The sequence below is a fragment of the Osmerus mordax genome, chromosome 4 (genome assembly GCF_038355195.1).
Source record: "Osmerus mordax isolate fOsmMor3 chromosome 4, fOsmMor3.pri, whole genome shotgun sequence".
In the NCBI taxonomy this organism is placed as follows: Eukaryota; Metazoa; Chordata; class Actinopteri; order Osmeriformes; family Osmeridae; genus Osmerus; species Osmerus mordax.
Window position 1 is genome coordinate 13759516 of NC_090053.1, and position 288358 is coordinate 14047873.

Below are 288358 nucleotides of genomic sequence, written 5' to 3' on the forward strand. Positions count from 1 at the left end.
GAGGCCAGGGTGATAACTATTTACTCATTTTACTTTGTGATATGACACACAATTGTGATGTGTAATGTACAATATAAGCTGATATTATTAAGGAAGTACATCTACTTTCGGAAACAGTAGTCTACTATTTCACTGAAGTATTAGCATCATGACATTAGCCTGTGTTGCCCGGGCAACACATACTACAGTGGTCTATGATGTAGCGTTATCTGTTTTCAATCGTTAAAATAAACATTCCTCACATATACATTTTCGTTGTAGGATTTATTCTGACATTAGAAAACGATTTGTTGGTGAAATTACCATTACCTGTGGTTTCAAACCAGTGTAGCTCACTGCAATGCTGTAGCTTACGCGAGCCACACTACAAAAACATCTACACTACACAGCTGTTTAGGAAGTCAAACGGCGACAGAACATGTTCGGCACTCCCCTTACTTAAATCAAAAGTCTATCTAACTACTAACCTGAACTTCATTGCCACAGCCTAAACGTTGTCAATCTGTTCATGAAAATAATTAATTTCAGCTTAAACCGTACAACGGAACGTTAAATCCAATTCAACCAACGCAATCCCTACCAAGACGAACACAGCAGTAGTCTAGTACTGTACCGTAGTAGTACAATTTACCAGGGCAGCTTCTCCACACAGGGCTATATCGCATTTTGCGTTGTTACTGACAATGATCGCTACCAGTGAGCTTTTTATGAATGAGAGATTTTCCACTAAATAAATGTCAAGCTTATTTACGTTTTGGGGGGCATATTTTCAGTTAGCAGATGGTACTGTTTGAATCGAGATTCCATCTTCTACTACCGGGTAACGTCGTAGAATAATCTTCAAAGGGGGTTCTTTATTAATGAATGAATGCAATGAGTAGGCTAAATGCCTGAAAATATCACGAGAAGGGAAAAACTTAAAATGATGTTTAAGTCATAGAGATTAGGTACATTTTTACACCGGTCTGCCAAATTTATTCGTTTTGATTCAACGATGAGGCTGCCTCTTGCAGTGGAAATGAGAAGACATCTATTTCATTCTACACTTCACTCGTATTTTCAGTTGTAAATGAGCAGCAAAAAAAATGCTTTCAAATATATGTAATCTTTATAAATAATAACTATGCATTTTTATATAAAATATACAGAAATATCAGTTGTAAAAATGTCATTCAAAAACGGACCCCTGTGTAACCGACGCAAGCAAGCACACCCTACAATTTCCCCAGAAATTGTACCCTCTCTAGTTTACATTTACATTTATGCATTTAGCAGATGCTTTTATCCAAAGCGACTTCCAAGAGAGAGCTTTACAAAAGAGCATAGGTCACTGATCATAACAACGAGATAGCCCCAAACATTGCGAGCAGCCAAAACATGAAGCATACATTGTGGAAAACCAAATAAGTGCCAAAGGGAAGAACCATAAGAGCATGCAGTTAAACAAGTTACAATTGAACAACATGAAACTCCCAACAAGAGTGCAAGAGTGTACCTGTAGAAAAAACAATCAAAAGTAAAATATTTCACAACAAGTACAAGAATTTGAAACCGTTACAACTAACCAACAAGAGCAACAAGTCTCTCAATACCAGTTATTGTGATCCTGGAGGAAACTAACATCAGGTCCAGCCAAGCATTCCTAAGTGCCGTTGTACTCCCGGAACAAGTGCGTCTTGAGCCTTTTCTTGAAGGTGGGAAGACAGTCAGTGTCCCTGATGGAGGTCGGGAGTTGATTCCACCATTGGGGGGCCAGACAGTAAAACAAACAGGTTACCAGACACAGTGTACAGTAAAGTAGATAACGTTGGACTGTCACTTCCTGTAGCCCCAGTTTGTTAAAAGCAGACATGTACATACAGAATACACATTTGTTTTGTGGAACCATGACTAAATCTCACCAGAACAAGAGGGAGACAAAATGCTTTGAATATACATGCAAAACAATATGTTCTTTTTTAATGCTACTGCACACAAGTGCATAGGTTTTTTAATTGCCAAATTACGAAAATTTCTCTCAAAGGATGATGCCGAAAAACTAATACATGCATTTGTTACGTCCCGATTGGACTATTGCAATGTGTTGTTCTCTGGCCTCCCAATTACCCACCTAAAATTTTTACAGCGGGTGCAAAATGCTGCTGCTAGACTATTGACCAGAACAAGAAAGTTTGATCACATAACATCTACTCTTGTCTCTCTACACTGGCTCCCTATCCAAGCCAGAGCTGACTTCAAAGTTCTACTACTAACCTACAAATCTCTGCATGGATTGGCACCACTGTACCTCTCCGGTCTCCTTGCACCCTATTGCCCCGCAAGGACACTTAGATCTCAAGATGCCGGCTATCTGGTGGTTCCCAAAATTAAGAAAAAAACAGCTGGAGGTAGACCGTTCTCATATAGAGCACCTCTTCTCTGGAACAAATTACCTGTTTCAATTAAGGAGTCTGATACTGTTTCGACATTTAAATTAGGTTAAAAACGTTATTGTTTAGTCAATTCTACGACTGTTAAAGGTAAGTATGTTACTAGTTGGAGGCAACGGGGGACGGGTTGTTTCCATCCTTATTCTATAAGTATAACTTATTTTAGAGTTCTCTTCCCCTGGAACAGATTTCATGTTCCAAACGAGGGGGGCTGTCACTGTCCTGGTGTGTGGGGTTGCATCAAATTCCCCTTTTTTGCTCTGTTAAATTGCTGCACCAGTCCACACTTGACTGGTGGGGATCTCATTCTATTATGACTGTAACTGTTAGCTGCTCCTGGCATTCTCTAATCCCTGCTCTCCTCTCTCTGTGCCCCCCCACACACGTCCCTTGTAGTGTGGGGGGTTTGAGTTGTCAGCACCTGCCTGGTCGTCGGTCGGCCAACGCTGGACCTGGTCGCGAGTCTCCCGGTCCTGTCCTACATCTATAAAGTTGAACAATGGATTTTGGTGTTTCAAAACCCATCGACACTGTAAGACTATGTTTAGCCTGTGTTCTGCTTCTCTCTCTCACCAACCGTCTCTGGAGGAGGGGATCCCTCTCTGAATTCCTCCTCCCAAGGTTTCTTCCATTTTTTCTCCTGAGTTTTTTTTGGGAGTTTTTCCTTGTCTTCCTTGAGGGTTTAGGTTGGTTGAGGGGCAGTTCTATGGGCGTATGTGAAGCCCTCTGTGACATGCTTGCGTGTAAAAAGGGCTATACAAATAAATTTGATTTGATTTGATTAAATGCAAATATGAACGATGAACACTACCTCCAACATATTCAAGACCGATAAAGAAATAAACCAATGTTTGTTTCTTTTAGTGAAGAGGATGTCTTGTGAGATACATTTACACAGTTGTGATTTTCTGACATGATGCATGTCAGAAATGCACTTGCATGTACTTTAGATTATTAATTTGTTTTTAAAACAAGAGTAGTATGTTTGCCTTTGTCAAGTACAGAACTGCAGTTAATAGCTCCAACACAGGCAGCTCTGCTTTCATGTCATCTCAATTCCTGCCACGGTGGGATTATTTATGGTGAGTGTTGTGGTATTAGTTGGAAGGTATTCTCTGCTGACAGCCTTTCATCTGTTATGACGGGAAGGATATTTGCTGACAGAGACCATTAAGGCTTTTATGAATTATTGTTTTCAGACAGGTGGAATCAAATTCTCAATAAAATCATTCTAGGAGCCTCTCATCATGACCTTTAGACAAGCTTGGATTTCATATTGTTTCAACCTACTGCAACAACTAGGTTCAATTTCCTGGAAAAATCTAACCAGTCTGATTGTACTGTCTGCAGTAAACAGTTTTTTCTACATTTATATCATGGCAAATGTATTGATGACTATTTCCCCCCCCCCCTCTGCTCCTCTCTTTCACCAACCGTCTCTGGAGGAGGGGATCCCTCACTGAATTGCTCCTCCCAAGGTTTCTTCAATTTTTTCTCCTCTAGTGAGTTTTTCTGGGAGTTTTTCCTTGTCTTGCTTGAGGGTTTAGGTTGGTTGAGGGGCAGTTCTATGGGCGTATGTGAAGCCCTCTGTGACATGCTTGCGTGTAAAAAGGGCTATACAAATACATTTTGATTTGATTTAAATTGAAACAATATGCTTATTTTATTGGTGCAATGGTCACCCATCTGTTGATTATTATATATTATAGATGTTTTCACTTTTTAATACAGCACAATTCTACAATTTTATAATTTATGGAAAATTATTTCGCAGACCCCCTGGCTATGGCTCGCGGACCCCTAGGGGTCCGGGGACCCCACTTTGAGAACCACTGGCCTATAGTACAGCTGACAGCCCCAATGGGAAATTTAACAGTTCTTATGGTGCTGGTGTCATAGAGACAGATGTGGAAACCACACTCTTCAACCATGTCACAGATGGTTTCTTTACAATGCAAGTTAGCCAATAAATAAAAAAAACATTAACATTAACTGGTTTCGGGTCCTACTCAAGGGAATAATAACGATGTTACCGTTTTATATGATTGTTCAAGTATGCAACTGTGGTTTCATTGTACATTTTGATTATGGCATCTACAGGAACTCCATGACATCTTTTTCCATTCAACCCTGTTTAGATGTTTAGAACACTTGAAGTTTGTGTTAATTGTTTATTTTTACAGGGACAGTGCACATTAATCAACTTTTCAGTAAAAGTGCCGGTTTTAGCCAGCCGGCTAATTTTCGACCGCAGTCCCGGGGCAGGTTATTAAAAACAGTTACAATACAAACAATCATTAAACAATGATCACACGCAGGGCAACATAGGACAAGCAAGACATAGCATACAGATAGAGCAACATAGAACAAAAGCAACAAGACAAAATCTATAAAAGCAACAAAGTGTCTCCACACCTCACAAGCTACAGACAACATTGAAAGCGGCAATACACAGCTAGGGATTATGTTCACAAATCTGGTTGACCTTTAGCCATGTCTTCATGTTTTTGGTGAAAGTGTGATAGGTGGTGCAGTTATGTGTGTCTGATGGCAGTGTATTCCAGACATGGGAAGCTCTCACAGAGAAAGCGGATTTACTAAAAGTGCTTTTCCTTAATGGAACTATACAGTCGCCTCTCATGGCAGACCTTGTGGTTCTGCTGCCATACGTTTGGGTTTTTTGTTTAACAAAAGTACTGAGTGGAGGGGGAGCCAGGCCATGAAGGATCTTGAATACAAGACATGCGTCGGTATATTGCACAAGATTTTCCCAACTCAGGAGCTCATGCTTTCTGAGGACGTAACAGTGATGATAGCTGTTGGGCTTTCTATCAAGCACTTGAGAGCCTGTTTGTAGACAGACTGAATAGGTTTTAATGTTGTACAGCAAGCTTGGGCCCAACTAGTCAAGCAGTATGTTAAGTGGGGGAGTATCATAGATTTGAAGTACAGTTTTGCTACCTCTGTAGTTAAACAATTACGTATAAATCTGAAATTGGCAAGGTTGAATTTGGTTATTTGAATGACCTTTTTCACCTGCTTTTTAAAAGAAAGGTTGGAATCAAGTATGATGCCAAGGTACTTAAAATCTGATACCACCTGGAGCTTCTCCCCTGACACATAGACATCTGGCTCAGTAGCATCTGTCGCCCTCTTTGTGAAGAACATGCAGACAGTTTTGTTCACATTGAGATGCAAACATTAGTCACTGAGCCACTTTGTAACCTGGACCATTACAGTAGTGAGTTCTTGTGCAGCTTGTTGTTTGCTCTTTGCATGCACATATATCACTATATCATCTGCATACATTTGAACTTCAGACCCCGTACAGACAGAAGGCAGATCATTAATGTACAGGCTGAACAGGAGGGGCCCCAGTATTGACCCTTGAGGCACGCCGACATAATAGCTAAGAGTAGGCGACAGCTCATTGCTCACTCTGACATGTTGAGTTCTGCCTTCAAGGTATGATTTCATCCACCTCAAGGCATCGGGGAAAAGTTGAACTTGGACAATTTTGTGATGAGAATCTCATGATTAACAGTATCAAAAGCCTTCCTTAGATCCAGAAACACAGCCCAACAACACCCCCTTTGTCCATTCTGGACTTCACATTTTCCAGAAGAAAGCAGTTGGCCGTTTCTGTGGAGTGTTTCGCTCTGAAGCCAAACTGCATGGGGTGTAATGTGAAGGGGCTGTTGTTGAGGTGGGCAATCAGTTGTTCTGCTACACACTTTTCAACAACCTTCGACACCACAGGTAATATACTAATGGGCCTGTAGTTACTCACGTCAGCCGGGTCGCCCAATTTAAAGATGGCTGTTATTATGGCCGACTTCCATACTCTTGGAAACACCCCCAGACCAATAGATGTGTTGGCAACCTTAGTAATGGGGCTAATGAGTGACTCTTTGTAGTTTTTAAGAAGCTTTAGTGAGCTAATCACCTTGTTCACCTCTGACTCAGAAACGTCCCTTATGATGAAGACAGGTTGAGCGTCATTCACTGGCAAGAAACCAGCCCAAGAAACCAGTGGGGGGGGTTCTGTGTCAGTATCCTGACTGAGTCAATAAAGTAGGAATTGAAGGCTATTGCTATTTCGACTGCATCCTGTGTTAGATTGTTATTCACCATGATTTCTAGTCTTTTTGCAGTGTTACTATGGTCTGCCTTGGCCTGTCTGATTTCTTTCATCACCTTATTTCTCAACATGGTAAACCTACGCCTGTCATGCTCTAATTTGTATTTTAGGGCTGTATTTAGAGCATAATCTCGTTCTTTCATCAATTTCCAGATTTCTCCATTTAGCCAAGGAAGAGTGCTCTTTTGGCCAGGTTTGGATTTAATTTTCTTTAGGAAACTATTTATTGTAGTCTGGATTGTGGATAGAAAAACCTGACTATCAGCTTCCACATCCGTATAGGACAAGAGATCATTCCAGTTAATTCCCTTAATTGCGTTTTCAAAATAGTTTAATTCACTCTTAGGTATTCTTAGTTGATCCGGCTTTCTAACAGTAGAGAAGTTAAACCTGTTCTTAGAAAGCTTTCTGGCTATAAGTGTCAGATTATGATCAGACAGCCCAGTAACAATATATTGAATGATTTAGTCACTCTCTCTGGTTTATTACTTAACATTAAATTAATCTGTGTTTTAGAGCAACAAGTCACCCTGGTTGGCCCTTTAACTAGCTGTGTAAGGTCAAAGGAATTAGTGATCCGTTTAAGGGTTTTCCTACAAGACTTGTCTTCATAATTAATGTTAAAATCTTCCATCAAGATGACCTCTTTCCCCAAATCGCATTCCCTAAGCATGTTATTAAACTGATCAAAAAACACAATTTTAGTGGGCGGTGGTCTATACATTCCAATAAGGGTAAAAGACATTTGGGGAGACCGTGTAACGTTCAGGCCAATACATTCTAATTCATTATCACATGACCACTCAATTTGTTTACATCGGATATGTTTTTTAATGTAAATCATCAGACCCCCTCCTCTACCTTCAATCCTGTCTCTCCTGAAAACATTGTAGCCAGGCACAATCAAAGCAGCATATGGACAGTTTTTATGGAGCCATGTCTCTGAAAGGCAGAGGAAGTCAAGGTTGGAGTCTGAGAAGATGTTGAATTTGATCCACTTTTTGGAATGACACTACGAATGATCAAGTGCCCCCCTAGTAGTCCCTTGGCCTTAGCTCCTGGGTCCCTGATGACTCGAGAGCAGGCCCGTAAAGATTACCCCCGCAGCCCCCGCACCGCGGGGGGGCCTCGCAGGGATGGGGGGCCCCACGTTTTTTTATTTTTTTTATCCAATTTGAATTACATGGGATGTCTTATTGTCTTGTCTGTGTTTCCAGAGTTGATATAAAAATAAAGTAAAGTATATTTAATTGTGCTTTCTTTGTTAGCTAGGTAAGTGACATGACAAAGTAGGTCAGATGGTCACACAGACCGGCGAGCCCGCTGCAAATAGGTAGCTAACTGTAGCGTAGCGTAGGAAAAATGAAACGCACATTTAAAAGCGGTGCCCAAAAGCGGCATTCAAATCCCAAAAATTACAAATTTCTTTTTCGACCAGCCGGTGAAGGATGCACTCATCTGCCAGAAGAGACAGGTATTGTACTGTTTGCTATAGCTAACATTACTGTACCACGTAGCTAACGTTAGCCTATACTTTGACAGCTGTACTGCTCTGTCTGTGTTGTGCTTCCTAGCGTTAACAGAGCCTCCTTTCCAAGAGCCAGGAAAATTAGCCTTGCTCCTTTATTGACTTCCTATCAAGCTGACAACATTGAAATGGAGTGAAACTACAAAAAAAAGAGAAATTAGAAAAAGTGCTTAATTATAAAATATATTACATAACTGACATTATTAGCAAACATGATAACGTAACGCTATGCGACAGTAGTATCGTGCAGTTGCAGCGATTGCGTTTGACTATTTAAACATACAAAAAACATAATCAAAGTTACAATAAGTCATTGTATTTCAGTTATATACATATTATGATCGTGTAAAACGTACAGTCATTGCTTTCTACAAGATTCACACGACAAAAAATGGCTCCATTTATGATTTAGCGAACACGCTAATAATAAAACACAACTCCAACCTATCAAATTATTTCTGACAATACCCGTGACTGTCGCAAGCGCTGAAAGGTCATTTTCCAAGCTGAAACTGATCAAAACATATCTCAGAAGCTCCATGTCACAAGAGAGGCTGTCAGGTCTGGCCATCCTTAGCATAGAAAATGAATGTGCGCGCAGTTTAGATGTAAAGAGTGTGGTAAAAGACTTTGCACACAGATTTGCTAAAAGATGCGCACATGTGTATAAGAAAAAAACGCTCAAACGGTTTGAGCGTTTTTTTCTTATTGAATACATTTCCCTCACAAGACAAGCTTGAGTTTTGATATCTTGCATTTATTACACGGCTCTTCAGAATGTTCCAAAAAGTTCAGTTGATCGCGTCGGGGTCCTGTTCGTCCCGTCGGTATTTGTATTACATTATCCGTTAAATATGTGGTGGGGGGGCCTCTCAGGCTTATTCTGCGGGGGGGCCTCATGTGTTTCCGTTACGGGCCTGCTCGAGAGTGATTAACACATTGAAAAAAGTAAAATTTTCTGTGTTTTCTTATGGCTGGGTTTAGGCAGTTTTGTTTGGTTTTGATTAGGGGCAGTTCGGTAGCGCAATTAACAATCCCTTCCGCTTGCACTGAATGCGGGGAACTAATTAAAACAGCTTGCATACCAGAAGCAAAGTCAGGGATCGCATATAGCGACTTGTGTATGTTTGAAGAGTCAAATTCCATCCTGGAGTCGGGTGAGTCGAGAGAAACCATGGGATCATAGCACTCACCCACTTCCGCAGCGCCAACGATTAGTGGACTAGGCCATCCACTGCTTTCCACTCCGGTGAATATCGCTGGCTCGGTGATGTTGGGCCCAGGATTGAGTTGCACATCCCCGGAGAGCAGGAGGATAGTGAACAGGTAGTTTAACAGTTTCCGATAAATGTTGGATATGTGTTTGTTACGCCTACGCGGTCCAGTGGAATAGGGAGTAGACCTGGCCATTATTCAGAACATTATGGTATGCTGTGTACTGTCCGCTCCCGTGGAACGGTGAACAAATGTGTTTAGTGTTGATATTCTCCGGCTGGCTGTGGATTGATTGTGTCATTCCAGCAAGGACGCACTGAGATTATCAGTAGAGCGACTACATAACTGACAATCACAGCAATGTACTGGAGATAAAACACAATTGTGCTTTAAATCTTTGCATGAGTTGCATGAGTAGACCTGATGTTTTAGATAAAATAACAGGATTCGTATGAGGTACCTGCCGCACCACCCTCCCTTCCGTCCGCCATTTTCAATTAAGGTACTGTAGCTACGCTTTTACTCAACTAGTTGTATTTGCTCAGGTCAATGAGGCCTACATCCCATAAATAACAAAGAGAAGTTAAAAACGTGTAATGTTTACAATAACTTAGGTTGGTGAAAAGATCTAACAACATTAGGGACTAGGGATTGGATTAATATGGATGATTATTAATCAGCCCTTTTGGACCCCGTACATAAACATAATTAATTAACATGAAACAAACATAACAGGAGGGTTGAGAAGAAAGACTAAAATAGACATCTGTTTTTTTGCACAGGGAATCCCCTCACAGTGATGCAGAGGACAGACTGCAAAGTGTAAAGACATTTATTCTTTACTACAGCCATTCAGTATTGCTGTGGCACCTAGAACTCACCTCTCTATTTCCGGGGTCTAATGGATTCCTCCACCCCCATGTTCAGAACTTGACCGATAGTATCATTCTGCTATGCAATTGCCAACCCCATCCCCCCTCGCCTCCCCCCGTCCAGGCCTGGCAGCTCCACACCTTAATGGAAATGAAAGTCAAGGAGAGACAGCAGGCAGTGAACAAACTGCATCGTCTGTCTGTCCATCTCTCTTTCCCCTTACAAATCTGTCTGACTTACTACACGCCTGTCTAAAACTTCCCATCTACAAACACACAGTACGGCTTGACTGATTTTGCTTTGATAACCATTGCAATTAAAAGTATTGCAATCAAAGTTAGTATCATTTCATGACTGTTTGGTGAAAATATGAACATGTTATAGAAAGTTTTAGTTGTTGAAGTGCCCTGCACCCAATTTTGTTAATACAAGTTTTATTTAATATAACATAAATAAAAACGAAAATTACATGTTGGCAAAACAATACTAACCTTAGAAAAAGTAAAATATTAGATGTTTTCAGGTTACTACAGAAATACTTTGAATTCAATGAAACTTACAACATTAGAGAAAGAGAAGCAGAGGAGTTTAATCTGAATTGGCAGAGTTTCCAGATAATTTAGTTCCCAAATCTTTTCATTACTTTCTCTTGATCTCTGGAAAGAACCATCGCCTCTTCTCATTCTGCAGGATGTAAAGCATGTCATTTATTAGCGGACGAATATGACACATTGTGTGGCATAACGCTAAGACATATAATACAAAACCCCTTACCTTTAGTCCAAGGGTTGAGAGATTGGGTTTGGGTTTGAGCTTCTTTAGTGTCTCATAGGTGTTGGGGTCATGCCTAGTAGCTTCAACTTTCAACCCCATTTCTGGGATCTGTTCGTAAGCATTGTCCAAGAGGTAGCGACTTGGGATGGGTTCTGAAGGTACCTCAACATACATTCTCTCCTCTCCAGCGGATGTCATGGGGTCACCCTCCAGTGGGACAGGTTGGCAACTGGGTCTCCCAGCCAAGTGCTACACTGGGCTGTAAACCAGCTGGTTGAGGCTATGGCTGATGCTAGGCCTTTTAGAGGACGGTGATTGTTCCAAGATGGTATTCCTTGTGACTTGTTTGGGTAGTTGGGGGGGCAGTCTTGGAGGTGTAAATGAAGGCCCACTTAGCCTGTAGATATGGTTTTTATTCTCTGAGTTATTGTCCAGTAAAGGCAGAGACATGGTCCTGTAGTCCAGTGGATGGATCTCCGAGTAAACGGTTATGGGAATTGGAGCAGGATGTTCTGTTGTGATATGCTTCCTCTGCTGGGCTTGGTGTCTGGGTTGAGATCCCTCAGTCAAGGTAATACAAATGTTAAACATGAACCAACTTTGCTGTATGATGCAGGACAGTTTTGGTGTTCTGAGGACTAAACCTCCATACCTCTGGTGACCTGTTATTTTTAGGCGGCAGTGCAGGAAGATGTTTCACAGGCCTGTCACTTTTTTGGTCCCAAATGTTCCTTACAGCTTTCACACTGACCACTGGCTTGTCCCTGTGGTTGACCTGGATGGTGTCATAGAGCTCTCCGGTGGATGCCTGGATCAGTATAAGCCTATTAGTTAGACTTACATATCTCGTATACCTTACTGAATACTACAAAGCAGGTATGATCAGAGAGAGTGTCTCCAAGAGTGTCTCCTTACCTATAAGCAAGACTGTGTGAGAAACTCCCCAAACGGTTCTATGGGACTCCTCTTATAGTACTCTATAAGGTCTGTGAGAGTGTTGTGCATTTCAGTGTCTCCAGAGATGTTAAGCTGTCCTGATTTGCTTTGGTTGATGACAAAGTGTCGACATCGATCCCGACCTCTAAAATGAAAAAGAAGACGAATGTTAAAGGTAGTCAACCCCCATAGCTCCTTTTGCTATGAAGCTATCTATCAATGTGTTCTAGTGAGGTATCAGTGGGCGTATGGGGCTTAATGGGAGTACAAATGATCACTAACTTGTATGAGAGAATGTATCCAATGGCCTTGTCACTGAGACGGATAAGGAAACAGCCCAGCTCCCTGTCTCTTAAGGTCTCCTCAGCATCCCTGAAGATAAACGAACATTAAAGCTTTATACAAAGTTAAACTTGGAAATCAGAAGTTCAAAGTGTCAAAGTCAGATCAGAAAAGCACTTAAGCAAATATTTAAAGAAATAGCAAGGTTTTTATTTCACTGGGGAAATAATATTACCATAAAGAAAATCAATTTAGCTAAAAGCACTCTCCAAAGCCCTTGTCAATTCTCAGCCTACAGTACAAAAGCTAAAGCAAACAATTATTACATTAACACACTGTCCCTTGAGAGAGTAACCTGGTCTGACCATTTCCGCCATTCATCATTCTGGAGTGCTACAATATTTCATAGTTTGGCAATGCATTCTAATGGCTAAACCTGGCAGTTACATGCGAAGTGCTGTAATACTCAACATGTGTTGTATAAACGTTTAACACTCAGCCAATAGCTAAAATAACCCTTAATCAATATGACTGTACTTTATTCCAAAGCACAACATGAATACAAAATCTGTACATATTTCCTTTTGGAAATGGATCTCTAGAAGTTCTTACTTTCTGGGGATGAAGCCTTGGAACCAGACAGGGAAGTTGTTTTTGTGTAGGATGAGGGGGGCTTGGGTCTCTCTAAACCATTTCAGGGTTGGCTCCCTCAGGGTCCAATCGATGCCCTCAGCCTGGGAGTCCACAAAGGGGTCCATCTTGTCTTGGTTCTAACAAAACCCGAGGGACAGCAGTCAACACTGATAAGCGGGACAGTCAAACTAACTGTAATGCCACTGTACAGAGAGCTTACAGTATGCTTGATTTGCCTATTTTCCAATAGACGTCACCCTTGGAGCAATGCCTGCTGAAGGCACCGATTGTTCTATATTTGCCTCCCTCACCGCTCTCAAATCTAATAATAGTACTCATGTTCATACTGTTTTGTTTTACAAGACAAAAAAATAGATTTAGTATCTCTTTCATGGTAATTCACATAGGGATACATGTTATGGTAATGTTAAAAAAAAAATCATAAGAGATTTGATTTTCAGTACTTTGAGCTGAAACATCGAACAGATTCTGAATCGGAAGTCTTTTGAAGGCCTCTGGTCCACTGATCTTTTTTCTACAAATATTCAACAAATTGAGATAAAAAATATGCACCTTACTGACTGATACGTTTTAGATCAAGTAGAGTATGCAGAATAGTATAAACCTTTTTATTTTGTCATGAGAGAGATTTTACATACCTGTTGTTGAACTTTGCTGTGTAAAGTCTGAGCCTAATGTCATTTCTGTAACCGTGAAAGTGATTGTCTTATGTCCTGAACTGCCTGGGCGCTCTGATGTGTGGCAATCTGAGGGAGTTTGACATGTACATAGGAGCTATACATCGATGATATTTACAGTAATAATTGTTCCATGGACCTGGAAAGTGATGGTGTCTTGTTCTAACAGTTCATTTGCATTTGAGAAAGAAAAAGGGTTCAACACTCAGTAACACCAACAAAACATTTGATTCCAGTAACTAAATAGTACATTTCAAAATAAAGTTGATAGTATAGAATTTAGTGAATCTTAAAAAAAAAAGTATCTGATATTAAGGTTGGCCCAATGACAAATAACATGAAAATCAATCTAGGCCAAAATGATAATACTCTGTCATATACTGTCAATCAATATAAGTTGCCTGTTCCTCATGTGAGTGGAACAGAAGTTTTAAGTCTGACAGGCATGTATGTGTCATCATTTATTGTATTGGGTGGGACAGAGTATGTTTTATTTTTTTTACCACTAAATAGGTTGTCACCACTGTTGGTTCTGGGACCTTGATCACAGATCAATTTTTCAGTTTTTTGGATGCCTTAATACACAATGTAATGAAACAACACAACGGTATCGGTAACATTTTTTCAAATTCTTCACAACGAGAGACTTGTGTATGTAGAAGCCAGCAAAGAAACACTGTATTGGTAGAGAGCCTACAGTAGGAACTTCCTCAAAGTGTTTGATGAGGTAAGACACATTAAGTTGAGTGCATTGTATGTGAGAGACTACTTACTTACAGTAAACAGAGACAACATTTCATTACTGTGGGGTCTGCTTGACTTGGAATTTCAACACTGACCTTAGAAAAGGTGTGAGAACTTCAATTAACGCTCAAGGGTGATTCTGGGTAACTCACATACACGTACATTAAATTCAGGAAATTTACTGAAATTTCAAACAGCCCTTTTTGATCATTGAACTCTGTACAGCATACTTTCAGATTACAGCAATGGTTCAGAGAGGATTATTGTAATGTTATGACCAATGGCAATGTGTTCGGCTTTGTGGGTAATCTGTCTGGGGCTTCTAAGGTTGACATTCCATAAAGTTCACATGTCAATTGACGCAAGTCAAATGTCAAGTATGGACAAAGTTTCGAATTAGTGATGTATTACCAAGTTTTTGTAACCTTTTTAAACTTTATAATCTTAAAGATCCTGGAAGTGGAATTAAAAACGAGTTTCAAGTTCACCACACCATAGAATAATGTGTTATTAACTACCCATCCAAATTCGAATGAAAAAAAACACAGACGAGTATGTTAAATTAGGCTTTGAAATCGTAAGAAAATCAGCAGTCTTCTATGTTCGAGACTGGGGGGGCGTGTCGCCTGAAGGAGCTGAAGCTCGGCCCCCTCGCTGGAAGGCGCCACCTCTCTCAAGTAAGCTACCTACGACCCAGATAATGGACGCTACGTCAAGCCGAACAAAACAGTATAGAATTATAATGTATTTGTTCAATGAGTGAAACATACAGATGCATATAAATGAAATATTCCCCTGAGCTGTAACACAGGAGTAAACATTTACAGCAGAGACAGCAGACAGTGAGCTCTCCATCTACTTCTAGCACATTAGCTACCATTTCACCAAAATACCATCATTCTACACCGAGTAGCCTAATATCAAGTTAACGGTTTGCACTAATTATAGCAGAGATACCTCTGGAAAAGTTATCTAGTACAATTATAACTAGAGAGGGTACAATTTCTGGGGAAATTGTAGGATGTGCTTTCTTGGGTCGGTTGCACAGGGGTCCGTTTTTAATGACATTTTTACAACTGATATTTCTGTATATTTTATATAAAAATGCATACTTATTATTTATAAAGATTACATAGATTTAAAAGCATCTTTTTTTGCTGCTCATTTACAACTCAAAATACGAGTGAAGTGTAGAATGAAATAAATGTCTTCTCATTTCCCCTGCAAGAGGCAGCCTCATAGCTGAATCAAAACGAATAAATTTGGCAGACCGGTATAAAAATGGACCTAATCTCTCTAAACTTTTACGTTTTTCCCTTCTCGTGATATTTTCAGGCATTTAGCCTACTCATATTGCATTCATTCACTAGAGAGCAGGGATGTAGTGGGGGCTAAACGCACGTAAACACCGTTTACGCACCTCCCGAAATTGTGAAATAGCGTTTATTCACCTCTAAATTGCGTTTATGTGCGTTTACGAACATCTAAGTTCCCTGTGCCTCGTATTCTGCCATTGGAATAATCCTAAATAAAATAAAAACTTCATATTTCATATTGTTGAACATACCCAGCTAACACAGTTACGTTGCCCTTACGTTGCCGCAACGTCACTCGATGACCAAACATACGTTGCCGCAACGTCTTTGGCGACGTTGCAGGACCGTGCATCTGTGGGACGCCAGAACGTAACCGCAACGTAATCTTGTGACGTTGCCAGTCCGTAACCGCGACGTCGTGGCAACGTTATTTTCCGACGTTGCCAGTCTGTAACCGCGACCTCCTAGCAACGTCATTTTCCGACATTGCCAGTCCGTCTATCTTTTTCAAACTTGTTTAAAAAAATCTCAACTACACACCAGATTATTCTAATAATGTCTGACCTACTTCCACAACCTTTACTTTTCCAATAAAGTTTTGAAAAAAAAATCCAATTAATTGCTAATACATGAAAATAGCATGAAATCCTTGCTAATCTCAATATCTTTTTTAAACTTGTTTCAAAAAATCTCAACTACACACCAGATTATTCTAATAATCTGTCTGACCTACTTCCACAACCTTTACTTTTCCAATAAAGTTTTGAAAAAAATTCCAATTAATTGCTAATACATGAAAATAGCATGAAATCCTCGCTAATATCAATATCTTTTCCAGACTTGTGTCTAAAAATCTCAAATACACACCATATTATTCTAATAATGTCTGGCCTACTTCCACACCCTTTACGTTTTCAATTATGTTTTTAAAAGAATGATAGAAAATCGCTAATCTCTGAAAATAGCATGAAATCCTTGCTAATCTCAATATCTTTTTCAAACTTGTTTAAAAAAATCTCAACTACACACCAGATTATTCTAATAATGTCTGGCCTACTTCCACACCCTTTACTTTTTCAATAAAACCTTTTAAAAAATGATAGAAAATCGCTAATCTCTGAAAATAGCATGAAATCCTTGCTAATCTCAATATCTTTTTCAAACTTGTGTCTACAAATCTCAAATGTACACCAGATTATTCTAATAATGTCTGGCCTACTTCCACTCCCTTTACTTTTTCAATTATGTTTTTAAAAGAATGATAGAAAATCGCTAATCTCTGAAAATAGCATGAAATCCTTGCTAATCTCAATATCTTTTTCAAACTTGTCTAAAAATCTCAAATATACACCAGATTATTCTAATAATGTCTGGCCTACTTCCGCAACCTTTACTTTTCCAATAAAGTTTTGAAAAAAATTCAAATTAATCGCTAATCCATGAAAATGGCACGAAATCCTCGCTAATCTCAATATCTTTTCCAGACTTGTTTCAGAAAATCTCAAATACACACCAGATTATTCTAATAATGTCTGGCCTACTTCCACACCCTTTACGTTTTCAATTATATTTTTAAAAGAATGATAGAAAATCGCTAATCTCTGAAAATAGCATGAAATCCTTGCTAATCTCAATATCTTTTTCAAACTTGTGTCTAAAAATCTCAAATATACACCAGATTATTCTAATAATGTCTGGCCTACTTCCACACCCTTTACTTTTTCAATTATGTTTTTAAAAGAATGATAGAAAATCGCTAATCTCTGAAAATAGCATGAAATCCTTGCTAATCTCAATATCTTTTTCAAACTTGTCTAAAAATCTCAAATACACACCATATTATTCTAATAATGTCTGGCCTACTTCCACACCCTTTACGTTTTCAATTATGTTTTTAAAAGAATGATAGAAAATCGCTAGTCTCTGAAAATAGCATGAAATCCTTGCTAATCTCAATATCTTTTTCAAACTTGTTTCAAAAAATCTCAAATACACACCAGATTATTCTAATAATGTCTGACCTACTTCCACAACATTTACTTTTCCAATAACGTTTTGAAAAAAATTCAAATTAATCGCTAATCCATGAAAATAGCATGAAATCCTCGCTAATATCAATATATTTTCCAGACTTGTGTCTAAAAATCTCAAATACACACCAGATTATTCTAATAATGTCTGGCCTACTTCCACACCCTTTACGTTTTCAATTATGTTTTTAAAAGAATGATAGAAAATCGCTAATCTCTGAAAATAGCATGAAATCCTTGCTAATCTCAATATCTTTTTCAAACTTGTTTCAAAAAATCTCAAATACACACCAGATTATTCTAATAATGTCTGACCTACTTCCACAACCTTTACTTTTCCAATAAAGTTTTGAAAAAAATTCCAATTAATTGCTAATACATGAAAATAGCATGAAATCCTTGCTAATCTCAATATCTTTTTTTAAACTTGTTTCAAAAATCTCAACTACACACCATCTTATTCTAATAATGTCTGGCCTACTTCCACAACCTTTACTTTTCCAATAAAGTTTTGAAAGAAATTCCAATTAATCGCTAATCAATGAAAATAGCATGAAATCCTCGCTAATCTCAATATCTTTTTCAAACTTGTTTCAAAAATCTCAAATACACACCAGATTATTCTAATAATGTCTGGCCTACTTCCACACCCTTTACTTTTTCAATGTTTTTAAAAAATGATAGAAAATCACTAGTCTCTGAAAATAGCATGAAATCCTTGCTAATCTCAATATCTTTTTCAAACTTGTTTCAAAAAATCTCAAATACACACCAGATTATTCTAATAATGTGTGGCCTACTTCCACACCCTTTACTTTTTGAATAAAACCTTTTAAAAAATGATAGAAAATCGCTAATCTCTGAAAATAGCATGAAATCCTTGCTAATCTCAATATCTTTTTCAAACTTGTGTCTAAAAATCTCAAATATACACCAGATTATTCTAATAATGTCTGGCCTACTTCCGCAACCTTTACTTTTCCAATAAAGTTTTGAAAAAAATTCAAATTAATCGCTAATCCATGAAAATAGCACGAAATCCTCGCTAATCTCAATATCTTTTCCAGACTTGTGTCTAAAAATCTCAAATACACACCATATTATTCTAATAATGTCTGGCCTACTTCCACACCCTTTACGTTTTCAATTATGTTTTTAAAAGAATGATAGAAAATCGCAAATCTCTGAAAATAGCATGAAATCCTTGCTAATCTCAATATCTTTTTCAAACTTGTTTCAAAAAATCTCAAATACACACCAGATTATTCTAATAATGTCTGGCCTACTTCCACAACCTTTACTTTTTCAATTATGTTTTTAAAAGAATGATAGAAAATCGCAAATCTCTGAAAATAGCATGAAATCCTTGCTAATCTCAATATCTTTTTCAAACTTGTCTAAAAATCTCAAATATACACTAGATTATTCTAATAATGTCTGGCCTACTTCCACAACCTTTACTTTTCCAATAAAGTTTTGAAAGAAATTCCAATTAATCGCTAATCTATGAGAATAGCATGAAATCCTCGCTAATCTCAATATCTTTTTCAAACTTGTTTCAAAAATCTCAAATACACACCAGATTATTCTAATAATGTCTGGCCTACTTCCACACCCTTTACTTTTTCAATGTTTTAAAAAAATGATAGAAAATCGCTAGTCTCTGAAAATAGCATGAAATCCTTGCTAATCTCAATATCTTTTTCAAACTTGTTTCAAAAAATCTCAAATACACACCAGATTATTCTAATAATGTCTGACCTACTTCCACAACCTTTACTTTTCCAATAACGTTTTGAAAAAAATTCAAATTAATCGCTAATCCATGAAAATAGCATGACATCCTCGCTAATATCAATATCTTTTCCAGACTTGTGTCTAAAAATCTCAAATACACACCATATTATTCTAATAATGTCTGGCCTACTTCCACACCCTTTACGTTTTCAATTATGTTTTTAAAAGAATGATAGAAAATCGCTAATCTCTGAAAATAGCATGAAATCCTTGCTAATCTCAATATCTTTTTCAAACTTGTTTCAAAAAATCTCAAATACACACCAGATTATTCTAATAATGTCTGACCTACTTCCACAACCTTTACTTTTCCAATAAAGTTTTGAAAAAAATTCCAATTAATTGCTAATACATGAAAATAGCATGAAATCCTTGCTAATCTCAATATCTTTTTTAAACTTGTTTCAAAAATCTCAACTACACACCATCTTATTCTAATAATGTCTGGCCTACTTCCACAACCTTTACTTTTCCAATAAAGTTTTGAAAGAAATTCCAATTAATCGCTAATCTATGAAAATAGCATGAAATCCTCGCTAATCTCAATATCTTTTTCAAACTTGTTTCAAAAATCTCAAATACACACCAGATTATTCTAATAATGTCTGGCCTACTTCCACACCCTTTACTTTTTCAATGTTTTTAAAAAATGATAGAAAATCGCTAGTCTCTGAAAATAGCATGAAATCCTTGCTAATCTCAATATCTTTTTCAAACTTGTTTCAAAAAATCTCAAATACACACCAGATTATTCTAATAATGTCTGACCTACTTCCACAACCTTTACTTTTCCAATAACGTTTTGAAAAAAATTCAAATTAATCGCTAATCCATGAAAATAGCATGACATCCTCGCTAATATCAATATCTTTTCCAGACTTGTGTCTAAAAATCTCAAATACACACCATATTATTCTAATAATGTCTGGCCTACTTCCACACCCTTTACGTTTTCAATTATGTTTTTAAAAGAATGATAGAAAATCGCTAATCTCTGAAAATAGCATGAAATCCTTGCTAATCTCAATATCTTTTTCAAACTTGTTTCAAAAAATCTCAAATACACACCAGATTATTCTAATAATGTCTGACCTACTTCCACAACCTTTACTTTTCCAATAAAGTTTTGAAAAAAATTCCAATTAATTGCTAATACATGAAAATAGCATGAAATCCTTGCTAATCTCAATATCTTTTTTAAACTTGTTTCAAAAATCTCAACTACACACCATCTTATTCTAATAATGTCTGGCCTACTTCCACAACCTTTACTTTTCCAATAAAGTTTTGAAAGAAATTCCAATTAATCGCTAATCTATGAAAATAGCATGAAATCCTCGCTAATCTCAATATCTTTTTCAAACTTGTTTCAAAAATCTCAAATACACACCAGATTATTCTAATAATGTCTGGCCTACTTCCACACCCTTTACTTTTTCAATGTTTTTAAAAGAATGATAGAAAATCGCTAATCTCTGAAAATAGCATGAAATCCTTGCTAATCTCAATATCTTTTTCAAACTTGTTTCAAAAAATCTCAAATACACACCAGATTATTCTAATAATGTCTGACCTACTTCCACAACCTTTACTTTTCCAATAAAGTTTTGAAAAAAATTCAAATTAATTGCTAATACATGAAAATAGCATGAAATCCTTGCTAATCTCAATATCTTTTTTAAACTTGTTTCAAAAATCTCAACTACACACCATCTTATTCTAATAATGTCTGGCCTACTTCCACAACCTTTACTTTTCCAATAAAGTTTTGAAAGAAATTCCAATTAATCGCTAATCTATGAAAATAGCATGAAATCCTCGCTAATCTCAATATCTTTTTCAAACTTGTTTCAAAAATCTCAAATACACACCAGATTATTCTAATAATGTCTGGCCTACTTCCACACCCTTTACTTTTTCAATGTTTTTAAAAAATGATAGAAAATCTCTAGTCTCTGAAAATAGCATGAAATCCTTGCTAATCTCAATATTTTTTTCAAACTTGTTTCAAAAAATCTCAAATACACACCAGATTATTCTAATAATGTCTGACCTACTTCCACAACCTTTACTTTTCCAATAACGTTTTGAAAAAAATTCAAATTAATCGCTAATCCATGAAAATAGCACGAAATCCTCGCTAATCTCAATATATTTTCCAGACTTGTGTCTAAAAATCTCAAATACACACCATATTATTCTAATAATGTCTGGCCTACTTCCACACCCTTTACGTTTTCAATTATGTTTTTAAAAGAATGATAGAAAATCGCTAATCTCTGAAAATAGCATGAAATCCTTGCTAATCTCAATATCTTTTTTAAACTTGTTTAAAAAATCTCAACTACACACCATCTTATTCTAATAATGTCTGGCCTACTTCCACAACCTTTACTTTTCCAATAAAGTTTTGAAAGAAATTCCAATTAATCGCTAATCTATGAAAATAGCATGAAATCCTCGCTAATCTCAATATCTTTTTCAAACTTGTTTCAAAAATCTCAAATACACACCAGATTATTCTAATAATGTCTGGCCTACTTCCACACCCTTTACTTTTTCAATGTTTTTACAAAATGATAGAAAATCACTAGTCTCTGAAAATAGCATGAAATCCTTGCTAATCTCAATATCTTTTTCAAACTTGTTTCAAAAAATCTCAAATACACACCAGATTATTCTAATAATGTCTGGCCTACTTCCACACCCTTTACGTTTTCAATTATGTTTTTAAAAGAATGATAGAAAATCGCTAATCTCTGAAAATAGCATGAAATCCTTGCTAATCTCAATATCTTTTTTAAACTTGTTTAAAAAATCTCAACTACACACCATCTTATTCTAATAATGTCTGGCCTACTTCCACAACCTTTACTTTTCCAATAAAGTTTTGAAAGAAATTCCAATTAATCGCTAATCTATGAAAATAGCACGAAATCCTCGCTAATCTCAATATCTTTTCCAGACTTGTGTCTAAAAATCTCAAATACACACCATATTATTCTAATAATGTCTGGCCTACTTCCACACCCTTTACGTTTTCAATTATGTTTTTAAAAGAATGATAGAAAATCGCAAATCTCTGAAAATAGCATGAAATCCTTGCTAATCTCAATATCTTTTTCAAACTTGTTTCAAAAAATCTCAAATACACACCAGATTATTCTAATAATGTCTGGCCTACTTCCACAACCTTTACTTTTTCAATTATGTTTTTAAAAGAATGATAGAAAATCGCAAATCTCTGAAAATAGCATGAAATCCTTGCTTATCTCAATATCTTTTTCAAACTTGTCTAAAAATCTCAAATATACACTAGATTATTCTAATAATGTCTGGCCTACTTCCACAACCTTTACTTTTCCAATAAAGTTTTGAAAGAAATTCCAATTAATCGCTAATCTATGAAAATAGCATGAAATCCTCGCTAATCTCAATATCTTTTTCAAACTTCTTTCAAAAATCTCAAATACACACCAGATTATTCTAATAATGTCTGGCCTACTTCCACACCCTTTACTTTTTCAATGTTTTTAAAAAATGATAGAAAATCGCTAGTCTCTGAAAATAGCATGAAATCCTTGCTAATCTCAATATCTTTTTCAAACTTGTTTAAAAAAAATCTCAAATACACACCAGATTATTCTAATAATGTCTGACCTACTTCCACAACCTTTACTTTTCCAATAACGTTTTGAAAAAAATTCAAATTAATCGCTAATCCATGAAAATAGCATGACATCCTCGCTAATATCAATATCTTTTCCAGACTTGTGTCTAAAAATCTCAAATACACACCATATTATTCTAATAATGTCTGGCCTACTTCCACACCCTTTACGTTTTCAATTATGTTTTTAAAAGAATGATAGAAAATCGCTAATCTCTGAAAATAGCATGAAATCCTTGCTAATCTCAACATCTTTTTCAAACTTGTTTAAAAAAATCTCAACTACACACCAGATTATTCTAATAATGTCTGGCCTACTTCCACACCCTTTACTTTTTCAATAAAACCTTTTAAAAAATGATAGAAAATCGCTAATCTCTGAAAATAGCATGAAATCCTTGCTAATCTCAATATCTTTTTCAAACTTGTGTCTAAAAATCTCAAATGTACACCAGATTATTCTAATAATGTCTGGCCTACTTCCACTCCCTTTACTTTTTCAATTATGTTTTTAAAAGAATGATAGAAAATCGCTAATCTCTGAAAATAGCATGAAATCCTCGCTAATCTCAATATCTTTTTCAAACTTGTTTAAAAAATCTCAAATACACACCAGATTATTCTAATAATGTCTGGCCTACTTCCACACCCTTTACTTTTTCAATGTTTTTAAAAAATGATAGAAAATCACTAGTCTCTGAAAATAGCATGAAATCCTTGCTAATCTCAATATCTTTTTCAAACTTGTTTCAAAAAATCTCAAATACACACCAGATTTTTCTAATAATGTGTGGCCTACTTCCACACCCTTTACTTTTTGAATAAAACCTTTTAAAAAATGATAGAAAATCGCTAATCTCTGAAAATAGCATGAAATCCTTGCTAATCTCAATATCTTTTTCAAACTTGTGTCTAAAAATCTCAAATATACACCAGATTATTCTAATAATGTCTGGCCTACTTCCGCAACCTTTACTTTTCCAATAAAGTTTTGAAAAAAATTCAAATTAATCGCTAATCCATGAAAATAGAACGAAATCCTCGCTAATCTCAATATCTTTTCCAGACTTGTGTCTAAAAATCTCAAATACACACCATATTATTCTAATAATGTCTGGCCTACTTCCACACCCTTTACGTTTTCAATTATGTTTTTAAAAGAATGATAGAAAATCGCAAATCTCTGAAAATAGCATGAAATCCTTGCTAATCTCAATATCTTTTTCAAACTTGTTTCAAAAAATCTCAAATACACACCAGATTATTCTAATAATGTCTGGCCTACTTCCACAACCTTTACTTTTTCAATTATGTTTTTAAAAGAATGATAGAAAATCGCAAATCTCTGAAAATAGCATGAAATCCTTGCTAATCTCAATATCTTTTTCAAACTTGTCTAAAAATCTCAAATATACACTCCAATATCCAAGATGGCGCCGATGATGGCTGCCTCGGTCGTTAGGTGCGCTCTTTTTTGTCTTGTTTTGTCTGTTAATTCAGTGTTCTGCCAAGATTTCCGGGGTTCTCTAACTAGAGAAGTACTTCTAAACATCAGGACTACAACTCCTGTGGATTTATTTCCCACTTTTCTGCTTCCAGCGGCGGAATTAGTGGGAATTATAGTCAAAGCCACCCTCGGCTTTGTCCTAGCAGCGAAGCGCCGTAGGAGAGGCAAACGAGCCGGTGCTCTGGTGCGACTCCGTCGGCGTGGGGCACGCACAGCGTTACCGGGGATATTTCTCTCCAACGTGCGTTCACTGAGCAACAAACTGGATGAACTTCAGCTACTGGTGTGGAAAAACAGAGACTTTCATTCATCTTCCGTTTTGTGCTTTACGGAGACATGGCTGAGTGAACTGATCCCAGACTCTGCGCTACAGCTAGCAGGTTTCAAACTGCTGAGAGCGGATCGTAACCCTGTGCTCTCTGGCAAAACGAAAGGCGGTGGTATTTGTTTTTACATTAACAGTGGCTGGTGTGAAGATGTGACAGTGATTCTGCAGCACTGTTCTCCTGATCTGGAATCATTTTTTATTAACTGTAGATCTTTTTACTCGCCACGAGAGTTTGCATCATTCATTCTGGTTGGCGTCTACATGCCTCCGCAGGCTAGCGTTAACGAGGCTCAACGTGTGCTCGCCAGCCAGATACTGAGTGTGGAGCATGAAAATCCGGATTCCTTGGTTATTGTGCTAGGCGACTTTAACAAAGGCAATCTCACTCAAGAACTCCCAAAATATAGACAATTCATCAAATGCCCTACCAGAGAAGGAAACACCCTGGATCACTGCTACTCTACAATCAGCAAAGCATACCATGCGGTCCCCCGAGCAGCACTGGGTCACTCTGACCACGCCATGGTCCACCTGATTCCTGCATACAGGCAGAAGCTAAAGCGCTGTAAGCCTGCTGTGAGGACATCAAAACAGTGGACCAGTGAAGCTATGGAGGATCTGCGGGCGTGCTTGGACTGCACTGACTGGGACATGTTCACGACTGCTACCAATAGTCTGGATGAGCTCACAGAGGCTGTGACATCATACATCAGCTTCTGTGAGGACTGCTGTATACCAACACGCACCAGGGTAAGCTACAACAACGACAAACCCTGGTTTACAGCTAAACTCAGAAGGTTGAGGTCAGAGAAAGAGGCCGCGTTTAGGAGTGGGGACAAAGACAGTTTCAAGGAGTCAAAGAACAGGTTTAGCAAGGCGGTGAGGGAGGCTAAACGACTGTACTCAGAGAGGCTAAAACACCAATTCTCTGCAAACGACTCTGCTTCTGTCTGGAGAGGGCTCAGGCAAATTACCAACTACAAGCCCAGAGCCCCCCACTCCACTAACGACTCCCGCCTGGCCAACGACCTGAATGAGTTCTACTGCAGATTTGAAAGACAATTGGACAGTCTTGAACTACCCCTTCCCACCCAGGAGGCCTCCCACCTCCCCCCCTCTACAGTGACGACTCTCTCCATTCAGGAGGGTGAAGTTAACAGACTTTTCAAGAGGCAGAACCCCCGCAAAGCAGCTGGGCCGGACTCTGTCTCTCCAGCCACCCTCAAGCACTGCGCTGACCAGCTGTCTCCGGTGTTTACCCACATCTTTAACACCTCCCTTGAGACATGCCATGTGCCAGCCTGTCTCAAGTGCTCCACCATCATCCCTGTGCCCAAAAAGCCAAGGCCAACAGGACATAATGACTACAGACCCGTCGCCCTGACCTCTGTGGTAATGAAGTCTTTCGAGCGCCTGGTGCTGGCACACCTTAAATCCATCACTGACCCTCTACTGGACCCCCTGCAGTTTGCCTACAGAGCCAACAGGTCTGTGGACGATGCAGTTAACATGGCCCTCCACTTCACCCTACAGCACCTGGACTCCCCAGCATCCTATGCCAGGATCCTGTTTGTGGACTTCAGCTCTGCCTTCAACACCATCATCCCCGCCCTGCTTCAGGACAAGCTCTCCCAGCTGAACGTGCCTGATTCCACCTGCAGGTGGATCACAGACTTCCTGTCTGACAGGAAGCAGTGCGTTAAGCTGGGAACACAAGTCTCTGACTCCCGGTCCATCAGCACCGGATCACCTCAGGGCTGCGTCCTTTCTCCTCTGCTCTTCTCCCTGTACACCAACAGTTGCACCTCCAGTCATCCGTCCGTCAAACTCCTGAAGTTTGCGGACGACACCACCCTTATTGGGCTCATCTCTGGTGGAGACGAGTCTGATTATAGGTGGGAAGCGGCCAACCTGGTGATCTGGTGCAGCCAGAACAACTTAGAGCTCAATGCTCTTAAGACAGTGGAGATGGTTGTGGACTTCAGGAGGAACACAGCCCCACTCACCCCATCACCCTGTGTGACTCCCCAGTCAACACTGTGGAGTCCTTCCGCTTCCTGGGCACTATCCTCTCCCAGGACCTCAAGTGGGAACTGAACATCAGCTCCCTCATCAAGAAAGCACAACAGAGGATGTACTTCCTTCGGCAGCTGAAGAAGTTCAACCTGCCAAAGACAATGATGGTGCACTTCTACTCAGCCATCATTGAGTCCATCCTCACCTCCTCCATCACCGTCTGGTACGCTGCTGCCACTGCCAAGGACAAGAGCAGACTGCAGCGTATCATCCGTACTGCTGAGAAGGTGATTGGCTGCAATCTGCCTACCCTCGAGGACCTGCACACCTCGAGGACCCTGAGGCGAGCGAGGAAGATTGTGGCCGACTCCTCACACCCTGGACACTCCCTGTTTCAGTCACTCCCCTCCGGCAGAAGGCTGCGGTCTATCAGGACCAATACCTCACGCCACAAAAACAGTTTCTTCCCTTCCGCTGTTGGCCTCTTCAACAAGGCCAAGGGACCACACTGACTCAAATGACTTATTGCTTAAAACACACTGCTTTTGCACTGCACCACAACATGGTATCTTGTACATTTGTATTTTTTGTAATATTTGTATTTTTGTATTTTTATATTGTAATTTACGGCAACTTATATTTATCCCACTTAGTACTGCTAGTTTATGTACCCTTAGTATAGTTAGTCCACATATTTAAATTTTAGGTATATGTTTATTGTATGCACCTTCCTGCCAAAGCAAATTCCTTGTCTGTGCAAACTTTCATGGCGAATAAATCCCTTTCTGATTCTGATTCTGATAGATTATTCTAATAATGTCTGGCCTACTTCCACAACCTTTACTTTTCCAATAAAGTTTTGAAAGAAATTCCAATTAATCGCTAATCTATGAAAATAGCATGAAATCCTCGCTAATCTCAATATCTTTTTCAAACTTGTTTCAAAAATCTCAAATACACACCAGATTATTCTAATAATGTCTGTCCTACTTCCACACCCTTTACTTTTTCAATGTTTTTAAAAAATGATAGAAAATCGCTAGTCTCTGAAAATAGCATGAAATCCTTGCTAATCTCAATATCTTTTTCAAACTTGTTTCAAAAAATCTCAAATACACACCAGATTATTCTAATAATGTCTGACCTACTTCCACAACCTTTACTTTTCCAATAACGTTTTGAAAAAAATTCAAATTAATCGCTAATCCATGAAAATAGCATGACATCCTCGCTAATATCAATATCTTTTCCAGACTTGTGTCTAAAAATCTCAAATACACACCATATTATTCTAATAATGTCTGGCCTACTTCCACACCCTTTACGTTTTCAATTATGTTTTTAAAAGAATGATAGAAAATCGCTAATCTCTGAAAATAGCATGAAATCCTTGCTAATCTCAATATCTTTTTCAAACTTGTTTCAAAAAATCTCAAATACACACCAGATTATTCTAATAATGTCTGGCCTACTTCCACACCCTTTACTTTTTCAATAAAACCTTTTAAAAAATGATAGAAAATCGCAAATCTCTGAAAATAGCATGAAATCCTTGCTAATCTCAATATCTTTTCCAGACTTGTGTCTAAAAAAGTCAAATATACACCATATTTTTCTAATAATGTCTGGCCTACTTCCACACCCTTTACTTTTTCAATTATGTTTTTAAAAAATGATAGAAAATCGCTAGTCTCTGAAAATAGCATGAAATCCTTGCTAATCTCAATATCTTTTTCAAACTTGTTTCAAAAAATCTCAAATACACACCAGATTATTCTAATAATGTCTGGCCTACTTCCACAACCTTTACTTTTTCAATTATGTTTTTAAAAGAATGATAGAAAATCGCAAATCTCTGAAAATAGCATGAAATCCTTGCTAATCTCAATATCTTTTTCAAACTTGTCTAAAAATCTCAAATATACACTAGATTATTCTAATAATGTCTGGCCTACTTCCACAACCTTTACTTTTCCAATAAAGTTTTGAAAGAAATTCCAATTAATCGCTAATCTATGAAAATAGCATGAAATCCTCGCTAATCTCAATATCTTTTTCAAACTTGTTTCAAAAATCTCAAATACACACCAGATTATTCTAATAATGTCTGGCCTACTTCCACACCCTTTACTTTTGCAATGTTTTTAAAAAATGATAGAAAATCGCTAGTCTCTGAAAATAGCATGAAATCCTTGCTAATCTCAATATCTTTTTCAAACTTGTTTCAAAAAATCTCAAATACACACCAGATTATTCTAATAATGTCTGACCTACTTCCACAACCTTTACTTTTCCAATAAAGATTTGAAAAAAATTCAAATTAATCGCTAATCCATGAAAATAGCATGACATCCTCGCTAATATCAATATCTTTTCCAGACTTGTGTCTAAAAATCTCAAATACACACCATATTATTCTAATAATGTCTGGCCTACTTCCACACCCTTTACGTTTTCAATTATGTTTTTAAAAGAATGATAGAAAATCGCTAATCTCTGAAAATAGCATGAAATCCTTGCTAATCTCAATATCTTTTTTAAACTTGTTTCAAAAATCTCAAATACACACCATCTTATTCTAATAATGTCTGGCCTACTTCCACAACCTTTACTTTTCCAATAAAGTTTTGAAAGAAATTCCAATTAATCGCTAATGAAAATAGCATGAAATCCTCGCTAATCTCAATATCTTTTTCAAACTTGTTTCAAAAATCTCAAATACACACCAGATTATTCTAATAATGTCTGGCCTACTTCCACACCCTTTACTTTTTCAATGTTTTTAAAAAATGATAGAAAATCACTAGTCTCTGAAAATAGCATGAAATCCTTGCTAATCTCAATATCTTTTTCAAACTTGTTTCAAAAAATCTCAAATACACACCAGATTATTCTAATAATGTCTGGCCTACTTCCACACCCTTTACCTTTTGAATAAAACCTTTTAAAAAATGATAGAAAATCGCTAATCTCTGAAAATAGCATGAAATCCTTGCTAATCTCAATATCTTTTTCAAACTTGTGTCTAAAAATCTCAAATATACACCAGATTATTCTAATAATGTCTGGCCTACTTCCGCAACCTTTACTTTTCCAATAAAGTTTTGAAAAAAATTCAAATTAATCGCTAATCCATGAAAATAGCACGAATTCCTCGCTAATCTCAATATCTTTTCCAGACTTGTGTCTAAAAATCTCAAATACACACCATATTATTCTAATAATGTCTGGCCTACTTCCACACCCTTTACGTTTTCAATTATGTTTTTAAAAGAATGATAGAAAATCGCAAATCTCTGAAAATAGCATGAAATCCTTGCTAATCTCAATATCTTTTTCAAACTTGTTTCAAAAAATCTCAAATACACACCAGATTATTCTAATAATGTCTGTCCTACTTCCACACCCTTTACTTTTTCAATGTTTTTAAAAAATGATAGAAAATCGCTAGTCTCTGAAAATAGCATGAAATCCTTGCTAATCTCAATATCTTTTTCAAACTTGTTTCAAAAAATCTCAAATACACACCAGATTATTCTAATAATGTCTGACCTACTTCCACAACCTTTACTTTTCCAATAACGTTTTGAAAAAAATTCAAATTAATCGCTAATCCATGAAAATAGCATGACATCCTCGCTAATATCAATATCTTTTCCAGACTTGTGTCTAAAAATCTCAAATACACACCATATTATTCTAATAATGTCTGGCCTACTTCCACACCCTTTACGTTTTCAATTATGTTTTTAAAAGAATGATAGAAAATCGCTAATCTCTGAAAATAGCATGAAATCCTTGCTAATCTCAATATCTTTTTCAAACTTGTTTCAAAAAATCTCAAATACACACCAGATTATTCTAATAATGTCTGGCCTACTTCCACACCCTTTACTTTTTCAATAAAACCTTTTAAAAAATGATAGAAAATCGCAAATCTCTGAAAATAGCATGAAATCCTTGCTAATCTCAATATCTTTTCCAGACTTGTGTCTAAAAAAGTCAAATATACACCATATTTTTCTAATAATGTCTGGCCTACTTCCACACCCTTTACTTTTCCAATAAAGTTTTGAAAAAAATTCAAATTAATCGCTAATCCATGAAAATAGCACGAAATCCTCGCTAATCTCAATATCTTTTCCAGACTTGTGTCTAAAAATCTCAAATACACACCATATTATTCTAATAATGTCTGGCCTACTTCCACACCCTTTACGTTTTCAATTATGTTTTTAAAAGAATGATAGAAAATCGCAAATCTCTGAAAATAGCATGAAATCCTTGCTAATCTCAATATCTTTTTCAAACTTGTTTCAAAAAATCTCAAATACACACCAGATTATTCTAATAATGTCTGGCCTACTTCCACAACCTTTACTTTTCCAATAAAGTTTTGAAAGAAATTCCAATTAATCGCTAATCTATGAAAATAGCATGAAATCCTCGCTAATCTCAATATCTTTTTCAAACTTGTTTCAAAAATCTCAAATACACACCAGATTATTCTAATAATGTCTGGCCTACTTCCACACCCTTTACTTTTGCAATGTTTTTAAAAAATGATAGAAAATCGCTAGTCTCTGAAAATAGCATGAAATCCTTGCTAATCTCAATATCTTTTTCAAACTTGTTTCAAAAAATCTCAAATACACACCAGATTATTCTAATAATGTCTGACCTACTTCCACAACCTTTACTTTTCCAATAAAGATTTGAAAAAAATTCAAATTAATCGCTAATCCATGAAAATAGCATGACATCCTCGCTAATATCAATATCTTTTCCAGACTTGTGTCTAAAAATCTCAAATACACACCATATTATTCTAATAATGTCTGGCCTACTTCCACACCCTTTACGTTTTCAATTATGTTTTTAAAAGAATGATAGAAAATCGCTAATCTCTGAAAATAGCATGAAATCCTTGCTAATCTCAATATCTTTTTTAAACTTGTTTCAAAAATCTCAAATACACACCATCTTATTCTAATAATGTCTGGCCTACTTCCACAACCTTTACTTTTCCAATAAAGTTTTGAAAGAAATTCCAATTAATCGCTAATGAAAATAGCATGAAATCCTCGCTAATCTCAATATCTTTTTCAAACTTGTTTCAAAAATCTCAAATACACACCAGATTATTCTAATAATGTCTGGCCTACTTCCACACCCTTTACTTTTTCAATGTTTTTAAAAAATGATAGAAAATCACTAGTCTCTGAAAATAGCATGAAATCCTTGCTAATCTCAATATCTTTTTCAAACTTGTTTCAAAAAATCTCAAATACACACCAGATTATTCTAATAATGTCTGACCTACTTCCACAACCTTTACTTTTCCAATAAAGTTTTGAAAAAAATTCAAATTAATCGCTAATCCATGAAAATAGCACGAAATCCTCGCTAATCTCAATATCTTTTCCAGACTTGTGTCTAAAAATCTCAAATACACACCATATTATTCTAATAATGTCTGGCCTACTTCCACACCCTTTACGTTTTCAATTATGTTTTTAAAAGAATGATAGAAAATCGCAAATCTCTGAAAATAGCATGAAATCCTTGCTAATCTCAATATCTTTTTCAAACTTGTTTCAAAAAATCTCAAATACACACCAGATTATTCTAATAATGTCTGGCCTACTTCCACAACCTTTACTTTTTCAATTATGTTTTTAAAAGAATGATAGAAAATCGCAAATCTCTGAAAATAGCATGAAATCCTTGCTAATCTCAATATCTTTTTCAAACTTGTCTAAAAATCTCAAATATACACTAGATTATTCTAATAATGTCTGGCCTACTTCCACAACCTTTACTTTTCCAATAAAGTTTTGAAAGAAATTCCAATTAATCGCTAATCTATGAAAATAGCATGAAATCCTCGCTAATCTCAATATCTTTTTCAAACTTGTTTCAAAAATCTCAAATACACACCAGATTATTCTAATAATGTCTGGCCTACTTCCACACCCTTTACTTTTGCAATGTTTTTAAAAAATGATAGAAAATCGCTAGTCTTTGAAAATAGCATGAAATCCTTGCTAATCTCAATATCTTTTTCAAACTTGTTTCAAAAAATCTCAAATACACACCAGATTATTCTAATAATGTCTGACCTACTTCCACAACCTTTACTTTTCCAATAAAGATTTGAAAAAAATTCAAATAATCGCTAATCCATGAAAATAGCATGACATCCTCGCTAATATCAATATCTTTTCCAGACTTGTGTCTAAAAATCTCAAATACACACCATATTATTCTAATAATGTCTGGCCTACTTCCACACCCTTTACGTTTTCAATTATGTTTTTAAAAGAATGATAGAAAATCGCTAATCTCTGAAAATAGCATGAAATCCTTGCTAATCTCAATATCTTTTTTAAACTTGTTTCAAAAATCTCAAATACACACCATCTTATTCTAATAATGTCTGGCCTACTTCCACAACCTTTACTTTTCCAATAAAGTTTTGAAAGAAATTCCAATTAATCGCTAATGAAAATAGCATGAAATCCTCGCTAATCTCAATATCTTTTTCAAACTTGTTTCAAAAATCTCAAATACACACCAGATTATTCTAATAATGTCTGGCCTACTTCCACACCCTTTACTTTTTCAATGTTTTTAAAAAATGATAGAAAATCACTAGTCTCTGAAAATAGCATGAAATCCTTGCTAATCTCAATATCTTTTTCAAACTTGTTTCAAAAAATCTCAAATACACACCAGATTATTCTAATAATGTCTGGCCTACTTCCACACCCTTTACCTTTTGAATAAAACCTTTTAAAAAATGATAGAAAATCGCTAATCTCTGAAAATAGCATGAAATCCTTGCTAATCTCAATATCTTTTTCAAACTTGTGTCTAAAAATCTCAAATATACACCAGATTATTCTAATAATGTCTGGCCTACTTCCGCAACCTTTACTTTTCCAATAAAGTTTTGAAAAAAATTCAAATTAATCGCTAATCCATGAAAATAGCACGAATTCCTCGCTAATCTCAATATCTTTTCCAGACTTGTGTCTAAAAATCTCAAATACACACCATATTATTCTAATAATGTCTGGCCTACTTCCACACCCTTTACGTTTTCAATTATGTTTTTAAAAGAATGATAGAAAATCGCAAATCTCTGAAAATAGCATGAAATCCTTGCTAATCTCAATATCTTTTTCAAACTTGTTTCAAAAAATCTCAAATACACACCAGATTATTCTAATAATGTCTGGCCTACTTCCACAACCTTTACTTTTTCAATTATGTTTTTAAAAGAATGATAGAAAATCGCAAATCTCTGAAAATAGCATGAAATCCTTGCTTATCTCAATATCTTTTTCAAACTTGTCTAAAAATCTCAAATATACACTAGATTATTCTAATAATGTCTGGCCTACTTCCACAACCTTTACTTTTCCAATAAAGTTTTGAAAGAAATTCCAATTAATCGCTAATCTATGAAAATAGCATGAAATCCTCGCTAATCTCAATATCTTTTTCAAACTTGTTTCAAAAATCTCAAATACACACCAGATTATTCTAATAATGTCTGTCCTACTTCCACACCCTTTACTTTTTCAATGTTTTAAAAAAATGATAGAAAATCGCTAGTCTCTGAAAATAGCATGAAATCCTTGCTAATCTCAATATCTTTTTCAAACTTGTTTCAAAAAATCTCAAATACACACCAGATTATTCTAATAATGTCTGACCTACTTCCACAACCTTTACTTTTCCAATAACGTTTTGAAAAAAATTCAAATTAATCGCTAATCCATGAAAATAGCATGACATCCTCGCTAATATCAATATCTTTTCCAGACTTGTGTCTAAAAATCTCAAATACACACCATATTATTCTAATAATGTCTGGCCTACTTCCACACCCTTTACTTTTTGAATAAAACCTTTTAAAAAATGATAGAAAATCGCTAATCTCTGAAAATAGCATGAAATCCTTGCTAATCTCAATATCTTTTTCAAACTTGTGTCTAAAAATCTCAAATATACACCAGATTATTCTAATAATGTCTGGCCTACTTCTGCAACCTTTACTTTTCCAATAAAGTTTTGAAAAAAATTCAAATTAATCGCTAATCCATGAAAATAGCACGAAATCCTCGCTAATCTCAATATCTTTTCCAGACTTGTGTCTAAAAATCTCAAATACACACCATATTATTCTAATAATGTCTGGCCTACTTCCACACCCTTTACGTTTTCAATTATGTTTTTAAAAGAATGATAGAAAATCGCAAATCTCTGAAAATAGCATGAAATCCTTGCTAATCTCAATATCATTTTCAAACTTGTTTCAAAAAATCTCAAATACACACCAGATTATTCTAATAATGTCTGGCCTACTTCCACAACCTTTACTTTTTCAATTATGTTTTTAAAAGAATGATAGAAAATCGCAAATCTCTGAAAATAGCATGAAATCCTTGCTAATCTCAATATCTTTTTCAAACTTGTCTAAAAATCTCAAATATACACTCCAATATCCAAGATGGCGCCGATGATGGCTGCCTCGGTCGTTAGGTGCGCTCTTTTTTGTCTTGTTTTGTCTGTTAATTCAGTGTTCTGCCAAGATTTCCGGGGTTCTCTAACTAGAGAAGTACTTCTAAACATCAGGACTACAACTCCTGTGGATTTATTTCCCACTTTTCTGCTTCCAGCGGCGGAATTAGTGGGAATTATAGTCAAAGCCACCCTCGGCTTTGTCCTAGCAGCGAAGCGCCGTAGGAGAGGCAAACGAGCCGGTGCTCTGGTGCGACTCCGTCGGCGTGGGGCACGCACAGCGTTACCGGGGATATTTCTCTCCAACGTGCGTTCACTGAGCAACAAACTGGATGAACTTCAGCTACTGGTGTGGAAAAACAGAGACTTTCATTCATCTTCCGTTTTGTGCTTTACGGAGACATGGCTGAGTGAACTGATCCCAGACTCTGCGCTACAGCTAGCAGGTTTCAAACTGCTGAGAGCGGATCGTAACCCTGTGCTCTCTGGCAAAACGAAAGGCGGTGGTATTTGTTTTTACATTAACAGTGGCTGGTGTGAAGATGTGACAGTGATTCTGCAGCACTGTTCTCCTGATCTGGAATCATTTTTTATTAACTGTAGATCTTTTTACTCGCCACGAGAGTTTGCATCATTCATTCTGGTTGGCGTCTACATGCCTCCGCAGGCTAGCGTTAACGAGGCTCAACGTGTGCTCGCCAGCCAGATACTGAGTGTGGAGCATGAAAATCCGGATTCCTTGGTTATTGTGCTAGGCGACTTTAACAAAGGCAATCTCACTCAAGAACTCCCAAAATATAGACAATTCATCAAATGCCCTACCAGAGAAGGAAACACCCTGGATCACTGCTACTCTACAATCAGCAAAGCATACCATGCGGTCCCCCGAGCAGCACTGGGTCACTCTGACCACGCCATGGTCCACCTGATTCCTGCATACAGGCAGAAGCTAAAGCGCTGTAAGCCTGCTGTGAGGACATCAAAACAGTGGACCAGTGAAGCTATGGAGGATCTGCGGGCGTGCTTGGACTGCACTGACTGGGACATGTTCACGACTGCTACCAATAGTCTGGATGAGCTCACAGAGGCTGTGACATCATACATCAGCTTCTGTGAGGACTGCTGTATACCAACACGCACCAGGGTAAGCTACAACAACGACAAACCCTGGTTTACAGCTAAACTCAGAAGGTTGAGGTCAGAGAAAGAGGCCGCGTTTAGGAGTGGGGACAAAGACAGTTTCAAGGAGTCAAAGAACAGGTTTAGCAAGGCGGTGAGGGAGGCTAAACGACTGTACTCAGAGAGGCTAAAACACCAATTCTCTGCAAACGACTCTGCTTCTGTCTGGAGAGGGCTCAGGCAAATTACCAACTACAAGCCCAGAGCCCCCCACTCCACTAACGACTCCCGCCTGGCCAACGACCTGAATGAGTTCTACTGCAGATTTGAAAGACAATTGGACAGTCTTGAACTACCCCTTCCCACCCAGGAGGCCTCCCACCTCCCCCCCTCTACAGTGACGACTCTCTCCATTCAGGAGGGTGAAGTTAACAGACTTTTCAAGAGGCAGAACCCCCGCAAAGCAGCTGGGCCGGACTCTGTCTCTCCAGCCACCCTCAAGCACTGCGCTGACCAGCTGTCTCCGGTGTTTACCCACATCTTTAACACCTCCCTTGAGACATGCCATGTGCCAGCCTGTCTCAAGTGCTCCACCATCATCCCTGTGCCCAAAAAGCCAAGGCCAACAGGACATAATGACTACAGACCCGTCGCCCTGACCTCTGTGGTAATGAAGTCTTTCGAGCGCCTGGTGCTGGCACACCTTAAATCCATCACTGACCCTCTACTGGACCCCCTGCAGTTTGCCTACAGAGCCAACAGGTCTGTGGACGATGCAGTTAACATGGCCCTCCACTTCACCCTACAGCACCTGGACTCCCCAGCATCCTATGCCAGGATCCTGTTTGTGGACTTCAGCTCTGCCTTCAACACCATCATCCCCGCCCTGCTTCAGGACAAGCTCTCCCAGCTGAACGTGCCTGATTCCACCTGCAGGTGGATCACAGACTTCCTGTCTGACAGGAAGCAGTGCGTTAAGCTGGGAACACAAGTCTCTGACTCCCGGTCCATCAGAACCGGATCACCTCAGGGCTGCGTCCTTTCTCCTCTGCTCTTCTCCCTGTACACCAACAGTTGCACCTCCAGTCATCCGTCCGTCAAACTCCTGAAGTTTGCGGACGACACCACCCTTATTGGGCTCATCTCTGGTGGAGACGAGTCTGATTATAGGTGGGAAGCGGCCAACCTGGTGACCTGGTGCAGCCAGAACAACTTAGAGCTCAATGCTCTTAAGACAGTGGAGATGGTTGTGGACTTCAGGAGGAACACAGCCCCACTCACCCCCATCACCCTGTGTGACTCCCCAGTCAACACTGTGGAGTCCTTCCGCTTCCTGGGCACTATCCTCTCCCAGGACCTCAAGTGGGAACTGAACATCAGCTCCCTCATCAAGAAAGCACAACAGAGGATGTACTTCCTTCGGCAGCTGAAGAAGTTCAACCTGCCAAAGACAATGATGGTGCACTTCTACTCAGCCATCATTGAGTCCATCCTCACCTCCTCCATCACCGTCTGGTACGCTGCTGCCACTGCCAAGGACAAGAGCAGACTGCAGCGTATCATCCGTACTGCTGAGAAGGTGATTGGCTGCAATCTGCCTACCCTCGAGGACCTGCACACCTCGAGGACCCTGAGGCGAGCGAGGAAGATTGTGGCCGACTCCTCCCACCCTGGACACTCCCTGTTTCAGTCACTCCCCTCCGGCAGAAGGCTGCGGTCTATCAGGACCAATACCTCACGCCACAAAAACAGTTTCTTCCCTTCCGCTGTTGGCCTCTTCAACAAGGCCAAGGGACCACACTGACTCAAATGACTTATTGCTTAAAACACACTGCTTTTGCACTGCACCACAACATGGTATCTTGTACATTTGTATTTTTTGTAATATTTGTATTTTTGTATTTTTATATTGTAATTTACGGCAACTTATATTTATCCCACTTAGTACTGCTAGTTTATGTACCCTTAGTATAGTTAGTCCACATATTTAAATTTTAGGTATATGTTTATTGTATGCACCTTCCTGCCAAAGCAAATTCCTTGTCTGTGCAAACTTTCATGGCGAATAAATCCCTTTCTGATTCTGATTCTGATAGATTATTCTAATAATGTCTGGCCTACTTCCACAACCTTTACTTTTCCAATAAAGTTTTGAAAGAAATTCCAATTAATCGCTAATCTATGAAAATAGCATGAAATCCTCGCTAATCTCAATATCTTTTTCAAACTTGTTTCAAAAATCTCAAATACACACCAGATTATTCTAATAATGTCTGGCCTACTTCCACACCCTTTACTTTTGCAATGTTTTAAAAAAATGATAGAAAATCGCTAGTCTCTGAAAATAGCATGAAATCCTTGCTAATCTCAATATCTTTTTCAAACTTGTTTCAAAAAATCTCAAATACACACCAGATTATTCTAATAATGTCTGACCTACTTCCACAACCTTTACTTTTCCAATAAAGTTTTGAAAAAAATTCAAATTAATCGCTAATCCATGAAAATAGCATGACATCCTCGCTAATATCAATATCTTTTCCAGACTTGTGTCTAAAAATCTCAAATACACACCATATTATTCTAATAATGTCTGGCCTACTTCCACACCCTTTACGTTTTCAATTATGTTTTTAAAAGAATGATAGAAAATCGCTAATCTCTGAAAATAGCATGAAATCCTTGCTAATCTCAATATCTTTTTCAAACTTGTTTCAAAAAATCTCAAATACACACCAGATTATTCTAATAATGTCTGGCCTACTTCCACACCCTTTACTTTTTCAATAAAACCTTTTAAAAAATGATAGAAAATCGCAAATCTCTGAAAATAGCATGAAATCCTTGCTAATCTCAATATCTTTTCCAGACTTGTGTCTAAAAAAGTCAAATATACACCATATTTTTCTAATAATGTCTGGCCTACTTCCACACCCTTTACTTTTTCAATTATGTTTTTAAAAAATGATAGAAAATCGCTAGTCTCTGAAAATAGCATGAAATCCTTGCTAATCTCAATATCTTTTTCAAACTTGTTTCAAAAAATCTCAAATACACACCAGATTATTCTAATAATGTCTGACCTACTTCCACAACCTTTACTTTTCCAATAAAGTTTTGAAAAAAATTCAAATTAATCGCTAATCCATGAAAATAGCACGAAATCCTCGCTAATCTCAATATCTTTTCCAGACTTGTGTCTAAAAATCTCAAATACACACCATATTATTCTAATAATGTCTGGCCTACTTCCACACCCTTTACGTTTTCAATTATGTTTTTAAAAGAATGATAGAAAATCGCAAATCTCTGAAAATAGCATGAAATCCTTGCTAATCTCAATATCTTTTTCAAACTTGTTTCAAAAAATCTCAAATACACACCAGATTATTCTAATAATGTCTGGCCTACTTCCACAACCTTTACTTTTTCAATTATGTTTTTAAAAGAATGATAGAAAATCGCAAATCTCTGAAAATAGCATGAAATCCTTGCTAATCTCAATATCTTTTTCAAACTTGTCTAAAAATCTCAAATATACACTAGATTATTCTAATAATGTCTGGCCTACTTCCACAACCTTTACTTTTCCAATAAAGTTTTGAAAGAAATTCCAATTAATCGCTAATCTATGAAAATAGCATGAAATCCTCGCTAATCTCAATATCTTTTTCAAACTTGTTTCAAAAATCTCAAATACACACCAGATTATTCTAATAATGTCTGGCCTACTTCCACACCCTTTACTTTTGCAATGTTTTTAAAAAATGATAGAAAATCGCTAGTCTCTGAAAATAGCATGAAATCCTTGCTAATCTCAATATCTTTTTCAAACTTGTTTCAAAAAATCTCAAATACACACCAGATTATTCTAATAATGTCTGACCTACTTCCACAACCTTTACTTTTCCAATAAAGATTTGAAAAAAATTCAAATTAATCGCTAATCCATGAAAATAGCATGACATCCTCGCTAATATCAATATCTTTTCCAGACTTGTGTCTAAAAATCTCAAATACACACCATATTATTCTAATAATGTCTGGCCTACTTCCACACCCTTTACGTTTTCAATTATGTTTTTAAAAGAATGATAGAAAATCGCTAATCTCTGAAAATAGCATGAAATCCTTGCTAATCTCAATATCTTTTTTAAACTTGTTTCAAAAATCTCAAATACACACCATCTTATTCTAATAATGTCTGGCCTACTTCCACAACCTTTACTTTTCCAATAAAGTTTTGAAAGAAATTCCAATTAATCGCTAATGAAAATAGCATGAAATCCTCGCTAATCTCAATATCTTTTTCAAACTTGTTTCAAAAATCTCAAATACACACCAGATTATTCTAATAATGTCTGGCCTACTTCCACACCCTTTACTTTTTCAATGTTTTTAAAAAATGATAGAAAATCACTAGTCTCTGAAAATAGCATGAAATCCTTGCTAATCTCAATATCTTTTTCAAACTTGTTTCAAAAAATCTCAAATACACACCAGATTATTCTAATAATGTCTGGCCTACTTCCACACCCTTTACCTTTTGAATAAAACCTTTTAAAAAATGATAGAAAATCGCTAATCTCTGAAAATAGCATGAAATCCTTGCTAATCTCAATATCTTTTTCAAACTTGTGTCTAAAAATCTCAAATATACACCAGATTATTCTAATAATGTCTGGCCTACTTCCGCAACCTTTACTTTTCCAATAAAGTTTTGAAAAAAATTCAAATTAATCGCTAATCCATGAAAATAGCACGAATTCCTCGCTAATCTCAATATCTTTTCCAGACTTGTGTCTAAAAATCTCAAATACACACCATATTATTCTAATAATGTCTGGCCTACTTCCACACCCTTTACGTTTTCAATTATGTTTTTAAAAGAATGATAGAAAATCGCAAATCTCTGAAAATAGCATGAAATCCTTGCTAATCTCAATATCTTTTTCAAACTTGTTTCAAAAAATCTCAAATACACACCAGATTATTCTAATAATGTCTGGCCTACTTCCACAACCTTTACTTTTTCAATTATGTTTTTAAAAGAATGATAGAAAATCGCAAATCTCTGAAAATAGCATGAAATCCTTGCTTATCTCAATATCTTTTTCAAACTTGTCTAAAAATCTCAAATATACACTAGATTATTCTAATAATGTCTGGCCTACTTCCACAACCTTTACTTTTCCAATAAAGTTTTGAAAGAAATTCCAATTAATCGCTAATCTATGAAAATAGCATGAAATCCTCGCTAATCTCAATATCTTTTTCAAACTTGTTTCAAAAATCTCAAATACACACCAGATTATTCTAATAATGTCTGTCCTACTTCCACACCCTTTACTTTTTCAATGTTTTTAAAAAATGATAGAAAATCGCTAGTCTCTGAAAATAGCATGAAATCCTTGCTAATCTCAATATCTTTTTCAAACTTGTTTCAAAAAATCTCAAATACACACCAGATTATTCTAATAATGTCTGACCTACTTCCACAACCTTTACTTTTCCAATAACGTTTTGAAAAAAATTCAAATTAATCGCTAATCCATGAAAATAGCATGACATCCTCGCTAATATCAATATCTTTTCCAGACTTGTGTCTAAAAATCTCAAATACACACCATATTATTCTAATAATGTCTGGCCTACTTCCACACCCTTTACTTTTTGAATAAAACCTTTTAAAAAATGATAGAAAATCGCTAATCTCTGAAAATAGCATGAAATCCTTGCTAATCTCAATATCTTTTTCAAACTTGTGTCTAAAAATCTCAAATATACACCAGATTATTCTAATAAAGTCTGGCCTACTTCTGCAACCTTTACTTTTCCAATAAAGTTTTGAAAAAAATTCAAATTAATCGCTAATCCATGAAAATAGCACGAAATCCTCGCTAATCTCAATATCTTTTCCAGACTTGTGTCTAAAAATCTCAAATACACACCATATTATTCTAATAATGTCTGGCCTACTTCCACACCCTTTACGTTTTCAATTATGTTTTTAAAAGAATGATAGAAAATCGCAAATCTCTGAAAATAGCATGAAATCCTTGCTAATCTCAATATCATTTTCAAACTTGTTTCAAAAAATCTCAAATACACACCAGATTATTCTAATAATGTCTGGCCTACTTCCACAACCTTTACTTTTTCAATTATGTTTTTAAAAGAATGATAGAAAATCGCAAATCTCTGAAAATAGCATGAAATCCTTGCTTATCTCAATATCTTTTTCAAACTTGTCTAAAAATCTCAAATATACACTAGATTATTCTAATAATGTCTGGCCTACTTCCACAACCTTTACTTTTCCAATAAAGTTTTGAAAGAAATTCCAATTAATCGCTAATCTATGAAAATAGCATGAAATCCTCGCTAATCTCAATATCTTTTTCAAACTTGTTTCAAAAATCTCAAATACACACCAGATTATTCTAATAATGTCTGTCCTACTTCCACACCCTTTACTTTTTCAATGTTTTTAAAAAATGATAGAAAATCGCTAGTCTCTGAAAATAGCATGAAATCCTTGCTAATCTCAATATCTTTTTCAAACTTGTTTCAAAAAATCTCAAATACACACCAGATTATTCTAATAATGTCTGACCTACTTCCACAACCTTTACTTTTCCAATAACGTTTTGAAAAAAATTCAAATTAATCGCTAATCCATGAAAATAGCATGACATCCTCGCTAATATCAATATCTTTTCCAGACTTGTGTCTAAAAATCTCAAATACACACCATATTATTCTAATAATGTCTGGCCTACTTCCACACCCTTTACTTTTTGAATAAAACCTTTTAAAAAATGATAGAAAATCGCTAATCTCTGAAAATAGCATGAAATCCTTGCTAATCTCAATATCTTTTTCAAACTTGTGTCTAAAAATCTCAAATATACACCAGATTATTCTAATATTGTCTGGCCTACTTCTGCAACCTTTACTTTTCCAATAAAGTTTTGAAAAAAATTCAAATTAATCGCTAATCCATGAAAATAGCACGAAATCCTCGCTAATCTCAATATCTTTTCCAGACTTGTGTCTAAAAATCTCAAATACACACCATATTATTCTAATAATGTCTGGCCTACTTCCACACCCTTTACGTTTTCAATTATGTTTTTAAAAGAATGATAGAAAATCGCAAATCTCTGAAAATAGCATGAAATCCTTGCTTATCTCAATATCTTTTTCAAACTTGTCTAAAAATCTCAAATATACACTAGATTATTCTAATAATGTCTGGCCTACTTCCACAACCTTTACTTTTCCAATAAAGTTTTGAAAGAAATTCCAATTAATCGCTAATCTCTGAAAATAGCATGAAATCCTCGCTAATCTCAATATCTTTTCCAGACTTGTGTCTAAAAATCTCAAATACACACCATATTTTTCTAATAATGTCTGGCCTACTTCCACACCCTTTACGTTTTCAATTATGTTTTTAAAAGAATGATAGAAAATAGCATGAAATCCTTGCTAATCTCAATATCTTTTTCAAACTTGTTTCAAAAAATCTCAAATACACACCAGATTATTCTAATAATGTCTGACCTACTTCCACAACCTTTACTTTTCCAATAACGTTTTGAAAAAAATTCAAATTAATCGCTAATCCATGAAAATAGCATGAAATCCTCGCTAATATCAATATCTTTTCCAGACTTGTGTCTAAAAATCTCAAATACACACCATATTATTCTAATAATGTCTGGCCTACTTCCACACCCTTTACGTTTTCAATTATGTTTTTAAAAGAATGATAGAAAATCGCTAATCTCTGAAAATAGTAAGAAATCCTTGCTAATCTCAATATCTTTTTCAAACTTGTTTCAAAAAATCTCAAATACACACCAGATTATTCTAATAATGTCTGACCTACTTCCACAACCTTTACTTTTCCAATAAAGTTTTGAAAAAAATTCCAATTAATTGCTAATACATGAAAATAGCATGAAATCCTTGCTAATCTCAATATCTTTTTTAAACTTGTTTCAAAAATCTCAACTACACACCATCTTATTCTAATAATGTCTGGCCTACTTCCACAACCTTTACTTTTCCAATAAAGTTTTGAAAGAAATTCCAATTAATCGCTAATCTATGAAAATAGCATGAAATCCTCGCTAATCTCAATATCTTTTTCAAACTTGTTTCAAAAATCTCAAATACACACCAGATTATTCTAATAATGTCTGGCCTACTTCCACACCCTTTACTTTTTCAATGTTTTAAAAAAATGATAGAAAATCGCTAGTCTCTGAAAATAGCATGAAATCCTTGCTAATCTCAATATCTTTTTCAAACTTGTTTCAAAAAATCTCAAATACACACCAGATTATTCTAATAATGTCTGACCTACTTCCACAACCTTTACTTTTCCAATAACGTTTTGAAAAAAATTCAAATTAATCGCTAATCCATGAAAATAGCATGACATCCTCGCTAATATCAATATCTTTTCCAGACTTGTGTCTAAAAATCTCAAATACACACCATATTATTCTAATAATGTCTGGCCTACTTCCACACCCTTTACTTTTTGAATAAAACCTTTTAAAAAATGATAGAAAATCGCTAATCTCTGAAAATAGCATGAAATCCTTGCTAATCTCAATATCTTTTTCAAACTTGTGTCTAAAAATCTCAAATATACACCAGATTATTCTAATAATGTCTGGCCTACTTCTGCAACCTTTACTTTTCCAATAAAGTTTTGAAAAAAATTCAAATTAATCGCTAATCCATGAAAATAGCACGAAATCCTCGCTAATCTCAATATCTTTTCCAGACTTGTGTCTAAAAATCTCAAATACACACCATATTATTCTAATAATGTCTGGCCTACTTCCACACCCTTTACGTTTTCAATTATGTTTTTAAAAGAATGATAGAAAATCGCAAATCTCTGAAAATAGCATGAAATCCTTGCTAATCTCAATATCATTTTCAAACTTGTTTCAAAAAATCTCAAATACACACCAGATTATTCTAATAATGTCTGGCCTACTTCCACACCCTTTACGTTTTCAATTATGTTTTTAAAAGAATGATAGAAAATCGCAAATCTCTGAAAATAGCATGAAATCCTTGCTTATCTCAATATCTTTTTCAAACTTGTCTAAAAATCTCAAATATACACTAGATTATTCTAATAATGTCTGGCCTACTTCCACAACCTTTACTTTTCCAATAAAGTTTTGAAAGAAATTCCAATTAATCGCTAATCTCTGAAAATAGCATGAAATCCTCGCTAATCTCAATATCTTTTCCAGACTTGTGTCTAAAAATCTCAAATACACACCATATTTTTCTAATAATGTCTGGCCTACTTCCACACCCTTTACGTTTTCAATTATGTTTTTAAAAGAATGATAGAAAATAGCATGAAATCCTTGCTAATCTCAATATCTTTTTCAAACTTGTTTCAAAAAATCTCAAATACACACCAGATTATTCTAATAATGTCTGACCTACTTCCACAACCTTTACTTTTCCAATAACGTTTTGAAAAAAATTCAAATTAATCGCTAATCCATGAAAATAGCATGAAATCCTCGCTAATATCAATATCTTTTCCAGACTTGTGTCTAAAAATCTCAAATACACACCATATTATTCTAATAATGTCTGGCCTACTTCCACACCCTTTACGTTTTCAATTATGTTTTTAAAAGAATGATAGAAAATCGCTAATCTCTGAAAATAGTAAGAAATCCTTGCTAATCTCAATATCTTTTTCAAACTTGTTTCAAAAAATCTCAAATACACACCAGATTATTCTAATAATGTCTGACCTACTTCCACAACCTTTACTTTTCCAATAAAGTTTTGAAAAAAATTCCAATTAATTGCTAATACATGAAAATAGCATGAAATCCTTGCTAATCTCAATATCTTTTTTAAACTTGTTTCAAAAATCTCAACTACACACCATCTTATTCTAATAATGTCTGGCCTACTTCCACAACCTTTACTTTTCCAATAAAGTTTTGAAAGAAATTCCAATTAATCGCTAATCTATGAAAATAGCATGAAATCCTCGCTAATCTCAATATCTTTTTCAAACTTGTTTCAAAAATCTCAAATACACACCAGATTATTCTAATAATGTCTGGCCTACTTCCACACCCTTTACTTTTTCAATGTTTTTAAAAAATGATAGAAAATCACTAGTCTCTGAAAATAGCATGAAATCCTTGCTTATCTCAATATCTTTTTCAAACTTGTCTAAAAATCTCAAATATACACTAGATTATTCTAATAATGTCTGGCCTACTTCCACAACCTTTACTTTTCCAATAAAGTTTTGAAAGAAATTCCAATTAATCGCTAATCTATGAAAATAGCATGAAATCCTCGCTAATCTCAATATCTTTTTCAAACTTGTTTCAAAAATCTCAAATACACACCAGATTATTCTAATAATGTCTGTCCTACTTCCACACCCTTTACTTTTTCAATGTTTTTAAAAAATGATAGAAAATCGCTAGTCTCTGAAAATAGCATGAAATCCTTGCTAATCTCAATATCTTTTTCAAACTTGTTTCAAAAAATCTCAAATACACACCAGATTATTCTAATAATGTCTGACCTACTTCCACAACCTTTACTTTTCCAATAACGTTTTGAAAAAAATTCAAATTAATCGCTAATCCATGAAAATAGCATGACATCCTCGCTAATATCAATATCTTTTCCAGACTTGTGTCTAAAAATCTCAAATACACACCATATTATTCTAATAATGTCTGGCCTACTTCCACACCCTTTACTTTTTGAATAAAACCTTTTAAAAAATGATAGAAAATCGCTAATCTCTGAAAATAGCATGAAATCCTTGCTAATCTCAATATCTTTTTCAAACTTGTGTCTAAAAATCTCAAATATACACCAGATTATTCTAATAATGTCTGGCCTACTTCCACAACCTTTACTTTTCCAATAAAGTTTTGAAAAAAATTCCAATTAATTGCTAATACATGAAAATAGCATGAAATCCTTGCTAATCTCAATATCTTTTTTAAACTTGTTTCAAAAATCTCAACTACACACCATCTTATTCTAATAATGTCTGGCCTACTTCCACAACCTTTACTTTTCCAATAAAGTTTTGAAAGAAATTCCAATTAATCGCTAATCTATGAAAATAGCATGAAATCCTCGCTAATCTCAATATCTTTTTCAAACTTGTTTCAAAAATCTCAAATACACACCAGATTATTCTAATAATGTCTGGCCTACTTCCACACCCTTTACTTTTTCAATGTTTTTAAAAAATGATAGAAAATCACTAGTCTCTGAAAATAGCATGAAATCCTTGCTTATCTCAATATCTTTTTCAAACTTGTCTAAAAATCTCAAATATACACTAGATTATTCTAATAATGTCTGGCCTACTTCCACAACCTTTACTTTTCCAATAAAGTTTTGAAAGAAATTCCAATTAATCGCTAATCTATGAAAATAGCATGAAATCCTCGCTAATCTCAATATCTTTTTCAAACTTGTTTCAAAAATCTCAAATACACACCAGATTATTCTAATAATGTCTGTCCTACTTCCACACCCTTTACTTTTTCAATGTTTTTAAAAAATGATAGAAAATCGCTAGTCTCTGAAAATAGCATGAAATCCTTGCTAATCTCAATATCTTTTCCAGACTTGTGTCTAAAAATCTCAAATACACACCATATTATTCTAATAATGTCTGGCCTACTTCCACACCCTTTACGTTTTCAATTATGTTTTTAAAAGAATGATAGAAAATCGCAAATCTCTGAAAATAGCATGAAATCCTTGCTAATCTCAATATCATTTTCAAACTTGTTTCAAAAAATCTCAAATACACACCAGATTATTCTAATAATGTCTGGCCTACTTCCACACCCTTTACGTTTTCAATTATGTTTTTAAAAGAATGATAGAAAATCGCAAATCTCTGAAAATAGCATGAAATCCTTGCTTATCTCAATATCTTTTTCAAACTTGTCTAAAAATCTCAAATATACACTAGATTATTCTAATAATGTCTGGCCTACTTCCACAACCTTTACTTTTCCAATAAAGTTTTGAAAGAAATTCCAATTAATCGCTAATCTCTGAAAATAGCATGAAATCCTCGCTAATCTCAATATCTTTTCCAGACTTGTGTCTAAAAATCTCAAATACACACCATATTTTTCTAATAATGTCTGGCCTACTTCCACACCCTTTACGTTTTCAATTATGTTTTTAAAAGAATGATAGAAAATAGCATGAAATCCTTGCTAATCTCAATATCTTTTTCAAACTTGTTTCAAAAAATCTCAAATACACACCAGATTATTCTAATAATGTCTGACCTACTTCCACAACCTTTACTTTTCCAATAACGTTTTGAAAAAAATTCAAATTAATCGCTAATCCATGAAAATAGCATGAAATCCTCGCTAATATCAATATCTTTTCCAGACTTGTGTCTAAAAATCTCAAATACACACCATATTATTCTAATAATGTCTGGCCTACTTCCACACCCTTTACGTTTTCAATTATGTTTTTAAAAGAATGATAGAAAATCGCTAATCTCTGAAAATAGTAAGAAATCCTTGCTAATCTCAATATCTTTTTCAAACTTGTTTCAAAAAATCTCAAATACACACCAGATTATTCTAATAATGTCTGACCTACTTCCACAACCTTTACTTTTCCAATAAAGTTTTGAAAAAAATTCCAATTAATTGCTAATACATGAAAATAGCATGAAATCCTTGCTAATCTCAATATCTTTTTTAAACTTGTTTCAAAAATCTCAACTACACACCATCTTATTCTAATAATGTCTGGCCTACTTCCACAACCTTTACTTTTCCAATAAAGTTTTGAAAGAAATTCCAATTAATCGCTAATCTATGAAAATAGCATGAAATCCTCGCTAATCTCAATATCTTTTTCAAACTTGTTTCAAAAATCTCAAATACACACCAGATTATTCTAATAATGTCTGGCCTACTTCCACACCCTTTACTTTTTCAATGTTTTTAAAAAATGATAGAAAATCACTAGTCTCTGAAAATAGCATGAAATCCTTGCTTATCTCAATATCTTTTTCAAACTTGTCTAAAAATCTCAAATATACACTAGATTATTCTAATAATGTCTGGCCTACTTCCACAACCTTTACTTTTCCAATAAAGTTTTGAAAGAAATTCCAATTAATCGCTAATCTATGAAAATAGCATGAAATCCTCGCTAATCTCAATATCTTTTTCAAACTTGTTTCAAAAATCTCAAATACACACCAGATTATTCTAATAATGTCTGTCCTACTTCCACACCCTTTACTTTTTCAATGTTTTTAAAAAATGATAGAAAATCGCTAGTCTCTGAAAATAGCATGAAATCCTTGCTAATCTCAATATCTTTTTCAAACTTGTTTCAAAAAATCTCAAATACACACCAGATTATTCTAATAATGTCTGACCTACTTCCACAACCTTTACTTTTCCAATAACGTTTTGAAAAAAATTCAAATTAATCGCTAATCCATGAAAATAGCATGACATCCTCGCTAATATCAATATCTTTTCCAGACTTGTGTCTAAAAATCTCAAATACACACCATATTATTCTAATAATGTCTGGCCTACTTCCACACCCTTTACTTTTTGAATAAAACCTTTTAAAAAATGATAGAAAATCGCTAATCTCTGAAAATAGCATGAAATCCTTGCTAATCTCAATATCTTTTTCAAACTTGTGTCTAAAAATCTCAAATATACACCAGATTATTCTAATAATGTCTGGCCTACTTCTGCAACCTTTACTTTTCCAATAAAGTTTTGAAAAAAATTCAAATTAATCGCTAATCCATGAAAATAGCACGAAATCCTCGCTAATCTCAATATCTTTTCCAGACTTGTGTCTAAAAATCTCAAATACACACCATATTATTCTAATAATGTCTGGCCTACTTCCACACCCTTTACGTTTTCAATTATGTTTTTAAAAGAATGATAGAAAATCGCAAATCTCTGAAAATAGCATGAAATCCTTGCTAATCTCAATATCATTTTCAAACTTGTTTCAAAAAATCTCAAATACACACCAGATTATTCTAATAATGTCTGGCCTACTTCCACACCCTTTACGTTTTCAATTATGTTTTTAAAAGAATGATAGAAAATCGCAAATCTCTGAAAATAGCATGAAATCCTTGCTTATCTCAATATCTTTTTCAAACTTGTCTAAAAATCTCAAATATACACTAGATTATTCTAATAATGTCTGGCCTACTTCCACAACCTTTACTTTTCCAATAAAGTTTTGAAAGAAATTCCAATTAATCGCTAATCTATGAAAATAGCATGAAATCCTCGCTAATCTCAATATCTTTTCCAGACTTGTGTCTAAAAATCTCAAATACACACCATATTTTTCTAATAATGTCTGGCCTACTTCCACACCCTTTACGTTTTCAATTATGTTTTTAAAAGAATGATAGAAAATAGCATGAAATCCTTGCTAATCTCAATATCTTTTTCAAACTTGTTTCAAAAAATCTCAAATACACACCAGATTATTCTAATAATGTCTGACCTACTTCCACAACCTTTACTTTTCCAATAACGTTTTGAAAAAAATTCAAATTAATCGCTAATCCATGAAAATAGCATGAAATCCTCGCTAATATCAATATCTTTTCCAGACTTGTGTCTAAAAATCTCAAATACACACCATATTATTCTAATAATGTCTGGCCTACTTCCACACCCTTTACGTTTTCAATTATGTTTTTAAAAGAATGATAGAAAATCGCTAATCTCTGAAAATAGTAAGAAATCCTTGCTAATCTCAATATCTTTTTCAAACTTGTTTCAAAAAATCTCAAATACACACCAGATTATTCTAATAATGTCTGACCTACTTCCACAACCTTTACTTTTCCAATAAAGTTTTGAAAAAAATTCCAATTAATTGCTAATACATGAAAATAGCATGAAATCCTTGCTAATCTCAATATCTTTTTTAAACTTGTTTCAAAAATCTCAACTACACACCATCTTATTCTAATAATGTCTGGCCTACTTCCACAACCTTTACTTTTCCAATAAAGTTTTGAAAGAAATTCCAATTAATCGCTAATCTATGAAAATAGCATGAAATCCTCGCTAATCTCAATATCTTTTTCAAACTTGTTTCAAAAATCTCAAATACACACCAGATTATTCTAATAATGTCTGGCCTACTTCCACACCCTTTACTTTTTCAATGTTTTTAAAAAATGATAGAAAATCACTAGTCTCTGAAAATAGCATGAAATCCTTGCTTATCTCAATATCTTTTTCAAACTTGTCTAAAAATCTCAAATATACACTAGATTATTCTAATAATGTCTGGCCTACTTCCACAACCTTTACTTTTCCAATAAAGTTTTGAAAGAAATTCCAATTAATCGCTAATCTATGAAAATAGCATGAAATCCTCGCTAATCTCAATATCTTTTTCAAACTTGTTTCAAAAATCTCAAATACACACCAGATTATTCTAATAATGTCTGTCCTACTTCCACACCCTTTACTTTTTCAATGTTTTTAAAAAATGATAGAAAATCGCTAGTCTCTGAAAATAGCATGAAATCCTTGCTAATCTCAATATCTTTTTCAAACTTGTTTCAAAAAATCTCAAATACACACCAGATTATTCTAATAATGTCTGACCTACTTCCACAACCTTTACTTTTCCAATAACGTTTTGAAAAAAATTCAAATTAATCGCTAATCCATGAAAATAGCATGACATCCTCGCTAATATCAATATCTTTTCCAGACTTGTGTCTAAAAATCTCAAATACACACCATATTATTCTAATAATGTCTGGCCTACTTCCACACCCTTTACTTTTTGAATAAAACCTTTTAAAAAATGATAGAAAATCGCTAATCTCTGAAAATAGCATGAAATCCTTGCTAATCTCAATATCTTTTTCAAACTTGTGTCTAAAAATCTCAAATATACACCAGATTATTCTAATAATGTCTGGCCTACTTCTGCAACCTTTACTTTTCCAATAAAGTTTTGAAAAAAATTCAAATTAATCGCTAATCCATGAAAATAGCACGAAATCCTCGCTAATCTCAATATCTTTTCCAGACTTGTGTCTAAAAATCTCAAATACACACCATATTATTCTAATAATGTCTGGCCTACTTCCACACCCTTTACGTTTTCAATTATGTTTTTAAAAGAATGATAGAAAATCGCAAATCTCTGAAAATAGCATGAAATCCTTGCTAATCTCAATATCATTTTCAAACTTGTTTCAAAAAATCTCAAATACACACCAGATTATTCTAATAATGTCTGGCCTACTTCCACACCCTTTACGTTTTCAATTATGTTTTTAAAAGAATGATAGAAAATCGCAAATCTCTGAAAATAGCATGAAATCCTTGCTTATCTCAATATCTTTTTCAAACTTGTCTAAAAATCTCAAATATACACTAGATTATTCTAATAATGTCTGGCCTACTTCCACAACCTTTACTTTTCCAATAAAGTTTTGAAAGAAATTCCAATTAATCGCTAATCTATGAAAATAGCATGAAATCCTCGCTAATCTCAATATCTTTTCCAGACTTGTGTCTAAAAATCTCAAATACACACCATATTTTTCTAATAATGTCTGGCCTACTTCCACACCCTTTACGTTTTCAATTATGTTTTTAAAAGAATGATAGAAAATAGCATGAAATCCTTGCTAATCTCAATATCTTTTTCAAACTTGTTTCAAAAAATCTCAAATACACACCAGATTATTCTAATAATGTCTGACCTACTTCCACAACCTTTACTTTTCCAATAACGTTTTGAAAAAAATTCAAATTAATCGCTAATCCATGAAAATAGCATGAAATCCTCGCTAATATCAATATCTTTTCCAGACTTGTGTCTAAAAATCTCAAATACACACCATATTATTCTAATAATGTCTGGCCTACTTCCACACCCTTTACGTTTTCAATTATGTTTTTAAAAGAATGATAGAAAATCGCTAATCTCTGAAAATAGTAAGAAATCCTTGCTAATCTCAATATCTTTTTCAAACTTGTTTCAAAAAATCTCAAATACACACCAGATTATTCTAATAATGTCTGACCTACTTCCACAACCTTTACTTTTCCAATAAAGTTTTGAAAAAAATTCCAATTAATTGCTAATACATGAAAATAGCATGAAATCCTTGCTAATCTCAATATCTTTTTTAAACTTGTTTCAAAAATCTCAACTACACACCATCTTATTCTAATAATGTCTGGCCTACTTCCACAACCTTTACTTTTCCAATAAAGTTTTGAAAGAAATTCCAATTAATCGCTAATCTATGAAAATAGCATGAAATCCTCGCTAATCTCAATATCTTTTTCAAACTTGTTTCAAAAATCTCAAATACACACCAGATTATTCTAATAATGTCTGGCCTACTTCCACACCCTTTACTTTTTCAATGTTTTTAAAAAATGATAGAAAATCACTAGTCTCTGAAAATAGCATGAAATCCTTGCTTATCTCAATATCTTTTTCAAACTTGTCTAAAAATCTCAAATATACACTAGATTATTCTAATAATGTCTGGCCTACTTCCACAACCTTTACTTTTCCAATAAAGTTTTGAAAGAAATTCCAATTAATCGCTAATCTATGAAAATAGCATGAAATCCTCGCTAATCTCAATATCTTTTTCAAACTTGTTTCAAAAATCTCAAATACACACCAGATTATTCTAATAATGTCTGTCCTACTTCCACACCCTTTACTTTTTCAATGTTTTTAAAAAATGATAGAAAATCGCTAGTCTCTGAAAATAGCATGAAATCCTTGCTAATCTCAATATCTTTTTCAAACTTGTTTCAAAAAATCTCAAATACACACCAGATTATTCTAATAATGTCTGACCTACTTCCACAACCTTTACTTTTCCAATAACGTTTTGAAAAAAATTCAAATTAATCGCTAATCCATGAAAATAGCATGACATCCTCGCTAATATCAATATCTTTTCCAGACTTGTGTCTAAAAATCTCAAATACACACCATATTATTCTAATAATGTCTGGCCTACTTCCACACCCTTTACTTTTTGAATAAAACCTTTTAAAAAATGATAGAAAATCGCTAATCTCTGAAAATAGCATGAAATCCTTGCTAATCTCAATATCTTTTTCAAACTTGTGTCTAAAAATCTCAAATATACACCAGATTATTCTAATAATGTCTGGCCTACTTCTGCAACCTTTACTTTTCCAATAAAGTTTTGAAAAAAATTCAAATTAATCGCTAATCCATGAAAATAGCACGAAATCCTCGCTAATCTCAATATCTTTTCCAGACTTGTGTCTAAAAATCTCAAATACACACCATATTATTCTAATAATGTCTGGCCTACTTCCACACCCTTTACGTTTTCAATTATGTTTTTAAAAGAATGATAGAAAATCGCTAATCTCTGAAAATAGTAAGAAATCCTTGCTAATCTCAATATCTTTTTCAAACTTGTTTCAAAAAATCTCAAATACACACCAGATTATTCTAATAATGTCTGACCTACTTCCACAACCTTTACTTTTCCAATAAAGTTTTGAAAAAAATTCCAATTAATTGCTAATACATGAAAATAGCATGAAATCCTTGCTAATCTCAATATCTTTTTTAAACTTGTTTCAAAAATCTCAACTACACACCATCTTATTCTAATAATGTCTGGCCTACTTCCACAACCTTTACTTTTCCAATAAAGTTTTGAAAGAAATTCCAATTAATCGCTAATCTATGAAAATAGCATGAAATCCTCGCTAATCTCAATATCTTTTTCAAACTTGTTTCAAAAATCTCAAATACACACCAGATTATTCTAATAATGTCTGGCCTACTTCCACACCCTTTACTTTTTCAATGTTTTTAAAAAATGATAGAAAATCACTAGTCTCTGAAAATAGCATGAAATCCTTGCTTATCTCAATATCTTTTTCAAACTTGTCTAAAAATCTCAAATATACACTAGATTATTCTAATAATGTCTGGCCTACTTCCACAACCTTTACTTTTCCAATAAAGTTTTGAAAGAAATTCCAATTAATCGCTAATCTATGAAAATAGCATGAAATCCTCGCTAATCTCAATATCTTTTTCAAAGTTGTTTCAAAAATCTCAAATATACACCAGATTATTCTAATAATGTCTGTCCTACTTCCACACCCTTTACTTTTTCAATGTTTTTAAAAAATGATAGAAAATCGCTAGTCTCTGAAAATAGCATGAAATCCTTGCTAATCTCAATATCATTTTCAAACTTGTTTCAAAAAATCTCAAATACACACCAGATTATTCTAATAATGTCTGGCCTACTTCCACACCCTTTACGTTTTCAATTATGTTTTTAAAAGAATGATAGAAAATCGCAAATCTCTGAAAATAGCATGAAATCCTTGCTTATCTCAATATCTTTTTCAAACTTGTCTAAAAATCTCAAATATACACTAGATTATTCTAATAATGTCTGGCCTACTTCCACAACCTTTACTTTTCCAATAAAGTTTTGAAAGAAATTCCAATTAATCGCTAATCTCTGAAAATAGCATGAAATCCTCGCTAATCTCAATATCTTTTCCAGACTTGTGTCTAAAAATCTCAAATACACACCATATTTTTCTAATAATGTCTGGCCTACTTCCACACCCTTTACGTTTTCAATTATGTTTTTAAAAGAATGATAGAAAATAGCATGAAATCCTTGCTAATCTCAATATCTTTTTCAAACTTGTTTCAAAAAATCTCAAATACACACCAGATTATTCTAATAATGTCTGACCTACTTCCACAACCTTTACTTTTCCAATAACGTTTTGAAAAAAATTCAAATTAATCGCTAATCCATGAAAATAGCATGAAATCCTCGCTAATATCAATATCTTTTCCAGACTTGTGTCTAAAAATCTCAAGTACACACCATATTATTCTAATAATGTCTGGCCTACTTCCACACCCTTTACGTTTTCAATTATGTTTTTAAAAGAATGATAGAAAATCGCTAATCTCTGAAAATAGTAAGAAATCCTTGCTAATCTCAATATCTTTTTCAAACTTGTTTCAAAAAATCTCAAATACACACCAGATTATTCTAATAATGTCTGACCTACTTCCACAACCTTTACTTTTCCAATAAAGTTTTGAAAAAAATTCCAATTAATTGCTAATACATGAAAATAGCATGAAATCCTTGCTAATCTCAATATCTTTTTTAAACTTGTTTCAAAAATCTCAACTACACACCATCTTATTCTAATAATGTCTGGCCTACTTCCACAACCTTTACTTTTCCAATAAAGTTTTGAAAGAAATTCCAATTAATCGCTAATCTATGAAAATAGCATGAAATCCTCGCTAATCTCAATATCTTTTTCAAACTTGTTTCAAAAATCTCAAATACACACCAGATTATTCTAATAATGTCTGGCCTACTTCCACACCCTTTACTTTTTCAATGTTTTTAAAAAATGATAGAAAATCACTAGTCTCTGAAAATAGCATGAAATCCTTGCTTATCTCAATATCTTTTTCAAACTTGTCTAAAAATCTCAAATATACACTAGATTATTCTAATAATGTCTGGCCTACTTCCACAACCTTTACTTTTCCAATAAAGTTTTGAAAGAAATTCCAATTAATCGCTAATCTATGAAAATAGCATGAAATCCTCGCTAATCTCAATATCTTTTTCAAACTTGTTTCAAAAATCTCAAATACACACCAGATTATTCTAATAATGTCTGTCCTACTTCCACACCCTTTACTTTTTCAATGTTTTTAAAAAATGATAGAAAATCGCTAGTCTCTGAAAATAGCATGAAATCCTTGCTAATCTCAATATCTTTTTCAAACTTGTTTCAAAAAATCTCAAATACACACCAGATTATTCTAATAATGTCTGACCTACTTCCACAACCTTTACTTTTCCAATAACGTTTTGAAAAAAATTCAAATTAATCGCTAATCCATGAAAATAGCATGACATCCTCGCTAATATCAATATCTTTTCCAGACTTGTGTCTAAAAATCTCAAATACACACCATATTATTCTAATAATGTCTGGCCTACTTCCACACCCTTTACTTTTTGAATAAAACCTTTTAAAAAATGATAGAAAATCGCTAATCTCTGAAAATAGCATGAAATCCTTGCTAATCTCAATATCTTTTTCAAACTTGTGTCTAAAAATCTCAAATATACACCAGATTATTCTAATAATGTCTGGCCTACTTCTGCAACCTTTACTTTTCCAATAAAGTTTTGAAAAAAATTCAAATTAATCGCTAATCCATGAAAATAGCACGAAATCCTCGCTAATCTCAATATCTTTTCCAGACTTGTGTCTAAAAATCTCAAATACACACCATATTATTCTAATAATGTCTGGCCTACTTCCACACCCTTTACGTTTTCAATTATGTTTTTAAAAGAATGATAGAAAATCGCTAATCTCTGAAAATAGTAAGAAATCCTTGCTAATCTCAATATCTTTTTCAAACTTGTTTCAAAAAATCTCAAATACACACCAGATTATTCTAATAATGTCTGACCTACTTCCACAACCTTTACTTTTCCAATAAAGTTTTGAAAAAAATTCCAATTAATTGCTAATACATGAAAATAGCATGAAATCCTTGCTAATCTCAATATCTTTTTTAAACTTGTTTCAAAAATCTCAACTACACACCATCTTATTCTAATAATGTCTGGCCTACTTCCACAACCTTTACTTTTCCAATAAAGTTTTGAAAGAAATTCCAATTAATCGCTAATCTATGAAAATAGCATGAAATCCTCGCTAATCTCAATATCTTTTTCAAACTTGTTTCAAAAATCTCAAATACACACCAGATTATTCTAATAATGTCTGGCCTACTTCCACACCCTTTACTTTTTCAATGTTTTTAAAAAATGATAGAAAATCACTAGTCTCTGAAAATAGCATGAAATCCTTGCTTATCTCAATATCTTTTTCAAACTTGTCTAAAAATCTCAAATATACACTAGATTATTCTAATAATGTCTGGCCTACTTCCACAACCTTTACTTTTCCAATAAAGTTTTGAAAGAAATTCCAATTAATCGCTAATCTATGAAAATAGCATGAAATCCTCGCTAATCTCAATATCTTTTTCAAACTTGTTTCAAAAATCTCAAATACACACCAGATTATTCTAATAATGTCTGTCCTACTTCCACACCCTTTACTTTTTCAATGTTTTTAAAAAATGATAGAAAATCGCTAGTCTCTGAAAATAGCATGAAATCCTTGCTAATCTCAATATCTTTTTCAAACTTGTTTCAAAAAATCTCAAATACACACCAGATTATTCTAATAATGTCTGACCTACTTCCACAACCTTTACTTTTCCAATAACGTTTTGAAAAAAATTCAAATTAATCGCTAATCCATGAAAATAGCATGACATCCTCGCTAATATCAATATCTTTTCCAGACTTGTGTCTAAAAATCTCAAATACACACCATATTATTCTAATAATGTCTGGCCTACTTCCACACCCTTTACTTTTTGAATAAAACCTTTTAAAAAATGATAGAAAATCGCTAATCTCTGAAAATAGCATGAAATCCTTGCTAATCTCAATATCTTTTTCAAACTTGTGTCTAAAAATCTCAAATATACACCAGATTATTCTAATAATGTCTGGCCTACTTCTGCAACCTTTACTTTTCCAATAAAGTTTTGAAAAAAATTCAAATTAATCGCTAATCCATGAAAATAGCACGAAATCCTCGCTAATCTCAATATCTTTTCCAGACTTGTGTCTAAAAATCTCAAATACACACCATATTATTCTAATAATGTCTGGCCTACTTCCACACCCTTTACGTTTTCAATTATGTTTTTAAAAGAATGATAGAAAATCGCTAATCTCTGAAAATAGTAAGAAATCCTTGCTAATCTCAATATCTTTTTCAAACTTGTTTCAAAAAATCTCAAATACACACCAGATTATTCTAATAATGTCTGACCTACTTCCACAACCTTTACTTTTCCAATAAAGTTTTGAAAAAAATTCCAATTAATTGCTAATACATGAAAATAGCATGAAATCCTTGCTAATCTCAATATCTTTTTTAAACTTGTTTCAAAAATCTCAACTACACACCATCTTATTCTAATAATGTCTGGCCTACTTCCACAACCTTTACTTTTCCAATAAAGTTTTGAAAGAAATTCCAATTAATCGCTAATCTATGAAAATAGCATGAAATCCTCGCTAATCTCAATATCTTTTTCAAACTTGTTTCAAAAATCTCAAATACACACCAGATTATTCTAATAATGTCTGGCCTACTTCCACACCCTTTACTTTTTCAATGTTTTTAAAAAATGATAGAAAATCACTAGTCTCTGAAAATAGCATGAAATCCTTGCTTATCTCAATATCTTTTTCAAACTTGTCTAAAAATCTCAAATATACACTAGATTATTCTAATAATGTCTGGCCTACTTCCACAACCTTTACTTTTCCAATAAAGTTTTGAAAGAAATTCCAATTAATCGCTAATCTATGAAAATAGCATGAAATCCTCGCTAATCTCAATATCTTTTTCAAACTTGTTTCAAAAATCTCAAATACACACCAGATTATTCTAATAATGTCTGTCCTACTTCCACACCCTTTACTTTTTCAATGTTTTTAAAAAATGATAGAAAATCGCTAGTCTCTGAAAATAGCATGAAATCCTTGCTAATCTCAATATCTTTTTCAAACTTGTTTCAAAAAATCTCAAATACACACCAGATTATTCTAATAATGTCTGACCTACTTCCACAACCTTTACTTTTCCAATAACGTTTTGAAAAGAATTCAAATTAATCGCTAATCCATGAAAATAGCATGAAATCCTCGCTAATATCAATATCTTTTCCAGACTTGTGTCTAAAAATCTCAAATACACACCATATTATTCTAATAATGTCTGGCCTACTTCCACACCCTTTACGTTTTCAATTATGTTTTTAAAAGAATGATAGAAAATCGCTAATCTCTGAAAATAGTAAGAAATCCTTGCTAATCTCAATATCTTTTTCAAACTTGTTTCAAAAAATCTCAAATACACACCAGATTATTCTAATAATGTCTGACCTACTTCCACAACCTTTACTTTTCCAATAAAGTTTTGAAAAAAATTCCAATTAATTGCTAATACATGAAAATAGCATGAAATCCTTGCTAATCTCAATATCTTTTTTAAACTTGTTTCAAAAATCTCAACTACACACCATCTTATTCTAATAATGTCTGGCCTACTTCCACAACCTTTACTTTTCCAATAAAGTTTTGAAAGAAATTCCAATTAATCGCTAATCTATGAAAATAGCATGAAATCCTCGCTAATCTCAATATCTTTTTCAAACTTGTTTCAAAAATCTCAAATACACACCAGATTATTCTAATAATGTCTGGCCTACTTCCACACCCTTTACTTTTTCAATGTTTTTAAAAAATGATAGAAAATCACTAGTCTCTGAAAATAGCATGAAATCCTTGCTTATCTCAATATCTTTTTCAAACTTGTCTAAAAATCTCAAATATACACTAGATTATTCTAATAATGTCTGGCCTACTTCCACAACCTTTAGTTTTCCAATAAAGTTTTGAAAGAAATTCCAATTAATCGCTAATCTATGAAAATAGCATGAAATCCTCGCTAATCTCAATATCTTTTTCAAACTTGTTTCAAAAATCTCAAATACACACCAGATTATTCTAATAATGTCTGTCCTACTTCCACACCCTTTACTTTTTCAATGTTTTTAAAAAATGATAGAAAATCGCTAGTCTCTGAAAATAGCATGAAATCCTTGCTAATCTCAATATCTTTTTCAAACTTGTTTCAAAAAATCTCAAATACACACCAGATTATTCTAATAATGTCTGACCTACTTCCACAACCTTTACTTTTCCAATAACGTTTTGAAAAAAATTCAAATTAATCGCTAATCCATGAAAATAGCATGACATCCTCGCTAATATCAATATCTTTTCCAGACTTGTGTCTAAAAATCTCAAATACACACCATATTATTCTAATAATGTCTGGCCTACTTCCACACCCTTTACTTTTTGAATAAAACCTTTTAAAAAATGATAGAAAATCGCTAATCTCTGAAAATAGCATGAAATCCTTGCTAATCTCAATATCTTTTTCAAACTTGTGTCTAAAAATCTCAAATATACACCAGATTATTCTAATAATGTCTGGCCTACTTCCACAACCTTTACTTTTCCAATAAAGTTTTGAAAGAAATTCCAATTAATCGCTAATCTCTGAAAATAGCATGAAATCCTCGCTAATCTCAATATCTTTTCCAGACTTGTGTCTAAAAATCTCAAATACACACCATATTTTTCTAATAATGTCTGGCCTACTTCCACACCCTTTACGTTTTCAATTATGTTTTTAAAAGAATGATAGAAAATAGCATGAAATCCTTGCTAATCTCAATATCTTTTTCAAACTTGTTTCAAAAAATCTCAAATACACACCAGATTATTCTAATAATGTCTGACCTACTTCCACAACCTTTACTTTTCCAATAACGTTTTGAAAAAAATTCAAATTAATCGCTAATCCATGAAAATAGCATGAAATCCTCGCTAATATCAATATCTTTTCCAGACTTGTGTCTAAAAATCTCAAGTACACACCATATTATTCTAATAATGTCTGGCCTACTTCCACACCCTTTACGTTTTCAATTATGTTTTTAAAAGAATGATAGAAAATCGCTAATCTCTGAAAATAGTAAGAAATCCTTGCTAATCTCAATATCTTTTTCAAACTTGTTTCAAAAAATCTCAAATACACACCAGATTATTCTAATAATGTCTGACCTACTTCCACAACCTTTACTTTTCCAATAAAGTTTTGAAAAAAATTCCAATTAATTGCTAATACATGAAAATAGCATGAAATCCTTGCTAATCTCAATATCTTTTTTAAACTTGTTTCAAAAATCTCAACTACACACCATCTTATTCTAATAATGTCTGGCCTACTTCCACAACCTTTACTTTTCCAATAAAGTTTTGAAAGAAATTCCAATTAATCGCTAATCTATGAAAATAGCATGAAATCCTCGCTAATCTCAATATCTTTTTCAAACTTGTTTCAAAAATCTCAAATACACACCAGATTATTCTAATAATGTCTGGCCTACTTCCACACCCTTTACTTTTTCAATGTTTTTAAAAAATGATAGAAAATCACTAGTCTCTGAAAATAGCATGAAATCCTTGCTTATCTCAATATCTTTTTCAAACTTGTCTAAAAATCTCAAATATACACTAGATTATTCTAATAATGTCTGGCCTACTTCCACAACCTTTACTTTTCCAATAAAGTTTTGAAAGAAATTCCAATTAATCGCTAATCTATGAAAATAGCATGAAATCCTCGCTAATCTCAATATCTTTTTCAAACTTGTTTCAAAAATCTCAAATACACACCAGATTATTCTAATAATGTCTGTCCTACTTCCACACCCTTTACTTTTTCAATGTTTTTAAAAAATGATAGAAAATCGCTAGTCTCTGAAAATAGCATGAAATCCTTGCTAATCTCAATATCTTTTTCAAACTTGTGTCTAAAAATCTCAAATATACACCAGATTATTCTAATAATGTCTGGCCTACTTCTGCAACCTTTACTTTTCCAATAAAGTTTTGAAAAAAATTCAAATTAATCGCTAATCCATGAAAATAGCACGAAATCCTCGCTAATCTCAATATCTTTTCCAGACTTGTGTCTAAAAATCTCAAATACACACCATATTATTCTAATAATGTCTGGCCTACTTCCACACCCTTTACGTTTTCAATTATGTTTTTAAAAGAATGATAGAAAATCGCAAATCTCTGAAAATAGCATGAAATCCTTGCTAATCTCAATATCATTTTCAAACTTGTTTCAAAAAATCTCAAATACACACCATATTATTCTAATAATGTCTGGCCTACTTCCACAACCTTTACTTTTTCAATTATGTTTTTAAAAGAATGATAGAAAATCGCAAATCTCTGAAAATAGCATGAAATCCTTGCTTATCTCAATATCTTTTTCAAACTTGTCTAAAAATCTCAAATATACACTAGATTATTCTAATAATGTCTGGCCTACTTCCACAACCTTTACTTTTCCAATAAAGTTTTGAAAGAAATTCCAATTAATCGCTAATCTATGAAAATAGCATGAAATCCTCGCTAATCTCAATATCTTTTTCAAACTTGTTTCAAAAATCTCAAATACACACCATATTATTCTAATAATGTCTGGCCTACTTCCACACCCTTTACGTTTTCAATTATATTTTTAAAAGAATGATAGAAAATCGCTAATCTCTGAAAATAGCATGAAATCCTTGCTAATCTCAATATCTTTTTCAAACTTGTCTAAATATCTCAAATATACACCAGATTATTCTAATAATGTCTGGCCTACTTCCACAACCTTTACTTTTCCAATAAAGTTTTGAAAAAAATTCTAATTAATCGCTAATCCATGAAAATAGCATGAAATCCTCGCTAATCTCAATATCTTTTCCAGACTTGTGTCTAAAAATCTCAAATACACACCATATTATTCTAATAATGTCTGGCCTACTTCCACACCCTTTACGTTTTCAATTATGTTTTTAAAAGAATGATAGAAAATCGCTAATCTCTGAAAATAGCATGAAATCCTCGCTAATCTCAATATCTTTTCCAGACTTGTGTCTAAAAATCTCAAATACACACCATATTTTTCTAATAATGTCTGGCCTACTTCCACACCCTTTACGTTTTCAATTATGTTTTTAAAAGAATGATAGAAAATCGCTAATCTCTGAAAATAGCATGAAATCCTTGCTAATCTCAATATCTTTTTCAAACTTGTTTCAAAAAATCTCAAATACACACCAGATTATTCTAATAATGTCTGACCTACTTCCACAACCTTTACTTTTCCAATAAAGTTTTGAAAAAAATTCAAATTAATCGCTAATCCATGAAAACAGCATGAAATCCTCGCTAATATCAATATCTTTTCCAGACTTGTGTCTAAAAATCTCAAATACACACCATATTATTCTAATAATGTCTGGCCTACTTCCACACCCTTTACGTTTTCAATTATGTTTTTAAAAGAATGATATAAAATCGCTAATCTCTGAAAATAGCATGAAATCCTTGCTAATCTCAATATCTTTTTTAAACTTGTTTCAAAAATCTCAACTACACACCATCTTATTCTAATAATGTCTGGCCTACTTCCACAACCTTTACTTTTCCAATAAAGTTTTGAAAGAAATTCCAATTAATCGCTAATCTATGAAAATAGCATGAAATCCTCACTAATCTCAATATCTTTTTCAAACTTGTTTCAAAAATCTCAAATACACACCAGATTATTCTAATAATGTCTGGCCTACTTCCACACCCTTTACTTTTTCAATGTTTTTAAAAAATGATAGAAAATCACTAGTCTCTGAAAATAGCATGAAATCCTTGCTAATCTCAATATCTTTTTCAAACTTGTATTAAAAAATCTCAAATACACACCAGATTATTCTAATAATGTCTGGCCTACTTCCACACCCTTTACGTTTTCAATTATGTTTTTAAAAGAATGATAGAAAATCGCTAATCTCTGAAAATAGCATGAAATCCTTGCTAATCTCAATATCTTTTTCAAACTTGTGTCTAAAAATCTCAAACACACACCAGATTATTCTAATAATGTCTGGCCTACTTCCACAACCTTTACTTTTCCAATAAAGTTTTGAAAGAAATTCCAATTAATCGCTAATCTATGAAAATAGCATGAAATCCTCACTAATCTCAATATCTTTTTCAAACTTGTTTCAAAAATCTCAAATACACACCAGATTATTCTAATAATGTCTGGCCTACTTCCACACCCTTTACTTTTTCAATGTTTTTAAAAAATGATAGAAAATCACTAGTCTCTGAAAATAGCATGAAATCCTTGCTAATCTCAATATCTTTTTCAAACTTGTTTCAAAAAATCTCAAATACACACCAGATTATTCTAATAATGTCTGGCCTACTTCCACACCCTTTACGTTTTCAATTATGTTTTTAAAAGAATGATAGAAAATCGCTAATCTCTGAAAATAGCATGAAATCCTTGCTAATCTCAATATCTTTTTCAAACTTGTGTCTAAAAATCTCAAACACACACCAGATTATTCTAATAATGTCTGGCCTACTTCCACAACCTTTACTTTTCCAATAAAGTTTTGAAAAAAATTCCAATTAATCGCTAATCCATGAAAATAGCATGAAATCCTCGCTAATCTCAATATCTTTTCCAGACTTGTGTCTAAAAATCTCAAATACACACCATATTATTCTAATAATGTCTGGTCTACTTCCACACCCTTTACGTTTTCAATTATGTTTTTAAAAGAATGATAGAAAATCGCTAATCTCTGAAAATAGCATGAAATCCTTGCTAATCTCAATATCTTTTCCAGACTTGTGTCTAAAAATCTCAAATACACACCATATTATTCCAATAATGTCTGGCCTACTTCCACAACCTTTACTTTTCCAATAAAGTTTTGAAAACAATTCTATTTAATCGCTAATCCATGAAAATAGCATGAAATCCTCGCTAATCTCAATATCTTTTCCAGACTTGTGTCTAAAAATCTCAAATACACACCAGATTATTCTAATAATGTCTGGCCTATTTCCATACCCTTTACATTTGCAATTATGTTTTTAAAAGAATGATAGAAAATTGCTAATCTCTGAAAATAGCATGAAATCCTTGCTAATCTCAATATCTTTTTCAAACTTGTGTCTAAAAATCTCAAATATACACCATATTATTCTAATAATGTCTGGCCTACTTCCACACCCTTTACTTTTTCAATAAAGTTTTTAAAAGAATGATAGAAAATCGCTAATCTCTGAAAATAGCATGAAATCCTTGCTAATCTCAATATCTTTTTCAAACTTGTGTCTACAAATCTCAAATATACACCATATTATTCTAATAATGTCTGGGCTACTTCCACACCCTTTACTCTTTCAATAAAACCTTTAAAAAAATGATAGAAAATCGCTAATCTCTGAAAATAGCATGAAATCCTTGCTAATCTCAATATCTTTTCCAGATTTGTGTCTAAAAAAGTCAAATACACACCAGATTATTCTAATAATGTCTGGCCTACTTCCACACCCTATACTTTTTCAATAAAGTTTTGAAAGAAATTCCAATTAATCGCTAATCCATGAAAATAGCATGAAATCCTCGCTAATCTCAATATCTTTTTCAAACTTGTTTCAAAAAATCTCAAATATACACCATATTATTCTAATAATGTCTGGCCTACTTCCACACCCTTTATTATTTCAATAAAACCTTTTAAAAAATGATAGAAAATCGCTAATCTCTGAAAATAGCATGAAATCCTTGTTAATCTCAATATCTTTTTCAAACTTGTGTCAAAAAATCTCAAATATACACCATTTTATTCTAATGTCTGGCCTACTTCCACAACCTTTACTTTTCCAATAAAGTTTTGAAAAAAATTCCAATTAATCGCTAATCCATGAAAATAGCATGAAATCCTCGCTAATCTCAATATGTTTTCCAGACTTGTGTCTAAAAATCTCAAATACACACCATTTTATTCTAATGTCTGGCCTACTTCCACAACCTTTACTTTTCCAATAAAGTTTTGAAAAAAATTCCAATTAATCGCTAATCCATGAAAATAGCATGAAATCCTCGCTAATCTCAATATATTTTCCAGACTTGTGTCTAAAAATCTCAAATACACACCAGATTATTCTAATAATGTCTGGCCTACTTCCACACCCTTTACGTTTTCAATTATGTTTTTAAAAGAATGATAGAAAATCGCTAATCTCTGAAAATAGCATGAAATCCTTGCTAATCTCAATATCTTTTTCAAACTTGTGTCTAAAAAGTCTCAAATATACACCAGATTATTCTAATAATGTCTGGCCTACTTTCACACCCTTTATTTTTTCAATAAAACCTTTTAAAAAATGATAGAAAATCGCTAATCTCTGAAAATAGCATGAAATCCTTGCTAATCTCAATATCTTTTCCAGACTTGTGTCTAAAAAAGTCAAATATACACCAGATTATTCTAATAATGTCTGGCCTACTTCCACACCCTTTACTTTTTAAATTATGTTTTTAAAAGAATGATAGAAAATCGCTAATCTCTGAAAATAGCATGAAATCCACGCTAAACATCATAACTCAAGTCTTTATTTCTTTGGTATTAGTCATTTATTAAACCAAAGACATTATTTTTAGTGCAGGACATTTTCAGACTCTCCATCTGTTGCAGGCAAGGCATTTCCAGTCTGTTTATTTTCTTGCGGCATTGAACTCTGTGGGTCATGTCCAAGCACTCTGCATGATACCACCTCATGCATTCAGAGCATGCAATCTATATAATGTCAAGTAGAAAAGTATTAATGAGAGTAGCAATTGTTGTTCATTCAGACGTCAAAGGATTATTCCAAAAACTATTCACTGAATAAAAACTGTGTTTAAGACATAGCAAAACTGTTCATTATTATGGGATTAACATCATCCAATTTCAAAAGACTAGTTATACTTTCTCATTACAAGCTATGCAAGGGACTATGCAATTTGTAATACTGTAGTCTGACCTTCATGCCAGAGGGAGAAATGTTGCCATTATCACTGTATGTTTAGCCTGGTCTTTATTGTTTTTAAAGTATGTAGAGACTCTCTAATCATCTGGTTGCTTTGTAGTTACACATTTCTAGACTAAACTGATAGTCATGCAGTTCCAGTGGAGACATACATTTAGTCATTTAGCATACGCTCTTATCCAGAGCGACTTACAGTGAGTACAGGGACATTCCCCCGAGGCAAGTAGGGTGAAGTGCCTTGCCCAAGGACACAACGTCATTTGGCACAGCCGGGAATCGAACTAGCAACATTCTGATTACTAGCCCGATTCCCTAACCGCTCAGCCACTTGACTCCCTTGACAATTTTTTCCACACTCTTCTTTCATTGGCTCCCTTGCATAGACCTGGCGCGCGTGTTTGTTTGCGTCATCAACCCTAGTTGAATCTCTGGTTCAGGTGTCGTAAAAACTCATTTGCTTAACACCATATAGGTGTCAAGCAAATGGTCACCAGAGTTTGCGTCTCCATCTAGCCCTTGTCAAACAGTATCTCTTTAAAACAAACCAACCCCCCCCCTTAGTCCTCAGCCCCAAGATAAGGGTCTTGTGTGTGTACCCAGAGTTCAGATTTGGGGGTAGCCCTCTCTTTGCACACAAGGAATGCTGAACACAGTATCATTTTATACAGAATAAAAAAGTTACAGCTTCAATTTTTCTGACAGGCAGACACTCCATGTGATGGGATGTGTCGAGGGGTTACATCAGAGTAATCTTACACCTCTCTCTCTCTCTCTCTCTCTCTCTCTCTCTCTCTCTCTCTCTCTCTCTCTCTCTCTCTCTCTCTCAGTATTGACTGGATTCAAAATATTCCTTACATATAAAGTGTTTTACCTAAGACTTGACAGCTGAGACTGTCAATGGAACCGTTGTGGTGGATGTGATCCTGTCTTCTTGTATGAAATGATTACTCGTCTTCTATAAAATTAGCGAGGATTTCATGCTATTTTCATAGATTAGCGATTAATTGGAATTTTATAATTTTATTATTGAAAAAGTAAAGGGTGTGGAAGTAGGCCAGGCATTATTAGAATAATCTGGTGTATATTTGAGATTTTTTGACACAAATTTGAAAAAGAGAGATTAGCAAGGATTTCATGCTATTTTCAGAGATTAGCGATTTTCTATCATGCAACTTTACTAGGCCAATTCTTAATTCAGCGGTATCTGAATAGTAGCAAAATTCACTTCAAAAACACTTCAGAGGATACATCAGTATCAATGTTTGTCTAATTGTCTCTTTGTGTATTTTACACAGATAGTGCTACGTGATTCAGAACCTTTCGTCATGACCTCCAGTCAGTGTTCGTGCAAAGCTGGCACAGCAGTGTGTAATGACACTGCTGCACTGCTCTTTCAGACAGCTCATTACTCAGAGCTCAATATCCAGGTTGTCCCCCCTGTTCATGCCTGCACAGAAACTGAACAACAATAGCACAAGCCCAGAACTACAGTAAGGGTTGAGGCAAATGTACTGTATATGTATGTAAGAGTTAGGCTATGTTTGCAGCAATAAAAATTGTAAATTGCTAAAAGAAAGTATTGTGATCTAAGGTCAGAAGCATTTTGAGGTGCAGCGTAATATAGTGGAGAGTCCGTTTATTTTCCGAGCGGTAAATGGGACTGCACCCGACTACATCAAGTCTCTCCTCCAGCCTTACACCCCCACCCGCCAACTACGGTCTTCTTCTGACAACCGTCTGGTGGTCCCACCGCTCAAGAGTGCCCGGTCCCAACACAAGCTCTTCTCCTGTCTGGCCCCCCAAGGGTGGAATCAATTCCCCACCTCCATCAGAGACACTGACTGTCTCCCCACGTTCAAGAAAAGGCTCAAGACGAACTTGCTCCGGTACTTAGGAATGATTGGCTGGACCTGATGTTAGTTTCCTCCAGGATCACAATGACTCTTATTGAGAGACTTGTTGCTCTTGTTGGTTAGTTGTAACTGACTTAAAGTTATTGTACTCGCTGTGAATTATATTATTGTTGCTTGCTTTTTATACAGGTACACTCTTGCACTTCTGAAGTTCATGTTGTTTAATTGTAACTTGTCTAAACATGCTCTTATGGTTCTTCCCTTTGGGACTTATTTGGTTTTTCACAATGTATGCTTCATGTTTTGGCTATCCGCAATGTTTGTATCTCGTAATGATCAGTGACCTATGCACTTTTGTAAAGCTCTCTCTTGGAAGTCGCTTTGGATAAAAGTGTCTGCTAAATGCATAAATGTAACTATCCCTCCAACGTCAACAGCTGCAAAGTTCCATAGTCTTCGGGTCTTTTACCAAATGATGGAGTGGAAAGGGGGAAGTGAACGTATGGACCAAAAGACTGGGGGTGGCATGTTTTGGATGGGAGATTTATGCCAATAATGACCATCAGGTCATTGGCAGGATGATTGGATGAAGATTGGGCCGATGTATTTGTCATATGAATGGTGTTTCTGCCTATTCAAATTAGAGCATATTCAATAAGTGTGGAGCTCATGTGCATATTCAAATTAATTTCAAAAGAAACTTGTAATACAAAAAAAGTTACTTTTCATGTATACCTTTACTATGTTAAGTTTTATCGTGGTAGGAGTAAAGGAAAAAATTAAGCCTATTTGGGTGTATTTTGGGCATATTCGATTCGTGTATAGCTCATTTGCATATTAACATTCATTTTTGAAGAACTTGTAATACAAAATATTTTTACTTGTCATGGTTAGTTTCAGTGTGTAAAGTTTCATTTTGATAGGAGTAAAGGAAAAAGTAGCCCCATTGGGATGTAATGTTGCCTGTCCTTATTGGCACACATCTCGGATTGATGAGAATTTAACATATTTTCTCAACTAGGATTTCTTAGGACTTTTAGAATGTTGTTCTGGACACCTCATAGAAATGATCTAAGCTGCAAATTTTTTTTTTTACATTTAGTCTGTCGTAAAACGCTACTTTGCCTGGACTAATAGTAACAAAGTTACATACTAGCTATTTATAACAGTTACACAGAAAGAGACACAATATGACAACAAAGTCCAAGTGGACTCAAAGAACGCAGTGTTCGGCAATCAACTGCAACAACTACCAATGTGACAGTATTTATGCCTTTCATCGCTTTCCCAAAGACCCTGACAGGTAAATTTTGTCGGTAGCGTAATCTTATGCACCTGCTAACTTTAACGGTTCTTTTGTCTAGTAGTAGGCTAGTAAACTTAATTCCTTCTAGGAACTGCAGGTCCTAGCCATAGAAACCAGAATAATGATTTATATGGATATGTAAATGAAAATGAGCTTCTTAAATTAATTTGCTGAATTCATATATTTCATTGATAACTTATTTGTGTATGTACTGTAGACTAACGTTGTAATGTGTGGAGCTAGCGTTGGGTTACCTCCTGGGAAACGGTCTAACATTAGGCTAGTATAACGTTATATAAACTCATCACTTTATTCTTACCTGTCACACTTAGCCTAATGTAGAGAGTAATATAATTTATAAAATGCTTGAAACTTCTCTGACAATATAAGTTCTTTGCATCACCTAGCGCTGCAGATGTGTACGGAAGTGAGAAGCGGAAACGATTACATCTGTTTTCCGGTTCGAATGCTGGGCGCTCCGAATAACCCCTATTGACCCTGGTACGAAATTAAGAAAATACTTATCAGAGATCGACAACAGCTGACGCAATCGTCAACGGAGGCTGACGGGGCTCTCACGTAGCAAACCAATCAAAGTTTTTACAGCAACCTACATTAAAATCTCACCATCTGGCTGTCTTCACAATAGTCATATCGTCATAACATTGCCCTCCTTCTGTTTTTTGGTGTAAAATTGGCCGAACTATAAAATTACGAAAATACTAAACTACTATGACGCTTGCATGGCTGCCGCCTAGGCAGTCACACGGGCGACCCGCACTCGCTCAAATTTCAAAGACTTTCACGACCTAAATAATAAATCAGAGATAGCAGTTCCACTCGAAATTGCTTCCTCAACAAAACCCAATTTTGGGGGTTGGCATTTTTCACTCATAATCCAAGCTCCAATTTGCGTGCTAGAACGTCTCTGTATCCATGCGTCGTTGCTAACGTGTGCTGACGTAGTGACATAGGCTAGCACTGGTACCCTTCGTTGACAGAAGACACTTTTTGCCGCAAAAACGTTGTAACCTAAACTGTGTAACGGAGTGTAAATAAAAATACAAGCAACTCAATCGCTACCAAGACGAAATTTTTGACACCTAGGTTGTCTATGTAGTCCAAATATTGACTGAGGCTTAGGGGGCAAAAATAAATTATAACTAGAAAAAGCTGTTCCTGCAAAACAGCAGTGAGAATGCTGAAAACCTGAATGGGGATAGCTGACCATGCTAAAAAAGCTGAAAATAGTACAAAAAATATTAGAAAGTTATAAGCTGAAGCTTCAAAGCGCCCGAAAGGTATTTTTGAAAGGGGCAGGAGCTGGACGAAGGCATACAACTACAGAAAAGAGAAGAACAATGCAAAAAGAGAAATAATTCAGAAGATTTTGAAAATTTAGTAGAAAGTCATTTGCTCAGGTTTCAAAAGGTCTGAAATGTATTTTAGAGAGGACCTGGAGCTAACTGATTAAAATGCTGCAAAAAAAAAGTTGAACTATTGTGGGTAGTAAATAAGATCATGCTACATCTAACCAGCGGATCATCTTGCAAGTGTGTCAAAGTGGTATTTTTACAGACTGTATTAACACCGTAGGCGTGAATAATGCATGCATCGTGATTGTCGTCCATCTGTAGCCGAAGCTAAACTAGAGAGAGGATGCAATGGGAGACTTTCTACAGTAAGCCATATCTACTGCTTCAAATTGAAAACGGAGACCATCTTTTGATTAAAGACAAATTCCTTAACCTCTGTTGTCAATATCGCCAATACAAAGTAAATACTCTTCAGTTACGAAGCATTTGTTTGTAGCTAGGTAACGAATATTATGTCTGGAAAAACGTAGCTATAGCTATGTGACCTGGTTTCGCTGTATGATGACAGTCATAGTGTCACTAGAATGGCCATAACAAAAGATCATATTTCAAATCTGTCTGCTGTTCTACATTGCCCACACAATTCAACTCTAACATGGCCTGTATCTTGTATCGAAAGTGCTCGAAAATTAGCTCGTCTAATGTATGGTGGACTGAGAACATATTTGTTAGTCAAAGCAGAGCGAGCAGATGTTGTGGGAGAATTCCTACTGTGTTAGATTTACTGCTTCAAATTGAAAACGGAGAAGATATTTAGAGTAAAGACAATTTACTTAACATCTGTGTTCAATATCGTCAATTAAAAGTAAAAACTTTCCAGTTACGAAGCATTTGTTCGTAGGATTAACGCCAGCTGCAGCGAACACTTACGAGAGACCCCGGTTTGGCTGTTCGTGACGGTCAGCTATGACAGTCTTGAGCCTCGATTTTTGCAGATTTCTGTGAAACTTGCTAAAATAAAAACGATCTAGCTAGTAAAGAATATATTGTGCTTATTAAAGTTATGCATTGTGCTTATTAAAGTTATGAACTTAGAAGTGTGCCCAGGCTTAAACATTGGGTCTCAAACTGAGTGTGGGAAGCAGGCTGTTCTTTGTGTCTCTATCTCTTCATTTTCAGAAACAACCTTGAAACCGGGTGGAGACGGCACCCGAGCAGGTGGGACGCGTAGGCAAGAACAACTCCCTGATGCACGAGAGAACAAGCTCAACCCTTTTTTGATACTTGTGTTTCAATTGCACTGTATAAATATATGCTGGGGAGGGACAGATAGCCAGTTGGACTTCGTGAACCAGCCCAAAACTCTGTTGCGGGTAGGGAAACGTAGACAACCCCAGAGCTCTGTACTTGTTGATTTCCAACTGCTGCATTAAAGCTGATATTATCGGACCTCTGCGACTCCAGACCACTCTTTCTAGAACACAGATTTGTGTCATTGAATACCATCATTACATATTGGAATAGACACACAGATTTTGAATCCTTCACTAGATTATGTACACTTTAAGCTCAATGTACATATCTTGTTTGGCCAATTTGGTCGATTGTGGAAAAAAAGTCTAACCGTTTTTAGTTATGGAGAGCCATCGCGCTAGCTCGATTATAAGAGAGAATAACAGAAATCCACACCTCACACAAGTTAATCTAGACGCAAAACTGTACGTCCAATCCAAAAAATAAGGATATTTTCCGAGACCCAAGACTCTGCCTAAACCAGAGATATTCTTTATATGTCTGTGCAGTCAGAAATACGACTCTACCTGCAGTTTCGAAAACATGTTCTTTTTGCTTTCCTGGTGCGTGTTTGTTTGGTTGCCACGGTGATGGCGCAGCTGTGATAGCTAACGAGCTAGGCAGAGAGAAAAAACGAACATTTACCTAGCATCCACACCTCAAACAAGTTGACCTAGACTCAAAACTACACGTCCAATCAATAAAATGAGGATATTTTCCGAGACCCAAAACTGCCGAAAGTAGAGATGTCCTTTATATGTCTGTGCGGTCAGAAATATGTCTCTACCGGCAGTTTCGAAATCGTATTCCTTCTTGCTTTCTCTGACTAATTTTACCCACCTCTCCATTGAAGTTAGTGAGAGAATTTGAACGGGTGCTCTCGCTTCAAGGCTCATAGCTGAAAATCTGTCAATGTCAGCTCTTTAGTAGTTACATTGGCTGAAAGAGGACAATTTTTCCTACATTTTAAGGTATAACCTGTTTCTGTAATTTAAACTATATGAACGTTAGAGGAATTTGTTTGACAATTTAGTTGAATATCAGAAAAAGAGCAGGCAGCAGAGTGTGCCACTCTGCTTGCTGCTCATTCATAGAAATCAAGAAGGAGCAAACATTTTAATGTATTTCAAACTGTCATAATTGAAAATTGGCTGAATATTTGAAAAATCTGAATCATTTGGGAATAGCTGAATGTCTTGTGAACATTTCAAAGGTTGAATGGTGTCTCTAGCTGAAAGTATGCTGAAGTAGTTACGTTTGAAAGAGGAAGCTTTTTAATGATTTGAAAGGATTTACCATTACTTTTAATGGGAGAATAATTTGCACAAAATACCAAAAGTCATAGCCAACATCTCCTGAAGAAGCTGAACGTTTTGATACAAAAATTGTAGGAATCGGTGAAAGTATGCAGGACTAGTTAAAGGCCAAAAAACCAGCGGAAGAACTAAGAAGTTGAAAAACAATAGTGATGAACAGCATTCTGACAATAAAAATAACTAGAAAGGTAAATTTCCTGAAGAAAATGTGTGTGTTTGCTGAAAGCAGTTGAAACGATTGTTTTGATGGCTTGAATAGTGAAGGTTTTACAATTTTTTTTAAAGAGGCATGTCCTTTAAAAACAAAATGGTGAGAAAAAGTGTTAAAAGTATATCTGTCATTGTTATGCATTGCGATATTTTCTTACTGTTGAAAATGGAGAAAAAACTGTGATGAAAAGAGTATCTTATTGACTTTCATACATTTTTAAGCGTTGGCCATAACTGTAAAACAAATCTGTCTGCTGTTCTACATTGCCCACACAATTATATATATATATATATATATATATATATATATATATATATATATATCTCAACTCTAACATGGCCTGTATCTTGTATTGAAAGTGCTCGAAAATTAGCTTGTCTACTGTATGGTGGACTGAGAAAACATATTTGACAAAGCGGAGCGAGCGGATGTCGTGGGAGAATTCCTACTGTGTTAGATTTACTGCTTCAAATTGAAAACGGAGAAGATATTTAGAGTAAAGACAAAGAATAATACTTGGAATGCTGCTTCAGCATTCCAACAATAATAAGTATGCAGAATAACAATAGTGTTTTTGCTTGCAGCAAACACACTAATAATAAGTATGCAGAATAACAATAGTGTTTTTGCTTGCAGCAAACACACTAATAAATATATATGTGAGAGAACAAAGGTTGTGCTCTCGCCTAAGGCTTGAGCTCACCCAATAAAGACATTTGAACATATGAAACATGTAGCCTAATGCAAACTTGATTTCACTCAATAAGTTTTGAAAAAACAAGTCAGTGACGGTGGCGACGTAGCTACTTGTAGGTGTGTTGTTTGGCGACGACGTGTGTCTCACACGGCTTAGTGGCGACGTACTTATCTCAGACGTACTTAGTAGGCGTAAGGTTTTTTTATACTTTCGAACATGCGTCGCCGCCGGTAGACGTTCCTTACATGCCGTCGCCGTCAAGTCGCCGCCAGTCTCTCGTTTGCAGTCCCATTAGTCCCATTCAAAAATCCACACAGTCAGGCGGCGATGTATGGTTAGGTTGATCCTTATCCTTCTCCTGGTAAGCCTAGGAATGTCCCTTTCCACCCCCCATACACAAGTGCTCGGTAGTAGCAGGGTTGCCAGGTCTGTGTGACAAAACCAAACCAATGGCCAATCAAAACCAGCCCAAACCCAGCCCAATGGCCAATAAAACCAGCCCAAAAACCAGCCCAATATCAGAACTCAAAATATGCCCCTGCCAAACCATATACACTGCTACAAGTCCAACAGCATTGCAATCATTGCCAAATGTATTGTAATATCTACAAAGTAACACCAAATGTTTAGTATGCCAGCATTAAAAGCCGTTTTCAGGAGGTTTTCTCAGGAGACTGAGAGCATTAGGCACGTGTGCACACGCACAGTGTGTGTGTATGTGGGCGTGTCCCATGTCCATGTGTGTACGTGCTGATCTGGAGTCAGTTTGGTAGGATTTGGGTATAAATAAATAATTTCATTTAAAATTTCGATTTTAATTTATAGATATTCATGTAATTTGCATGCAAAATAGGTCTACCCGAACCAGCGGACAAACAATTCAACCCGCGGCAACACTTCAAAAGTAGCCCAATTCCGCGGGAAAACCGCGGACCTGGCAACACTGGGTAGTATACACCAGAGCCATAGAAAATGAACCATTATCACCAGCAACTGCTCAATTTAATTTTGGTAAATGGAACAGAACAACTGCATTCAATAAAACATTTTATTGTACAATATGTCCAGTGTTCTTCCACTCCTTTTGTTTGTAATGAAGTCTTTCGAGCGCCTGGTGCTGGCACACCTTAAATCCATCACTGACCCTCTACTGGACCCCCTGCAGTTTGCCTACAGAGCCAACAGGTCTGTGGACGATGCAGTTAACATGGCCCTCCACTTCACCCTACAGCACCTGGACTCCCCAGCATCCTATGCCAGGATCCTGTTTGTGGACTTCAGCTCTGCCTTCAATACCATCATCCCCGCCCTGCTTCAGGACAAGCTCTCCCAGCTGAACGTGCCTGATTCCACCTGCAGGTGGATCACAGACTTCCTGTCTGACAGGAAGCAGTGCGTTAAGCTGGGAACACAAGTCTCTGACTCCCGGTCCATCAGCACCGGATCACCTCAGGGCTGCGTCCTTTCTCCTCTGCTCTTCTCCCTGTACACCAACAGTTGCACCTCCAGTCATCCGTCCGTCAAACTCCTGAAGTTTGCGGACGACACCACCCTTATTGGGCTCATCTCTGGTGGAGACGAGTCTGATTATAGGTGGGAAGCGGCCAACCTGGTGACCTGGTGCAGCCAGAACAACTTAGAGCTCAATGCTCTTAAGACAGTGGAGATGGTTGTGGACTTCAGGAGGAACACAGCCCCACTCACCCCCATCACCCTGTGTGACTCCCCAGTCAACACTGTGGAGTCCTTCCGCTTCCTGGGCACTATCCTCTCCCAGGACCTCAAGTGGGAACTGAACATCAGCTCCCTCATCAAGAAAGCACAACAGAGGATGTACTTCCTTCGGCAGCTGAAGAAGTTCAACCTGCCAAAGACAATGATGGTGCACTTCTACTCAGCCATCATTGAGTCCATCCTCACCTCCTCCATCACCGTCTGGTACGCTGCTGCCACTGCCAAGGACAAGAGCAGACTGCAGCGTATCATCCGTACTGCTGAGAAGGTGATTGGCTGCAATCTGCCTACCCTCGAGGACCTGCACACCTCGAGGACCCTGAGGCGAGCGAGGAAGATTGTGGCCGACTCCTCCCACCCTGGACACTCCCTGTTTCAGTCACTCCCCTCCGGCAGAAGGCTGCGGTCTATCAGGACCAATACCTCACGCCACAAAAACAGTTTCTTCCCTTCCGCTGTTGGCCTCTTCAACAAGGCCAAGGGACCACACTGACTCAAAATGACTTCTTGCTTAAAACACTCTGCTTTTGCACTGCACCACAACATGGTATCTTGTACATTTGTATTTTTTGTAATATTTGTATTTTTATAATTTTGTATTTTGTAATTTACGGCAACTTTTATTGTATATTTAATTCTATTCTAATCCCACTTAGTACTGCTAGTTTATGTACCCTTAGTATAGTTAGTCCACATATTTAAATTTTAGGTATATGTTTATTGTATGCACCTTCCTGCCAAAGCAAATTCCTTGTCTGTGCAAACTTTCATGGCGAATAAATCCCTTTCTGATTCTGATTCTGTAGTGATCCGGTGATCTTCTGGCTATGATACATGTACAGCTAGCTAGAGTAAAAGTGTTGCTTACGTAGACCTACAGTCTAGCTCCAACTGCATTTAGAATCTAACAAGCTTACGATAAACGTTAACTAAAGCTGGCTATATAAAAAACTACTAATAATAATTGATATGTGGTGGTCGAAATATGAAAAAAAATCAGGATTTTCGTGAATTTACCAGCTAACTTGCTTCGGAGCCTTTAATCTGCAATTCATTGTTGCTAGCTCTACTAACTAGGCTAATAAGAGCTCTATAGAAGACTTCGTATGCCAACGAACACCAATTAATAACTAGAACTAATTTGACAGACTGTAAGCCAACTGACTTCTGGTTATGATACACGTGCTCTCTAGCTAGCTTCAGTAAAAGTGTTGCTTATGTTAGATACTAGACCTACAGTCTAGCTCTAACTGCGTTTCGAATCAAACAAGCTATAATCTTAAGATAAACTTTATCTGAAGCTAGCTATATGAAATACTACTAATAACAATTGATATGTGGTGGTAAAAATATGAAAAAATGAAGGATTTTCATCAATTTACCAGCTAACTTGCTTCGGAGACACTGAAAATGAATGGGGTTAAACGGTGGAAAATGCAATGTTTGGAACTACAGGTCGCATGTGACACGCTTTACTTCCGCATTCCTCGATAACAATGGGAGTCTATGGAAGTGTCGCAACTCTCTTTTTCTATGGCTCTGGTAGACACAGCCCGAGACTCGTGCACGCTTGCAACTAGCTGTATATGTCATACTTTGCGACAACCAGTCGCGAGCTTGTGAGCTGGAGCTAAGGCATTGCAGAAAACTGTCAGAATGTGGTACAAGTCTGATCAAGAATCAGATACATCTGAACTTGACGAGAATCAATACTATTAGTACTGTAGTATTGTACGTGCGTCGATATGTTGTTCTTTTGCTTCGTGTTTTTAGTTTGACTGCTTAAGTATTGTGTCGGATTAAATAAACTGTCAACTTGAATATCTGGCTCCGTCGTTGTTCTAGCTCGGCAAAGCAAGCTAAATTAAGCCTATACCTGTTACTATTATAATGATGATGAGTGTTGCTTACTATTACTAGCTTATTGTTAATGTCATCGTTGTGGTGTTAACTGACATAAAGTTCTAACAGTATAACGACCATAACAATATTGTGGTTATCAGACATGATTTATCTACTTCGTCTTTGCTCCAGAATAACATGTCAACAATCTATAATGACGCTGTAACATGCCACGATATTATAACTTTTTATTATATTATGCTATAATTACGTTTGTCATGCCATAAGCATAATGGCGTTCATTACAAAATGGTTAAATCTGCTTTAAAATAGCTAACGGAAATAAATTCTGCAAACAACCGTCATGTATGTGTGCAACCATTTGTAAAACATGCTACAATTAGTGATGTGTCGTTCGTGAACGATTCGAATCCTTACAAGGACTCGGGAGTAACGAGTCCTCTCAAAGAGAGATTCGTTCATTTTCTCGTGGCCGCGAATCGGGAGAGGTAACTGTTTCCTCTACTAAACCAATGCAGGTCACGGCCGGGTACGAGTCTTTGGATCATTTTTCACGTGACCTGCATAGGCTCAGTACTGGTAGCTAGATCAAACAGAAATGATTCGTTCATTTTGACTGAGTCTTCGGATACGGATCTGGATCATTTTTCACGTGACCTGCATAGGCTCAGAAGAGGAAACAGAAATTGATTTGTTTACCTTGTTCACTTTCGCGTGACTAGGTTTAGTAAAACGTGAATTATATTCGTTCACAAGTAATAATTACAGGTTTTGTTATTTAAACTTTTTTGTACTTTACAGTTCAGTGCAGCGTAATTGTTTGCCGTGATAATTAGTAAATGTTAGTGTGACAATAAATGACCATTTCAAATCATACAAACTGTCATGATACATTATTTTAATGCAGGAATTTCTTCCTGCATTCGAAGATTCGAGAATCGAATAACCGAGTCCGTAAAAGGATCCGAACGTACATTTAGACACTCTTATCCAGAGCGACTGACAGTAAGTACAGGGACATTCTCCCCCGAGGCAAGTAAGGTGAAGTGCCTTGCCCAAGGACACAACGTAATTTTGCATGGCCGGGAATTGAACTGGCAACCTTCAGATTACTAGCCTGCTTCCCTAACCGCTCAGCCACCTGACTCCCACTAGCTACATCACTAGCTACAATAAAGGCAGGCAACAGGAGCCGAGTGCACCAGCTGGGCGTACGCCTGGGTGTAACGCTACGTCTGACGTAGAACTCAAAGTTAAGACTAATTTAAAGTTACGACTAGTGCACCAGTTAGATTTAAACCCTGTATGTGCTGCACCTGGGTGTACATTTTCCACCTAGTGGGGAGCAGGCGTAAGTTGGAAAAACGATCGACGCTTTCACATTTTCACAAGGACGCGCATATTAAAACCAGGCGTAGCTACGACCGTGGTCTGTCAAGCTTGGTGCACTTGGTGTAAATTCAAATCACAAAGTCTGACGTAGCTAAAACCGACGTAGGAGTTAAGACCAACTTTTCTACGCCCAGCTGGTGCATTTGCTTTGGGATTTGAATTTACACCGAGTGCACCAAGCTTGACAGGCCACGGTCGTAGCTACGCCTGGTTTTAAGATGCGCGTCCTTATGAAAATGCGAAAGCGTCGATCGTTGCCAAGCAACACATTTAAGAGCCACTTAGCTAGCCTATCTCCCTTCAAAACAAGCCATGATTTAAAAAAGAAAACCTCTAGAGTTGTTTACTCAGAATAGAAGCGTGCTCACGGGGAAATTTAATAATATCAACACAAACAAACAAACAGAAACAATCAGCTTGGAAATAGATCACCAAATAAAATTAACAGTGGATTTGTGCGCTCATGGACGACTTTTTCTCGCCTTAATTCCCTTTCCATATGTTGCTATAAACAAGACGCGCTGCATGTGCGATCAAACTGTTGTACATTATAATTACCATGGATATTAGTCAGATTTTCCAACTTACGCCTGCTCCCCACTAGACGTAAAATGTACACCCAGGTGCAGCACATAAAGGGCTTAAGCCTAACTGGTGCACTAGTCGTAACTTTCAGTTCTACGTCGGACGTAGCGTTACACCCAGGCATACACCCAGCTGGTGCACTCGGCTCCTGTAGATTATCAAGTCCTTTCTCCTTGTTCTCATTCAGCTCAGGTAAATCAGCGATTTGCTGATCCGCGAACAGGTTTCCAGGCAACTTTTCTTGAGATAAGCAAATAAATGGGGTGCTAGTTTAACCATTTCGGTTTAGTTTCAAATTGAGCAAAAATCAGGAAAAATTATTCTTTGAAAAAGCTAGTAGTATGAGCCAGGTTCGAGAATTGAACAAAAAATATTGGGGGAGATGGTTTTGTAAATGTTGACTGGAGTTAGAGATCCTGTAAAGTAAATTCCATGTTTTGCTTCTAAGTACATTATATATGTGAAATTAGTTCCTGAAAGCATGTGCAAAGCGCTAAAACTTTGTCGCACTGAAATGTGGAGTTAGAACGAAGAACAGTTTCTCTTCCATTTTCAGATCAGGTTTTAATGGGCGGAGCCAAAAAATGCCCTATCTACGTAATTTCGTCCCATCTACGTCAGATCACTGAATGGCTCCTCCTGCTGCACTGTTATTGTAGCTTACATCAGCTAGCTAGCTAGCTTCAGGATGTCTCCCACCACCCGCAACTGCCTCTTCCCTGGATGCAAGAACTCCAGCTGCGCTGCAACGCGATTTAAGTTCCCTGTTGATAATGAAAGGAAAAATTGGTGGATAGATGTTGTGAAGAGCCACGCTCATGGAAAGCTTCGGATAAACTCCAACAGCCGCTCTGCGCCACTGACCATTTCACGGCGGACAGTTTTAACATGGACCAGACACAGACAGGGTTCACCAACACACAGCTTCTCTTGCAGCGCGGAGCCGTACCGAGCATCGCCCCCCCGGCCGTTCATCCTCCGGTCGCACCTGGACCATCCACCACCGCCAGCAGTTCATCACTCAGTTCTGTATGCTTGTTATAATTATACTAGATAACTTTTCCAGAGGTATCTCTGCTATAATTAGTGCAAACCGCTAACTTGATATTAGGCTACTCAGTGTAGAATGATGGTATTTTGGTGAAATGGTAGCTAATGTGCTAGAAGTAGTTGGAGAGCTCACTGTCTGCTGTCTACTGTAAATGTTTACTCCTGTGTTACAGCTCAGGAGAATATTTCATTTATATGCATCTGTATGTTTCACTCATTGAACAAATACATTCTAATTCTATACTGTTTTGTTCGGCTTGACGTAGCGTCATTATCTGGGTCGTAGGTAGCTTACTTGAGAGGGGCGGCGCCTCCCAGCGAGGGGGCCGAGCTTCAGCTCCTTCAGGCGACACATTTTACATTTTACGTTTTTAGTCATTTAGCAGACGCTCTTATCCAGAGCGACTTACAGTAAGTACAGGGACATTCCCCCCGAGGCAAGTAGGGTGAAGTGCCTTGCCCAAGGACACAACGTCATTTGGTTGGCATAGCCGGGAATCGAACTAGAAACCTTCTGATTACTAACCCAATTCCCTCACCGCTCAGCCACCTGACTCCCCAGTCTCGAACAGAGAAGACTGCTAATTTTCTTACTATTTCAAAGCCTAATTTAACATACTTGTCTGTGTTTTTTTTTCATTAGAATTTGGATGGGTAGTTAATAACACATTATTCGGTGGTGTGGTGAACTTGAAACTCGTTTTTAATTCCACTTTACAGGATCTTTAATAGAATAAAAAGGACCGGAAGAGCCGGGTGCCTAACCGTAAATTCAATACCACCTATATCCACCGGGGCCGTTGCTTCAAGCCAAGGGGCGAGGGGTGGGAGTCGAACAGAATGCAACCGTCTGTGATCTGACGTAGATAGGTCGCTGTGACCTAGATAGGTCGGGTGATGGCTCCGCCGATACAAAACATGAGCTAAAAACGGAAGAGAAACTGTTCAACGGTTTAACTCCACATTTCAGAGCGACAACGTTTTCGCGCTTTACACATGCTTTCAGGAACCCATTTCACACGTATATAATGTACTGAGAAGCAAATCACGGAATTTGCTTTACTGTTGGCTGTTGACTCAACTTAAACATCAACATTGTTAATGGGCTTACTGTCTATATTAGGCATACATATAGCGAGTAGGCCTGTCAGATTCAGCATCTTTTAGACATGGGCCTTTTGTTCCAGTTTTAGTCTTGTCTAATATCTCCACCTAGCGATAGACTGATCCCGCCGCCTTGTAATGTATATGCCTAAAACTACAAATACCATAATTATTTCGCTGAAGGAGTAACCAGTCATGCGGATGGAAACAGAGCTGTCCATCCGCTGTGGTGCAAGAAGAAGAAAGTTCGAGGAAAGATGCATGAAGAGAATGACAGCAAAGAATGTTCTCCAAAAGATACACGGATTATGTCCTTTAAATCCGTGGATGTGGCTGAAGTTGAAGCAGCAAAGGACCAAGCACCGAAATTATGCGGTTATTTAAATAAACTTGCTGGAAAGGGGCCTTTAAGGGGATACAAACCCAGGTGGTTCGTTTATGATCCCAGGAAGTGTTATTTGTATTACTTCAAGACTCCTCAGGACGCTCTGCCTCTGGGACATATAGAGATAGCCGATGCGTGCTTAAGCTATGATGTTGAGGGGGATGAAGGGCAGTTCGAGATCCGGACCTCGGGGAAGGAATTTCTTCTCAAGGTAGTTGTGTTAAATGCATTCATTGTTTGATATTAGTTCAACAAGAAAAACATCTGACCTAGTTTGCACTTAACATTAAAACCATTTCTTTCTGTTTCTCAAATGAACAATTAGCTTGTAGTTATATGGTGTGCGGCACCCCCAAGAATTAGCCTAGCCTACTACATGTAACTGTGTCATGTATGATTCATTCAGATTGACCAATTTTATAGTCATAAATGAAAACTAAATGTAATTATTGTTTGTAGTAATAGTTTACGTTAGATATTGGCTATATCGTTAGTTAGACTTCCCTAACAGATTAGCCTAAAAACAAATGTGGGCAAATTATGTGTTCTACAATACAGAACCTGGTAGAATGACATGGTAGGATCATATGCCCCCTCACATCATATGACAGCGGTGATGATGTCAGTTGCTGTCAAAGGCAGGTAGTTTCACCTAAGATTTTTCAGGAAGTGTAATACTGTCTGGTTGGTTGCACTCTTTGCAAATACTCCAGCCTGCTTGTTTACAGATTGTTTATTGGTAGTTTCCTCCTAGAATACGTGTTTTAGGGTTAATATGTAACTCCAAAACCAGAGCTAAGAGACCTGATTCTGAATCCTAACGTGTTGTTTTTCATGGCTGATTCTTTGGAGTTCACTCCAATATCTGACTGGAAATACTTGTAGATCCTGTCTAAAACAATACAACATCGAGATCAACTCTGTTTTCCAAGATGCATTGTTTGTTTTGTTATGACAGACAATAGAGCATGTATGTTTATGTCCAGGCCCCTAACAGGCAGGTGATGCATTACTGGCTCCAGCAGCTCCAGCAGAAACGCTGGGAGTTCAGTAACACCAGGGGGTCTGGCCAGAGAGACAGCTGGAGCTCTCCAACCCTGCTCTACCCACACACGGGCCTGGTAGCCAAAGATGCAGGTAACCATGGAGTACACGCATCAACACACACACTTGCATATAATCACATAAACACAAACACATGTACAAGTAAGTCGTAGAAAACATCAACAGGTAAACATCACTGGCTGTGTTTGAGTTGGGTTCAATGTTTACACAAGGTTTTTGCATATTGGTAATTTTTTATTCCTGAACCTGTGTCAGTTATTAATCTGATTTGTAAAATCATGCAACGATCATTTGTTTCTGACTTTATGAATAGCAACAGGCTACACCCCAGGCATTTTCTCTCTCTAATATTTACCTGGTGTATGTCAATAAATCATATGAAATATTATGTTTTAATACAAAAACTATTGTCTGACAAAGGACCATGCTTCCTCTCTTGTATGTTTCCTGGTGTTTAATGAGCAATCAGTGTTTTATACCTTTTAATAGATTCTGAGCATTGTCATTGGCTCCTCAAAGAGGTGCCTCACCCCCCCAAGTCGTGTCATGTTATCCTGTGTTGAGCTTGGGTTTGTTTGCACCTCATGTTGCATCCCCAGCCTTGGCCCCTTGGCATTGCAGACCCTTGATCCCTACATGCAGCTACTGGATATATTAGGAAAGTGGAAACTGTGGACTCATTCCTTCTTTAGCATGGTATCTCCCTTTGGGAAGATACAGTCTCTAACGAGGTATGAGGTTGCTAGCATGGACCCAATAGTATTGACATAGCTAAACATTACTGGACTATACGTTATTTGTTGGAGTACTATCCGTTATTTGTTGGAGTACTGTCACTGGATATAAGCATGTTGCGTTGACAACAGTTTGTAGTTACTATGGGCCTTTGTTTGTTGTCTTTCTTCTGCAAAAAATCAATAAGGTTGTATTAATGTAACTGAATAGCAATATACAGTCTTTGTAACTACAATGATGTTACTGTAGGTATTGAAATGTAGTTACATTGAACTTAATGTAACCTTCATCTAAAGTGTTGCCATTTAATTTTAACATTTTAACACCACAGTAAACTCTTGACCATTTAAAGTGTTCTATGTAATCCTTTGTGCCTGATTTAACACAGCACTAGCAGAGTCTCTTGCTCTGCTGAAAGAGGCTGAGGGAGTGGTTTTTTAAGACACAGCTGTAACTGTAGGTTGCCATGTTAAAAAAATCTTGGAGGTGTTCTGTCTTGTACATCAGATGAATTATTAGGGGATGGCTTATGCCAGGTAAGGCCGTGTTCACACTTGACTTCTTTTTTTTAGAAAAAAGCGCTGCCTTCAGCGCCTTTTGAGCGCCTTTCAGAAAAGCACTGGGTGACGTCAAGCGCCTTTCTAACGAGAATTCTGTAACCTTAACAACGGGAATCATTCATTTTAGCGATACATTGATATCCGTTATTTTCCGTTGGTTATTTAATGACAGCTATTATGGCGAATAAAATGCAATTACTTGCTATAGCTTTGGCGTTTGTGGAGGAGGGTGTTGTTGAACAGCCAAGGTGCCGTTTATAGGTGCATGAAATCCTCCGCAGTAGGGAGTCGCAGGGGGCATTCCGCAACCTGGTCCAGGAGCTCCGCCTAGACGATGCTAAGTTCAAGTCGTTCTTTCGTTTGGACAAGAGCCAGTTTGAGGACCTCCTCATGAGGATTGGACCAGCCATCTCAAAGATGCAGACGAAATTCAGGGAGACCATCAGCCCAGAGGAGCGTCTTTACATTTGTTTGAGGTGGGTAACATTAACTAACGTGAAAGAGAGAGTGTGTCTGTGTGTTAGAGAGAGAGAACCCATGTGAAGGAGGGGGTAAAGTACATAATTGGTATAGCCTACATTATGTACATCATACACATTTTAACAACCATTTTTTTTCATGTTTTTTCACAGATATTTGGCAACAGGGGACTCATACCAGTCCATTGCTTTCCACTTCAGGGTGGGAGTTAGCACTGTGGCTGGAATAGTTAGGAGTGTGTGTGAGGCCATTTGGGACTGCCTGTTTGGGGAGTTCATGGCTTTACCCACTGAGGCTGAGTGGAGGAAGATTGCACAGGAGTTCCAAACCATGTGGGCATTTCCTAATTGCGTGGGTGCAATGAATGGGAAGCATGTTGTTATTGAGGCACCTCCATCAAGCGGCTCCTTGTATTACAACTACAAGGGGACATTCTCCATTGTCCTGTTGGCTGTCGTTGATGCCCATTACCGCTTCAGGGTGGTCGACATCGGTTCCTACGGCAAAAATAGCGATGGAGGAACATTAGCTGCCTCTGCCTTTGGGTCTGCCCTGCCGCAGGGGACCCTCAACCTCCCTGGGGATGCCCTTCTACCTGGAGCAGAGAACTTGGGGCCTATTCCTCATGTTTTCCTGGCTGATGAGGCATTCCCCTTGCGCAGAAATCTCCTCTGCCCCTACCCTGGGCACACTAGCAGGGAAAAGCGTGTATTTAATTACCGCCTCTCTCACGCCAGGAGAATGGTGGAGTGTACCTTCGGCATCCTAGCAGCCCAATGGCGGATATACCGGAGGGTGCTTGGTGTGTCACCACAGGTGGCCGAGTCAGTTGTAAAGGCCACCTGTGTACTTCACAACTTTCTCTGGCAGGGAGGCTCACCAGATGCACCTACTGGTCCAGCAGAACCATCTTCTGGAATGCAGAATATTGCCAGGGTTGGCAGCAACAATGCCAGCAGAGAGGCCATCACTGTGAGGACCAAGTTCACCGAATACTTCTCATCTGGAGCTGGTCAAGTCCCCTGGCAGAACTGTCCCCTGCACATCCCACATTCCCTTTAGTAAACTGTTCAAAACTAATTCAGTTGAGGTGTGATCTTGTGAGTTATCATTTAAAGAACAAATTAATCTGGTGCAGTGTAAGTTGTAATAATGACTGCAAGTAATAGTAAATTGTAATGAAGTAATATCACACAAGCAAGTAAAGTAAATATAATGATAGGTTTAATTTAATCAATAATAATTACAACAACAAATAGAATATACTACATTACTCTCCGAATTCGATGTCAAATAAGGCTTGTTGAAAGCGAAGCCTTGCCATGGCTTGCTTTCGAGGGTCAAGGCGGTCAAGTGTGGGTGCCAGACTGAGGAGGTAGTGTTCGTTTTCGGTGTATTTCTGGACCTGGGCTTGGTCTAATCGATTTAGTATTTGGGCTTGGTATGGTGTCATCTCTGGAGAGGCCTTCCTTTTCCCCCTGCCGCTAGACGTAGCTCTAGGTGAAGGCTTCAGGTGAGGACTTGGTGTACCAGTCGGTGAGGGAGGCGGGTTATCTGGGGTTACTTCTGACATCAGGCTACCCTCTAAATCTAGTGTTAAACTTTCCTCAGTTTGATCCTGTATGAAAATAAAAAATAAAACCCAACACAGCACTTATTAGAACATTAAAATTTTCCAGGTTTATACATTTATTAACCCCAGCCTAATCATGTGTCCATACCGGGGCCAATTGCTGGTAAAATATGAGAGTGGCTGGTAGATTTTCAGACACAAAATAATGATTTACTGTACTATTGAGTGGCTGGTGAATTTATATCTCAGTAGCTGGTTCATTTTAAAGTTAATTTCTCACCCTGGTCCATACACACACACTGATTTTCTGCAAGACACATTCCTAATAGCCTACTTAATTACCTGTCCTGTCTCTGAACAAATGTTATTTAGCATAACGGTTGCTGACTGTGACAGATCAAAATTGGAGGTGGTCTCCCTGTCATGGCTCTAGGAACGCTAGTATGTCAAGGTATTATCATTTCTTCTTGACTCCCCCCTCCGCACCACTCCTGGCCTTCTCCTGCTCGTCTCTCTTCTCCTTCCTGTGTTTGTCTCTCAAATACTTCCACTTCTTACTGCATGATAGTCCTATGATAAAAATGAAACTGGCATAAGACTACTCAAAACGGAACACACGTTTCAGTTGAAATCCAAACAAGTTAGCTACCAGTCGTAATCTCGACACCCACAGCTAATGTATAGATTGATTGTTTACAGATTTTTCGATCTATAAAGGTTTATAACTGTAAGTGTTGTCACTTGTTTAATAGCTGGGGTGGACATAGGTCGGGTTACGATATCAATCAATATTTAAATATTACATTAGCTCTATATAGTATATATAATTATAGAGCTATACAGTATACAGAATATACAGTATATGAATGAGAGTTTACGATGTACTTACCAGAAAAACCCAAAGACCTACCGATCTGTTTCCAGATGGACTCTTTTATTTGGATATTTGCGTATCTTTTATTACTCATGTCGTATAACTCTTGAGTAGTACGACACGGCAATTATAAGTGGTTCGACCGGTACCTTGTCCATCTTGGTCTATTTTCGGGGCACCGGTAACTACGGTAGAAGGTTACAAGGGAAGGTACACGCGTACCCTACTCTCCTCGTCCTGATTGGTCAGCTGTCAAAAAGGCGTTTGACGTCACCCAGCGCTTTTCTGAAAAGTTGAGAAAATTGAACTCAAAAAGGCGTCGGGCTCAGCGCTTTTTTAGAAGTTTTTAAAAGGCAGACGCTTTTTTTAAAAGGCGTCCGCCTTTTTCCTTTTCCCATAGGGTGGCATGTAAAAAGGCGCTGAAGGCAGCGCTTTTTTCGAAAAAAAAAGAAGTCAAGTGTGAACATGGCCTAAGGCAACGAGTCTAAACTCTGTTAGAGTGTTGCTGAAAGAAATTAACATGAAAATGTTCTGTAGTCACATACTGGAGCTGTTTTTTTAGCTTCTGACTTTAACAACTGTAACAATAGCATGTGTACGTCAAAAACCTCATATTTTTCATTCATGTTAGCTGGTCACTCAACTGTAGGTAGACTGTGCAGACCCATTGTACTTGAGTAGCATCGTCACAAAAATTTTGTATTTGAAAAATATTTGAAACATATATATATATATCTGGTAAAATTATTTTCCCTGACCAGCGATGTTCCCACACTTTCCAGTTCACTTCATCATAACATTTTGCACAGAGAAGCTGTGTTAGGATTCTGTCCTCAGATAGATTGTAGACCATCTCTGTGTGCTGTAAGGATACATGCCGAGTAAAAAGTAGTATTCTGGGTACAGCTCCAACTAGGGATGGGTATCGAGAACCGGTTCCCAGTGAAACGATTCCTTGGAATCGTTAGCAAAATTCCTTAATGATTCTGTCAACGATTCTCTGTGCCGTTGCGCATGCGCAAACTTTTATCGTTTATTCAGACAGACTGCAGCAAACATGGCAACTAGGAAGAAGCGTTCTATAGTTTGGTTGTATTTCACACGACAAAATGACAACAACGCCACTTGTAACGCGTGTAAAAAGTATATTTCGTCGAAGGGAGGAAATACTACAAATATCAAGAAGCATTTGAACACAGCATGGAAGGAAGTTACTGGAACGTCATGTGTTCGATGCATGCAGCAGCGCAGCTAACGTTCGCGCTTCATCTCTAACTATCTAAGGTAGAGCTAAACTTCTCAAAAGTGATCACAACCACTTGTTACTGTGTGAAGCAATTTGCCTTTATTGTGTGTAGTCGATCTAGTTATCTTCTGTCCCGTCGTTTGAAGCATACATTTTAGCTGCGGCATTCGTCTCCCATTAGTATTGATCTTATTGATCAGTTCACGTTATCGGGGCGGCGTGTGTTATCAGCAAACGTTCGCGTGTCCCATTATTAAACTGAGCATATCGATTTTTAATCCATTATTAAACTTAGCATTTTAATTGTTTAACCTTTTAATAGTCCTGTTAAATGTGCCTGAAAACGCCTAAACAACATACCCAAAGTACATTGAAAGCTGTTGTTGAACCATTTGGAGTACATGCATGTAAATGGTCTCTTTTGAAAGGTGACACTGAAGTTATTTCCCCTGTTGTTAGGACCCCTGTAAGTCCTACTGGTGTTGAGTAATAGAAGCTTGAACACAAGGAAACTGAAAATGTCTATCTCCGACTAGATTTTGTTTTGAAAACAGGCCTGAAGAGGCCTAGAGGTGGTAGGTATTAGCTCATTTCAGAGCCAGTCAAAGCCAGTTTGAGAAATTCATTTAGAACGAGTGTGTGTGTGGGGGGGTGCAGGACGCACAGACCTAGTTGGCTGTAGAGGGGAGAATTGATAAGAGAATCGATAAAGAATCGAATCGATAAGCAGGAATTGATAAGGAGTCGGAATTGTTAAAATCTTATCAATACGCATCCCTAGCTCCAACAGACATGACTGTACAGTAAACAGATCAGTCACTCAACAGCTGGGTTCTCATTTCTCCTCCAGACAGAGTTCCAGTGTTTTTGAGTGTGATCAGCTGTACTGTGCCTGGTTTCCTTGCTCCTGTGTGGTACAGTTGGATTGGTGAAGTGATGTGGGCCCAGGCCTGTAATACTCCCCATCCCTCTCTGTGGTGGCTTCCAGATGCTTTCCTCTTTGAGAAGTCCAGCGAGAGCATGGAGAAAGTCCGCAGTGACTTTTCCATGGAGATGGATACCGAAAGTATGGTGGGGGTCCAGTCAGCCAGAGGACCAGCTGGCACATCCACCCTCAACTCCCTCAAACACTGGGGCACAGAGATCAGGTAAGGGGCACTAAGGAACAATAATCTTTAAAGTATTTAGTTTAATAGAAGGTAATATTATTGGTACAAACTGCTAACTAAATATTCAAATCTACATACAGTTTATTGTGGAGGGCTAAAGACACATTCACAGGGTAACTGACCAAAATACATATTTGTTTAAGTGTGGCGCTGTGATAATTTAAAGAGAGGTTTTACCCGTGGCATATTCCATATATACCATGGATTGTAATGACATTTACAGCAATTATTATTAAATGTACATTTATAATCTTTCTACTAATGTAAGGTATCTGTGTGTGTATGTGTACAAATCAGAATCAGAATCAGAAAGGGATTTATTCGCCATGAAAGTTTGCACAGACAAGGAATTTGCTTTGGTAGGAAGGTGCATACAATAAACATATACCTAAAATTTAAATATGTGGACTAACTATACTAAGGGTACATAAACTAGCAGTACTAAGTGGGATAAATATAAGTTGCCGTAAATTACAATATAAAAATACAAAAATACAAATATTACAAAAAATACAAATGTACAAGATACCATGTTATGGTGCAGTGCAAAAGCAGAGTGTTTTAGGCAATAAGTCATTTGAGTCAGTGTGGTCCCTTGGCCTTGTTGAAGAGGCCAACAGCGGAAGGGAAGAAACTGTTTTTGTGGCGTGAGGTATTGGTCCTGATAGACCGCAGCCTTCTGCCGGAGGGGAGTGACTGAAACAGGGAGTGTCCAGGGTGGGAGGAGTCGGCCACAATCTTCCTCGCTCGCCTCAGGGTCCTCGAGGTGTGCAGGTCCTCGAGGGTAGGCAGATTGCAGCCAATCACCTTCTCAGCAGTGCGGATGATAGCTGCAGTCTGCTCTTGTCCGTGGCAGTGGCAGCAGCGTACCAGACGGTGATGGAGGAGGTGAGGATGGACTCAATGATGGCTGAGTAGAAGTGCACCATCATTGTCTTTGGCAGGTTGAACTTCTTCAGCTGCCGAAGGAAGTACATCCCCTGTTGTGCTTTCTTGATGAGGGAGCTGATGTTCAGTTCCCAGTTGAGGTCCTGGGAGAGGATAGTGCCCAGGAAGCGGAAGGACTCCACAGTGTTGACTGGGGAGTCACACAGGGTGATGGGGGTGAGTGGGGCTGTGTTCCTCCTGAAGTCCACAACCATCTCCACTGTCTTAAGAGCATTGAGCTCTAAGTTGTTCTGGCTGCACCAGGTCACCAGGTTGGCCGCTTCCCACCTATAATCAGACTCGTCTCCACCAGAGATGAGCCCAATAAGGGTGGTGTCGTCCGCAAACTTCAGGAGTTTGACGGACGGATGACTGGAGGTGCAACTGTTGGTGTACAGGGAGAAGAGCAGAGGAGAAAGGACGCAGCCCTGAGGTGATCCGGTGCTGATGGACCGGGAGTCAGAGACTTGTGTTCCCAGCTTAACGCACTGCTTCCTGTCAGACAGGAAGTCTGTGATCCACCTGCAGGTGGAATCAGGCACGTTCAGCTGGGAGAGCTTGTCCTGAAGCAGGGCAGGGATGATGGTGTTGAAGGCAGAGCTGAAGTCCACAAACAGGATCCTGGCATAGGATGCTGGGGAGTCCAGGTGCTGTAGGGTGAAGTGGAGGGCCATGTTAACTGCATCGTCCACAGACCTGTTGGCTCTGTAGGCAAACTGCAGGGGGTCCAGTAGAGGGTCAGTGATGGATTTAAGGTGTGCCAGCACCAGGCGCTCGAAAGACTTCATTACCACAGAGGTCAGGGCGACGGGTCTGTAGTCATTATGTCCTGTTGGCCTTGGCTTTTTGGGCACAGGGATGATGGTGGAGGACTTGAGACAGGCTGGCACATGGCATGTCTCAAGGGAGGTGTTAAAGATGTGGGTAAAACACCGGAGACAGCTGGTCAGCGCAGTGCTTGAGGGTGGCTGGAGAGACAGAGTCCGGCCCAGCTGCTTTGCGGGGGTTCTGCCTCTTGAAAAGTCTGTTAACTTCACCCTCCTGAATGGAGAGAGTCGTCACTGTAGAGGGGGGGAGGTGGGAGGCCTCCTGGGTGGGAAGGGGTAGTTCAAGACTGTCCAATTGTCTTTCAAATCTGCAGTAGAACTCATTCAGGCGGGAGTCGTTAGTGGAGTGGGGGGCTCTGGGCTTGTAGTTGGTAATTTGCCTGAGCCCTCTCCAGACAGAAGCAGAGTCGTTTGCAGAGAATTGGTGTTTTAGCCTCTCTGAGTACAGTCGTTTAGCCTCCCTCACCGCCTTGCTAAACCTGTTCTTCGACTCCTTGAAACTGTCTTTGTCCCCACTCTTGAACGCGGCCTCTTTCTCTGACCTCAACCTTCTGAGTTTAGCTGTAAACCAAGGTTTGTCGTTGTTGTAGCTTACCCTGGTGCGTGTTGGTATACAGCAGTCCTCACAGAAGCTGATGTATGATGTCACAGCCTCTGTGAGCTCATCCAGACTATTGGTAGCAGTCGTGAACATGTCCCAGTCAGTGCAGTCCAAGCACGCCCGCAGATCCTCCATAGCTTCACTGGTCCACTGTTTTGATGTCCTCACAGCAGGCTTACAGCGCTTTAGCTTCTGCCTGTATGCAGGAATCAGGTGGACCATGGCGTGGTCAGAGTGACCCAGTGCTGCTCGGGGGACCGCATGGTATGCTTTGCTGATTGTAGAGTAGCAGTGATCCAGGGTGTTTCCTTCTCTGGTAGGGCATTTGATGAATTGTCTATATTTTGGGAGTTCTTGAGTGAGATTGCCTTTGTTAAAGTCGCCTAGCACAATAACCAAGGAATCCGGATTTTCATGCTCCACACTCAGTATCTGGCTGGCGAGCACACGTTGAGCCTCGTTGACGCTAGCCTGCGGAGGCATGTAGACGCCAACCAGAATGAATGATGCAAACTCTCGTGGCGAGTAAAAAGATCTACAGTTAATAAAAAATGATTCCAGATCAGGAGAACAGTGCTGCAGAATCACTGTCACATCTTCACACCAGCCACTGTTAATGTAAAAACAAATACCACCGCCTTTCGTTTTGCCAGAGAGCACAGGGTTACGATCCGCTCTCAGCAGTTTGAAACCTGCTAGCTGTAGCGCAGAGTCTGGGATCAGTTCACTCAGCCATGTCTCCGTAAAGCACAAAACGGAAGATGAATGAAAGTCTCTGTTTTTCCACACCAGTAGCTGAAGTTCATCCAGTTTGTTGCTCAGTGAACGCACGTTGGAGAGAAATATCCCCGGTAACGCTGTGCGTGCCCCACGCCGACGGAGTCGCACCAGAGCACCGGCTCGTTTGCCTCTCCTACGGCGCTTCGCTGCTAGGACAAAGCCGAGGGTGGCTTTGACTATAATTCCCACTAATTCCGCCGCTGGAAGCAGAAAAGTGGGAAATAAATCCACAGGAGTTGTAGTCCTGATGTTTAGAAGTACTTCTCTAGTTAGAGAACCCCGGAAATCTTGGCAGAACACTGAATTAACAGACAAAACAAGACAAAAAAGAGCGCACCTAACGACCGAGGCAGCCATCATCGGCGCCAACCTGAGGCCAAATTTGAATGGGTTTAGTTTCCCACGATCACAGAAAAACCAGGCACTCTGCAAAGTTCATATCTTGCAAGTGTCCTCTATAATCCAACGGAGTGCGATTGACGTTGTTTGGATAAGCATTAACATAAATAATAAAAAATATTAGGCGCCAGTTTGGTTTGCTTTCTTCGCATCCCAGCCCCTTCACTCTGATTGGTCTTCTGGGGCCGAGTGCACCAGCTGGGCGTACGCCTGGGCATAACGCTATGTCCAACGTAGAACTGAAAGTTACGTCCAACTTAAAGTTACAACAAGTGCACCAGTTAGACTTAAGCCCTTTATGTGTTGCACCTGGGTGTAAATTTTACGCCTAGTGTGGAGCAGGCGTAAGTTGGAAAATCAGACTAATATCCATGGTAATTATAATAACAGTTTAATCGCACAATAAGCACAACGATGGCAGCGCGTCTTGTTTATAGGCAACATGTGGAAAGGGCATTAAAGCGAGAAAGAGTTGTCGAATCCACTGTTAATTTGATTGGTGATCGATTTCCAAGCTGAATGTTTCTGTTTGTGTGTGTTGATATTAGTAAATTTCCTCGTGACCACGCTTCTATTCTCAGTATACAACTCTATAAGTTTTCTAATTTCTCTATCAGTAAAATTTCTGTTCCTTTTCTTTTGGTTTTCTTTATTCATGGCTTGTTTTGAAGGGAGATGTACGTGCTAGCTATAGAGTGCACTTTGGATTTACATTTAGTCATTTAGCAGACACTCTTATCCAGAGCGACTTACAGTAAGTACAGGGACATTCCCCCTGAAGCAAGTAGGGTGAAGTGCCTTGCCCAAGGACACAATGTTATTTTGCACGGCTGGGAATCGAACTAGCAACCTTCAGATTACTAGCCCGACTCCCTGACCGCTCAGCCATCTGACTGGATAGGCTCTTAAATGTGTTGCTTGGCAACGATCAACGCTTTCGCATTTTCACAAGGATGTGCATCGTAAGACCAGGCGGAGCTACGACCGTGGTCTGTCAAGCTCGGTGCACTTGGTATAAATTCAAATCACAAAGTTGGACGTAGCTAAGACCGATGTAAAAGTTAAGACCAACTTTTTTACGCCCAGCAGGTGCACTCGGCTCCTGGTCTGCAACGAGTTGAAATGAAAATATAGCTGCAAGCGTCAATGAGAGGGCCAAGCAGGTCAAATTACCCAAAAAACAGGGTTCCGAGTACATATTGCAAGTTTGGAGTGAATCCATCAAAGATTTGCTGAGATACCACACAACTTCCTGTTTGGCATCTATGCTGACGATTTTGATTGTACCGGACAAATGGTTTTCGAAAATCATGAAACCATGTGATAACTTTTGTGAGGCTTGGTCTAAAGATAATCTCTCCCAAATTTTAAGGAATTTGGGAGAGATTATTTTTAAGGAATTAAAAATGGCGGCCGCATCAATTCAGTTGTTATCAAATCAAAATAGTTTGTATAGCCCTTTTTTTTACAAGCAATGTCACAGAGGGCTTCACATACACCCATAGAACTGCCCCTCAACAAACCTAAACCCTCAAGGAAGAATTTAAGAAAACTTGGGAGGAGCAATTCAGTGAGGGATCCCCTCCAGAGACGGTTGGTGAAAGAGAGTTGCAGAACACGGGCTAAACATAGTCATACATCAAGAACATCCATTGCCAATGGGTGTTGAAACACAGAAATCCAATGTTTAACTTGGGTCAGAGTTGGCAAACGGCAGTTTAAGCATTGTTAGCCACAGGGCTGGGGGTGTGTGATCCGTGCAGCATCATAGGACAGCCAGGTGGATGGATAGGGAGGGACCAGGAACTCCCAGTTGTCCGTCAGGGAGACCGATGTCCACTTGGCAGCAAGATCCAGCATTGGCAGACCGGCGACCAGGCAGATGCTGACAGCCCAATCCCCCACACCACAGGGGAGGTGTGGAGAGGGGACAGAGAGAAGAGAACAGGAATTACAGAATGCAACGAGCAACTAACAATTAAAATAACAGTAAGGGTGAGGTCCCCACCGGTCAAGTGTGAACTAGTGCAGAAGTTATCAGACAAGAAGGGATATTTGATGCAGCCCTAGACACCAAGACAGCACCAGCCCCCTATATTGGAACTGTGGTGGAAATTCTGACGATACTGTGTACTTTGAATAGTCAAGATGCCGGCTTAATACAATTTATTTATTATGTACGGTACATTAGCACAGTGTTTCCCAACCTTTTTTCAGTCATGGCACCCTTAGAAAAGTTTCAATATTTTGGACTTCACTCTACATATCCGAATTCTCCTGATTGAGGAACGTTTTTAACTCTTCCCTCAGTAGAGTCGTGCCAAAACCTTGCTGCGTGATAGCCATCGAACGGCCGTATGTAATAACAAGCTCTGATGTTCCGCTCCCATTTCCTCGCATAAAATCGAAAATAGACGGCTCTTCAGTGGGCGTGCCTTGATGAAATTAACTAGGCCTATATCTACTGCTCTGTCCAGTACATCAGAGTTCCTTTGGGAGCGTCTTTGCTACCAGTGCATCCCTATGTAAAAGCAGGGTTTCCGCGGGGTCTTAAGCAGATTGCACACTGCCCCAACAAACTCCAACAAATCCCAACATTCTAAAGTTGGCAGTTGTTGGTGATTGTCTTTCGAATGTCCAGAAAACCAATGCCAGCTCCACACTGCTCAGACAGTAACAGACCTTTTTCAGCGAGCTAATTGCTTTTTCTGTGTGTTGTGGTATAATTTTAAGATCAACGTCATTCTGCGTTATTTATTGTGTGATAATAATATTTAACTCACAAAATAAAATTATAACTATTGAAATTATAATTATTGAAATTAACATTGTTTTAGACACAGAGCAATCATTCTGTCATACCCTATGACCCGATTTTCACGTCGCATGCGTAAACGTTGACGTTACTGGACGGTTGAAGGAGAAAGCGAGCTAGTGCATGATAGCAGAGCCTGTTTAAGGAGAGCCTGGCCACTCCTTATTAAGCCCCATTGTACCGAATTTTGTTGCAGTTCCACCAGAGTTCCCCTGGGAGTGATCGCGGTCGATTGCAGAATGAATGGGAGTCTATGGAGCTAAACGGCTACATTTGTCTCTTTCACCTGATTGTCGTTGAGAAATCTCAGATTTGATTGTAGTTTTTGCATGTTCAACATGGATTACAGGTCGAAAGTTGAATAAACGAGTACTTATGTCCTTTCGATTTCTTACAGGGTAAGTCGTTGTTGCCCATAACACGCTAGCATTCTGCTAACGAATGCTGATTGGATAGTGAAGGACTGACTACGACCAGAGATCCCGCTAGATGGCATCCGAAGCAGAACCAGAATGTCAGAGCATTAGCAACATTAGCAACAACATTTGCAAAACAAAACTCTTTCTAGCATGTGTATTGACAGAGAGAGCCTAACCTGTCAGCTGTGTTGTCGATGCCTCGAGAGAAAAGTGGAAGTAACCAGAGCTTGCCGTCAAGCAGTATCTCAGGCCATACAATGTGTATGACGTCAATTACATTTTAAAAGGCTTTTTAGAACAGAAAGGAGACTTTAAAAAAAAAAATCACCCAGCGTTGTGTAATTTGTTTGCCTCCCCTTTCGAATTCAGAATTCAAATTACTACACAAAAAATTATATCCTGAGAAAAGTGGATTTTGAGGGGTATAGCTCAATAGACCTCCATTCATTCGGCACTCGACCGTTAGCGCCCTCATATGGAACTAGAGTGGAACTGCAACCAGTTCACTACCCGGACGTTTCCCCAGAGTGGCAGTTCTCTCTATATTAGACATTCTCTGATGATAGTTTCAAGTTAACATCAACAATGCATCGGTTTTTGCTACCTAAATGTCCACGTTTGGAAGAACGATTAAGAAACGAGAGTGACGTAGAAGAAGAAGAAATGGCAGGGGTATCTGGTGTGGATTTTTAAGGGGAGGAACGTTGTGGTCAATGAGGTCAACCCTCCACCACTACTGACGGTGCATGGTGCTATAGCAGCATCAGTGACATTAGCATGGACGCTCAGGATGGTCCGAGAAGACCAAAACTCCAGAAATATCCACCTCGCATGTTTGGAGTCCAACAAAGGAGTTTTTGTAAAAGCTAGTTGGAACAGTTTGTGTGGTAACAGTTAGCTGTGTAACATTAATGAATGCTGTCTTATTTGTTGCGTGCATTGATTGCAGTGTCGCTGAAGACTAGTTTCGGTTGATTAGCAACGAAGAGGCCCTTTTTTGTCGAAGATTTTAACTTTTAAGATTTGTTATTTTTTTGGAGCCGCCTTAAAAAAAATCTGAGACTCTTTAGCCTAGGACAAGCAGTCTGTCTGTGTGCTAGGTATACATAAGGTTCAATATGATTATTGATGATTGTGAACTGAAATAATATATACCTTTTTAACGCATTTCTGACTGTTTTAGTTAATTCAATCTGCTATTCCAAGATTCATTTCACTCTGTCTGACATGGTAGACTAGTGGTCACCTGCGGACTCTAACATGCTGTAGCCTGTGCATTATGTCAGTGACCGTCGCAGACCGTGCGCGTCCGTCGGAAGTGGCCTAGATAGTGATAATAATAATACAATCGGTTTGTTTAGCGCTTTTCTATGGAAGCAAATCGGGACCAAAATTAAAATTAAAATGTATTTGCAGAAATGCTTTTTCATTTTAAGAATGTGTATGCATTATTTGACTCATAAATGAAATTAGTAATCAACCATCCTATTTGCATTTACATTTTCTACTTCAAGAGTGCTCAATCTTTCACTTCATTAAAAAGAAATAGACATTTGAGATTTAATTTTCAAAACATGCCCCAGCAAATAGATACCAAAATTCAATTTGAAATGTAAAATTTGAAAATTAAAATTCATTTGCAGAAATGCAAAATGAACGAAAAAGCATTCTGAGCGGCGCAGCAGAGTGACGTCAGTAGCCACTCTTCTTCAGCTCCCTGCTGACCGAGCTACCCATCTTGTTCGGTAGGGGGCGGTGTGCACATCTGCATTGCATTACATTGCAAATGTGCCGTGATTGATTGAATTGCCGGGTCTTTAGAGGACGCATCACAGACTGAGCAACTTGATGTCAAACAATGACTAAAACAGTGGCAGAGCTACTATTAATGTGTAAATCTGTGATGGCAGAGTATGCAGTCAAGCTCTCTAGGACTTGTTCTACTCGGTCACGGGCATCAGACTCAGATATATTATTAGATTCTACCTGCTCAGCTAATTCTAACAGTGTTTGCACAATTTGAGGGAGCGCCATGATCTGTGATGCGTCCTCTAAAGCAGCGGTCCCCAACCTTTTTTGCGCCACGGACCGCTTTCATGTAAGACATATTTTCACGGACCGGCAGGGACGGACTGGGAGGAAAGATAGGCCCTGGACAGCTGCGCTGCTAATGCATGCACATTCTGGGTTTGATGTGATCCTAGTTAGTGACTTCCACACCTAATGCCAGCGCGCGGAGAAAAATAGTTTAGCTGATTTGAGCGAAAAATCGTTTTTGGAGTTTTATGTAAAATAAACAGCCGTTTTTTCAATTGACTTCAGAAACCAGCCATTGTTGAGCCTAGTTGTCATGGTAATGAGCTGTCAGAATGTTGGAGTTCGTTGGAAATCCCTCTACATTGGTCAGACATTCAGCAACTTCACTGTTGGTGTTTGTTGGCATTTGTTGTAGAATGTTGGCGTTTGTCGGTGCAGTGTGCAAGCTGCTTTAAAAAGTAAAATTTAAGGCCTTAAAAAGTCTTAAAAACGGTTTTACCCTCGTTCATTTCCAGAAACGCTGGCCACAGAAAGTTATTATAAAGTAGCAAATAATTATTGAGTCGTAGCCTACAGAGCGGAGCTCTAGAATCGTTGCTACAAAACCAGCAGAACGCTGCCCTCAGAATGCTGCCCTCAGAACGTTGGTTCGGTGTGTTGTAGTTCTTTCTGTGGGATCTTGGTGTTGGTACAGATGGGGTGATAAATGCAATACCTGCCCGCCAAATATGCCTGCGTCTCCTCACAGTTTGTTAAAGTTCGGCTACGTGTTGTAAATGGGAAAGTGTACTTTCAACGAGACATGGCTAGATCACAGCGATTTCCGCTGTTGGTTACAAGCGGTACCCAGCTTCAGGTACGAGGCTCGCTGCAAACTTTGCCCAAAAAATATTCAATTGGGTGTGAAGGCGCTGGAGTCACACACTCACTCACACACTTTCTCTCTCTATTTGAGGGCAAGTTTGTTTTACCCTATTTTCATTTTGGGAGTAAGGTTTTGGGGATTTGGCACGTTGTTGGGTGTGGAAGGTTACTAATGTGATTAACCTATGTGTAAAATTAATGCTTTTTCAATGACTGAATTCATTTAAATAAAAAGATTTTTGCAGAATTTCTTTGATTTGAATTTTGGTAATGCATCATGTAGGTCTTAAATTTCGATCTTTATGGTCTTAAAAAGTCTGAAAAAGGTCTTACATTTTACTTACTGAAACCTGCAGAAACCCTGTGTTTTGTTAGCGATTGAATGGTAATGCAAGCTAGCTAAAAAAATGTTAGTTAGCTTGGCTTTCGTAGCAACAGAAATCAACAAATCATATCAGTCGAACTTTATTCAGAAAGGGGGGATGGCGGGAACATTAAAAGTGTAGGGTACAGTAAAAGTGAAATAGAACGCGTCTTTCTGCCTTGAAGCTGCGTGCGCATCATCATCAAGACCCCATCTATATGTAAAGATAACACCAAGCTAACAATTTCGCCAAATCTGACTGCAGCTTTGTATACCATATGTACTGCGTTATGGTTGTTTGAGTTAAACAACTTGCTAAATGAATTAAATGTATGTTAAATGTCAAATCCTACTATAAATGTATAAAAGAGAGAGTTCCAATCAAATCTGAATTCTTTTTAAACCTAGAGGTTTAAAAGGCTTTGCCTAAACTGACATGCACCAACTCGGAGCACTGAGTTTCAACATCCATTTACACATTTAGTCTCTATTTTTTACTCTACTCTTAAGGCATGACTATGTTTAACTTAATGTCTGCACCTCTGTGTCACCAACTGTCTCTGGAATGGGGGGTGGGGGCTTCACAGGGTGTTTACAAGTTAAATTTAAGACTTTTTAAGACCTTGTAATACCACTTCCAAATGAAATTAAAGACCAAACTTACGATGGAAATACAATTCAAAAGTGGAAATATACAGTAATCTTTCCAAGTAAACACTGATGTCTGTTCAATATGAACAGTATGGTAAAATGACAATAATTGGTTGAGTTTACGAACATTGACTAAATGTGTGTAATGCAAAAGGATGACACAAAAATGTAATTGCTGTCCTAAATTATATTTATTATTACACTATGGTGGAAATGGTTGAGCAGAAACTAGCAATTGCATGAATCCCATGGAAACAAAGCAAATGTGTGAAATGTACTGATGTTGAGCACAAATCATCCAAGAAGCAGTAATTCTCTTGAGTGTTTTTTATTCAGATGAATAATCATTGGATTCAGGTCAGGTCTATCACTTCAACTGGTTTCATCACTTAAGACATTCAAAGTCAGCAGCTTGGCATGCTGGGACATGGAAAGGATTAAACATTTAGACTTTCATCAAGGTAGAAAATGTTGGTTTGTCCTTTTTCATCAATGTCCTCAAAAAAGCAATCTGCAGAGCCAGTAGACACAGTAGTCTGTGGGGTGACTGTCTGTCTCTGGAGGGCGTGTAGGCAGGGCCTGCAGGCAGGGCAGGTAGGCAGGGAAGGCCAGCTGGATGAAGCTGTCCTGGGGTCAGGGCTGAAGAGAAGCTGTCCCGCTAGAGAGGGGTAGTCCAGCATCTTCTGTTACGCTCAGCATCCTCTGTTGTTGCTCTCAGCATCCTCTGTTGAACTCTGTTGAGCAGGCCTCTGCATGACCCTCCAGACCTGTAAAAGTGAAGAAAGGGTCCATGTCAGTTGTGAAAAATGAAGCTTTTTCCATCTACACTTGATATAAACTACAGTTTTGACTAGGGAGGGTATCGAAAACCGGTTCTTGTTTAGAACCGGTTCCCAGTGAATTGATTCCTTGGAATCGTTAGCAAGATTCCTTAACGATTCTGTTAACGATTCTCTGTGCCGCATGCACAAACTTTTATAGTTTATTCAGACAGACTGCAGCAAACATGGCAACTAGGAAGAAGTGTTCTATAGTTTGGTTGTATTTCACACGACAAAATGACAACAACGCCACTTGTAACGCGTGTAAAAAGTCTATTTCGTCGAAGGGAGGAAATACTACAAATATCAAGAAGCATTTGAACACACGGAAGATGGAATTAAGTTACTGGAACGTCATGTGTTCGATGCATGCAGCAGCGCAGCTAACGTTCGCGCTTCATCTCTAACTATCTAAGGTAGAGCTAAACTGCTCAAAAGTGATCACAACCACTTATTACTGTGTGAAGCAATTTGCCTTTATTGTGTGTAGTCGATCTAGTTATCTTCTGTCCCGTCGTTTGAAGCATACATTTTAGCTGCGGCATTCGTCTCCCATTAGTATTGATCTTATTGATCAGTTCACGTTATCGGGGCGGCGTGTGTTATCAGCAAATGTTCGCGCGTCCCATTATTAAACTGAGCATATCGATTTTTAATCCATTATTAAACTTAGCATTTTAATTGTTTAACCTTTGAATAGTCCTGTTAAATGTGCCTGAAAACGCCTAAGCAACATACCCAAAGTACATTGAAAGCTGTTGTTGAACCATTTGGAGTACATGCATGTAAATGGTCTCTTTTGAAAGGTGACACTGAAGTTATTTCCCCTGTTGTTAGGACCCCTGTAAGTCCTACTGGTGTTGAGTAATAGAAGCTTGAACACAAGGAAACTGAAAGTTTCTATCTCCGACTAGATTTTGTTTTGAAAACAGAGGCCTAGAGGTGGTAGGTATTAGCTCATTTCAGAGCCAGTCAAAGCCAGTTTGAGAAATTGGTTTAGAACGAGTGTGTGTGTGTGTGGGGGTGCAGGACGCACAGACCTAGTTGGCTGTAGAGGGGAGAATCGATAAGAGAATCGATAAGGAATCCAATCGATAAGCAGGAATTGATAAGGAGTCGGAATTGTTAAAATCTTATCAATACGCATCCTTAGTTTTGACTGTGAAATGCAGTGGCATTACTTGAACTTGAATTCAAATGTGTTGACCTGATGGAGACCCATGCAAAGTCACTCAAAACACGGGTTAGATTCCAGGCTTTGGCAAGAGTATTTAGCTCTAAACTGGTCAATATATACACATCTTTCAAAAGACCAGCTCGACCTTTGCCTGTAAACAGTGAGTCTGACTGTCAGAGACCTTTAAATAGCCTGACCTACTGAAATTGGCAAAACTAGCCTGGCTAACGTAGGTCGCTTTCTCAGGGCATATGACGAATGAAACAGGCTCGCCTTGAAAAATCAGAGATACTGGCTATCTTTAGCAGGCTCTTGTCTACAAAAAGCAGTCCTCCCTGACGATTTTGGAGTAGAATTGAGTGAAATACAAATTGTTTACACACTGCCAGTGAGCGAGCCGAGTCTGACTCTGAGCCGAACTTCAAAACAATGTAGGCTACCCCCGGGACGCAGTCTCACTCCAATTGCAAGTTTCCCACTAATCACAAAAATAATTGGAGCATCTGGCTAAAAGCACAATTCCCACATCTCCTAAAGGCTGCCCTCCTCGACCTTCTTGCTGAAGAATTCGCCGAGATGCACAATTATTCACTAGTTATAAACACAGAGGAAAGAATATATACTTTTCGAGTTTCTGTCACTTCAAACTCATGATTTAAAAGTCTAAAAGAGCTCAAACCTTCACCATAATTCAAGAGTAGTGTACTTTCACGAACCCAAACATTGATTCTAGCTTAAAATGTGTAAAAATAGGTGATATGATTTACCGAACGTGGCTACCTCCAACATGGCTATCAGGCGATTCCAGTTGAAAATAACAATGGCTGCTGAAAAATAATTTATATTCTTAACGGCGAGCTGCGATTGGAAGCGAAATGAAACAGGAGCAAGGAGTGAGGGTGGGGTCTTGGTCAGCCCACAATTTACAGAAAGGATGTGTGTGTGTCTCGCCAAGCTCACGCGTGTGTCAAGGCAGGCAGGATGAGTCTGCGCGCGCTGTGGAGCAATTTAATTTATTTCAATCTTTTTTGACATATCAAGGTGAAATTGCGTATGGTACTTCAGAATGTTATCTTGAAGCCAATAAGGTTTGAAAAACCATCAGTCAAAATTATATGTGATTTATTGACACAAAGATATTGAGGCAATGTGGACATTTACATAAATACACCTCTTTCAGCCATTTTGTATTTGATTCAACTGTCTTCAGTAACTTTTTTAAATACATCAATGATACAGATCTTTACCAAATTCCAAGTCGATTTGGACTTTTGTTTAACCTGTTTTTCGTCCGGGCCCGCCCGCGGGCCCGAAAACACTGCCCCCTACCCCCCCCCTGTTACTACGCACTAAATGTTAATAAATAAAAAATTTAGACTACTACACATGTTACACATCATTGGAAAGCTAAGATTCTTGTGCTTGTAGATATGTAAACCATTTCAAGATCGAGTCACAACAACAAGTTTAGTCAACGTCTTTGTCCAGTCACCACTTTGGTGTTGTTTACAAAGCCAAACGTCTCTACTTACCCTCAAAGGTTCTGTGTCGTCCAGGTATGCAAACAACACATCAAAACTTGATCTGCGTACATTCCCAAGGGTTCAAAGTATCTAACCATGTAAAGTAATTCGTCCAAATACAATGTTTTACGTTCATGAATAGCCATTATCCTTTGTTTCATTATGCAAGTTAGCCGACGGAAGAAACAACTTGTTCACATAAAAGTGTTCTTTCTCCGGTTAGCAACGGAGAATTTACGATATGGAGGCATCAAAATGTCCGTTGAACCCTCCCCTTTTGATTGACACCTTGTTTGACCCAATAGGAGCTTCCATGCCCCGTTGACAGCCCTCTAAAGCCAATTAGGTCTGTGCGTCCTGCCCCCCCCCCCCCGCCCCCCCCCCCCACACTCTTTCTAAACAAATTTCTCGAACTGGCTTCGACTGGCTCTGAAATGAGCTCGTTAGCCTTGTAGCTGAAAGCTAGCTGAAAATGCCAATACCTCATTTGTATGTGTCTGTGGAGCCGTCAAAATAAAAGTCGATTGCGCAATATGGTTGAAAGAATCAGTTTTCTTTGTGCGCCAATCCTGGGAATCAGATAAAGCACTCCAATGTGTTCATGCTTCAATTTTTGTGTTTCAGTAATACTAATTAGGGATTTAGCTATTATATATGATAGTTCTAAGTACCACCTTTCATTAGAGATAACAATTATGAAAAATAATACCTTTTATCCTGAGTATTTGACCTTGGTTACAAAGGGTCATTTTGGAGTCTCCAAAAGGCCCTTTTAGAAAATGAATGGATGTACATGTGTCAAATATGAATATATTGTGGTATTATGTTTGACTTTTGATTTGAATTGGGTAAGGCTTCAACCTGTGGTCCAATTTAGTCTTCCAGCTAATACCTACCACCTCTAGGCCTCTTCAGGCCTCTGTTTTCAAAACAAAATCTAGGCGGAAATAGAAATTTTCACTTTCCTTGTGTTCAAGCTTCTATTACTCAACACTAGTAGGACTGACAGGGGTCCTGACAACAGGGGACATAACTTCAGTGTCAGCTTTCAAAAGAGATCATTTACATGCATGTACTCCAAATGGTTTAAGAACAGCTTCCAATTTACTTTGGGTATGCTGTTTAGGCGTTTTCAGGCAAATTTAACAGGATTATGAAAAGGTTAAGAGGAGATCGATTTTGAAGGTTTTTGCAAAATGTCGCTGTACAGGAAAATCCATCATGGTGGACCTTACATTTACATTTACATTTAGTCATTTAGCAGACGCTCTTATCCAGAGCGACTTACAGTAAGTACAGGGACATTCCCCCGAAGCAAGTAGGGTGAAGTGCCTTGCCCAAGCACACAACGTCATTTGGCACAGCTGTGAACCGAACTGGCAACCTTTAGATTACTAGCCCGACTCCCTCACCGCTCAGCCACCTGACTCCACCTTATGGGTCCTTGGGGCTTTTTTGTTCTCCATGAGAAATAAGGCATGTCTACCAATTTTCAGGCATTTTGGATTAATGGGGCGCTGGGGAAATCACGTAGACTTTGGCCGTGGCTTATAGCGCGACCTATGGGCGTACGTGGGCCACTAGCCGTCTGGGAGTAGTGAGTGACCTGTTGTATCATTGGGCCAAATTTGAAAAAATCGGGTTGAGGACTTTTTGAGCTATGGAGCCATTTAGCGGAGAAGAGGAAAAATAATAATAATAGGAATACTAACATAAACAATAGGTTCCCTCCTACCGGAGGAACCCTAAATACTAAAAAAAACAGTAGGTTCCCTCCTACCGGAGGAATCGTAATAATAAGAATAAGAATAAGAATACTAACAAAAACAATAGGTTTCCCCCTACCGGAGGAACCCTAAATATAAACGTCTGACGCAATATAGTGACATCCAAAACAAGGCCCTGATATCCAAAGATCCTCTCCAGGGAGTCATTAACCTCAGTTAACCAATCCAAAAACCGTTCACCCTTAAGTCACCCCAGATTTCATGTCTCCAGATATACTCCCCCGGTCAAACTAAACTCCATCGTATAGCACCCATCCTCCAAGGGCAACCTATCCCACAGGGCAGTGGGACCTTAGGTCAACAGATAGAAGGCCATCTAAAGCCTTCTGCTAACCCTTTACAACTTCTCGACCATATCCCCTTTTTGACCTGACTTAAACAGTGTCAAAAATTGACGCGGTGAGAAACAGTGCATGACGTCACATTTGAATTTGACTTGAACATTCTGAACCATTGAAACCCATTCATTTTTTTTAGAACTTTAATACCTTAAAAACTTTAAAAGTTATCAATGAGAAAAGTAATAGCACACTAGAGCAGTTCAGACTTTATAAAATGAAGTTTGAACGGTGTTTCTAGCTTAAACGGTGTGAAAGGAGTAGGCGACGGAAAAAAGTGGGAGAAAAAAAAAAATATATATATATAATAATAATAATAATAAGTATGCAGAATAACAATAGTGTTTTTGCTTGCAGCAAACACACTAATAAATATAGCTGCAAGCAGCAATGGAGGGGCCAAGCAATTCAGAGCAGGACATGGCCTCCATAGCACTTGTGCAATGCTTTTCCATGAAATCCAAAATGGCGGCCACGTCCAGTCGAATTTATGAAAAGTTATTAATAGTCAGGCTTGATATCTCACAAGACATCAAGAGACAAAGAAATTACTTTATTAAGGTACACACTTCAACAGTTATTAGCCAAAACACGTTTATGCTTCCGGCCACGCCCCCTTTTAGTCACATGACACAATCTTTGGAGGACATCCTCAGAATAAGGTTCCGAGGCGGCGTACCAAATTTAGTTTCAATGCCTCAAACAACTGCTGAGATATGACTTCACTTCCTGTTTGGTGGCTTTTCTGCTGATTTTGATTGGCTGTCACGGACAAACAGTTGTGGGGATCAAAATGCTCTAATTTTTGTGCGGCTTGGTCTGAAGAGCATATATGGTAATTTTGAAGAAGATTTGACAAAGATTGTAGGAGGAGTAGGCTTTCAAAGGTTTTTGATAAAACCGGAAATAGCGGAAAATATATATAACCGTAAATTGACCCCATAGGGTGTGTTGAACTCGTCTTGGTCCAGGGAATCCAATGGTACCTCATTTTAAAAAATGGGTCATACGGTTCAAAAGTTGCGTGTGTAAACACAAGTCCAACTTTGACCCATTGGTGGCGCTAGAGTGCCCAAGTATGGGACATGTAACTTTGTGAATTGGACCAGGGGACTGTCCCTAATGAGTGTGCCAAATTTCACAACTTTCGACCAAGCGCTTCTAGGGCCTGCCATAGACACCCAGTCCTAAGAATAATAAATATAGCTGCAAGCAGCAATGGAGGGGCCAAGCAGTCCAGAGCAGGACATGGCCTCCATAGCACTTGTGCAACAATTAAGTCACAACAACCTGTTGCACTCATGCAACACACCAAGTTTGGTTGAAATATATGTTTGCGTTCAAGAGTACTGAGAGTTCAAAGTTATTTTTCTGGTATAACACTGCAGGCTCCTCTGCTCCTCATGGGAACGATGGAACCCAAGTTTGGTGACAATTGCGCAAATGGTTGCTGAGATATGCTCTTGCGCCTCGTTTGGCGGCATCGCCACCGCTTTTGATCGTCTCTACCGAACAAAGTTTTTGAAAATTGAAAATCCATCTGATTGGTTTTGTGAAACTGGGTCTAAAGATCATCTTTGCCAAATTTGGTAAACATTGGACACAAATTGGGGCGTGCAAAAGGTTTTTACACTTTTCCATAAAATCCAAAATGGCGGCCACGTCCATTCGAATTTTATGAAAAGTTATTAATAGTCAGGCTTGATATCTCACAAGACATCAACAGACAAATAAATTACTTTATTAAGGTAAACACTTCAACAGTTATTAGCCAAAACACGTTTATGCTTCCAGCCACGCCCCCTTTTAGTCACATGACACAATCTTTGGAGGACATCCTTAGAATAAAGTTCCGAGTAGGCGTACCAACTTTGGTGTCACTGCCTCAAAGAACTGCTGAGATATGGGTTCACTTCCTGTTTGGGGGCTTTTCTGCAGAATTTGATTGGCTGTACCGGAAAAACGGTTGTGAGGATCAAAATTCTTTTCGATAACTTTTGTGAGGCTTGGTCTGAAGAACATATCTGGTAATTTTGAAGAAGATTTGACAAAATTTCTAGGAGGACTAGGCTTTCAAAGGTTTTTGATAAAACCGGAAATAGCGGAAAATCTATAAACCGGAAATTGACGCCATGGTGTGCATTGAATTCGGCTTGATCCAGGGAATCCAATGGTACCTCATTTTTGAATATGGGTCATACGGTTCAAAAGTTGCGTGTGTAAACACAACTCCAAATTTGACCCATTGGTGGCGCTAGAGTGCCAAAGTATGGGACATGAAACTTTGTGAATTGGACCAAGGGACTGTCCCCAATGAGTGTGCCAAATTTCACAACTTTCGACCAAGCGCTTCTAGGGCCTGCCATAGACACCCAGTCTTAAGAAGTATAATAATAATAAATATAGCTGCAAGCAGCAATGGCGGATTCCTCCAAAACATTGCAAACCGTTGAAAAATGTATATTCTTCACAAATTGTCACTGTATAGAAAAATCCATGCTGCAGACTTACCAATGGAATACCAAATCTGAAATGCAATACCATCAAGATCCACAAGAGCTTTTATTTCAAGCCAAGGAGTGAAGGGAGGGGGCTTGGTGAGCCTACCCATTCCAGAAAGCCTTGTATTTTTGTGTATCAGGGCGTGGCCTGTAGCGTCACTTATGGGTGATACTGGGCCATTTGTGGTGTGGTAGTTACTCTTGGCCTATACTATCAATGTTTCAGGATTTTGAGAACTTTTTACCATTGCATACAAAATCGGAAATGCAATACCATCAAGATCCACATGGGCCTTTGCTAAAGACCAAGCAATGAGTGGGGGCTTGGTCAGCCCACAATTGCCTGAAATGTTGTGTTTGCGTCTCGCTAAGCTTGCGCGTGTGTCAAGGGAAAGGCTGAGTGTGTGAGAATGTGGAGCGCGCGCGCTGAGGAGCAGGGGAGACATTACATTTACATTTATTCATTTAGCAGACGCTTTTATCCAAAGCGACTTCCAAGAGAGAGCTTTACAAAGTGCATAGGTCACTGATCATAACAACAAGATAGCCAAAAAACATCGCGAGTAGCCAAAACATGAAGCACACATTGTGAACAACCAAAGTAAGTGCCAAAGGGAAGAACCATAAGAGCATGTAGTTAAACAAGTTACAATTAAACAACATGAACCGCTATAAGTGCAAGTGTACCTGTGGAAAAAAGCATGCAACAGTAATAAAAACAATATATCACAGCGAGAACAAAAATTTAAAACAGTTACCACTAACCACAAGAGCAACAAGTCTCTAAGCAAGAGTCATTGTGATCCTTGAGGAACCTAACATCGGGTCAAGCGAACAATTCCTAAGTACCGTTGTACTCCCGAACAAGTGCGTCTTGAGCCTTTTCTTGAAGGTGGAGAGACAGTCAGTATCTCTGATGGAGGTGGGGAGTTGATTCCACCACTGGGGGGCTAGACAGGAGAAGAGAATATCTAATGAATTTCAGAATTTTGGGACAAATGGAATGCGAATGGCATCACTTTGTAAATGGACAATTGGGGCTTGGCCGTAGCGCCACCTATGGATAATGGTGCGTCATTTGTGGTGTGGTAGTTACTCCTGGCCTATACTATCAATGTTTCAGGATTTTGAGAACTTTTTCTAAAATGCATTACCATCAAGATCCACAAGGGCCTTCACTTCAAGTCAAGGAATGAGTGGGGGCTTGGTCAGCCCACAATTGCCTGAAATGTTGTGTTTGCGTCTCGCTAAGCTTGCGCGTGTGTCAAGGGAAAGGCTGAGTGTGTGAGAATGTGGAGCGCGCGCGCTGAGGAGCAGGGGAGACATTACATTTACATTTACATTTATTCATTTAGCAGACGCTTTTATCCAAAGCGACTTCCAAGAGAGAGCTTTACAAAGTGCATAGGTCACTGATCATAACAACAAGATAGCCAAAAAACATCGCGAGTAGCCAAAACATGAAGCACACATTGTGAACAACCAAAGTAAGTGCCAAAGGGAAGAACCATAAGAGCATGTAGTTAAACAAGTTACAATTAAACAACATGAACCGCTATAAGTGCAAGTGTACCTGTGGAAAAAAGCAAGCAACAGGAAAAAAAACTATATATCACAGCGAGAACAAAAATTTAAAACAGTTACCACTAACCACAAGAGCAACAAGTCTCTAAGCAAGAGTCATTGTGATCCTTGAGGAACCTAACATTGGGTCAAGCGAACAATTCCTAAGTACCGTTGTACTCCCGGAACAAGTGCGTCTTGAGCCTTTTCTTGAAGGTGGAGAGACAGTCAGTATCTCTGATGGAGGTGGGGAGTTGATTCCACCACTGGGGTCCAGACAGGAGAAGAGAATATCTAATGAATTTCAGAATTTTGGGACAAATGGGATGCGAAGGGCATCACTTTGTAAATGGACAATTGGGGCTTGGCCGTAGCACCACCTATGGATAATGGTGCGTCATTTGTGGTGTGGTAGTTACTCCTGGCCTATACTATCAATGTTTCAGGATTTTGAGAACTTTTTACCATTGCATACAAAATCGGAAATGCAATACCATCAAGATCCACATGGGCCTTTGCTAAAGACCAAGCAATGAGTGGGGGCTTGGTCAGCCCACAATTGCCTGAAATGTTGTGTTTGCGTCTCGCTAAGCTTGCGCGTGTGTCAAGGAAAAGGCTGAGTGTGTGAGAATGTGGAGCGCGCGCGCTGAGGAGCAGGCATATTCACCAAAATTCAACTATTCATCTTACAGTCAACTTTGTGTAAAGCATTATTTTAGCGTTAGAAATAAATTAGATTTACTTTATTTCAATCATTTTTTAAGATATTAATTTGCCTTCTCACATGGGAACATGATGTAGTGTCTTTCACGTGACACACCAAGTTTGGTGTTGATATTTCAAAGATTTGCTGAGATTTGATCCAACTTCCTGTTTGGTTGCTTTGTTGACATTTACATTTACATTTACATTTAGTCATTTAGCAGACGCTCTTATCCAGAGCGACTTACAGTAAGTACAGGGACATTCCCCCGAGGCAAGTAGGGTGAAGTGCCTTGCCCAAGGACACAACGTCAGTTGGCATGACCGGGAATCGAACTGGCAACCTTCGGATTACTAGCCCGACTCCCTCACCGCTCAGCCACCTGACTCCCCCGCGCGTGTGTCAAGGGAAAGGCTGAGTGTGTGAGAATGTGGAGCACGCGCGCGCTGAAGAGCAGGGGAGACATTTCATTGAAAATTTCGTTAGCAATTAGCCAAGCATGCATGTTTCAAATATTCACCACAAATCGACTTTTCATGTTACAGTCAACTTTTCCTCAGATTTGTGTACTAAACATTCTCAAGAGTCTTCATATGAACTTGTGATTGAATCAAGGTATCAGTTTTTGACCGGTGGATGTGTAAAGCATTATTTTAGCAATAGCTATAAATTTGATTTGCTTTATATCAACCATTTTTGGAAATATGAAATAGCCTTTGCACATGGTAACATGTTGTAGTGTCTTCCTTGTGATATACCAAGTTACGTGTTGATATCTCAAAGATTTGCTGAGATTTGACCCAAGTTCCTGTTTGGTTACTTTTTTCCTGATTTTGATTGGCTGTGCCGGACAAACGGTTTAGAAAATCAAAACGCCATGGGATAACTTTTGTGAGGCTTGGTCTGAAGATCATCTCTGGTCATTTTGAAGAAGATATGACAAAAATTGTAGGAGGAGTAGGCTTTCAAAGGTTTTTGATACAACCGGAAATAGCGGAAAATCTATATTACCGGAAATTGACGTCATAGGGTGCGTTAAACTAGTCTTGATCCAGGGAATCCAATGGTACCTGATGTTTGAAAATCGGTCATACGATTTAAAAGTTGCGTGTGTAAACACAAGTCCAACTTTGACCCATTGGTGGCGCTAGAGTGGTCTGATGGGATACATGAAACTTGGTGTAGGTATAGAAGGAACTGTCCTTAATGAGTGTGCCAAATTTAACAAAAAGTTATCCAAGGGTTCTAGGGGCTGCCATTGACTCCCATGGAACTAGAATAATAATAAATATAACTGCAAGCAGCAATGGCGGATTCCTCCAAACATTGCAAACCATTGAAAAATTTATATTCTTTACAAATTGTCACTGTAAAAATCCATGCTGCAGACTTACCGATGGGACACCAAATCTGAAATGCAATACCATCAAGATCCACAAGAGCTTTTATTCCGAGCCAAGGAGTGAAGGGAGGGGGCTTGGTGAGCCTACCCATTCCAGAAAGCCTTGTATCTTTGTGCATCAGGGCGTGGCCAGTAGCGTCACCTATGGGTGATGTTGGGCCATTTGTGGTGTGGTAGTTACTGTTAACCTATACTATCAATGTCTCAGGATTTTTAGAACTTTTTACCATTGCATACAAAATCGGAAATGCAATACCATCAAGATCCACATGGGCCTTTGCTAAAGACCAAGCAATGAGTGGGGGCTTGGTCAGCCCACAATTGTCTGAAATGTTGTGTATGCGTCTCGCCAAGCTTGCGCGTGTCAAGGGAAAGGCTGAGTGTGTGAGAATGTGGAGCGCGCGCGCTGAGGGTCAGGGGAGACATTTCATTGGAAATTTCCTTAACAATTAGCAGAGCATGCATTTTTCAAATATTCACCAAAAATCAACTTTTCATCTTAGAGTCAACTTTTTCTGAGATTTGTGTACTAAACATTCTCAAGAGTCTTTATGAACATGTGATTGAATCAGAGGTTTTTGACTGGCGGGTGTGTAAAGCATTATTTTAGCGTTAGATAGAAATAAATTAGATTTCCTTTATTTCAATCATTTTTTAAGATATTAATTTGCCTTCTCACATGGGAACATGATGTAATGTCTTTGAAATTCAAAAATCTGTTGAAGAATTCAGTGAGGGTTGCTCTGACGATGATACCTGCCAATTCTGGGGACGATTGGACAAAAATTGTAGGAGAAGTAAAGAAAAAACGTGTTTCCTAAATCTTTATTGTACAAAAAAATCCAATATGGCGGCCATTATAGGTTATTGAGGCTTTTTTGTTCCTCATGAGAAATAAGGCATATCTAATGAATTTCAGAATTTTGGGACAAATGGGATGCGAATGGCATCACTTTGTAAATGGAAAATTGGGGCTTGGCCGTAGCGCCACCTATGGATAATGGTGCGTCATTTGTGGTGTGGTAGTTACTCCTGGCCTATACTATCAATGTTTCAGGATTTTGAGAACTTTTTCTAAAATGCATTACCATCAAGATCCACAAGGGCCTTCACTTCAAGCCAAGGAGTGAAGGGAGGGGGCTTGGTGAGCCTACCCATTCCAGAAAGCCTTGTATCTTTGTGTATCAGGTCGTGGCCTGTAGCGTCACTTATGGGTGATATTGGGCCATTTGTGGTGTGGTAGTTACTCTTGGCCTATACTATCAATGTTTCAGGATTTTGAGAACTTTTTACCATTGCATACAAAATCGGAAATGCAATACCATCAAGATCCACATGGGCCTTTGCTAAAGACCAAGCAATGAGTGGGGCTTGGTCAGCCCACAATTGCCTGAAATGTTGTGTATGCGTCTCGTCAAGCTTGCGCGTGTGTCAGGGAAAGGCTGAGTGTGTGAGAATGTGGAGCGCGCGCGCTGAGGAGCAGGGGAGACATTTCATTGGAAATTTCCTTAACAATTAGCCAAGCAAGCATTTTTCAAATATTCACCTAAATTCAACTTTTCATCTTACAGTCAACTTTTTCTGAGATTTGTGTACTAAACATTCTCAAGAGTCTTCATGAACTTGTGATTGAATCAGAGTTTTTTGACTGCCGTATGTGTAAAGCATTATTTTAGCGTTAGAAATAAATTAGATTTCCTTTATTTCAATCATTTTTTAAGATATTAATTTGCCTTCTCACATGGGGACATGACGTAGTGTCTTTCACGTGACACACCAAGTTTGGTGTTGATATTTCAAAGATTTGCTGAGATTTGATCCAACTTCCTGTTTGGTTGCTCTGTTGACGATTTTGATTGGCTGTACCGGACAAACGGTTTTGAAATTCAAAAATCTGTTGAAGATTTCAGTGAGGGTTAATCTGACGATGATACCTGGCAATTCTGGGGAAGATTGGACAAAAATTGTAATAGAAGTAGCGAAAAAACGTGTTTCCTAAATCTTTATTGTACAAAAAAATCCAATATGGCGGCCGTTATAGGTTATTGAGGCTTTTTTGTTCCTCGTGAGAAATAAGGCATATCTAATTGAATGTCAGAATTTTGGGACAAATGGGATGAGAATGGCATCACTTTGTAAATAGACAATTGGGGCTTGGCCGTAGCGCCACCTATGGATAATGGTGCGTCATTTGTGGTGTGGTAGTTACTCCTGGCCAATACTATCAATGTTTCAGGATTTTGAGAACTTTTTCTAAAATGCATTACCATCAAGATCCACAAGGGCCTTCACTTCAAGCCAAGGAATGAGTGGGGGCTTTGTCAGCCCACAATTGCCTGAAATGTTGTGTATGCGTCTCGCCAAGCCCGCGTGTGTGTCAAGGGAAAGGCTGAGTGTGTGAGAATGTGGAGCACGCGCGCGCTGAAGAGCAGGGGAGACATTTCATTGAAAATTTCGTTAGCAATTAGCCAAGCATGCATTTTTCAAATATTCACCACAAATCGACTTTTCATGTTACAGTCAACTTTTCCTCAGATTTGTGTACTAAACATTCTCAAGAGTCTTCATATGAACTTGTGATTGAATCAAAGTATCAGTTTTTGACCGGCGGATGTGTAAAGCATTATTTTTGCGTTAGCGATAAATTCAATTTGCTTTAAATCAACCATTTCTGGAGATATGAAATAGCCTTTGCACATGGTAACATGTTGTAGTGTCTTCCTTGTGACATACCAAGTTACGTGTTGATATCTCAAAGATTTGCTGAGATTTGACCCAAGTTCCTGTTTGGTTACTTTTTTGCTGATTTTGATTGGCTGTGCCGGACAAACGGTTTAGAAAATCAAAACGCCATGGGATAACTTTTGTGAGGCTTGGTCTGAAGATCATCTCTGGTCATTTTGAAGAAGATATGACAAAAATTGTAGGAGGAGTAGGCTTTCAAAGGTTTTTGATACAACCGGAAATAGCGGAAAATCTATATAACCGGAAATTGACGTCATATGGTGCGTTGAACTCGTCTTGATCCAGGGAATCCAATGGTACCTCATTTTTGAAAATCAGTCATACGGTTCAAAAGTTGCGTGTGTAAACACAAGTCCAACTTTGACCCATTGGTGGCGCTAGAGTGGTCTGATGGGATACATGAAACTTGGTTTAGGTATAGAAGGAACTGTCCTTAATGAGTGTGCCAAATTTGTCAAAAAGTTATCCAAGGGGTCTAGGGGCTGCCATTGACTCCCATGGAACTAGAATAATAATAATAATAATAATAATAATAAAACTAACAATAACAATAGGTTTCCTCCTTACGGAGGAATCCTAATAAAACTAACAATAACAATAGGTTTCCTCCTTACGGAGGAATCCTAATAATAAAACTAACAATAACAATAGGTTTCCTCCTTACGGAGGAATCCTAAATATAGCTGCAGGCAGCAATGGCGGGTTCCTCCTCAACATTGCAAACCATTACAAAATTGACATGACACAGACATGTATTTCATACATGTACACAACATTTCAAGACAATTGGATCAATGGCTGATTTGAAGTCATTTTTTGAAATTCTTCACAAATTGTCACTGTAGAGAAATATCCATGCTGCCGACATTATGGTTTCTTGAGGTTGCCAGTCCGATTCCCGGCCGTGCCAGATGACGTTGTGTCCTTGGGCAAGGCACTTCACCCTACTTGCCTCGGGGAGAATGTCCCTGTACTTACTGTAAGTCGCTCTGGATAAGAGCGTCTGCTAAATGACTAAATGTAAATGTAAATATGGCATGCGTACCAACTTTTAGACATTTTGGACTGACAGGGTTAAAATGCCACCCTTTTGAAAGTGACAACTTTGAAGCGTGTTCTGTCAGGCCACCTGTGCTCTGGTCAGGCCCATCATGCAGAGATCCATTCTTTAAAAGCTTTGATTACAACAATAACTTTATGAAAGTCAGAATACACTTTAGTAAAGGATGTGTGTAGTTTATGTACTACTACTGCTTGCTCTGCCCACACACTTTCCCCATCCATGCCGTTTCCCTCTTTCCCAGTGCATGTGGTGCGGTGGCCGCATGAGGTTTAGGTGTAGTCCAAAAGTTGCCTCCCACAATCAAAACATATTAACCGCAACATTGTTTTCAAATTTTCTCAAAGATGGCTTGAAAACCACAGATATTGACTCTCTTCTTGAGTAGATCTCTTTCCAGAATCTCAGTCAATCCAGAATCAAGATTAGCCTCATAGGCAATTGGTCTGGTCTAGGGCACAGCCCACGTTCAGCTCCTTGCAAGTATAGCCTGTGATAGTAAAATGGCCGACTCTCTGTTCCCATTAAACTACACAGCATGCACACTCAAGGTGACCAACAAGATTATATTAACTAACAAACAATAACATTACAAACATCTAACTGAACGAACACAACAACTTAAATCCCTTGCGTAGCTGTTGTTTTTTTAAATGCCGCACTGCATGCTGGGTACCCAAGAGCGCTGACGCTGATTATCTAGCTGTGCTCCAACTGCGTGATATGACGAGATGCTAGTGGCGCGCTGAGGTCTCAGAGTCTCCTGCCCGAGTTCAAGTTCTGCCCGATTAGCAAGCTATTTTTACTAATGTTTTGTTAGCAATTGAATGCTAGCTAAAAACAATGTTAGATAGCTTGGCTAAACTGGTTTTCATAGCAACAGAAATCAACAAATCAGATTAGTCAAACTTTATTCAGAAATGGGGGGATGGCGGGAACATTAAAGGTGTAGGTACAGTAAAAGTGAAATGGAACGCGTCTTTCTGCCTTGAAGCTGCGTGCGCATCAACAAGACCCCATCTATAGACAAGTTTACGCGCCAAATCCCAGGGGGCCGCCATAACTCTACACAAATGCATTTCATTTCCGCCGGAAGTGGTTTGCAAAGCGTCTGCCGGTGTAAACACAGCGATGTTGATGCTAGCTTGGGATCACGGTTCTACTACTTTGACATACTCGTCGTTTGACATTTACTACGGGATAAGTTGCCAACGTCGTCGCCATACTTTTAAGTACATTTTAGAGTAGATTTATAGTTATAAAGCTTTTGCCAGTCCATCATTTTGTAGCTTTTAACGTGGAGAAAAGGCAATGTCAGAAGATGACTTTAGTCGGTGATTCATTAGAAAATTTTTGTGTAGCTCTTCAATCTCTCAGCAAAATGTAGGCTAATAATTTGGCTAAAGGATGCCACACGTATCAGACAGAAGTTGTTCTATAAATTCGTAGCCCGGCATTAAAAACATTTATAGTCGGTTGACTGATCGCGTTGTTGTACCCAGTCAAAGGAATAAACACACAGGAACATCATGAACATTCAATGGTCTTGCCAGTTATCCTGGCAAAACATGTAGCATAATGTTTCTTTATTTATTGCCAGGACACGGTCCAAGTAGCCTAGGTATACATAACATTGAAAGCTAATTCGTTTGGAATTTCTAGGCTATTGATGTTACATGTTGATGTTCAGCCTATTAACAACTTCAGAAGGACAAGACAGGCAGTACACTGTTATCCTTATTTAAGTGGCTTGTCACTGCCTGAAGTGCCTACTTATCTATCTATTCTTCCTATGAACCCGGTTATGACTGCTTTAAACAAGCACCGGTTGGCTACACACCTCATGCCGGGCTTTTACAGATGTGTGTATTGGCACTTTGAAAGGTTTGAATTATTATATCCACATATCAATGTATAATTATTAAATCCACTACAAAGGAACACCAACAAAATGTGAATAGCCTACAAACAATAACCATACTACTGTAGTATAACTGTAACAGGCTAGAGGCGATTCTAGGTTTTAAAACTGGTGGTCGTAGCACTCTATCTAACCACTCGTTCAGGTGCTTTCTCGAGTGTTTGCAACCAACTACCGCACACGTCGTTCCCAAACCACTTTTCTTCATGTTGTAAATTGTATATCCTCTTTGTCACTGCGATATCAGTGCTTTGTCGGCACAACGGAGCTAGCTAGCAAAACAAACCCAGCTCGCCAGAACGGAAGTGAATTGCATCGAAGGGAGGAGTTTAGGAAGTAGAGCGGAAACGGCTCATAAACTTGTCTATATGTAAAGATAACATCCAAGCTAACAATTTCGCCAAATCTGACTGCAGCTTTGTATACCATATGTACCGTGTTATGGTTGTTTGAGTTAAACAACTCGCTACATTTACATTACATTTAGTCATTTAGCAGACGCTCTTATCGAACTGGCAACCTTCGGATTACTAGCCCGACTCCCTCACCGCTCAGCCATCTGACTCCCTTATGCTAAATGAATTAAATGTCAAATCCAACTATAAATGTATAAAAGAGAGAGTTCCAATCAAATCTGAATTTGTTTTAAACCTAGAGGTTTAAAAGGCTACCTTTGCCTAAACTGACATGCACCAACTCAGAGAACTGAGTTTCAACAGCCATTTACACATTTAGTCTCTATTTGTTACTCTACTCTTAAGGCATGTTTAACTTAATGCCTGCACCTCTCTGTCACCAACTGTCTCTGGAGTGGGGGGTGGGGGCTTCACAGGGTGTCTACAGGTATAAACAAGTTAAATGTAAGACCTTTTAATACCACTTCCAAATGAAATTAAAGACCAAACTTACGATGGAAATACAAATCAAAAGTGGAAATATACAGTCATCTTTCCAAGTAAACACTGATGTCTGTTCAATATGAACAGTATGGTAAAATGACAATAATCGGTTGAGTTTAAGAACATTGACTAAATGTGTGTAATGCGAAAGGATAACACAAAAATGTAATTGCTTTCCTAAATTATACTTATTATTACACTAGGGTGGAAATGGTGGAGCAGAAACTAACAATTCCATGAATCCCATGGAAACAAAGGCAAATGTGTGAGATGTACTGATGTGGAGCACAAATGATCCAAGAAGCAGTACTTCTCTTGAGTGGTTTTTATTCAGATGAATAATCATTGGATTCAGGTCAAAAGTCTATCACTTGAACTAGTTTCATCACTTAAGACACAAAGTCAGCAGCTTGGCATACTGGCACATGGAAAGGATTAAACATTTAGACTTTCATCAAAGTAATGCTGGCTTGTCCTTTTTCATCAATGTCCTCAAAAAAGCAGGCTGCAGAGCTACTGTGTCTGTGGGGTGACTGTCTCTGGAGTGCTGGCAGGCAGGGGCAAGCAGGGCCTGCAGGCAGGCAGGCAGGCAGGCCAGCTGGATGAAGCTGTCCTGGGGTCAGGTCTGAAGAGAAGCTGTCCAGCTAGAGAGGGGTAGTCCAGCAAGGGGTCTGTGTGGATCTCACCATCCTCGAGTCTGTTGCATCCTCTGTTGAACTCTGTTGAGCAGGCCTCTGCATGACCCTCCAGACCTGTCAAAGTGAAGAAAGGGTCCATGTCAGTTGTGAAAAATGAAGCTTTTCCCATCTACACTTGATACAGACTTCAGTTTTGACTGTGAAATGCAGTGTCATTACTTGAACTTGAATCCAAATGGGTTGACCTCATGGAGACCCATGCAGTCACTCAAAACACGGGTTCGATTCCAGGCTCTGGCAAGAGTATTTACCTCTAAACTGGTCAATATATACACATCTGACAAAAGACCAGCTCGACCTTTGCTTGTAAACAGTGATTCTGACTGTCAGAGACCTTTAAATAGCCTGACTTACCGAAATTGGCTAAACTAGCCTGGCTAACGTAGGTCGCTTTCTCAGGGCATATGACGAATGAAACAGGCTCGCCTTGAAAAATCAGATATACTGACTATCTTTAGCAGGCCCTTGTCTACAAAAAGCAGTCCTCCCTGACGTTTTTGGAGTAGAATTGAGTGAAATACAAAATTGTTTACACACTGCCAGTGGGCGAGCCGAGCCTGACTCTGAGGCTAACGTCAAAACAATGTAAGCGCCTATGCGGTCTCCCTGTCGCATAGGCTTATTACAAAGACTTTCACGCCCCAAATCACAATTATGAGCCGACAGGTCTGTGGGGAATTGCTTTTTCTCCTAAAGGCTGCTCTCCTCGACCTTTTTGATGAACAATTCGCCGAGATGCAAAATGACTCACTAATTAAAAACAGAGAGGAAAAAAGCTAGAGCTACAGTAGCTACTTTTCGAGTTCGGTTTTCCGTCACTTCAGAATCACAATCTAAAAGGTCTAAAAGTGCTAAACATTCACCATAATTCAAGAGTAGTGTACCTTCACAAACCCAATCATTAATTCTAGCTTAAAATGTGTAAAAACAGGACTTACCGAAAGTGGCTGCCTCAAACACGGCTATAACGGGACTCCAGTTGAAAACAACAATGGCCGCCGAAAAAGAATTTATATTCGTAACGGCGAGCTGCAATTGGAAGCGAAATGAAACGGGGGCTAAAAAACGAGGGTGGGGGCTTGGTCAGCACACAATTTCAAGAAAGCGTATGTGTCAAGGGAAGGCTGAGTGTGAGAATTTGGAGCAGGCGAGGGGAGCAATTAGCCAAGCATGCATGTTTCAAATATTCACCAAAAATCGACTTTTCATCTTATAGTCAACTTTTTCTCAGATTTGTATACTAAACATTCTCAAGAGTCTTCATATGACCTTGTGATTGGATCAGAGTATAAGTTTTTGGCCGGCGGATGTGTAATGCATTATTTTAGCGTTAGCGATAAATTCGATTTGCTTTATATCAATCATTTTTAGAGGTATGAAGTTGCCTTTGCACATGGTAACATGTTGTAGTGTCTTCCACGTGACATACCAAGTTTGGTGTTGATATCTCAAAGATTTGCTTAGATTTGACCAAACGTCCCGTTTGGTTGCTTTGTTGCAGATTTTGATTGGCTCTACCGGACAAACGGTTTTGAAAATCAGAAATCCCAACGATAACTTTTGTGAGGCTCAGTCTGGAGATCATCTATGGCAATTTTGAAGAAAATTCGACCAAAAATGGAGGAGTAGGGAAAAACGTGTTTCCTTAATCTTTATTGTACAGAAAGATCCAATATGGCGGCCGTTATAGCTTCCAGAGGCTTTTTTGTTCCTCATGAGAAATAAGGCATATGTAATGAATTTCAGAATTTTGGGACTTATGGCCTGCAAATGGCATCAATTTGAAAATTGACATATTGGGGCGTGGCCTGTAGCGCCACCTATTTTCTCACATGGCCCATGTTTGGTATGGTAGTTACTAATGGTCTGCAGTTTCAACATGCCAAATTTCACAACTTTTTACGGTACTGGTCTAGGGGCTGCCATTGACTCCCATGGGTAAAACATAATAATAATAATAATACCACCAATAACAATAGGGTTCTCCTACCGGAGGAACCCTAAATATAGCTGCAAGCAGCAATGGCGGATTCCTCCAAAACATTGCGAACCATTGAAAACATTTTATTCTTCACAAATTGTCACTGTATAGAAACATCCATGCTGTAGACTTACCAATGGGATACCAAATCTGAAATGCAATACCATCAAGATCCACAAGGGCTTTTATTTCAAGCCACGGAGTGAAGGGAGGGGGCTTGGTGAGCCTACCCATTCCAGAAAGCCTTGTATCTTTGTGTATCAGGGCGTGGCCTGTAGCGTCACTTATGGGTGATATTGGGCCATTTGTGGTGTGGTAGTTACTCTTGGCCTATACTATAAATGTTTCAGGATTTTAAGAACTTTTTACCATTGCATACAAAATCGGAAATGCAATACCACCAAGATCCACATGGGCCTTTGCTAAAGACCAAGCAATGAGTGGGGGCTTGGTCAGCCCACAATTGCCTGAAATGTTGTGTATGCGTCTCGCCAAGCTTGCGCGTGTGTCAAGGGAAAGGCTGAGTGTGTGAGAATGTGGAGCACGCGCGCTGAGGGTCAGGGGAGACATTTCATTGGAAATTTCCTTAACAATTAGCCAAGCATGCATTTTTCAAATATTCACCAAAATTCAACTTTTCATGTTACAGTCAACTTTTTCTGAGATTTGTGTACTAAACATTCTCAAGAGTCTTTATGAACATGTGATTGAATCAGAGTTTTTTGACCGGTGGATGTGTAAAGCATTATTTTAGCGTTAGCGATAAATTCGATTTGCTTTATATCAACCATTTTTGGAGATATGAAGATGCCTTTGCACATCGTAACATGTTGTAGTGTCTTCCTTGTGACATACCAAGTTACGTGTTGATATCTTAAAGATTTGCTGAGATTTGACCCAACTTCCTGTTTGGTTGCTTTTTTGCTGATTTTGATTGGCTGTGCCGGACAAACGGTTTAGAAAATCAAAACGCCATGGGATAACTTTTGTGAGGCTTGGTCTGAAGATCATCTCTGGTCATTTTGAAGAAGATAGAGGAGTAGGCTTTCAAAGGTTTTTGATACAACCGGAAATAGCGGAAAATCTATATAACCGGAAATTGACGTCCTTACGGAGGAATCCTAATAATTATAAGAAAAGGTAGAAACACTTGAGGTGGCTGCGCCGCTTCGCGGCTTGGCCACCAATAATACTAACAATAACAATAGGTTTCCTCCTTAAGGAGGAATCCTAATAAGAATAAGAATACTAACAAAAACAATAGGTTCCCTCCTACCGGAGGAACCCAAACTAGAGAGGGTACAATTTCTGGGGAAATTGTTGGATGTGCTTGCTTGCATCGGTTGCAGATGGGTCTGTTTATGAACTTTAATTTTTACAACTGATATTTCTGTATATTTTATTTAAAAATGCCTATTTATTATTTATGAAGATTGCATAGATTTAAAAGCATATGTTGCTGCTCATGTACATATCAAAATACTAAAAGTGAAGTGTAGCATGTCCCTGTACTTACTGTAAGTTTCTCTGTATACGGGCGTCTGCTAAATTACTAAATGTTATGTAGAATGAACCTAACCTATATGATTTAAACATCACCTTAAGTTTTTCCCTTCTTCAGTAGTGATATTTTCAAGCATTTAGCCCACTCATATTGCATTCATTCATTAAGAACCACCTTTGAAACAAGCTATTCTAAGTAACAACGTTGTCACCGGCAGTATTAGATAGAATAGCGATTGAAACAGTACAGTACCATCTGCTAACTGAAAATATGCCCCCAAAAAACGTAATAAGCTTGACATTTATTTAGGGGGAAATGGCTAATTCAAAACAAGTTTGCTGGAAGCGATCATTGTCAAATGCCAAATACGACCATTTGATCTTAGACTAGAGCCCTGCACGGTGGAGAAGCTGACCTCTGTAAATTGGCGCAAGCTAGCCTAGCTGCTGTTGCTAGCCAAACTTAAGGGGATTGTTTGAATGCGCCGGAAATTAAAAACTTTTCTTTTGACATCAAGTTTAGGCTGTGGCATTGAAGACAGCGACACACCACACAAGCTTGAGTTTAAATACATTATTTAATGTGAAATTACTTACTGTACATGCAAGTCTTGAATTACTTAAATGTATGATGCTGCCAGTAGCCTACTGTGCGCAACAGTCTTACTACATCTATGCACGTCGTAGTTATGCGTCGTTGCCAACGTGTGCTGACGTTGGACTTGCACTGATTCCCTTTGGCGACAAAGGGAGCACACCCAATCTTCTAAATAACTAAACAGAATTTTTAGTTATTTACTACTAAATAACTAACAAAAGACATTACTGTATAACGTCTTCTTCTAAATCCAGCTTCTAAAATAACTTCTAAATAACTAAACAGAATTTCCTTATTTCTTTACTATGCTTAGTTTCATTTTATTGTGAATGCCTTTGTTAATCGCATTAGTTCCATCGCGGTACTGCACTCCGTTGGATTATAAAAAGGACACCTGCAAAATATTAACTTTGCAGAGTGCCCGGTTCTCGAGATATTTGTAGGAAACTCTGCAGACCAGAGGACGAATCAGAGTGAAGGAGCTGTGACGCAAAGAGAGCAAGTCAAACTAGAGGCTAATAATTTTTTCATTATTAATGTCAAAATGTGTATCCAAACAACGTCAATCTGTACCTGTTGGATTATAAAGAGGACACATGCACAATATGAACTTTGCAGAGTGCCCAGTTCTTGAGCTGATTGTGGGAAACTAAACCCATTCTAATGTGTACACACACAGATTCCTGGCCTTATTAGAGAGATTATTATCCCTCAATTCTGGATACTTTCTGTTCATGACATTTCAACAAAATTATTAACTGAGTTCTCTGGTTGACACCCTGTCCTCCTGTCTTCTTACCCAGGAACTCAATGTCACACCTGCGGGCGGGGCGGGGCACGGACAACCGGCGCAGTGTTTTCTATACAGGCAACTCGGAGGACTGGGAGCTGGTGGATGCTCCAGCCAGGGACAGCCCTGAGCAGAAACCTCACCCAGACACCCACAGACGTGAGTTCACCCCCATGTCTCTCTGGCTTGCATTGGCCTACTCTACAGTAGGTTTAGCTTAACTGTGGTCACCTTTGCTCTACTGAGCATTCTTTGGCATAAATAGGATTGTAAAGGGTCATGGATCATCTGGAGTAATATGTTTGGTTCTAAAATATAAGGCAAATGTTATTCGTAATATACATCTCCATAAAGACTAAAGAAATGAATTTACATATTAATTGAATAACCTACAGACACCTGTTATTGAAAACACTTTTCTCTCTCAGATTCGATTGTGTCGCATTTCAACTTTGATTTTGCACGTGCTACGCGCTCTAAGAGACCCTTCCTGCGGGACATGATGGCCTCAGGGAAGTTTGGCCGTGGGACGGAGAGTCGCAGTCCCGAGAGCCCCCCGGTGGAGTGTAACGGCACCAAACCCAACAAGTTGCAGCTTTGTCTTCAGAGTCAGCAGGAAGAGCTGGGCCTTATGCACCAGGAACAGACCATACTTCGAGAAGAGCTGGCAAGCCAGAAGGTACTACACACACACACACACTTATAAGCATTTACATGCAGGAGTATCCATCAACCCATTGTAGATCATTGAGGAAATGAGGTTACTCTGTTGTGTCATCGCTGTTTCATTCACCGTAAAATATACTCCAGGCTGAGAGCTACTCCCATTGTCCACCGAACACATCATATCCCCATAAATTCACCACAGGCCTGAGATGGAGCTACCCTGTGTCAGAATATGTGGATGGAACGAGATTCTCTCATTGGTGTGGTGGAGAGCAAATGACTATTCATGCATGCAGCCATGCTACTCTCGTAAATGGTAAAACATTACTAGTGAGACAATCCCTCCCTCTGTTCTTATTTTGTTGTTGAGGTTGTAACAGAGGACTATGGCAGGCCCAATGACAGTCTTCTGAGAACTGGTACTGTACTTGCACTATTGTGTGTACTGCTCTTTTTATGACCAGACTAAACTCCACAGGTTTTGAGTGTGTCTGATTCCTTTAATCATATGTTCTAACACAAGTAGTCCTATATCTCTTCACTCTGTCTCTGTCAGACTTTTACAAATGACGTTTTAAGGTCTGCCACTACATTTACATCAATACGTCAATTACGTCAATTAGCAGACGCTCTTATCCAGAGCGACTTACAGTAAGTACAGGGACATTCCCCCGAGGCAAGTAGGGTGAAGTGCCTTGCCCAAGGACACAACGTAATTTTGCATGGCCGGGAATCGAACTGGTAACCTTCAGATTACTAGCCCGATTCCCTAACCGCTCAGCCACCTGACTCTAAAGTTGTTCTTCAATATGCAAGTAGAGCTACATGGTACAGTGTAGTGGAGGAAGTGAGGCATGTCTGGAGAACATGTTTGTGTGATTTGGATACCTACAGCAGTGAGAGAAGGGACCTTGTTGTTTTTCCTTAACTCACCTTATTGAGCATTTCTCTGAACTTAATTAGGCCTTGAAAGATTTAATGCAATTATATTTTATTGATAGATTATCACAGATTTGATTAACTTTAGTTTCAGCAGCCTGAGTACACAAACAATTCAACTTCTCTGAATGAGAATGTGCTCGAAGTAATCTATACTTAATTCTCAAAAAGTTGGTTAAGACCAAGGGACACTGGCCATGTAAAACTGTCCCTCAAACACTTACTTCCCTATGTCTGTTTGACTTCAAGATTACATTGTGTCCACAGGGTACGGGGGGGCATCTGTAAAATATCAGATGTGTGGCCAAGGAATCCTAAGGTTATGGTATATCTGAGAAGTCTTGCCCAAACCGTGTCAGAATGTCTCAGAGGCACGTGTCTGATATAATAATAAGACTTTATTTATATAGCACATTTCATACAAGAATTGCAGCTCAAAGTGCTTTACATAAAATCAATAAAAACTATTATAAGTAATAAAACCCTTCTGAAAACAGGCCGCCGTCTTTGTGGTAATCCAGAACACACAAGCTGCAGTTTTTGCGGTATCTCGAGCCACCAGGGTTGGGGAGTGGATTACTGTAATCTGATTGCAAAATAATTGTAACTGTAATCCGTTACGTTACTGGCAACAACAAAAATCATCGGATTACAGATACCTTTGAAAACTATTGAGGATTACTTTGCAATACTTTTACATTTGGGAGTAGTGGATTTTCTTTAGAAAAATGTAACCTTTTAATTGCAAAATTGGCAATTTTTGCTGTGATGTTTAACATTTGCATAACAGACATATTAATAGCTTGTTAAAACTTTGATCATGGCTGCCTAACAACAACTCAATGGCAAACATGTCGCACCAACACACTGCATTTTTCTTCTGGCGTTTCAACGATCAATTTGTGTTTAAAGAAGAAAAAATGCAAGCTATGTTTGCCTAGGGTGAAGCTGCTGTCTTTGTCAAAAGATCCAACTTCAAACTTAAAGAAGCATTTATGGCTAATGATAATTGGCAGAACCTATACATACGTGTACTGGTTACCTAAAACTTGCCGTCCTCCACAATTAGCAAACACAAGTTAAATAGGGTTAGCTAGATGGCTAGTCTGACGCTAGCAGTTGGCTAACTAATTAACTTGAAACATTGTCAAGTACGAAAAATATTAATTGTGGTGAAAGGAATGCTGTATCTTAGCCGAGACCTCGTTAGCTGTTCAGTTATCCAATTTAGATTCATTATGTGCTTGCCACGTTTCATTCCTAGCTACAACCACACATTATCTAACTAGTATGATCATTGCTCTTTTGCTTTCATCATAAATTGACCGTTTTTAATAAATGCCCAGTAGCAACCAATCAAATATGGAGTTTGTGATAACAGTTGCTGTGAAGTATGTATGCTTTACATTTTCATTGGTAAAAGGTACCTACATACTACCAGTTAAGATAGCTACATTAATCAGTCTTCAAAACTGATGCTATTCTCTTCATAATAAGCTAAAATGTTAAATTTGATCAGGGTTGTTGAAAGAATTAGCTTGTTATGGACTGTAGTTTTGTGTAAGGGTAACAGAGCTGCCTTGTTTTTTTCCAAGACATTCCAAGAATGGTAAAAAAAAGGTTAACCATAATAACCAAAAAAGGAAATGAACTAAGATTCAAGCTTAGAGACATAATTCAATTTATTTAATATATCGTATTTTCCGGACCATAAGTCACACTTTTTTTCATACTTTGGCTGGTCCTGCGACTTAGTCAGGTGCGACATATGTCAAAATATATATAATGTAACTTTTTTTAACGTTAATTCATACTGGCTGATATGAACCAACGAGTTCAACGGATTCAGTGATGTGGAATGAGATCGGGAGCTTGGTGAACAAGCTTACCGGTAACTTGCTTGTTGGACTCGCTAGCTTGTTATGTAAATTTAGCCTATTCAGCCTCCCAGGTATGTTCTTTATGCTATTGTGTAGCTGAATAACTGTTAATGTGTTACTTTAACATACCGGACACCTATTCAGCCTGTTGTTCTGTGTGCTATTGTGTAGTTGAATAACTTGCCTTTCCAGATTAAATGTCTGTTCTTGGTCTTGGATTTTGTGAAATAAATGTCTAAATAAAGGCGATTTATAGTCCAGTGCGATCTATATGTTTTTTTTCTTCTTCATTACGCATTTTTTGACTGATGCGATTTATACTCCGGAGCGACTTATAGTCCGGAAAATACGGTGTAATACGTGTGTTTAGGTTGACCTCAAATAAGACGTTAAATTGATGTTATGTGGTTACTAAAGTTCTTATTGTAGGGGGTTAAATATTGGCGAATTCCCCTATGGTTTAAATGGGAAAGTGAACAGTGTATTAACATGAACCGAATAATGCCAATTAGGGGTGTAACAATATATCGTGGAACAATATATCGCAATACAACATTTTTACAATATGTATCGTAGAGTTATGGCAATATTTTTACAATATGACGTCCGTTTGATACTATAGGTTGAGCTACCAGTGTGTGACCTACTCTGCACCTGCGTCATTTACATTTTACATTTAGTCATTTAGTCATGCGTGCACTCATTGCATTTACAGAAATCACATGAACTGAGTTAACTAAATTGTATGTACAACAAAGAACATTCTTGAAAATGTTTTAATGTTTCGGAAATAAATATTGATTGAATTCCAGTTTCATTTAAAAGGTTGTTCAAAATATCGTGATACGTATTGTATCGTACACCCAGTATCGTGATACGTATTGTATTGTGAGGTGAGTGTATCGTTACACCCCTAATGCCAATACAAATAGAACTAGAGAGGGTACAATTTCTGGGGAAATTGTAGGGTGTGCTTGCTTGTTACGCCTGGGACACACTGGCTGCGATCTGCTGCGAAGCGCCTGGAAGCGCCGCCTTTTTTCTTTCGGCGCCCATGTTATCAAATGTGACCGACCGCACTGGCTGCGAAGCACTGCGAAGCACTGCGATTGCCTGCTAACATTTTACTACATTAATTGTAGACTACGGTGAACATTTGTAAAGTTGTAGACTTTATAATTATTTTTTTAATATTACTTTGGAGGCCTACGTACAATATTCACTCTATATAAAACCTAACTACACAATGTTGGTAACAAACGGCCGTTCCATGTGGTTACCCTGATAAAAACTAATGAAAATAAACGGATTGATCTGTTGAGCCAGCATGCCCATAGTTGTTTGGTCTGTTTGAGAGAAACGAGTTGTCACGCGTTGCACACAACACACACGCGTGCAGACATAATCTACTGAGAGAGAACCCCCAAGTCGATTTTGAAAATCAGCTAGAAATTCAAGGAGATGGACGACATTAAATTATTTCTCGAAGTTGAAAGGGGGTTGTATGACCCCCAGCACCAATTTTACAAGGACAACGGAGAGAAGAAACACGTTTCCCAAATATAGCCTATGCCATGTTTATGTACCATGTCAGTGAAAAAGGAAAGCTCAGAGTAGCTGAAAGGCTTGGTGACCGGTGCGGAGAAATGCGCGTCTGGTGTGAACAGCGCTTGCTCAGTCGTAGCCGATCGAGGCCGATCGTGGCGCTGCGCAGCGCGTCCAGGCCAGGGATGGAAATTAGCACCCGCCACCAGCCAAATGCAGGTGATTTTGTGTTGTGGCGGGTAAACTCACTTCACCTACCGGCCACCGTGGCGGGTAAAAAAAATAGCATAGCCTACTGTTTCACCCGGACACTTCAAAATAATGTGGCGTTACATCGCAGGCGTTAAGAGGTCCGCTGAGAAAACATCTCAGGAGGAGCCAGTTGACAAAGAGACGAAAGTTTTTTTTTTTACAACAATGGAGAAAAGCAGACAATGGCGAGTCCCGCGATTGGTTAGTTTACGACGAGACAAATCTGATATTGTACTGCTCTGTATGTCGCCATCACGCTTCAGAAGATGCCAAAACTAATAGTTTCATTCATCACTCATTTAATGAAATGTATATCAGTTCGTGGTTTGTGTATGTATAAGAGAGAAAGAGAAAGTGTCAGTGTTTCATTGAGATTTGAGAGAAAGTGCATTTCCTGTAGAAAATGCGTTGGAATGCTGAAATATTATTTTGCTGAAAATACAGAAATGAGAAAATACCCGAAAGCTGAAATGAATTTCAAAAATATGTGAGTCACACATAAGAGGCAGTGTAGAAGCTGAACTGCATCATCTAACAAAGCTAAGAGCTTAAATAGCCTACAATGCGGGAGAAGCTGAAAGCTGAACTGTTAAACAGAAGAAGAAGTAGGCTAGCTAGTCGTAACAAGAATATTATAGTTTTAACAGCTGAAATTATAGTTGGGATAGTCATAGCAGTAGCAGATGTAGCCTACCATCGAGTGTGTTACTCGGCTTTCGTAGGATTCAATGTGTTGATGGAATGAAACATACAGCAGTAAGGCCGATACAGGAAGACACGGCGACACTTTGTTGCAGAAGGATGGTGGTGCAAGTTTTGTCCGTGGAGCATACAACGATTAATAAAAAAGAATTATTTAGACGCGTTTATTGAGTAATCGCATAACTAATTACACATGTAAACGGAGTAATCGTATTATTGGCATAAACCGACAATTGCTAGTAATCGGGTTTCTAATGGTCAAGTAAACGCACTCAGTGGCGTAGTATAACAAAACAGTTCCATTAGCAATAGTACTTAGTAAAAGAGATATTAGCAGCATCTGCAGAATTAGTAGGTGCTCTTAGTCTTTTAATGAGACGAGTTGACTGAATAGCTTGTCTTGTGTCACCACTAATAAGCTAATTCCAATCACCTGTGTAAGAGACTGAGTGGCGCATGTCTGTTTGGTTGCCACGGTGATGGTGCAGCTATGATTGCTAACGCGCTGAGGGTAGAGAATAACAGAAATGTAGCTAGAATCCACACCTCAAACAAGTTAACATAGACGCAAAACTATACGTCCAATCCAAAAAATAAGGATATTGTCAAAGAGCCAAGACTTTGCCGACACCAGAGATATCCTTTATATGTCTGTGCGGTCAGAAATACGACTCTACCGGCAGTTTCAAAAACGTGTAACTTCTGCTTTTTCTGAGAAATGTGTCACCAGATTTGCATTGGTCTCTATGGAGCAAGAGTTGGACTTTGTCTCGCTTTCGTGAACACTTTTTGAAACTGATTTTGAAGCTCCCCTCCACTCTAAGCGTTTCAGTCAGCACTCTAGGCTCTCACATACACACCCATGTAAATCTCAGAAACGGTTTGAAAAACTCATGAAACATAATCAGTGATATTAAAAAAAGTTGAATAGATATTAAAAAGCTGATTTAAAAAAAAATTGTTGAGGGTTTTGTCAACATTTTAAAGTTTAAATGGTGGCTGTAGCTGATTGACGAAGAAGAAGGATTTAAAAGTTAGAAGTTTAAGAGGATTGAGAGGAGTTGAAAAAAAAAACTATTGGAAAACCATGTAAAAAATATTATGAATATTGATTTATATTAATTCAAGCATAAGAGGTACAAAGCTGAAAAGCTATAGCAGTCATAGCCTGCAACTGCTGAATTTTTGGATAGCTGAACGGTATTAATAGCTGAAGATTTGAAGGCGCTGAAAGGTGTCGCGGAAGAAATAGAATAATATTAATATATGAAGAAGTTGAATAAAGATTCAAAGAACAATACTTGGAATGCTGAAGCAGCATTCCAACAATAAACTGCTTAAGTATTGTAGATCTTGTAGTACTAATTTTCACATGCAGTTACACATTGTCGGTTAAAAACAAGAAAGTGGCTGGTAAAAACATTGAGTGGCTGGTAGATTTTGAAATCCACCAGCCACAGTGGCCGGTGGACAATTTTTTTTATTTCCATCCCTGGTCCAGGCGCTTCGCAGCCAGTGTATCCCAGGCGTCAGACATTCTCTGGCGCAGTCTTACAAGTACATCTATGCACGTCGTATTTATGCGTTGTTTCTTACGTGTGCTGACGTTGTGACGTTAGGCTTGCACTGATTCCCTTTGGCGACACAAGGTACTTTTTGCTGCAAAAACCTAATTCAAACCTAAATCGTGCAACGGAACCTAAATCCCAATAGAAGCAACGCAATCGTGACCAAGACGAACATTTTGACCCCGACTTTGTATATGTAGTCCAAATATTGAGGGATCCTTAGGGATGGGAAAATAAGTAAAAACTAGAAAGTGCATTTCCTGCAGAAAATGCGTTGGAATGCTGAAATATGAATTATTTGTTTTTAAATTGCCGAAAATAAGCTACGGAATTAGAAAATAACCGCAAGATGAAAGCTGAAATGAATTTCAAAAATGTGTGAGTCACACAAAAGAGGCAGTGTGGAAGCTAAACTGCATCATCTAACAAAGCTATGTGCTTAAATAGCCTACAATGCGGGAGAAGCTGAAAGCTGAACTGTTAAACTGTAGAAGTAGTATATTAGTTTTAGTAGCTGAAATTATAGTGCTCTTAGTCTTTTAATGAGACGAGTTGACTGAATAGTAGCGATGTGTCGTTCGTGAACGATTCGTTAATTTTGAACGAATCCTTACAAGGACTCGGGAGTAACGAGTCCTCTCAAAGAGTGATTCGTTCATTTTCTCGTGGCCGCGCATCGGGACTGTTGCATAGGCTCGTCCAAGTAAACAGAAATGATTTGTTCATTTCCCGACTCGGTCTTTCTACGAGTCTTTGGATCCTTTTTTCACGTGACCCGCATTGTATTTTTTAGTAGAGGAAACAGTGTCCTCATTCCCTTTCGCGTGGCCGCTGTTTTAGTAAGACGTGAATGATATTCGCTACAGTCATCATACTGACTGGTTTTGTTATTTTTAGTGCAGTGTAATTGTTTGCCGTGATAATTAAATGCTAGTGTGATAATAAATGACCAAATCATTCAACTGTCATGATATATTATTTTAATGTATCATATTTTAACTCTTTTAAAATAGTATCTGCTGGTGCACATGTCATGCACTAACCTACATGAGAATATGATACGTGTTTGCAGTGGACGGATAGCCCCCCCCCCCTGAAATGAACGAATGACTCGAAAAAAGATTCGTTCATTTCAATAAACGAGATTCAAAGAACCGAATCAGTAAAATGATCCGAACTTCCCATCGCTACTGAATAGCTGTCTTGTGACTCCACTAATCAGCTAATACAAATCACCTGTGTGAGAGATGAGTGGTGCGTGTCTGTCGTTGCCACAGTGATGGTGCAGCTATGATCGCTAACGAGCTGGGCAGAGAGAATAACAAATTTAGCTAGAATCCACACCTCAAACAAGTTAACCTAGACGCAAAACTATACGTCCAATCCAAAAAATAAGGATATTTTCCGAGACCCAAGACTCTGCCGAAACCAGAGATGTCCTTTATATATCTGTGTGGTCAGAAATACGACTCAAAATCTTGTTCCTTCGGCTTTCTCTGACGAATTTTACCCACCTCTCCATTGAAGTTAGGGAGATAATTTGAAAGGCTGCTCTCGCTTCAAGGCTCATAGCTGAAAATCTGTAAATGTCAGCTCTTTAGTAGTTACATTGGTCATTCATAAAAATCAAGGAGCAAAGGTTTATGTATTTTAAACTGTCATAATTCAAAATTGGCTGAATATTTGAAAAAGCTGAATCATTTGGGAATAGCTGAATGTCTTGTGAACATTTTAAAGGTTGAATGGTGTCTCTAGCTGAAAGTATGCTGAAGTACTTAAGTTTGAAAGAGGAGGAAGCTTTTTTAATGATTTGAAAGGATTTTTGCTTGCAGCAAACACACTAATAATAATAATAAATATAGCTGCAAGCAGCAATGGTGGATTCCTCCTAACATTGCGAACCATTGAAAAATGTATATTCTTCACAAAATGTCAATGTATAGAAACATCCATGCTGTAGACTTACCAATGGGATACCAAATCTGAAATGCAATACCATCAAGATCCACAAGGGCTTTTATTTCAAGCCAAGGAGTGAAGGGAGGGGGCTTGGTGAGCCTACCCATTCCAGAAAGCCTTGTATCTTTGTGTATCAGGGCGTGGCCTGTAGCGTCACTTATGGGTGATATTGGGCATTTTGTGGTGTGGTAGTTACTCTTGGCCTATACCAGGGCTCTTCAATTAGTTTGGAGCTGGGGCCGGTTCTTGAAACTGAGGCAAAGTCAGGGGCCAGAGGATATGAGTAATCACGGTAACAAACTAGAGAGGGTACAATTTCTGGGGAAATTGTAGGGTGTGCTTGCTTGCGTCGGTTGCATAGGGGTCCGTTTTTTAATGACATTTTTACAACTGATATTTATGTATATTTTATATAAAAATGAATACTTATTATTTATAAAGATTACATAGATTTAAAAGCATTTTTTTTTGCTGCTCATTTACAACTGAAAATACGAGTGAAGTGTAGAATGAAATAGATGTCTTCTCATTTCCCCTGCAAGAGGCAGCCTCAACGTTGAATCAAAACGAATACATTTGGCAGACCGGTGTAAAAAATGACCTAATCTCTATGACTTAAACGTCATCTTAAGTTTTTCCCTTCTCATGATATTTTCAGGCATTTAGCCTACTCATTGCATTCATTCATTAATAAAGAACCCCCTTTGAAGATTATTCTACGACGTTACCCGGTAGTAGAAGATGGAATCGCGATTCAAACAGTACCATCTGCTAACTGAAAATATGCCCCCCAAAACGTAAATAAGCTTGACATTTATTTCGTGGAAAATCGCTCATTCATAAAAAGCTCACTGGTAGCGATCATTGTCAGTAACAACGCAAAATGCGATATAGCCCTGTGTGGAGAAGCTGCCCCGGTAAATTCTACTACTACAGTACAGTACTAGACTACTGCTGTGTTAGTCTTGGTAGCGATTGCGTTGGTTGAATTGGATTTAACGTTCCGTTGTACGGTTTAAGCTGAAATTAATTATTTTCATGAACAGATTGACAACGTTTAGGCTGTGGCAATGAACTTCAGGTTAGTAGTTAGATAGACTTTTGATTTAAGTAAGGGGAGTGCCGAACATGTTCTGTCGCCGTTTGACTTCCTAAACAGCTGTGTAGTGTAGATGTTTTTGTAGTGTGTCTCGCGTAAGCTACAGCGTTGCAGTGAGCTACACTGGTTTGAAACCACAGGTAATGGTAATTTCACCAACAAATCGTTTTCTAATGTCAGAATAAATCCTACAACGAAAATGTATATGTGAGGAATGTTTATTTTAACGATTGAAAACAGATAACGCTACATCATAGACCACTGTAGTATGTGTTGCCCGGGCAACACAGGCTAATGTCATGATGCTAATATTTCAGTGAAATAGTAGACTACTGTTTCCGAAAATAGATGTACTTCCTTAATAATATCAGCTTATATTGTACATTACACATCACAATTGTGTGTCATATCACAAAGTAAAATGAGTAAATATTTATCACCCTGGCCTCTTTGCTTGCGGCGTTTCTGCAGCTGCCTTGCAGTAAAGCTATAGTTAGCCTAGCTATCCCCCAAGTTAACAGATGCGAAACGAATGTTCTGCCAAAGGTAGTCACGCGTGTTTTCGTGACCTAGTGACGTTAGTAACGTCAGTGACTGTGGCTAGCAAATTAGCCACCGTTAGCTTCACTTTTCGCCACAAAAACTTAACTTAAGCCCAAACCATGCAACAGAACGTAAATTCCAATAGAAGCAACTCAATCGCTACCAAGACGAAACTTTTGACACCTACGTTGTCTATGTAGGCCAAATATTGACTGAGTTTTAGGGGGGCAAAAAGAATAATAATAATAATAATATATATAAGAGAGAACAAAGGTTGTGCCCTTGCCGAAGGCAAAGCACACCCAATAAAGAAATTACAACAACATACTGAAGGAGTCAATATATTATATTTTGTAAGTGCATATAACAACATATGCCCAAGAGGCCGCATAGGCCCAAGGATTCAAAAATCAAACCAGGTGAGCAATAACCAAGCCATATTAACAGACAATTGGAGAAAATGCAATTAACTAACAAACAATGGAAGACTAAGAGCGGTGGGGGCCCCTGGGCTTGGGTCATTGTCGGGCCCTACCAACTATACATGACTTTAAATAGAACAAAATGATACATACACAAGCTACTATATGTATTTAGAGATCACAATACTAAACAACTAAACAAAATTACATTATTTATGTGAATTGCTGAAGTCTATTTAAAATGTTTAATTAATCTGAATTATTAAAAAAAACTTGGTTTGAATGCATGATTCAACTACTCAAATACTTCACTTGTTTCATGGATGAATCAGCATTTTTGAACGAATCTCCTGAATTAACGATTCAATGACTAAATGTTCCCCAATGACAAAACGTCATTGGGGAACAATGGGGAACAGTCAGATGGCTGAGCGGTGAGGGAGTCGGGCTAGTAATCAGAAGGTTGCCAGTTCGATTCCCGGCTGTGCCAAATGACGTTGTGTCCTTGGGCAAGGCACTTCACCCTACTTGCCTCGGGGGAATGTCCCTGTACTCACTGTAAGTCGCTCTGGATAAGAGCGTCTGCTAAATGACTAAATGTAAATGTAAAACATTTTTTTAAGATATTAGGCGCGTTCGACATGGACTGACTTCATGCAGCACCGCAGCCGGCTGCAGGCGGCTGCCTTGATTCTGAGAATGCCATTGGCTGCTTCAAGTCAGCTGGGCTGCAGGCGGCTGCAGATGACGCCGGCACTGCATGAAGTTGAATCTAAAATACCATGGTCTGGGTGAATACTCGATTCTGATTGGCTGCAGCCAATCAGCCAAGTAGTTCCAGCAAAACTGTTCACCGTTCTACATTATTGAGCGGGTTACGTTGTATGAGCAAAGAACATCTGTCCTTGGTATGAGCCTGTACAAAGTGTCTGAAATAAGTAACAATAACATCAGGGACGCAGTCACGCAGTCAAAACCTCCGTTTACAATTTTTAGAAACTTTACCAAGCAAACATGTAATTACAACAATGAGTGACTTCAATATTTTTTTTAACCTATTTGGAAAATGTTACTTTTCTGAATTTACTGTGTCAGTCAGTGTCACGTAACCGCTCATCTCACATCCCATTCCATTCACCTCGCTCGTCAACCTAGCTCTACTTTAGACATGCTGCGGCCAACACATACAAATCTTGATTTGATTTGGGGACAATTACATGGCTAGATTGCTGGCTAGTCTTGTTGTTAAACATACTGTCAAATTATAATTACTGTTTGGAGAATATGTCAACTTTGATGCGATCATCTCACATCCATTTGCTATTCAACCCGCTACACATGCTGCGGCCGTACTGTAGCCTAGTACTAGTATATAGCCGATACCTTGTTCGTGAAAACCTTGATATTGATTTGGGGACAATGACATGGCTTGTTAGCTAGCTAGTCTTCTTGTCAAACATACAGTTAGGTCCATAAATATTTGGACATTGACACAATTTTCATCATTTTGGCTCTGTATACCACCACAATGGATTTGAAATGAAACGATCAAGATGTGCTTCAAGTGCAGACTTTCAGCTTTAATTTCAGGGTATTTACATCCAAATCAGGTGAATGGTGTAGGAATTACAACATATTTTATATGTGGCCCCCCCCTTTTTAAGGGACCAAAAATAATTGGACAAACTAACATAATCATAAATCTAATTGTCACTTTTAATACTTGGTTGCAAATCCTTTGCAGTCAATGACAGCCTGAAGTCAGATGGCTGAGTGGTTAGGGAATCGGGCTAGTAATCCGAAGGTTGCCAGTTCGATTCCCGGTCATGCTAACTGACGCTGTGTCCTTGGGCAAGGCACTTCACCCTACTTGCCTCGGGGGAATGTCCCTGTACTTACTGTAAGTCGCTCTGGATAAGAGCGTCTGCTAAATGACTAAATGTAAATGTAAATGTAGGACGCTGGGTTTCGTCCCTGGTGATGCTCTGCCAGGCCTCTACTGCAACTGTCTTCAGTTCCTGCTTGTTCTTGGGGCATTTTCCCTTCAGTTTTGTCTTTAGCAAGTGAAATGCATGCTCAATTGGATTTAGGTCAGGTGATTGACTTGGCCATTGCAGAACATTCCACTTCTTTGCCTTAAAAAACTATTTGGTTGCTTTCGCAGTATGCTTCGGGTCATTGTCCATCTGCACTGTGAAGCGCCGTCCTATGAGTTCTGAAGCATTTGGCTGAATCTGAGCACATAATATTGCCCGAAACACTTCAGAATTCATCCTACTGCTTTTGTCAGCAGTCACATCATCAATAAATACAAGGGAACCAGTGCCATTGGCAGCCATACATGCCCACGCCATAACACTACCTCCACCATGCTTCACTGATGAGGTGGTATGCTTTGGATCATGAGCAGTTCCTTCCCTTCTCCATACTCTTCTCTTCCCATCATTCTGGTACAAGTTGATCTTGGTCTCATCTGTCCATAGGATGTTGTTCCAGAACTGTACAGGCTCTTTTAGATGTTTTTTGGCAAACTCTAATCTGGTCTTCCTGTTTTTGAGACTCACCAATGGTTAACATCTTGTGGTGAACCCTCTCTTAATTGTTGACACAGATACGCCTACCTCCTGGAGAGTGTTCTTGATCTGGCCAACTGTTGTGAAGGGGTTTTTCTTCACCAGGGAAAGAATTCTTCTGTCATCCACCACAGTTGTTTTCCGTGGTCTTCCGGGTCTTTTGGTGTTGCTGAGCTCACCAGTGCGTTCTTTCTTTTTAAGAATGTACCAAACAGTTGATTTGGCCACACCTAATGTTTTTGCTATCTCTCTGATAGGTTTGTTTTGATTTTTCAGCCTAACGATGGCTTGCTTCACTGATGGTGACAGCTCTTTGGACTTCATATTGAGAGTTGACAGCAACAGATTCCAAACACAAATACCATACTTGAAATGAACTCTAGACCTTTTATCTGCTCCTTGTCAATGAAATAACGAACTCCCATGAGGGAATAACATACACCTGGCCATGGAACAGCTGAGCAGCCAATTGGCCACATATCAAATGTGTTGTAATTCCTACACCGTTCACCTGATTTGGATGTAAATACCCTGAAATTAAAGCTGAAAGTCTGCACTTAAAGCCCATCTTGATTGTTTCATTTCAAATCCATTGTGGTGGTATACAGAGCCAAAATGATGAAAATTGTGTCGATGTCCAAATATTTATGGACCTAACTGTATTGTCAAATTAAATTTACGGTTTGTCAACCGTACACAATGTTCTTGTCTATGAATCTTGCTAGCATAACTTAGCTTTCTGGCTAATAGCTCAGTCCTCCGCTGCACGTAAAAGGGCGGGGCCCCCCTACAGGACGGGGCCCATGGGCTGGAGCCCAGTCAAGCCCAATGGTAAGTCCGGCCCTGGTCACGAGTGAATTTTTATTTTTATTTTTTCATAGTCACAAACTGAATGAGGTTACCAGACCACACTCCGTGGGTCAGTACAGAGCTGCTCGGAGGCCTATTGAAGAGCCCTGGCCTATACTATCAATGTTTTAGGATTTAGGGGCTGCCATTGACTCCCATGGAACTAGAATAATAATAATAAATATAACTGCAAGCAGCAATGGCGGATTCCTCCAAACATTGCAAACCACTGAAAAATGTATATTCTTTACAAATTGTCACTGTAAAATTCCATGCTGCATACTTACCAATGGGATACCAAATCTGAAATGCAATACCATCAAGATCCACAAGGGCTTTTATTTCAAGCCAAGGAGTGAAGGGAGGGGGCTTGGTGAGCCTACCCATTCCAGAAAGCCTTGTATCTTTGTGTATCAGGACGTGGCCTGTAGCGTCACTTATGGGTGATATTGGGCCATTTGTGGTGTGGTAGTTACTCTTGGCCTATACCATCAATGTTTCAGGATTTTGAGAACTTTTTACCATTGCATACAAAATCGGAAATGCAATACCATCAAGATCCACATGGGCCTTTGCTAAAGACCAAGCAATGAGTGGGGGCTTTGTCAGCCCACAATTGCCTGAAATGTTGTGTATGCGTCTCGTCAAGCTTGCGCGTGTGTCAAGGGAAAGGCTGAGTGTGTGAGAATGTGGAGCGCGCGCGCTGAGGAGCAGGGGAGACATTTCATTGGAAATTTCCTTTCCATGCATTTTTCAAATATTCACCAAATTTCAACTTTTCATGTGACAGTCAACTTTTTCTGAGATTTGTGTAATAAACATTCTCAAGAGTCCTTATGAACATGTGATTGAATCAGAGTTTTTTGACTGGCGGATGTGTAAAGCATTATTTTAGCGTTAGATAGAAATAAATTAGATTTCCTTTATTTCAATCATTTTTTAAGATATTAATTTGCCTTCTTACATGGGAACATGATGTAGTGTCTTTCACGTGACACACCAAGTTTGGTGGTGATATTTCAAATATTTGCTGAGATTTGATCCAACTTCCTGTTTGGTTGCTTTGTTGACGATTTTGATTGGCTGTACCGGACAAACGGTTTTGAAATTCAAAAATCTGTTGAAGAATTCAGTGAGGGTTGCTCTGACGATGATACCTGCCAATTCTGGGGAAGATTGGACAAAAATTGTAGGAGAAGTAGCGAAAAAACGTGTTTCCTAAATCTTTATTGTACAAAAAAATCCAATATGGCGGCCATTATAGGTTATTGAGGCTTTTTTGTTCCTCATGAGAAATAAGGCATATCTAATGAATTTCAGAATTTTGGGACAAAAGGGATGCGAATGGCATCACTTTGTAAATGGAAAAATGGGGCTTGGCCGTAGCGCCACCTATGGATAATGGTGCGTCATTTGTGGTGTGGTAGTTACTCCTGGCCTATACTATCAATGTTTCAGGATTTTGAGAACTTTTTCTAAAATGCATTACCATCAAGATCCACAAGGGCCTTCACTTCAAGCCAAGGAAAGAGTGGGGGCTTGGTCAGCCCACAATTGCCTGAAATGTTGTTTATGTGTCTCGCCAAGCCCGCGCGCGTGTCAAGGGAAAGGCTGAGTGTGTGAGAATGTGTACTAAACATTCTCAATAGTCTTCATATGAACTTGTGATTGAATCAGAGTATCAGTTTTTTACTGGTGGATGTGTAAAGTATTATTTTAGCGTGAGCGATAAATTCGATTTGCTCTATATCAATCATTTTTTGGGATATGAAGTTGCCTTTGCACATGGTAACATGTTGTAGTGTCGTCCACCGATAAACCAAGTTTAGTGTTGATATCTCAAAGATTTGCTGAGATTTGACCCAAGTTCCTGTTTGGTTACTTTTTTGCTGATTTTGATTGGCTGTGCCGGACAAACGGTTTAGAAAATCAAAACGCCAAATTGACGTCATAGGGTGCGTTGAACTCGTCTTGATCCAGGGAATCCAATGGTACCTCAATTTTTAAGATCAGTCATACGGTTCAAAAGTTGCGTGTGTAAACACAAGTCCAACTTAGACCCATTGGTGGCGCTAGAGTGGTCTAATGGGATACATGAAACTTGGTGTAGGTATAGAAGGAACTGTCCTTAATGAGTGTGCCAAATTTCACAAAAAGTTATCCAAGGGTTCTAGGGGCTGCCATTGACTCCCATGGAACTAGAATAATAATAATAATAAAACTAACAATAACAATAGGTTTCCTCCTTACGGAGGAATCCTAATAATAAAACTAACAATAACAATAGGTTTCCTCCTTACGGAGGAATCCTAAATATAGCTGCAGGCTATGCTCCTCAGCATTGAAAACCATTACAAAATTGACATGACACAGACATGTATTTCATACATGTACACAACATTTCAAGACAATTGGATCAATGGCTGATTTGAAGTCATTTTTTGAAATTCTTCACAAATTGTCACTGTAGAGAAATATCCATGCTGCCGACATTATGGTTTCTTGAGACTTCTTTGTTCCCCATTGGCAATATGGCATGCGTACCAACTTTTAGACATTTTGGACTGACGGTTAAAATGCCACCCTTTTGAAAGTGACAACTTTGAAGCGTGTTCTGTCAGGCCACCTGTGCTCTGGTCAGGCCCATCATGCAGAGATCCATTCTTTAAAAGCTTTGATTACAACAATAACTTTATGAAAGTCAGAATACACTTTAGTAAAGGACGTGTGTAGTTTATGTACTACTACTGCTTGCTCTGCCCACACACTTTCCCCATCCATGCCGTTTCCCTCTTTCCCAGTGCATGTGGTGCGGTGGCCGCATGAGGTTTAGGTGTAGTCCAAAAGTTGCCTCCCACAATCAAAACATATTAACCGCAACATTGTTTTCAAATTTTCTCAAAGATGGCTTGAAAACCACAGATATTGACTCTCTTCTTGAGTAGATCTCTTTCCAGAATCTCAGTAAATCCAGAATCAAGATTAGCCTCATAGGCAATTGGTCTGGTCTAGGGCACAGCCCACGTTCAGCTCCTTGCAAGTATAGCCTGTGATAGTTAAATGGCCGACTCTCTGTTCCCATTAAACTACACAGCATGCACACTCAAGGTGACCAACAAGATTATATTAACTAACAAACAATAACATTACAAACATCTAACTGAACGAACACAACAACTGAAATCCCTTGCGTAGCTGTTGTTTTTTTAAATGCCGCACTGCATGCTACCCAGCATGCAGCGGCTCACCCAAGAGCGCTGACGCTGATTATCTAGCTGTGCTCCAACTGCGTGATATGACGAGATGCTAGTGGCGCGCTGAGGTCTCAGAGTCTCCTGCCCGAGTTCAAGTTCTGCCCGATTAGCAAGCTATTTTTACTAATGTTTTGTTAGCAATTGAATGGTAATGCAAGCTAGCTAAAAACAATGTTAGATAGCTTGGCTAAACTGGTTTTCATAGCAACAGAAATCAACAAATCAGATTAGTCGAACTTTATTCAGAAATGGGGGGATGGCGGGAATATTAAAGGTGTAGGTACAGTAAAAGTGAAATGGAACACGTCTTTCTGCCTTGAAGCTGCGTGCGCATCAACAAGACCCCATCTATAGACAAGTTTACGCGCCAAATCCCAGGGGGCCGCCATAACTCTACACAAATGCATTTCATTTCCGCCGGAAGTGGTTTGCAAAGCGTCTGCCGGTGTAAACACAGCGATGTTGATGCTAGCTTGGGATCACGGTTCTACTACTTTGACATACTTGTCGTTTGACATTTACTACGGGATAAGTTGCCAACGTCGTCGCCATACTTTTAAGTACATTTTAGAGTAGATTTATAGTTATAAAGCTTTTGCCAGTCCATCATTTTGTAGCTTTTAACATGGAGAAAAGGCAATGTCAGAAGATGACTTTAGTCGGTGATTCATTAGAACATTTGTTGTGTAGCTCTTCAATCTCTCAGCAAAATGTAGGCTAATTATTTGGCTAAAGGATGCCACACGTATCAGACAGAAGTTGTTCTATAAATTCGTAGCCCGGCATTAGAAACATTTATAGTCGGTTGACTGATCGCGTTGTTGTACCCAGTCAAATGAATAAACACACAGGAACATCATGAACATTTAATGGTCTTGCCAGTTATCCTGGCAAAACATGTAGCATAATGTTCTTTATTTATTGCCAGGACACGGTCCAAGTAGCCTAGGTATACATAACATTGAAAGCTAATTCGTTTGGAATTTCTAGGCTATTGATGTTACATGTTGATGTTCAGCCTATTAACAACTTCAGAAGGACAAGACAGGCAGTACACTGTTATCCTTATTTAAGTGGCTTGTCACTGCCTGAAGTGCCTACTTATCTATCTATTCTTCCTATGAACCCGGTTATGACTGCTTTAAACAAGCACCGGTTGGCTACACACCTCATGCCGGGCTTTTACAGATGTGTGTATTGGCACTTTGAAAGGTTTGAATTATTATATCCACATATCAATGTATAATTATTAAATCCACTACAAAGGAACACCAACAAAATGTGAATAGCCTACAAACAATAACCATACTACTGTAGTATAACTGTAACAGGCTAGAGGCGATTCTAGGTTTTAAAACTGGTGGTCGTAGCACTCTATCTAACCACTCGTTCAGGTGCTTTCTCGAGTGTTTGCAACCAACTACCGCACACGTCGTTCCCGAACCACTTTTCTTCATGTTGTAAATTGTATATCCTCTTTGTCACTGCGATATCAGTGCTTTGTCGGCACAACGGAGCTAGCTAGCAAAACAAACCCAGCTTGCCAGAACGGAAGTGAATTGCATCGAAGGGAGGAGTTTAGGAAGTACAGCAGAAACGGCTCATAAACTTGTCTATATGTAAAGATAACATCCAAGCTAACAATTTCGCCAAATCTGACTGCAGCTTTGTATACCATATGTACCGTGTTATGGTTGTTTGAGTTAAACAACTCGCTAAATGAATTAAATGTCAAATCCAACTATAAATGTATAAAAGAGAGAGTTCCAATCAAATCTGAATTTGTTTTAAACCTAGAGGTTTAAAAGGCTACCTTTGCCTAAACTGACATGCACCAACTCAGAGAACTGAGTTTCAACAGCCATTTACACATTTAGTCTCTATTTGTTACTCTACTCTTAAGGCATGTTTAACTTAATGCCTGCACCTCTCTGTCACCAACTGTCTCTGGAGTGGGGGGTGGGGGCTTCACAGGGTGTCTACAGGTATAAACAAGTTAAATGTAAGACCTTTTAATACCACTTCCAAATGAAATTAAAGACCAAACTTACGATGGAAATACAAATCAAAAGTGGAAATATACAGTCATCTTTCCAAGTAAACACTGATGTCTGTTCAATATGAACAGTATGGTAAAATGACAATAATCGGTTGAGTTTAAGAACATTGACTAAATGTGTGTAATGCGAAAGGATAACACAAAAATGTAATTGCTTTCCTAAATTATACTTATTATTACACTAGGGTGGAAATGGTGGAGCAGAAACTAACAATTCCATGAATCCCATGGAAACAAAGGCAAATGTGTGAGATGTACTGATGTGGAGCACAAATGATCCAAGAAGCAGTACTTCTCTTGAGTGGTTTTTATTCAGATGAATAATCATTGGATTCAGGTCAAAAGTCTATCACTTGAACTAGTTTCATCACTTAAGACACAAAGTCAGCAGCTTGGCATACTGGCACATGGAAAGGATTAAACATTTAGACTTTCATCAAAGTAATGCTGGCTTGTCCTTTTTCATCAATGTCCTCAAAAAAGCAGGCTGCAGAGCTACTGTGTCTGTGGGGTGACTGTCTCTGGAGTGCTGGCAGGCAGGGGCAAGCAGGGCCTGCAGGCAGGCAGGCAGGCAGGCCAGCTGGATGAAGCTGTCCTGGGGTCAGGTCTGAAGAGAAGCTGTCCAGCTAGAGAGGGGTAGTCCAGCAAGGGGTCTGTGTGGATCTCACCATCCTCGAGTCTGTTGCATCCTCTGTTGAACTCTGTTGAGCAGGCCTCTGCATGACCCTCCAGACCTGTCAAAGTGAAGAAAGGGTCCATGTCAGTTGTGAAAAATGAAGCTTTTCCCATCTACACTTGATACAGACTTCAGTTTTGACTGTGAAATGCAGTGTCATTACTTGAACTTGAATCCAAATGGGTTGACCTCATGGAGACCCATGCAGTCACTCAAAACACGGGTTCGATTCCAGGCTCTGGCAAGAGTATTTACCTCTAAACTGGTCAATATATACACATCTGACAAAAGACCAGCTCGACCTTTGCTTGTAAACAGTGATTCTGACTGTCAGAGACCTTTAAATAGCCTGACTTACCGAAATTGGCTAAACTAGCCTGGCTAACGTAGGTCGCTTTCTCAGGGCATATGACGAATGAAACAGGCTCGCCTTGAAAAATCAGATATACTGACTATCTTTAGCAGGCCCTTGTCTACAAAAAGCAGTCCTCCCTGACGTTTTTGGAGTAGAATTGAGTGAAATACAAAATTGTTTACACACTGCCAGTGGGCGAGCCGAGCCTGACTCTGAGGCTAACGTCAAAACAATGTACCCCCGGGACGCAGTATCACTCCAATTGCAAGTCCACAAAACACAAAAATAATCGGAGCATCTGGCTAAAAGCACAATTCCCACATCTCCTAAAGGCTTCCCTCCTCGACCTTTTTCGTGTAGACGTAACTGTAAAATGGTGAACTTATGAACATGACGCGACAAAAGCAAGGCTGCCGCCTAAGCGCCTATGCGGTCTCCCTGCCGCATAGGCTTATTACAAGACTTTCACGCCCCAAATCACAATTATGAGCCGACAGGTCTGTGGGGAATTGCTTTTTCTCCTAAAGGCTGCTCTCCTCGACCTTTTTGATGAACAATTCGCCGAGATGCAAAATGACTCACTAATTAAAAACAGAGAGGAAAAAAGCTAGAGCTACAGTAGCTACTTTTCGAGTTCGGTTTTCCGTCACTTCAGAATCACGATCTCAAAGGTCTAAAAGTGCTAAACCTTCACTCTCTTCAAGAGTAGTGTACTTTCACAAACCCAATCATTAATTCTAGCTTAAAATGTGTAAAAACAGGACTTACCGAAAGTGGCTGCCTCCAACACGGCTATCACGGGACTCCAGTTGAAAACAACAATGGCCGCCGAAAAAGAATTTATATTCGTAACGGCGAGCTGCGATTGGAAGCGAAATGAAACAGGGGCTAAAAAACGAGGGTGAGGGTGGGGTCAGCACACAATTTCAAGAAAGCATGTGTGTGTGTCAAGGGAAGGCTGAGTGTGTGAGAATTTGGAGCAGGCGAGGGGAGCAATTAGCCAAGCATGCATGTTTCAAATATTCACTAAAAATCGACTTTTCATCTTACAGTCAACTTTTTCTCAGATTTGTATACTAAACATTCTCAAGAGTCTTCATATGAACTTGTGATTGGATCAGAGTATAAGTTTTTGGCCGGCGGATGTGTAATGCATTATTTTAGCATTAGCATAAATTAGATTTGCTTTATATCAATCATTTTTAGAGGTATGAAGTTGCCTTTGCACATGGTAACATGTTGTAGTGTCTTCCACGTGACATACCAAGTATGGTGTTGATATCTCAAAGATTTGCTTAGATTTGACCAAACGTCCTGTTTGGGTGCTTTGTTGCAGATTTTGATTGGCTCTACCGGACAAACGGTTTTGAAAATCAGAAATCCCTACGATAACTTTTGTGAGGCTCAGTCTGGAGATCATCTATGGCAATTTTGAAGAAAATTCGACCAAAAATGTAGGAGGAGTAGTGAAAAAACGTGTTTCCTTAATCTTTATTGTACAGAAAAATCCAATATGGCGGCCGTTATAGCTTCCAGAGGCTTTTTTGTTCCTCATGAGAAATAAGGCATATGTAATGAATTTCAGAATTTTGGGACTTATGGCCTGCAAATGGCATCAATTTGAAAATTGACATATTGGGGCATGGCCTGTAGCGCCACCTATTGTCTCACATGGCCCATGTTTGGTATGGTAGTTACTAATGGTCTGCAGTTTCAACATGCCAAATTTCACAACTTTTTACGGTACTGGTCTAGGGGCTGCCATTGACCCCCATGGGTAAAACATAATAATAATAATAATACCACCAATAACAATAGGTTTCCTCCTACCGGAGGAACCCTAATAAAACTAACAATAACAATAGGTTTCCTCCTTACGGAGGAATCCTAATAATAATAATACTAACAATAACAATAGGTGCCTCGCAGCTTCGCTGCTTGGCCCCTAATAATAATAATAATAATAATACTAACAATAACAATAGGTGCCTCGCAGCTTCGCTGCTTGGCCCCTAATAATAATAAAACTAACAATAACAATAGGTTTCCTCCTTACTGAGGAATCCTAATAATAAAACTAACAATAACAATAGGTTTCCTCCTTACGGAGGAATCCTAATAATAAAACTAACAATAACAATAGGTTTCCTCCTTACGGAGGAATCCTAATAATAAGTATGCAGAATAACTAGTGTTTTTGCTTGCAGCAAACACACTAATAAATAATATATATGTGAGACAACAAAGGTTGTGCCCTTGCTGAAAGCAAAGCACACCCAATAATAATATATATGTGAGAGAACAAAGGTTGTGCTCTTGCCGAAGGCAAGCACACCCAATAACCTACCGAACCCTGCGAGCCACAGTCTTTGCGTTTTACCAATACTAATAAAAATGTCAAAATATAATGTAACTAATTGAAATCCAAAACACACAATCTCAGGCCTTTTGCAGAGCAGTCCAGAACCTATGTTGCTCAAGCCTTTCGATTACAAGCCGCAGTCTTTGCGGTGTCTCGAGGCACAGTCTTTGCGGTATCTCGAGCCACAGTGGTTTCCCAATATAAATAAAATGTAACACAATCAGTAAAAACAATAATACAAGTCAAACACAAGCCGCAGTCTTTGAGGGAATCCAAAAAATCAATAAAAAAATAATACAACTGATAAAAACTAATTTGATCTCAGAAGGTTTTATTACTTTCTGAGATCATATTAGTTAAATGCTTTGGTAAAAAGATTTTAAGCTGTCTTTTGAAAATGTTTAGCTTGTTTGCTTCCTTAATATTTATGGGTAATGTGTTCCATAGTTTTGGGGCGTAATTGACAAAGGCCGCATCACCTTGATGAGTATCCTTTGTCATCTCTAATAGGAGCTGGTGAGGCTTCTACAGCAGACCCTGAGGAGCTCCCAGTGTGAACAATATCCAGCAGGCAGCCCTACTGCGGACTCAACCCCAGGTCAAGATCCAAGCCTAGAACCAGGCCCAGGGGGAGATAAGCAACAAGCCCAGGCCCAGGCTCTGCTCCAGGAGAGGGAGGAGCAGATCAAGGCCCTGTGTGGCCATATGGAGCGGCTTGGCCTGGAGAAGGAGAGCCTACAGCAAGAGCTGAAGGGCCTGAAAATCAAGGTGGGTGAGATCAATGACCAGCTTGGTATGCTGATGGAGACAATCCAGGCCAAGGATGAAGTCATCATCAAGCTCTCCCAGCAGAGTGGTGAGGGTTGCGACGGTTCCCCAGAGGGCAGCTCACCACCCCCAAACAAGGACCAGCAGGAACTGGACAACCTCAAGGTAAACACAGCACTAGTATCTACACATGAGAGCATACATGCTCTAATACTAAATATAACTATATGACTTGGCTGAGAGGAAGGAAGTGAATGAACTGACCTCAGTACTTTAAGCTGGTACTTCAGAAGTCACACATCTTTTTGAGTTTGGCAAAGGTGAATTTTCAAACCAGACATTCAGTTCATTTAAATCGTAATTATTTTTAGTACCTGAGGACTGAGTATTGTTCATGTATTTTTGTAGGACAGTCTAGAAGGATACAAGTCTCAGAACAAGTTCCTGAACAAAGAAATCCTGGAGCTTACCGTTCTACGCAGGAATGCAGAGAGCAGAGAGAAAGCAATGGAGGCGAAGGTAAAATAGATTATTCTGTGGTGGCTGAGGTTTGGTTGTTCGTTGGTGTTAAACTGTGCTACTGATAATAGAAACAGGAACAGACTTTTAGAGGAAGTCTCTCAGCTGTTGTGAGAAACCATGTGTCTACTCATTTGAAAATGCCATCCAAATAAAATACTAGTTTCTCAAACAATCGTGTGTACTCATGTTTTTGTGCCAGTACACAGTCCTAGAGGCCCAGCTGTGCCAGGTGGAGAGTAAGTACCTGGTTCTGCTCCAGGAGGTGAAGACCCCAGTGTGTTCTTCCTCAGAGCAGACTCAGGCCAGCGAGGTCATCTCCAGATTGCTCGAGGACGCCCTGCAGGTTGAGACCGCTGACGTGCAAGAACACACCATCTTCAAGCCACATCCCGTCAGGTACTGTATTGTACTGTAACCACTTAATCAGCATTCATAGAGTATTTTTACACAATGTAAAGAAAATTGATTTGATGACTCATTGACCTGAGTGTTCTCTGTGTATCTTCTCTTTTCTGCACAGTGAGTATGACGTATATGGTTTCAAAACGGTCCCTGAGGAGGAGGATGAGGAGGAGAAGTTGGTGGCCAAAGTTAGGGCCCTGGACCTGCACTCACTCTCCCTGACCGACCAGGAGGTGTCTGTGGGGGTGAAGTGGGAGAACTACCTGTCCAGCACCATGAACAGGGAGATGGTGCGCTCCCCGGAGCTCAAGACCCTGATGCGAAGCGGAGTGCCTCATGTGCACCGTTCCAAAGTGTGGCGCTGGTGCGTGGCCTTCCATGTCAAGAAATTCCGTGACAGCTTAGCGACAGACTACTATGAAACCCTCCTGCGTGTGGCCCGGGAGAAACCCAACCCGGCCTCCAAACAGATCGAGCTGGACCTGCTGCGAACTCTTCCTAACAACAAGCACTACTCCTCCCCCAGCGCAGATGGCATCCAGAAACTCAGGAACGTGCTGATGGCCTTCTCCTGGAGGAACCCAGACATCGGCTACTGCCAAGGCCTCAACAGGTATAGGGAGGGCCTTGGTTTTTAAGCATGTGACCTGTTGCCAAATGCTGCACATTAAGTGGATGTTTACTGTGCTTAAAAGATAAGATATGTCTGGATGAATGTTTATCAATTTTCTTTTCAAAGTTTCTGCTCAGGGTTAATAAGGTGACATTATTTTGCCACAGGTGCTTACTGGGAGCTATTTTGTTATGTATCCTCAGCTCTTTTAAGTCTGTCTCGATTATGGTGCAAATCAGTATGACTCTCTCTTCTCTTGTCAGGCTGGCAGCCATTGCGCTTCTCTATCTAGACCAGGAGGATGCCTTTTGGTGCCTCATAGCCATTGTAGAAGTCTTCATGCCTCGGGACTACTACACCAAGACACTGCTGGGCTCACAGGTGAACACACTGCTTCAAGGTCTGGGGCCGGTTGCACAAAACACCTTAAGTTAAGATTTTCCTTAAAGTCAGAGTTACGGTTTCCTTAAAATATAATCGGTTGCACAAAGCACCCTTAAGTCTTTTCCTTAAGGTTTACTTAAATATTTCCTTAAGTATTTAAGGTTTTCTGCTTAGCTTTGTCTTATACTTAAGGATTCCCTTAAAGTTTGTTAAAGTGTTGCATGATAGCCCTTAGCAAACAAAGTAAGCAAGAAAACTTAAGGCATCTCTGACTTATTCTTTACCGCAACATGGCCGAGTTTATGGAGATACATGAACCCATCCCACACCTATAGCACTGTTAGGCTATGGTGCTGCAGTCTAAATATGAAGGCTATTTATGCGTCGGCTACCGCTGTAAGTAGCTAGACTCACGCCGGTAAATGCAGAGTAAAGATCTCATTTTGATCTACACAGTTAGAAGAAGTAGCTCTCACTTAAACGTTACTGTGTAGGCTAGCAACAAGACCTACAAGTAAAGTTGGTATCACCAGTTTTATTGGACTCCCTCCTGTAATTGGTTATCTATTTTTTGGACATAACAGTCCATATCATATATATTTTTCTTTTCTTGAATTTACCGCTTCACCAAACTTCTTGAGTTAATTGGGTGTGCTTTGCCTTCGGCAAGGGCACAACCTTTGTTCTCTCACATATTATTATTATTGTTTCTCTTCACACCCCTAAGCCTTCGTCAATATTTGGACTACATAGACAACGTCGATGTCAAAAGTTTCGTCTTGGTAGCGATTGAGTTGCTTGTATTTGTATTTACGTTCCGTTGCACGGTTTAAGTAGAAATTACGTTTTTGTGGCGAAAAGTGAAGCTAACAGTGGCTAACTTGCTAGCCACAATCAATGACGCTACTTATGTCACTAACGTCACGGAAACTCGCGTGACTACCTCTAGCAGAACATTAGCAGAGAATGTCTAATATAGAGCGAACTGCCACTCTCGGGAAACTTCCGGGTTCTGAACTGGTTGCAGTTCCACCCTAGTTCCATATGAGGGCGCTAACGGTCAAGTGCAGAATGTATGGAGGTCTATGGAGCTATACCCCTCAAAATCCACTTTTCTCAGGATATACTTTTTTTTCTAGCAATTGGAATTTTGAATTCGAAAGGGGAGGCAAAACAAATACACACAGCGTGTTATGGGCAACAACGACTCAACCTGTAAGAAATAGAAAGGACATAAGTGCTCGTTCATTCAATTTTCAACCTATAATCCTTGTTGAACATATAAAAACTACAATAAAATCTGAGATTTCTCAACGACAATCAGGTGAAAGAGACTAATTTAGCCGTTTAGCTCCATAGACTCCCATTCATTCTGCATTCGACCGCGGTCACTCCCAGTGGAACTGCAACAAAATTTGGTACAATGAGGCTTAATAGGGAGTGGCCAGGCTCTCCTTAACCCTTGTGTTATCTTCGGGTCATTCTGACCCATCAGTCATTGTGATCCACCGTCGTATTGTGACAACTTTACCGCATACAAAAACAAAGTGAAGCATTTTCTTTTAACCGTTGGGCTGTCTCAGACCCCTCATATTGCGATGGTGAAAAGAAAAAAAGAAAATTGTATTGGGTAAAATTGGGTAAACACAACGATGGTTCGTTGTGAACCTTTGGTTCATTTGACCCGAAGGCAGCACATAGGTTAAACAGGCTCTGAAATTAGTTTAGCAGCTCGTTAACTTCTGGGAGATAGCTAAGCTAACTGCTTTACTGCAAGGCAGCTGCAGAAACGCCACAAGCAAAGAGGCCAGGGTGATAACTATTTACTAATTGGGTGTGCTTTGCCTTCGTTAAGGGCACAACCTTTGTTCTCTCACATATATATTTGGGTGTGCTTTGCCTTCGGCAAGGGCACAACCTTTGTTCTCTCACATATATATTTATTATTATTTATTTTTGCCCCCCTAAGCCTCAGTCAATATTTTGACTACATAGACAACCTAGGTGTCAAAAGTTTCGTCTTGGTAGCGATTGAGTTGCTTGTATTTTTATTTACGTTCCGTTGCATGGTTTAAGTAGAAATTGGGTTTTTGTGCCAAAAAGTGCCTTCTGTCAACGAAGGGTACTCAGTGCTAGCCTACGTCACTACGTCAGCACACGTTAGCAACGACGCATGGATACAACGTGATAGAGACGTTCTAGCACGCAAGTTGGAGCTTGGATTATGGGTGAAAAATGCCAACTCCCAAAATGACCAACCATTGGGCTTTGTTGAGAAAGCAATTTCGAGTGGAACTGCCATCTCGGATTTTTGATTTAGGTCGTGAAAGTCTTTGTAATTTGAGCGAGTGCGGGTCGCCCGTGAGACTGCCTAGGCGGCAGCCATGCAAGCGTCATAGTCTAGTATTTTCGTAATTTTATAGTTGGTCAATTCTACACCAAAAAACAGAAGGAGGGCAATGATATGACGATATGACTATTGTGAAGACAGCCAGATGGTGAGATTTTAATGTAGGTTGCTGTAAAAACTTTGATTGGTTTGCTACGTGAGAGCCCCGTCAGCCTCCGTTGACGATTGCGTCAGCTGTTGTCGATCTCTGATGAGTATTTTCTTAATTTCGTACCAGGGCCAATTCTACATCAAAAATCAGAAGGAGGGCAGTGTTTTAAAGATATGACGAATGCGAAGACAGCCAGCGGGTCAGCATATTTTTGTGATTTGTGTAAAACTTGGAATTTGAGTGACACCGCAGCTTGTTTTGACGTTAGCCTCAGTCAGTCTCGACTCGCCCACTGGCAGTGTAGTACTGTCTTCAATGCCACAGCTAAACTTTATGTCAAAAGAAACATTCTCATTTCCGGCACATTCGTTCTCATTTCCGGAGCAACAGCAGCTAGCTTGCCTCTAGCAAACTTATTTTGAATTAGCCATTTCCCCCTACATTAATGTCAAACTTATTTACGTTTTGGGGGGCATATTTTCAGTTAGCAGACGGTACTGTTTGAATCGCGATTCCATCTGAAATATACTGCCAGTGACAATGTTGTCACAGTAGCTTGTTTCAAAGGGGGTTTGCAGCTGTTTCAAAGGGTGTTCTTAATGAAATATGCAATATGAGTAGGCTAAATGCTTGAAAATATCACTAGAAGGGAAAAACTTAGAGGACAGACCCACTTGCAACCGACGCAAGCAAGCACACCCTACAATTTCCCCAGAAATTGTACCCTCTCTAGTTATTATTTGTTGGAATGCTGCTTCAGCATTCTTTATTCAACTTCTTATTCTATTTCTTCCGCGACACCTTTCAGCGCCTTCAAATCTTCAGCTATTAAAACCGTTCAGCTATTTAAAAATTCAGCAGTTTCAGGCTATGACTGCTATATCTTTTCAGCTTTGTACCTCTTATGCTTGAATTAATATAAATCAATATTCATAATATTTTTAACATGGTTTTCCAAGTTTTTTTTCTCAAATCCCCTCAATCCTCTTAAACTTCTTCAACTTTCAAATCCTTCTTCTTCCTCAATCCTTCAGCTACAGCCACCATTTAAACTTTAACATGTTGACAAAACCCAAAACATTTTTTTTTAAATCAGCTTTGATATCTATTCAACTTTTTGTAATATCACTGATTATGTTTCATGAGTTTTTCAAACCGTTTCTGAGATTTACATGCGTGTGTATGTGAGAGCCTTAGAGTGCTGACTGAAACGCTTAGAGTGGAGAGGAGCTTCGAAATCAGTTTCAAAAAGTATTTCTAGTTTGCCAGCATTGCCACAATTTTCACGCTTCATTTTTGGATCAATAGATAGCTAATTTTGTGCTGGTCGTAGACAGTTGTCTGTGGAATCCAACAGACGTACACATTTGTTCAGAGCCCCACGAAAGTGAGACAAAGTCTAACTCTCGCCCCATAGAGACCAATGCAAATCTGGTGACACATTTCTCAGAGAAAGCAGAAGTTAGACGTTTTTGAAACTGCCGGTAGAGTCGTATTTTTGACCGCACAGACATATAAAGGATATCTTTGGTTTCGGAAAAGTCTTGGGTCTCGGAAAATATCCTTATTTTTTGGATTGGACGTATAGTTTTGCGTCTAGGTTAACTTGTTTGAGGTGTGGATTCTAGCTACATTTCTGTTATTCGCTCTGCCCTCAGCACGTTAGCAATCATAGCTGCACCATCACCGTGGCAACCAAACAGACATGCGCCACTCAGTCTCTTACACAGGTGATTGGTATTAGCTTATTAGTGGAGACACAAGACAAGCTATTCAGTCAACTAGTCTCATTAAAGGACTAAGAGCACCTACTAATTCTGCAGATGCTGCTAATATCTCTTTTACTACTAATGCTAATGGAACTGTTTTGTTCTACTACGCCATTGAGTGCGTTCACTTGACCATGAGAAACCCGATTACTAGCAATTGTCGATTTATGCCAATAATACGATTAGGCTACTCCGTTTACATGCGTCTTTTTATTAATCGCTGTATGCTCCACGGACAAAACTTGCACCATCATCCTTCTGCAACAAAGTGTTGCCGTGTCTTCCTGTATCGGCCCTACTGCTGTATGTTTAATTCAATCAACACATTGAATCCTACTGAGAAAGCCGAGTAAACACACTCAATGATAGGCTACATGATCTGCTATTACGATCCCAGCTATAATTTCAGCTGTTAAAACTATAATATTCTTGTTACGACTAGCTAGCCTACTTCTTCTTCTGTTTAACAGTTCAGCTTTCAGCTTCTCCCGCATTGTAGGCTATTTAAGCTCTTAGCTTTGTTAGATGATGCAGTTCAGCTTCCACACTGCCTCTTGAAATTCAACTATTTCTTTGATTGCTTCACAACGTTCAAATGTATTCTCCTGCATTGTATTTAAGCACTTAGCTTTGTTAGATGATGAAGTTCAGCTTCCACACTGCATCTTTTGTGTGACTCACACATTTTTGGAATTCATTTCAGCCTTCAGCTTGCGGGTATTTTCAAATTTCTGTATTTTCAGCAATTAAAAATAAATAAATTCATCTTTCAGCATTCCAATGCATTTTCTGCAGGAAATGCACTTTCTAGTAACAGCATTCTCACAATTCTCACTATTGTTTTCCTGTTTCTCTTTATTTTTGGAATGCTGCTTCAGCATTCCAAGTATTGTTCTTTGAATCTTTATTCAACTTATTGTGAGAATGCTGTTCAGCATTCTCACTATTGTTTTTCCAACTTCTTAGTTCTTCCGCCGTTTTTTGTCCTGCATACTTTCACCAATTCATACAATTTTTGTATCAAAACGTTAAGCTCCTTCAGGAGCTATGTGTGCTATGTCTTTTGGTATTTCTCACTTTTATACTTTTTAAGATATTCAGGTTTTTGTGCAAATTATTCTCCCATTAAAGTAATGGTAAATCCTTTCAAATCATTAAAAAGCTTCCTCCTCTTTCAAACGTAACTACTTCAGGATACTTTCAGCTAGAGAAACCATTCAACCTTTAAAATGTTCACAAGACATTCAGCTATTCCCAAATGATTCAGCTTTTTCAAATATTCAGCCAATTTTGAATTATGACAGTTTGAAATACATTAAAATGTTTGCTCCTTCTTGATTTTTATGAATGAGCAGCAAGCAGAGTGGCACACTCTGCTGCCTGCTCTTTTTCTGATATTCAACTAAATTGTCAAACAAATTCCTCTAACTTTCATATAGTTTAATTTACAGAAACAAATTATACCTTAAAATGTAGGAAAGATTGTCCTCTTTCAGCCAATGTTCATTTACAGATTTTCAGCTCTGAGCCTTGAAGCGAGAGCAGCCTTTCAAATTCTCTCACTAACTTCAATGGAGAGGTGGCTAAAATCCGTCAGAGAAAGCAAGAAGGAAGACGATTTCGAAACTGCCGGTAGAGACATATTTCTGACAGCCCAGACATATAAAGGACATCTCTAGTTTCGGCAGAGTCTTGGGTCTCGGAAAATATCCTCATTTTATTGATTGGACGTGTAGTTTTCCGTCTAGGTCAACTTGTTTGAGGTGTGGATGCTAGGTAAATGTTCGTTTTTCTCTCTGCCTAGCTCGTTAGCTATCACAGCTGCGCCATCACCGTGGCAACCAAACAGACACGCACCGTTTTCGAAACTACCAAGAGTTGTATTTCTGACCGCACAGTTAGTGATGGGCATTCCGGCTCTTTTTCGTGAGCCGGCTCGTATGGCTCAGCTCACTAAAAAGAGCCGGCTCTTTTGGCTCCCGAACGGCTCTTTAAAAAATACATGTTTTAACTATGAATTTGACTATGATAGGTGTGAAAACAATTTGAATTAAATTATTAAATGAAATCATACTCGACCGTAACCACATATCTTTAAAAATGCATTGATTTGTCATGGCTCTCCTCCGAGTTTTGACTACTCTCTGACTGTGTGTGAGTTGGCTCGGCCCTCCCTCATGCAGGATTGACAGAATGTGAGGATGATCGTGTGCGCCTTTAAGCCTACAAGTATTTTTTTGTTGTTCTTTGAATTAGTCAATTATTTTTAATACAATTAAAATTCATTATTTCATAATCATTTAGTTTTTATAGGCTGTATTAATCTATTAAAAATAGAGTCGGCTCTTCAGATATGCGAGCCAGCTCCCGACGTTCACCTTCAAGAGCCGGCTCTTAGAGCCGGATCGTTCGCGAACGACCCATCACTATGCACAGTCATATAAAGGATATCTATGGTTTCGGCAGAGTTTGGGTCTCGGAAAATACCCTTATTTTTTGGTTTGGACGTATAGTTTTGCGTCTAGGTTAACTTGTTTGAGGTGTGGATTCTAGCTATATTTCTGTTATTCTCTCTTATAATCGAGCTAGCGCGATGGCTCTCCATAACTAAAAACGTTTCGACTTCTTTTCCACAATCGACCAAATTGGCCAAACAAGGTATGTACATTGAGCTTAAAGTGTACATAATCTAGCTAGATCGGTTTTATTTTAGCAAGTTTCACAGAAATCGAGGCTCAAGACTGTCATAGCTGACCGTCACGAACAGCCAAAAACCGGGGATGGGGTAAGTGTTTGCTGCAGCTGGCGTTAATCCTACAAACAAACGCTTCGTCACTGGAAAGTACCCTCTAGTTTTTGTTGCAATTTCGTCCTACATTCGTTGTTTTTTATTTGCAGTTATTTGTGGATCAAATTTTCTTTTTAGTATGTGCTTTCTTTTGTTGTATTCTTGTAGAAGCACAATATTTTCTTGCCTTCTTCGATTTTTTTCATAGGTCTAGCTAGAGCTTAGCTCTAGCTTAAGCTTTGTAAGGTGATGCACTAGCGATACAACTGAACAAACACGGTCTCCGTGGAAATGTCAATTTTTACTGCTGTGAAATCACGTTCAATGTAGTAAATCCCTTACAGTTTCACCTTAGCTAAGGAAACCATTTAACGGATTCTGTGCAACACCCTTAGGTAAGGAGAAATGTACCTTAAGTGTCATAGTTGGGGAAAAAACTTAAGGTGTTTTGTGCAACCGGCTCCTGGTCTAATTGGGAGAAATTTTTGGTTTGCCCCCTGTTGAGCATGCCTGTTTCTCCTAGTGACAGAGGGTGCTGCTCATGGCTCATTAGCATAATAATGTATAGCAGTGGTTTGCATTATTGTGTGTGCCTTTGCTCTTCTCAGTAGGTCCATTTTACCAGTTACAAGAATAATGTCCCCATATATCTTCTGTCTACATGGCTTGTTGACTCTCAATCATCTCTGTCCTTGCAGGTTGATCAGCGTGTGTTTAAGGACTTGATGAGTGAGAAGCTGCCCAGACTCCATTCACACTTTGAGCAGTATAAGGTTGACTTCTCCCTCATCACTTTCAACTGGTTCCTGGTAGTGTTTGTGGACAGTGTGGTCAGCGACATCCTCTTCAAGATATGGGATGCCTTCCTCTATGAGGGGCCTAAGGTAACAAAGTGTCATTGTTTTCTTACTGGGTGACTTATGGGGATGTAAGATTCATATGGATAGCCTGGAAGGTTGCTGTATATGTGATTTCAAAATGTATTTACAATTCCAATCTTACTTAATTACTCATGGATCTTTACAACTGTAATACAACAAGTGTTAAACAGTGTCAGTGGTTGTAGGATGTAGGGTGAGGATCTATTGTTTGCTATGTTCTTGTTTTACCAAACTTTTCCTCTCAATTTAAAAAAAAAATAGTCCAGATTATCTTAAATAGGGCCCAAGCAGCAAAGCTGCGAAGTTATCTATTGTTTTGGTTGGTTTAATTATTATTGTTACAGTGTTTCCATGTTGATTTTGTATCTAAGTTTCTGCCGCCACGGTATCAGAAATAGGGCTGTACAAAGGGCCGTCTATCAGCAGTGATTGTTAGAGTGCATGTCGGAGAATAGCACGGACATGCGCTTCACACCGCAGTTGAGATTGCAGTTGAGAACTGTAAGTCATATAATTTATGTTGTCAGTTCATTTAAGCCTGTTATTGAATTAGTCTATAGTTCTTGCAAATTAAAATTAAGTTAACTGGTGATTATCGTTGTTTGTATTCTTCCCCTGCTAGCTAAATTGCACGTTGATTCGAGGGGGGTTCGGACAGACCTGCCCCCACTGCTTAGAAAAATCCTAGAGGAAACACTGTATTAGGGGCCAAGCAGCAAAGCTAAATTTGGCACACTCATTGTGGACAGTCATTGACTAACTTGGCTAATGCAGTTTCAGTGCTGTGGTGAAGACGAAATCCAGACTGGAGCTGTTGTACCACAGCTTTTTCCAAAAAAATTGAGAGAAATGGCAAATTAGAAATGGGCCTGTAGTTGCTAAGACAACCTGGATCCAGGTTTGTTTTTTTAAGAAGGGGCTTAATAATTGCTTGTTTAAAATCGTCAGGGACTTGGCCGGTTACGATAGATTCATTAATAATACTAAGCATGGGTGGTCCAATAATAGGGAGAAGTTCCTTACGAAGTTTGGCAGGGAGGGGATCGAGACGGCAACTGGTGGGTTTCGATAAATCTATCAGCTTTATGAACACTTCCATGGAAATAGGGTTAAAGTGAGTGAGAGCCTCAACATGCAGCATGCTTGGTATAGAGGAAAATTCAGTGTTCATGGCTATTCCTCCAGGGCTAGACTGTAGTTTGTCTCTTATTGCATAGATTTTTTGGTCAAAGAATTCTAGGAAGTCATTGGGAGAGAGAAATGTACTAACACCGTGTGTACTTTTCTTAGTAAGTTTTGCAACGGTATCAAATAAGAACTTAGTGTTTTGCTGGTTCTTACTAATCAACTTAGAGAAGTATTCAGATGCGGACCTGATGAGGACTTGCTTGTACTCCATTAGGCTGTCCTTCCAGGCCAGGCGGAAAACCTCCAATTTAGTGGTACGCCACTTACGTTCAAATTTTCTAGTGGACTTTTAGAGGGTACGGGTTTCCTCTGAATACCATGGAGCCAATTTCTTATCTTTTCTTTTCTTAGGTTTGAGAGGGGCAACATAGTCTATTGATAGCTGAATAACCAAATTCAGATCCCCTAGTTTTATCATTTAATGATTTATTTGGAACGTTAAAGATCCTGTAAAGTAAATTCCATGTTTTGCTTTTAAGTACATTATATACGTGTGAAATTAGTTCCTGAAAGCATGTGCAAAGCGCTAAAACTTTGTCGCACTGAAATGTGGAGTTAGACCGAAGAACAGTTTCTCTTCCGTTTTCAGATCAGGTTTTAATGGGCGGAGCCAAAAAATGCCCTATCTACGTCATTTCGCCCCATCTACGTCAGATCACTGAATGGCTCCTCCTGCTGTACTGTTATTGTAGCTTACATCAGCTAGCTAGCTAGCTTCAGGATGTCTCCCACCACCCGCAACTGCATCTTCCCTGGATGCATGAACTAGCTGCGCTGCAACGCCATTTAAGTTCCCTGTTGATAATGAAAGGAAAAATAGGTGGATAGATTTTGTGAAGAGCCACGCTCATGGAAAGCTTCGGATAAACTCCAACAGCCGCCTCTGCGCCACTGACCATTTCATGGCGGACAGTTTTAACATGGACCAGAGACAGACGGGTTTCACCAACACATGGCTTCTCTTGCAGCGCGGAGCCGTACCGAGCATCGCCCCCCCGGCCGTTCATCCTCCGGTCGCACCTGGACCATCCACCGCCACCAGCAGTTCATCACTCAGTTCTGTGTGCTTGTTATAATTATACTAGATAACTTTTCCAGAGGTATCTCTGCTATAATTAGTGCAAACCGCTAACTTGATATTAGGCTACTCGGTGTAGAATGATGGTATTTTGGTGAAATGGTAGCTAATGTGCTAGAAGTAGAAGTAGAAGTTGGAGAGCTCACTCTCCAACTTCTGCTGTCTCTGCTGTAAATGTTTACTCCTGTGTTACAGCTCGGGAATATTAAATTTATATGCATCTGTATGTTTCACTCATTGAACAAATACATTCTAATTCTATACTGTTTTGTTCGGCTTGACGTAGCGTCCATTATCTGGGTCGTAGGTAGCTTACTTGAGAGAGGCGGCGCCTTCCAGCGAGGGGGCCGAGCTTCAGCTCCTTCAGGTGACACGCCCCCCCAGTCTCAAACAGAGAAGACTGCTGATTTTCTTACAATTTCAAAGCCTAATTTAACATAATTGTCGGTGTGTTTTTTTTCATTCGAATTTGGATGGGTAGTTAATAATTATTCTGTGGTGTGGTGAACTTGAAACTCGTTTTTAATTCCACTTTACAGGATCTTTAAGTGCTTTTAGTGCAGCGGGTAGAATACTAGCCAGTTCTATAGCTGTGTTTGGGGATATGTAACGGCTAGTAGAAATTTTCTGAGTGCCTCCAAGGCTCTGGCAGAGGTCCATTTTGAAGATAACCAGGCAATGTTCTGATAATATAGGATTGTGGGGGTGGACAGTGACGTCAGTAACTAAATCTAATGTATGCGAGTGCAGATGGGTAGGTTTGGAAACCACCTGTGTGAGACCTGTGGAATCTATTAGAGCAGTAAAGGCCTTACTTAAAGGATCATTTGGGTCATCCACATGAATGTTAAAATCGCCCATAATTAAGATGTTATCAGCATATGTCACAAGATCAGCACTAAAATCTGCAAATTCCTCTAGGAAGAGGGAGTATGGGCCAGGGGCCCGGTATAGAGTGACTACACAAAATGAGGGAGGGGGGGGGGCAGGAGTAGTAGCATTACTCCTCTTTAAAGTAGTTGGTGGTTTCATGCAAATAATTTCAAATGTTTTAAAGGTGTTCACAGATTTTAGGCTGAGGTTGAAGCTAGCTTCATAAATCATAGCAACACCACCTTTCTTTGAGACACGAGGAACGTGTGAGTATGCGAAATATGGAGGCGATGCTTCATTCAGGGGGGAATATTCGTCAGGTTTTAACCAGGTTTCGGTGAGTCCAATCAGGTCCAGGCTGCATTCAGACATCAGATCATTAATCAAAATGGCCTTTGTGGATAGGGATCTGATGTTTAGGAGCCCAACATTCCAGTATGGGTTTTGGCAGTTTTAGTCATTGATATTTCTTCTGAAAAGGTGGCACTGTTGGCCGAAAACTTAGTAGGAAGGGCAACGGGGGAGCAAGGCTGAATACATGTTAAATTGGTATAGTGGCATAAATTGGTATAAATTGGTATGGTGGCTCTAATATAATGTTACGAGTGATGGAGTCACTGATCACCAACGTCTGAGGAGTCCCACTCCCACCATGCTGCAAAGGCGAAACCGGTGGGGCTAATCTTGAGTCCTCCCTCGCGCTAAGACTCCCTGTCGGTGATGTTGCGCCAGTCGCATCTAAAGTTACTAGCTTACTTTCTTCCTCGACTCTCTAACAGAGTCTACCTATCGAGTAAAATGACACATGTAGGACAATGTGAGTGGGTGAGAGACATTATAGTTAACTTACGTTAATAGCTTGTGCCAGCCAAGAGACTCCGTCAAGAACGTTGGAGTTGGCTAGTAGAACTGGTACAGTAGCATCGAGTTCCAAGGAAGAAAGCTGCGCCGAGTAAACCTATACATTTTACGATTTACGTTCTGTTGCACGGTTTAAGAGGTTACAACATTTTTGTGGCAAAAAATGCCTTGTGTGCACCAAGGGACCTCAGTGCTACCCTAACGTCACAACGTCAGCACATGTCACAACTTCAGCAATGACGCAGTTATAGTAAGACAGACAGTGATATCAGTGAGCCCTCAGCATTAGTACCGTAGCTAAAAGTCTGGGAAAGTTAAGGCTACTTTTTGCTAGGTACCTACGAACATGTCTTGTTGTCATGTCCTGTTAGAAAAGTGGTTTCCCCTTCGTTCTTTTGGTGAGCAGTCTCACAAGCCCTACTTACCCGGCGTCATGGAGCCGGCTAGCTAAATAGTTATTTAGCACTAGCGTTGCTACCTGCATATTCCTAGCTCTACAGCTGGCAGCTGTGCTCCGTTTTGCTCCTAGATTCAGACCTAGCCCTGTTCAATTGTAGAGCTAGCTCCTAGATTCAGACCTAGCCCCGGCAAATTGTAGAGCTAGTTAGCTAGTCGAAGTGCGTACAAAAATACAGGGTGTTGATTTTCACAGCCTGGAAACATACCCATCTGAAACCGACGCAAGCACCCCCCACAATTTCCCCAGAAATTGTACCCTCTCTAGTTGTCCTATGTTTCAGTGGGAGGGACAGTGGTTAGGTTGTTGTTGTCGTTGTAAGTTTAAAAACTTGTTTGCATGTTTACAAGTTGTGCTTGTCAATATTTCCAAATATTCCAAATTTTCTTTTAACCGTTGGGCTGTCTCAGACCCCCCCACATTGCAAAGGTTAAAAGAAAATTATTTTTATTTGTTTTTGTATTGGGTAAAATTTGGTAAACACAACGATGGTTCGTTATGAACCTTTGGGTCATGTGACCTGAAGGCAGCACAAGGGTTAACATTTCAGAGGCATTTAATTTGATGTAAGGAGATCTCTTAGCAGATGTCATACTGTGAATTTTATTTGTTATTATTCAGATCATATTTCGCTGTGCCCTTGCGCTCTTCAAGTACAAAGAGGAGGAGTTTTTGAAGTTGCAGGATTCCATGGCTATATTCAAGTACCTCCGCTGTTTCACACGCACAATCCTGGACTCAAGGTAATGTATCCTTGATATATGCTTTATATTTCCAACCTACACTTGGAGTGTAAAACAAATTATATATGTTATACTAGTTATTTAAAAAGCTCAATACAGAGTCCAAAGTTCATAACAGTACCACAAAAATATGAATATTTTACACATTGTTTTATCTAGGTGTTTTGTAATAATTTGGTACGTTTAGTGGGCATAATTGCCGAACACACAGAAGGCATGCTTGAAAGTTGATACAACTACTTGTGAAACATTATATTTATGGGTACTTTACTCAAGATCAAATCTGCCGATTCACTACTTGATTAGGAGGTGGGATGGGTGTCACGATCCCAGATAGATCCCAGAAAGGGAAGAGGACCCAGACGCAGGGTACACGGTGATGTTTTTATTCTTTTTTCTTTTTCTCAAAAAGGACAAGGCAAAAATCTTAGTCAGACGGAAACAGGTCGGTAATCCACAAGGCAAAAGTATCCAAAGTGCTAGGTAAATGTCGGAGTCAAAAAATACAAGACTAAGGTCTATACACAATCTCAATATTATTTATCTGTAGGCTCAGTACGTCGTTACACAAACAATACCTCACAAATGAAACAAACAAAGGGCCCGACTTAAGTAGGCAAGCTAACGATTAACAGGTGAAATCAATACAACCAAATGACAGCCCGAACACAGAACCTAGAAAAAAAATACTAGACAGTGAAAAACCAAAACCCACACAATGGGATTGTACTTTGTACAGACAAACACAGCCTACATACATTGGGATGAAGTGGAGACCAACATCTCTGCTTCCTCCCACTGTACAAAAATGAAGCTGAAATATCCCGGATATGGATCCTTCCATCTTGCACTGGTGATGTCATTTGGAGCCAAAGTCTGCGCAGTAGAGATCGGGTGATAGAACCGTGATATTTTTATTGTCAAATAACAAATTAAAAACAAACTGATCTTGCATTTTAACGGACATCAGCGTGATAGTAATGACCTAAAATGACAGAAACAATATTTGAAAAAAAAAAAATCAGACATGCACTTACACTTTTTAGTTTGGCTCATGTGCCATCCGCTAACATGGAGGGGATGGAACTTGTGACCTATACTGCAGCCAGCCACCAGGGGGCGATCGAGATGTTTTGGCTTCTTTTGAGGGGCTGTTATTTACATTTAGTCATTTAGCAGACGCTCTTATCCAGAGCGACTTAAAGTAAGTACAGGGACATGGGGAGTCAGGTGGCTGAGCGGTGGGGGAATCGGGCTAGTAATCCGAAGGTTGCCAGTTCGATTCCCGGTCATGCCAACTGACGTTGTGTCCTTGGGCAAGGCACTTCACCCTACTTGCCTCAGGGGAATGTCCCTGTACTTACTGTAAGTCGCTCTGGATAAGAGCGTCTGCTAAATGACTAAATGTAAATGTCTGTGAAACAGCCCTCGCACACCGAAGCCCTTCCAGACCTAGCGAGAATGCGCCTCAAAGTCTGTGAGTCTGTGAGGGTGGACATTGGGATTGGGACAGAAAAACCTGTGGCGATTTCGAGTGAGCTTTACTCACAGACATTTAAGTTGAAGATTCAAAGCTTTCCCCTACACCCATTTAGTCATTTAGCAGACGCTCTTATCCAGAGCGACTTACAGTAAGTACAGGGACATTCCCCGAGGCAAGTAGGGTGAAGCGCCAGCAAATTGGTTCGATTCCTGGCCGTGCCAGATGACGTTGTGTCCTTGGAAAGCTGGCCTCAATCTTTTGACAAAGAAAAAGGAGGGGAGGGGGGGTAATGGCGCACCACCTTCATTGAGGCCCTCGTTGGCTATCAAAGGCTAAGAACAGGACATGGAAGCTCCTATAGGGTCAAATGAGGTGTCAATCAAAAGGTCAGAGTGCAGCGGCCATTGACATCAAAAATCTGAAATATTCACAAGGGAATCAAAGTTATGACCAAGTTTATGAGAATTAAGAATGACTGGACGCTTCAGTGGTGAATTTAGAATTATGCAACAAGAGTCCATGGCTATTTATGGATGTTGTTTTTGACTAAATCATTTACTTGGTTGGATCGTTTGGACCTTTGACAATGTAACCAGACTATCTTTGTTGGGATCTTTTGTATAAGTGGACTACTGTGAGGCTTGATAGGGGAGTCGTCTCCTTTTTGTTTTAGTTTGTTGATATGTTGGTGGTCAGACAAAGACATTGATTGTTCCTGCTGTTGTGACTGGATCTTGAAATGGTTAGCTTTCCAACGATATATGGCATGCTTACCAATGTAAAGAGTTGTTTTGTGTGTCGCATAGCTTAGTTCTCAACAATCCTGAGCGAGCCCGCCGGCAGGCCGTGGAACAATACATGACAGATTCCCATTGAGGTTTGTTTTGTGTGTCTCTGCAGAAAGCTGATGAACATGGCATTTGTGGACATGAACCCATTTCCTCTGAGGCAGATCCAGAACAGACGCACCTTCCATCTGGAGAAGGTCCGCTTGGAGCTAACAGAGCTGGAGGCCATCCGACAGACCTTCCTCCGGGAAAGGGACAGCACTGTGGACGGAAGGACCTACATCAGTGAGGATGAGGAAGACAACTAGCTAGCTGGCAATGTGGCAATGATTCAATTTCTCTGGCTCATGTACAGTACAAACCAAACAAGGAGACAGAAGTTCATGTTTTTTGACTATAGTGTTGGGTACAACATGCCTTGCAAGCCAAGCCAATTGCATGCTCTACTTGTTTACTGCCTGAGAGGTGAAGCTGGCAGTCTCCTGCATTTCATGAAGCTCTGTGGCTTCTGTGGACCAAAATGTTATTACCAAACTGTTTTTGTATCAGTATTCCATCCATCTTTTGTAAATGTCTTAATTAGTTTGTTTGTGTTTTGGTCAAGGGACTGAGAGCTAAGAGGTTGGAATACCAAACAGAATTATGTTTAGTATGTCCAGTTCCATATTACAATGTGTTTGCAAGCTCAGACTTGCTATCAGTATTTTAAAAGAAACAGTCTTTGGAGTAGAGAGCTTTTCCTAGTGGAGGGAGAGATTGTATTTTCAATGATAAAACATTCTATAGCTTTTAAGATGAAACTTCACTGGAATGTTTTAGACTTTTTTTTACAAACCACATTCTAAGTTGCTGTTTACTAACTCCTGAGTAAGAATCACACTCTAGGAGATTCCTTATGTCTGTCAAGCACTTGAATCACTTTGACACAGTTTCCATAAATACTAAATCAGGAGTGTGTTCCACACTCCAGGAATGGTTTCTTGGTATTACTGATGGAGGAGGTAAAGGAATAGTAGCCTACCTGGAACCACACCGGTTCCAGGTACTTTCACAACTGCACACATAATGGGGACGGAACTTACTATATTACACTTAATTTTCACACACCTGTCCTCCCCATTATTTGACATTTTTACAATGATTGACCAAATGTGGCCATGATTTTGTTTAGACATGTTCCTCAGTGTTAAACTTGGATTGTGTCTATGGCACTATATCAAGGAACTATCGTTTTTAGGCCTGTCATGTCAGTTCACTTGTTCACCTCTAGGAGGCAGTATTGGCTAGTTGGTTAGTTTCAAGCTTTGCGTCACAACTCTGAAACCCTCCTTACCATAGTAAAAAAAGAAATCCTCATTCAATTTATATTAAAACATGATTTATTTTCGTTTGTTCTTGACTTCCTAACTAATATCCATTTCTGCACCCTAGTTACTGTGCATGTTGACTATGATTGTAGTTATCATGCAGTCCTATATTTGTACCATATATCTTTGCTTTTTTCATTAAAATAAGATAGTAGGCCTGTGTGAAAGTCCTTTGATGTTATCCATAGCACCAATCTATCTTTGTCCAATATATCATTAAATTCAATTGAATGTTACACAATTGTTCAGTGCCGCATTTGTACAACAATATATCAGGATATTTTATACCTATGTGGTTATCCAATAAATTTGTTATTGTATAATGTGCTCATTTTTCTGTCCTTGTACTTAGAAATCTATGCATATGCCACAATAGGTAATTGAGGAGGTTTAGTGGCATATCTGGAGAAGGGGATCCATCACCGAATTGCTCCTCCCAAGGTTTCTTCCATTTTATCTCTACTAGTGCATAGTGCCGTGATAAAATTGGTGGCACACACACACATATTCCTGGAATTATAGACAGGGCACAGTTCCCGCGCTGATGTTGGTGACATACACAGATTTCTGGAATTATAGATAGTGCAACCACTCAGTGGTTTTGGTACCTATATTTCTCAGATCACCATTGACATTTTCTGTCATCTCTGAAGTACTTGTTCAACCTCCACATCTATTCTAAATTTACCAATGCTAGCCTACATTCATGCTAATGATTATGTAGCCTTCATTTGTCTGCTGTTACCTACGTTATATTTTAAATAAGTATGCATACTTATTAATTATGAAGATAGCATAGATTAAAAAGCATACATTTGTTGCTGCTCATTTACACTTCAAAATACTAAGAGTGAAGTGTAGAATGAAACAGGGTTCTGTTGTAATTTCCCTAAGTGCAAGAGGGAATGGTGATAGGCTGTTGCAGCCTCACATAGTTGAAACCGTTACATAAAAACAAAATATCAAAATTATAAAAAAAAATATAAAAAGATTACAATAAATATGTGAGATACCAAAATAACACAGCCGTGCCCCCCCTGTTTGTGTATTTAGGTTTCTGTTTTGTGTCCAGTCTTTATCTTGTCCTTACCCTTGTTACCGTGAGTATTCTGTCTGTTTTCCCATTTAAAAGAATAAACCCTTTTTTTGAGGCAATGTCTGGCTACTCCTGCTTTTGGGTCCTACCCCACCACACACCTTAACAAGGACAAGACCAAGAATGGACCCAGTGGAGAGTTCCCCCAACCCTTTCATAGGGACCCATCGTGCGACGTGTGCAGCGGAAGTCGTGCGGAAGGGTACCAAGACCGAATATTCTTTTCATTATTGGCGTCGAAATACTTATCCAAACAACGTCAAAAATAGGCAGTGCACTCTGTTGGGTTATAAAGAGAACGTATGCAGAATATGAATATTGGAGAGTGCCCGGTTCTTTCTCTGATTGTGGGAAATACACAGAAAGAGATTCCTTCAATTAATAGATTAGTTTTCCTGGGAGATTTTCCTTGTCTTCCGTGAGGGTTTAAGTTGGCGTATGTAAAGCACTCTGTGACATTGCTTGTAAAAAGGGCTATCAAATAAATTTGGATTTGATTTGGTGTTAGTCAATTAACAATGATACAGTTACACTGGTGTCTAATGGAGCAATAGTTCACAGTACCAGGCAAAGTCTGTCAACTCAAGAGCTTCACAGAGCTATTTACTGTCACATGTGGTTTCTGCCTGTAGATGGCGTGAGTCTCAGTTGTGTGGAAACATAAACAAGTGCATGCTGTACAAAATGAAGGAAATTGATTCCAACCAAGGAGACTGCACAGAACCGCTGCTTGTGCACCAGACGCCACTTCTCTTGAGACTGTGAGAAGTAGAGCAAGACTGTCGTTCTAAAAACTATTTATTTTGATACGGTAAGACACCTTCATTTTTGTAACCTGTTTCTGAGAATTAGGGAGTGTGTCAGTGTGTGGCCTCTTATGCTCCGTACAGGTGTAACTTGAGTTGTTGTAAGTTACTGAATGATACTCGGATCTTTGACCATTTACCAACATTGAACATTCTTTAACAAAAAATATTATTCTTAATGGATCTATTTGAAGTTTACATTTACATTTAGTCATTTAGCAGACGCTCTTATCCAGAGCGACTTACAGTAAGTACAGGGACATTCTCCCCGAGGCAAGTAGGGTGAAGTGCCTTGCCCAAGGACACAACGTCATTTGGTTGGCATAGCCGGGATTCGAATTAGCAACCTTCTGATTACTAGCCCGCTTCCCTAACCACTCAGCCATCTGACTCCCAAGTTATTTTAAATACGTTTTTTTTCTTAGTTTGGGAAGTTTACTGTAGCCTACATAGTTTAGTACAACCAAAGATACCATAATCACCTAAGTAGGCTACAGCTAAACTAGCTAGTGCTACTCATTAAATAACAAAGTCCACTGTAATATCAACTGTCATTACTCACTACCTAGTATTTGTACCACTTTTAAGTATTTAGACTTGTGAAAGGCACTGTTTTCTTTTCATGGTCAGGCACTGGGCCCAAGGTGTAAGTCTCTTTTTTGATCCCTGAGAGAACCTATGAGAACTGAGGTAGCAAGGTACAATCTCTGTTTTCAGATGGAATGCTGTAGAGCAAGCAGGGACATGTGGACATTATACTTGAGTCAGAGCTGAACGGGAACTGAACTGTAATCTATTTTCACAGGCCTGAACTAAAGGAGAACTGAGGGAGAGACAGACACAGACAGACAGAAAGAGAGAAGACACTCAGACATCTGTGTTACATGTTTATGAGGAAATCTACATCAATGAGGACATTAGGCATGGATGTATTCAAGCAACAGAAAGTGGAGGATTTCTATGAAATTGGTCAAGAGTTGGGGAGGTAAGTGTGTGGGAAGTGCCAATGACTACTGTTATTCTGTAACATTTCATTACAATCTGATTACAATAAACAGGATAAAATGCCATACACTATAAAGTTGTTTAGTGCCAGTCATACTTAAACTCTGCATGCATCCTGCACTGTGCAATGCCAATGAGTATACTTAGGGACCAAATATATGCAAACAGTTGGCCTGCTGAAGTTGATCAAGGGCAGTGTCGGGGCAATAAGTGGGTTGACGAAAGGAAAAGCTTTAGGGATGAAGTAGCCCCAGAAAACAACTTTTAGAGAAAAGTATAGATAGTATGAGATATGAATTGCTAAAGACAAATGGTTGTATGTTTTAGGATTAAGTTAGACCACAGACATTAGTCTGTTTTGAAGTAAAATAAACCCTTTACAAACTAAGAAGACATCAAGGAGTATTCTACAGAAAATAGAGGAAGGAATAAAATCCTGAAAGTTTTTTTTATTGTAGAGAGGCGTTTCAAAATAGGTGTGACTGTGAATGGAGTTTTTTGGAGGAGCATGTCTTAACATCTGTCTTCCACCGCACTAAAATTCAACCCGGCTGTTTTGTGTTCCCATACCGACACACCCTCAGAAGGAGATCTTCTTACTCTTCAATGGAGTGGCTCCAGCTGTATTTGCATTATTGTTGGAGCGCGGATTGTGTTTCGAGTTTCCACAGGTCAACCTCTTTTGTCTGACGCAGAGCTACTTTGAGATTATCAATTCAGATATACATTCTAAAGGAAATGGTGCATACCTCATGATCGATGTCATGTACTTATTTGAAGCACAACTGAGTGCAGTTTGTCAGTAAATGAGTAGCAGAAAAAGTGTTGGCGTATTTGTGGTGTAAAACCACACATTTCATACACAAAAGAGGAAGGCCCATGAGAGAAGGCCAGTGGTGTCACGGAAGTGTCTGTGAATTTCATCAGCAACTCAGCAGCCACGTCAGGCAGTTTGAAGACAGAAGCTCGTTCCAAAGCCTTTTGTTGATAGGCGCAGTGTTCCAGCTGGGGGGGGGGGGGCTCTGTGCTCATTGATGACATTTGGAATGAGTGGGTGGGGACCTTGACTCACCTGTGTGGGCCTGTGTAGGCAGGCCACTCTTACTCAATCATCCCTAGACAGTAGAGGAAATCTTAAGTCTGTGTTCCTAAACATACATGTAGAGGAATGTTGACAGGTATTACTGTGGCTCTATAGCAGTGTTTGAAAACTGGTGGGTCGCGACCCAAAAGTGGGTTGGGAGCTGGTGTGAAGAGGGATGTGTGCTTTGGCTCCGTCAAATATAACGTTTATTAATTTTGTAGTTACCGAACTTGGTGCGCTTTTATTTTGAAAGGTGCTCAAGGCTCACACATTCACTGTGAGACACAGAGGAGATACCCGTCTCAAGTTATACAGTTACATGCCACCTTCCGGCCTAACAGGAACCCTGTTAGAGCTTAGACCAGTTGAGAAACACTGTTGCATAGTGTTTTAAACACAGTGATTCTTCTAATTATGGTCATTCTGTGCATTGATACTAAAAACAGGTGCTAGTCATGGTTGGACAGTATATGTGACTTACTAAGTGTCACATTATTTTGATTGATTCAAACCTGCAGGTCATCTTGTAAGCAGCGCCTTTCTGGCCCCACTATACTGTAAATTGCGATCATTTAAACTCTCTATCATGGATCAGCCACCAAGTCAAAACAGTGAAAACAAAGATTTAGTGATAACGAAATTGATGTGGTTGTTCATGAGGTAACAACAAATTTAAATATTATACAAGGCTGGAATTCCACACCGACACCAAAAAATGCCATATGGACCGAAATTACTAATTCCAGTAACGATATTGCATGGCTGCTTAATCTGTAATACGTAATGATTTTGTGTTCACTCAACTGAAAAAGTGTGATACTTGTGGCAAAAATCCTTTCAGTTCGTCTCCTTGGCTTATGTCTTCGTCTTGCGCGGATTACTGCTGCCATTTCACCAGGAGGCATATGAGAGGAAACCCACATCCTGGTTTACACCTGCTTTTAAGAGGCGTTTTTTGTACATACCGGGGAATACATAATTAGGCGCACTTTACGCATCCCCTCCCATCTCTTTATGGGAAACTCCCACTTTCCCCTTGACCCTCCCGTGAATGCATATGGATGACACAGAAAAGCGCAATTTGCCATTTTCAGTTCCCGCGACAGGCAGTCTGCGCTTTTACCTCAGTGCGGCATGGTTGTACATACCTCGCCATGCTTTTACGTTCACGGTGCGAAACAAATACGCCTGAAGTGGCCGCAAAAGTGTTAGTACATGAGGCCCTGAATCTTGGAGGTGTCCATTTCAAGACCAAAGGACATGCAGTCCAACGTTTGACGTTGTTTTGATGAGTGCTTCGAGATCCCTAAAAAATAAGTTGCCGCCAGTTTTGCTTTAGATCACTTTCAGCCATGTTGACCTGGCACTATGGATCTCAATATCACCGCGTGGAACTGAGCTCCACCTAAGCGTGTGAGTTACTGATCTCACGCGATACTGTGTGAAGTTGAAATGGTGTGTATTGCTCTTGATGAGTGGTTAATGAAAATGAAATATTCTGTGATTTATATGACAGTCGTTAAAGAAATGTGGACAATGCTGATAAAGCCAGGTTAGCAGTGCTGATTGCTGCCATAACATTGGATCAGCTTCTTTCAAATGTTTTTCTATATGGATGAAAACTAACAAAGACAATTTCAAGTGCATACTTTATTTCAGTATAGTTGGAAGGTTTTAGCTACAATTGTTGCTGTGTAGACTATAATCTGTGTGTCTGTGTGGATCTAAATAAAGATAGGACGATATATCAAGCGACATCTTAATCACCGAATGCATACATCATGGGGTTTGTAACTTGATGATTCGGGCCATCTCCTCAGTCGGTTTCTTGAGGCATGGATATAGTGAGCCGCAAACGAGCATACAGCAAGAATAATGTTCTTATAAATGTTCTCTCGACTGGTTGTCGGTGTCTTATGTCAATGCGAGAATCAATTATAGTTCCAGGAATCTGTGTGTCTCATCGACATCACTGATTGCAACACAGGTACTGTGCACTAGTCAGTTACAATAAACAAATATAAAGGGTTTGGAATATAAAAAGCATCATACCAACCAGCTGTCTTTTTGCAAGGGCAGGGTTCCCACGCTTGCCTTGAAAAAGAATTCCATGCTACCTCCTGATTTTCCAGGTACCATATTAAGTGATGATCTATAGGCCCCTGAAGCTTTCCGCGCCCCCCTCCCCTCACACACACAACCCCTAGGACACCTGAGTACTTACTTGATTTAAAAGATGTGCCAGTCAAGTCTACATTATAAATTGTAGATTGTGTTATTGGGTATGCTCAAGCCTTCGGCGAGAGCACAACCTTTGTTCTCTCACATATATCTTATTATTATTTTTGCCCCCCTAAGGATCTGTCAATATTTGGACTACATAGACATCATCAGTGTCAAAAGTTTTGTCTTGGTAGAGATTGAGTTGTTTTTATTGTTATTTTTATTTACGTTCCGTTGCACAGTTTAGGCTGAACAAAAGTTTTTGTGGCAAAAAGTGCCTTGTGTCAACAAAGGGTACTCAGTTTCAACGTCACAACGTCAGCTCACGTTCGCAACGACGCATGGATACAACGTGCATAGATGTGCTGTTGCACAGCGAGTATCGTGCCGTGGTGTACTAGCAGCATCATACATGTACATTTAAGCAAATCAAGACTTTCATGTACAGTAAGTAATGTCACATTAAAGAATGTATTTAAACTCAAGCTTGTGTGGTGCGTCGCTGGCTTCAGTGCCACAGCCTAAACTTTGTCAAAAGAAACATTGTCATTTCCGGTGTTACGTCCCAACTGGTTCCCCAGCTATCACCAGATTCGTCACAAATTCACAAACATATTACTGGCGATTTTCAAGTTGGATCTCATATTTGCTGCGGCAAATATGAAAGTAGACCTAATAGGCTACGTGCGCACTACATTAGGCTACCATTTTCAGGCTCGCATGAAGTGGGATTCGATCGCACTAGAGCAAAAATACATGCGCATCAAAGTCCATTGATTTACACCGCGAGCTATACCAGCTCAAAAAATTTAGCTAAATCGTTACGGATTTGTTAACTACATTGGCTTTCAGGTAACATTTTGATTTGGCTTCTTCTGAATCAACTGGTTCCCATAGACACTACCCGAATGTAGGCTACTATGCACATATTTAGGGTTGTTTCGAGACAATAGCCGTATTTTCCACGACATCACAGCTCCTTCTGACACCACATAATAAAAATTCATACTAAGAACGTCGCCGCTAACCCAGACAATACGATCAAAATATGCGTAACACAACATGGAAACATTCGTTTCCTATGCGATTTCGTGTAGCCTATGGCTGAGTGTTTCTTTGCTATATCTTTTGAAATCAATTCATTTCATAATTGTATATTCTGAACAAATGTAGTGAGCACTACATTACAACCATTCACACCATAATAAATGGAAGCTAAGAAAATAAAAGATTAGAGTGGGATTCGATCCCACGAGCCAAAACACACGCATTGCTATAATCCATTGCATTACACTGCAAGCTACTGAAGCGCATGAGTGTTTCAGGAATTCAGTCAGGAATTTGTTAACTACGTTGGCCTTCAGGCAACATGTTGTTTTGGTTCTTCTGAATCTAGTTACCGTAGACACTACCCAAATGTAGGCTACTCATCACGTATTTGGAGTTGTCTCAAGGCAATAGCCATATTAACCATCATATCACAGACCCTTAATGTCACCACATATTGCGAGGTAATACTTAGATCGTTGCTGCATGATATAGAAACATGGGCACAGACATGATCCTACTTCTGATAATCATGGCAAGGTAACCCTAACAGGTAACCAGCTGTTTTGGATGAACCCCAAACCAAGTAACCCCAAAAGTTACCTGGATGTTAGATGTAATTAGATTAGATTCAACTTTATTGTCATTACACAAGTACAGGTACAAGGCAACGAAATGTAGTTTAGGTCTAACCAGAAGTGCAATAGCAGTAAGTGCAGGATATACAGTGTAGTGCAATAAAGTATGGACAGAAGCTATCCTAAAAAAAGTGTAAAAGTGCAGTGGAAAGTGATTGCATATTACAGTTAGAAGTACGGTGCAAAATGTAAACAGTTGGTACTGTAAATAACAGTCGGCAGTAATAGTTGTTTATAGGCTACTTCATACAAACATGTGTAGTGCTTCACATAAGTAGTAGTGCTTCGCAATATGTGGTGTCATTAAAGGTCTGATATCGTGGTTAATATGGCTATTGCCTTGAGACAACTCCAAATACGTGATGAGTAGCCTACATTAGGGTAGTGTCTACGGTACCTAGTTGAATTAAATCTTGTGAGCTGGTACAGCTCGCGGTGTAAATCAACGGTTTTTGGTGCACACGTGTTTTTGTTCTGGTGCGATCGAATCCCACTTCATGCGAGCCTGCAAATGTTTTATTTTGTCTCCATTTATTTTGTTGCGAATGGTAGCCTAATGTAGTGCACACGTAGCCTATAGGCCTACTTTCATATTTGCCGCAGCAAATATGAGATCCGACTTGAAAATTGCCAGTAATCTGTTTGTGAATTTGTGACGAATCTGTGATAGAGGCAGACTGGTGCACGTACAGCTGGGGAACCAGTTAAATTGGGAACCAGTTGGGACGTAACACCGGCGCTTTCAAACAATCCCCTCACTCAGTGAAGTTTGGCCAGCCACCGCAACCAGCTTGCTCGTAGAAACTTCTTTTGAATTAGTCATTTTTCCCTAAATAGATGTAAAGCTTATTTACGTTTTTGGAGGCATATTTTCAGTTAGCAGATGGTACTGTTTGAATCGCGATTCCATCGCATGCTCTACAACTTGGGATCATCCGTTTCTATCTACAGTAAAAGCTGTTCACATGTAAAGGGTTTTTATAAACTCATCTTAATTCTATGCTCAATAGTTTCATTTTATTACTATTTTACACATCATCCACTAACATTTTCCAGGACAACTGTTTCAATTTCCATGTAAGTGTTCACTTTTGCTCAGTTTCCATGACTTCCAAACCTGGAAAATGAAAACATTAATTCCATGGTTTCCAGGTACTGTGGGAACCCTGAAGGGTTAGAATTCCATTATGATTGTAGAGAGATTATGCAAAATAGGCTTTATCAAAATGGGAAATGAAACATGGCAGTTGCATGTTAGTTTGTGTTTTACATTTATTTCAGTACTGAGTACACGAACCCTGACAAGGTGACACAGGGTACAGTGATAGGACTGCTAATCTGCAGATCTCACACTGAAGATGTGTTGAAGTGCAAAAACGAAATCTCACAAGACAAACGGGTGCCACTGATCCTGGGAGTATAGTGCTAGAATGTACATCCCAGAGTTTTTATGGATTGATATGGTGTATTTATTGCCAAACGTAGATAGCTACAGTGCATATTTTTGACAGTGGGACAGAGTCCAATGCAGAAACAGGGCATTCCTGCTGTGGAGTGGGTGAAAATGTGTTGTTTAGAGCAAAGCTTGATGTAGGGAACTCCGACCTGAGACCCAGAACATTCCTGGAGTTCTTTCCGGGCTGTCCCTGTAATAGTCAAGCACCGCACTGGGACAACCATGCCTGCTCTTCTATAAACATGTCCCTTAAATTATACCACAACAAAACCACCTTGCATATAAAACAGTACTGACTGAGATATCCAAAAAATGAAAGAAAGAAGAAGATATCCATCTGCATCAGCTTTGTTGGCTTTCACTGTTGCAGTACTAATTCAAGACAATATAAAGTATATTTTGAGTTTACTTTTTCAGTCGTCACAGTAATTTCAATAGACAGTGACATTAATTATATTCTGAAAGAAAAGAATGACAGATGTGCTTTGTAGTACCACCAACCTACACAGCCTTTCTAGGATCCTCAACTCCTGCAGATTTGTAAGTCACAAGGAGAGCTAACTAGGGTTTGGTCAGTTGCGAAATTGGCTCTGTTATGTGGTCCCAGAGGTTCTCGTGTATAAGACTTGTTTAAATATTGACCGGCGCAGCTGGTCCAAGCACTCTCCCAACCTTGACTGGGGTTAATAACTTTCAGCTGTTGGAAGTGAAAACTCCACTGAGACCTTGTGCTGTCAGCCCCACTGGGCATCTTAAAGCTAAGACAGCTGCCGTGCCTGTTATGGACTAGGAATACCACTACCTTTCCCAACACACCATTTAGTTAAACTCACATTTAAAATATAAGCAATTTGACTTTCTTCCTGAAATGTTACTTATATTTAGCTTGTCTGTTATCTCTGTTTCTATCATAACACAATGAATCTATCTATCTTTATCAAATACCATGCTGTTGTCCTGTGAGTGTTTGTGCCTTTAAGCCACAGGATGTTTTTTGAAAGCAGCATTTATTCACACATCTCTATAGTAATGACATACATCTGTGTGTGTGTCTGTGTGTACAAATTAGAATGGGTTTAGTTTCCCAAGCTCAACTAAAAAAACTCTTTATATTCTGCATATCCTCTTTATAACCCAACGGAGTGCAGTGCTGGGATTGACTTTGTTTGGATAAGCATTTTGACATTAAATAATGAAAATAATTCTTCACTCTGGACTCAGCCATCTTGAGTTGACTGAGCTGCACTAAGCTAGCTCTCGCGAGCCAAAACTATTTGGATATAGCGAGCCTAAAAAAGGCATAAGACATAAATAATACTGTTCATGTCAGTGCGATAGAGAAAATCCAAGACTATTTTACTGATGAAATGCTGGCTAACTAACTAAGAAAAGGACTATAAAGTGGATTTTTTACTGGAATTATCTACAATTGTTGCTGTGTAGAGTAATGGCTCTGGGGCCGTATTCACAAAACATCGTAAGGATAAAAGTAGCTCCTAACTCAATTTAGGAGCAACTTTAAAATAATGGGCGTGTCAGTCCTAATTTTAGGACAAAGCGTTTTGGTGCTAAAACCAGCTCCAATCTGTGAAAAATTAGAGGTAGTCAAGAGGACTCCTAAATCACTAAGACCAAATCACAAAAAATCATAAAACATTTCATGATAATGAGCTTTTGAAAAGGTATCGTCGGGTTATGATTGTAATAGTTTATGCATATTCGCTATTCATTTTCGAGATGCACATAAGAGACAGACAATTATCTAAATCTCGTTTAATTAGTGACACAACCTACAATTTAACATCTTTATTTGAATATGGCAACAAATATATTTTTAAAACAACATACAACAAAGCAACATAATACCTCTTTCTACAATATTTCTATGATGACATAATTGACAGAGATCCATCCCCTATCAGCCCATCACTGTGGGCATAGTTGGTAAGCTTCTTGACATCATCCCTAGCAACAAGGTCAACCCCGCCCTTTGTCTTAATTTAAGATTTCTCCCCATTCGTTCCTTAGTAAAAGTTGGTCTCAGTAGCTTTGTGAATATGTTTTAGGAGGAAACTCCTAGCTAAGAAATTTTACTGCTGTTTAGGAGAACTCATAGTGGTTAGATAAAATGTTTTGTGAATACGGCCCCACACCCGTTTCCATATTTGCGAGCAGGGGCGTTGTTAGACACAAAACTCTACTGGGGCACAGGCCCCTATTCATATCCCTTTTTTTTTTCTTCCAAGCGTGCTGCACACAATGCCATCGGCTATAGAAACTCCCCTTGCTTAACCCACGATACAACAGTTCAGGAACGCAAGTTTGATATCAGCTTTGGCAGGGACATCAATAGTTAATGCGAGTGCACACATTTTTTTCGCATTCATTTGTGCGCAAATTGTTTTTTTGAGCTTCATGTAATATTGTTTTTATGTTTTAGTCAAAATAAGAGGCCTATCATTTTGAAACTTTCTTTAGTTTTGTAATGTTTTCTTAGCCTACCTCAATTCTGACTTGTGTGCCAAGTCTGACACCTCGACTTCGTGCAAAATATTGGAAAATGGCTTGGAATGAGACAGTTGCATTTGGCTTCAGCTATGGTCATGAATTTGCCCCTAAGTTTGGCCTCCTTTGTAATAATACGATACCTCCAGGCCAGAGACACCCCACCCATTCTAACAGCTGAGATCAGCACTGATGTCACCATCTTTTGTTTGTCTTGTTTTCACAGCGGGCAATTTGCCATTGTCAAACGTGTCAAGGAGAAGAGCACAGGCCTGGAGTTTGCTGCAAAATGTATTAAGAAGCGCCAGAGCCGAGGCAGCAGGCGGGGAGTGAGAAGGGAGGAGATTGAGAGAGAGGTGGATATTCTGCGGCAGCTCCAACACCCCAACATCATCACCCTGCATGACGTGTATGAGACCCGCTCTGACGTTGTGCTCATTCTGGAGCTGTGAGTCAACAGCACCACAATACACCCTACATATTCCGTTTTACTCTTCATGTCAGAGAATAACACATTCTAAACTGTAGTTACATGAGGGAAGAAACTTCAGTAGTTTGGTATCATGTCTTCATGCACTGTAGATCTGTGTCTCAAATCAACAAGAGTTTGTGTGTGTTGAATTGAGGGAACAGACTGGAAACGTTATATTTACGACTTAATAACTTTTTTCTGATCATGAAAATATCTTTTATACTTTGGATCTTCCATTTTTAAGGGTTGAATACTACAGGGTATTAAAACCATTGTGTGTTGCAGGGTGTCAGGGGGAGAGCTCTTTGATTTCTTGGCCCAGAAGGAATCCCTGAGTGAAGAGGAGGCCACCCAGTTCATTAAACAGATCTTAGATGGAGTCCAATACCTTCACTCTAAGAGGATCGCACACTTTGATCTCAAGGTACTGTATGTACTCATGCCTCTTTCCTCTGGGGTTTAACACCGTTAAACAAATTAGGTTCTAGAAATGTTATTTTTTGTGTTTAATAATTTGTATTGCTAGAGGTATTTTGTTGTAAGCATACATGTTTTTTTATCATTATGATATGATTCTCTCAATCCAAACATTGTTATATCCTCAATTTGACAAGGATGTCACCCTCACTGCTCTGATAATCTCCATCCTGTTTTTCTTATGCCTTACAATCACACACATAGTATGGCGAAGAGAGGCACCCACCTGACAGCCTACTGAAAAGAGCTACTGAAAACAAGCATTCAAAGCAAATAGGCCCACCTTTTTTTTGTACATTCCTCAGACACTCATTTAGAACAATAATAGTGTTGACTGTTTTTTTTGTTATTTATTGCACAAAATATTATATATAAAAAAATAATACAAAAACAATGGGTAAAACAGGTGCAGGAGGAGGGAAGAAGCATGGAAAGCTTATATGAGGCCCTCCTCATCTAAACTAAACAAAATTTATAATAATCAATAAGTACTAAAGCAAAACAATACATAGAAAATGAATGATACAATAGGAGTAATTGAGTAAATCGAATGGTTTGGATTAACAATAAGTATTACATAGAAATAATAATAATGCAATAAGGATACACAGATAACTAATGCTTTGAGTTAACAATAAATAATAAAGTACTACATAGTAAATGAATACGATGCAAAAAGGGTAATCAATAATTGATGGTATGAATTAAAATAAAATAAGAACAACAAAAGTGGCAACTACAGCGGGCTTGGATTTTTTAACAGATATATTTTCAGAGCATATTTGAAAGTCAGAAAAGAGGAAGTAAAATTCTTGAGGGAGGGGGGAAGATCATTCCATATTGTGACACACTTGAATTTGACAGACATTTGAGCAAAAGAGGTTCTGAGTAGGGGGATATGTAAATTAGTGCATTGGCCAGTTTGATAATTGTGAATCTGAGAGGGAAAGTTAAGGAAGCCGTCAAAGGTATCATGGAGATTATGGTTTATATATTGGGCTGTGAAAGTTGAAATCTGTTAACGTCATAAATGTTCCAAATTCTAAGTTTCTCAAATAGTGGTGTAGAGTGGGTGTATAAACTGGAACTAGTGGCAATGCGTAGAATTCTTTTTCTATAGGGTGTAGAGAAGTTTTGTAGGCATTACCCCAAACAATATTACAATATGTAAGGTATGGGTAAATTAAACTGTTGTATATGGCAGTGGTTCTCAAAGTGGGGTCCGCGAGCCATAGCCAGGGGGTCCGCGAAATAATTTGCCATAAATTATAAAATTGTAGAATTGTGCGGTATCATTAAAAAGTGAAAAAATATATAATAATCTACAGATGGGTGACCATTTGCACCAATAAAATAAGCATATTGTGTCAATTTAAGAGCGCAAAGGCAGGGCTCTACAGTGTGCCCATTAGTGATGGGCATTTCGGCTCTTTTTCGTGAGCCGGCTCGTATGGCTCAGCTCACCAAAAAGAGCCGGCTCTTTTGGCTCCCGAATGGCTCTTTAAAAAATACATGTTTTAACTATGAATTTGACTATGATGGGTGTGAAAACAATTTGAATTAAATTATGAAATGAAATCATACTCGACCGTAACCACATATCTTTAAAAAATGCATTGATTTATCATGGCTCTCCTCCGAGTTTTGACTACTCTCTGACTGTGTGAGTTGGCTTGGCCCTCCCTCATGCAGGATTGACAGGAACAGAATGTGAGGATGATCGTGTGCTATCATCCTCACATCATCAAGACTACAAGTATTTTTTTGTTGTTCTTTGAATTAGTCAATTATTTTCAATACAATTAAAATTCATTATTTCATAATCATTTAATTTTTATAGGCTGTATTAATCTATTAAAAATAGAGTCGGCTCTTCAGATATGCGAGCCAGCTCCCGACGTTCACCTTCAAGAGCCGGCTCTTAGCGCCGGATCGTTCGCGAATTACCCATCACTAGTGCCCATTTAAATATATGTGTGCATGGAAAAGTACTTGGGCGCACGGGTGCGAGCGAGTTATGTTTTTAACCTATTGCAGCTGTCAGTTACGTGAAAAGAAATGATAGAACCCGAAAATGCTCAAACCATTATTTGCAATGGGAAAAAAAAATTCGGAGATTTCAACACCTAATAATCGCGACTCGGATAAACCTCATAGGCTGCGTCCTGTGATAACCTACTGAATCTGTCCTGCGTTGTAACAGCCTGGCTAGCGATCTACCTAGCTAACCTTCACCCTCAGTGTGAACAATCAAACTAACCAAACTAACATCCAACACTACACATATCAAACGAGTTCAACAATAGAAACTTAAACTATGCTTCCGTCAACAAAATGAACCCCCCAACTGAGTCCCCTTCTGTCTTGCTGCAAGCCATGCTGAAAACCAAGAGCGCAGTTGCGACCCTACATGAACACCGGTGCGAATAGCTACAACATAAAAACTAAATTTCCCATAATGAGTAGTTTGAATCCATCCACCACCGAGGACCTCATTCGCATCAGTACATTGGGGCCCTCCATGGAAATGTTTGATGCCTCTAAATGTGCTGAAAACTGAATGAATAAATACAAAAAAGTAATAAATGAATATGTAATGAATAAATAAGTAACAACTCCTGTTACTGGTCAATTTTGTGTAATTCATTCAATAGTCTAATAATGATGCAATGTTAAAAGTTTTTTGTTTTGGTGGTGGTGGTGGTGGTGCTTGGGGGGTCCTTGGAAAATGTTCTCCCCTGTAAGGGGTCCCTGGCCCCAAAAAGTGTGAGAACCCCTGGTATATGGTTGTAAATCTTATTTACTGTCATAGCAATGTGACAGTAATACTGTTCCATAAACTGGGATAAGTTGTCAGTCAGAAAGCTATAAAATTAGAGAATTTCATACATCAAACCCTCCAGCACAACTTTAAAGAATTGAATGTTATAATTTATGCCTACGCAATATGATGAAGCACTGGAATCAGGTAACTTCTTTATTTATGAGCCAAATCTCTACATAGAGAGACTCTTATGACAATTTTGTGATTTACAGCCAGAAAACATAATGCTATTGGACAAGAACGTTCCACTCCCCCGAATCAAGCTGATCGATTTTGGTCTTGCTCATAAAATTGAAGCTGGGGCGGACTTCAAAAATATTTTTGGGACGCCCGAATTTGTTGGTAATATTTTTCTATTAAATACTTACACTTTGCTCATCATATGAATCCCATTTAGTCTAATGGAGCCTTTAAATGCTTTTTTATTGTTTGCGAATGTTTATATGAGACTTGTCCCTGTCTATGAGCTCAGTTGTTTTGTGGTGGGCCAGTGTGTTGTGATGCTCATAACCAGTTCTATTTTCAGCTCCAGAGATAGTCAACTATGAGCCACTGGGATTAGAGGCCGACATGTGGTAAGAGTTCCTAATTACATCACACTGTAGGCTTCTATGTACTACAGGCGGCAGTCAATTTCTTTATATTAACCTTGTGTTAACCTTCTCTCACAGGAGCATCGGAGTCATCACATATATACTGTAAGTTTAGCTTCTGAACTAGCAGTAATTGGACATTTACTCATTACGCTGATTCATACACAGCAGACACAGCTTTCTAAATGTCTTAGTGTTACCTTTGTGTTTTGTATGTGTTTTTAGTTTGAGTGGGGCATCACCTTTCCTTGGCGATTCGAAACAGGAAACCCTTGGAAACATCTCAGCCACAAATTATGAATTTGACGAGGAGTTTTTCAGTAGTACCAGTGAGCTTGCTAAGAGCTTCATCCGCCAGCTTCTGGAGAAGGACACAAGGTGAATCCTTGGGTCCCTGATTCACCCCCTGACACATGGCCTCAGGTCAACAGGCATTAGGGTTAGGAGTTAATATGTGAATACATTGATTGAACTACAGTATTTTTCCGTACAACAGTAGAAACACTTTTTTCGTGACTGCTATTTAACCCTTTAAGGAGTAGCGTCGCACATATGTGATCATTCTAATGCGGGTCTCAAAGCGTAACTTCGCATATATGCGTAGCTAGTGAAGCCACCTCCCTGAAAGTAATTTTTGCAGGTTGGGATGTCTGTTAGCATGGTAGTAGCATTGCTACGAGTATTATGCTAGCTAACTTAGCCCGGAAGCTAACTAAAGCAAGCTAGCTACCGTTTCGGAAAAATAACTTAAATATTAGTTAATTCCCGGGCAATAGAAAACATACATTAGCATGTACTTTCGTTTTCGAAGTGTGTTACACAACGGCATGCTGTACTGCCTATACTCGTGCATTGCTTGGTATAATTGTTCCTGTATCAAGTGCGGCATATATTTCAGTGCAGTATATACTCAGATTTACAAACACAAAGCTCACATTCTGGTGGGGTGCGGTTTATAGAAAATGTGGCTTATTTTCTAAAAAATACGGTAAAGGTGCTAGACAATGCATTTATATAAAGTATCTGATTAATTTTATTTATTTTACATGTTGGTGCATGCCATTTCAGAGAAATGTTTTTTTTAAGGAAACTGAGGATGTCTGCTAGTTTTCCCGCTCCGTAGAGGCTCACATTGTGGAGACATGTTTTACTTTGCTGTTAACAACTTCACAGTTGTTACTTGCCTTGCAGAAAAAGAATGACTATCCAAGATGCTCTTAACCATCCCTGGATAAAAGTAAGTGCATGCTTTTTGCTTCATTTGATAATAGCCTGGTTCTGTCATTATTTGACATTCTCCTCATATACTTTGTGGATGAGGTATAACAAAAAACTGTACTTTAAAATGATGAGGATTAGGGATGGGAATCTTTTCATACCTCACGATTCGATTCAAATAAATGTTTGGGGTCTAGATTTGATAAAAAATATATCGATTTTTTATAAACTTTCGATTCAATATGATTCCAGTTTGCTGTTACTTGTTTTTATTTGACCGTGATAGGCAGTTAAGTGTTGAAGAAAAAAATCCCAATGCATCAAAACCTTGACATTTAATATTATTAAAATAAAAATAGATTTTTGAAATTTGTGAATCGATATGAATCGCTAGATGACTGAATCGCTATTCAAATGCGAACCGTTTTTGTCCCCCAACCCTAATAAGGATACTGAACACATGGCCACTAGTCTGCACTTTTTTACAGTTTTGATCTGTACTATACTAGACACAGACAAATAATCAGGAAGACTTAGGAAGACAAATGCTAACATTTGTAGCAGCATGATTATATGCATGTGTATAGTTTTGTTGTGGAAACCCCATCCAGTTTGGAGTGATGATTACACTGGCAAATGTAAAGAGGTGGACTTCAACACACTTCCTAATGCACCTTGGGTTCTGAGTTCTGCTGGCTCAACCTGCGTGATGTGCACTAATTCCACAAGGCTAACACGTGTACTGCTTACTATCGTGTGTGTCAGATTTCCATCCATGGGACAAGTTCTCATTCCATGTTCCTCCACTCCCCCTGTCTGAAGTCACAAGGCCATGTGGATGAGAGCTCTGTCCTTGAAACCATGAAAAAGATGGAGCCTCAGCAACTGAAGACCAAGCATCTAAAAGAGTACACCATTAATTTTCACACCAGCATGTCCCCAAACAACACCTACGTCAACTTTGAGCGCTTTGCCCATATGGTAGAGGAGGTTTCCCTTATGGAAAATGGCCTGACAGGGGTGACCGGAGCCCACCAGAGTCTGCAGGGGGACGTTGACACCCTCCTCTCCATCTACACCAAGAAGGAGGCCTTGTACAAGGAGGAGGGCGAAAATGCAAGGAAGCAACTCTCACAGGTGTGCTATGAGTTCCGAAAGGTGGAGGCCTCCAGGAGGCTACTGCAGGAGGACCTGCTGGCAGTGGACGCCAGCCTGGAGAGCATCAGTGGGAGGTACGTCCAGAAGCAGAACCGCCTCAGCACCCTGAGGCAAGAGCTGACCACAGAGCTCCACTGGCTGCAGGAGCTGATGAGGTCCCTAAACCACGAAGGGACTGGCAGCCTGCCTGACAGTCTCAACAAAGACATCAAACATGCTCTGACAGAGCTGATCAACCAGTCCTGCGGAGGAGAACTGGGTCCTGAGGCCAATCAGGACATAAAAGAGTTTAACTAACACTAAGGAAAGGAAAGATTATGACATTGCTACCTTTGCTTAATTGGTCAATAATGTTCAATGTGTCATAGAAGTGAGGTTTTGTGGAAAAGCATATCTCATCTGATTTATTTACTGAAATGCAAGACTCAACTTCTGTTCAATGTCACGAGTTTTGTTTGCTAAGCTTGTTTTCGCTATTGTATTGAAAGCATATTCACATTTATATTTATTTGTTCCCTGGCTCTTCTCAGTGATTTTCCTGCACACTGACAAACTTTATATTGGTTTACTTCATCAAATGTTTAATGTATACTAGCAACAATCGTGACTTCAAAATCAGCTTTATTCGCCAAGTAAGTTTGCACAAACAAGGAATTTACTATGGCAGGAAGGTGCATACGGTAAAGTTACGGTAGAGTTTTAAATATAAAATGTACAACAGTATCTAAATAATTCTAACCACTACTATACAATGAAAAAAAAAATGATATAAAATATACAATAAGAGTCCAGAGCATTCTGGAGCAGGTTTTCATCAAGGATGTAACTCATTGCTGCATTCATCTTTCCCTCGATCCTCACTAGTCACCCAGTTCCTGCCACTGAAAAACATTGCTTCACTGTAGGGATGGTATTGGACAGGTGATGAGCGGTGCCTGGTTTCCTCCAAACATGACGCTTGGCATTCAGGCCAAAGAGTTCAATCTTTGTTTCGCCAGACCAGAGAATTTTCAGTAGTGATGGGAAGTTCGGATCATTTTACTGATTCGGTTCTTTGAATCTCGTTCAGTAAAATTAACGAATCTTTTTTCGAGTCATTCGTTCATTTCAACGGGGGGGGGGGGGGGGGGGGGGGCTGCTATCCGTCCACTGCAAACACGTATCATTCTGTGTATATTCTCATGTAGGTTAGTGCATGACATGTGCACCAGCAGATACTATTTTAAACGAAATTCCTGCATTACATTAAAATAATGTATCATGACAGTTTGTATGATTTGGTCATTTATTATCACACTAGCATTTAATTATCACGGCAAGCAATTACACTGCACTAAACTGTAACAGCATTCCAAGTATTGTTCTTTGAATCTTTATTGTTGGAATGCTGCTTCAGCATTCAAGTATTGTTCTTTGAATCTTTATTGTTGGAATGCAGCATTCCAAGTATTATTCTTTGAATTTTTATTCAACATATTATTTTTATTATTTATCTTCTATTTCTTCCGTGGCACCTTTCAGCGCCTTCAAATCTTCAGCTATTAAAACCGTTCAGCTATCAAAAAATTCAGCAGTTTCAGGCCATAGGTGCTATGACTTTTCAGCTTTGTACCTCTTATGCTTGAATTAATATAAATAGGGTTAGGGTTAGCCCTAACCCTAACCCTTTTTTACATGGGTTTCCAATGGAGTTTTCTTTCAAATCCTCTCAAACTTCTTTAAACTTCTTCAACTTCCAAATCCTTCTTCTTCCTCAATCTTTCAGCTAGAGCCACCATTTAAACTTAAAATTTTTGACAAAACACTAAACTATTTGTAAATTATTCAACTTTTTGCAATATCACTGATTGTTTCATGACTTTTTCAAGCCGTTTCTGAGATTTACATGGGTGTTTACGTGAAACCCTAGAGTGTAGACTGAAACGCTTAGAGTGGAGGGCAGCTTCGGATGTCGTTGAAAAAATATTTCTAGTTTGCCAGCATTGCCACAATTTTTGCTCTTCATGCTTCATTTTTGGATCAATAGATAATTTTGTGCTGGTCGTAGACAGTTGTCTGTTGAATCCAACAGACGTACACATTTGTTCAGAGCCCCACGAAAGCGAGACAAAGTCCAACTCTCGCCCCATAGAGACCAATGCAAATCTGGTGACAAAATCGTCAGAGAAAGCAAAAAGAACAAGATTTTGAAACTGCCGGTAGAGTCCTATTTCTGACCGCACATAAATATAAAAGACATCTCTGGTTTCGGCAGAGTCTTGGGTCTTGGAAAATATCCCAGTGTTTCCCACACATAGACTAAATTCGTGGCGGTGCGCCACAGAATCAACACCGGCCGCCACATATTTTGTTTCGTCAAAAACATTTTTTTACACTATTTAGGTAAAAACACGCAGCGTATTCGTTCAGTTGCATTTCCTTTCCCTGCTCTCTCTCCGTCTTTCTCACTTAAGCACAATCACAACGTCAGCACACGTTAGCAACGATGCATACCTACGCCGTTCTAGTAAGACCGACAGCTATATCAGCGAGCCTTCAGCATTAGTGCCGTAGCTAAGGTCAAGGAAAGTTGAGGCTACTTTTTGCTAGGTACCTACGGACATAATCGAAGGTTCCCCTTCGTTCTTTTGGTGAGAAGTCTCAGGAGCTAGCTACTTACCCGGCGTCATGGAGCCGACCAGTTAAATAGTTATTTAGCACTAGCGTCGCTACCTGCATATGCAGAAATTATTTGTTTGTTGTTGTTGATTTTGTGAATTATTTCGACCCCCCCCCCCCCCCGTATAGGACGTATAGTTTTGCGTCTAGGTCAACTTGTTTGAGGTGTGGATGCTAGGTAAATGTTCGTTTTTCTCTCTGCCTAGCTCGTTAGCTATCACAGCTGCGCCATCACCGTGGCAACCAAACAAACACGCACCAGGAAAGCAAAAGGAACACGTTTTCGAAACTGCAGGTAGAGTTGTATTTCTGACTCCACAGTCATATAAAGAATATCTCTTGTTTAGGCAGAGTCTTGGGTCTCGGAAAATATCCTTATTTTTTGGATTGGACGTACAGTTTTGCGTCTCGGTTAACTTGTGTGAGGTGTGGATTCTAGCTACATTTCTGTTATTCTCTCGTATAATCGAGCTAGCGCGATGGCTCTCCATAACTAAAAACGGTTAGACTTTTTTTCCACAATCGACCAAATTGGCCAAACAAGGTATGTACATTTGAGCTTAAAGTGTACATAATCTAGCTAGATCGTTTTTATTTTAGCAAGTTTCACAGAAATCTGCAAAAATCGAGGCTCAAGATTGTCATAGCTGACCGTCACGAACAGCCAAAAACCGGGGCTGGGGCATGTGTTTGCTGCAGCTGGCGTTAATCCTACGAACAAACGCTTCGTAACTGGAAAGTTTGTACTTTTAATTGACGATATTGAACACAGATGTTAAGTAAATTGTCTTTACTCTAAATATCTTCTCCGTTTTCAATTTGAAGCAGTAGATATGGCTTACTGTAGAAAGTCTCCCATTGCATCCTCTCTCTAGCTTAGCTTCGGCTACAGATGGACGACAATCACTATGCATGCATTATTCACGCCTACGGTGTTAATACAGTCTGTAAAAATACCACTTTGACACATTTGCAAGATGATCCGCTGGTTAGATGTAGCATGATCTTATTTACTACCCACAATAGTTCAACTTTTTTTGCAGCAGCATTTTAATCAGTTAGCTCCAGGTCCTCTCTAAAATACATTTCAGACCAATTTGAAACCTGAGCAAATTACTTTCTACTAAATTTTCAAATTCTTCTGAATTATTTCTCTTTTTGCATTGTTCTTCTCTTTTCTGTAGTTTTATGCCTTCGTCCAGCTCCTGCCCCTTTCAAAAATACCTTTCGGGCGCTTTGAAGCTTCAGCTTATAACTTTCTACCAAATTTTCACTATTTTCAGCTTTTTTAGCATGGTCAGCTATCTTCATTCAGGTTTTCGGCATTCTCACTGCTGTTTCGCAGGAACATCCTTTTCTAGTTAGTTATGCGATTGTATGCTCCACGGACAAAACTTGCACCATCATCCTTCTGAAACAAAGTGTCGCCGTGTCTTCCTGTATCGGCCCTACTGCTGTATGTTTCATTCAATCAACACATTGAATCCTACTAAGAAAGCCGAGTAAGTCAAGTCAGGGAGTCAGGTGGCTGAGCGGTGAGGGAATCGGGCTAGTAATCCGAAGGTTGCCAGTTCGATTCCCGGTCATGCAAACTGACGTTGTGTCCTTGGGCAAGGCACTTCACCCTACTTGCCTCAGGGGAATGTCCCTGTACTTACTGTAAGTCGCTCTGGATAAGAGCGTCTGCTAAATGACTAAATGTAAATGTAAACGCACTCAATGCACACATCTGATACTGCTATTACTATCCCAACTATAATTTCAGCTGTTAAGACTATAATATTCTTTTTATGACTAGCTAGCCTAGGCCTACTTCTTCTTCTGTTTAACAGTTCAGCTTTCAGCTTCTCCCGCTTTGTATTTCAGCTCTTAGCGTTGTTAGATGATGCAGTTCAGTTTCCACACTGCCTCTTTTGTGTGACTCACACATTTTTTGACATTAATTCCAGCTTGCGGGTATTTTCTCATTTCTGTATTTTCTGCAATTTAAGAAAAATAATTTCATCTTTCAGCATTCCAACGCATTTTCAGCAGGAAATGCCTTTCTAGTTCAAGCATCTTCTTCTATTTCTTCCAAGACACCTTTCAGCGCCTTCAAATCTTCAGCTATTAAAACCGTTCAGCTATCATAGAATTCAGCAGTTTCAGGCCATGGGTGCTATGACTTTTCAGCTTTGTACCTCTTATGCTTGAATTAATATAAATCAATATTCATAATATTTTTTACATGGGTTTCCAATGGAGTTTTCTTTCAAATCCACTCAAACTTCTTTAAACTTCAACTTCCAAATCCTTCTTCTTCCTCAATCTTTCAGCTAGAGCCACCATTTAAACTTTAAAATGTTGACAAAACCCTAAACTATTTTTAAATAATTCAGCTTTTTGATATCTATTCAACTTTTTTCAATATCACTGATTATGTTTCATGACTTTTTCAAACATTTTCTGAGATTTACATGGGTGTGTACGTGAAACCCTAGAGTGTAGACTGAAACGCTTAGAGTGGAGGGCAGCTTCGGATGTCGTTGAAAAAATATTTCGAGTTTGCCAGCATTGCCACAATTTTTGCTCTTCATGCTTCATTTTTGGATCAATAGATAACTAATTTTGTGCTGGTCGTAGACAGTTGTCTGTTGAATCCAACAGACGTACACATTTGTTCAGAGCCCCACGAAAGCGAGACAAAGTCCAACTCTCGCCCCATAGAGACCAATGCAAATCTGGTGACAAAATCGTCAGAGAAAGCAAAAGAACAAGATTTTGAAACTGCCGGTAGAGTCCTATTTCTGACCGCACATAAATATAAAGGACATCTCTGGTTTCGGCAGAGTCTTGGGTCTCGGAAAATATCCTTATTTTTTGGATTGGACGTATAGTTTTGCGTCTAGGTTAACTTGTTTGAGGTGTGGATTCTAGCTACATTTCTGTTATTCTTTGCCCTCAGCGCGTTAACAATCATAGCTGCACCATCACCGTGGCAACGACAGACACGCACCACTCAGTCTCACGCAGGTGATTGGTATTAGCTGATTAGTGGAGTCACAAGACAGAGCTATTCAGTCAACTCGTTTCATTAAAAGACTAAGAGCACTATAATTTCAGCTACTAAAACGAATATACTACTTTTACTACTTCTACAGTTTAACAGTTCAGCTTTCAGCTTCTCCCGCATTGTAGGCTATTTAAGCTCTTAGCTTTGTTAGATGATGCAGTTCAGCTTCCACACGCCTTTTGTGTGACTCACACATTTTTGAAATTCATTTCAGCTTGCGGGTATTTTCTAATTTCTGTAGCCTATTTTCAGCAATTTAAAAACAAATAATTCATCTTTCAGCATTCCAATGCATTTTCTGGAGGAAATGCACTTTCTAGTTATTATATCAACTTCTTAGTTCTTCCGCCGTTTTTTGGCCTTTAACTAGTTCTGCATACTTTCACCGATTCCTACAATTTTTGTATCAAAACATTCAGCTCCTTCAGGATATATTGGCTATGACTTTTGGTATTTCTCACTCTTATACTTTTGAAGACATTAAGGTTTTTGTGCAAATTATTCTCCCATTAAAAGTAATGGTAAATCCTTTCAAATCATTAAAAAGCTTCTTCCTCTTTCAAACGTAACTACTTCAGCATACTTTCAGCTAGAGACACCATTCAACCTTTAAAATGTTCACAAGACATTCAGCTATTCCCAAATGATTCAGCTTTTTCAAATATTCAGCCAATTTTGAATTATGACAGTTTGAAATACATTAAAATGTTTGCTCCTTCTTGATTTTTAGGAATGAGCAGCAAGCAGAGTGGCAAACTTTGCTGGCTGCTCTCTTTCTGATATTCAACTAAATTGTCAAACAAATTCCTCTAACGTTCATATAGTTTAACTTACAGAAACAAGTTATACCTTAAAATGTAGGAAAAATTGTCCTCTTTCAGCCAATGTAACTACTAAAGAGCTCACATTTACAGATTTTCAGCTATGAGCCTTGAAGCAAGAGCAGCCTTTCAAATTCTCTCACAAACTTCAATGGAGAGGTGGGTAAAATTCGTCAGAGAAAGCGAAAGAAACAAGATTTTGAAACTGCCGGTAGAGTCGTATCTCTGACCGCACATACATATAAAGGACATCTCTTGTTTCGGCAGAGTCTTGGGTCTCGGAAAATATCCTTATATTTTGGATTGGACGTATAGTTTTGCGTCTAGGTTAACTTGTTTGAGGTGTGGATTCTAGCTACATTAGTTATTCTCTCTGCCCAGCTCGTTAGCGATCACAGCTGCTCCATCGCCGTGGCAACCAAACAAACACGCACCAGGAAAGCAGAAGGAACACGTTTTTGAAACTGTAGGTAGAGTCGTATTTCTGACTGCACAGACATATAAAGAATATCTCTGGTTTCGGTAGAGTCTTGGGTCTCGGAAAATATCCTTATATTTTGGATTGGACGTACAGTTTTGCATCTAGCTTATCTTGTTTGAGGTGTGGATTCTAGCTGCATTTCTCTTATTCTCTGCCCTTACCGCGTTAGCAATCATAGCTGCACCATCACCGTAACGACAGACACGCACCACTCAGTCTCTCACACAGGTGATTGGTACGTTTACTTGACCATGAGAAACCCGATTACTAGAAATTGTCGGTTTATACCAATAATACGATTACTCCGTTTACATGTGTAATTAGTTATGCGATTACTCAATAAACGCGTCTACATGATTCTTTTTATTAATCGTTGTATGCTCCACGGACAAAACTTGCACCATCATCCTTCTGCAACAAAGTGTCGCCGTGTCTTCCTGTATCGGCCCTACTGCTGTATGTTTCATTCCATCAACACATTGAATCCTACTAAGAAAGCCGAGTAAACGCACTCAATGCACACATCTGCTACTGCTATTACTATCCCAACTATAATTTCAGCTGTTAAAACGATAATAATCTTGTTACGACTAGCTAGCCTACTTTTTCTGTTTAACAGTTCAGCTTTCAGCTTCTCCCGCATTGTAGGCTATTTTAGCTGTTAGCTTTGTTACATTTTACATTTACATTACATTTAGTCATTTAGCAGACGCTCTTATCCAGAGCGACTTACAGTAAGTACAGGGACATTCCCCCCGAGGCAAGTAGGGTGAAGTGCCTTGCCCAAGGACACAACGTCATTTTGCCAGCCGGGGAATCGAACTGGCAACCTTCAGATTACTACATCATTTGTTAGATGATGCAGTTCAGGTTCCACACTGCCTCTTTTGTGTGACTCACACATTTTTAAAATTAATTTCAGCTTGCGGGTATTTTCTCATTTCTCACTTTTATACTTTTTAAAATATTAAGGTTTTTGTGCAAATTATTCTCCCTTTAAAAGTAATGGTAAATCCTTTCAAATCATTGTTGGAATGCTGCTCCAGCCCCTTTCAAAAATACCTTTCGGTTGCTTTGAAGCTTCAGCTTATAACTTTCTACTAAATGTTCACTATTTTCAGCTTTTTTAGCATGGTCAGCTATCCCCATTCAGGTTTTCAGCATTCTCACTGCTGTTTCGCAGGAACAGCCGTTTCTAGTTATTATTATTCTTTTTGCCCCCCTAAAGCTCAGTCAATATTTGGCCTACATAGACAACCTAGGTGTCAAAAGTTTCGTCTTGGTAGCGATTGAGTTGCTTCTATTGGGATTTACGTTCCGTTGCATGGTTTAGGCTCAAGTCAAGTTTTTGTGGCGAAAAGTTAAGCTAACGGTGGCTAATTTGCTAGCCACAGTCACTGACGTTACTAACGTCACTAACGTCACGAAAACACGTGACTACCTGTAGCAGAACATTCGTTTCGCATCTGTTAACTTGGGGGATAGCTAGGCTAACTATAGCTTTACTGCAAGGCAGCTGCAGAAACGCCACAAGCAAAGAGGCCAGGGTGGTGACTATTTACTCATTTTACTTTGTGATGTGAAACACAATTGTGAAATGTACAATATTAGCTGATATTATTAAGGAAGTAGTCCCACATCTACTTTCGGAAACGGTAGTCTACTATTTCACTGAAGCATTAGCATGATATTAGCCTCTGTTGCCCGGGCAACACATACTACAGTGGTCTATGATACATCTGTTTTCAATCGTTAAAATAAACATTCCTCACAAATACATTTTCGTTGTAGGATTTATTATGACATGACATTACAAGTAAACGATTTGTTGGTGAAATTATCATTACCTGTGGTTTCAAACCAGTGTTGCTCACTGCAACGCTGTAGCCTACGCGAGACACTACAAAAACATACACAGCTGTAGGAAGTCAAACGGCGACAGAACATGTTCGGCATTCCCCTTACTTAAATCAAAAGTCTTTCAATAGGTGAAACTATCTGACTACTAACTTGAACTTCATTGCCACAGCCTAAACTTTGTCAATCTGTTCATGAAAATAATTAATTTCAGCCTAAACCGTACAACGGAACGTTAAATCGAATTCAACCAATGCAATCGCTACCAAGACGAACACAGCAGTAGTCTAGTAGGTACTGTAGTAGTAGAATTTACCGGGGCAGCTTCTCCACATAGGGCTATATCGCATTTTGCGTTGTTACTGACAATGATCGCTACCAGTGAGCTTTTTATGAATGAGCGATTTTCCACTAAATAAATGTCAAGCTTATTTACGTTTTGTGGGGCATATTTTCAGTTAGCAGATGGTACTGTTTGAATCGCGATTCCATCTTCTAATCTACAGTACTGCCGGTAACGTCGTAGAATAATCTTCAAAGGGGGTTCTTTATTAATGAATGAATGCCATGAGTAGGCTAAATGCCTGAACGATCACGAGAAAGGAAAAACTTAAAAGGACGTTTAAGTCATAGAGATTAGGTCAATTTTTACACCGGTCTGCCAAATATATTCGTTTTGATTCAACAATGAGGCTGGCTCTTGCAGGGGAAATGAGAAGACATCTATTTAATTCCACACTTCACTCGTATTTTCAGTTGTAAATGAGCAGCAAAAAAAAATATTTTAAATCTATGTAATCTTATAATATAATAATAAGTATGCATTTTTATATAAAATGTACAGAAATATCAGTTGTAAAAATGTAATTCAAAAACTGAACCCTGTGCAACCGACGCAAGCAAGCACACCCTACAATTTCCCCACAAATTGTACGCTCTCTAGTTAATTTTTTTATTTAGTACATTTGTACAAATGTTGATTTATTGTTCCTTCACATTCAATTGTCTTTTTATATTGAAAATCCAGTTCAGATATTGCACTTTATTTTGGAAATATTTACATTTACATTTTTAGAAGAATCAGAAGAATGGGTTTTTATTCGCCATGAAAGTTTGCACAGACAAGGAATTTACTTCGGTAGGAGAGCCTACCTAGGCAGCCAATTTCGGCGCCACTAGAAAGTTACAGCATAACATGAGGAGAGAGGAGGAGAGAAAAAGGCAACCCCCAGACAATGCTCCTAGAGGAGTACAGTGTGGGAACAGACAAAAACCTCAGCACATAAGCACAACAACATTTACAAAAACACGATACTTGCAACGAGTGGGGGGGGGGGTAGACAAGCAGCATCTGGACCTGCAGCCATGTAGGCGCTGGACACAGAACCGCCAGCCACCCTGGGGAAACAAGCAGGCGAAGGCGTTGGATGGGGGTGGGGGGGTGGTGATATCTGTAGTAGGTGAAAGTTAATGTGTGAGTAAGTCTGGGTTGGCGCCCTCGACCTAGGCCACAATCAGTCCGATTCTCCCTATGCAGATTGTGTTGGCCAGGAGACATCCTTGGTCATGACCCGGGTAGAGACCAAACCACAGATGTCGGTGGGGGGGGGGAAGGGAGGAGCAAGATAGTCTCGCTTCAGCGCTCTCCAGGGGAGTTGTTTTCCAGCAACGACCTTGGCCAGGCCTTGTGCTGGTTACGGGGCCGAAAGAGGATAAGATTGGGGTAGTTGTTTTGACGAGTAGCCGCAACTCAATTTTCGCGTCCACCCTTCAGGAAGGTCTCCAAGTCCACCATCTTCCTCTGCAGAGCCGCAAACTTATCCCTGTTGTAATCAATGCTGCGTTGTAAGTTCACAGACTGAGCTCCAGCAACTCTGCCCACCGCATCAATCATATCGGGCAGCCTAACGGGGCTTTTGACGGCTGCAGCCGTTTCCTTGATTTTACGATATACAAAGCCAGCGCCTATTCCAAACAGCAGAAAGCCTGTAATCATGGTTCCGAATATGAAGACGTCTTCAACGTCCTCCACGGAAAGCGCCGTTAGACACACGACACGCCAATTCTCCCACGCGTCCATCGTGTAGCCAGCTGCGAACGTCCCGTCCGGACAGTTGGGTTCCCCCGCACCCGAGCTTCTCTTCGAGAAGATGGTGTCAATAGCATTAAGAGACCAGCTAATTAATTCCATGCTTCTAGTTTCGGAGAGTGATGATGAGAGAGTATCTTGAGACAAGACAAGACACAGACACAGCCAAGCAGGGAAGGTCAGGGAGGGGAGGATAGAAAAATGCGACCGCCTTCGTCAAGAGCAAGAGATCTTTTTAGCCTCTGTTGCCCGGGCAACACATACTACAGTGGTCTATGATACATCTGTTTTCAATCGTTAAAATAAACATTCCTCACAAATACATTTTCGTTGTAGGATTTATTATGACATGACATTACAAGTAAACGATTTGTTGGTGAAATTATCATTACCTGTGGTTTCAAACCAGTGTTGCTCACTGCAACGCTGTAGCCTACGCGAGACACTACAAAAACATACACAGCTGTAGGAAGTCAAACGGCGACAGAACATGTTCGGCATTCCCCTTACTTAAATCAAAAGTCTTTCAATAGGTGAAACTATCTGACTACTAACTTGAACTTCATTGCCACAGCCTAAACTTTGTCAATCTGTTCATGAAAATAATTAATTTCAGCCTAAACCGTACAACGGAACGTTAAATCGAATTCAACCAATGCAATCGCTACCAAGACGAACACAGCAGTAGTCTAGTAGGTACTGTAGTAGTAGAATTTACCGGGGCAGCTTCTCCACATAGGGCTATATCGCATTTTGCGTTGTTACTGACAATGATCGCTACCAGTGAGCTTTTTATGAATGAGCGATTTTCCACTAAATAAATGTCAAGCTTATTTACGTTTTGTGGGGCATATTTTCAGTTAGCAGATGGTACTGTTTGAATCGCGATTCCATCTTCTAATCTACAGTACTGCCGGTAACGTCGTAGAATAATCTTCAAAGGGGGTTCTTTATTAATGAATGAATGCCATGAGTAGGCTAAATGCCTGAACGATCACGAGAAAGGAAAAACTTAAAAGGACGTTTAAGTCATAGAGATTAGGTCAATTTTTACACCGGTCTGCCAAATATATTCGTTTTGATTCAACAATGAGGCTGGCTCTTGCAGGGGAAATGAGAAGACATCTATTTAATTCCACACTTCACTCGTATTTTCAGTTGTAAATGAGCAGCAAAAAAAAATATTTTAAATCTATGTAATCTTATAATATAATAATAAGTATGCATTTTTATATAAAATGTACAGAAATATCAGTTGTAAAAATGTAATTCAAAAACTGAACCCTGTGCAACCGACGCAAGCAAGCACACCCTACAATTTCCCCACAAATTGTACGCTCTCTAGTTAATTTTTTTATTTAGTACATTTGTACAAATGTTGATTTATTGTTCCTTCACATTCAATTGTCTTTTTATATTGAAAATCCAGTTCAGATATTGCACTTTATTTTGGAAATATTTACATTTACATTTTTAGTCATTTAGCAGACGCTCTTATCCAGAGCGATTTACAGTAAGTACAGGGACATTCCCCCGAGGCAAGTAGGGTGAAGTGCCTTGCCCAAGGACACAACGTCATTTGACACGGCCGGGAATTGAACTGGCAACCTTCAGATTACTAGCCCGATTCCCTAACCGCTCAGCCACCTGACTCCCCAAATATCAGTAACAGATTGTAATGTCTGGACATAAAACATCACCTTGTATTTGGTTTATTTATGAATTCCTTAAGGTGGACTTAAAGGTCCCTGTTTATTTCTCTCAGCAAACTGTTTTGAAGTATTGCTTTTTTTCTAGTTTTAAATTGGTAAATACATGCAATACAATATTCCAGCTGCAGTGTAAAATATGTAAATGAAAGTGTTCAAAAGGGCTTGGTTTTGCAATTTTGTCTTTCCTTATACTTTTTACTTCTTTCCTCAGCCGTTAAACCCCAGACAGGCCTTGGTGAGGAGGTTATCTGTGGTCAACCTGGAAAACTTCAGGAGACTGTATGCCAGACGCAGGTGGAAGGTATAACGCACACACAATCTCAAAGACATCCAAGTCTAAGCAAACTGTTGTGATTTTTTTAAATACATTTATTCATTAATGTACTATTATTTGTACTGTACTTCTAACCAACTTCTCTTCACCCTCTCCTTCTTCTATTATCAAACAGCTGACATTCAGGATTGTGTCCCTGTGCAACCACTTAACACGCATGATGAAGAAGGGCCATCCCAAGCTGCCTGACCAGCATGAGGTGAGGAGGACACACTGTTCTGGCTAACACTGGAACCAGCAGGTCAGGGTAATCAGGGACTAATACAACTAATCCTGAATTGGGTTGTCATGAGGATCACAGCATGATCTTATTTGACCAAGGTCAAATAAATAGTGTATGTGTCCTGTTACTGTGACATAGTGTATGCAAAACACTAACTACTGTACATTCAGTCTGCTTGTGCTGTAACCTGTGCCTAAACTTCTCACAAACTCTCTGCCACTTCCTTGTTTCAGAGGGCTTGTGAAAGTGACCAAGAGGAAGACTTCATAAAGAGAAAACCCAGAACAAGAAAAAGAAGCAGCACTTCCTGAAAGTTCCTCTGTCTTAGCTCAGTCAGCGTCGGTGTGGTGGAAGACACTGTTGGTCATGGATGACAGTAGTTGCACAGTCACCTCTGTTATCAACAGTTTTACAGTCTACAATGTATTTGAAATTAATGTCTATGCAATGTGCTCATCTTTGTGATCAAAGACATGCAGCATATTTATTACATAATTCAAAAAGTATTTTCTGGTGCAATATTTTTTATTGTAACATACTGTACAAGGAGTATTTCCTGCCTCATTTGTGTCATAGAATGTAAAATAGTCAAACAGACAGGGGCTGTGTGTAGAGTGTTATGTGAAAGCAGGACACTCACACTGACAACGTCCTCGTTTAAGATGTGTCCCTGGAACTGTTCTGACAGTGTGATTCCTTAATTCTTTTTCAATGTCTGCTACCTTTTATCAGATTTCAGACACCTTGTTGATCACATTGTTCAACTGTAGTTTGTATTCATTTAATAAAGCAAATTAAGCATTATGTCCTGAACGTTCACTGCATCCATTTCTACTGGGTTCACAACCTACCTTATTAGAATACAATTATTTATATTATATAAAACATTTTAGAGTGGTAAGTCTTCAGGGTTGTTTACAATGTTTTTTTTTTTTTTTTTTTTTTCAATTGGTTAATCAACCTCGATCAGTGACTTTAATGCATTGAGTTTCAAATATGTTTACACCTTTTGAAAAACCACTATCTCTGATTGCCAGATGTTGCAAGAAGTTGTTGAAAAGATGTTGTCTTTTTTACTGCACTGCCTGAACAAGGCACTGCCTGAACAACAATTAGCACTGGCCTGAACCCAGGCCAGTGCTAATTGGTCCATCTCAAGTGTGATTGCAGTTTGCAGTATAGTAATGGATACAATGAAACTTTTCCCACGTACTTTCTATGAATGTGTCACATTCTGGATGTGTATTAATATTTATGAAATATATTTTGTTTATTATTTCTTTCTATTGTTTCTTAAATTAGTCTTTTTTAGACTTTTGTCTTTGCCTAATGTACACTTAATGTATTTCGAGGATTTTCATTTCTGTTTACGAAACAATGTAACATTTATATTAAAATAACTAATAACTCAACTCTTGTCTTGTGCTGAATTTCAAGGCCTATAACTTAATTTAAAGACTGGTCACAGTGAGGCTAGACATCCCATGAGTCTTAAAGTTTAATTGTTAAATATGTTCAGTAGTCGATTAATAACCTTTTTTCTGATATATTATTTAGGAGAAACAAACTTGGTTACCTTTTTTTAAATGAGATTTTAATTGTTATTTTTCTATATATGCTATATCTATCTTGCAGAGCACTATTATTTTCAATTAAAAAATTTTGGGACAGTGGTTGCTCAGTAGTTTCACAATAGTTATGTTGTTTGAGCCTGGTTAAGCTGAAAGAAATTGGGGGAAAATGTGACCTAAAATAAGTTAACTCAGTGGGAGGGGCATTATGCAAACAAACTGACCCAAACTACGTCAGACCACCCCCTAAACCGGGCAATGTCTAATGTGCTTTTCTCTGTTAATGCATAATGAGTGGAATCTTGCCAATATGCTTGTGTATGTTTGTTCATTTCTCAGCTATCTGCCCTACTTCTTTCAATAATCCTTGATTGGCCCATTGACATAAGACTCAATGGTGAACCTCAAATAAAATGTCCTAGCAATTTGGTTCAAGCACAGCTGATTTTAAAGAATGAATGACTAACATGACTTGATCAGTGTGTTTACAAGCATGACTACTTGTGATGTTAACACTATTCATAGTCCTTATGCGTGAGAGGCACTGTTTCCCTTGGTGTCTAAATAAGGGCATGTATGTGTATTTCTGTAAGTTCCTGTTACAGTCCAATAACTCTCTAGCAGCCAATAAGATAAAAGAGCAAAAACAGGTTTGTGTCACCTGTTCATATGGAGCCAGATATCTCTTCTCCAGCCTAGAGGCTGTGCAAAGTTGAAAGATGTCTCATTGATACACAATCTGGTCCAGTCTTTGTGGCTTTGCCATGGGTAGAAAGTTTGATATTGCTTGTCTACCAATCTGTTACTTTCAGTGCTGCTGGTGAGTATCACTCAGTGAATGTCCTTTGCTCTGGACTGTTATCACCACTGTTCTCACAGTCACAGACAAGTTATAACAGTATCACTGAAACAAATACCAAACTGTCCCTGTCGGTCACCGAGACAAATATGGTATGCTTCTTCTGTCAACATTTAGATGCAGAACACAGACGATGATGTTCACCAATACCTTTTGGAGACCTGGGATTAAAATCTGTGATCAAATCAGGCACTAGCTGTCATCTGCCCACCTGTAGAAAGTGAATGTGTCACAGAGAACAACACCCCACATTATCAATTTTAAACACCAGGGGTCTCATTTATAAAGCTTTCGTACGCACAAAACGGGGCTGAAAATGTACGTACGCCAATTTCCACGCAAAGGTTGTGATTTATAAAAAACAAACTTGACGGGAGAATGTGCGGTCCTCCACGCAAACTCTGACCCTCCCGTAGGCCTACGCACATTTTGGAAACAGTTGGAATTGGCGACGCAGATGACCGTACTGTAGTCAGACTGCAGAAAGTGAATGTGGGAAGAGCGATTACTCGTAATATTTATATATTTTGTTTTCCTCACACACGTTTTTTTCACTCGATTTAATCATTATCATGAAGATTTAATCCAGCAGTATTATTTTAGCTTGTACTGAGTGATAATTGTTCCATAAACACCTTGTACAATCAACTCGAATTTTGATAAAAAAGTTGATTGTACAAGGTGTTTACTGGCACAGTTGACGCCACTCGCACAGTTTTTTTTAATTGGTGATCTACCGGCCACCAAATTTTCGGAGTTTTCGGGCTCCACCAATAGGTTAACAGTGTCTGAGAAGTTGTCATGCGCTATGATTCACCGTAAACAACAATCGCATGCCAGGGTCATGATGAGATACTAAATTAGCATTCATGAGGTGCTTTGCATTGACTATTTATGGTTAAAAATGAGCGTGTTCAGGGCGGGGTACAATGCTGATTCACGTACGCACACTTGTGGGTAATCTGTGATTTATAAAGGGAACATTGCGTACAGGTGTGCGTACGCACGGTTTTATAAATCTGAATTTCTGTGTGCGTACGCCATTTTAGGCTTTTGGCCGTACGTACACTTTTAGTAAGAATCCTACGCATAGTTTTATAAATGAGACCCCAGGTGTTTTCTAGCTGTTGGAGGATGAGTCATTTCACCATTTCAATGTCATTAACCATTGCAAATGTGTCAGTGTGGCGTAACAGTAAAATGTGTGCAAAGTGTCATGTAATCATGTCATGCACTCCAGTTTGCCATGGGTGGTGCCTGAGAAACGCAAAGGTGGATATGGTTCCCAAGAATATTTGGTTCACGTGCTTGGTATTTCAATAGGTCTCAGTGATAAATGGGGTGTCCAGTTCTGTGAATTACCAACTGTCCTTGAACTTCCCCAGCTGGGCCACTGAGAAAGGATCTCTTGAATATTGTTGAACTTCCCAGGTTCATTAATACAACTGCAAAAAAAAAAACATCCATCTACCTGTAACTGAAGCTAATCACAATCATAGTCAGTCACCTAATGTGCAGTAGTTTGTAGATGGCATTTTGAAATGTTTGTAAGATTTTCTTTGACCATGGTCCCATCTAGTGGTCAAATGTCTTCATAGTTCCTTGTTAAAGGAGTCTGCTGTGAAGGGAGGAAAAAGGGAAAAGTAGCTCTAGTAGTATTTTCACAAAGCTGTCCAGGCACAGATCGTCTGATCCAGAGAGCTTGTGTCCCAAAAGACAGACCTGCTGGCCATTAATCATGCAAGCCTAGTGCTCACTTTATCTGTGTGATCATCAGGACATACTTTAGCCTGATGATCATTCTCTGGAATTGAACTCCTGGAGGCTGTCTCCATTATTCATTCCTACAGGAGCACAGTCTGGCCCTATTCTTAGAAAAGAGCCTTAATGAGAGGCGGATGTATTTAGGCCGCTGTGTTCTCTATCTGTCACTGAGTGGCAGTGTTTCAGTGCTCCCTTGCTCTCCATTTAGATCCTCAGGTTGGCAGACTCATGAGAGCTCATAAACCAGGAGAGGAGACAGATGCTATTTCCAGTTTTCAGTGATAGATAGCTGTTTGCTAACTTAAGGATTTGGTTAATTTTCTTTGAAAATTCTAAACCCTAATGCGTAAGAATGCAAAATACAAAATTTCCCACTGGAATAGGCATTAAATGGTTGGTAGGATTACTTTTTCATCTGTGGTAAATCTGCAACAGAGCCCTAGTTCGTCTGGGTCTGAGTTTGGCTCCTCTGCTGATTACCCACTGGTGTGGAGGTGGCAGGTTTTGTTGATGTCTTGTTCAATTAATTGGTCTCTGAGGTACAATTCTATAACTAAGAAGTTAAGTATTAGACACAAAAATGTCCTATACCATTAAGATATAGACTCAGTCATAGACAGTTACAGACATGATTTGAATAATAAAGTATTCAATATTTTCCTGTACACATTGATCACTTGAGAAAAAAATCGGCCGATATTGGGCATTTTCCAAACTATCGGTATCAGCATTTATAATGGCCGATAAATGAATATTAATGTTTTGTATTTTTTTTTTGTATTTTCTTTTTTAAATATCATATCTTAAGTTTATATTTGTATACATTTTATTTATCAGAAACTTTATAAACATATTTTAGTGAGGAAATGATAACAGGAGTCAGATGGCTGAGCAGTTAGGGAATCTGGCTATTAATCATAAGGTTGCTGGTCCGATTCCGGGCCAATTAAAATTACGTTGTGTCCTTGGAAAGGCACTTAACCCTACTTGCCTCGGGGAATGTCCCTGTACTTAATCGTTCTGGATAAGAACTTCTGCTAAAAGTGACTACAAACTACAAATAACTACTGTTAGGGAAATCAGTTTGTTTTGTTACGCCTTTCTGGATTTTTTTTATATTTTTTTATATCGGCCGATATCGGAATATCGGATTTTTAAATCACCAAATGTTTGTATAGGTATCGGCCTTAAAAATCCTTTATCGGTCGGGCTGTACTAGGTTATCGAGAAGTCGGAGCAAATTTACAAATTAGCCGTTTCATCAATAAAATACGCACATTTTCAGCAACTACACTGCCCATTTCTCGTCACATTTTAATTCAGATGCTGATGCAGTGTGCGAATTACGGAAGGGGGGGGTTTGATTAAGGCTCGGAACCCCCCAAAAGAGGTAAAAACCACAGGTCGGGGGGGGGTCGATACATTTATATATCGTCCTAACTGTAATAGTAAATATTACAATATATTTACCATGTTCATTCAGTAACAGGTTGGCGATACACAGAAATGTTGACTTTATGGCAGGAAATATCACACACAGTATTACACACTGACTGCCATCTAGTCAAAATTCACTCAATAAACACAGCGCGAGTGACAAGTGCCCAATACAACTCAAGAAACAGAGCGAGTGACCAGGCAGTGTGCTGGTTCAATCACCTCAGTGTAGCTACGTAGCAGTACGTTCCACGTCGTGAGAAACTTCAAGAAAGGCAAGTTAGCTATCTAATACCAGAGCTGCGAACTCTGGTATTAGTATCACGGTATCAAATCTCACTACCAAATCTCACGCCAAGGTTTTTGGAAAAGTTGGCAGCCCTGTAATACCCCCAAAAAATCTGTCACGAATGCATTTGTAATGGCAATTAGCTGTAGAATATTCACAAGAATGTTAATGATAGAAACATGGTTAACCACCCACCAACTTAAAAGATAGCTATCGCTCTGTATCAAGCAAGATATCTTAATTTATCTGTCTCATTGTTTGTCAGAATCTGGAAAGATTTCCAACTACCGTATTTTGTGATGAACAGTCAGATATGTTCCTCTGGTAGTTTTGTAAAGATCAACTTTTCTATTTCAGAAAGAAATGACTACAATAGTGTTTGTAGTTTTAGTAGTGCGTTTGTGTGTGGCAGTGTCGTGCTGTTTACTTGGTTGGGGCGGCGGCAGGGGTGAACTTCGTTCCGGGGGGGGAGGCAGGGGGGCACTGAGTTGACCCCCCCGATTGTCGTTGTATAATTCGCACACTGTTTACATGTACATTTTAGCTGAAATATGAATTGTAAAAACAGCAATGGCGGTCAAAGGATTCTGTTTGTCCTGTTTATCACGGCGCCCCCGCCCCTGACGCAAGCAATATTCTTAATACTGACCAATCACAGCCAAGGGGGTATCCGTAACTATCCGAAATTACGACGGATAGTTAGAAAATTCAGGAAGTGCACGTCGAGCTCTCCGGGGCTCTCCGAGGGCTCCCCCGTAGAGGAGGGCGTTCCCATATGTCCGTTTTTTGGAAAACGGAGAAGCATATATCGGCCTTAACCCTTGTGCTGCCTTCGGGTCACATGGCCCAAAGGTTCATAACGAACAATCATTGTGTTTACCCAATTTTACCCAAGACAAAAACAAATACAAATAATTTTCGCAATGTTGGGGGTCTGAGTCAGCCCAACGGTTAAAAGAAAATGCTTCACTTTGTTTTTGTATGCGGTAAAGTTGTCGCAATACGACGGTGGGTCACAATGACTGATGGGTCGAATGACCCGAAGATAACACAAGGGTTAAGGGTCAAGATTTGGTCTGATTGGTTGTTCTTGCATATAAAAGGAATTGCGAAGCATTGTTCTGTGGATTCTTGATCTCCTGAAACCTTCTCCTCAGCTCTGGCTTGTTTTTGTACTCATCTTCCTTCCTCATATCTTGCTTTCTATCTCTGGTTTGCAATAATCATGGTAGCGTAGGTAAGAGTTAACCTTCATTTCGTAACATGTTTGCCTTGTAATTGATTTCATTAATTTACAATGTTATTAAATGTTTATTTCATTTTACCTTACTTTGACCATTCTTGCTCTGATTTAAGAGTCAAATAACAAATAATATTGGTATTGGCATTATTTGGTTCATGTTATTACATCGTTCAGTTTCCGATCTTCCTTGAAACCATAGGGGAATTTGTTTTCGTTGTTTGGACAATATTTAACCCCCTACAGTGTAACACCTGAACCACCTGTCTTTTAGCAAATCTGTGTGCAAAGTCTTCAACCACGCTCTTTACACGTAAACTGCGCGCACGTTTATTCTCTATGCTAAGGATGGCCAGATCTGACAGCCTCTCTTGTGACATGGAGCTTCTGAGATGTTTTGATCAGTTTTAGCTTGGAAAATGACCTTGACGGCCCAACAATAACACCATTCCGCGTAGCAGGATCCAAGCTACGCTACAGTAAGCTACATATTTGCTGCGGACTCGCCGGTCTGTGTGACCAACTGACCAATTTTGTCACGTCACTTACCTTGCTAACAAAGAAAGCACAATTAAATATAGTTTTCTTTATTTTTATATCAACTCTGGAAACACAGACAACACAATAAGACCATAGTGTGCATCGCATGTAATTCAAATTTGATTTTTTTTAAAGGCCCCCCGTCCCTGCGAGGCCCCCCCGCAGTGCGGAGGTAATCTCTACGGGCCTGTGTGGACTATCTATACTAAGGGTACATGAACTAGCAGTACTAAGTGGACGTCGTCAAACTAATATGTTTGAGTGCAGCCGAGGCAAGCCCGTCAGCACAGCTCTATCAGCTAAGATAACTAATCTAATAAACAGTTAATAAACACAAGTACATCTTATTGAACATAATTTATTTTCATCACCAATTATCATAGTAGAACAGCTTTCTCAAGCAGTTTGTGATGCATTTTGGAAACAGGAGATGAGACCCTGGTCTAATGCGCCACCTGGCTTGAGAAACCCGTTCTCAATTAGCTACTTTTAGTCATTATTTGGGTAGCACACATTCTGAATGCCTTCGGCGGAATTCAAATGAGCCATTTTAATCTAGATTAATCTAGATTAACGCCAAAATTACAGTGAGATTAATCTAGATTAAATGTGAATGTGAGGCGGGAGTGCGTGTCAAAAGACCGAAATGAGTGACTGTCACGCTCAATGCTTGACACTTGAGAGCGCTGCATCCATTTGCTATTCAACTCGCTCCACAGGCTGCGGTCGTATTGTAGCCTAGTAGTATGGCCGATAGGCGATAGCCTTTGTTCGTGAAAATCTTGATATGGATTTTGGGACAGTGACATGGCTGGTTAGCTAGCAAATCTTATTGTAACATACTGTAAAATTATATTGACTGTTTGTCAACCGTACACAATGTTATTGCCTCTGATTCTTGCTAGCATAATGTTAGCTTTCGGGCTAATAGCTCAGCCAAGGGACAGCCGGTGTTGGTTCTATGAGCTGAGCGGACTATAAAATATCAGAGTTGGCTAACGTTAAAACACGTTAGATTTCTTTTGCAAAACGCCTGAAAACTTACATGTTAATGTTAATGTTTGTAAAAAAAAAAATGTTGGCAAGTGACCATGGTATAAGCGGGATAATGCCCGACGAGGTGTCCAATATCACCTGATAATGGACGATGCGGAGGCGTGAACCGTCCGACGCGCAGCGGAGGCCTTACATATGGCCTGTTTTTAGGTTGCTTTTCAGGACTTCTTCATTTAAGGAAGTGTTCTTTCCTCTGCAAACCAAAACACATTTGCTGGTCTTAGTCAAGGCAAATCCAATGTGTGTGTGTGTGTTATACTATATGCTATATATGCTATGCAATGTATGTGCTAGCCTGGCTCTGCCCTCTTACGTAGGCTACTTGCGCTCAATTTTATTTTTGCTTCTGTACATAGGTCTGGCCCATAGAGTTAATATAACTAGAGGATGCAACTTTTGTCTTCCAAGATGGCGTCCCCATTCATTTCTATGAAAAGTGCTCAGTGGCGCAGTGAGGCAAGCGAGAGCACGAAACTGGACCGCACCATCTTTCCACTTCCGACTCTTCCGGTCTAGCTTTAAACAGTGGCTCTTTTTTTCCCTAGCTCCGAGACCTCGTGCACGCTTGCAACTAGCTGTACACGTCATACTTTGCGACAACCAGTCGCGAGCATAGATTTATATGGTTGCGAGCGTGTGAGCTAAGCATTGCAGTGGCAGAATGGGGTACAACTGCGATAAGAATCAGAGACATGATGCAAACTTTACGGAAATGTATGCCGTCACTGTATAGTATTCCTTTCACTTGTTTTTTTAGAAATAGGCTATAGGGCTAAATATAGGGCTATTCTAGATGGAACTCATCACATATGTTGCTTTTTTTCTTTGTGATATGAGTATGATTTCCAACGCATTGTATCAGATTAAATAAACTGTTAACATGAACACTTAGCTCCGTCGTTGTTCTCGCTAGGCAAAGAAAGCTTAATAGTTATTTTTGTAACAGAAATCTTCCACAATGCATACTGTCAACTTTATATTCAAACGAAATGCCACAAAATTCACACTGCCTTCAATTTAACATCAGTGTAGAAATGTAGCCTGTGTTTTATATGTTCAACCTACAAAACCAAACGCCTATTAATAGTTATAACGTGGTCTAACAAGACTTGGTAATAATGTAATAAATTGAGAAGTGTTTCTAAAATATAGTCTACTTTATTGAACATGTGCCTTTGAAAGGGCATATTAACAGAACTATATACAAGACGTTTCCATCAGATATAAGTGGGGGTGAAACATACTGACTGAGGACCTTCATTGTCCCACAAAAGCAGTCTGGCTTGATACGATCAAAAAAAGAATAATGAGTGTGTTTAACAAAAGCTTCTGAAGGCAAGACTAATATTATTTAAATATATATAATTTCCTATTGTGGTTATCAGTTAAAGTATTAATCTTCGTCTTTGCTCCAGATAGACATGTCAACAATATATGCTCACGCTTAACATAATATAATATTTGCCATCATGTCATGAACGTTTTTACGAAAAATCAAATCTGTTTTAAAATAACGGGAATAAACTATATTAACAACATGTCATGTATGTGTGACAACCATTTGCTAAACTTGCTACAACAGGGCAGGCAACTCAAGCCATTTCTTTCAGCTCCAGGTAAATCGGCTATCGGCCAATGTGAATTTTTGTGCTCGTGCCCTGTGAGTATCTGCGAGCACATTTGCAGGCAACTTTTATTGACGTAAGCAAATACATGGGGTGCTAGTTTACCCATTTCGGATTGGTTTCAAACTTAGCAAAAATCAGGAAAAAATATTCTATGAAAAAGCTAGTAGTATGAGCCAGGTTCGAGAATCGAACAAAAATAATTGGGGGAGATAGTTTTGTAAATGTTGACTGGAGTTAATAGAATAAAAACGACCGGAAGAGCCGGAAGTCTAACAAGAAATGCAATACCACCTACATCCACCGGGGCCGTTGCTTCAAACGAGGGGGGGAGGCTTGGTCTGGCCATGAGGTACGTAAGTCAGATTTTCAGGTTGATTTTCTATGGCGTGAAATTAGTGCCAGGAGAGCGAGCTCTGTAAAAACGATTTGTAACTTGCAAAAAAGATTCGTCTCTGTAGAAAATGATTCGTGTACTTGCAAAAAAAAGTTTTGTGTCTCCGTAGAAGAAGGCAAGATTTGTGTACTTGCAAAAAAGATTTGTAACTTGCAAAAAAGATTTGTGTACTTGTAAAAAAAAAAGTTTTGTGTCTCCGTAGAAGAAAAAGATTTGTGTACTTGTAAAAAAAAAGTTTTGTGTCTCCGTAGAAGAAGGCGGGAACACTGCTCCCAAAACCATCTAAGTCAATCAAATATAGCCATTTCTGTGTCTAGTATCATTGGACATTTTCGTCTGTCTATCACACAAAGAACGTCAGCGAATAAGAAAAAAACTAGAATGCTGATGATTTCAATGGCTAGTCATTTGGTAAGTAGTTCAAAATATCCATGGGCATGTACCTTTTAATGCAACATTTAAAGATTATTCGGTTAGCACACTCTCAACAGTATAAATTAATGGATAAGAGTCGTAGTAAGTTGAATAGTTTTTTAATTTAAATATGTATACGGATATTTAATTAGACGACCAGTCATTAAACCTAGCATTAGTTGGACAATGTGCAGCTAAATGGCAGGGAACTGCCGCAAAATCACTCAATATAGTTAGTGGTTTTCATTGGGTGTGCTCAAGCCTTCGGCGAGAGCACAACCATTGTTCTCTCACATATATATTTATTATTATTTATTTTCGCCCCCCTAAGGATCAGTCAATATTTGGACTACATACACAACGGCGGTGTCAAAAGGTTCGTCTTGGTAGCGATTGCGTTGGTTGTATTTTTATTTACGTTCCGTTGCATGGTTTAAGTAGAAATTGCGTTTTTGTGGTGAAAAGTGAAGCTAATGGTGGCTAATTTGCTAGCCACAGTCACTGACGTTACTAACGTCACTACGTCACTAACGTCACGAAAACACGCGTGACTACCTGTAGCAGAACATTCGTTTCACATCTGTTAACTTGGGGGATAGCTAGGCTAACTATAGCTTTACTGCAAGGCAGCTGCAGGAACGCCACAAGCAAAGAGGCCAGGGTGATAACTATTTACTAATTTTACTTTGTGATGTGAAACACAATTATGAAATGTAATGTACAATATTAGCTGATATTATTAAGGAAGTAGGCCCACATCTACTTTTGGAAACGGTAGTCTACTATTTCACTGAAGTATTAGCATCATGAAATTAGCCTGTGTTGCCCGGGAAACACATACTATAGTGGTCTATGATGTATCTGTTTTCAATCGTTAAAATAAACATTCCTCACATACATTTTCGTTGTATGATTTATTCTGACATTAGTAAACGATTTGTTGGTGAAATTACCATTACCTGTGGTTTCAAACCAGTGTAGCTCACTGCAACGCTGTAGCCTACCCGAGACACTAGTGTGAGTAGCTAACAAAAACTCCTCAGCTGTTCAAGTCAAACGGCGACAGAACATGTTCGGCACTCCCCTTACTCAAAAGTCTTTCAATAGTTGAAACAATCTGACTACTAACCTGAACTTCATTGCCACAGCCTAAACTTTGTCAATCTGTTCATGAAAATAATTAATTTCAGCCTAAACCGTACAACGGAACGTTAAATCGAATTCAACCAACGCAATCGCTACCAAGACTAACACAGCAGTAGTCTAGTACTGTACTGTAGTAGTAGAATTTACCGGGGCAGCTTCTCCACACAGGGCTATATCGCATTTTGCGTTGTTACTGACAATGATCGCTACCAGTGAGCTTTTTATGAATGAGCGATTTTCCACTAAATAAATGTCAAGCTTATTTACGTTTTTGGGGGCATATTTTCAGTTAGCAGATGGTACTGTTTGAATCGCGATTCTATCTTCTGCCGGTAAAGTCGTAGAATAATCTTCAAAGGGGGTTCTTTATTAATGAATGAATGCAATATGAGTAGGCTAAATGCCTGAAAATATCACGAGAAGGGACAACTTAAAAGGACGTTTAAGTCATAGAGACTAGGTACATTTTTACACCGGTCTGCCAAATGTATTCGTTTTGATTCAGCCTGTCAGCTGCCTCTTGCAGGGGAAATGAGAAGACATCATATTTCATTCTACACTTCACTCGTATTTTGAGTTGTAAATGAGCATCAAAAAAAGATGCTTTTAAATCTATGTAATCTTTATAAATAATAAGTAGGCCCGATTTACATTTAGTCATTTAGCAGACGCTCTTATCCAGAGCGACTTACAGTAAGTACAGGGACATTCCCCCGAGGCAAGTAGGGTGAAGTGCCTTGCCCAAGGACACAACGTCAGTTGGCATGACCGGGAATCGAACTGGCAACCTTCGGATTACTAGCCCGATTCCCTCACCGCTCAGCCACCTGACTCTCTACCGATGCATTTTTATATAAAATATACAGACCCCTGTGCAACCGACGCAAGCAAGCACACCCTACAATTTCCCCAGAAATTGTATCCTCTCTAGTTCGAAATGAAAGCTGGCAGTAAATAATACACTGGAGTGAAAGATCCATATCTTTTTAATTTTTTGCGCTTAACTTTCCCAGCCAACATTTGAGATCTATCCAGTGTGTCCAGCTCATGTTTAGTTTAGCATGGCGAATACACCAACATTGCAGCCGGTAAGCATCATCATCAAAAAAGCATGTTGAACCATTCCAAATGTTAGTCACTTTCATTGTACTCATCTGCACATGATTACACTAAAAGGTGCTAAGAGGAAAATGACTAAATAGGTGCAAGTCCATTGTGACTTCTGATTTAAACAAATGTATATTCAAAATCATTATAGATTCAATACCAACAAAATATATTACCAACATTTTTAAATGACTTACTGACACACAACAACCTTATTTGACCTCAGGGCTGATGGCCACAGCCACGACCAAGCGGGGAAACATCAATCTGGCTGTTGCTCTTTTGGTGGATAGCAAATATCCATTAATTTATACTGTTAAGAGTGTGCTAACCGAATAATCTTTAAATGTTGCATTAAAGATACATGCCCATAGATATTTTGAACTACTTACCAAATGACTCGCCATTGAAATCATCAGCATTCTAGTTTTGTTCTTATTCGTTGACGTTCTTTGTGTGATAGACAGACGAAAATGTCCAATGATACTAGACACAGAAATGGCTATATTTGATTGGCTTAGATGGTTTTGGGAGCAGTGTTCCCGCCTTCTTCTACGGAGACACAAATCTTTTTTGCAAATTACAAATCTTTTTTGCAAGTACACAAATCTTGCCTTCTTCTACGGAGACACACAACTTTTTTTTGCAAGTGCACAAATCATTTTCTACAGCGACACAAATCTTTTTTGCAAGTTACAAATCGTTTTTACAGAGCTCGCACTCCTGGCACGAATTTCACGCCATAATTTTCTACCGGCGAATCAGTTAACAGAGGGAGTGGCTGAGAACGATGACGTGCGCTAGTTTGTGTTGTAGTTCCGTAATGGCGGCGGAGAAAGATTCGAGCAAAGCCATTCGGTCCGTTGTGGCAACGCTGCCGAATATCCAACAGCTAAAGCCGGAGCAAGAACAAGTTTTGCTGAGTTTTGTTGGTGGCCATGATTTTGTGGCCCTCCTCCCCACGGGGTTCGGGAACAGTTTGATTTTCCAGCTACGGCAGCTAGCTCTGTCACAGTAGTGGTGAAGGAATTGGCTAAGGCGAACGCTAGCGATTGGTTATGGCAGATCAGAGTGGCTCTGGGCAGATCCAATAGTTTTAAACTTCAACAGAGTACCCGCCTACAAGGAAGTCAACGCTTGTCAATGGAGCGAGGCCAGACTGTACAAATCAGAATCAGAATCAGAATCAGAAAGGGATTTATTCGCCATGAAAGTTTGCACAGACAAGGAATTTGCTTTGGCAGGAAGGTGCATACAATAAACATATACCTAAAATTTAAATATGTGGACTAACTATACTAAGGGTACATAAACTAGCAGTACTAAGTGGGATAAATATAAGTTGCCGTAAATTACAATATAAAAATACAAAAATACAAATATTACAAAAAATACAAATGTACAAGATACCATGTTGTGGTGCAGTGCAAAAGCAGTGTGTTTTAAGCAATAAGTCATTTGAGTCAGTGTGGTCCCTTGGCCTTGTTGAAGAGGCCAACAGCGGAAGGGAAGAAACTGTTTTTGTGGCGTGAGGTATTGGTCCTGATAGACCGCAGCCTTCTGCCGGAGGGGAGTGACTGAAACAGGGAGTGTCCAGGGTGGGAGGAGTCGGCCACAATCTTCCTCGCTCGCCTCAGGGTCCTCGAGGTGTGCAGGTCCTCGAGGGTAGGCAGATTGCAGCCAATCACCTTCTCAGCAGTACGGATGATACGCTGCAGTCTGCTCTTGTCCTTGGCAGTGGCAGCAGCGTACCAGACGGTGATGGAGGAGGTGAGGATGGACTCAATGATGGCTGAGTAGAAGTGCACCATCATTGTCTTTGGCAGGTTGAACTTCTTCAGCTGCCGAAGGAAGTACATCCTCTGTTGTGCTTTCTTGATGAGGGAGCTGATGTTCAGTTCCCACTTGAGGTCCTGGGAGAGGATAGTGCCCAGGAAGCGGAAGGACTCCACAGTGTTGACTGGGGAGTCACACAGGGTGATGGGGGTGAGTGGGGCTGTGTTCCTCCTGAAGTCCACAACCATCTCCACTGTCTTAAGAGCATTGAGCTCTAAGTTGTTCTGGCTGCACCAGGTCACCAGGTTGGCCGCTTCCCACCTATAATCAGACTCGTCTCCACCAGAGATGAGCCCAATAAGGGTGGTGTCGTCCGCAAACTTCAGGAGTTTGACGGACGGATGACTGGAGGTGCAACTGTTGGTGTACAGGGAGAAGAGCAGAGGAGAAAGGACGCAGCCCTGAGGTGATCCGGTGCTGATGGACCGGGAGTCAGAGACTTGTGTTCCCAGCTTAACGCACTGCTTCCTGTCAGACAGGAAGTCTGTGATCCACCTGCAGGTGGAATCAGGCACGTTCAGCTGGGAGAGCTTGTCCTGAAGCAGGGCGGGGATGATGGTGTTGAAGGCAGAGCTGAAGTCCACAAACAGGATCCTGGCATAGGATGCTGGGGAGTCCAGGTGCTGTAGGGTGAAGTGGAGGGCCATGTTAACTGCATCGTCCACAGACCTGTTGGCTCTGTAGGCAAACTGCAGGGGGTCCAGTAGAGGGTCAGTGATGGATTTAAGGTGTGCCAGCACCAGGCGCTCGAAAGACTTCATTACCACAGAGGTCAGGGCGACGGGTCTGTAGTCATTATGTCCTGTTGGCCTTGGCTTTTTGGGCACAGGGATGATGGTGGAGCACTTGAGACAGGCTGGCACATGGCATGTCTCAAGGGAGGTGTTAAAGAAGTGGGAATTGGTGTTTTAGCCTCTCTGAGTACAGTCGTTTAGCCTCCCTCACCGCCTTGCTAAACCTGTTCTTTGACTCCTTGAAACTGTCTTTGTCCCCACTCCTAAACGCGGCCTCTTTCTCTGACCTCAACCTTCTGAGTTTAGCTGTAAACCAGGGTTTGTCGTTGTTGTAGCTTACCCTGGTGCGTGTTGGTATACAGCAGTCCTCACAGAAGCTGATGTATGATGTCACAGCCTCTGTGAGCTCATCCAGACTATTGGTAGCAGTCGTGAACATGTCCCAGTCAGTGCAGTCCAAGCACGCCCGCAGATCCTCCATAGCTTCACTGGTCCACTGTTTTGATGTCCTCACAGCAGGCTTACAGCGCTTTAGCTTCTGCCTGTATGCAGGAATCAGGTGGACCATGGCGTGGTCAGAGTGACCCAGTGCTGCTCGGGGGACCGCATGGTATGCTTTGCTGATTGTAGAGTAGCAGTGATCCAGGGTGTTTCCTTCTCTGGTAGGGCATTTGATGAATTGTCTATATTTTGGGAGTTCTTGAGTGAGATTGCCTTTGTTAAAGTCGCCTAGCACAATAACCAAGGAATCCGGATTTTCATGCTCCACACTCAGTATCTGGCTGGCGAGCACACGTTGAGCCTCGTTAACGCTAGCCTGCGGAGGCATGTAGACGCCAACCAGAATGAATGATGCAAACTCTCGTGGCGAGTAAAAAGATCTACAGTTAATAAAAAATGATTCCAGATCAAATGCAATGTACGAGAATCTGGTTAGGACCAGGCTACATACACTACCGTTCAAAAGTTTGGGGTCACTTAAAAATGTCCTTATTTTTCAAAGAAAAGCACTGTTTTTTTCATTGAAGATAACGTTAAATTAATCAGAAATACACTATACATTGTTAATGTGGTAAATGACTGTTCTAGGTGGAAACGTCTGGTTTTTAATGAAATATCTACATAGGTGTATAGAGGCCCATTTCCAGCAACTATTACTGTATGTGTTCGAATGGTACATTGTGTTTGCTAATTGCCTTAGAAGACTAATGGATTATTAGAAGGATTAGAACATGAATGCCAAAGGTCTGCAATGTTGTAATTGCTGCAAATGGAGCATTATTTTACGAAAGCAAAGTTTGAAGAACAAAATTTATATTTCAAATAAAAATAATTATTTCTAATAATAATAATTAACCTTGTAAATGTCTTGACTATATTTTATATTCATTTTGAAAGTTATTTGATAAATAAGTGTGAGTTTTCATGGAAAACATAAAGTTGTCTGGGTGACCCCAAACTTTTGAATGGTAGTGTATGTGCACAACCAAGTCTCATTGTTTAACTGAAGTCAAGAATGTGTAAGACAACAGGTGATAAACAGTTTGGGTACGTCAAACAAATATAACCACATTTATTTTGAAAGTATAAAATATCACACTGTAAAGGCCACTTTTCAGGGTAAAATAACCTTTTTTGAAATATTTACATAAATACGTTCTCTCTCTGCTGGTCAAACACCATCTAGATCTGTGGCAACTGAAACAAGTCTTGTCCTAATTCTACCACAGAAAGTAGTTGGCAGGAATCAAATAATTTACTTGATACAGGAAATGGCAGGAGTTTTGAGAATTGGTGATGTCTACACACTAAGTTTATGTATTCTCGATGTTTCTATGTCTTTATAAAACCAGCTTACAGGCACAGTTTGACTTGAACCCAACGAAATCTGCAGTTCACATTCTTTACAATGGCAGTAGTTGGTCGAACGTAGCATCCCAGAGGAAAGAGCATCCTCTGTACAAGTAGAATAACTCATCAAGACCCTGCCATTACAGCCTGTTTGGCTCACTGCATATCTTGTGAGATGCTCATGTTCGAACGCGTAGCACTCATGTTCCTACACACTAACCTTGACTGGGTGCTCGATTGAGGTAGAACCGTTGTACCAAAGACTTATTTATAAGTATACAAATGATTAACAGTCACACCAAAGACTTTGAGTGGATTCATGGAACTCATTCAACCCACAACTACATGGAGATCGCAGACACATCTGAATGTTTGATGCGATCCAAACAAACTTTGTTCTCACATTACTTTCCCATTGAAAAGTAATTCTTGTTTCACATGTATTAATGCTGTCAATGTCAATTCATTGAAATAATAATTCATCTGTGAAATCCCAAACAAACCATGGCCCTGTGGATATTTCAAGATGCAAATATCATCCTTCCCGCTCACTCTACATCTCACGCATACAATTCAAAAGTAGGTGCAACAAAACTGATCAACAAAGGGAGCTAAAAACAGATGTGATGTCAGATGAAGACATTCCTGTTCACAGACGATACTTCCATGTTGGAATGGTATCTGTTGTGTCCTTTGTGAAAGCTTTCCTAAAGGCTGGAATGGGCTGAGTACAGCTGACTGGCTCCAGGCTAGGGTGGGCAAGGCAAGGCTGGGCGCCGGGCCGGGCCCCCTGTATGGACTAGGACCAGCTGCTGCCAGTTCTGTCCTCCGCACCCTTGCGGCCAATGATGCTCTCTCTGGACTTGAGCAGTCTCTCCAGACAGGGAGCGTTGATCTTAGGCAATGGCAGCCGGCTGGGCACAGAGTCCATCTTAGCATGGCTGTCTGTGCTGGAAGACACGGCACTGTCCTGCGTTAGCGCTCTGGAAAACTGCAGGTGCCTCAACCCCCCCCCATGCTCTGCTTTGGGGGAGCAGATGGGGGAGGTGTGCAGCCATTTCAGGTTACTGACGGAGTAGGTTCCTGGAGGGGTGAGGTCTGTGACGGGGCTGGCCACTGCACTGGGCAGAGATGTGGTGGAGGACGACAGCTGGGGTAAAATAAAGATCGTATTAATGATGCATACACTGATATGGTCCAATTTGGAACCATGGTGCTAGCAGGACATAACATACACGTATCATTCTAAATTCTGTATTTTAGCATATTTGCACAAATCAAGTAAGTGTATGTCAGACTCACAACCTGTATAGGCTACAGTAGTACCCATATTGACATTAACCTCAATGTATAAGGCAGATGATCTGACTTCCCTTAGAAGTCAATTGATCTCTTCCCATCCACATTGGGTATAAAATTGCGTATAAAATTATAATTTCCTTCTCCATCTTTGTTCAGTGAGACAATCGCAATAACTTCCAACTCTAAAAATAGATTTTTATCCCCCCCCCCCCTGTCAACATACTCTACACAGACCACCACAAATAGCTTCCCTCCAACATCAACTCACCTTGTCTTTCTTGGCAGGGGTGGTTTCCTCTGCCTGGATGAAAGTGTGTTGGTCTCTGGGTTGTACATTGGGGAACCAGTTCTTCAGCATTTCCTCCATTTTAAGAATAATGTTCATGTATCGCTCCCTGTGTGAAGAAAACAGGATTTATAATCTTCGGTCATCAGAGCCTCAACTGTAATTGTAAAACACACAGCACACAGTTCATACACACGGTACTACACAGACGAGCACTCAGAGTGATGTGACCGTTTCAGGGTCTATTTCACACATATGACCTATGCCCACACGTGATGTGGTGCGCAACACTTCTCTTCACCACGAACAATACACATCTAAAAGGATGCAGTGGACTGCGTCACAACAAAAATAAATACCATAAGCAGAGGACGACAGTCCTCGTTAGTCTCATTAGACATAGGCACTGCGGTGCTTGTTAACCCCTGACTTCCAGACACATGGCTAGTAGGGATTATCCCAGGTCACATGACCAAGTGCCTACCTGCTGGGCCACCATTCGGAGTATGTTAAATTCCTGTGATAGATTGTCCACAACAGCGACTGAGTGAGTCTTTGTTCCCAGCTATCATTGTGTGGCCATAGGAGCTGCCAGCTGGCAAGACCGACCAGACAGAAAGGGAGGGAAGGGCTGCCACGCCCATTCTTTATCTATCACAATGGGCGCAGCTGGTTGGTAGAAACCTCATAATCTCTGCTAAATTCATTACCTCCATCTCAAACATATAATACTATAATACTTTTGCAACCGGCCTAAACTGTCGACAAAATACAGTGCTCTCACATAGCTAGTATTCTTGGCGTAAAACCGAATGGTAAAGCCGGTAAATCTGCAATAGGCCTACTGTTTATGAGGATGCGGAAGATTGCTTGCGATGTTTGCGTATATTTATTGCAATATTTGCGTTACAGTTACGTGCGGTAATTTTATGCTGTGCCTGGTGTGAATGGGGCAGTGACAAATCTTATTTCTGGAAGGCTCTACCGCGGTTGCACAGTAGTCAAAATCCATATTGTAGGCCAATTTCATACTGGTAAATTTCTATACCGTTCATACCGCCCACCCCTGCATCACAGCCTATTATCTTGTCTGGTTAGGAAAGATAATGAGTCAGAGACTAATAAGTGCTATTCCCAGAGGACAGTTCAATACATTCTTAACTAGTCTACCCAGAATACAGTGGTCTGCAGTAAATAAATAGGGGGTCAGATGACTGAGCGGTTAGGGAGTCGGGCTATTAATTAGAAGGTTGTTGGTTCGATTCCCGGATGTGCCAAAATGACGTTGTGTCCTTGGGCCATGCACTTCACCCTACTTGCCTCAGGGAGAATGTCCCTGTACTCACTGTAAGTCGCTCTGGATAAGAGCGTCTGCTAAATGACTAAATGTAAATACATCCTGTGTGAGTTGGGGCAGTAACCCCTCGCTGTGCCACCTGCTGTGAACCATATGTCTGAATCATGTCCATGTCTGCTTAAACCATGAGCACCTGGACCCAGCTTGGAGGAGAAGCACAGGGATGAGCAGACATACACTAGTGTCTTACCATGTCAGCTGGACCAAGCATACTTTATAGCCAATTAGGTTGAGTACCACACAAAAAATGTACAAACATAATTCCTCATGTTCTACCAACCAGGGGGAGATTTAGTAATCTGGTCCTAACCAGACTCTCGTACATTTCATTTGTACAGAGAGTCAGGCCTCGCTCCATTGACAAGCGTTGACTTCCTTATAGGCGGGTACTCTGTTGAAGTTTAAAACTATTGGATCTACTATCGGCTAGCGTTCGCCTTAGCCAATTTCTTCACCACTACTGTAAAAGAGCTAGCTGCCGTAGCTGGAAAATCAAACTGTTCCCGAACTCCGTGGGGAGGAGGGCCACAACATCATGGCCACCAACAAAACTCAACAAAACTTGTTCTTGCTCTGGCTTTAGCTTATGGATATTCGGCAGCGTTGCCACAACGGACTGAATGGCTTCGCTCGCATCTTTCTCTGCCGCCATTACGGAACTACAACACAAAGTCGCACGACAGCCACTACCTCTGTTCGCTGATTGGCCGGTAGAAAATTAACCGGAGACATCTGACTTACTTACCTCATGGCCAGACCTAGTACAGAAGCAAAATCAAAATTGAGCGGAAGTACGTAGGAGGGCAGAGCCAGGCTAGAGATTTAGCCTGTGGTCTCCAAAATGAGTAATGTGCACTAGGGACACCTACCCCATGCAGGGCTTCTGCAGGACACCCATGATCCTCTGGATCCTGTCCATTGCCACACTCTCCTGGAAACTGCTTAGTCCTGAAGAAACATGAGTGAGAGAAACATGAGCTCAAGCATGAGTCTTCCCTGCATTGTCTTGACAGCAGGGCTGGAGTCTGTAGAGCAGATGGGTTCCTGTGAAGTGTGTGGGGGAGCAGACTATGTCTCTGTGGCCAGGAAGTGAGGGGTCACACAAGGCCTTGGGTTTGACAGCAATCCCAGATGAAGCATTTTCAGACAAACTGAAATGTAGAGTCAGACCATTCTTAGCCTTAAACCAAGGGTCATGAGATATTAACACTTCTTTATGTCAGAATACAGAACCTCACTAGCATCATAATTATTTGTATAAATGCATAAAGGAAAAGCATTTTACAGATCTGGTTTGGTGTGGGTAATTCTGGAACTGATCTGAGAACCTGGGACATGTAGAACTACAGTGGTACTCTGTGTACCTTGCACACCCTAACATGAAATGGCTTCTATTATAACTGAAGTAGACACTGAACACAAAGGAAATTGTAGTAGTTACTTGATAGCATTACACCAAACAATAGATCTCTCAACATCTCCTTCGCACAACTGAAGAACACACATTTCTCAGAGAATGGCACATTGTTGCCACTGTTCAGCTACTTTCTTCACAGGAACATTTTATAGCATGGAGAAAAGTGAAAATGGTGTCATACACTTACGTTCTCTGTATCTCCCTGTGCGAAGTCCCTTCAAGATTGACGACAGTGGCTGAATGTAGCATTGTAATTCCCTACACTGAAAAAACAAAATCAAAAACAACTTTCAAAAGAATTCTCAAAATAACTCAATGAAACATAAACATTCTTTGTGTACACACATGAAATTTAAGTTTACCCCTAAGCAGTTCCCTTTTTTCGTATCTTTTACAGATATTTCTAGAAAACCTGACTAATTCTGGTGGGAGGGGTTTTACTGGAAATGTCACGCTTCTGGCTTCTTGTGAAAATAAGAAACCCAGAGTATGTTATGTTCTGGGTGAAAGGACACACTCTACATGCTTATACAGTCTTCCTCATGCCCCTGGACTAAGTAAATATCTAGCTGCTCCTTACCTTGTTGGTGAACAGCCAGTCCTCCTCCAACTGATTGGAAGTGAGCTGCCTGTCTTTACCACAGTGTTTTGTCACCATGGGGCTGTGAGGCCTCTTCTGTGGTGGCTGAGTCTTTCTGAACTTTGACTCCTCAGGGCACCCCGTATGGAACAGGGAACTTTCATGGCTGCCCAGTATCTCTGTGCAGCTGACAGCACTGAAGCCAGGGCTGGAGCCAGAGCCACTGCCCTCAGGATGGTAGCTGGGGGACAGAGGGGCTTGCTTCTGGGCTGTTCTTTTGGTACAGTCGGGTTCTGGCTCGCTCTCATTCTCTTCATCATCACTGGCCAGCCAGTCAATAGAATTGTCTGAATCTGAAGCAGACATCCTAGGCCGCAGTCTCTAACCAGCACTAACCATCACTGACCTGACAGAGGAAACAGCAGTTACTGCACTGTTCCATTTAACAGGACAGCAACACAAGGACAACAAGAAACACAACATATTTGTGGTATTTAAAAAAAGTTAGTTTAAACATTAACATTGCAACAAAGACAATCCATGAATTTTGTGGAGCAGGTGGTCTTATTGAGATCATCGTCACGCTGGGGTTAATGATAGCCTGATGTTGTCATACTCATAATTCTAGTCAGAATATGAGTCTGATACCACTCCGTTGGGCTGTGAGTATGGGGCGTGTTTCAACCGAACCCGGAAAAAAATGCCTCTTTGCTCAATTGGATAGACCTACAACCAATCAGAGCAACGTAGTATGTGACGAATCCCGTAGGAAAGACGGCAAAAACATATTTTCGATCGACAAATGCCTTGATCGCGTTTCTCTGTTCCTCTTTCAAAATTAATGAGCTGTCAATGTCTTCTAAAACAGACTCGATGGCAGAATGTACACATCTCAGCTCTCCAGCGGCAGCCATGTTTGTTGAAAACGAATTCAACCCAAGCGCTCTTTGGTGACGTGGTTGATTACATTCCTGTTGATCATCTGTCCGTCATTGTATAAAGCCCACCCTGACAATTTGATTGGTCCGAACAGTTCTTGTTCGGACATAGTTTTCCCCCAACCGAGCGACCCCAGACCCAACCAACATTTTTTGTGGGCGGGGCTAAGTTCGGCTGGCACCCAGGCTAGGTTAATGAGGGTTGACAATTGGAACTCAGATAGAAACCAGCCACAACACAGACTGACAGGTAGACATCATCTTTTCCCTCTGGACCAAATAGAAGGCACACTACCTTTCTACCTTTCAAGGTATTACTCACAGCCTGTTTCCTACTTTGGTGGCAAAAAACACTCTATTGGGGTATTCAAAGTCCCAGAGGGTCTGCTAGTATGTTTGTTACCTCAGCCATTCTCTGTTTTGGGCAAGAACCATGGTTACGTTACTACACTACTTGCAGAAGTCCAGGAAAAATTATGCAGTTATAAAATTAAGCTAATACTTGAACAGAAATTGATAACAGGGATCGATTCCAAGAAGACGACCACACATGGCTCAAAGATCCAGAGAGGGGGCTGAAAGCATGTAAAGCTACAGTTCCACCTATTACACCCTCCACAGTAATTATACACTAAACAGTTAGAATAAATGAAACAATAGAACATACATTACTGTCTGATCTTTCAATAACAATGACTGCCATTTTTCATTAAATATGTGTCTTTGTTTGAGTAGAATGAACAGGAAGGAGTGTATTGTTTCATGGATCTTTGTCTCACAAGGAAACAGGCAGTTGCTTTTACTGTAAAGGGATAGGGTATAGGGGCCTTCTTTACTGATCTGACTTTTAGATACAGTACCACAAAACAGAAATGTAATGTATAAGACGCATGTAGTTCATTACAACAAATGGCAAAAGGTTTTCAAACGTGATACTACAACCAATACCAATGACCCAGCACAGTGTGGATTAAATTTGTCCATGTTTAGTGTAGTGTGTTTATAGCAATGTTGTGATTTGCAGTTGATTATATAATTCAGGTCGGATAAGAGGTAATAGACAAAGGACATTCAGAGGACACTAAAACTGTCCACTGGAAAAGGTTGTTCAGTTATATAGGAAATAGTAGGCTATTAAAGCTTTGGGCAACTTAATATTTGTATATTTACCAAACAGCATTAAAACACTAAGCTCCACTATTACTCAGCTCAAGTTCACAAGAATGACATGATATCTAAACCTCATCCATTGCTTTAACATAGGCATTTGCCGTTGCGTAAAAACAAAATTGTTCTCATTATTTAGACTTCGAAATACAACTATGATGGCTGAAGCAGGACCATACCAACAGTTGCACATCATAAAAGCAAACTGAGGATATAGTTAACCTCCCCCGTTTGAACCGAATTTTTATACCTTATGACAAATGCGACTGATATTGAATCATTTGCCACTACCTGTGTGGGTGGGGCCCATTGGTAATAAAATATATCCCCCTATCGCCACAACAAATAAAGAAAAAATAATTAAAATACTTCGAATCATGTCCCTCAAAATGTAGGAACTATAGAATCAGAACAATTGGTCAAAGGGTCTGCACAAAAAGCGCACATCGGATTAGTGTCCAAGGCCAGATTTAGGCTAAAAGAATATGCGCGTTCACATTTTTAAATACAGCTATCTATAATATAAAATTACAGATTGATTTGTGAACAAGCAAGCGTTTCACAATTGTTTCAAAATTGTGATGCTTTAATTACGAATTCAACCACTTCTGGAAAACGTAGACTACACATTCAAAGATAAGTTAACATACCTCACAGGGATGCAGCAAATCGTACTCTCTTTTGTTCAGCGGTAAATCCAGGACACTTCCGATCGCAGTTGATTTTGAGTAGTGCGGTGTGTTTTGAATGTACACTGCAATTGAGCGCCCCGTGTTGCTTCTTCCAAAGCAACGTGTCCGAGTGGGCGGGTTCAAAATCACCAGCTTTCCGATTTGTGCTTCTAAACTCCAATCGGACAAATAGAGTGTACGTGTGGAGAGAGCCACGACTGATAGGCGAGACACTCTTACATATTCAAATGAAATGCAAATTACACGTGAACATGCGGATCGGTTTCATTTTAACAGCTGGGTAAAAAGTCAGTTTAGGACTGTTTACTTCACACATTTTTCAAATAATCTAAAGTCTGAAGAGTATGTCTGTGTGTTCTTTCTGTATTGAACAAGAAAATGCTAAATCTATTAGATTATTGAATTACTTAAATGACCAGATGTTGTGTTGTGCCTTGAGACTTCGAACACTGAATTTTGTATATTATATGTGTAAATCTAACGTGATTGCCAGTAGGATGTTTCTAAAATAGAAATCCATCTCTGTACAAGCATAAGCAAACTTACTTTGACATTAATATTACTGTCATTAACATTAATTGTCTGGTCAAAAGTATATTTCCTATTCATTTTAAATCCATTATCCCACATTATATCATATTCTTTCTTTAATTTATGTCTTAAATTTACAGTCCATGACATGAGTGTTATGTGGAATGTGACCACCACAGGCATCGACTCATTGATTGTTTTTGTTTTGTGTCCAGTGACGTCAGAGACATACTAGTGAGTCATTGTGGCTCTGTTTGGCTGTTAGAGACAGAGAAACAGAGGCCAGGCAAGGATTTTAAAGCCTGGAGCCCGTGAGTCACAAACCCCTTCACCGAAAAACATGATCACATGCATGTGGTAGACACCCACCCACAGCTTGTCCTCCTTCCCTCCCTCACCCCAACATTTTAATGAAGACAAACAGAATAAAAAAACAAAAGGTTTCTCCTCTCCTCTCTTAATTCCATCAACTCCTCCTTTCCTTTTTTCTTGCCTTATCTCATCTTACCTCTACACTCCCCCTTGTTCTTTCTATCTTTATCTATGGGGTGAAGCTGAAGATGCCACCCAGACAGTTTAACAACCTGGTGCAAACCTGTCTAGCTTTACACTCAGAACATCCTGTTTCATCCCATTTATACAGGGCCAGCTTAATTGCAGTTTTGTCACTCCCAGCATAGATCCCAAGGGCACATTGTGGCTGAGTGATCAGAGTCTGTGTGGTGACTTTTGTTTTATTTCCTGCTGTCAGTGTGAGCCACAGAGTGACATAGTCGGAAGGGGAGGGACAGAGGCACCAGGTTCACTTCACACTGCTGTGCGTTGAGTCACATCCAGCTGGGAAGAATGCTAACCGCAAACTCAGGCGTGCTGCTAAAGTCAATGCAGGTAACAGATGTTTCCACATGTAAAGACAGAGTTAATGTGTGAAAGTGTGGGAGTCAGGTGGCTGAGCGGTTAGGGAATCAGGCTAGTAATCAGAAGGTTGCTGGTTCGATTCCCGGCCGTGCAAAATTATGTTGTGTCCTTGGGCAAGGCACTTCACCCTACTTGCCTCGGGGGGAATGTCCCTGTACTTACTGTAAGTCGCTCTGGATAAGAGCGTCTGCTAAATGACTAAATATAAATGTAAATGAAAGACAAAGGGGGTCAGATGGCTGAGCAGTTAGGGAATCGGGCTATTAATCAGAAGGTTACCGGTTCGTTTCCCGGCTTTGCAAAATTACGTTGTGTCCTTGGGCAAGGCACTTCACCCCAGTAGCGGACTGGCCATCGGGAGCACCGGGAGAATTCCCGATGGGCCGAGACACTTCTGGGCCGGAGGGCCGCTTGCCTTGCCTTTTTTAAACTAGGATACTAATAAAATGTCGGCAGAAGATTGAGCGACACGGTTGGCCGGCCCCCCTTTCCCCAAGGCCGGTTGGTCTATTCCAAATGAACGTCTGTGCAGCCCTTACCCCGCCCCCTTTGTCTCGCTTACACACAACAGTGACACTGAGATCGAAAGCTAGCTAGTAGAGACTATATAACGATCGAAAACCAGGCTAAGAAACGTAAGGGGCTGAAAAATAAGAGACAAATAGACATAATCTTCACTAAACAAGGTTTTTACCAATTGAAAAACGGCAATGTTTATTTTACTTAAAGCTCAAAATACAATTTTGCGCTCAAATAAAGGCCAAACATTTTCGCTTGCGCGGCTTGCGCGCGCTCGCATGAACTGTAAAACTCCCTAACTTGCATTACATCAAACACAGACAAAACATCTTGGTCTTAGTGTGTTTTCAAGCACAAATTAATAATCAAAAAAGGAAATGGAATCCTACAGTTGACTCTTCTGGTCCTAAAACATCAGAAAAATGATTTTATTAGAAGTTTCATTTAGGTTTAGTCAAGACTCTCAGTTCTCAACAGTTAACATGCCACCACTCAGTCACTACTGCAATATTTTGAGAATAGGGCAATTGCCAATTCAAAATATGTTTTCTCATTTAAAGAACCTCCACCCCTTTCAGCTCTTTTAAGATAGCACATAAGACAGAACAGCGTGGAATCACAGACTCATTTCATACCAACACATACACACATCAGTTTGTACTTTGTTGTCTGAGGACTGGGATGATTCATATGCAGAAATTGGCTTTGGGATTTCCAAGGCATTGTTTGCTAGATGATTCCGAACCTGGCAGACACTGAATGGGCAGGATTGCTGTCTCTATTATTCATGAAAAGAGGACAGAAAAGTCTTATTTTGGGCTCGTGGAGTATGTGTGTGTGTGTATGGGAGGGGGGGGGGTGCATGTGTGTACACCCATATGCATGTTTGCTTGTCTGCATTTCTGTGTATTTGTGTGTCTGTATGTGAGTGTGTGTACCCTGTCTCATTAGCAGCAGTTGACTAGTTTAAATGTTCAGATGACTCCACTCTATCAGCAATGGCAGAATTCCACTGCCTTTTGACCTGAAGAACACTGTATCTGTGTGTGTGTTGTGTGTGTGTGTGTGTGTCCCTACAAGAGTCGGTCATTCTAGATTGTACATCACAGTGTTACCTCTAAACATTCAGCACTTAAACAGTGAAGAGGTCTGTCCTTAATCACTGACCAGTTAACAATAATTAAAGATTACAACTAATGATTACTTTTACTTTTATAGTGTGGAATGCTCTGAATATAATAAACAATGTTTGAACTATAACCTGCTATATTAGCTCATGAGAACATGGAATGTCAGGGCCATTTCTTGGAGCCCTATCTAAAGCCTAAACAAAAGCTATCTAGCATGCAGCGTCCTCTTTCTGTGCTTGCAAAGGCTATGTTGATACTCATCCCCCTGACGTTTCTTGTGGGAGTAAAACCCCCATTATTGTGATATGATTTAACTGCCCTGATTCCTGTATTCCTGGTCCAGTCCTCTGAGATGCTCAACTTGAGTGTATCAGACAACTGCACCTTACAGATCTATAATAAATATGTTGATTTAGTCTTGAACTTGTACTTGGCGATTTTGTTCATTGACTTGGTACTTTCACAGCAATTGGGTATTATCTGATACTTCTTCAACAGTACACAGAGAAGGGGCAGGGGAATACCAGTGCCAGTAACTATTTAACGACAGCCCAAACTAAACTTTGGGCATAATATTGTTCCTCTTTGAACCCAGAATCAGAGGCTCAACATCTTTAGCAAAATGGTGGTAAACATAACATATTTGGGCCTTGAAAGAGACAAAGGCATGCCTGGTACGACTAGCTGAACATAAGCACATGCAGTACAGTACTATATTTAACATCACATGGCAGATTCATCCCTAAAAGTTTTTCCTGCAGCAGGACACCAACTAAGTCCGTGGTTCAGTCTGCCACCTCTCCTACTGTAGTTATGTAGTTACATAGATGTCCTTTCAGTTTCTTACAAGTCTACCCACCACCACACATTGGGTCACTTTGTTACAGTAAGTGCCAGATCCTCTGGGTTAACCCCACCCACACAGAACGGAAAAATGTGCCTGAGTCTAACGTGAACACACACCAGGCTATGGTAAACTAAACTGGGCTGTTTGTGGGGCACAGCTCAGCCCACAGCATTTTGGGTTGTCTGAAGTATTTTAGTAGCTTTATCTGTACCCAGGAAACTGACTTTAAAGTATTGGTGTTTCCAGCAGGTTTGTACCTTTCCACACCATATCTGGCACACCACTCAGTACGAGACAGCTCAGTCACATGGGCTAAAGGGGAAGCTCTCTGACCATTTTACCACAGACAACCCACATGGAGGCAGCACTGAATGTCAGGCAGCAAATTTCCAATCAAATCTTTAATGGTTCTGTTTGTATGTGAGTGTGTTTGCATTATGTGCAATAATGTCTGAACAGCCGCCAGAGCAGCTCAAGTGACAGTAGGATATCTATCTCTAGGGCTGAATGTTACATGTGATCCAGGGTGAGTTTTAAATAGGTTATGTAACTGCTCCAGTCTGCACTCAGCACACAGATGAGGAGGGCTGCACATGATGCAGAGGACTGCTAGCTGTGAGCTCTCCACAAACATTACCGTCACATCACATTGAATAACTCTACTGTGCTGGCCTTTTTCCTGGCCCTTAAAACAGAGAACAGTTCATAGCCTACCAATGTCTGATTCCACCTTACTTTATTTTTTAGCAATGAGGGTCTTTGTGTTACAAAATAAATACAAATTGCTACTGGCCCATATAGCAATCTAGGTCACAATGTAACAAAATAGAAAGTGACCACCTACCTGAATTAAGCACAAAGCAATCCAGGACTGATACGTTGTAATGCACTGGGTAATAAAGAATATATTGTGCTTATTAAAGTTATGCATTGTGCTTATTAAAGTTATGAACTTAGAAGTGTGCTCAGGATTAAACATTGGGTCTCACACTGGGTGTGGGAAGCAGGCTGTTCTGTGTCTCTATCTCTTCATTTTCAGAAACAACCTTGAAACCGGGTGGAGATGGCACCCGAGCTGGTGGGACGCGTAGGCAAGAACAACTCCCTGATGCACGAGAGAACAAGCTCAACCCTTTTTTAATACTTGTGTTTCCATTGCACTGTATAAATATATGCTGGGGAGGGACAGATAGCCAGTTGGACTTCGTGAACCAGCCCAAACTCTGTTGCGGGTAGGGAAACGTAGACAGCCCCAGAGCTCTGTACTTGTTGATTTCCAACTGCTGCATTAAAGCTGATACTATCGGACCTCTGCGACTCCAGACCACTCTTTCTAGAACACAGATTTGTGTCATAGAATACCATCATTACTTATTGGAATAGACACATAGATTTAGAATCCTTCAACTGGTGACCCCGACGCTGAAAAGAGGGAGTCCAGAGGGTTCCGGCCCGACCGACAGATCGGGAGAAAGATCCATACACCGGTACGAGGAGGCAGACGTAATCGTCAGAGGCGCCTCAACATAAAAAAAAAAAAGGTAAGCAGACACCTGTTAATTCAAAGTACTGCTATTCGGAACTGAGAACCAAATTTAGACGATTACTATGTTTCATCGTACCTAGTCAAACCAACAGTGGTGGGAAATCAACCGTTTTTGTGTTTTGTCTTGTCCAAGGGGAGGTTAGAGTCCTCTCCAGGAATTAGAGTCCCTAAACTCGTTGTCTTGTCCAAGGGGAGGTTAGAGTCCTCTCCAGGGGTTAGAGTCCCTAAACTCGTTGTCTTGTCCAAGGGGAGGTTAGAGTCCTCTCCAGGGGTTAGAGTCCCTAAACTCGTTGTCCTTGTCCAAGGGGAGGTTAGAGTCCTCTCCAGGGGTTAGAGTCCCTAAACTCGTTGTCCTTGTCCAAGGGGAGGTTAGAGTCCTCTCCAGGGGTTAGAGTCCCTAAACTTGTTGTCTTGTCCAAGGGGAGGTTAGAGTCCTCTCCAGGGGTTAGAGTCCCTAAATTCGTTGTCCTTGTCCAAGGGGAGGTTAGAGTCCTCTCCAGGGGTTAGAGTCCCTAAACTCGTTGTCTTGTCCAAGGGGAGGTTAGAGTCCTCTCCAGGGGTTAGAGTCCCTAAACTCGTTGTCTTGTCCAAGGGGAGGTTAGAGTCCTCTCCAGGGGTTAGAGTCCCTAAACTCGTTGTCTTGTCCAAGGGGAGGTTAGAGTCCTCTCCAGGGGTTAGAGTCCCTAAATTCGTTGTCTTGTCCAAGGGGAGGTTAGAGTCCTCTCCAGGGGTTAGAGTCCCTAAATTCGTTGTCTTGTCCAAGGGGAGGTTAGAGTCCTCTCCAGGGGTTAGAGTCCCTAAATTCGTTGTCTTGTCCAAGGGGAGGTTAGAGTCCTCTCCAGGGGTTAGAGTCCCTAAATTCGTTGTCTTGTCCAAGGGGAGGTTAGAGTCCTCTCCAGGGGTTAGAGTCCCTAAACTCGTTGTCTTGTCCAAGGGGAGGTTGGAGTCCTCTCCAGGGGTTAGAGTCCCTAAATTCGTTGTCTTTGTCCAGAGGGAGGTTAGAGTCCTCTCCAAGGGTTAGAATCTCTGAATACTGTCTATTTGTGTGGAGTCAGATTGAGTGTAATAAAAATAGAGAGGAGTGTGGTGTGTCTTTTTTTTTGTCCTCTCCGGTACAAGAGGGTTACAGAATTGAATTGATGTGAAAAAGTAATATTTGTGTGGAGTCGGGTTGAGTTGAACGGTATTTTAAACAGATCTGTCGTTCTTTAAAAAAATAATAAAAAATAAATAAAAAGATCCACTAGGTGTCCTCCAAGGACCATAATTGCCTTCAGTGCAAAATCTAACAAGTTGTCAAATTGTGAGATCACTCACTTTTATCAATCTCGTGCTTTTTTTCTTTGACCAAGAAGTTACAGAAATCCAGAGGAGAGTTGGAGAAAGGTGGGGGCTAAAAGAGCCCTGTCACTTTAGATCTTACAAAGGTGATCCCAGAGGGTATGGTTCTGCATAATTATGTGAGTATTAATGCTGATAGATGTGTTCGTTTAGATGAATCCCAAGTTTGGTGGTTAACAAATGCGTGATAAACATTTGTTATAATTCCTAGCCAAACAGGGAGGTTTTTTGAAGCCTTTCCGACCAGAACTTGGATTTATGGGCGGAAAATCTGTGATGTGTGATGGTATTCAGTAAAAATGCAGAAATTGAACCCCTGGTTTATAAATTGGTCCTAATACAATTGGAAGAGTTATACTAGAGCAAACCAGCTGTGTTGGTCAAAGAATGGTTTGAGGAAATGTATGTGAAAAATTATGAGGAAGCAATTGGAAAGGTATATGGATAACATTTTAAGTCAAAATAGTAAAATCTAGGGTTTTTAAGAGTTTTGATAAAGGTATTAGATATAATTTGGTTAAAAATGAGAAAGAGAAAATAACTAAATGTACTTTTATTTGGAGTTTAATTGTAATTTGGTTTTAAGTTTTATTTGAGAGTTTTATCGGAGCCTGGCATACTGTTTGGGATAAACAGTTAGGCTGTGATAATGTTGTATTATGAAGAGGGTTATTATAACATTCAGTTCTGAAATAATTTGGGAAAACTCATCAAGTCTGATAAATTGTGGTTATGATGGTTTGAGCTAATTGGCTCGTTTTGAACTGCAGCAAAACGAGTTATGAAGTTCTACCTATCTGACCTTTATAGAAAATATAGTTGGGAAAAATGTTTGGTTAATAGCTACATTAAGAACATGATTTGGTTTATATTTCATTTAAGAAGCATACGGATTCTGGTTTGGCATAATGAAAATTGCTTTGATCATATCTTTGATAAAAAGAGCTGTGATTTGGTAAAACAGAGAATCTAAAACAATATTGGTCTTAAACTTAGCTGTTTTAAAAGACAGAAAAGGTTTTTTGAAGTGAAAGAAATTAGACTAACAGTTGATTTTCTAAAGAAGGGAACAAAGAAACAGATTGTAATTTCTAGGCATGACTAATAGGAGTTGACTATCAAATGATGATACTGTCTTATTAGATGCTGTTTCATGTGTTTGCTCAACAATAAGAAAACTGAAGGGTCAATACTGCCTGCTAATTATATAGATATGTTTACAGTGAATTGAAATATTTCCCAGTCCTATACCAGATGCATAACACCATTTGAATTGATTTATTGGAGATCATATGTAATACCACAACTTAAACCTTTCACATAGCATGATGAAGAGGCGAATCAAATGGTTAACCAATTTTATAAAAAATGCTAACTAGAAAAGAGATGTCTTCTGCTAAATTCTGTTCCAGGTGAAGCAGTAAACCAAAGAGTGGAGGAGTCAAACGAGGAGATTGGGTATTGATTAAAGTTATCAATGAAAGGAGGGATCTTATGAAATCTTTAAAATATCCTGTCTAATTTCTGGTTTTTCTATTTGTTTCGAATTTATTTTATTTTATTACAATTCTAAAAGCTTGGCTGAAGTTGTATGTATGTGGTGAAGGGGGCCTGTGAGCATGTCCAGGTCTGCCGTGGATACATGGATGTCGAATGTCCACTCTGTGGAGTGACGGTGGGTTTTCCCCTATAACATCATTAGGGTTTTCCCACTGTGTCCAGTGTGTCCTCACCACTTGGCCATAACGCTGCATAGTCTCATCATTATTGTTGATTTGTATGCCAACATTGTGTAATCAGTAATGGGATATTTTTAAATTTGTGTTTGTTGTCACACCCTAAAAGGGTGTGAAAGGAGGGATTTATTTGAACTTTAAAAATATCCACTTTAAATCCTTAAATGGGTTCTTGATTTCAATATCTGTGTTTAATCATTGGTGTTCGACTGTTCGCATCTCATTTGACTCAGTTACTGCTTGATCATGGATCATGGGAGATAAGGTGATGCTGGGACTGTAACTCTTTTCTGCTTCAGGACGAGTCTGACCGGCGGGTCTGACTACCTAACCCCTGTTCTAAGGCCACATTCCCCTGGAGACCATGTCCCCCCCCCTTTCTCACTGGATGATCTACCCCTTCCCCTTGAAGACCCTGTCCCACCTGCCCCAATACATCATCAGATGTTCGGGAAAGCCTGTTGTACATTTATGGACAGGACCATTCAAGGTCATCGAGAGAAACTTGCACGCCCTAAGGGTGCTGGGGAAAGGAAGTACGTGGTACCAGTGGAGCATGTGTTGTGCTGCTCCAGAATCCAGTTGTATGTTGCAGGAGTTGGTGGAGAAGGGCCAGTGAACCTTTTGCTATTGCTACGAATGTGAGAGTCCGGAAAAGAGGGTTACGACTAGGCCAAGAGTGATACTGCTTGACCACACTAGAATTGTACTGGACTAAGAAGGTTTCCGCTATTTTACTTAAGAGTGTGCTATATCAATATCAACATGACTGTTGCTGTATCCCATGTATCAGGTCCCTGTGTAACAGGATCATTGTCTCGGCTGAGGAGAACCCAACGAAGGGGTTCCAAATGCCGTTGCTGGGGCTGGCTGACCAGGACGAGAAGGCGGTGGTTGGTCCGGGCTATGTTGATTGATCTCTGGTGTTTTCAGAGATCAAAAGAGGGATTAAAGAATATATTGTGCTTATTAAAGTTATGCATTGTGCTTATTAAAGTTATGAACTTAGAAGTGTGCTCAGGATTAAACATTGGGTCTCACACTGGGTGTGGGAAGCAGGCTGTTCTGTGTCTCTATCTCTTCATTTTCAGAAACAACCTTGAAACCGGGTGGAGATGGCACCCGAGCTGGTGGGACGCGTAGGCAAGAACAACTCCCTGATGCACGAGAGAACAAGCTCAACCCTTTTTTAATACTTGTGTTTCCATTGCACTGTATAAATATATGCTGGGGAGGGACAGATAGCCAGTTGGACTTCGTGAACCAGCCCAAACTCTGTTGCGGGTAGGGAAACGTAGACAGCCCCAGAGCTCTGTACTTGTTGATTTCCAACTGCTGCATTAAAGCTGATACTATCGGACCTCTGCGACTCCAGACCACTCTTTCTAGAACACAGATTTGTGTCATAGAATACCATCATTACTTATTGGAATAGACACATAGATTTAGAATCCTTCAGTAACCTTACCAATCCACCATCTGCAGTTTGACATAAATGCCAGCAGCATAGCGATACAGTGAGAGGAGAACATGGTATACTGTATTTTTTTATTTAACCTTTATTTAACCAGGAAGTCCCATTGAGATTAAAATCTCTTTTTCGAGGGAGACCTGGCCAAGACAGGCAGCAGCATAAAAAACACAGTTACAGACAGAAAAACACAGAACAAGACAAGTTAAAAGAAACTAAAAGCTAAGAGCTAAGAAACAGTGACGTAGAGTTAATTTAAGAAACATTTACATATTAGGGAACCTGCCTCTATTTCTTTCATTCGAGATTTAAAAGTAGTCAGTGATATTAGTTCCCTGAGCTTTAAAACATTCTGCAACATATTCCATGATGAGGGGGCAGAGTACCCTAAAGCCCTTTTTCCCATTTCCGTTCTGGCATTTGGAACAGTGAGCATAAAAAAGTCCAGAGATCGCAAAGAATATTGTCCGACACTTCTCTGGTTGATGCAAACACACAGGTAGTTAGGGAGCAGACCAAGGATTGCCTTATAAATAAGGATGTACCAATGAGAGAGCCTACGGGTGGCCAAAGCAGGCCATCCTACCCGAGAGTATAACTCACAATGGTGAGTCAGAGCCTTACAGTTGTATGTCAGGATTGCTGGTGTGTGTGTATGTGTGTGTCTGAATGAATGAAGCTGGTCGTCTCATTTAGTCTTCCTTGTGCTCAACTGAATTCTGACTCCAGTCCCCCTGTGGAGACACAATTAGTTCACTGTCAATAGGCTACCACATCAAGGTCCAGAGTTACCTGCAGACTCTCCCTCTGACAGGCCTTTGACTGAATCACCAGACCATTCCAATACAAGCACTGCTCTAGAGTCTATGATCAATGGCTAAACAGGCACTTGCAGCACTTGCAGCATGCTAATTTAACTCATGTTCAAAGCCCAAGTTTCCTTTTCCAGCTCACATCAGACATGTTAGAGAGGATCAGTCACCACACACTGTATGACTTACTTCCAGGCCACTGAGTAACACAAATATATTAAACTCTTTGTTAAGTAGTTAACTTATCTTTCCTCCCTAAGTCTAAAGAGGTACAGCATTTTATTCCCTAATGCAAACAGGGAAGCAGTTTTCCCTCATTTTGATTGGTGATTGCCCAGTGCTGATACCAATTCAAAGGCAGCAGATGTGATGTTATTTAAGAGTGGCATTATCCCAAATCATTATCCTCACTTAAAGGTGACATGACATGCTGTTTTTGGATGCTTTTATATAGGCCTTAGTGGTCCCCTAATACTGTATCAGAAGTCTCTTTCCCGAAATTCAGCCTTGGTGCAGAATTACAGCCACTACTAGTTGTCCCACAAGGAGCTTTCCTCAGAACGCGCTGTTTTGGTGTCTGAAGCTTTAAATGCTAATGAGGAGTGGAGGGGCGGCACCATGCGCTAATGTTGACAATGGATGTATCGCAATGGCTGTAGCCCCGTTGCTGTAAGATGCCTCAAATTTGCCCATTCTCATGATAACCCTGGTTTGCAGAGGTACACACTCAGTCATTTCAATGAGGAAAAGGCGGATATCGCGCGCGCCATAACACCAACAGCAGAATGGTTATCCAAATAACAAAGAAGTGTACAACACTCACGTTACAGCATGTATTCACACACATACTTGATGCTATCTACCTTTCCATTAGCGACAGTAACTCAGCTGTTAGCTGCAGAGTTAATGTTACAGCCACATTCTAAGGGTAGCAAGCTAGGTAACCATATACAGTAAAGCTACAAAACGATATAGCGTTAGTTAACTTACTTGTCCGAGGTTAGTAGCTGGACGAAGGAGAGTTAGTACTGATCCAGAATTTAATTTCAGCAAGGCCAGTTTTGTATTAGCTCAAGTTGAGGAAACAGTCGTGGCTGAAGTGTTTGGTGCAGACATACAAAACAAATGTGCCTACAACAGAAGTTGTGTAGGCGCATTTCCAGAGAAGATAAAATTAAGACACTGGGTCTTCAGAGACTCGGATGAAGGAACTGTAAAAAGATTTTTGTTTTCCTTTGAACATCCAAACTGAGCAAATGTAATGCTTTGTTCGTTTGCAAGCCATGATGTCTCTCGAGGATAAAAACACTTGCACGGTCGTAGCTCAGTTTCTTATGGGCGGGCCAGATTCTCTGGGCGGGCAAAGCAGAGAGAGGGGAGGTAACCTTCCTCCTTGTGACGTCACAAGGAGGAGATTTTCAAACAGAGCAATTGAGCCTTCATTTTCTCAAAGGCGAAGAACACCCAGGGCTTTGTTTACACCTATCGAAAATTCTAGCCACTGGGGGACCAAAGGCAGGCTATGGGAACTCATATTAATGTTAAATAACCTCCTAAAGTGAAGTTTTAATGTCATGTCACCTTTAAGGTTTTGTTCTAATTTTTAAGCGATAAAAAACAAGTTCATAATATAACTTGCCTTGTTCTTTTTTTAAGAGGTAGGCTATAGAACATTTATTAGAATAATACCCTAACCTATTAAAGCCTACTACTTAACCACTGATCCGTGCTTTTACATATCCTTTACCACCCGTATTCAACCGATCTTCCTATTTATAACCAAGAAAGGACTTAAGCAATAACCGAGGAAAGATAAAAGATGTCAACTATGTCATTCATAATGGAACGAGACCTGGACAACGAGAGCACGCGACCTGGCTGGTTGCCCTGGCTACATATCTACCACGCTATTTTAACTTTCAGGTCGACTTCATCCCTTTCCTGGTAAGTAAAATAATCAACCTGCTCGATTTTTCATGTGCAGTCTATGTTTTGATGAAGTTACTAGCCATAATGACTGTTTTTGCAACAAAACATAGAAGCCCAACTGTATTGCAATTATTATTATTGTTGCAGTATAAACATTTAAGAATAGGAGGCATATTGAGGAATAATGTGGTCCCGGTTCTTGGGCCTTTATATATATCTATGCTTGGGACACCACCGGATAGAATATCAGGAAATGACGTACCCGAATGAAGAGATTTTGTGTAACTTTGGCTCTTTAAATCGATTATCAAGAGCGTTTCCATGGCATTCAGAAATATACAACCGCGCAAATCGCAATGTATATCTGAAATGCATGCCATGAGCCGGCATCAAACAAAACAGGTATTTAAAGTAGCAAGCTTTGTCAAAATATGTTTATTTTATTACTAGAATTTGGTCGTTTTTGAACGGTCGTTTCAGAAGTTGTTTGCAAAGCACTTTGTTTGCGAGTTTTTAATTAATGACTGATAAGGCCGTCAGAGTTCTCCTTGATGCTATCTAGAGGCTAACGTTGTTAGTTAATGGGTTAGTGGGGTGGTTCAGTTATGTAGCAACATCTATCTGTATTACATGCTTAGACATATCCAATGTTTATCAGTGTTTATTATGACTAGACAGACCATCTTCAAATCTCAAAGCAAAACAGCTATTTATCAACCTGCCTTTCAGGTCCACAACCCCTGGTACCCTGAGTGTGCCAGCCTCCAAGCCCTACCTCCTGCTCTGAATCCAGCGCTTGTCCCAGCCTCCTAGCCCTACCTCCTGCTCTGCATCCAGCACTGGTCCCAGCCTCCTTCCACTAACCCCTGCTCTGCATCCAGCGCTGGTCCCAGCCTCCTTCCACTAACCCCTGCTCTGCATCCAGCACTGGTCCCAGCCTCCTTCCACTAACCCCTGCTCTGCATCCAGCGCTGGTCCCAGCCTCCTTCCACTAACCCCTGCTCTGCATCCAGCACTGGTCCCAACCTCCTGCTCTGCATCCAGCGCTGGTCCAAGCCTCCTTCCACTAACCCCTGCTCTGCATCCAGCGCTGGTGCCAGCAGCCTCCTACCACTAACCCCTGCTCTGCAACCAGTGCTGGTCCCAGCCTCCTACCACTAACCCTTACTCATGTAGCTCTTTCCAATTATTTCGGTGTTGTAACCGCTAACCACTCTCAAATGAATGACAGTCCATGATGTTTGTGTGAGCAAAACAGCCATTTATCAATCTGCCTTTCAGGTCCACAACCCCTGGTACCCTGAATGTGCCAGCCTCCTAGCCCTACCTCCTGCTCTGCATCCAGCGCTTGTCCCAGCCTCCTAGCCCTACCTCCTGCTCTGCATCCAGCGCTGGTCCCAGCCTCCTTCCACTAACCCCTGCTCTGCATCCAGCACTGGTCCCAACCTCCTGCTCTGCATCCAGCGCTGGTCCAAGCCTCCTTCCACTAACCCCTGCTCTGCATCCAGCACTGGTCCCAACCTCCTGCTCTGCATCCAGCGCTGGTCCAAGCCTCCTTCCACTAACCCCTGCTCTGCATCTAGCGCTGGTGCCAGCAGCCTCCTACCACTAACCCCTGCTCTGCATCCAGTGCTGGTCCCAGCCTCCTACCACTAACCTTTACTCATGCCCAGCGCTTTCCAATTATTTCGGTGTTGTAACCGCTAACCACTCTCAAATGAATGACAGTCCATGATGTTTGTGTGATGTGTCCAGAAAGGCCAGTACAGGACTGGTTGCCAGCCACAGTGGTGGCGAGAGAACTTGCCCTTTTCATCCCCCAACAGTGGTGAATCTGTTGATTAAATTAAAATATGCCATTAATAGTTAATATACAGCTAGCTGTCTTTTGTTTTTATGATGGAGACATTGCATTGCAACATCTCTAAAATTCCTTAGGTGAAAACAGGGGAATGTTTACTGCATCAGCACTGCGAGGGATCATCAACTATTTTTAGTTATGGCTTGACTAAGGAGGTTAGTTTATGAAATGAGTATCTCTGTTAATCTATTCTTCGTTTTATCTTTGACTCACTGTGTTGTTTTTCAGAATTATATAGAAATGGAGTTGGTCAGCTTCCCAAACAGCCCTGAAGAAGCCGGGGAGACCTTCACCAGCAGCTCTGCAGCAAAAACATCTTAATAAAGCATAATTTTTAACATTTATGTCCAATTATTTAATCAGAGATAGAATACAAAATGCAACTTATAGGGTCAAATTGAATAAGGAATGCAATACAAAATGGCTGAAAGAAGTGTGTTTATGTAAATGTCCACATTGCCACAATATCTTTGTTTTAATAAATCAAATATAATTAGGGTTCCTCCGGTAGGAGGAAACCTATTGTTCCAACAACTTATTAGATGCCTATATTAGTATCTAATATACTGACCCTACTTAAAATGTGTAACCTGACCAAGCTATTCCTAATAACCTAGTTGCGGTTCCAAATATTCTAGGTTCTATTAAGATCTTTTTGAACTAAGTGCAAGATCACAGTGACAAAACACTTCCATACAACACAGGTATAAGCATTATACATTGCAATTGACTTTTTCCAGTCTAAATGAATAGACAGCACACTCCTCGCCTGGTATAATGTGTCATTACAGTAGCCTATACCACTATGACTATTCTGACAGGAGCTAAAGTAATTGTGAAACAAGCCGAGCTACTCAGTACTATTGAAATTCCCCATCTCACGATTGTCACTTCTACAGTACGAACTGGTGAGGTGAGCAGAGCTCTTTTGAAGTAACATGGCATCCAAGATGCAAAGGGAAACTCCAATCATTCTGTGAAGTGGCAACCTGGGCTGTCCAAGGGTTAAATAATGGGGAGAAGCAACCAGGTGAAATGCATGACCCTGATTGTGTTTTCTTTAAAAGGCCCAGGTTAGGTGAACACAGGGGAGAAGATGTGAAGGAGAACAGCGGAGCACACAGTGGAGCCGAGATACTCGTGCTAACTGTGTCTGAGGGATCGCCTGTAGTTTCTTTGTTTTTTTTGTTAAGGTTTTGCTTTGACTTAGTGTTTTTATTTTACTTTTTTAATTCCTAGTAGAGGAGACCGGGGATGGTTGTAACACTTTTTGTTTGAGCATCGGTAACTCAGTGGTTGTTTGTGCTAGCTCTCTCAAACTTTGATACATACAACCCATATCTGTCTTCTACACATATAACTCTCTTGGACATCTACTACACAATCATAGATTAGGTGAGTTAGTGTCAAATACAAAGAGTTCCGTTGTTACAACCTACCCCAACTGGGTTGAGTTGTAACACTAGCTGGGGATGGATGTAACATGGAGAGGTAATTTGCTAAAATAAGATCCACACAATACAATTTTTACAATAACTTTATAGATGAACAAAGAACACATTGTTTTGAATAAGCTGAACAATTTTAAGTGACAAAAACACTTTATTCATTAACTGAAAACTATTTCTGTGTGTGTTTGTTTGAGTGTGCGTTTGTGTGCGTGTGTGGACTGTATTCCTGTATGTGCATTTGTCACAGGTTTAATCACTGTCACAATGGTGGCAAATGTAGACGGCTGCCCCTGGAGTGCAGGCTGTGTGGGCCCAGAACTGACAGCTCACACATTTAACCCACATTTCTTTTGGCCTCAAGTTTGCAAAGGGTTCCATGCACACAATGCAGAAATTCTCATAATCTGAGGTTTCAGAATCCTCTTGAACATTGGGCTTGGGCCTTTTACTTCTTTGCTTTGCTTTCTTCTTTTGCACCTTTCCAGGTGGCAGGGTTATTCTTTTTTTAAGGGTCTTCTTCCTTGCTTCGTCTTCAAGTGCCTGTTTCACAGGTGTATCTGTCAAGATTTCTGATTGCCTCCTCTTTCTATTACCACTGGCATTCTTCCTTGGACCTGCTTTGGGAAATGGACGGAGAGCAGATGGACTGAAACCTTTTTGAGCAGCTTGACTTAAGTCCAGAGGCTGAGTCAGACAAAAAGCTTGACCTGCCTGGTCAACTGGAAAAGAGGCTTGGGCTGGCTCAGCTGAGCTGGAGGCTCGGGCCGGCTCGGCTGAGCTGGAGGCTCGGGCCGGCTCGGCTGAGCTGGAGGCTCGGGCCGGCTCGGCTGAGCTGGAGGCCAGAGAGGCAGATGGTTCAGGGCGGTCTGTGACCTGTGATGGTACATACTCACAGTCCTGGAAAATGTCTGGATTGAAAGGCCAGATGCCTGTACATCTAAAACCAGCTAGTACATTGTTTGGCGTAGCAGCATTGGGGAATGCAATCCTGACCAGGCTTGGGATGTTATAGATTGTCATCGGTTTTGCAGGATTCATTCTCATCCATGCATCACTGGCTGTGTTTATCAGCTTCTTGAATGGACCATAGACGCTACGATCAAGAGGCTGTAGCTTGTGCGAACAGTGGGGTGGCAAAGAAAGGAGAACTATCCCATTTTCTTTGCAGTAAGTGATTGCCTTCACTGAAAGATGGGAACTGTGGTTGTCCAACAACAGTAACACCTTCTTGTCAGGACTGACTTTTGTGTGCTTTACAAAATGATTCAGGAAGATTAAGAAATCTTCCTCCTGCATCCATCCGGAGCCATTACCACACCCAACACTGCCTGGTGGTCCATCGTTTAAGAAGTGGTCTTTGTATCTTTTACGTGGGAAGACAAAGGCTGGAGGAATGACATTTCCCAGTGCATTCACAGCACAAGCTACAGATACCAGGACACCCCTTTCTCCTGAGGTCATTGCACCAACTTGCTTGACACCGCGCCGTGCGATTACACGGTCAGGAGTCTGGACAGCTGTGATACCCGTCTCATCCACATTCCAAATATCGTTTCCAGTAAAGCTGTGCTTCTCTATCACATCTCCAAGCTTTTTGAAAAATCTCTCCACATTTGGACGGTTGAAACTTGTGGCCCGTGACAAACTTGTTGGCTGTGCAGCTCTGATGGACAGATTTGGATGGCGTTTCATGAAGCCGGAAAACCAGTCAGTTCCTGCCATGGCTTTCTGCTTCCATGAATGGGGATATTTACAGTTATTCTCCTCTGCCAACTGGTATGCAAACTTCCTGACCTAAAAGCAAGTGATCAGTAAACTTGTTATCCCCATGAATGATGTATGAGCCCTTGGGGCAATAAGTAATAAACAAGCCAAAACAATTGTTGCTGAAAAGCTGTAAATAATCTCTACCTCTTCATGTATCCTTAGTATAGTTATACCACATTTAAATTTAAGATTCCTATATGTTTATTGTATGCACCTCCCTGCCAAAGCAAATTCCTTGTCTGTGTAAACATTCATGGCGAATCAATCCTTTTCTGATTCTGATCTAATGGGGATAATAATTGTGAAGTGAAATTATTATTATATTTTTTTATTTTTACGATGCCTATCTCATTGTTACCTCTCGAGGGGTTAACCCATAGAACAGACCAGCTGCTTCTGTTAAATACTCTGTCAAGAGTTCCTCCTGTGCCTCACTGAAGACCTTCTGACTACTACGGTAGCCTACATGGGGCCTCTCACTTGAACCCTCCTCTCTGAGCTTCTGTGCAGCTTTAACATATCTGTATAGTGTAACGTGACAGATTGAATGGGCCTTCCCCTGAGTCATCATAAGGGGATGGTTGTAAAAATTTTTATGAACTGTTACAACCATCCCCACAACAACCAGCCATTACATAGCTAACTGTTTAAGGTATGTGGGTTTGAAGTTAGCATGAATGCTAAGCATCAAATTAAACTAGAGAAACGGCTCCATTAGGTGATATAAATTGCAACATTGCATCTACAATACAATAAACGCTAGGCAAATAACAATCTTGATTTAAAAAAATACTTTCTTACCTGAAAATCTGTTTTTTTGGTTGTAATTTTTTTGTGTTGCTAACAAAGAACTGCCACTTCTCATTTCCTGCTTGGAAAGGAAGTGGGAGTGTACGATATTGATGACATCACCGTAGTTCCTTTCTAATTGGTCAAACTGACAGTGTTATAACTAACCCTGTGTTACTTTCATCCCCGGTCTCCCCTACGGCAGTGTGCCTACTAGGCTCTGTCGTCCCTGAAAGAAGAAATACAACCAATACGTTACCGGCGATTTACCGTCTCAGCATCTCATTTATGCTGTCCTGCACCATAATATCATTTTTAGGTGTCGGCTCTAGTATTACCAACTAGCGAACCGCCACAGCGCATAACATGTCTTGATAAGAAATGTTCACTTAGTATGAAAGGAGAAAACTACGGAGCCCCAGACATGACATCCGAAAAGTTCGATACTCAACAGATATTTTGACGCCCAGACCGGCCGCTTAGCCAATGCTTTTGGCTGCCTAAACAACGCGTATGTTTAGGGACCAAATTACACGTCTCAAGTCAGTAGCTTCTCAACAACATGAACTAGGAGTGTCAAAATAATGTTTAACTGTTGAAGATGTATGCATTCATGCTGCACAGCCTTTATTTTGTTCATTTTCATCTCAAGTTATTAAAAATGTATTCTTTATTCAAAATAAACCACTTCGATAGCTTTTTGGTCATGTGACCTCCTCAATTTCATTTCAGAGTGTTCACTGACTATGCATACATGTTGCACAGCCTTTAGGTTTTTCATTTTCATCTCACATTATTTGAAGCACATTTTTGAAAATGTCAGACCACCACCTTAGAGGCTTTTTCCCCATAGGCCTTGTGCCTGCCTACAATAAAAATGCCTACAATAAAAACAAGGATTGTTCATTTCACCATGGAACTGATCTTCTGAGTCTTCTTTCACATGCTCTATACTTTTGTGTTTAGCATGCGATATGCTCAGAGTGTTTTTTCATGTTTGAAGAGATCACCATCCTCCATTGAAGTGAAAAGTACGCACGTGTTGGAACACAGGAAGGGCTTCATCCATGCTTGCACTGTTCAACAAAATTGCAAAGCAATATGTGACATACTCCTTCAGTCCTTTGTCTTGCATCCTTTTCCCAAATCCCTGTGACAGCTTTTACAATGTGGGCAGAGCAAAGGTGTAAAACTGTGAACTTATGAAGGTCACTGTTGATTTTCTGAATTTCTATGACAATATGGGCTCTTTCCAGTGGCGGCTGGGACTTCTCGAGGTCCCTCCCCTAAATCCACTCAAAATGTATCTCCATCCTATCTTATACATTACTGTCTACCTTTAAATATAGCCTATATTCACCAATGTGAGAGAGAAATATAAAAGTTTAAAAATAACAAAAGCACAACAGCAGCCTATTTGTGTGGCGTCCTGCGGAAACCCGTCGAATGTCGCGACCGCTTATTGTTGACTATAAGCCATAAAAGATCGAAAATCGTTTTCTGTCAAAATTGAGATTTTTGATGTTTTCTATAGTTAACACCCTAAACTTCATTGTAATGTACAAAAAGTATATATTTACTTATTAAAAACAGTTAATTTCAACGTTTTTTGGACATGTCAGCTAGCAAGATTTCCAAGCCATTTCAAATCAAACGCTTAGTTTGCCTGCTCTTTGGAGTTCTGCAGCATCCCCAAACAACTGATCAATGAAGTCAGGCTGTTAAACTAAAAGATAACTTGCTAAGAAGTTATTAATGTAGCCTATACTTAAACTGACATTATCATTCACAACGTGATTACGAACAAAAGGATTTTCTTTCCATATTCGCCACAGAATTAGAATGAAACGGAGTGGAATCTTTGAATGCAATTTTCTACCATATAACTTTTTGACACAGGTCAACTTTAAAATTATGTAACTTCAGTTGTGATAAAGATATGAGTGATTTAAACATTTGTATTCAGGAGAGTTTGTAGTTTCCAAATATGTATAATACCCAAAAGACCCAAATGTTCAGGATGTGAAGCGTTTCCGCAGGCCGCCACACATTTGTCGTTGTTCAAAACCAAAGACAGCGCTTGCCTTCTGATAGTTCAGCACCAAGGATAGCATCGCCGAAATAACACACAATCAATGGAGGAAAGGAAAACATTTATTATTGCCAATAAGTAAGCTAAGCAAGTATATGTATTGTTGGTTGCTGGTGAAGACGTGCTGCTGCTAGCTACCTGCGGCTGCGGTATTGTTTCGTCTGTGGAGATGTCTTTAATATTCCTCTCTGGCTGGTCTAAATAAGTGTGTAATCTTTGGGTGTTTTGTTCGAGCTTGTTCAGATAACAGTTTATTGCTGCGTTTTTGAGCACCGCTTGCATATTTTCTTTTACTCATGTCTCTACCGTCATCTAGCAGAACGTAATGATTAGCATTTTTTTAATGTGCACGTTCAATAGGCGTAATGGCGCAAAAGGCACGTAAGATCATAGATATATATATCTATGCGTAAGATACGCAAAAGCCATTGTTGCCAGATTCAGGAATTTTGAGACTATTTAGCCCATGGAAGTGGATGAAGATCTGTTACGTTGCCTACATTACGGAATTCCTTTACCTGGCAGTTGAAACTTGGGGCTCTCAATGAGCGCCCTCAAAGTGTTTTCCTTGTTTTTTTATATATATATATTTTTTTTATATAGGCCATTAGTCTGTTTTTTCATTATGCAGGGCGGGGCCCTTAGGGCGTGGGGGCCCCCCTGCCTTGCGGGGGCTGCGGGGGCTTCCCAGCCGCCACTGGCTCTTTAAAGATAAGCAGATATAGTCTCTTGTTAAAGGACAGCAGTACACTATCCATCAGAGCCCAGCTGTGGTCTATCTCTACCTGTCGTATTCTGTACGATGTGCACTTGGAGACTTTTCTGACTGTTTCCATCAACCAATAGACCTTTTTTGATGAACATTCTAGAATTTTAATTCGTCAAGTTTGGCCCTTGAAAGCTTCCGGTTTCAGACGCGCGAATGATTGTTTTGATGGAAGTCAGTTTAGAAGCATAAGTGAGCAAGTTAATGTGGCAACATTTTTTGCTGTGTTTGGCTGTTCGTCGAGATTGGGGAAAAACGGGACAAGTGGGTTGCTGCTGTAAAGAATAGCTTGTTGATCTTTCAACGTTGTTTCAACAGTAATATTGGTGGAAATACCGTTAGAATAGCGTTGATTTTGGTTGGTTTTTCAACGTTGTTTCAATAGTAATATTGGTGGAAATACGGTTAGAATTGCGATGGTTTTTCAACGTTGTTTCAATATTAAATAAGGGTGCAAAATTATGATTGGTCAACATCAGAGTCTGTTGTTTCAATGAAATTAGCGTTGAAAGCGGATGTTGATTCAGCGTAATTTCAATGAAGTTTGCTATCTGGGTTAGTGCTTTAAAAAGGTGGTTTGTGGTGTATATAACTTGTCATGGAAGGGAATTTCCAATCATGCCTAGCATCAGTGGCGATGTGTCCTTTCTTAGGTTACTGAAATGAATTTGCGCAACAGGCAAGGGATCCACCTGAACAATAAATATACTTCAGTAGAGATTACTCGGTTGTGGATCTGACACTGCATCCGTAGTCCTAGGCTATGGCTAACTCTCATATCCACCAGTTTTTTTTACCCTCAACCATACACTGGGTTCAGAAATGACAGGTGGGTGATGTAAAAACAGCAGATCATATTGAACATTTATCGGTGCGTTTATTGGGTGTGCTCACGCCTTCGGCGAGCACAACCATTGTTCTCTCACATATATATTTATTAGGGTTCCTCCGGTAGGAGGGAACCTAAATGGCTCAATAGCTCAAAAAGTCTGAAAGAAGTGTGTTTATGTAAATGTCCACATTGCCACAATATCTTTGTTTTAATAAATCAAATATAATTAGGGTTCCTCCGGTAGGAGGAAACCTATTGTTTTTGTTAGTATTCCTATTATTAGGGTTCCTCCGGTAGGAGGGAACCTATTGTTTTTGTTAGTATTCTTATTATTAGGGTTCCTCCGGCAGGAGGGAACCTATTGTTTTTGTTAGTATTCCTATTATTATTATATTTCTCCGTTAAATGGCTCAATAGCTCAAAAAGTCCTTGACCCGATTTTTTCAAATTTGGCCCAATGATACACCAGGTCACTCACTACTCCCAGACCGCTAATGGCCCATGTACGCCCATAGGTGGCGCTATAAGCCACGCCCAAAGTCTATGTGATTTCCCCAGCGCCCCATTATTCCAAAATGCCTGAAAATTGGTATACATTCCTTATTTCTCATGGGGAACAAAAAAGCCTCAAGAACCCATAAGGTCCGCCATAATAGATTTTGCTGTACTGTCCAAATTTGGTACAACCTTCAAAACCCTTCTCCTCATGAACCATAGATCCAATCGACTTGAAATTTGTTACAGATTTGTAGAATACATGTCTTTCTATAGGGTCAAATTGAATAAGCAATACAATACAAAATGGCTGAAAGAAGTGTATTTATGTAAATGTCCACATTGCCACAATATCTTTGTGTTAATAAATCAAATATAATTTTGACTGATGGTTTTTCAAACCTTTGTGCCTTCAAGATGACATCATTCTGAAGTACCATACGCAATTTCACCTTGATATGTCAATATATGATTGAATTCAATTGAATTGCTCCACAGCGCGTGTGCTCCAAATTCTCAGGCTCATCCTGCCCCTTGACACTAGGGTGACCACCTGTCGCGCTTTGCGTTGTCCCGCACAGCATTTTCACCCCTTGTCCCGCACGTCCCATATTGAAAATGCTGTGCGATACAGTGCAAAGCGGGACAGGTGGTCACCCTACTTGACACACGCGCAAGCTTGGCGAGACGCACACACATCCTTTCTGGAAATTGTGTGCTGACCAAGCCTCCACCCTCTGTTTTCATCTCCTGTTTCATTTCGCTTCCAATCGCAGCTTGTCGTTACGAATATAAATAATTTTTTGGCGGCCATTGTTATTTTCAACTGGAATCGCCTGATAGTGTTGGAGGCAGCCACGTTCGGTAAGTCCTATTTTTACAGATTTTAAGCTAGAATCAATGATGGGTTTCGTGAAAGTACATTTACATTTTTACATTTACATTTAGTCATTTAGCAGACGCTCTTATCCAGAGCGACTTACAGTAAGTACAGGGACATTACCCCGAGGCAAGCAGGGTGAAGTGCCTTGCCCAAGGACACAACGTCATTTTGCATGGCCGGGAATCGAACTGGCAACCTTAAGATTACTAGCCCGATTCCCTAACCGCTCAGTCACCTGACTCCCTCTAAAAGTACACTACTCTTGAATTATGGTGAAGGTTTTAGCACTTTTAGTCCTTTAGATCGTGAGTCTAAAGTGACAGAAAACCGAACTCGAAAAGTAGCTACTGTAGCTCTAGCTTTTTTCCTCTGTGTTTTTAATTAGTGAGTCATTTTGCATCTCGGCGAATTGTTCATCAAAAAGGTCGAGGAGGGCAACCTTTAGGAGAAAAAGCAATTCCCCACAGACCTGTCGGCTCAGAATTTTGATTTGGGGCGTGAAAGTCTTTGTAATAAGCCTATGCGCCAGCTGAGACCGCAGAGGCTTACGCCTGGGACACACTGCCTGCGATCGGCTGCGATCTGCTGCGACGTGCCTGGAAGCGCCTCCTTTTTTCTTTCGGCGCCAATGTTATCAAATGGGACTGACCACACTGGCTGCGATTGCCTGCGATCGCCTGCGATCTGCAGTGATCGTTTCGGCAGCTGGTCGATTTCGTTTCGCGAGACGCTTGCGAAATCGGCTGCAGGATGATGAAATACACCATATTAGTTGATATATTTGAATACAAAAACATGTTATTAAGATTTTACTCCATTAATTGTAGACTACGGTGAACATTTGTAAAGTTGTAGACTATAATTACACAATGTTGGTTAACGAACGTCCTTTGTGGTTACCCTGATGAAAACGAATGAAAATAAACGGATTGATCCATTGAGCTAGCATGCCCGTAGTTGTTTTGTTTGTTAGAGAGAAACGAGTTGTCACGCGTTGCACACAACACACACGCAGACATAGCCCACCGAGAGAGAACCCCCAAGTCGATTTCTAAAATCAGCATCAAATGAATTCTCGAAGTTGAAAAGCACAGGGAGTTGTTGTATGTCAGCAACAATTTTACAAGGACAACGTAGATAAGGATCAATGCTGGGATATAGCCAATGCCTTGTTTATGTACCATGTCAGCGTAAAGGAAAGCTCAGAGTAGCAGAAAGGCATGGTGACCGCCGCGGAGAAATGCGCGTCTGGTGTGAACAGCTTTTGCTCAGTCGCATCATGTTCATAAGTTCACCATTTTACAGTTAGGTCTACACGAAAAAAGGTCGAGGAGGGAGCCTTTAGGAGATGTGGGAATTGTGCTTTTAGCCAGATGCTCCGATTATTTTTGTGGTTTGTGGACTTGCAATTGGAGTGATACTGCGTCCCGGGGGTACATTGTTTTGACGTTAGCCTCAGAGTCAGGCTCGGCTCGCCCACTTGCAGTGTGTAAACAATTTTGTATTTCACTCAATTCTACTCCAAAAATGTCAGGGAGGACTGCTTTTTGTAGACAATGGCCTGCTAAAGATAGCCAGTATGTCTGATTTTTCAAGGCGAGCCTGTTTCATTCGTCATATGCCCTGAGAAAGCGACCTACGTTAGCCAGGCTAGTTTTGCCAATTTCAGTAAGTCAGGCTATTTAAAGGTCTCTGACAGTCAGAATCACTGTTTACAGGCAAAGGTCGAGCTGGGGGGTATTTGTCGTAGCTCGCTAAGCGGTTTAGCGAGCTAATTTTCAGGCTAAGATAAAAACCGCCCCTCTTTTTGGTTCGTGGAAGCAACTTTCGATAAATCACCATAGTAACATATCAATTAGCACTAACCTGCTCCAGAGCAGGCTAACGTAAGTGTAGCTGGATAAGCTTGCCACACCCCCGGAAAATAACATGGCAGCTCCCTTTTTGAGAGACCCAGTTGACCAAGGTGCTATATTTTAGTTCGATTAGCTTTCCATACCAATAGAGTTCTTCGCGATTGCCAAGATCCTTTATTTCACACGGATGAGTTCTTGTTTGAGCGATAGCGATTCAGCCGACAAGGACTCATTTATTTGCAAGACCTTCTCGGGCCGTACATTGCAAATATATCACACGCCGCAGCAAGCTTTATGCTTTATTATGAGCTTATGCTGCTGTATGTGAATATGTAACACTATGTTTTACGAAATGTCTTGTCTTATCTGTTGTGCCTGTGCTTTTTATATGTTTCACTGTGGGAGAGTGGGAAACATCATATCGATTCCTTTTTATGTATTGACATGTGAAGAATTGACAATAAAGCTACTTGACACTTTAACTGTGCTTCAGACTGCATAGCCTTGAGGTTTTTTGCGTCAGGTAGGCTATCGGCTACATTTTTATACAGTATAGGCGATGCAGAAAACATTGGCAAAGCCGCAGCATGCGTTGCTGTAAGAAAAGTGTACTTGGCGCTTAACCAGCTGATGAATCAATTCATCATATTCCCTGGCCATGTCCCAGTCAATGAAATCAAAGAGGGATTTACACATAGGCCTACATGCATATACACATATATAGTACATGATATAAGCGCAGTAGCCTACATATATCCTCATAATTGTCTATGAATTCGTATCAATTAGATACTTGTTGGCCTTGTTTTTATCTAGCCTACTTATTCTGAAAGAGTTGAGATCATTATTTTCGCTAGCAAGATCTCATTCGATTATTAATTTCCATTAAGTCTATACCAGCAGGCACATTTAAAGAAATGTCTTAGAGACTCATTATAATAGTTTGCTCGGATGGCGACAATAGCCTATCACCGCTCTCTCTTTCGTCTTTTCCGCCATCATACCGTTAAAAAATCACGGTTTTGGTGATCGACCTTTCCTGCCTTTTGAAGTAGGACGTGCACGTGCAATTTCCCTGATAAGTTTAGCCTGATTGAAATTAACCACATGATTTGGATGCGGATCAGCCGTTGACGAACCGATATTTGCTGTTCTCACTCATCTCGCTAATGTTAACGGGCTAAAGGGACAATAGATTAACTTAGCTTCAACCCTTACGACGAACGGGGCCCTGGTCTTTTGTCAGATGTGTATATATTGACCAGTTTAGAGCTAAATACTCTTGCCAGAGCCTGGAATCAAACCCGTGTTTTGAGTGACTTTGCATGGGTCTCCATCAGGTCAACACATTTGGATTCAAGTTCAAGTAATGCCACTGCATTTCACAGTCAAAACTGTAGTTTATGTCAAGTGTAGATGGAAAAAGCTTTGTTTTTCACAACTGGACTATCCCTCTCTAGCTGAACAGCTTCATTCAGCTGGCCTGCCCTGCCTGCCTGCCTGCAGGCCCTGCTTGCCAGCCCTCCAGAGACAGTCACCCCACAGACACAGTAGCTCTGTGCTATGAGCTCATGAGTTTTTCAAGCCATTTCTGAGATTAACATGGGTGTGTACGTGAAACCCTAGAGTGCAGACTGAAACGCTTAGAGTGGAGGGCAGCTTCGGATGTTGTTGAAAAAATATTTCTAGTTTGCCAGCATTGCCACAATTTTCGCTCTTCATGCTTCATTTTTGGATCAATAGATAGCTAATTTTGTGCTGGTCGTAGACAGTTGTCTGTTGAATCCAACAGACATACACATTTGTTCAGAGCCCCACGAAAGCGAGACAAAGTCGAACTCTCGCCCCATAGGACCAATGCAAATCTGGTGACAAAATCGTCAGAGAAAGCAAAAAGAACAAGATTTTGAAACTGCCGGTAGAGTCGTATTTCTGACCGCACAGAAATATAAAGGACATCTCTGGTTTCGGCAGAGTCTTGGGTCTCGGAAAATATCCTTATTTTTTGGATTGGACGTATAGTTTTGCGTCTAGGTTAACTTGTTTGAGGTGTGGATTCTAGCTACATTTCTGTTATTCTCTGCCCTCAGCGCGTTAGCAATCATAGCTGCACCATCACCGTGGCAACGACAGACACGCACCACTCAGTCTCACGCAGGTGATTGGTATTAGCTGATTAGTGGAGTCACAAGACGCAGTTTGATATTATTTCAACCTAATACAATTTACAAGAGGTGACTCTGCAGGTGCTGCTAATATCTCTTTTACTACTATTGCTAATGGAACTGTCTTATTCTACTACGCCACTGAGTGCGTTTACTTGACCATGAGAAACCCGATTACTAGCAATTGTCGGTTTACGCCATACGATTACTCCGTTTACATGTGTAATTAGTTATGCGATTACTCAATAAGCGCGTCTACATGATTCTTTATTAATCGTTGTATGCTCCACGGACATAACTTCACCATCATCCTTCAGCAATAAAGTGTCGCCGTGTCTTCCTGTATCGGCCCTACTGCTGTATGTTTCATTCAATCAACATATTGAATCCTACTAAGAAAGCCGAGTAAACGCACTCAATGGTAGGCTACATCTGCTACTGCTAATACTATCCCAACTTTAATTTAACAGTAATATGTTAAAACGGTAATATTCTTGTTAGGACTAGCTAGCCTACTTCTTCTTCTGTTTAACAATTCAGCTTTCAGCTTCTCCCGCATTGTAGGATATTTGAGCTCTTAGCTTTGTTATGATGATGCAGTTCATCTTCCACACTGCCTCTTTTGTGTGACTCACACATTTTTGAAATTCATTTCTGCTTGCGGGTATTTTCTCATTTCTCACTTTTATACTTTTTAAAATATTAAGGTTTTTGTGCAAATTATTCTCCCTTTAAAAGTAATGGTAAATCCTTTCAAATCATTGTTGGAATGCTGCTCCAGCCCCTTTCTAAAATACCTTTCGGTAGCTTTGAAGCTTCAGCTCATAACTTTCGACTAAATTAACTTTTCAGCTTTTTTAGCATGGTCAGCTATTCCCATTCAGGTTTTCAGCATTCTCACTGCTGTTTCGCAGCAACAGCCTTTTCTAGTTATATCAACTTCTTAGTTCTTCCGCCGTTTTTTGGCCTTTAACTAGTCTTGCATACTTTCACCGATTCCTACAATTTTTGTATCAAACGTTCAGCTCCTTCAGGAGATGTTGGCTATGACTTTTGGTATTTCTGACTTTTGTACTTTTTAAGTCATTAAGGTTTTAGTGCAAATTATTCTCCCATTAAAAGTAATGGTAAATCCTTTCAAATCATTAAAAAGCTTCCTCTTTCAAACGTAACTACTTCAGCATACTTTCAGCTAGAGACACCATTCAACCTTTAAAATGTTCACAACACATTTAGCTATTCCCAAATGATTCAGCTTTTTCAAATATTCAGCCAATTTTGAATTATGAAAGTTTGAAATACATTAAAATGTTTGCTCCTTCTTGATTTCTATGAATGAGCAGCAAGCAGAGCTGGCTGTAAGATCATGCTACATCTAGCCAGCGGATCATTTCTTGCAAGTGTGTCAAAGTGGTATTTTTACAGACTGTATTAACACCGTAGGCGTGAATAATGCATGCATCGTCATTGTCGTCCATCTTTAGCTGAAGAAGCTAGAGAGAGGATGCAATGGGAGATTTCCTACAGTAAGCTAGATACTGCTTCAAATTGAAAACGGAGACGATCTTTTGATTAAAGACAAGTTCCTTAACCTCTGTTGTCAATATCGCCGATAAAAGGTAAATACTGTTACGAAGCATTTGTTTGTAGGTAACGAACGATAGACGTAGCTAGTTTCGCCGTTCTATGGCAGCTACAGTACTGTATGATGACAGTCGTAGCTAGCGTTGTAAGCACTCGTCACTAGAATGGCCATAACTTTAAAACAAAAGATCATATTTCAAATCTGTCTGCTGTTCTACATTGCCCACATAATTATGTATATATATCAACTCTAACATGGCCTGTATCTTGTATGGTGGACTGAGAAAACATATTTGTCAAAGCGGAGCGAGCGGATGTCGTGGAAGAATTCCTACTGTGTTAGATTTACTGCTTCAAATTGAAAACGGAGAAGAAATTTAGAGTAAAGACAAGTTTCTTAACGTCTGTGTTCAATATCGTCAACTAAAAGTAAAAACGTTTCAGTTACGAAGCTTTTGTTCGTAGTAACGCCAGCTGCAGTAAACCTTTCGTGACCCCGGTTTGGCTGTTCATGACAGTCGGATATGACAGTGTTGAGCCTCGATTTTTGCAGATTTCTGTGAAACTTTCTTAAAGAAAAATAATCTAGCTAGATTATGTACATTTTAAGTTCAATGTACATACCTTGTTTGGCCAATTTTGTCGATTGTGGAAAAAAGTAGAACCGTTTTTAGTTATGGAGAGCCATCGCGCTAGCTTGGAATTGCGTTATCCCACTCATCACTTCAGTGGTCATAACCTTTAAACAAAATAGTCTATCTTAAATCTGTCTGCTGTTCTGGATTCACGACAAAAGTACGCACATTTCATACGCTCTAACTTATCCCCTATCTTGTAGTGAAAGTGGTTAAAAATAGGTTTTCTAAAAAAGTAATGCAGACGGAGAAGATTTGTCAGAATGGCTCCGTGAAATCGTCTTGATAAAGGATGATTTGCCTAACATGATCATATAAATATTTACATCATTAGAAAGCCCTAAATCTTGTCTTCAAAACGGTATAAACAGTTCAGGTATATTATTTGAAAATGTCTGCATATTCAGGCAGGAAAGTGTTAAACAGTGTCAAAAATTGACGCGGTGAGAAACAGTTCTGTCAACTAGAGAGGGTACAATTTCTGGGGAAATTGTAGGGTGTGCTTGCTTGCGTCGGTTGCACAGGGGTCCGTTTTTGAATGACATTTTTACAACTGATATTTATTTATATTTTATATAAAAATGCATACTTATTATTTATAAAGATGACATAGATTTCAAAGCATTTTTTTTGCTGCTCATTTACAACTGAAAATACGAGTGAAGTGTAGAATGAAATAGATGTCTTCTCATTTCCCCTGCAAGAGGCAGCCTCATCGTTGAAACAAAACGAATAAATTGGGCAGACCGGTGTAAAAATTGACCTAATCTCTATGACTTAAACGTCATTTTAAGTTTTTCCCTTCTCATGATATTTTCAGGCATTTAGCCTACTCATTGCATTCATTCATTAATAAAGAACCCCCTTTGAAGATTATTCTACGACGTTACCCGGCAGTAGAAGATGGAATCGCGATTCAAACAGTACCATCTGCTAACTGAAAATATGCCCCCCAAAACGTAAATAAGCTTGACATTTATTTAGTGGAAAATCGCTCATTCATAAAAAGCTCACTGGTAGCGATCATTGTCAGTAACAACGCAAAATGCGATATAGCCCTGTGTGGAGAAGCTGCCCTGGTAAATTGTACTACTACGGTACAGTACTAGACTACTGCTGTGTTCGTCTTGGTAGCGATTGCGTTGGTTGAATTGGATTTAACGTTCCGTTGTACGGTTTAGGCTGAAATTAATTATTTTCATGAACAGATTGACAACGTTTAGGCTGTGGCAATGAAGTTCAGGTTAGTAGTTTGATAGACTTTTGATTTAAGTAAGGGGAGTGCCGAACATGTTCTGTCGCCGTTTGACTTCCTTAACAGCTGTGTACTGTAGATGTTTTTGTAGTGTGTCTTGCGTAAGCTACAGCGTTGCAGTGAGCTACACTGGTTTGAAACCACAGGTAATGGTAATTTCACCAACAAATCGTTTACTAATGTCAGAATAAATCCTACAACGAAAATGTATATGTGAGGAATGTTTATTTTAATGAAATTGAAATGAATTGAAAACAGATACATCATAGACCACTGTAGTATGTGTTGCCCGGGCAACACAGGCTAATGTCATGATGCTAATATTTCAGTGAAATAGTAGACTACTGTTTCCGAAAGTAGATGTACTTCCTTAATAATATCAGCTTATATTGTACATTACACATCACAATTGTGTGTCATATCACAAAGTAAAATGAGTAAATATTTATCACCCTGGCCTCTTTGCTTGTGGCGTTTCTGCAGCTGCCTTGCAGTAAAGCTATAGTTAGCCTAGCTATTCCCCAAGTTAACAGATGCGAAACGAATGTTCTGCCAAAGGTAGTCACGCGTGTTTTCGTGACGTTAGTAACGTCAGTGACTGTGGCTAGCAAATTAGCCACCGTTATTCACTTTTCACCACAAAAACGTAACTTAAGCCCAAACCATGCAACGGAACGTAAATTCCAATAGAAGCAACTCAATCGCTACCAAGACGAAACTTTTGACACCTACGTTGTCTATGTAGGCCAAATATTGACTGAGTTTTAGGGGGGCAAAAAGAATAATAATAATAATAATAATATATATGTGAGAGAACAAAGGTTGTGCCCTTGCCGAAGGCAAAGCGCACCCAATAAAAATAATAATAATAAGTATGCAGAATAACAATAGTGTTTTTGCTTGCAGCAAACACACTAATAATAAGTATGCAGAATAACAATAGTGTTTTTGCTTGCAGTAAACACACTAAAAAAAATAATAATATATATGTGAGAGAACAAAGGTTGTGCCCTTGCCGAAGGCAAAGCACACCCAATTATGTGGGCAATGTAGAACAGCGGACAGATTCGATATTTGATCTTTTGTTAGTTATGGCCATTCTAGTGACGCTACTGTCATCATGGCTGCTAATAGAACGGCGAAACCAGGTCACATACGGTCTAATAACTATCATTCATTACCTAGCTACAAACAAATGCTTAGTAACTGAAGTTTTTTCTTTTTATTGGCGATATTGACAACAGAAGTTAAGGAACTTGTCTTTAATCAAAAGATGGTCTCCGTTTTCAATTTGAAGCAGTAGATATGGCTTACTGTAGAAAGTCTCCCATTGCATCCTCTCTCTAGCTTCACGCCTTCGGTTATTATTCAAGCCTACGGTGTTAATACAGTCTCTAAAAATACCACTTTGACACACTTGCAAGAAATGATCCGCTGGTTAGATGTAGCATGATCTTATCATTTAACCCTTGTGTTATCTTCGGGTCATTCTGACCCATCAGTCATTGTGACCCACCGTCGTATTGCGACAAATTTACCTCCTACAAAAACAAAGTGAAGCATTTTCTTTTAACTGTCGGGCTGTCTCAGACCCCCACATTGCAATGGTTAAAAGAAAATTATTTTTATTTGTTTTTGTATTGGGTAAAATTGGGTAAACACAACGGTGGTTCGTTATGAACCTTCGGGTCATGTGACCCGAAGGCAGCACAAGGGTTAAGTATAAAAAAACTCACCAGGGACAACGACAACATTGGCAACCCTGCACTATGAATGATTATTTTGATGTCATCTTAAATTAAGTGTCAGGACTGGGTGTGCAGGCACACATGATTAGTTTCTCCTTCGTCTTGAAACTGAAACCTAGATTCTAGGTTAGAAATGTTGCCAGTCTGTTGCCAATGATCAACGGTTGCTACGTTTTTCCAGCAAGTTCAAGTCATTCCAGTGTTGTCCTTTTACCTTCAAATTAGTTAAATTTTCACGTTTTCCTGCAGCTCATCTTTCTGAATTTTTGCCCTTATTGTTTTGCATTTTTCTTCTTCTTTTCCTCTCTTTTCTTCTGTTTTCTGCCTTCATCTTGCTCCAGGTCCTTTCAAAAATACCTTTCACAGCAGTACCTTCCAACTGCCAGTACTTTTGCATTTTTCTTCTTTGTTGTGTACTTTTCTGCCTTCATCTTGCTGCAGGTCCTTTCTGACATGCATTTCATGCCTTTTGAAACTCCAGCAAATAATCTTCTGCTAAATTTTCAAATTCTTCAGAATTATTTCTCTTTTTGCATTTTTCTTCTCTTTTCTGTAGTTTTATACCTTCGTCCAGCTCCAGCCCCTTTCAAAAATACCTTTCAGGCGCTTCAGCTTATAACTTTCTACAAAATGTTCACAATTTTCAGCTTTTTTAGCATGGTCGGCTATCCCCATTCGGGTTTTCAGCATTCTCACTGCTGTTTCGCAGGAACAGCCGTTTCTAGTTATTATTTATTTTTGCCCCCCTAAGCCTCAGTCAATATTTGGACAACATAGACAACCTAGGTGGCAAAAGTTTCATCTTGGTAGCGATTGAGTTGCCTGTATTTTTATTTACACTACGTTGCACAGTTTAGGAGGTTACAACGTTTTTGTGGCAAAAAGTGTCTTCTGTCAACGAAGGGTACCAGTGCTAGCCTACGTCACTACGTCAGCACACGTTAGCAACGACGCATGGATACAGAGACGTTCTAGCACGCAAATTGGAGCTTGTATTATGAGTGAAAAATGCCAACCCCCAAAATTACCAACCATTGGGTTTTGTTGAGAAAGCAATTTCGAGTGGAACTGCCATCTCTGATTTTTTATTTAGGTCATGAAAGTCTTTGTAATTTGAGCGAGTGCGGGTCGCCCGTGAGACTGCCTAGGCGGCAGCCATGCAAGCGTCATAGTAGTTTAGTATTTTCGTAATTTTATAGTTCGGTCAATTCTACACCAAAAAACAGAAGGAGGGCAATGTTATGACGATATGACTATTGTGAAGACAGCCAGATGGTGAGATTTTAATGTAGGTTGCTTAAAGAATATATTGTGCTTATTAAAGTTATGCATTGTGCTTATTAAAGTTATGAACTTAGAAGTGTGCCCAGGCTTAAACATTGGGTCTCACACTGGGTGTGGGAAGCAGGCTGTTCTTTATGTCTCTATCTCTTCATTTTCAGAAACAACCTTGAAACCGGGTGGAGACGGCACCCGAGCAGGTGGGACGCGTAGGCAAGAACAACTCCCGGATGCACGAGAGAACAAGCTCAACCCTTTTTTAATACTTGTGTTTCAATTGCACTGTATAAATATATGCTGGGGAGGGACAGATAGCCAGTTGTACTTTGAAGGATTCATATATCTATGTGTCTATTCCAATATGTAATGATAGTATTCAATGACACATCTGTGTTCTAGAAAGAGTGGTCTGGAGTCGCAGAGGTCCCATAATATGCAGCAGTTGGAAATCAACAAGTACAGAGCTCTGGGGTTGTCTACGTTTCCCTACCCGCAACAGAGTTTGGGCTGGTTCACGAAGTCCAACTGGCTATCTGTCCCTCCCCAGCATATATTTATACAGAGCAATTGAAACACAAGTATCAAAAAAGGGTTGAGCTTGTTCTCTCGTGCATCAGGAAGTTGTTCTTGCCTACGCGTCCCACCTGCTCGGGTGCCGTCGCCACCCGGTTTCAAGGTTGTTTCTGAAAACGAAGAGATAGAGACACAAAGAACAGCCTGCTTCCCACACTCAGTGTGAGACCCAATGTTTAAGCCTGGGCACACTTCTAAGTTCATAACTTTAATAAGCACAATGCATAACTTTAATAAGCACAATATATTCTTTAATCCCTCTTTTGATCTCTGAAAACACCAGAGATCAATCAACATAGCCCGGACCAACTACCGTCTCCTCGTCCTGGTCAGCCAGCCCCAGCAACGGCATTTGGAACCCCGTCTTTGGGTTCTCCACAGCCGAGACAATGATTCGGTTTCACAGGGACCTGATACACGGGATACAGCAACAATCATGTTGATATTGATATAGCACACTCTTAAGTAAAATAGCGTAAACCTTCTTAGTCCAGTACAATTCTAGTGTGGTCAAGCAGTATCACTCTTGACCTAGTCGTAACCCTCTTTTCTGGACTCTCACATTCGTAGCAATAGCAAAAGGTTCACTGGCCCTCCTGGCCCTTCTCCACCAACTCCTGCAACGTACGACTGGATTCTGGAGCAGCACAACACATGCTCCAGTGGTACCACGTACTTCCTTTCCCCAGCACCCTTAGGGCGTGCAAGGTTCTCTCGATGACCTTGAATGGTCCTGTCCATAAATGTACAACAGGCTTCTCCGAACATCGGATGATGTATTGGGGCAGGTGGGGCAGGGTCTTCAAGGGGAAGGGGGGGGGGCAGACCACTCCTAGGTCTGATGGGGCATAGGGGCAGATGGGGCAGGGTCTCCAAGGGGAAGGGGTAGATCATCCAGTGAGAAGGGGGGGGGACAGGGTCTCCAGGGGAATGGGGCCTTAGAACAGGGGTTAGGTAGTCAGACCCGCCGGTCTGACTCGTCCTGAAGCAGAAAAGAGTTACAGTCCCAGCATCACCTTATCTCCCATGATCAAGCAGTAACTGAGTCAAATGAGATGCGAACAGTCGAACACCAATGATTAAACACAGATATTGAAATCAAGAACCCATTTAAGGATTTAAAGTGGATATTTTTAAAGTTCAAATAAATCCCTCCTTTCACACCCTTTTAGGGTGTGACAACAAACACAAATTTAAAAATATCCCATTACTGATTACACAATGTTGGCATACAAATCAACAATAACGATGAGACTATGCAGCGTTATGGCCAAGTGGTGAGGACACACTGGACACAGTGGGAAAACCCTAATGATGTTATAGGGGAAAACCCACCGTCACTCCACAGAGTGGACATTCGACATCCATGTATCCACGGCAGACCTGGACATGCTCACAGGCCCCCTTCACCACATACATACAACTTTAGCCAAGCTTTTAGAATTGTAATAAAATAAAATAAATTAGAAACAAATAGAAAAACCAGAAATTAGACAGGATATTTTAAAGTTCTCATAAGATCCCTCCTTTCATTGATAACTTTAAAATAAATAAAAGCAATTTTCATTATGCCAAACCAGAATCCTTATGCTTCTTAAATGAAATATAAACCAAATCATGTTCTTAATGTAGCTATTAACCAAACATTTTTCCCAACTATATTTTATATAAAGGTCAGATAGGTAGAACTTCATAACTCGTTTTGCTGCAGTTCAAAACGAGCCAATTAGCTCAAACCATCATAACCACAATTTATCAGACTTGATGAGTCTTCCCAAATTATTTCAGAATTGAATGTTATAATAACCCTCTTCATAATACAACATTATCACAGCCTAACTGTTTATCCCAAACAGTATGCCAGGCTCTGATAAAACTCTCAAATAAAACTTAAAACCAAATTACAATTAAACTCCAAATAAAAGTACATTTATTATTTTCTCTTTCTCATTTTTAACCAAATTTATATGTAATACCTTTATCAAAACTCTTAAATACCCTAGATTTTACTATTTTGACTTAAAATGTTATCCCATATACCTTCAAAGTATATTCATAGTTTCCTCTTCAAAACATCAGTGTTTAAACCAATCATCTCTTCACATCCACAAAATGTTCTTGTTTTATTTCATAACCTTCCATGATCCTCTCTAAACCAATCCTTTATGTAACTTTCCAATTGCTTCCTCATAATTTTTCACATACATTTCCTCAAACCATTCTTTGACCAACACAGCTGTTTAGCGTTTACCGTCTATTCACTTAATTTTGCTGTAGTATAACTCTTCCAATTGTATTCGAACCAATTTATAAACCAGGGGTATACCCTCTAGGATCACCTTTGTAAGATCTCAACGTAACTGGACTCTTTCAGCCCCCACCTTTCTCCAACTCTCCTCGGGATTTCTGTAACTTCTTGGTCAAAGAAAAAAGCACGAGATTGATAAAAGTGAGTGATCTCACAATTTGACAACTTATTAGACTTTGCACTGAAGGCAATTATGGTCCTTGGAGGACACCTAGTGGATTTATTTATTTATTTATAAAGAACGACAGATCTGTTTAAAATACCGTTCAACTCAACCCGATTCCACACAAATATTACTTTTTCAGGGACTGTGACCCTTTTGTACCGGAGAGGACAAAGGAAAGAAAAAATAAACATACACAAGACAAATTCAGGGACTCTAACCCTTGGAGTGTATTTTAACCTCTCCTTTTTTTAAACACAAAACAAGTTCAGGGACTCTAACCCTTGGAGTGCTCCTTTTTTAAACACAAAACAAGTTCAGGGACTCTAACCCTTGGAGTGTATTTTAACCTCTCCTTTTTTAAACACAAAACACGTAGGCCTACAGGGACTCTCACCCTTTTTGAAGAGGACTCTAACCTCTCCTTGACAAAGACAAACCACGTGTTAGGACTCTCACCCTTTTGAAGAGGACTCTAACCTCTCCTTGACAAAGACAAGACACGTATAGGGACTCTCACCCATTTGAAGAGGACTCTAACCTCTCCTTGACAAAGACAAAACACGTGTAGGGACTTCCACCCTTTTGAAGAGGACTCTAACCTCCCCTTGACAAAGACAAACGTGTAGGGACTTCCACCCTTTTGAAGAGGACTCTAACCTCCCCTTGACAAAGACAAGCCACGTGTTAGGACTCTCACCCTTTTGAAGAGGACTCTAACCTCTCCTTGACAAAGACAAAACATGTGTAGGGACTTCCACCCTTTTGAAGAGGACTCTAACCTCCCCTTGACAAAGACAAATGTGTAGGGACTTCCACCCTTTTGAAGAGGACTCTAACCTCCCCTTGACAAAGACAAGCCACGTGTTAGGACTCTCACCCTTTTGAAGAGGACTCTAACCTCTCCTTGACAAAGACAAAACACGTGTAGGGACTTCCACCCTTTTGGAGAGGACTCTAACCTCCCCTTGACGAAGACAAAACTTAAAAACGGTTGATTTCCCACCACTGTTGGTTTGACTAGGTACGATGAAACATAGTAATCGTCTAAATTGGGTTCTCAGTTCCGAATAGCAGTACTTTGAATTAACAGGTGTCTGCTTACCTTTTTTTTTTATGTTGAGGCGCCTCTGACGATTACGTCTGCCTCCTCGTACCGGTGTATGGGTCTTTCTCCCGATCTGTCGGTCGGGCCGGAACCCTCTGGACTCCCTCTTTTCAGCGTCGGGGTCACCATTTGAAGGATTCATATATCTATGTGTCTATTCCAATATGTAATGATAGTATTCAATGACACAAATCTGTGTTCTAGAAAGAGTGGTCTGGAGTCGCAGAGGTCCCATAATATCAGCTTTAATGCAGCAGTTGGAAATCAACAAGTACAGAGCTCTGGGGTTGTCTACGTTTCCCTACCCGCAACAGAGTTTGGGCTGGTTCACGAAGTCCAACTGGCTATCTGTCCCTCCCCAGCATATATTTATACAGTGCAATTGAAACACAAGTATCAAAAAAGGGTTGAGCTTGTTGTGCATCAGGGAGTTGTTCTTGCCTACGCGTCCCACCTGCTCGGGTGCCGTCTCCACCCGGTTTCAAGGTTGTTTCTGAAAATGAAGAGATAGAGACACAAAGAACAGCCTGCTTCCCACACTCAGTGTGAGACCCAATGTTTAAGCCTGGGCACACTTCTAAGTTCATAACTTTAATAAGCACAATGCATAACTTTAATAAGCACAATATATTCTTTAACTTCGTGAACCAGCCCAAAACTCTGTTGCGGGTAAGGAAACTTAGACAACCCCAGAGCTCTGTACTTGTTGATTTCCAACTGCTGCATTAAAGCTGATATTATCGGACCTCTGCGACTCCAGACCACTCTTTCTAGAACACAGATTTGTGTCATTGAATACCATCATTACATATTGGAATAGACACATAGATATATGAATCCTTCATGCTGTAAAAACTTTGATTGGTTTGCTACGTGAGAGCCCCGTCAGCCTCCGTTGACGATTGCGTCAGCTGTTGTCGATCTCTGATAAGTATTTTCTTAATTTCGTACCAGGGTCAATTCTACATAATTCTACAAAAATCAGAAGGAGGGCAGTGTTTTAAAGATATGGCGATTGCGAAGATAGCCAGCGGGTCAGCATATTTTTGTGATTTGTGTAAAACTTGGAATTTGAGTGACACCGCAGCTTGTTTTGACGTTAGCCTCAGTCAGACTCGGCTCGCTCACTGGCAGTGTAGTACTGTCTTCAATGCCACAGCTAAACATTATGTCAAAAGAAACGTTCTCATTTCCGGCGCTTTCAAACAATCAGTGAAATGTGGAGCAACAGCTGCTAGCTTGCCTCTAGCAAACTTATTTTGAATTAGCCATTTCCCCCTACATTAATGTCAAACTTATTTACGTTTTGGGGGGCATATATATATATACCGTCTGCTAACTGAAAATATTTTCAGTTAGCAGACGGTACTGTTTGACGTTGTCACTGGCAGGTTCGCAGCAGTTTCAAAGGGTGTTCTTAATGAAATATGCAATGAGTAGGCTAAATGCTTGAAAATATCACGAGAAGGGAAAAACTTAAAGGACGGACCCACCTGCAACCGACGCAAGCAAGCACACCCTACAATTTCCCCAGAAATTGTACCCTCTCTAGCAGTGGTAAAATTGGAGGTGGGTAAACTGTGAATTTTATCATTTACATATTTAAATTTTAGGTATATGTTTATTGTATGCACCTTCCTGCCAAAGCAAATTCCTTGTCTGTGCAAACTTTCAGGGCGAATAAATCCCTTTTCTGATTCTGATTCTGATTTATTTATTATTACGTTTCGGAACCAATAAGGTTGGCTTGGTTGGCTTGTACCTGCATCATCGTATTTGAAAGCACGTTATTAGGCTAGCCGCTAGCGTTTGTCCCTGTCTTAATGCGATGTTGTGCGAACCAAAACAACGTTTACAAACGTGAATTGATCTTACTCTGTACTTGAGGCCTTTTGCAGGCATCTGTGGGAGTGGGAGCACTCGATGGTCTCTTCAAAAATGGCCTGATATCCATGGCTAATAGTGATGGGTCGTTCGCGAACGATCCGGCTCTAAGAGCCGGCTCTTGAAGGTGAACGTCGGGAGCTGGCTCGCATATCTGAAGAGCCGACTCTATTTTTAATAGATTAATACAGCCTATAAAAACTAAATGATTATGAAATAATGAATTTTAATTGTATTTAAAATAATTGACTAATTCAAAGAACAACAAAAAAATACTTGTAGGCTTAAAGGCGCACACAATCCTCACATTCTGTTCCTGTCAATCCTGCATGAGGGAGGGCCGAGCCAACTCACACAGTCAGAGAGTAGTCAAAACTCGGAGGAGAGCCATGACAAATCAATGCATTTTTAAAGATATGTGGTTACGGTTGAGTATGATTTCATTTCATAATTTAATTCAAATTGTTTTCACACCTATCATAGCCAAATTCATAGTTAAAACAGTAGTTTTTTTAAGAGCCGTTCGGGAGCCAAAAGAGCTGGCCCTTTTTAGTGAGCTGAGCTCACGAAAAAGAGCTGGAATGCCCATCACTAATGGCTAATATATCCATTACGAACAGGTAGGCTGATCCACAACGTGTATGTTTTTACATACTTCGTGGATCCTGATTGGTGCCGCAGCCGCAACGCATTGATTGGAGGGTCACAGACAGGGGTTACAGCGCAGATGAAATGATTCAGACTACAGCGTATGTTTAACAATATGAAATATTAAGTTTTTGGTGTTTTAAAATTACACAAAATTTATTTAGGATTATTCCATTGGCAGAATACGAGGCGCAGGGAACTTAGATGTTCGTAAACGCACATAAACGCAATTTAGAGGTGGATTAACGCAATTTCCGCAATTTAGAGGTGAATAAACACAATTTCGGGAGGCAGACATGTCAACACCTTTAGCCTACTCATAAGTAGGCTAAATGCCTGAAAATATAACGAGAAGGGAAAAACTTAAAAGTTTAGAGAGATTAGGTAATTTTTTACACCGGTCTGCCAAACTTATTCGTTTTGATTCAGCTATGAGGCTGCCTCTTGCAGGGGAAATGAGAAGACATCTATTTCATTCTACACTTCACTCGTATTTTGAGTTGTAAATGAGCAGCAAAAAAAAGATGCTTTTAAATCTATGTAATCTTTATAAATAATAATTATGCATTTTATATAAAATATACAGAAATATCAGTTGTAAAAATGTCATTAAAAAACGGACCCCTGTGCAACCGACCCAAGCAAGCACACCCTACAATTTCCCCAGAAATTGTACCCTCTCTAGTTCCAGTTGCACTTGTATTTCCATCTTTGCCATTCAAGTCCTCTGAGTTACCTCCTCTTGTGACAAAAGTATGGTTGGATGGTGGTTGTGGGAAATTAAATCTGCACACTGTTTTTCTTACGACAAGTCTTGGAATGTCTCGTGCTGTTTTTCTGCACACAATTCAGTGTCATAAAACTCTGTGTCAGTCTCAGGTGGAATCTCACAAGTGATGTATGTATCTATGAAATGTGTTACTTCAGCATCACTTTCTTTGTCAATCTTAGGAGCATTCTCAACCCAAAAAAGACAGTGGACATGAGGTGAATCACGTTGTTGAAATTCAACACGGTAAAAGTAGTCTTTTATTTTCCCAATGGGTTCAGCTGGAGACATGATTACATCACGCAGAAAACAATGCCATCTGTGATCAAACATTCTTGCTGCTGTGACAGGATTGCGTTGTATAAGACCACATTTTTCCGACCAGTCAAGCTCATCAACATTTAATTTTTTTCCTTCTATTCTCAGGATAGAGTTCAGCATTTTAGGCAATCTCAAATCATCAGAGCTAAAAGATGCAAAAAAGGTGGGTATGGAAAGTTGTCTTATCATGGCAAAAAGGTCTTTCTGTACTGACATCCAGTATGGAGGTGTGCCACGAATTCCTCTTAAGAACGTGTATCCTTCATTATTATGTAATATTTGACGTAGCGAGTCTGAGTTTGTTAGCGTGTCTTGTGTCACTTTTTTCATAGACAAACCTTCACCTTTGCGTAATGCGACTGAAACACTAGACACAACTTGATTAACTTGTGATATGTACTGTGCATAAAAAATGAAGTCTGTGTTCTGTGCGAAACGACCATCGGCATTGAGTATGCGTGTATTCAGGTAACGTGACAAAGATATTTTTTCCTCTCTTTCAGCATGCAAAGTAGGCCCACCAGTAGGATAGAGGACAGGGAAACATTTTGCTTCATTGGTTTGATCTGTTAGCTGTAAGTATGTTTGTTACATCTGCGTTATTGATAGGAACAGAGACACATGGGCCATGACAAGCTCTCTGGCGACCACAGGGCAAACACAACAATTTCATAAAAGGAATATGACGTGCGATCAAATGATGCTCTAAAGAGTTGAGACACTTAAGTTTCGCTGGAATTTCCTCCAAATGCATGTTGTTGGCAACACTCTGGTCTGGAAGTTTACCACAAAGTATTTTTCGATGGCATGTATAGCAAATCTATAACTTACTTGATGGATTGTCAGACAAATGGTTTCCATGCTCACATTCAACATCACACACATGTAAATATGTAAGTTTTATACACCTGTCAGCCAATGCAGCAGTTCTCTCCTTTGTTTTCATAGCAAAGTCTTTTACACTTCTTTAAAGTCAAGATTCTTCCTGTATTTACTTTTAGAGTATGCTCGTACACTTTCTTTAGAGTCAAGATTCTTCCTATATTTACTTTTAGAGTATGCTCGTACACTTTCTTTAAAGTCAAGATTCTTCCTATATTGACTCTTCCAGTATTCACGTCTTAGTTTCTGAAATTCACGATTTGTCCTATATTTGGTCAAATTATTATCCAGCTTATACTTTTGTGACTTTGTGATATTTATCTTTAAGAATTTTTAGTTTTTGCTCTCTGTAATCAGAGTTATTCCAGTACTGTTCGCGTTTTCTCCTCCATCATTTAATTTCCTTTTCCTTAAACGTGTCTTCAAAAGATCAATCTCTACAGGCTGACACATTCCTGCACAAACATTTCGTGCATATCTGTTTAACACATTGTACAACTTCATAATGGTTACCTGTGTGGTTTAAGAAGATACAATTTTCTGTGCATGACTGTGGATTTGTAGTTGTGGGCCGGTGCGCATTCCATCTTCCATCATTAAAAGTCATTATAGTTGTGTCTAAAAAGTCAGCTGCAGCAAAAATGTCAATCTCTGTTGCCCATGAACCACAGTAATAAATTCTTGACTTGGTCACGTAGTCCTTTACAGATGTGTACTCTGAAGGATTTAAAATCTTTGTGTCTATTCCAATATGTAATGATGGTATTCTATGACACAAATATGTGTTCTAGAAAGAGTGGTCTGGAGTCGCAGAGGTCCGATAATATCAGCTTTAATGCAGCAGTTGGAAATCAACAAGTACAGAGCTCTGGGGCTGTCTACGTTTCCCTACCCGCAACAGAGTTTGGGCTGGTTCACGAAGTCCAACTGGCTATCTTTCCCTGCCCCAGCATATCATATACAATGGAATTGAAAACACAAGTATCAAAAAAGGGTTGAGCTTGTTCTCTCGTGCATCAGGGAGTTGTTTTTGCCTCCGCGTCCCACCTGCTCGGGTGCCGTCTCCACCCGGTTTCAAGGTTGTTTCTGAAAATGAAGAGATAGAGACACAAAGAACAGCCTGCTTCCCACACTCAGTGTGAGACCCAATGTTTAAGCCTGGGCACACTTCTAAGTTCATAACTTTAATAAGCACAATGCATAACTTTAATAAGCACAATATATTCTTTAAGACATGCCTCCTTCATAAATCCTGTTGTTATATTCACTCGTGCACAGTGCCCGTGATGCATTCAGTGATTAAAATGCCACACATATTAATAACTGGGATCATAGTTAGTGTCGTGCCTGATATGCAGCTGGTGATTACAGTTCTAAAATATGTGTTGTAATGTATTATACATTCTTTAATCCCTCTTTTGATCTCTGAAAACACCAGAGATCAATCAACATAGCCCGGACCAACCACCGCCTCCTCGTCCTGGTCAGCCAGCCCCAGCAACGGCATTTGGAACCCCTTCGTCGGGTTATCCTCAGCCGAGACAATGATCCTGTTACACAGGGACCTGATACATGGGATACAGCAACAGTCATGTTGATATTGATATAGCACACTCTTAAGTAAAATAGCGGAAACCTTCTTAGTCCAGTACAATTCTAGTGTGGTCAAGCAGTATCACTCTTGGCCTAGTCGTAACCCTCTTTTCCGGACTCTCACATTCGTAGCAATAGCAAAAGGTTCACTGGCCCTTCTCCACCAACTCCTGCAACGTACAACTGGATTCTGGAGCAGCACAACACATGCTCCAGTGGTACCACGTACTTCCTTTCCCCAGCACCCTTAGGGCGTGCGAGGTTCTCTCGATGACCTTGAATGGTCCTGTCCATAAATGTACAACAGGCTTTCCCGAACATCTGATGATGTATTGGGGCAGGTGGGACAGGGTCTTCAAGGGTAAGGGGTAGATCATCCAGTGAGAAAGGGGGGGGGACAGGGTCTCCAGGGGAATGGGGCCTTAGAACAGGGGTTAGGTAGTCAGACCCGCCGGTCTGACTCATCCTGAAGCAGAAAAGAGTTACAGTCCCAGCATCAAATTATCTCCCATGATCAAGCAGTAACTGAGTCAAATGAGATGCGAACAGTCGAACACCAATGATTAAACACAGATATTGAAATCAAGAACCCATTTAAGGATTTAAAGTGGATATTTTTAAAGTTCAAATAAATCCCTCCTTTCACACCCTTTTAGGGTGTGACAACAAACACAAATTTAAAAATATCCCATTACTGATTACACAATGTTGGCATACAAATCAACAATAATGATGAGACTATGCAGCGTTATGGCCAAGTGGTGAGGACACACTGGACACAGTGGGAAAACCCTAATGATGTTATAGGGGAAAACCCACCGTCACTCCACAGAGTGGACATTCGACATCCATGTATCCACGGCAGACCTGGACATGCTCACAGGCCCCCTTCACCACATACATACAACTTCAGCCAAGCTTTTAGAATTGTAATAAAATAAAATAAATTCGAAACAAATAGAAAAACCAGAAATTAGACAGGATATTTTAAAGATTTCATAAGATCCCTCCTTTCATTGATAACTTTAATCAATACCCAATCTCCTCGTTTGACTCCTCCACTCTTTGGTTTACTGCTTCACCTGGAACAGAATTTAGCAGAAGACATCTCTTTTCTAGTTAGCATTTTTTATAAAATTGGTTAACCATTTGATTCGCCTCTTCATCATGCTATGTGAAAGGTTTAAGTTGTGGTATTACATATGATCTCCAATAAATCAATTCAAAATGGTGTTATGCATCTGGTATAGGACTGGGAAAGACTTCAATTCACATAGTAAACATACTGTATCTATAATTACCAGGCAGTATTGACCCTTCAGTTTTCTTATTGTTGAGCAAACACATGTAACAGCATCTAATAAGACCATACATCATCATTTGATATTCAACTCCTATTAGTCATGCCTAGAAATGACAATCTGTTTCTTTGTTCCCTTCTTTAGAAAATCAACTGTTAGTCTAATTTCTTTCACTCCAAAAAACCTTTTCTGTCTTTTAAAACAGTTAAGTTTAAGACCAATATTGTTTTAGATTCTCTATTTTACCAAATCACAGCTCTTTTTATCAAAGATATGATCAAAGCAATTTTCATTATGCCAAACCAGAATCCGTATGCTTCTTAAATGAAATATAAACCAAATAATGTGCTTAATGTAGCTATTAACCAAACATTTTTCCCAACTATATTGTCTATAAAGGTCAGATAGGTAGAACTTCATAACTCGTTTTGCTGCAGTTCAAAACGAGCCAATTAGCTCAAACCATCATAACCACAATTTATCAGACTTGATGAGTCTTCCCAAATTATTTCAGAACTGAATGTTATAATAACCCTCTTCATAATACAACATTATCACAGCCTAACTGTTTATCCCAAACAGTATGCCAGGCTCTGATAAAACTCTTAAATAAAACTTAAAACCAAATTATAATTAAACTCCAAATAAAAGTACATTTATTTATTTTCTCTTTCTCATTTTGAACCAAATTACATCTAATACCTTTATCAAAACTCTTAAAAACCCTAGATTTTACTATTTTGACTTAAAATGTTATCCCATATATACCTTCAAAGTATATTCGTAGTTTCCTCTTCAAAACATCAGTGTTTAAACCAATCATCTCTTCACATCCACAAAACGTTCTTGTTTTATTTCATAACCTTCCATGATCCTCTCTAAACCAATCCTTTATGTAACTTTCCAATTGCTTCCTCATAATTTTTCACATACATTTCCTCAAACCATTCTTCGACCAACACAGCTGTTTAGCGTTTACCGTCTATTCACTTAATTTTGCTCTAGTATAACTCTTCCAATTGTATTAGAACCTATTTATAAACCAGGGGTATACCCTCTGGGATAACCTTTGTAAGATCTCGACGTAACTGACTCTTTTAGCCCCCACCTTTCTCCAACTCTCCTCGGGATTTCTTTAACTTCTTGGTCAAAGAAAAAAAGCACGAGATTGATAAAAGTGAGTGATCTCACAATTTGACAACTTGTTAGATTTTGCACTGAAGGCAATTATGGTCCTTGGAGGACACCTAGTGGATCTTTTTATTTATTTATTTTTTTTTTTTTAAAGAACGACAGATCTGTTTAAAATACCGTTCAACTCAACCCGACTCCACACAAATATTACTTTTTCACATCAATTCAATTCTGTAACCCTCTTGTACCGGAGAGGACAAAAAAAAAGACACACCACACTCCTCTCTATTTTTATTACACTCAATCTGACTCCACACAAATAGACAGTATTCAGAGATTCTAACCCTTGGAGAGGACTCTAACCTCCCTCTGGACAAAGACAACGAATTTAGGGACTCTAACCCCTGGAGAGGACTCCAACCTCCCCTTGGACAAGACAACGAGTTTAGGGACTCTAACCCCTGGAGAGGACTCTAACCTCCCCTTGGACAAGACAACGAATTTAGGGACTCTAACCCCTGGAGAGGACTCTAACCTCCCCTTGGACAAGACAACGAATTTAGGGACTCTAACCCCTGGAGAGGACTCTAACCTCCCCTTGGACAAGACAACGAATTTAGGGACTCTAACCCCTGGAGAGGACTCTAACCTCCCCTTGGACAAGACAACGAGTTTAGGGACTCTAACCCCTGGAGAGGACTCTAACCTCCCCTTGGACAAGACAACGAGTTTAGGGACTCTAACCCCTGGAGAGGACTCTAACCTCCCCTTGGACAAGACAACGAGTTTAGGGACTCTAACCCCTGGAGAGGACTCTAACCTCCCCTTGGACAAGGACAACGAATTTAGGGACTCTAACCCCTGGAGAGGACTCTAACCTCCCCTTGGACAAGACAACGAGTTTAGGGACTCTAACCCCTGGAGAGGACTCTAACCTCCCCTTGGACAAGGACAACGAGTTTAGGGACTCTAACCCCTGGAGAGGACTCTAACCTCCCCTTGGACAAGGACAACGAGTTTAGGGACTCTAACCCCTGGAGAGGACTCTAACCTCCCCTTGGACAAGGACAACGAATTTAGGGACTCTAACCCCTGGAGAGGACTCTAACCTCCCCTTGGACAAGACAACGAATTTAGGGACTCTAACCCCTGGAGAGGACTCTAACCTCCCCTTGGACAAGGACAACGAGTTTAGGGACTCTAACCCCTGGAGAGGACTCTAACCTCCCCTTGGACAAGACAACGAATTTAGGGACTCTAACCCCTGGAGAGGACTCTAACCTCCCCTTGGACAAGGACAACGAGTTTAGGGACTCTAACCCCTGGAGAGGACTCTAACCTCCCCTTGGACAAGGACAACGAGTTTAGGGACTCTAACCCCTGGAGAGGACTCTAACCTCCCCTTGGATAAGGACAACGAATTTAGGGACTCTAACCCCTGGAGAGGACTCTAACCTCCCCTTGGACAAGACAACGAATTTAGGGACTCTAACCCCTGGAGAGGACTCTAACCTCCCCTTGGACAAGACAACGAATTTAGGGACTCTAACCCCTGGAGAGGACTCTAACCTCCCCTTGGACAAGACAACGAATTTAGGGACTCTAACCCCTGGAGAGGACTCTAACCTCCCCTTGGACAAGACAAAACACAAAAACGGTTGATTTCCCACCACTGTTGGTTTGACTAGGTACGATGAAACATAGTAATCGTCTAAATTTGGTTCTCAGTTCCGAATAGCAGTACTTTGAATTAACAGGTGTCTGCTTACCTTTTTTTTTATGTTGAGGCCTCTGACGATTACGTCTGTCTCCTCGCACCGGTGTATGGGTCTCTCCCCCGATCCGTCGGTCGGGCCGGAACCCTCTGGACTCCCTCTTTTCAGCGTCGGGGTCACCAGTTGAAGGATTTAAAATCTTTGTGTCTATTCCAATATGTAATGATGGTATTCTATGACACAAATATGTGTTCTAGAAAGAGTGGTCTGGAGTCGCAGAGGTCCGATAATATCAGCTTTAATGCAGCAGTTGGAAATCAACAAGTACAGAGCTCTGGGGCTGTCTACGTTTCCCTACCCGCAACAGAGTTTGGGCTGGTTCACGAAGTCCAACTGGCTATCTTTCCCTGCCCCAGCATATCATATACAATGGAATTGAAAACACAAGTATCAAAAAAGGGTTGAGCTTGTTCTCTCGTGCATCAGGGAGTTGTTCTTGCCTCCGCGTCCCACCTGCTCGGGTGCCGTCTCCACCCGGTTTCAAGGTTGTTTCTGAAAATGAAGAGATAGAGACACAAAGAACAGCCTGCTTCCCACACTCAGTGTGAGACCCAATGTTTAAGCCTGGGCACACTTCTAAGTTCATAACTTTAATAAGCACAATGCATAACTTTAATAAGCACAATATATTCTTTAAGACATGCCTCCTTCATAAATCCTGTTGTTATATTCACTCGTGCACAGTGCCCGTGATGCATTCAGTGATTAAAATGCCACACATATTAATAACTGGGATCATAGTTAGTGTCGTGCCTGATATGCAGCTGGTGATTACAGTTCTAAAATATGTGTTGTAATGTATTATACATTCTTTAACTCATCTCTCAAATATAATTCAAACTTGGAACTGTTCTTTTCAAGGTGTTGCACGACGGACTGTCTAATTTTCAGATGCTTCTCTTCATTTTGACATATGCTAAAAGATAGGCTACGATAGAAACAGTTTCCATCTGGCTTTATACTCTTAATTTTACAAGGACAACCCATGACATCAACGTTTGTTGCTACGGTACTCTGAACGTTTTCATTAGAAAGCTTTAAACGTGCGCACAAAACATCCTGATGCGTTAGAGGTTTAAAAGGTTGTTCCTGAACGCTTACATCCATAATAATGACATCTGTTCCTTGACTTGTTTGAATGGGTGTGTCTGTCATTGTTTTTGAGGACAGCGTCTCTCTAGCAGGGATTTCTTTGGCTCGTTTCCTAAGACGGAATGAATTTTTCGGTTGACGCTGAGGTTTCGGTACAGTGGTTTTAAGAGGCTTATCATTTTTCAGAATCTTTTGTGCCGTTACCAATAGCTGACTTGACTACCTGCTGTCTGTATACCTTACCACTTCCTTTCACAACATCACTGTACAGCGGGCTGTTTGGAGAGATTGCCGTGTTGACCGTGTAACTGGAAGACGTACGTGCATCATAACACATTCCATGCAGCTCTGCACTGACACCAATCATGACTGCTTCAACTCCAGTTCTCTCAAAGCGTGGTGTCATTTCCCCAACTGAGCTTGCAAAGTCAAACATACCTGTACAGAGATTCAGCAGAGCTAAAATATGCAACAATACTTGTCATGTGTTGTTTCTTGTTAACATTTCTATTAGCATGTGAATCAATTAGCGCAAACCATGTTCCCTGTTTTACAATAGCACATGTATTAGCACAAATGGTTAAGAGACATGCATCATGACTCAACAGTGTTCGTTGTAACGCTACATCAAATGGCATGGCATCATCACGTACAGCATGGTCGTAATCCTCAAAATCCATCAACATGACCAAATCCAGTAAACGACTCAGCAAAGTTTATTCTGAAATCAGAGTTCCACAATCTATGTCTTGTTGGCAGTTCAGACACAGCAATGTAACCTCTTCCTCTGCATTGTCTCTTATCTTACCCTGAGCTCTCATTGATCTATACAGGCAAGTCCCTTTCACCAAAACATCATCTAAATTGCGAGTATTCCAAGTCAACACACTTAGTCTTGCTCTTCAAAACTGCAGTCAGGCTGATGGCACCACACTGCTTGTTCTGTGCATCTCCAAACCGTGGATGACCTTGATGAAACGATCCCATCAGCACTGATCTCTCTGGAAAAGTAACAGGTGTAGTCAAGGAGAAACCATCATCAGTAACAGGGTGCTTGTTCACAGTAGTTGGCATTAAGTTAGTAGGAGTTAGCTTGTCTGTTAGACAAAGGTGTACGGATACGGAGTCTGACATCTCATTGCAGAAACGGGTTGCACAAAGTCGTTGTTTTTCAGAGTTTGTACTAGTTTGTTTTTCAGAGTTTGTAACAGTTTGTTTGTTGGTAGAGTTTGGTATAGTTTGTTTGGCCTTGGGATAGGGAGGTGGCCCAACCCCCGATGGTTTTGCTTTTTTTCCACGAGGAAGTTTAACCTCTACAGCAGGACCGTGGTCCTCTGGAGCAGCCATTCTCTTCTTCGCTGCCATGGATCGCTTACTGGAACATGGCATCTAATAACACATGTAGAAAAAGCATCAGAAACTATGAAATGTGACCACACTACTGCTTAACTATTTCATAATCTTACATTATCATAACATCATCATCAATACAGTATCATACAGACTATTGAGATGGTTAGGATTCTCAAAACACTAATCTCTATTTACTTTAGACATCCAATATTTATCCTTTATTCTATTTATACTGTGTAAATGCTAATTGAAGTCTGTAAAATGTAAACATACAGAAACATTCTTGACTATAAATACAAATTAAGACCAATTGAGAAAAATGTATCTTTAAAGTGGCTTCAACATTAACCTAAAGTTTCACCAAAATAATCATGACAGTTGCTCACATAAAAGCAAACCTTAATGTTAAGATACTGCCAAGCCACTGACTAACATTTGAAATGATAAAACATAGCCTTTAAGATGTTCCTGTAGGTAAATTAAAGGGGCGATTGACTGGGTTTTTGGGGTATTTCACACTGTTCCTTAAGGTCTCCGAATAGGGTATGCAACATTGGTTGGGCTAAAAATTGCCCGGATGCTGTTCTATGCCCCCTTATACATCTAGTGAAATTTTCCCGGGAAAAAACGCTAGGTTTTCTCCTTTTGTGGTATGCTCATGAATATATAGATGAGCTGCGCGCTGATTGGTTGGTCTACAACGAGTGAAGCTGCCTGCGGAGCAAAGACGCAACATGGCCAACACTCACTGAAACATCGAAAGTGGAGACTTGAAATAAAAACTTACAAATAAATCTATTTAGTCTAAACACTTTTCAACAGATTGACTAGATATCATTTGAAATGGTTACGTTAGTTGTTTCCACTTCTGTTGTCGAAGCAAACAGGATCGACTTAGGTGGGTAACGTTAGCACTACAGCTTAGCAAACAAACTATCGTGATTCAACTCAGCTTCAGTTAGCTCTAGCTATCTTGCTGAAAAATAGATCTGGACAAACATCTTGAATTTTAGTTTTACATGACAACACAGGTTATTTATTTGAATGAAACACAGTCAGGAACATGAAATAACGTTAGCCCCATTGCCAATAAACTAGGCTAAATCATCACACATTCAACCTATGCTCTTGCGTTAGCAAGCTAAACTAGTTTACATGCCTACAGTCTAGGTGTTTTCGCTATCTAGCTGTTCTTGCAAATCACTGTTAATAAAAAGCAGATGAGCTAGAGTCTATAGTTAACATTGACTAGACGGGCATGGCTGATGTTTGTCTATACCGTAGCGTAGAAGATCTCTGTGCAGTTTGACCCTGGACACATTTGCGCGAACCATTTCACCAAGGACGGTTTTGAAAACTTGGGACAATGTAAAGCAGGATTTGCTATGAAGCTGTTGCTGAAAAGAGGTGTGTTCCGACCTTATCTTCATCACAACCGCAAGCTGTAGTATGATTTTGTCGGTTAACAGTTATTAGCAATGCTAACGTATCCTAACAGGACTGTTGCCTTCACCTGTATGCCTTTCTCCAGTTCTTTCAAATAGATAATCCAGACAAGCGTTAGCATTAGGCTAGACTGCTATTCGTTTTCTGGCTATTCGTTTTCGGAAGCTTCCCTTCCAATGCCGACTAGTTAGTCTCACAGCGGGGAATGTTTTTGAAAGCTATCGTTTCACAGCAGCAGTTACAAATTGTGAGATTTATATAGGAAAGAGGCGTCAACGGACTTTCAGGTTCACTGTATATCTATTTTACACACCAAACTGTCATTTTTCAACAATGACAAGGTAAAATCGGTTTTGCAGTCAATCGGCCCTTTAAATTAATCAACAGCATGGAGCAGGAATGGATGAATGACAAAATACCCAACTTGTACTTTACAAAATACTCCACTGAGCCCAATCCTTTGAATGTTCCCATAAATTAATTTCCTGAAATGCAATAATTTAACAACCACATAACAACTGTGACACTTTTCCCTTTACACCTCTCAACCTTGCCTCCTTTATTCATATGCAAGGGCGCAGTAAGCCACATCACATTCATCAATAACTTTAGCTTACCTTCACTACAGCAGTCACAAGTTGTATCTGGAAAAGTTTATGAATAAATGGAGGTTACTGTTAGTTTTCACAATGATAAGGACCAATTGTTAGATACCTAATATGCTAACTAACGTCAACTTAAATGCACATTGCATCCCCAACAGAATAAACAATTCAAACTAATGAGAATTAGTTGCTATCAAAACGTGGCAATTGGCATTCATTTCTCACAATAGAAACAGTGCTTTGTGATATGCGACATTGTGAATGATTCAAATATCTTTGTGTCTATTCCAATAAGTAATGATGGTATTCTATGACACAAATCTGTGTTCTAGAAAGAGTGGTCTGGAGTCGCAAAGGTCCGATAAATATCAGCTTTAATGCAGCAGTTGGAAGTCAACAAGTACAGAGCTCTGGGGCTGTCTACGTTTCCCTACCCGCAACAGAGTTTGGGCTGGTTCACGAAGTCCAACTGGCTATCTTTCCCTCCCCAGCATATAATATACAGTGCAATTAAAACAGAACGATGAAAAGAGGGTTGAGCTTGTTCTCTCCAGCATCAGGGAGTTGTTCTTGCCTCCGCGTCCCACCTGCTCGGGTGCCATCTCCACCCAGATTCAAGGTTGTTTCTGAAAATGAAAAGATAGACACAAAGAACAGCCTGCTTCCCACACCCAGTGTGAGACCCAATGTTTAAGCCTGAGCACACTTCTAAGTTCATAACTTTAATAAGCACAATGCATAACTTTAATAAGCACAATATATTCTTTAATCCCTCTTTTGATCTCTGAAAACACCAGAGATCAATCAACATAGCCCGGACCAACCACCGCCTCCTCGTCCTGGTCAGCCAGCCCCAGCAACGGCATTTGGAACCCCGTCTTTGGGTTTTCCACAGCTGAGCCAATGATCTGGTTGCACAGGGACCTGATACACGGGATAGAGCAACAATCATGTGGATATTGATATAGCCCACTCTTAAGTAAAATAGCGGAAACCTTCTTAGTCCAGTATTATTCTAGTGTGAAGGCTAGGTCAAGCAGTATCACTCTTGACCTAGTCGTAACCCTCTTTTCCGGACTCTCACATTCGTAGCAATAGCAAAAGGTTCACTGGCCCTTCTCCACCAACTTCTGCAACGTACAACTGGATTCTGGAGCAGCACAACACATGCTCCAGTGGTACCACGTACTTCCTTTCCCCAGCACCCTTAGGGCGTGCGAGGTTCTCTCGATGACCTTGAATGGTCCTGTCCATAAATGTACAACAGGCTTCCCCGAACATCTGATGATGTATTGGGGCAGATGGGGCAGGGTCTCCAAGGGGAAGGGGTAGATCATCCAGTAAGAAAGGGGGGGACATGGTCTCCAGGGGAATGGGGCCTTAGAACAGGGGTTAGGTAGTCAGACCCGCCGGTCTGACTCGTCCTGAAGCAGAAAAGAGTTACAGTCCCAGCATCACCTTATCTCCCATGATCAAGCAGTAACGGAGTCAAATGAGATGCGAACAGTCGAACACCAATGATTGAAGACAGATATTGAAATCAAGAACCCATTTAAGGATTTAAAGTGGATATTTTTTAAGTTCAAATAAATCCCTCCAACAAACCCAAATTAAAAAAATATCCCATTACCGATTACACAATGTTGACATACAAATCAACAATAATGATGAGACTATGCAGCGTTATGGCCAAGTGGTGTGGACACACTGGACACAGTGGGAAAACCCTAATGATGTTATAGGGGAAAACCCACCGTCACTCCACAGAGTGGACATTCGACATCCATGTATCCACGGCAGACCTGGACATGCTCACAGGCCCCCTTCACCACATACATACAACTTTAGCCAAGCTTTTAGAATTGTAATAAAATAAAATAAATTCGAAACAAATAGAAAACCAGAAATTAGACAGGATATTTTAAAGTTTTCATAAGATCCCTCCTTTCATTGATAACTTTAATCAATACCCAATCTCCTCGTTTGACTCCTCCACTCTTTGGTTTACTGCTTCACCTGGAACAGAATTTAGCAGAAGACATCTCTTTTCTAGTTAGCATTTTTTATAAAATTGGTTAACCATTTGATTCGCCTCTTCATCATGCAATGTGAAAGGTTTAAGTTGTGGTATTACATATGATCTCCAATAAATCAATTCAAATGGTGTTATGCATCTGGTATAGGACTGGGAAAGACTTCAATTCACATAGTAAACATACTGTATCTATAATTACCAGGCAGTATTGACCCTTCAGTTTTCTTATTGTTGAGCAAACACATGTAACAGCATAAGACCATACATCATCATTTGATATTCAACTTCTATTAGTCATGCCTAGAATTGACAATCTGTTTCTTATTTCCCTTCTTTAGAAAATCAACTGTTAGTCTAATTTCTTTCTCTCCAAAAAACCTTTTCTGTCTTTTAAAACAGTTAAGTTTAAGACCAATATTGTTTTAGATTCAGCTCTTTTTATCAAAGATATGATCAAAGCAATTTTCATTATGCCAAACCAGAATCCGTATGCTTCTTAAATGAAATATAAACCAAATCATGTTCTTAATGTAGCTATTAACCAAACATTTTTCCCAACTATATTTTCTATAAAGGTCAGATAGGTAGAACTTCATAACTCGTTTTGCTGCAGTTCAAAACGAGCCAATTAGCTCAAACCATCATAACCACAATTTATCAGACTTGATGAGTCTTCCCAAATTATTTCAGAACTGAATGTTATAATAACCCTCTTCATAATACAACATTATCACAGCCTAACTGTTTATCCCAAACAGTATGCCAGGCTCTGATAAAACTCTCAAATAAAACTTAAAACCAAATTATAATTAAACTCCAAATAAAAGTACATTTAGTTATTTTCTCTTTCTCATTTTTAACCAAATTATATCTAATACTTTTATCAAAACTCTTAAAAACCCTAGATTTTACTATTTTGACTTAAAATGTTATCCCATATACCATCAAAGTATATTCATAGTTTCCTCTTCAAAACATCAGTGTTTAAACCAATCATCTCTTCACATCCACAAAACGTTCTTGTTTTATTTCATAACCTCTCTTTCAAACCATCTCCCTCTCCATCATAACTTTTCTTCTCCATGTCCTAAACTCCTCTCTCACCTCTGGCACCTACCCCTCTGCCTTCAAACAGGCTAGAGTTACCCCTCTACTCAAAAAACTCTCCCTTAACCCTGCCGTTCTCCAGAACTACAGACCGGTATCACTGTTACCCTTCCTTTCAAAAACAATTGAACGTGCTGTATCTAACCAACTGTCTAACTTTCTCTCTCAGAACAACCTGCTTGATCCCAACCAATCGGGCTTCAAGACTGGCCACTCCACAGAGACTGCCCTCCTTTCAGTCACCACTGCCCTCCAGTCTGCCAGAGCGGCTTCCAGGTCATCCGTTATCATTCTGCTGGATCTTTCTGCAGCGTTTGATACGGTTAACCACCAGATCCTGCTCGCCAGACTTTCTGAGATGGGCATCACTGGCACTGCACTCCAGTGGATCTCATCCTACCTGTCGGGAAGATCCTACCAGGTTTCCTGGGGAGGCAAACTGTCAGGCCCTCGCCAGCTCTCCACTGGTGTTCCACAGGGCTCCGTCCTTGGACCCCTCCTCTTCTCTCTGTACACCACCTCACTTGGACCAATCATCACCTCCCATGGCTTCTCCTACCACTGCTACGCTGACAACACGCAGCTGTACCTGTCGTTCCCCCCGACCGATCCGGGGATCTCAGCTAGGATTGAGGCCTGCCTCACAGACATCTCCGCCTGGATGACCGAGCACCACCTCCAGCTGAACCTCGCCAAAACAGAACTTCTCATCATCCCGGCTAAACCCTTTATCTCCCACGATCTCTCAATCACCCTGGGATCTGCGACGGTGACCCCTTCATCCTCTGCCAGGAACCTTGTGGTTACCATGGACGACGAGCTCTCCCTCACGGCCCACATTGCTGCGGTCTCCCGGTCGTGTAGATTCACCCTCTACAACATCCGGAAGATCAGGAGATACCTGTCTGAGCACTCCACCCAGCTGCTAGTCCAAGCACTCGTCCTCTCCAAGTTGGACTATTGCAACTCGCTGCTCGCTGGTCTCCCAGCATGTGCAACCCGCCCTCTTCAGAGGATTCAGAACGCGGCGGCCCGCCTGGTCTACAATCTACCCAGACGCTTCCATGTTACCCCGCTCCTCATCTCTCTCCACTGGCTACCTATCATGGCCCGTATCAGATAGTATTGACCTTCCGAGCAGTGAACGGGACTGCACCCGTCTACATCAAGTCTCTCCTGCAGCCTTACACCCCCACCCGTCACCTACGGTCTTCTTCAGACAACCGCCTGGTGGTCCCACCGCTCAAGACCGCCCGGTCCCAACACAAGCTCTTCTCCTGTCTGGCCCCCCAGTGGTGGAATCAACTCCCCACCTCCATCAGAGACACTGACTGTCTCTCCACCTTCAAGAAAAGGCTCAAGACGCACTTGTTCCGGGAGTACAACGGTACTTAGGAACGGTTCGCTTGACCCGATGTTAGTTTCCTCAAGGATCACAATGACTCTTGCTTAGAGACTTGTTGCTCTTGTGGTTAGTGGTAACTGATTTAAATTTTTGTTCTCGCTGTGATATATTGTTTTATTACTGTTGCTTGCTTTTTTCCACAGGTACACTTGCACTTATAGCTGTTCATGTTGTTTAATTGTAACTTGTTTAACTACATGCTCTTATGGTTCTTCCCTTTGGCACTTACTTTGGTTGTTCACAATGTGTGCTTCATGTTTTGGCTACTTGCGATGTTTTTTGGCTATCTTGTTGTTATGATCAGTGACCTATGCACTTTGTAAAGCTCTCTCTTGGAAGTCGCTTTGGATAAAAGCGTCTGCTAAATGAATAAATGTAAATGTAAATGTAAATAACCTTCCATGATCCTCTCTAAACCAATCCTTTATGTAACTTTCCAATTGCTTCCTCATAATTTTTCACATACATTTCCTCAAACCATTCTTTGACCAACACAGCTGGTTTGCTCTAGTATAACTCTTCCAATTGTATTAGGACCAATTTATAAACCAGGGGTTCAATTTCTGCATTTTTACTGAATACCATCACACATCACAGATTTTCCGCCTATAAATCCAAGTTCTGGTCGGAAAGGCTTCAAAAAACCTCCCTGTTTGGCTAGGAATTATAACAAATGTTGATCACGCATTTGTTAACCACCAAACTTGGGATTCATCTAAACGAACACATCTATCAGCATTAATACTCACATAATTATGCAGAACTATACCCTCTGGGATCACCTTTGTAAGATCTCAAGTGACAGGACTCTTTTAGCCCCCACCTTTCTCCAACTCTCCTCTGGATTTCTGTAACTTCTTGGTCAAAGAAAAAAAGCACAAGATTGATAAAAGTGAGTGATCTCACAATTTCTTCCCGCCCTCTTCAGAGGATTCAGAACGCGGCGGCCCGCCTGGTCTACAATCTACCCAGACCCATGTTACCCCGCTCCTCATCTCTCTCCACTGGCTACCTATCATGGCCCGTATCAGATTCAAGACCCTGGTATTGACCTTCCGAGCAGTGAACGGGACTGCACCCGTCTACATCAAGTCTCTCCTGCAGCCTTACACCCCCACCCGTCTGCTAAATGAATAAATGTAAATGTAAATGTAAATTTGACAACTTTTTAGATTTTGCACTGAAGGCAATTATGGTCCTTGGAGGACACCTAGTGGATCTTTTTATTTTTTATTTTATTTTTTAAAGAACGACAGATCTGTTTAAAATACCGTTCAACTCAACCCGACTCCACACAAATATTACTTTTTCACATCAATTCAATTCTGTAACCCTCTTGTACCGGAGAGGACAAAGAAAAGACACACCACACTCCTCTCTATTTTTATTAAACTCAATCTGACTCCACACAAATAGACAGTGTTCAGGGATTCTAACCCTTGGAGAGGACTCTAACCTCCCTCTGGACAAAGACAACGAGTTCAGGGACTCTAACCCTTGGAGAGGACTCTAACCTCCCCTTGGACAAAGACAACGAGTTCAGGGACTCTAACCCTTGGAGAGGACTCTAACCTCCCCTTGGACAAAGACAACGAGTTCAGGGACTCTAACCCCTGGAGAGGACTCTAACCTCCCCTTGGACAAAGACAACGAGTTTAGGGACTCTAACCCTTGGAGAGGACTCTAACCTCCCCTTGGACAAGGACAACGAGTTTAGGGACTCTAACCCCTGGAGAGGACTCTAACCTCCCCTTGGACAAGGACAACGAGTTTAGGGACTCTAACCCCTGGAGAGGACTCTAACCTCCCCTTGGACAAGGACAACGAGTTTAGGGACTCTAACCCCTGGAGAGGACTCTAACCTCCCCTTGGACAAGGACAACGAGTTTAGGGACTCTAACCCCTGGAGAGGACTCTAACCTCCCCTTGGACAAGGACAACGAGTAAACACGGTTGATTTCCCACCACTGTTGGTCTGATTAGGTACGATGAAACATAGTAATCGTCTAAATTTGGTTCTCAGTTCCGAATAGCAGTACTTTGAATTAACAGGTGTCTGCTTACCTTTTTTTTTATGTTGAGGCGCCTCTGACGATTATGTCTGTCTCCTCGCACCGGTGTATGGGTCTCTCCCCCGATCCGTCGGTCGGGCCGGAACCCTCTGGACTCCCTCTTTTCAGCGTCGGGGTCACCAGTTGAAGGATTTAAAGTCTGTGTGTCTATTCCAATATGTAATGATTGTATTCAATGACACAAATCTGTGTTCTAGAAAGAGTGGTCTGGAGTCGCAGAGGTCCGATAATATCAGCTTTAATGCAGCAGTTGGAAATCAACAAGTACAGAGCTCTGGGGTTGTCTAAGTTTCCCTACCCGCAACAGAGTTTTGGGCTGGTTCACGAAGTCCAACTGGCTATCTTTCCCTGCCCCAGCATATCATATACAATGCAATTGAAAACACAAGTATCAAAAAAGGGTTGAGCTTGTTCTCTCGTGCGTCAGGGAGTTGTTCTTGCCTACGTGTCCCACCTGCTCTGGTGCCGTCTCCACCCAGATTCAAGGTTGTTTCTGAAAATGAAGAGATAGAGACACAAAGAACAGCCTGCTTCCCACACTCAGTGTGAGACCCAATGTTTAAGCCTGAGCACACTTCTAAATTCATAACTTTAATAAGCACAATGCATAACTTTAATAAACACAATATATTCTTTAACAACCCCAGAGCTCTGTACTTGTTGATTTCCAACTGCTGCATTAAAGCTGATATTATCGGACCTCTGCGACTCCAGACCACTCTTTCTAGAACACAGATTTGTGTCATTGAATACCATCATTACATATTGGAATAGACACATAGACTTTAAATCCTTCATTACCTATACAAACACATAGTATACACTGTCCAGTTTAATTTTGAGTGAGTGTGAGAATTCTTCCTGAGAATACCTCTTGATTGTATGATCAGACACATTCCAGAATATGAACCCATCTGTTTTGACTTTGATGTGTTTGTGTGTGTTTGATGTCTACCTGCTTTCTGTCTGTGCTTCTGATTTGCATGCTTCAATTATTGTCTATTGCAGACATTATGCAATTTTTGGTCCATATTTTTTTAAATGTTAATATCTCTCATGTTATTGGTTTGCATTATGGCCCTC

The 288358-nt window shown here is 39.5% G+C and overlaps 4 protein-coding genes across 10 annotated transcripts; 2 read left to right on the forward strand and 2 right to left on the reverse strand.

Annotated features, from left to right (window-relative positions):
• Window positions 1-10735: 10735 nt before the first annotated feature.
• On the reverse strand, window positions 10736-13342 carry sh2d7 (SH2 domain containing 7). Its single transcript, XM_067234274.1, is given in 8 exon segments — window positions 10736-10870; window positions 10961-11191; window positions 11225-11521; window positions 11613-11768; window positions 11876-12041; window positions 12179-12268; window positions 12791-12948; window positions 13276-13342. Coding segments are annotated over 8 exon segments (1158 nt in total). The 5' UTR covers window positions 13291-13342; the 3' UTR covers window positions 10736-10825.
• Window positions 13343-84334: 70992 nt separating this feature from the next.
• tbc1d2b (TBC1 domain family, member 2B) lies at window positions 84335-170341 on the forward strand. Its single transcript, XM_067234505.1, has 13 exons — window positions 84335-84673; window positions 85449-85599; window positions 91984-92143; window positions 126872-127017; window positions 127287-127537; window positions 151072-151494; window positions 151738-151848; window positions 152051-152247; window positions 152372-152866; window positions 153130-153247; window positions 161007-161192; window positions 166268-166389; window positions 168773-170341. The coding sequence occupies exons 1-13, from the start codon at window positions 84335-84337 to the stop codon at window positions 168966-168968; spliced, it is 2895 nt and encodes a 964-aa protein (XP_067090606.1). The 3' UTR covers window positions 168969-170341.
• A 1461-nt stretch (window positions 170342-171802) lies between these two features.
• dapk2b (death-associated protein kinase 2b) lies at window positions 171803-203268 on the forward strand. Of its 6 annotated transcripts, none has more exons than XM_067234477.1 (12): window positions 171803-171934; window positions 172735-172914; window positions 182114-182335; window positions 182645-182783; window positions 185873-186002; window positions 186187-186235; window positions 186332-186358; window positions 186479-186631; window positions 187427-187490; window positions 201511-201600; window positions 201749-201832; window positions 202090-203268. In XM_067234477.1, exons 2-12 carry the CDS (start codon window positions 172814-172816, stop codon window positions 202165-202167), a joined length of 1137 nt encoding a protein of 378 aa, XP_067090578.1. In that variant the 5' UTR covers window positions 171803-171934; window positions 172735-172813; the 3' UTR covers window positions 202168-203268. The 6 variants fall into 6 exon arrangements, with proteins under 6 accessions (XP_067090578.1, XP_067090579.1, XP_067090573.1 ...); XM_067234478.1 differs by having other exon boundaries at window positions 187445-187490; XM_067234472.1 differs by lacking the exons at window positions 201511-201600; window positions 201749-201832; window positions 202090-203268 and adding an exon at window positions 188237-189719.
• A 16156-nt stretch (window positions 203269-219424) lies between these two features.
• On the reverse strand, window positions 219425-227518 carry LOC136942576 (circadian-associated transcriptional repressor). Of its 2 annotated transcripts, XM_067235551.1 has the most exons (7): window positions 227420-227518; window positions 226275-226404; window positions 224665-225070; window positions 224272-224347; window positions 223537-223615; window positions 221293-221419; window positions 219425-220872 (listed from the first exon to the last, which is right to left on the reverse strand). In XM_067235551.1, exons 3-7 carry the CDS (start codon window positions 225028-225030, stop codon window positions 220522-220524), a joined length of 999 nt encoding a protein of 332 aa, XP_067091652.1. In that variant the 5' UTR covers window positions 225031-225070; window positions 226275-226404; window positions 227420-227518; the 3' UTR covers window positions 219425-220521. The 2 variants fall into 2 exon arrangements, with proteins under 2 accessions (XP_067091652.1, XP_067091651.1); XM_067235550.1 differs by lacking the exon at window positions 226275-226404.
• Window positions 227519-288358: the final 60840 nt, after the last annotated feature.

Coding starts and splice junctions, on each gene's coding strand:
- LOC136942576 (XM_067235550.1), bottom strand. CDS start 225,030: ATGTCTGCTTCAGATTCAGACAATTCTATTGACTGGCTGGCCAGTGAT. Junction 224,348..224,664: donor ACTGGCTGTTCACCAACAAG/GTAAGGAGCAGC, acceptor TTGTTTTTTCAG/TGTAGGGAATTACAATGCTA. Junction 223,616..224,271: donor CACAGGGAGATACAGAGAAC/GTAAGTGTATGA, acceptor ATGTTTCTTCAG/GACTAAGCAGTTTCCAGGAG.
- dapk2b (XM_067234472.1), top strand. CDS start 172,814: ATGTTTATGAGGAAATCTACATCAATGAGGACATTAGGCATGGATGTA. Junction 172,915..182,113: donor ATTGGTCAAGAGTTGGGGAG/GTAAGTGTGTGG, acceptor TTGTTTTCACAG/CGGGCAATTTGCCATTGTCA. Junction 186,359..186,478: donor GGAGTCATCACATATATACT/GTAAGTTTAGCT, acceptor ATGTGTTTTTAG/TTTGAGTGGGGCATCACCTT.
- tbc1d2b (XM_067234505.1), top strand. CDS start 84,335: ATGCATGAAGAGAATGACAGCAAAGAATGTTCTCCAAAAGATACACGG. Junction 151,849..152,050: donor AGAAAGCAATGGAGGCGAAG/GTAAAATAGATT, acceptor TTTTTGTGCCAG/TACACAGTCCTAGAGGCCCA. Junction 152,867..153,129: donor TACTGCCAAGGCCTCAACAG/GTATAGGGAGGG, acceptor TTCTCTTGTCAG/GCTGGCAGCCATTGCGCTTC.